Source organism: Galendromus occidentalis, unplaced genomic scaffold (assembly GCF_000255335.2).
Source record: "Galendromus occidentalis unplaced genomic scaffold, Mocc_1.1 scf7180000077128, whole genome shotgun sequence".
In the NCBI taxonomy this organism is placed as follows: domain Eukaryota; kingdom Metazoa; phylum Arthropoda; class Arachnida; order Mesostigmata; family Phytoseiidae; genus Galendromus; species Galendromus occidentalis.
Genome location: NW_003805116.1, coordinates 258955 through 493327, shown reverse-complemented (window position 1 = coordinate 493327; position 234373 = coordinate 258955). Strand labels below are relative to the sequence as shown.

The 234373-nt window shown below is 51.3% G+C and overlaps 22 protein-coding genes across 22 annotated transcripts in view; 12 read left to right on the top strand and 10 right to left on the bottom strand.

The window, feature by feature from the left end:
- The window catches only part of LUBEL (Linear Ubiquitin E3 ligase), a 31572-nt gene extending 28087 nt beyond the window's left edge, over positions 1-3485 (bottom strand). The window contains exons 1-4 of the mRNA XM_029110878.1: positions 3355-3485; positions 2290-2486; positions 2041-2175; positions 1163-1238 (exon numbers count right to left, since the gene is read on the bottom strand). Of these exons, the coding sequence (XP_028966711.1) occupies positions 1163-1238; positions 2041-2175; positions 2290-2486; positions 3355-3485 (539 nt within the window). The remainder of the gene's footprint in view (positions 1-1162; positions 1239-2040; positions 2176-2289; positions 2487-3354) is intronic.
- A 9089-nt stretch (positions 3486-12574) lies between these two features.
- LOC100902117 (ABC transporter C family member 3) lies at positions 12575-19983 on the top strand. The gene is made up of 20 exons (XM_029110877.1): positions 12575-12621; positions 12747-12858; positions 12955-13113; positions 13222-13311; positions 13408-13694; positions 13789-13876; positions 14013-14147; positions 14240-14406; positions 14729-14847; positions 14964-15195; positions 15634-16087; positions 16195-16429; positions 16566-16691; positions 16997-17408; positions 17503-17751; positions 17918-18201; positions 18294-18583; positions 18677-18965; positions 19106-19302; positions 19490-19983. Exons 2-20 carry the CDS (start codon positions 12817-12819, stop codon positions 19661-19663), a joined length of 4029 nt encoding a protein of 1342 aa, XP_028966710.1. The 5' UTR covers positions 12575-12621; positions 12747-12816; the 3' UTR covers positions 19664-19983.
- Positions 19984-27889: 7906 nt separating this feature from the next.
- Positions 27890-32751, top strand: Reps (RALBP1 associated Eps domain containing). The gene is made up of 9 exons (XM_003741239.2): positions 27890-27993; positions 29520-29623; positions 29791-29942; positions 30018-30777; positions 30926-31056; positions 31164-31399; positions 31511-31825; positions 31946-32194; positions 32353-32751. The coding sequence occupies exons 2-9, from the start codon at positions 29593-29595 to the stop codon at positions 32516-32518; spliced, it is 2040 nt and encodes a 679-aa protein (XP_003741287.2). The 5' UTR covers positions 27890-27993; positions 29520-29592; the 3' UTR covers positions 32519-32751.
- Positions 32752-33291: 540 nt separating this feature from the next.
- On the bottom strand, positions 33292-36962 carry MTA1-like (metastasis associated 1-like). Its single transcript, XM_029110884.1, has 5 exons — positions 36756-36962; positions 36358-36452; positions 35832-36182; positions 33912-35561; positions 33292-33768 (listed from the first exon to the last, which is right to left on the bottom strand). The coding sequence occupies exons 1-5, from the start codon at positions 36781-36783 to the stop codon at positions 33607-33609; spliced, it is 2286 nt and encodes a 761-aa protein (XP_028966717.1). The 5' UTR covers positions 36784-36962; the 3' UTR covers positions 33292-33606.
- Positions 36963-39164: 2202 nt separating this feature from the next.
- Positions 39165-41728, top strand: LOC100908497 (glycerophosphodiester phosphodiesterase 1). Its single transcript, XM_003741200.2, has 6 exons — positions 39165-39318; positions 39455-39668; positions 39982-40227; positions 40349-40573; positions 40734-40952; positions 41192-41728. Exons 2-6 carry the CDS (start codon positions 39483-39485, stop codon positions 41327-41329), a joined length of 1014 nt encoding a protein of 337 aa, XP_003741248.1. The 5' UTR covers positions 39165-39318; positions 39455-39482; the 3' UTR covers positions 41330-41728.
- Positions 41729-44184: 2456 nt separating this feature from the next.
- On the bottom strand, positions 44185-46057 carry eEFSec (eukaryotic translation elongation factor, selenocysteine-specific). Its single transcript, XM_003741199.1, has 4 exons — positions 45820-46057; positions 45494-45706; positions 45207-45383; positions 44185-45095 (listed from the first exon to the last, which is right to left on the bottom strand). The coding sequence occupies exons 1-4, from the start codon at positions 46055-46057 to the stop codon at positions 44185-44187; spliced, it is 1539 nt and encodes a 512-aa protein (XP_003741247.1).
- Positions 46058-48826: 2769 nt separating this feature from the next.
- Positions 48827-56363, top strand: LOC100901678 (protein stoned-B-like). The gene is given in 21 exon segments (XM_029110876.1): positions 48827-48898; positions 49047-49136; positions 49282-49359; positions 49452-49701; positions 49979-50084; positions 50716-50875; positions 50982-51337; positions 51425-51924; positions 52025-52183; positions 52282-52653; positions 52742-52876; positions 52951-53372; positions 53496-53763; positions 53950-54044; positions 54165-54317; positions 54510-54649; positions 54763-55183; positions 55299-55418; positions 55521-55734; positions 55914-56128; positions 56211-56363. Coding segments are annotated over 21 exon segments (4479 nt in total).
- A 2557-nt stretch (positions 56364-58920) lies between these two features.
- On the bottom strand, positions 58921-61639 carry Cdc5 (cell division cycle protein 21). Its single transcript, XM_003741236.1, has 3 exons — positions 61505-61639; positions 59874-61313; positions 58921-59667 (listed from the first exon to the last, which is right to left on the bottom strand). Exons 1-3 carry the CDS (start codon positions 61637-61639, stop codon positions 58921-58923), a joined length of 2322 nt encoding a protein of 773 aa, XP_003741284.1.
- Positions 61640-64841: 3202 nt separating this feature from the next.
- Positions 64842-71394, bottom strand: LOC100901392 (nuclear receptor subfamily 2 group E member 1-like). Its single transcript, XM_018638677.1, has 7 exons — positions 71238-71394; positions 70740-70821; positions 67954-68130; positions 67631-67832; positions 65785-65955; positions 65341-65569; positions 64842-65113 (listed from the first exon to the last, which is right to left on the bottom strand). Exons 1-7 carry the CDS (start codon positions 71392-71394, stop codon positions 64842-64844), a joined length of 1290 nt encoding a protein of 429 aa, XP_018494193.1.
- Positions 71395-85111: 13717 nt separating this feature from the next.
- On the bottom strand, positions 85112-87609 carry LOC100901252 (digestive organ expansion factor homolog). The gene is made up of 4 exons (XM_029110868.1): positions 87494-87609; positions 87337-87389; positions 87055-87200; positions 85112-86920 (listed from the first exon to the last, which is right to left on the bottom strand). Exons 1-4 carry the CDS (start codon positions 87539-87541, stop codon positions 85140-85142), a joined length of 2028 nt encoding a protein of 675 aa, XP_028966701.1. The 5' UTR covers positions 87542-87609; the 3' UTR covers positions 85112-85139.
- A 7984-nt stretch (positions 87610-95593) lies between these two features.
- AMPdeam (AMP deaminase) lies at positions 95594-101928 on the top strand. The gene is made up of 11 exons (XM_003741198.1): positions 95594-95642; positions 97890-97995; positions 98213-98384; positions 98488-98603; positions 98749-99264; positions 99478-99708; positions 99823-99969; positions 100083-100286; positions 100383-100604; positions 101160-101542; positions 101653-101928. Exons 2-11 carry the CDS (start codon positions 97939-97941, stop codon positions 101711-101713), a joined length of 2109 nt encoding a protein of 702 aa, XP_003741246.1. The 5' UTR covers positions 95594-95642; positions 97890-97938; the 3' UTR covers positions 101714-101928.
- An 8973-nt stretch (positions 101929-110901) lies between these two features.
- On the top strand, positions 110902-148917 carry Lmpt (four and a half LIM domains protein limpet). Its single transcript, XM_003741197.2, has 8 exons — positions 110902-111048; positions 121239-121419; positions 121634-121867; positions 122697-122912; positions 137080-137280; positions 138935-139109; positions 147209-147359; positions 147499-148917. Exons 1-8 carry the CDS (start codon positions 110918-110920, stop codon positions 147860-147862), a joined length of 1653 nt encoding a protein of 550 aa, XP_003741245.1. The 5' UTR covers positions 110902-110917; the 3' UTR covers positions 147863-148917.
- Positions 148918-150746: 1829 nt separating this feature from the next.
- Positions 150747-153750, bottom strand: Hsc70-5 (Heat shock protein 70 cognate 5). The gene is made up of 4 exons (XM_003741194.2): positions 153592-153750; positions 152866-153020; positions 152354-152743; positions 150747-152183 (listed from the first exon to the last, which is right to left on the bottom strand). The coding sequence occupies exons 1-4, from the start codon at positions 153656-153658 to the stop codon at positions 150747-150749; spliced, it is 2049 nt and encodes a 682-aa protein (XP_003741242.1). The 5' UTR covers positions 153659-153750.
- A 1559-nt stretch (positions 153751-155309) lies between these two features.
- Positions 155310-160078, top strand: LOC108863940 (serine/arginine repetitive matrix protein 2). Its single transcript, XM_029110875.1, has 9 exons — positions 155310-155477; positions 155754-155955; positions 156094-156665; positions 156793-157347; positions 157455-157500; positions 157702-158275; positions 158403-159342; positions 159500-159778; positions 159944-160078. The coding sequence occupies exons 1-9, from the start codon at positions 155310-155312 to the stop codon at positions 160076-160078; spliced, it is 3471 nt and encodes a 1156-aa protein (XP_028966708.1).
- A 1634-nt stretch (positions 160079-161712) lies between these two features.
- Positions 161713-169324, bottom strand: LOC100900821 (uncharacterized). The gene is made up of 12 exons (XM_018638675.2): positions 169110-169324; positions 168451-168648; positions 168142-168327; positions 167780-168038; positions 167388-167655; positions 166894-167258; positions 166679-166811; positions 166367-166511; positions 163329-163617; positions 162974-163232; positions 162658-162873; positions 161713-162561 (listed from the first exon to the last, which is right to left on the bottom strand). Exons 1-12 carry the CDS (start codon positions 169223-169225, stop codon positions 162395-162397), a joined length of 2601 nt encoding a protein of 866 aa, XP_018494191.2. The 5' UTR covers positions 169226-169324; the 3' UTR covers positions 161713-162394.
- LOC100900969 (deoxyhypusine hydroxylase) lies at positions 163805-166228 on the top strand. The gene is made up of 4 exons (XM_029110885.1): positions 163805-164255; positions 164390-164592; positions 164701-164933; positions 165028-166228. The coding sequence occupies exons 1-4, from the start codon at positions 164123-164125 to the stop codon at positions 166226-166228; spliced, it is 1770 nt and encodes a 589-aa protein (XP_028966718.1). The 5' UTR covers positions 163805-164122.
- A 787-nt stretch (positions 169325-170111) lies between the features above and the next one.
- Positions 170112-171497, bottom strand: LOC100900677 (uncharacterized). The gene is made up of 2 exons (XM_018638673.2): positions 171335-171497; positions 170112-171201 (listed from the first exon to the last, which is right to left on the bottom strand). Exons 1-2 carry the CDS (start codon positions 171495-171497, stop codon positions 170150-170152), a joined length of 1215 nt encoding a protein of 404 aa, XP_018494189.1. The 3' UTR covers positions 170112-170149.
- Positions 171498-193808: 22311 nt separating this feature from the next.
- LOC100900537 (glucose dehydrogenase [FAD, quinone]) lies at positions 193809-205488 on the top strand. Its single transcript, XM_029110882.1, has 10 exons — positions 193809-193825; positions 198571-198784; positions 199439-199628; positions 199924-200055; positions 203077-203198; positions 203784-203954; positions 204132-204449; positions 204585-204762; positions 204879-205101; positions 205320-205488. Exons 1-10 carry the CDS (start codon positions 193809-193811, stop codon positions 205486-205488), a joined length of 1734 nt encoding a protein of 577 aa, XP_028966715.1.
- Positions 205489-209722: 4234 nt separating this feature from the next.
- LOC100907559 (uncharacterized) lies at positions 209723-211733 on the top strand. Its single transcript, XM_003741193.3, has 7 exons — positions 209723-209955; positions 210141-210264; positions 210392-210574; positions 210669-210904; positions 211008-211101; positions 211197-211280; positions 211416-211733. Exons 1-7 carry the CDS (start codon positions 209901-209903, stop codon positions 211465-211467), a joined length of 828 nt encoding a protein of 275 aa, XP_003741241.1. The 5' UTR covers positions 209723-209900; the 3' UTR covers positions 211468-211733.
- A 5783-nt stretch (positions 211734-217516) lies between these two features.
- Positions 217517-219231, bottom strand: LOC100907415 (tubulin alpha-8 chain). The gene is made up of 3 exons (XM_003741192.1): positions 219123-219231; positions 218779-219041; positions 217517-218624 (listed from the first exon to the last, which is right to left on the bottom strand). The coding sequence occupies exons 2-3, from the start codon at positions 219021-219023 to the stop codon at positions 217517-217519; spliced, it is 1353 nt and encodes a 450-aa protein (XP_003741240.1). The 5' UTR covers positions 219024-219041; positions 219123-219231.
- A 637-nt stretch (positions 219232-219868) lies between these two features.
- Positions 219869-221630, top strand: LOC100907271 (tubulin alpha-8 chain). Its single transcript, XM_003741191.1, has 3 exons — positions 219869-219927; positions 220026-220284; positions 220449-221630. Exons 2-3 carry the CDS (start codon positions 220040-220042, stop codon positions 221554-221556), a joined length of 1353 nt encoding a protein of 450 aa, XP_003741239.1. The 5' UTR covers positions 219869-219927; positions 220026-220039; the 3' UTR covers positions 221557-221630.
- Positions 221631-227317: 5687 nt separating this feature from the next.
- On the top strand, positions 227318-228845 carry LOC100900252 (transcription factor 15-like). The gene is made up of 4 exons (XM_029110873.1): positions 227318-227612; positions 227798-227889; positions 227996-228178; positions 228271-228845. The coding sequence occupies exons 1-4, from the start codon at positions 227318-227320 to the stop codon at positions 228517-228519; spliced, it is 819 nt and encodes a 272-aa protein (XP_028966706.1). The 3' UTR covers positions 228520-228845.
- Positions 228846-234373: the final 5528 nt, after the last annotated feature.

Genomic DNA, 234373 nt, shown 5'->3' with positions numbered 1-234373 from the left:
GGAGCCCCTCTCTACTAGGAGACCCCGCACTGCCGGAGTCGGCTGAGGAGAAGCTGACGTGATAGAATCTGGACTGCGACGTCCAAGGATTTCCACCCAGACCGGGAACACGCTCTCCCCCAGAAATCCATCATAAATTCCCCGGAGCAAGATCTCTCATGGAATATTAGAAGCCCCCCTCCAATAGTAGCCCCTCTCCAATAGAAGCCCCTCGCCGGAGGTATTTGAAAAAACGGGGAGGTAGTAGCGAGCTATTACCGTATGTTCGCGTGAAAACGTCTCTCGCGTATTGCTTGAAGCTGGCGGTAGGTGATCTAACTTTCTGTGTTTTTTAGACTATGAAGATGATTAGACTTATGAGCGGAAGAAATACGGATCCTGAATATAGGCGGAATATTTGATGTTTCCACACTATTCCACGAAAATTGATCGGGACAATGTCCCGTAAAGCAATCTTTCGACCCAATCCACGTGATAATCCGATGCCTACCAGCGGAGATTCAGCCCCGCAAAAGCGGGGTAGATTTCGCTGTATGGAGGACGAAGTTTCTTTGACCGGCTACTAGAGACATTTTAGAAACGTTTTCACGTCAAAACTAGAGGCCCGAGTCAACATTAGAGGATTCACGGTAATGTGCTTTCCCCGTGCTGTGATTCCAGTCCCACTGTCGCCACCGGCAACTTCGCGACCTAATGTTTTTTTTCGAATTTCGGCGCGTTTTGGAAGTCGAAGCCTAGGAAGAAATCGCACGCGTTTCCAAATGGAAAAGCGTTTCTCTTGCTCCCCAATTTTTACGAGAGGGGATTGCAGTGAGGTGAGCTCCATTACGATAGTTTTCCGAGAGAGGAAATGCATTTCGACGCAACAATAGTTTTTCCTCCTCTCCGTGACGCTTTTTTTCCGAACCGAGCCATACGGCGTAGTTCTACGCCAAAATGGTAAAAAAAATGTAACTCGCGAAAACAAGAGCCTTTTCGAATTTTCTGACGCCGGATTCGTGATCAGCGACCCCGATTTACCCTAAAATGAGTATCCACTTTTCTGTTAGATTTTGGCTGTCGGGCTGTGTAATAATCGAGCGATTCGGCGTTTCATTCAATTTGACCCGCAGTGATAATCCGCATGAGTGGATGGCAGAAGGTAGTTACCCTAGGATAAGACTTCGCAAGCGATGTGGCGCTTCCCGATTTGTTGTGAAGAGATGCGAATGCGTTCCTCTTCGGTTCATCGACGTTCGCTGGAAGACATCAGGTCGTTAGACTTCGACTCGCTCCGAGGGTTTCGGACGCAACCGCCCCGTCGATACCTCGATCTTCGATGATCGGAGAGTTCGACGGAAATATTCAGGCCGAGGAGCTACTCGCGAAAACGGGGATGAAGCAGATGCGAAATGATTTTTTTCCCCGAAACTTGTTCGAAGCTTCGTCAAACTCCCGTTGCCGATAAAGCTCCGTTTCCGGGATTTGAGGAATATCTGATTTGTGTCAAATCCTCTCCCGAAAGAAAGAAAGGCTTTTTTGCCCCCGGCTCGATTCCCTCCTCTTTCTTCGTCAGAAACCTGTGTGGAATCTTGAGATGGCGACAGAAAAGATTCCAACAAAGACACGGGAGTCGATCTCGACGTGGCTAACACTTTAATGAGACACAGGACCGGGCAAACGATCGAATCCTCTCGAAAAATGGAATTTGCTCCATCCACATGTGAGAGCAGCCCAGTCTCCCTGTTTCGGAGATGGGCCCCAGTTTGCCGGGCCTGAACGAACACATCACCGGTTCCAGGTTCACGCTCGGTAGAACAGCTATAGACCTCTCACAACCCAGAAATAGACACGCTTGACACGTCATCGAGTCAACGTCAGCAAACGATTTTTACCTCGATCATCCTCAGCCAGTCATCGAAATCAATGGGGCAGCACAATAATCGAAAAAGCCACGAATCTTGCGAGCAATCCATCGCACGCTTTGTGTAGGCTGGAGCTAACAATAAGTGACACTCCAAGCATCATTTTTCAAATCCCCTCGTGCGGAGGCAGGGGGACAGCGCTGGAACAGAGGATGAGTAATGCACTCACCACTAGGAAGAGGTGGGAGGGGACGGTTCTGGATGAAACGCTTGAGGCTTCCGATCTTCGAGCTCAGCGTACTTCGTTTCTCTAGCTCCTCGGGTATACAAACTGATGGCAGAAGGGGGACGAAGAACTTGTGAACAGAGAATATTCACGCCGAGCAGAAAAAACTCTTGCTGCTCCCTAAAAAAACTTTAATATTAAAAGTAGGATATTTCTCACCTTCAGACTTTCCCCGCATAAGATTGGTGAAGATTGAAAATGGCTTTTTTTTCCGGGGTGGAACATCGGGCTGAGGTTTCCAGAAGGGTTTGGCAGCTACGACCTTGTGTCCAGCGAGTGTTCCTTGATGGGATGGGGGCCGACCCATATCACAGTGCTCGACGGACTTGCGAAGGTGCGCTTTCCGCTTGGGGTGGCTGTTCAAGGGAAAAGTTTCGTCTCAGACTCGGAAAGCGGACGAGACTCTCTGAGCACGCTTGTAGGCTGCGGTATAGGTCATTGACTTCGATGGGTTAGGAACCTACGAGCGAGTCTCGTATCAGGAATCAAACGGCTTGGTGGCTGCGGAATTTCGATCATTTTCGATCACGGCGACGACGGGAGGGGCGGACGCTAGAACATGATCGTGACAGGGCCATTCGGAAATGAATTGAGGAAGGGGAGGGCTCCCGCCCCTCAATTATACCCCGAACCGCGGCAGAAGGAATATTCATTGCTGCCCAGAGATCCGAGCATCAATGCGAAGAGCTGGAGCACCCCAGAGCCAAGGGTAGGCCCACCCACCCCTTCGGAAGGTAGGCCTAAGGCCAATGCCTGTCATGGGTTGACGAGAAACTGTGATGCTGGTCCGATTCTCCTGAATAAGGCATCTTGAATTGAGTTCCCGATCAGGATCCGCCTTCAATTCCGACTCCTATCGCCGGGTGGCCGCGGCTTGCATGGAGCATGATGGGAATTCGGGAAGGTGGCTCGGACAAGGATCCGTCGAAGGCTTCTCGCAGAATTTCAGGAGAGCTGCTAGCGAGTTTCACTCCGGAGCGATTGTATCGGGGAATCAACGACAACGGAGAAGGAGCTTGTACGTGACGATCAGATGGCAATCAGGCAGCTCGGCAGTGCTCCTCGGAGGAAACGCCCCCGGGGGGCACGAGCAGTCCCGAATCATGCAATCAAGCGAACGAGGAGAGCGGGGCGAAATTCTCGGAAGAGCTGTCCCACGGCCCCCGTTTAAATTTGGCATCCCGACCGCAGCCGAAAAGTGTCAAGATCGCTAGAGCTACTAACCGGTGGAAGATGTCGTCACACTGGAGGCAGAAGACCTGGTTGTCGCAGCGGTCGCATCTCACTGACGGCTTCGATGCTTTGCACAGATCACACATGGGCGTGATCGAAGCTGAAGGATTATTCGGATCCATGCCTGGCGGCGAGGGTGGCTGGGCGGCTGGCCTCTGAATTCCAGGTCGTTGCATCTTCTCAACAAAGGAATATCCTCAAGCAAGAACCGACCAGATGGCTTCTAATCGTCTCGGTACCCGGACCACGCCATTGCACTCGGTGGAAATCCTGCGATTTTAGAACCGGAGCTATAGAAAGTCGGGCAAAATCACGCTCCCACAGGGGAGATTCAGACGCTGACCGCGCTGCCAATCGGGTTCGGCAGTTCTGAGCGACACGACAGAATCTACGCTCGCTTAATTCGAGAGCGTCCCAGACGAGCCGGTGGCACGCATCGAGACACACCGCGCGAGTCTTAGCTCGAACCACTACTAGGCCAGTGTGCCACCCTTCTCCAGAGTGAGACTATGCGACATCTAAGCCGTGCGCTGGTGGTTGGTCATCATCCCTGCCCTGGGCAAACCGGAGGGACCTTGAGCCTCATTGGAGAAAGCGTCTTTTAAAAATTACTCTCTTTCCTCATAACGGAATATTCATGCATTCCATTTTGATCAGTTTGCTTCATTTATATATGTACGCTCGATGTCCTCGATGAATTTCATTGTCCCAAACCATCGATGAAATGTCACTCGATAGCGAATCGAAGGGACCCAACCGATCGGACCATCTGACCGCACGTTCATGGCTGATCGACTGCCATGTTGCTCCACGATCGGATGACCTCGGACGAAGAACATTTTCAGAAACTGAACCGCTGAATAATTCAACTTCGACTGCAACGGAAAGAACCGTCCGGAATCTCTCAAATCCTCAAAGGAGATTATTAACTTGATTGTGTTTGATGAACACGAGGAACTCATCATAGAACACAGAACTCACTATGCGTATACCGTAGAAGCGCACTATGGCTAACATCCGTCGTCCGCAGTTTGGACTTACAAATCACGGCAATTGACCGAAGTATCCGGAGTCCATTAGAGTCGTAGCAGGGGAATCTTCCGTAGTCCGAAGTACGCTTCGAGGGTCCACAGACCGCGATCCTTGTCTGTCTCAGGATCGCGGATCGCAGTCTTTGGCCATAGGAGCAGTCTGGGATCCGTGACCCCATTCTGATGATCTCGGATCGCGGTGCTTTGCCATGAGAGTACCAGACGCTAGGAGACCTCGAATCCTCTCTCTGAGATTCTAGACTTCGGTCTATTCCCATGAAACATAGTTCTCAAAAAAACGCGATACGAGGTCCTGCGGAGTCGAATGTGGGATTATAGGTCAGGTCAGGTTCAAACAGTAACGGAAGATTCATAAATGAACCGTAGTGGCGGAAGCCTCCCTATCGACGTTTCGAAATGGGAATTTTTCAAATCTTCGAACTCCGCCGGAGCTTCATCAATTCTGAACCCTCAGCAGGATGTATCCCTGTACGAGTTTGCATAATAATCGTTCGACTCGATGATGTTTATGAGTTTTCGGGTCGAACCCGGTGAGCGTCCCGCTCTTGGTACCCATGGGAATGCGCGCGTCGACTTCCCCACAGGGAACGCAGGAAGTATGGGCTCACACTCGAAAAGGGAAACATTGGCATTTAGCGCGGGGACCCGAATTCACCGCGCACTCGCTATCATCCTGAGCTCTGCGAGAGAAAGAGCACAGAAGAGAACTATTCGCATTCAGGTCTAATCCCAAATGAATAATCCTTGGGATCATATCCTTCATCCTTCATTTTTCAAGTAACGCACTCGTCATCTCCTTCGTCGAAATGCCGCATGCGAAGGATTATTGCCGATGTGTCTAACCGACTCTCCTCACTCCGAAATGTCAAGACTTCCGCGCAAACTCAAGAAGTACTTGAGAGGCCTCATGCTAACCACAAACCATCCCTTAAGAATATACAGCGATGCTTCTCAAAGTTCCCAGCGGGTAATACCGAGCTAACTGGTCAATCGCGGTCTGGTAGGCCTTCTTCAATTCTTGAGCAGCGGCTTCGAGATCTTATTGCAGTCTAGCCAAACATCAGAACATCAGAAATCGCTGAGATTTTCGATATGCATGCGTTGTCGGTCCAAAGGAAGATGACATGTCAGGGATTCGTGCTGGAACTCGGCATCTGGATGGTCCGGACCAGTGGCGGATCCAGGGGGGGGCCAGGGGGCCATGGCCCCCCCCAAGAATCTTCGATCCCTATACAAAAGCATGGGCCGCGAGGTGGCGCGTCATCATTTTCGGCTCTTTCCCCCCTGAAAATATGACTTGGCCCCCCCCAAGAAAAAAAGCTGGATCCGCTCCTGGTCCGGACCCAGGTGCCTTGACCGTCATTACCGAGGGAACTCGCATGAATGTTGCGAGAAAGCGCATGGCCAGCGTCGAGAGAGAGAACTTCCTTGGACGGACCGTGACGGGCGACGACGAGTGAATCATGTATCATATCATGTACAACAATGTCGTGCGATCTCGGAGATGAAGAGTCCGTCGATGACTTCGTAAGGAAAGAACATTCCGCTGCGCCCGAATAGTCACGCCTGAGTGAGAGAACGGTCAGGCTCCCCGCTCTCAGTGTGGCGGGAATGAAGTTCGCTGTTGACTTACCGACGACGAAGTTCCACGATCCCTCGAGGGACGAATGATCCTCCGGGGCTATCGAGTGTTTCGAGCTGAATGTCCTCCACTATGGAATCGACAGGACAAGATTCTTCATTGACACCAAGCGCAAGTTCTTACGGCAGTACAACCACCACTTCGGAAACTCTGACGAGGAGCGAAGAACCGAGACGGAAGAAGCGCATTAAAGGTCTTCCTCTATCGCTCACCGCCACGACGGATTCGTCAGACGCTCCTCTGTCGCAAGAAGTGTCCGTGCACTCGATCCTCAGGAGCTCCCTATTGACCTCGCCCCAGATCAGCAAAAAGTCGCGTCGGGCTCGTGGCTGGTCTTTATTGTGTAACGCGGTGATCTCGTTCTGGGTCAGTTTGGCCCTCATATATGCGTACTACGTGGCTGAATGCTAATGGCGAGATTCCGATTCCCGCGTGATGCGCGAACCTGAAGGCGTGGAATTCGAAAGTAGTTCCTTCCAAGGTCATATCCATCCCTCATTCTTTCCGGCCCTCGACTTTCTCGAATAAAATAAGCCGTCGGAATTCTCGCCGACATCATGTGCTGGACTGGATCCTCCCAATCCATGCTTCGAGTCAGCAGCGGATACCGCGCGAATGGAGATCGGAGCAGATCCGAAGAATACATTGGGGATAGCCCTCAAAAGAAGAAACTCGATGGGACTTGTCCCGACGAGGACCGTGGAAGTCGAAATTCCAGATATCAGCATTGACCTCGCGAACCTCGAGTATGACTCGCATGTCGAGTGCGTAGTTTCCGTGGGAGCAAGACGAGTGCCCCGGAGTTCTCGGATGGAACATTGAGGACAACAAGGAGCTCCCGGTCATTCAACTCCTATCGACGGGACCGAAGGCCCGTCTTCCGAGGCTGGAGCGAAGGTCCAACATTCCTCAACCATGCGTGCTTTCAGATAAGCCTCCCCCCCCCCAAAAAATCCTCGGAGCTCGTGAGAACTCAAACCATGGAGGAAAAAAACGTCGTGACTTCACGGCTGGAAAATACAATTTGTCCACTCCGCACCGCTCCGACCCGCATTCCCCCCGGCTCGGCTCCGAACCTGAATGACGAACACAATAGAATCCAACCGTGTCGGTGTGTGATCAACAATGTCGGCGAATCGACATTGGGATCGGGAGATTCTCCGATACATTCGCGCGTCACGAACGAGTTCGCTATTTAATCAGCCAGCGTCAGACTGTCGATCGAGCTTTTTCACCCCTCGAACGAGTCGGCAAGCTGCCCCTGGCGCCCGGTGAGCTCACTGGCTGGACAGCCGGACGTTTTCGTTGCATTAGGTACGGCGTTGCCGTCGCCCCGCGAGGGAAAACCGGCCGTGGGCACAGCTCCGCTACCAAGATGGCATCGATTGGCTCACGCGAAGGAAAATCCCGGTGGTGCGCTCTCTGGAGCCGGCTTAGTTGTTCAGAAAAAAATTCAGTCTAGGTTATGTCAGGGACATCACCGTTCCATGCGTGAAAACGTCTTGAGGGTATTGGTGGACGAAATTTCTCATGCGTCATGTGCCTGAAAGGTATTCATTCCGGCCAATCGAGACTGCCGGCGGATGATTGGTCCTCCTTATTCGACCGCAAGGGCTAGATTGATTTCGGTCGAGTGCTGTTTTTGATGCGGATTCCTCCTTGCAGCTGATGAGAGGCCGCGGTTACTGTCGTTGTCGTTCATCGGAGAATTTGGTTAGACTCAGCATCGACGGACATGGAATCCATAGTGAGTTGGAATGTGGATGGTTATGGTTATGGGTGGCGAAGTTGTTTCCGGTGGGTGAATTCGCGAGGATTCTACCTCGTGAGAACCGGACGAGCGATAGCTTTCCGTGCAATCACTTTCGTGATGTGGCTTGGTGTGAGCTTGCTTTCAAATCGGACGGTCGTAGAGCGAGGGAGTTGACGCGCAAGGCGCAGACCCGTACGAGAATGAGGTCGACATTCTTCGGATGAAAGGATTGATACAGCTTTGTTTTACTGATGAAGCAACATCTCATTATAGACCAGCGTTCCCACATTAGGAACCTTTCGATTACGATGCGACAGACTCGAGGTCCAAAGACATCGTTTTCAGGCAAACTTCATTGTTTAGTCGACCGAATCATTCCACATTGGGGGAGCTTCGGAAATGAAGAGTTTCGAGGGAATGTCTAGAGAACCTCGCCTCAATAATCAAGTAGAACTATTGCATCTTGCCAGTTTTCTCTCTATCGAGCTCCATATATAAAATTCTCCTCTCACAACCTCACGAGAAGCCTAGAATTCACTATTATTTATCAGATTCCGAGCTTGATCGAGGGGTATCGAGCGCTTCGCGACAGGATCTCGTTCAGAGTGGGATCCCGGAAATTCTCTTTCGATACAGGAATCAGTCTGCGGCCAGCGTGAATGAGGATCGAGATATAAGACCGCAAAGTGCGACAAGTTATGGCTATTTGGATGACGAAGTACATCGAACAGGTCACCCGAGCCTGGGTAAAGACGTTTTCACGTCAATACCTCGCGAACTCATCCCGGAACGGCGCCTCATCGGCGATTCACTCAAGTCAATCCGCACGCCGCAGCGTAACCTTCGAGCCTCGAGACCACGTCGTTCCTTTCCTATGGAAGCCCGAGTCACGAAATCATCTGGAATTCTAGCGGACTATGCCGATTCAACGAGCCATCGGAGTAATTTTAATTTTTTTTCGGTATTGTGCACAACCCGGTGCTCTGGATAGGAATTCGATGTCACCATACAGCCATTCGCGCTCAGGTCATCATGCAGACAGCGCAAGCGTCCCTCCTCTTTCTAGAGTGGGACGGAAACCCTAGTGTCGCGGTCGGCTTTCCAGCCTAACGCGTAGACTGGAAAACTGCTAACCAGATTACAACGATTCTGAGTCAGCATAGCGGATATCGAGATGTCGAGGTTAAAAGTGGCCCTTGCTCTAGAGAACTATAAAAGGAGCCACCGATTCCAGAATAAACAAGTACGAGCAAAGTACGAGCCAAGTACGAGCTGAGTATTAACCAGGTGAACTCGACGGTGTCTTCCTTTATGTTCCAATACCTACCGCCTTACACCACAACACCTAGCCTTTCGTATTCCAATTTACGACAACTGAACGAGATGGACTCACCACGAGAGAGCTGTTTTCAATGGGTGCACACAAGCAGCGTGGTAAGGTTTAAATTTTACCTGCCTGACCTAGTGGATTGGAATTTGAGCACAGATGAAACGCTCATCGCAGGTATCTCCCGTCATCCATGGCATTATCCTTTACATGTGCGTCCCTGATGCGATGGACAGTTCGCGGGAACACGAACTGAGTGACAGCAGAGGCAGGTCAGATTCGATCGAGTTTCCCTCGGAATTAGACTCCTCACGATCCGAATCCATCTCGTCCGTGCACTCATGCGGCTCCTTTGGAGAGGTGAGTTTACCCGATCGTCGATATTCGAGAGCAGAAAGCCTCCGGCTCGTGAGAAAGGAAAGTTTTCGAATCTCCATGCACGGATCGCATGCTGACGAGAACTCGAGAGCGTCTCGAATAATTTGCTCGAGTGAATAATAATATCGGAGCCTGGTTGATTGAGTCTTTAGAGATATCCTGAGCCGCGGAATCGAAGTCTACAGCTGCTTGAAAATTGCTCGGGAGAAATAACGATTTCTGGTAAAAGAGATGGAGTATCCCTGCTCCATTCATTTCCTCAATCATCGCCACCATCTCACTCTATCAGTCCATCAGTCGGACTGCTGCTCTGACAACCTGATTCAACTTGTGATCATTTGCTTCTATCACCTGCCTCATCGATAATACGTCGGCCCTAAGCCGTCCAGGATCCGGAATTTTTCGGAAGTCGATGCCCTCGAATTCGTCTTGATTGTCTCCCTAAGTTCTTGAGTCAGGATCAATCAATTGAAAAATTCCAGACAGGTTAGGACTCAGATGGGGATTCCGACGCTGGAGGGCTCCGATACTCTCTCTCTGTGGACCTTCCGCATATTACTCATCACTTGTCCACCGAATGAATCAGTAACAAACTCCGAGCTTCCAAAGCCTTTTGTGGTAGCTCGCTGGGCTGACAGGTGCCAAGCGCGATTAATATTGCAGCAGGTGTGCGACGACCGTCGGTCGTCCCATAGTCGAGAGATTGACTTTTTTTTCTTTTTCCATGGAGCTCCCACTGACCCGCTCCCTGAAGCGGAAAGCTCATGTGCGGACTGTTCAGGGGCGGAAAAACTCATCGACCCTGACCTTCCGTTGGGAATGAGGCTCTGCCAGGAGCTCCGTTTTCGGTTCGTACCTCGAAGATCTTGAATGCAGACGCATGGGATCTTACTGAACACTCCTGGCGGCAGCCGTTCTCATTCCTTCGTGAACTGAGTGGGTCGACTGCGGAGAGCAGAATTTTGAGTGTTCTCGGTGGTTCAGAAACCGCATGGGCGGGCTCCTAAAGTTCCGGATGATCTTCGTTCCCGATTCCCTCCGTGTATACCGTAGCTCGGATATTCTTGATCGCCATATCCCTTTCCCGGGGAATCGTGCTTCCGAGTGGGGGCACGGAAACGAGGGAACGGATGCGGCGGATGCATCGGCGAAATCATACAGTGAGTAAAAAAATGGAACAGCCGTTCCAAATTCCCCCATCGCGAAAGGTCCTTGGGCTGCGAATCTTAGCAATACCTTAGAACATGCCCGTCACTGAGCGGTCCCTCTGTCCCGGCCACCCTATCCGGGCCACTATCTCCGTCGGGGTAAGTCCTGTCCAGCATTATGGTTTCGAGAGGGAATATCCTGGCACTGCTCCTGACTCCTCAGGGGACGGCTTGACTCCTGCGCTTTCGCGGAAAATGAAATCTCCGGACGTCCAAAGAGGGACTGGATTTATGGAGCACCATGACCGGCTTAATAGGCATGAAAAATGATCTATACGACTATTCGGATGAAGTTCCGCCAGCCGTGCCTTGAGTCCACACTATTTCTTCGGGGGAAGGAACATTCTGATTTCTTCCGAAGACGCGCGGTCGTCCGTGTTGTCGAGCGTCGCTAAGGGAATTGCGAGCATGGGACCCCCGGAGGTACCGGATCTTCATTATTGGGAGAGGTCGAGGCATTCGAGGCGAACCTCAATGTGAGGAATGCCTCTTGCGACAAACACTTCATGACGGCGCCGACAGACGTTCTCGAAAAATCGTCGAAGTCCAACGGGAGATTCATACTACTCAGTGTTCAAGCCGGTCGTCCCGCTGAGTCAGACTCTTCGTATCCGGCTCCGGGGTATTGTTCGCAGTACCTTCCCACGAAAATACCTGCCCGGAAGTCGGTCGCCTATTACCTCCCCATGACCATATGTTGACCGGAGGTCGTGGTGAATACATGAGGCTTGTTTGCCTTCTCCTCCTTTCCGCTGACGAATTTTGAGATGCACGCTGGCGTGCGGTGCGTGCAAACGGCACGCGCTCAGTTCATCGCTCGCCGCTGAGGATATCCAGCGGTCAGAAAGTGATTCTGTGGTGCGATGGGATACCATGAAGTTGGCGACAGCGCGTTACGGAACGCCAAAAGTTCTCCGAGTTATATTTTTTCCTCTGATGTGCTGTCGGAACTGTGCCCCGTGGGTCATTCCAAAGAATGCGCGGCGAACATCGTGCTCGCTGGAATCCACACCACTGTTACGCTGCTTACGTTGGTGTTCTGGTTGGTGTGCTCATGTCGGTTCCGGAGGCCATCGTGCAGCACGCTGCTCCCCTTACATCGAACGCGTTGGATGCTGACGCTGCTGCTGATCGTCGTTCACTTCATGGGACTGGAAGACTGTATCGTTCAAGTTGCTTACAACGAGCGATTGTTCCGCAACTCCCTGCACACGCTCCTGAGTTTATTGACGTCGATCGTGGCTTTGTTCGCGACTATCGCTTTCTACACCTACTGTGAGCGGAAACGTCGTTGGAAAGCCTTTTCGATACTGCTTGCTTATTGGTCACTGAGCTTCGCCACGTATGGATTCAAGCTGTACTCTCTGGTCGAAGAAGGGGCCATGTACGAACACCTTCCCGTGCTGTATACGTTCTCATCGATGGTTGTCACGGCAATGCTACTATTTCTGGAGATCTACGTCCTCATCTCGCAGGTGGGGAAACCGAGACTATCGCGCTGAGACGATACCTTGATTGATTTTCGCTTCTCCTTAATTTGATTCTTGGCCGATCTATTGGAGGGAGAGATGACGAATTTTAGAATCGCTCGATCCAGAGTCGGAGAGTTTCCCCGAAAGGTCCTCAGCGGTCTCCGGACTATCTCGAGCTACTCGCTGAAATCCGCCATAGGGGTCTTGGAGACAGTGGTTGTTGAAAAACGACAACGGAGAGGCAGAAGCTCTGATTCTGAGTAGACTGCCACTCTCGGGATTCCTGTGCGCAAGTCAGATTTTCCCTGCGCATCTTAGTCCAGTCATGCTGCCTCTATTCCAGGTTAAATATGCCAAGAGATGCAGAAATCATCAGAGACTCTCCGGTGGGGACACCCAGTGCACCGATATCCCGGTCGTGTACAAGTGAGCTGCTCTTTCCTTTTGTACCTGATCGAGTTCTCTACCTAAACGAATAGATTCTTCCGCTTTCGTGATGTTGTAGTTCCTTGAACTGGAAAAAAATCTAAGAACTTGTTTTGAATGGACAGATATTCGCTGGCACCTCTCTGGAGTCAAGTCACATTCGCCTGGGTCCTGCCGCTACTCCGAAAAGGCTACATGAGAACGCTTTTACAAGAGGATCTAGGACAGATAACTCGAGTGGGTCAATGGGTTTCGAGTTATGAGCGACTTTCAGCGGTACATTTCCTTGTCTCGTCTGATATCGAAGAAACGCTCAATCCGATATCGTTCCAGGAACACACTAACGAACTGCAACACGAATATTTCAATCGATACCTCCAGAAAGAGTATGAGAAAATGCGCTCCAGTCCGAATTCCAAGAGTCGGATCAACCTGTGGAGAGTGTACATTAAGACGTATTGGAAGCAGTACCTATTGGCAAATCTCCTCAAGGTATGACCGGCTCGTGAATCGTACTCGTTGGCGACGGATCGTGTCTCGGACTGACGGTCCGCTTAGCGAAAAGACGTGAAACTGATCGGTGGACCGCTCGCTCTTCAGATCGGTGGCGACTTATTGGCGCTAATAGGTCCCATCTCTATCAAGTACATAATCAAGTTCATAGAGACGGAGGATCTTGGACCCGTGGACGTGAGTGGACGAGATAGGAATCGCTCAAGAACATACGAGTATTTCTCCCAGCGACGGGACGTGGGATGATCATTGACGCGTGAGCCATTATTTCAGCACGAAATGCGCACAGTCTCTGATCTCTTCAGAAACGGATACGTGCTCGCAGTGGGAGTTCTCCTATGCACGCTCTTGCAATCGACGTTTTCAAACAACTTTATGCACATGGTCACCATGCAGAGCGTTTACGTTCAGTCAGCATTGCGGACGGCAATTTATTCAAAGACATTGCGTTTGCGTCTACAGCAGGATTCTGAAGATGCCGACGAAGACGAAGTGTCTCCCACTACTCAAGACCAAGACACTCAAAGCTATAAAAGAGCACAAACCACAACGTCAATGGGGTGCGTATCGCTGCGGGGAACAATGCTCCTATGATGCATCACTCTTCGCTCTACGGGGGAGCCGAGATTCATTTTTCTCATTTCATCCATTCAGAGCGATCGTCAATCATATGTCCACGGATTGTCAGAATGTGATGATGATTTTTACGAATTTACATTACATCTGGATGTTGCCGCTCAAGGTCAGACCGCTATTCGTCGAGCATCGAGCCATCGCAGCTTTGCCCATTGGATACTACTCGACGCATTCGTTCGCCTTATGTCAATAGATGATATCGTGCGAGCACCTTTTGAGAACCTCTGGCCATCTTTTCGCAGATCGGTCTGATCCTTTACCTCATCTACGGGGTTCTTGGAATTTCGGTTCTCCTATCGTCATGCGTACTTGTACTCATTACTCCGGTGCAATACCTCATCTCCCGCGCGATGAGTCACATTCAAGCCAGTATCATGGTGGGTAGTTCGACAGAGATCGATGCCCCCTTATCATGGCGCATAGGCGGAATCAGATGCACCGATTCAAAGTTCGTTTTCTGTTTTTTCAGTCGATTTCGGACGAGCGAATGAAAAAGACTCGAGAACTCATACAAGGTGTTAAACTGTTGAAGATCTTGGGCTGGGAGAAGATTTTCGTTGAGAGAATTCAGCGAATTCGCTCAAGCGAACGCAGTCTGTTGAAAAAGGACGCCGTTTTCGTCGCGATGAACAGTGGGTGCTGAATGCAGTCTCTGGAATTTTCTTTCACCTTCTGCAATGAATCCTGCGCTCCGGAAGCGAGGAGTATTCTATTGACATTCTAGCGCGGCGTCGCGAAGTCCCCCGGGATTCACTACCCGATTAATGCTCTCCTCAATTTCCTCAGCTTTCCTGACGATGTTCTCGTCGGTATGCGTGCCGCTGCTCTGTTTCGCCATCCATACTTGGTTGGGAGGGGAACCTCTGCAGGCCGGTGTCATTTTCACGTCGGTGTCTCTCTTCAATCAACTCACCCTACCGCTGTTCATCGTTCCGTTCGCGATTCCAATCATAGTCAGTTCGATGGTTTCTACCCGCCGCCTCGAAGAGTTCCTCAGCCGTCCAGAAATGGAGAGAATCACTCCGTGGAACACTGACGTTTCGAAGGTGAGATCGCTGAGCAAGCTAGACGAGGAGGGTCAGGCCTTGTTACACCAGTCGCGCTCTCTGATTGCAAAATTATGTCACTTCTGTCCTGCGACCCCATCGACGACCTGAAATGTTTGCTTGGATCGCAGCGCTCAACCTGCGAAGACGAGGATTTCTTCGATGCCGCATCGACGTCCATGGCAGAGAGTTTCCTGAGCATTTCGAATGGAACCCTTGAATGGAGCAAGGGCGTAGAGATTTTACGTGACTTGAATTTGAATCTGCCGTCGAGGAAGTTGACATTCATCGCGGGTCCTTGTGGAGCCGGGAAGACAACTCTGCTCAGTGCAATGCTCGGCGAACTCGAACTGGCCAAGGGATCCATTGAATGGTTGGAGTACGTGAGCTCATCTCATTGAAATTCTTCTAAGGAGATTGTATTATTTCAAGTATCGGGACCTCTGTTTACGAATACTTCGATGTACATATATGCATAGATGAGCCACTCGGCTGTCAGTGACGATCAATCATACGCAGCCAACTTCGAACTTCCCAAAGTTTTCGCGTTCGACCGCTCCTCTGAGACTTCCCTGATCGCTTCGTCGCAGAAATGAGTTTCGCCACGGCAACAGCTGCCGAATGCGTTCACACGTTTTTCTCGATCTTCCTTCCTCCCGTGGGGGGATTATTCAGAGGATATATCTGTACCCTTGGGGCTCGAGATCCGACTTCGGAGTCTCCTTGCTCCGGGTCGCTTTTCATTGCTTCAGTTCAGAGTTCAGAGCCGTGTGACGTCCGCGCTAGAATTAAATGAAAAACTCTCCTACCTTTTTAGCAAAAATACGCACTTCGTAGCCTACGTGCCTCAGAGGCCATGGTTGGAGAATGCCACCGTAAGGGACAATATCATCTTCGGCCAACTTTATGAAGTGAGGAGATATCGGCGTGTCATTGAAGCCTGTGCTCTGGTCACCGATTTGGACACGCTGCCCGCTGGTGACCTCACAGAAATCGGCGAAAGGGGCGCCAATCTCAGCGGAGGTCAACGCCAACGCATTGCGATCGCTAGGGCTATTTACTCCGACGCCAGGCTCTTCATCCTGGACGACCCATTGAGCGCACTGGATGCGCACGTTGCGCGAGCTGTCTTCGAGAACGCCATACAGAAAATGCTGGTCGACAAAAATAAGACCGTGGTCATGGTGACTCAGAAGAAGGATTTACTCGCTTTCGCGCACCATCTCGTCATCCTCAATGACCATACGGTGGTCGCGAAGGGGACATACGATGTGAGTTCCTTGGGAGCGTCCGTCCTTCTAGATTTCTTGTTCATTCCATCCGCCCCCCCTTCCTTATAACTGTCGAGCTCATACTCGCATTCCCTCTCATACGTCAGGAAGTGCGAGCGGATCATCCGGAGAGTCTCGAGTGCCTCGAGCGCGGAAGCCACCTCGAATTCGCAGAAAAAAAGCGCCGGGATTCCTTGAAACCGAAACGAACGAAGTCGCAGCGGAAGATGTCCTTCACGGAATCAATCGAGCGCAATATGGATCGAGCCTTCTCGCTAACCCGACAGATACCCGACTTCGAAAGCTCGTTCCATGGCTCGTGCGCCGAGCGATGCAATAAAGGTCAGTCGGGAGAATCAGAATGTGTCGGAGGATCCTTTCGGGATCTCGAGGGAAAATTCCCCAGGATCTAGATCTCGTCTCCTGAGCTCTAGGTATGAGCCCTCTGAGAACCTAAATTCCATTTCCATGAATGCAGAGCGCCGCGGATCGATACTCAGTGAGCGGCTGTTTCTGAGAGGAGGGATTCTTGATGGCTCCACATCACCGTCGAGGAATCGAGCTCACACAGCTGGGACCGTGATGACCACTTACGACCACGAAGGTCAGTTCCTCCTTGTTTCAAGGAATCGGACCTTCGATTCTCGTACCGATCGGTCGCCATGGAAGGAAATATAGCCGCGGGGCTCGGGTGGGACTCGATCCCGAAAGAATTCGATTTGTTGATGCCCCGCGAGCCGAGAGAGAACATCCATTACATCGCTTCTGAGCGATCTCCTGACGGAATTTTCAGCGAATTCCGACGAATCGCGAACGATTAGTTCGTGTCCCAGAGGACTCGACCGGGCGATAGCGAGACGAGAGACGAGAGTAGGGCGACATCGATTTGAACTCCAAATTTTCCTCCAGGTGGTCGTCTCGAAGTCAGTCTCGGACCGAACGAGAACGACTCCGGGGAGTTGACACCATGGCGTTTCGTGGAAAACGAAGACCGCTGCGAAGGCTCGATTTCATCCAGAGTTTACACCCGATACGCGAAGGCCTGTGGGTTCTTCGTGGTTTTCCTCAGCGTACTCTTCTTTGGAATAATGCAGCTGTGCAAGATAACCAGCGATTTCTGGCTAATGAGATGGTCGGACATCAACCGCAACAACGGCTCTTTGACTCCCGCCGAGAGTGTTGAAGCCACCAACTGGTATTACCTGTATGTGTACGCCGGGATGTCGCTCGCCAACGTGCTTTTTGCCCTGGTGGCTAATCTCTCCGCTCAGCTGACCACTATCCGCGCAACGAAGCCCCTGCACGACAATATGCTCGAGAGGTAAGCGCTGTCCTGAGGCTCGACCTCGCGCGGTCTTGCGGAGCACGCTTTTAAAAATCGACACTCGACGCTCATATTTGAATTTCTCCATCAGAGTCGTGGGCTGCTCTCAAACGTTTTTCGATCAAAACCCAGTGGGTCGCATCATAAATCGCTTCTCAGCCGATCTCAACATCGTGGATAGGAAATTACCGATATCCTTCCCCGTACTCACCCGCTTCATCCTGATTTGCATCTCCGTCGCGCTGGTGAACGTCATCGTCAGTCCAGTGAGCGTGGTGTTCGTCGGAATAAGTTTCGCCGTCTATTGGTACCTTCAACAATTCTTCAGAGCTAGCTCGCGGTGAGTTTGCGTTCGTGTAGATTGACGTGGAGATGCCAGCCGACCGAACCCACTGCATTGATCATTATTATCATCGAGCTCAACGGTGGTGGGCCGCATCGGGATTCCCGTCAGAGCAAAGCGGGGGCCTCGAGGGGTTTTCATTTGGTCTTCCGATTTTTCTCAGAGAGCTGCAACGACTCGAGTGTATAACGAAATCACCCATCATATCACACTTCAGTGAGTCCTTGAATGGACTCCATACGATTCGGGCATATGGACGACAATCCGACTTCATTGTGCGGCTGCACGCGCTGCTGAACTCCAACAACGTCGCTGCGATCATGACGAACTCGGCGAATTGCTGGCTCGGGGTATCCTTGGACTATCTCGGTGCTGGCATATTGTTCCTGATCATCGTCACAAATATCGTGGCGGCTCTCGAGGGCTTCATCACCGCATCGTCCGTCGGTGCGTCGGTTCGCCTTATTCCTTTCAATGCGACTTCGCCACCAGGAATTCACATAATTTCATTACGATTATGACTCCGTCCTTTGCTTCAGGTCTCACAATGACGTATACGCTGCTGGTACCTCAGTATCTGAATTGGGTCGTCAAGAACCTGACATCCGTCGAAATGTACATGAGCTCAGTAGAACGTATAGAATCCTATCGAGAACTGCCAGCGGAATCCGAAGGAAGAAATTTGAAAGCAATAAAAGAAATTCCCGCAGCCCCACGACGTTGGCCCACTCGAGGCCTTGTCGAATTCGAGAATTTGACTCTCCAATACGATACGTCGGATCAGCCTGTACTTGACAATGTCAACATTGTGATAAAACCGGGCGAGAAGGTACACTCCGATCCCTAGTCAGGGAAAATCCAAAGCAAACAGAGAGCCTCGCCCTTCCGAGACTGAAATGTTCTCCCTCCTCGATGTTTTAAGGTCGGAATTTGCGGTCGGTCGGGCTCGGGTAAATCGTCTCTAGTTTTGGGACTCTTCCAAATGGTGCCTCTGACCAAAGGCCAGATCCGAATCGACGGAATCGATTTAGCGGGCGAGGACGTTCACGAAGTGCGTTCACGCTTATCGATGATTCCCCAAGACCCGATTCTATTCGAAGGTTCGGTCAGGGAAAACCTCGATCCAGAAGGAAAGTGTTCCGATGAAGAGATCTGGAAAGCTTTGGAAAAAGCTCGCATCAAGGACATGGTTACTGAGGCCGGCGGACTGGGTGAGCGCAAGCGGAGCCACGTATACCCATGCAATCCATTGAGCGTCCGGGCGGAATCACAGTCTCGTGGTTGAGGGGTTCAACCTGATGAGCCGAACTGCCAACTCGGTCGTCTAAAACGGCTTCATTATTCCCGACAGACGCCGAAATTTCCGAAGAGGGCTCAAACTTGAGTACTGGAGAAAAACAGCTGTTCTGCTTGGCAAGGAGTGTCCTCAGCCCGTCTCAAGTGCTCGTCCTTGATGAAGCCACCTCTTCACTCGATGTGTCCCTCGAAGATAAGATGCTGGAAATCGTTCGTGACGTATGGAAAGAGGCCACCGTAATAGCGATTGCGGTAAGTTTTTCCGCGTCCCCCGGGGACACAATGATATTTCGCTCGGTTGAGTCTCGGTCTGAAGTCTAGACAGAAAAATACATACTCCATCTGGAGTCGTCTCGGAGTATACGGCAGATAGGACGCTGGAGGCGTTGATATGAGTTCCTCAGCAGAGAGACGAGAATTCGGAATTGTGTATTTTCAGCATCGGATCACCTCTATCCTCGACTTCGATCGGGTAATCGTCTTCAAGTCTGGCTCTATATCGGAAATGGGCGACCCGAGAAAATTGGCAGAGGATCCCAAGACGGAATTCGCTGCTCTGCTGCGATCTTATAAGTCGAGCGCTACGCAACAGAAACAAGATATTTCAAAATGACGCCAGGAACCTAACTATAAGGATTCGAGGAGATTTTAGTCACAATCTGCGACATCCAGACAGGATATCAGCGTTTCAGAAGCTATTCACCTTGGTCATAGCCTTGTCCGAAGGCGAAGCTTGCCAGCTGGTTCGGCTTCCGATCGTGACTGACTTTCTTTTCGGGGAAAAGGAGCCGAAAACCAGGATTAAGTTAAATTTTAGACTGGGAACATCGACACCAGGCTCAATGTAGTGCCTCGAGATCCTCCTATTCATAATTTATTTTTACTGAACGGAATAAAGGACCCGCTACGAAGGTAGCGCAGTCATATGACTTATGAAATTCCTTCGAATCCTATCTTCCGTTCGGGAGGGATCTGCGTGGAAGTCTGATCGAGAGCCAGAGTCTCCACTTGAGCTTCAAGATGTCTTCATCACGAGCGAGCTCGATAGGAGCGTGCATATTATTTCGTGTTGATTCCCGGACATCGCATCCCCCCATCAGATCGAGAATAAACAGAGCGATACGTCAGAATCCTGACAGAATCGAGAGTCATCTCGTCTGTTCCGCAAACAATCTCGCGGGGCTGAATCTACCCCGGCATCGAACTCGGTAACCAAGAGCTCTCGGACAGCTAAGCGTTGATGTCTTCTGAGGGATTCGGGTCTCGTCGATGCTTCGAAGGACTCGTGGGGCGCTAAATATCCGGCGAGCCGTCTCTCAGCCAAGGAACTGAGTCGGGAGTGGGTGTGACGGGGGCGAAATATCAGGAAAAAAACCATGACAAACATACAGGGAAGAAATGATCCCCACGTCCCCATACCCTGAACCAGCATCGGCCGACCGGTGCGAGCATGAGCGTGGTGATCGGAGGTCCTCTGAACTATTATACACGAAAGTTGACGGTAATAGAGCGACCGAGCGAAGAATAGCTTCTGCGAGCGAAGTGTCGATTCCTCCCAGTCCTCTAAGCTCTGAGCAGTGACACGACGCCGATCGAGCTCTAGAGCCACGTTTATCGCTACGGAACCTCATCGCGGCTATATCGAGACCGAATGTAAAAATTAGTACTAAGTAACAGCCTAATATCCCACAGTCAGTCTCCACGTCGATCTCGACAGGCAATTCTATCACTGAAAACCCGGACGTCTCAGCAGAATAATCCCCAAGAGGAATCAGCTCGAGTTTCATCTTGAACTCTGCAATTGCGTGACCCGCCAGCATCCTGAGAACCACGCTAAGAATCACTGCTCCAGCTATTCCCGGGAACGATGCCGTGACCCCAATGGAGGAAAACATTTCCGTTAAACAGCTGTGAGCGATGAACACGGGACGATTATCGGTTCCCGAGAGTGGGCGTTTCGAGACAGCAGGCATATCCGACAGGTGACCCGGCATGCCGCTCGCCATGATGACTCCCTCATCCTCTGCGTTGTGCTCGAGGACCTGCTCATATTTCATCCTGGATTTTAGGGATTGACCATGAGGAAACATCCACATGGGATTGCGGAGCTTCCCCTCTCAAGGAGTACCGAGAGACAGCAGGAGCTCACCAACAACTGGGGGATACCGACTTTGGCGGAGCTGTCGGGAGGCGGCCGCTCAGTGTTTGCCTCGGCCGAGGGCTTCCGGAGTGAAAACATCCTGTGTATTCTTTGGCGGGAACTCTAAGAGCTGCGGAACTAACCCGACGGCGGGATCGTCATAAACATAAAGGATTTCTCCGCAGTATGAAGCATAAGGCCTACATTCAAGCTCATTTCGTGTATCTGACCTTTCGCTATCGCCATTGGACGCAGCCTTTCACGTCGAGCCTCTCGACGAGACAATCGCTTGCAGGAGGCCCACGGCGGATTCTGCATTGCGCGATATCCAAACATCCCCGGGGAAGATTGCAGAGTCGGGATTCCGTCGGGACCTCGGTGGTTCGGTATCTGATTACACCAAGGACCAGCATGCCGCGCGCGGGGGTTTGTTCCGGCGACATGGCCGATGCTGACGAGCGACTTTTATCCCCAGTGTTGATAATAATCTGCCCATTCTTCCATTTCCATATCTCGCGAGCCATATGTCGACGAGAATCGTTGTTGATGGCGGCATTCGAAAACTGGGGAACTAAAGGTTATCGTACCACAGGCGTCATCTGATTGTTAAAGGGTAGAATTCTGCGGAAGCTTCCCGCGAACAACACAGATTGATGTACGCTCATATGAGCTTACACGAGGGACCTTATTCTCTGAGGGGTTCGCATCAACTTAGGAATCTGTAGATTTTCTCCAAGGAGAATTCGTCGAGAGGCGAGAGCACTTGGGAATGTGCAGACACCATCACGTCGGTTGATTTTGACTGCTCGGGAAGCTCTCGGAAGAGCAGTTTCCTCTCTACTCGAGGTTAGTGGTCAAGCTCCCTCAAGCTGAGGAAGGAGAGCCGCCTTCCACGTCGACACCTCCTCGGGGGACGGCAGCCGTGATCTGATTCGGCGGTTTCGTATCGTCGGACAAATCGGGAATCGGTGCAAAATCGCAACGCTCCTTAGGATAGAATCTAGAAGGCGCTGCGTGTGCTCGCGTCGGAAAGTTGGAAATTCCGCTGAACCCTCGATTTCTTTGTTATAGGTCGTCAGGGATAAACGCCCCGCCAATTGTCTATCCCGAAACAGAGTAAGCGATTGGCCGGTCCTAGGAGCTCGCAAGCTGCATCGAGGAATCACTGGGGCCGGCGCCAATAAATTTCTCTCTCTGGATCCGTCCGAATTTTTGTAGCTTTTTGCTTGAATGATCCGACGTGGAATGCAATCACACGGCGATCAGCGCGCCAGAAAGAAGTTCGTGGTCGATGGACCACGCTTATGCTCGATACTCGAGTCAAGAGAGGCATCAAGGTATCTACTTCTGAAGAGGGAATCGAGGACTCGCAATCGGCTTAGCCGACGACCAACACATGTTCGTCGGCTTTCGATTCTCTCCTACTTCAAATGATTCTCGGGTCTCGGGACTGTGGCTTCTCCGGTACCGACCAAGACGTCCGATCTCCTACGATCGCTACATTCTCCACTCCGCATGATGCTTCGTTCTGCTTCGAAATTAGGGATCTTGAATAATATCTCCCCTGCTGAGGGGACTCCCATCAGTCGAGTTCGAGGCGTGCACTCCCATGATGAGATTGTTTTTTTGCCCGCTCCGCAGACGGAATATTTTGAGATCATCTGGCACGGTGTGCATATCATTGCCAACTAAAGAAATCGTGGGAGAGGGATAAATATGGAAGGAGGACGATAAGCATGTCGTGGCGCAGTCTCTAACCAAGGACACGTTGTTAGGACGGCTGCTCTTGAAAACTCTGACACGTTCGTCCCAATCCGTCATAAACTCCGCATCCTTTTGTGCGGCGATTTCGACGGGAGGTCAGGGTTGGGCATAAGCCCGTCGAAGCTGCTCATTTCTCTCGACGCATTGGTGTCCGGAATTACCGCGAGCCAATTCATCGCGGCTATGCTTAGATTGTATTCGCTAGTTAGAGTCATGCGGTTTTGCCTCGAATCAGCATCGAGTCCATGAGACTGCAGTGAAAAAGTTCTGCGTTCACAATTATCCATTGATCCTCTCTCTGAAGGGAGCTGCAATTTTTGCATCAAACAGATCCGCATTCCCGTATACGATCGCGACGTAGAGTGAGCTTGAGCTCCGGGCGCCCGCCAGGGAAAGGGGAAGGAACTATCATAGTTCCCTGAGCGGATGCTCTTGAAAGCCGTCGGCTGAACTTCGTCGACGGTTGATTCGCTTCAAAATTCCGAATTGAGCCTCCAGGCAATGAGCTTGAGCGTTTATGAGTGAACCTCGAACGCGTGGAATCCTTTCCTTTTGAAGCCGCAGACGAACTCTGAATGGTCTTACTCCAGTCGCTAAGGTCGGAATCCATTGTCTAGATTTAAGCTCAGTCACCTTAATTGAGAGCCGGGAGGTGAGGCAGGTTCAGCTGCGTCGGTCGGAAGTCATTGGGATGAGGGATCATGGATCCTGGCGCATATTTGAGACCTTATGGCTAAACGAGAACTCCGACAAAATCGTAAACCGTAAAAATCTCAACTAATCTCGACTAACAGTTCCTGCAAGAGTGATTGCGAGGAGTATTTGGTATTCGAAATTATTCGTCGTGCCGACAATGATGTTGACAAATGTAGCCGATAGCTTCTCTATATAAGAGGAAATAAAGAGGCTCCAATTACTGGCGCAGTCGACATGGCACGAACAACTCGCTATTCCGCGGGTCGGAGGAAGCTCCGACGAGATACCTTATCATCTCTGTGCACAGGTCTCATAACCAAAGCGGAAAAAGACGGATTCTACAACAATCTGGCTGAAGGATGAATCCTCAGCTGCATACGTAAAGTTGACCCAATACCGAACCAAGCTCCTCGAGCTTCGAGGTACAGAATTACCAACTTCAGCAGAAGAGGCAGAAGAGTTCGTCAAGCTGGAAAAGATCGACCGTCACACTTTGATCACTCTCGAGAGAATGTTTCAATCCTTACCAACAGATCACTCTCTGAGAAAAACAACGATTGCTCCACACCTCGAGAGGATCGAAATGATTGAAGTCGGTGCAGGAGATACTCAACAAGAACGTCCAAGAAAGTCGAAAGAAGGACCGAAAGACAGAATTCGACGGAAAGAGTTCTTCGTGGGTCTGGTCGAAAGTACTCTATCCGAAAAGGAAGTGATTGACAACGAAAACCTCCAAGAAATACAGAAATACTCATATCTTTTTTCTTCATTAAAGAGGAACACCAAGGCTTTCAAGTTGGTACACAACTACGCGGGAGTAGAAGACTGTTTCAAGTTAGCTTGGCAGGACCTCGGAGATCACTATCTCTCCACAACCGATTTGAAATCTTCCCACCTCCAGGCTATTCGAGACCTAACCAAGAGATTCAAAGTGAACCGAGAAGACTAGTTCAGAGGACTCGAAAATCTTTATGATGCTGCCTGGGGACATGTGAACGCGTTAAGAGCTTTGGACACAGATGCATCAACGTATCGAGCCCTCACCATAATCGGTCTCCGAGAATGTTTACCGGAAAATATACGCGTAAAATACTTGCTCTCCAAGGACGCTGATGATCTCTCAGACATCGCATTCGTAAGTCTTTTCCAATTCCTCAAAGAAGAAATAAACGCTCGCCGTCGTTCCTGGCGGATGAATTCAGATAGAGACATGCTCAACAAAGGAAGAGAACAGAAAGAGAAAAAGGAGCATGGAAAGAATGAAGAATTCGTACCGGCTCGAAAAATCTCCCAACCGGAAAAGAAAGTCTTCCTACCTGTCTAAACATGTCAATGGAGTGCTTGGTGTTTACGATGGGGAAATAAATAGATTCGTTCGTCGGACTTCAGTCGTATACTGCTTGACATTGAGTCAGAGTTTCCATTCTCGCTACGACCACGATTATAATCGTCAATCATCTTTCCTTCTAATTTGACTTCTGTACGATGAACGACAGTGACAGAACCCCCGAATCGAATGTCGACTATGACCAGCCCTCCACTAGTCGTGGGAGGAGAGCAACAAAAGGAGGTTAGCATCCTTGCTTCATTGCGAGATATGACCGGGACCGTGACTTAGTTTCGGTGTCGTGTTTTAGGGGGGAGTGCACCTACGACCGAAGTGACTCCGGCGAAACGGATGAAAGTCGATCTGAAGAAAATATCAGATCTCCGACTCGGACCGTCTCGGTCTTTATCTATCAGGGGGGTTGTTATAGAAAAAAAACCTACTGTATATGTATGTCTGTTTGTACACTTGTGTCGTTGTAACTTGTAACTCTCAAAAACTTCAAAGCTTCTCCACGAAATTTCGGTTGCAAGTCCGGACAGGAAAGTTTTTGTGGGTTTTGTTTCGTAAACCATTACCGGGTGTACGTCACAATTCACAATGCCGATTTTCAGGTTTTTTCCTCAACTTCGTTTTTCCTGGGGACAGGCAACACTGGGAACAACGAATTTCAAACAATTGTAGAGACGAGGCGGGAGAGGGGACAGAGCGAACAACGCGAGAGATATGTATGAGGAATGGATAAATTGAGGAACTTAAACTTTCGGGAGAACGGGGAAACGGGAGGAGGGGGAAATTGGAGGAGGGGTAAACGGGAGAAGGGGGAAACGAAGACCGGAAAAACGGGAGACCAGGGAAACGGGTGAACGGGGAAACGGACCGAAAACCTGATTCTCTCACTCTGATTCTCGAAATACCGGGAGGAAATCTCAGTCTCTGTCGTTTGTTGTACCCTCGGGATTCGATTGTCGCAGCGAAGCGCGACGGGTATTGCTAGTTACACAATAAATCAACATCCCTGGCTAAATGATCGAGGGAGTTCTCCGCACTCCGGATCGCGTCTGTCGAGCTCATGCCAGTTATATGATGTCAAGAGAACACTCCGCGGACTCAAATCGCCTCCACCACGGAGCTTCCGACGGGGAGCGTCTTATGGGGTTCCAAAGTGTTTTGTTTGACGAATCGAGGGCTCACTAGAAGAGATTCCCACGCGCGGTTTCCAATCAGGGCATGATGCGAGAATTTCTCTCTCATAATGATCAAGCGCGTGACGAATAGCAGTCCCGCTCCCTGTGCGATGTGCGAATCTACTGACTGAGTCATTCGTAGAATTCAGTCGTAAGGTCGATCGAGCCGTCTACGGTCTATAGGGTGCGGCGGCTAAATTGGGATTATTTTCATCGCACCGCCCGGAATAGGAAGAAAGCATCTATCTGGGAGACGCGTCTGCGGTGTGAGGCGGCATCTTAGGACTGTTGAATCATATCATAACCAGAGCTCTAACCCAGCGATTGCTCTCCGAACTGGTCCGACAACGATGCGGTCGAAGCGGCGATTCTCGCGCTGAAGTGAATCTCCATTCTCAATGCTCGAGCCCCATAGGCTATGGGCCATAGCCGGCGCAAGGGTAAATGACAATGGAGTGTATTCAAGCCAGTCTTACCAGCTTAGGCACATGTACCGGTCAAGTGACATCATAATTCGATAGACTCTTGATTAGGCCTAACATGGCGGACACCTCTCTCGGATGGATGCATTCCTTCTATGCCGGGCGTTGCGATGAAAAAAGTCTCAATTTAGCTGCCGCACCCTGTACACTACAAGTCGAGATCCTTTCAAGATCGTCGGACCCGGACAGGGGGCCGGTGCATGACGCCTGAGCGACGTGCCCACACCCGATATTCTGGGGGCATCACGACATGACTCCACCAGACTTCGAAATGAGATCAAGGCATACCGGATCAGCAGTGAATCCTCTCCGACGTCGACGTTTCCTCGCTCAACCAAAGCAATAACCGGAGCTTTGCACGTTCGATTTCTAATCAGCCGGAGATCCGCATTGACTCGAAGGAGCGATCGAGTACTCAAGTCAGTCATTGATGTCATTGAGGTGTCAGTTCTGGGGAAAGATCAAGTTGGCAAATGTGTCCGATAGGATGAAGAAAGGGACCACCAATTTCCTTCAAAAACGGAAATACGGGTCCCAAAGCGGAACTTCAGCTCTCGAAGGCAGGATGCCTCGTCCTGCCAGCGTCTCCACTACCATAGTCGACAGTCTGAGCGGAACGGAGTATTCCCGTGACAAAAACTACGCCACTCGTGATATGTACTCACTTACTCTCCTTTCCGTGGAGAGCCGATGGATTGACGAGGTCAGGGAGATGCACCCCGAGCCACTAGGATCGGGATAGCATTTGAAAATTGTCCCATCGAATACGCTCCGAACCGATTCGTCGAAGGAGCATCACGGAATCCGACGACTTACAGACCTTGCATTGGCCCCAGTTCGTCCAGAGATGTAGACCCCGAGCTGCTATTCTATTTCGAGCTCGATGAAAAGCCATTCATCCTCTAGAGAGAGGAGCGTCTCGCTTTCTCCCAGGAAAAAGCAGCGCATGGCGGCTCCCTCTGCGAGTTTCCAGCAAAGATCATCATCACCACCGATGTCTGTTTAGTCGTCTGCCATCGTAGACTTCCCGACTTCGCTCGGAGAAACCGCATAACGACCCTGTCCTGTATGTTCCTCGGGAACGCATGCCCGGATTAGGTTTTCCTGCGTTCCAGAGGAACGCCCTTTCTGCATTCTTCCCCATATCGAAGTACTGAGGAGGGGACCTAGTGTCTGGGTGGAAGTCTGTCCGTGAGTCCGGATCTATCTGTGTCTGTTTGTGTATTATGGTGGTGATAGTGATGGTAGAGCTTTACCATCAACCCACACGGTGACGGCTGCGATACATGAAAGTCTGAAATAGCGACGGAAGTTTCCCCAAGACAGATCGACACCCGCTGCCCATTGGTGAGTGAATTCTCTGTCTTCCGAGCAGGCCAATCGTTCCGTGATCGCACAGTCCTTCGGCGGTTTCTAAGAGAATCTTTGCTCGCTGGAATCTCCACGGCGTTGAAATGTCATGGTGGAACACCGTCAGCGGAAATTCCACCAAATGGATGGGGGGCTCGCGACTCTCTCCTATGCGGGGGTTTGACGCTCCAGGGGCTGTCGGAGAGCCTCCGGCGCTCGCGACCTGGCATGCCATGACATACTGAGCGCCAGCAGTTAGAGCGGTGTTGTTGATCCTACATCCAGAGTCGTGGTTGGGTTTCCGCGAGTCTGCGGTCGAGCTGGACAGTTGTATTCCCCGTGAGCGACGTCGGCAGCATGAGTAATCGCGTCAAGTGTCGTAGGTTTCAGTGCGATAACGGTGGAGTTTCGTCGCGACGTTCCGACTGACTCGAGGTCCCCTCCGGGGTTTGGGGCGGCCAGTGTAATCCTGCCTCCAACCGTTGCTGTTCTAGTCATGGTGGCAGTTACGGTGACGTCAGGTGTTCAGCGAGATTTCTATCGGGCGATATATGTCATCAATCGACTGTCACAAAGCTTTGGCTTATTCGAGTATACGCTGACGCTCGCTGCGTTCATTTGAACGCTATCGTAACAGCGCAAGCTCCATCTGAGCATTCGTCTTTCCTGGTTCGATCGAATGGAACGCCATCAATAAGGGAAAACTCATAAATCGTGAGCGCAGTCCTCAATTTGTTCAGGAGACCTCATTCGAAATATTCTGATGGATGTGGTCTTATCCGGTGTTCCTCGGGTCTATTTTGGACGACACGGATGCCGGGCTAAAAATGCCGAGTCGAAATCGGACCATCGATCGATTCGTCTCCGAGCTTCGCTCGACGATGAACGACGGCCGGATAATCGGATAATCAAGGAAAAGGCCTAAGCAGCGTGGAAGTGGGACGGGTCTCACAGTAAAAACAGTATGGACCGCGCTCGTCCCGAACCGCTGATGGAGCTTTCCGTGAATTCGCTCCGAAGAATTCCGTAGGATTGAGCGGAAACATACAGTCCCCGACGGTCTGTCAACTTTCTGTGGACGTCCGCTGCTGAATCCGCTCTCTTCTAGGATGCGCGGTACGATCGTATTCGAAACGGGGAGAGCTCTTGGCTTACCTACGATTCGGGTATACAATGCCGAATCGCGGCTGTGCTTCAAAATGTACCGCTGTTCTCAATAACCATCGAAGTCAGATTTGTAAATAGCATTCGGCCAGATAATTTTCCCGGAACGAAGGATTGGTGCGTCCAGCCATAAAAACGCCTACGCCTGGTCTGAAGTGACAATCGCTGACTCACTGCATCTGCTCACGAATTTCGACCGACATTGACCGCAGACGCACGGGAGAATCGCTTCGATCCATCCAAAACTGAAAATGTTTCACTTGACCGGCAGCTGTCAGAAGAGCTCCAGCGGCTCTTACATTAGCCTCTCTATTCGGATGAATCTTGTCAGACATTCAAAGAGCTGATCAATTTTCCAGGGTCTGCCGCTTAAAGAAAATTATGCGAAACAGGACAAACTAAAATCAATCGCTCGCAGCGGGTCCTGCTCCCATGGACGCAGGCTCAGGCCTGAATACAGCAGGTGAGCTCTCGAATCCTCATGAGCAGTCTCCGATCAGGATCCGACACGCATAACTCTCGGCAAAGACCGAGTGCTTCGGTGCTCCGATTCCCGCTATGGTTCTCCCGTTCGCACCTATCCGAAATCGTGAATTGACTTTTCCATCTTCCTCCTCTGCGTCCAAACAGATTGTTGCAAGCTGCAGCTTTCCGCTGATGAACGCTGTTTCTACGAGGAGCTTTTCCTAAACTTCGATAACGGTGGTGACGGAAGGATTCAGGGCTCCCAGGCTAGCGCCCTGCTCAGAGCCGCGAATTTACCGACCGACACCCTCCAGCAGGTATGAGTCAGCTTCTGTCTCCGGCGGAAACCAAACCGTCTAGGTACTCTAGATCTGACGTTCGATATTTCGCAGATCACAGAACTCTCCGGAGCGAAACGAGTCGGACATTTCGGACGCACTCAATTCTACCGCGCCCTCAAACTCATCGCCGGAGCCCAGAACGGGATGAAGCCTTCCAACGAAGTTCTGGCAGCTCCACTTCCTCTGCCGAAACTGAGCAACCTCTCCCATCACACATCGATCATAATCAACAATAACAACATCGTTAGTTGTTACAACTCAGCCGCTCAGGCCCAAGACAGCAGCCCCGACGAGTCGCAGCAGACCACGAGCCCGAAGGACAGGACGTGGACCACTTTTCAGCGGACCGAAAACGATTGGTCCTCATCAAGAATGTTGCAGCTGCAAGCAGAGGAACAATGTCATCTTCTCGGAGGCGCGGCCGACGAGGACGATGACGAGGATACCGCGGGCATATGGAGCATAACGAAAGAGCAGCGGGCCTACTACGCAGAACAGTTTCAAAAAATGCAGACTGATCTAACGCGTGGAAAAATTCAAGGACAACAGGCCAAAGAGTTTTTCGAGAAGAGTCGATTGCCCGTAGAGGAACTATCTCGCATTTGGCAGCTTAGTGATATCGACCGAGATGGTCAACTGGCACTCGATGAATTCTGTACGGCAATGCATCTCGTCGTTCTGAGGAAAAACGGCATCGAGCTCCCAAGTCAGTTGCCGGCGACGCTACTTCCCGATATACCGCCGCTGATTCAGACTAGTCCACTCCCAACGAATTCGCATATCAACCAATCGACCGGCACGAAAGGTCAAGGTGAGCATTGTTTCAAACCGAAAGGGACGAGTCAATAAACTGTTTCCCCGGCGGCGATCCATCGCTCTGGAACTCCTGAAGGAGAGCTCGATGGGAGGGCGAATATCGGCGACAGAATCTAATGAAAATACGATCTCTCCGTGTGCAGCAGTCAAAGTCTCGACGCCGATGTCGAAGCAATGGATGAAATTCAGCCCCTCACCCATCACGGGCTCGCAGAGCCATTCCGAATCATCGCGAAAACCTAATCCACATATCCAACGGACGCCGAGTTCCGAGGCGAGTTAATTCAGCTCGACAAGTCCTTGCCGCCGATCATGATCGTACTGGAAGAATTCCCCTCCTTCGGTGTGATTGGAGGCCGCGCTGACTTGCTTCTTTTCCAGGTCGGAACGGGACCGGTCAGTTTCGACTTTTCAACGACTCTCGTAAATCAAGATCCTCGGATTCTCCACCCTGTAGCCCGTAGGATTTCTCCGGACCCTCCTTCAACCTTCAACAACAACTGTGATCCACCTACCCGGTCAGTGGCCGATCCTTCAGGGGGATCGGGCTACGTTATCATGAACAATAGTGGCGACAACGACACATTGGACGGTACTCAGATGATCAACTCGAATGGGTAGGTCCTCGTCCCGAAGAGGTGGTCTTTCTGCTCGATGATCCTCGCATTGTTCCTCTTGGGAGCTCTTCTACGAGCGCATGTGTAAATTCTCGGGGAAATTCGTTTCAGACCCTTCTCTACTCCGAGTCTCGATGCGATATCGAACGGCACTCGAACGCCGCTCGCCGCAAAGAAGGACGCTCCCCCGCCTCCTCCGCCGCGGCCAGCACACCGAGGGCATCATGCGAGATCGTCGTCACTCGACCTGAACCTTCGTACCAATCCCCAAAAGAGCCTATTCCCTCCTGTTGTGCCTCCGAGATCTTCTCCAGCTAACGGCTCAAACGTTCCGAGGAGTCTGTCTCGGGAGGAAGGTCTGAAGGCCCTTGGGAACAACCCTCCACGAATCGGTGCAACTGGCGGGGGGGCATTTCAAGTGTACAGGTACGTTCGCGGGGTGCTCAATGAGAGGAAGCCACACCGGTTAGGTGTATGGATCCGCAAATGGATGCTCACCTGATGCCTTTCGGAATATCCCAACCCAATCCCATTTGTGAATTTCAGCGGGGCTGTGAAGAAACCCGACGACAAGCGAGTTTCGGCTGACGAAGAATCCTCTTGCTCGTCATCTCATTCTTCATCATCGTCCTCGTGTAACTCGTCGTATGAAGACCTCAGCTTGGATCCCACTACTGACGACGCCGCCATGCTTCTCGTGGACGATGATCACACGGAGTTCGGGTTCATGGAGAGTTCCCACAGAGCCGCTCGGAAACTCGAACTCCCAGATGCGATGATGGCTCAGTTCATGACGTGAGTTCTACGTTCCGCTCGTATACACTATATGGAATCGTCACGTTCGGCTACGGCTCATCGTAGTCTTTTGGGGACTTCATCGTATAGAATAGAATGATATTGCAAGGCCCGGATGATGTTCTTTGCTGACATGCCTCTCTCTCTGCCCGCAACAGAGAAATCCCCACGGACCGCGAGCAGCTCATCCGCGAAATAGGAGCGCATCGGGAGCGGAATTCAATGCTTCGGGAATGGAATAAGAATCTTCACGACGAGCTTCAGCTACTAGTTCAAGAGAGACTATCATTACAGAATCAGAAACAACCTACTTCAACGATATGATCGAGCGCATGACTTCGTGTTGCAGATAAGCATGATATGACGACCGGTGATCATAGGACCTGGAGTCTCCTCCAAAGCGGTTCCCGTATTCTTACCTCTCCTTTTACCGATTCGTATTTTCCGATGGAATCGAGCTACGGTGACGCAGCCTCCCCGCGTATTTTTTGAAAATGCTGCGCTTTTCCTTTGTAGCGTCTCCTACGGATGCCAAGATTGCTTTATTTCCTCGTCGGACGGACCTTTCTCATTTGGTTCTTCTCCTTCTCCAAACTCGGGACTCGATTGAGCAAAAACTACGACGACCGAGAGTATTCAAGTTTGTGTTCTCGCTGTGGAGAGTCGGATGGGTGCGCTTGTTTTTCTGTCTTTGGTAGCATGCTTCGGAGTGGTGTCACGATTCGATTGAGTATTCTTTACGGGAACGATTTCGCTTTAAAGAGTCATTGAGGGCCAGCCGTCGTGCTCGCCGTGGCTCGTTGATTCCGACCAGGCTAGCAGGCGAGCTGGCTGGCCAGACCAGTCGGCCCTGCGTCAGTGTTTCCCGTCATTCGCCGTCGAGACCGCACTGTCGCGAAGATGAATAGTTGCGTTCCGATCAGAACGAGGAGCCGACCGTGGAGACTGGAGGAGACAATTCTATAGATCGAAGTCGGCTCGGACTTTAGGGCACGTATTGAAAAGAATAGAACTTAGGTAGCGAAAAGAGAATCTACCCGGATAAGGCGTGACTTCCGCGGAGTTGGACGAGAGAATAAATAAATCAAGTGTATTTATGTATCAACACCATAGCAGTTGAGTCTATTTTATTCAGAATCGGTCGATTCGAGGGGGGTGCAGTCTTCCATTTATTCGTCCGTTCATTTATATCTATATATATTCATATATTTATTTATATATATATATACTCGTGCCGACGTCTCGCGCACTCAGCAAAGACCTACCCCAAGTCATGGATCGTCGTGTTTTGTTTTTATAAATAAGTACAAGAGTGAGTTCTTCTGTCGTCCACTAAATAAACCAGTACCAAATCCCAGCTATTCCCACTCGCTTCACAAGAAGACTTTCGCGTCGGGAGACTTTCCCACTACCTATGGAGCGAGATTCGGCTTATTCATGTTGAAAGCGTATTTCGTCGCGCGACGCGCGAACCGACGTATCTGTAGGAGGCTGAGTTTCGTTTTTCGGACTTTTTTGATCGATGATGTCGCTTTGAAAAATTGATCGTCCGGTTGATTTCCCTGAGTAGGATTCTGGAAGAGAAATTTACGATGAGTCTTGATTTTCTTCAAGCGAGAAAGTCAGTGATACATTTTCTGATCGATATCCATCATCTGATGCCAAGCTTTAGGGAAAGGAACAAAAAAGGAGACGGGAAGCGCGTCGAGAAGCTTACCCAATTGCCGATGTGCTTTCTAGTCGACTTGATAGCGGCCGCGGGTACACTAGCAACGGACAGGTTCGCTGGCACCGGGGTATTCGAGAAGTCGCTCTGTAACGCTAATCGCTTGGCAGCGATCGCGGCGTCCTGGGCTGCCGCTCGTTTCAAGGAAGCTTTGTGAGGGAAGGCTTCGGGAAATGCTTTATACATTTTTTCCGGTGGTGTGGGGAGCAGGAACTCCGGTTTCGGTATCTGGGGCATTCCGAGACGATGCGAGACGTCGACCACATGTCCTCTGTTCTTCATTTTTTTCGGAACGATGCCGACCAAGGGCTTCGTTTGCATCTCGAGTCGGATCGTCGCTAAATCCACGCTCGAGAACGGGTTCCGGGCAGCGTGTCGGGGCTTGATAATGGCTTTGCACTGTCGTCGAAGCTGCTTCGTTTGAGGCGTCGTATGCAGGTAGAAGGCGGCCCTCGTCTTCACAATGGGCCTCGGCGACGAGCTCCGCATCAACGACAACGGCATGCAGGGGTTCGGGGTCGCAGCCGTCGGGAGATTCATGTTCAGACCGTGATTGGTTATGCAGTGCCTGACGAGGTGAGCTTTCTGTTTGAACTCCTTGCCACACATCGGACATCTGCATGGTCCGTCCTTCATGGTCGCCAGCTGCTGAACCAGAGCGAGATTCGCGGCTGCTCCCAGAGGAGGAACTCCAGGGTTCGGTGAAGGTAGACCAACCAACGCAGCCGCGGGCAATCCTCGAGCGGAACTACTCGCCGAAGGAATGAGAGTGGCTCCATTGCCGGTCGTCGACAGGTCAACAGATCCTACAGCTTCCATTTTCGTCGGGAACTTGAGGCCACCGTACTTCTTCCAGTATGGCCAGCACAGACTGCAGAGCCGACATTGCATGTGAGCCGGTCCCCATGAGTACCACTGACCGCTGGTGCTCGTGTAGCAACTTTCGCACAAACGACTACTTGACAAGTTGCTCAAGGACGACTCGTTTTTGTTGTAGTTAGGAATGTACACTTGCTTGAGCTTGAACTCGGCCTCGACGGCTTTGACACGCTTCTGCTGAACGTAACGGTCGGTCGTCTTCCACATGTAATAGTAGTCGACGATGCTCTTGAGACTTTTCCAGGGGAGGAAGTCGGCGCGGATATCGTTGAAATCCTTGCCGTATCTCTCGAGAGCCTCCTCGAACAAGTTGGCTTCAGATGCCGACCATTCCTCCATTTCGTCCCTGCACAAGACGGGACCGCTCGTCGGCACCAGAGAACACAATGCTTTGCTAATATCGTAATTCTGTCGATGGAGAACGTCCATCGCGTGGAATAGCGTCGCGTCTCTCGATGCAGCTGCTGCGCTCATGTGAAGACTCGGTTGCTTGACACTGCTCGAGCAATCCAAAGCGCGAGCGAATGTTCCAACGGATCGGCAGATGACCAAAAACTGGTCGATGGTTTTATCGTCCAGCCCGTGGTCTGGGGAATATGTGAGCGTGTCGCGTTCGATCTCGGGCGACGGAGATCGGTCGGAGGGGGCAACCCACGGTGGCACCTCGGCTTGATATTTGGAACCGACGCGAATTTCTCCTTTGTCGGCTAGAAGAGTTTTTTGCGCTGGATCGTAAACGAGAGAATAGAAGAAGGCATCGTCCTGGAGAGAGAGAGAGCAAGATCGAAAATGAGTCACTGTGGCCATATAATCGACGAATATATGTCTCACTGTCTCTTATTTGTTCCTAACGATGGAAACAATTTCTTCCCCTGGGATCGAGCCCGAATACGCGAGAATCAAACTACCGCCCCAAACAGAGAGAATGAGAGTTCCACCAGCATGTACGGAGCCGTTGACTTCGTATCGATGTATCCCTCCTTCTACAGCGGGGATTTGTGGCTTACGTCTATTTTTCCCCCGCGAACTCACCTTGTGGAGGTAGGATCCCAATGTTTCCGTCTCGTTCAGGAGAGTAACTTGGCACTTCCCTCGAATGGCCGTCGCGGGCAGGGTTTCCATCTGACGAGAGAGGAACAACTCTCGGTGTTTTAACTGATGTCGCTCCTTTTCCGATAGCGATGCGAGGACCTTTGGCGCTTCCTGGATCGGGTCTCTCGCAGGGTCTTTCACCGGGTCCTTGGTCTCTTTGTTGGCGGACTCCTTGGCTTGATCGATCTCCTTGTCTTTCGACTTTTCTAACTCTTCCACAACGGACTGATGTTTGTCCGCGAGCGAGATCAAGTTCGAGGATATGTCTCGTCGCCGGTAGTAGCACATCACCTGCCAACGATGCATCAACTTCAATTAAAAGGTCCCAAGGGTAAAGTCTCAGCGTGTGTGAGCGGAATATCGAGGCAAACTTCCGAAGACAACTGCACACAAGAGAATATTCGGTCCAGACAAATTCCGAACGACCTAGGTTTAAGACGGGCGAAATCTTTCGGATCGCTCTTACCTTAGCCTCAACATTGCCATTAGGAGTTTTGATGAGTTCCTCGATTCGTCTTATCTGATACGGTGTCGAGGAAGAGGTTTCGAAGTAGACATAGTCTAGAAAAAGAATGAGAAACTTTTGAGTCTACGGCATGAGAACTCGCGGCAGAGTCACGAGCAAGCCCGCTCGCCATTAGCGGCGAGCACCGGAGTGACACTTGGGGATAATTAATGAGGGACGCCGACGCGCCGACGCGCTGACATCTTCACCTAAGCGTATCTAGCCGCAGGGTTTCGTCCTACTTCGGGAAATCGACTCCAATATCGGAGTCAGCGCATCGAAGCTCCGATTCCCCATACAATGCGGACTCGTATCATCCTTCGTGAGCGGGATCATTGGAAAAGGAGTTGGACTCTCACCTCCGACCCGGTACATGTTGGCGGCCATGGTCACCGGCCGTAATTTTGATCGTTTCGCTCACTCGAACGACTCACTACGACGGACCCGTCGGCTGGCGAACGTACAACCAACAGGACCTCCGAGTTAGAACTTCACAATTGTATAGTGAGCCGAACCCTCAGTCGAGCTGCCGCATCCTAGCATCAGCAAAGCGGCGCTGTCGTTGTCGGAAGTTTACATCGGAAGTGACCTAGGAGAGCCAACTTTGATTCCTCTGGCGCGAAATTTCAAATCTGAGGAGCGCATGTAGCTCCCCATTGGAGGCAGCAGCCGAACACGTCCGAATGAGAAAGAGCCTGAGAGTAACTTCCTCCGAGAGAGAGTTTCAGAATCTCTCGAGAATTCCACGATATATCGATGAATTTTTGGTTTTCGGGAGATCGCCGGGGTTGATTTCATTGAAGGCTTCCGCAACGAGAAGAGAGGGAAGGTGATGGTGCGCGCCCATCATGGGCAGTCAGTAGGTAGGTAATGGTCTTCTCTCCGCGAGAAAAAACAAAGGGGCCATCTTGAGAGGATGAAAAGAGGGGGGATCAGGTGCGCGGAATTCGAATTCCGCCAGCGATTCGATCCAGATCAGGCGATCCTTTCCGGTCGCACTTGGACTTTCCGGCCAGTTTGCCTCGTAGGAGCCGAGGAACGAACCTGGGACCCCAGCCAGCGGTCCACCGGGGAATCCAGCCGCTCGCGGACCACGGCAAATTGGTACGGCGCTCGGGAGAAGCAGAAAATCGAGCCAGCTTATATGATTTTTGACACCGGAGCATCGTAGGAAAGGGGTTTCCGTACGGATTAGGCGCTGTGCGTTCCATAATGCCGTCGCTGCAACCTAGCGCCGTAATCCGTAATACGGTGCCGGAGTCGTCAGAGAAGCCATCGAGCCTGCTGGACCAACAGATAGATATACGCCCGGAGAACTTATCCTTTATCGGAAAGGCCGGATGTCCCATGCAACTCTCAATCTCAACTTGGGTGTGAATGCTCATGAACAGTTTATTCAACAACAGTCCCCTGCCACATTATAATCATCCTTGGCGTGGACGCACCTCAGCAACTTGTCTTTTGTGTGCGCTCATAAACTACCGCCACGCCCCAATATACTTCCCGGCGGGAAATTGGAAACTTTCCATGGAAATCGGTATCCATTGCCGCTATCTGGCCACAGAAAACTATGTGTCAGCAGTCAGCTCCTTTCCAGACATCGAATCGTCGCGGAGTAGTTAGAGGGAGATTGTGAATCGTTCATGATTCATGAAGTGACATCTCGAATGTCGTCTATGATGTGATGGGGAATGTCGCCTCCGAAAGGAGGGGCGTAGAGCGAGCTCTATTTCGGTCGTGAGAGATGTTCGCTCAGAAACAACCCCTTCATGCGGATCTATCATCCTCCTGAACATGCTGCGAGTGATCATCTCCGAGTTGAGCAACTCGCGTAACGACTCGTGAGTCGAGAAAGTGATGCGATGTATGAACACAAGCTCGCTCGAGTGTCTACTATTCGATTGGCTAGACATTAGACGAGCGGGTTTCATTCAGCCGTCCCCCTCCCTGTCGGCTTCATGTTCTGAAGAGACGGGTTGACCGACCCTCCGAGAGTCCAGACTTCATTGCAGTAGATTCCGGATGGGTCCGCGGTCACTTAAGATTATTTGGGCGGATCGCTAGCCTCTGGAATCAAGGGCAGCCTGAGCTAGTTCCGAGCAGGGATCCCCGAGACCGGTTTTAGATTCGAGAATGCTGGTTGCTGCTGGGGGGCGCTGGGAGGACGTATCGGTGAAAAATGGTCCGGTCCACCGATTCTTCAGTGCGAAGTTTCTCGAATTCATCGTAATCGGTCAATGCACCCGTTCGATATTACGTACGCTGCCTGGCCAGTAGTGAAACCGGAACGGAAAATCACTCCTTCTTATCTAGCAAAGCCCGTGCGCCGCGGGATGGAAGTTCCTGGAGTCTATAACGCTGAAAACCTCGAGAGCTATCATGAGCTTCATTGCCCGCGACACCAAGGCATTCACTCGGAAACGAAAAAATGCGGGGAAATTCCGAATTCCGATACATGCATGGTATGCCTACCCTCAGCAGAGATCATCGTCATCGTTTGTGTCGCGAAAGCGCTTGTCTGCAATGCAAGTTTACTCCATGATCTGAAATGACTATATGCCGTCCCCAGTCACTCCTTCCCGCCTCCCCTGAGGGACGTCAGTCGAAGAAACCAAGCGCACCGTATCGCTAGAAGAGCCTTGGCTTTGTACCTCCTCACCAGGAAAGCGCATGCCTGGCTCCATCATTGGACGAGTGTTCTTTTGGTGAGCGTGCGCCGATGATGGTGCGCTGTACTGGGTGAACGACGACGCCTTCGCCGCCGCTGCAGAAATGAGAGGATTCAGTTGGAGAGCGTTCAACCGGGAAGAGCCACAGTGATCGGCATCCGTGGTGCGGTTGAACTGCAGGGACGAACTCCGAGTCATTTAATTGAAATCGACGTTAGAGAAGCCACACGCAAGAAAAATTGTGTCGTATCAAGTGAGTTCTCGTCGAATGACCACAGCCTTGAACTGCGTTGACTCCTCCGTCTACTCTGTGGAACAGCTGTTTCTGCGTGGAGCACAACGACCACCGGTTGTAGACGATTTCTCACAGATTTCTCTTCCCGCGCTAGGTGAACGATCCACAGTGAAGCCGGTGCTATGCTTTCGCATCTTCTCGCAACGTTGTTCGACGTTCCCGCCGAAGTTCTCGTGTCAAGTACTCGGCTCAGTATACTCTCCGTTTTCATCATCGGTGCGCTCTGGAGCCTGATGAATACCTTGACTTTCATCGGAATCCTCACGGCTTTGATATTGGCCCTCATCTATCGGTTCATGCTACCCAAGGTGAGCCCGCGCGATACTTTACGATACAGCCGTTGCTCCGATTTGCACGGGGCTCCGCTGAGCCCGTGGATCGGAAGCAAGCGCATGAGTCAGCTGAATCGTTCTGGACGAATAGCGGAAAAAAACAAGTTCACCGACGACTCCGGACGGATCGCTATTGTTTATTTCCACTGGTAGCTTGGAGCACTGCGAATGTTCGAGATACCGCGCGTGGTATTCCGTGGCAATTATTGTATTCCAACGCGGTGAACTTATCGGCTACGCTCAGGCTCGGGAGACTTCGGCTGAGATTCATCATGCTTTTTGTCCGCAGCGCGATCCGAGTCAGATCGATGGCATACTCGGCTCCAAGGCCGTCATGTTCGGTCATAGAGGAGGCGCCCTTGACGCACCGGAAAATACGCTGTCAGCGATCCGTGTCGCAAAGAAACACCAAGCGTACGGGGTCGAAATCGATCTGAGCTTCACGAAAGATAACATCGCGATCACGTTCCATGACGATGATCTTGACAGGACGACGAATGGAAAAGGACCACTACTCGATAGTACTTGGGAAGTGGTAAGGGACGAATTTCCAGGCTTCGCTAGGTACCAGAACTCAAACATCAAGATCTGCGGGGAGCGATACATTGAGGCGGGAAACACTCACGGCGTAATTCTCACGGAGGAATGAATTCCAGGTGAAAAACCTTGACGCCTCAGTCAACCATATGTATTCCGATTTGTTCAAGAACGAGAAGGTCCCGACGATCGATGAGTCTGTCCGAGAAGCCTTAGATCTCGGTCTGAAGATCATCATCGACGTCAAGGATTATGATGATAGGGCGGTGGACTACATTCTGAGCCTTTATGACAAATATCCTAGCCTCAAGAACGAGGCCATCGTCTGTTCCTTCTATCCGCAGGTGGGTTCAGCGGAGGTTCTGATGCATGTTCCATGCAATCCAGGCTTCGATATTGCCCGTGAAATGGGGTAACTTAGGCCGAATGAGGTAACTGATTCCTCGAGGTCCGTGGCGAATTTGGTTCGAGATCGGATCAATTGACTTCTTCCATCGGTTTCAGCTTGTATACAAGGTGCGGAGCAAGCGTTCAGAGATCGTCACCGCTTTGATATGGCGGAGGAATTTCGTCGCCTACTACGATGTCGAAGGGAAGAAGCCAAGGTTCCAGAATTCCCCGTTCAGACAGTTCATTGCCGAAATTCTGGATCCGATTCTCGAGTGGAGCCTTCACAACTTCCTCTGGCATTTGGCCGGAGTCAGTGCGGTCTCGATCCACAAAGTAGGTTCCGAATGGGATTTTTCCGCAACCTCTCAGCTGGGGATTAAGTGTTCTTTTGAGTTCGATTACTGGGAATTATCTATTGCCGAGCTGAGCGGGCTAAGAGCGAGATTGTACTTTGGACTTAGACCTGGAAACGAAGGTGGACATTGCCCGCGATCCACGCTCAAGGACCTCATAGCTTATAATCATTCTTTATCATCAATGAACTCATAATCTGAGCGGAAATCGACTTACAGGATCACATAAGCAAGGACTACGTGGACTTCTGGAAAGCGCGTAACATGAGAGTTCTATCTTGGACTCCGAACAATCCAGTCGAGAAAGAATTCCTCATGCACCTGAACGTGAGCGTTATCACTGACACGCTCGTCTGAGAGCTACCTGTCGGACGTCTACGCATACACTAACAGACAAGACACTGTACTTAGTGAAGACAGTGCCAATCGAGGCTTTGTACATTCTTCAGGAGTCGAAGCCACGAATTCGATGGGTCCGACTCCTTATTCAGTGTGACAAAAATCACGCCTGTGGTATTTACTTAGAGAGTATTCAGGGTGGAGGGAATATGTTTTAAGCACTCTCAAAACATTCCGAACCCATGTGACCGAATTGTGCTAGAATCTTCAAATGGTGCAAGCGAACCCGTTCACCTGTGATTCATCGGGACGGGTTCCTGGAGAATCCTCAGTGGCACCGACTTAATTATATCAGAGAGCTCGTCGTGTGGATGTAGATGACCCTCAATAAAATCATCATATTCTCATAAGAAAGGATTCGAGTGTATTGATTCGTCCTCTGTGCGTGGCGAAAACCGCCAATACACCGCTGAGAGAGTCGCTCAGTTTCCGAAGCTGACCCTCGTTCTGAATTCCTCCGATGAGGAATAAAACGACTTCATGCGAGTGACTCCGGCATTTCATTACACCGGTGGACCCAAGCGACGTTGAAATATTTTTTTGGACTCATCCCGACCCGAGTCGTGTCCTTGAGACATATTGAATCGTATGCTAAAACCTTTCGTTGACGGAGCACTATCAATTACCTCCATGTCAAGTGTCGCTAACCCAATCGTTTGAATCGAGTTCGTCGCCAACCACCCACCTGAGAACTCTCGCCTCCCACCAGACCATTCAGGAAAACGGTAGGAATCAGCAATCGGTCGATTGCGTAAGGGACTCAATTCCTCTTTCTGTTGATTAGCGTTTAACCTGAGCAAAGAGCCTCACTCCGTTGGGCGTGTCCGGTTGTTCTGAAGACATTTGACGCAAATGCCGGTTTCTCCCACTCGTTCAAATGGTCGTTTAAAGGAAAAACCGACAACTGTCAACTTATTGATCACCTAACGGAAGCCGAGGGAGGTGACGCGAAAGTGGTGGGAGAAGACACCGCTCAGTATAAGACCACCCTAGCCATGTGTGGCGGGATTCACTTTCACTTGACTTGCTACCTGCCTGCGTGCCTGCCCGCTTGTCTGACAGACTGACTGGTGCGCCGAATTACCCACTGCGCTCTGACTTCGCGAGCGAACATATCTGTTGAAGTTCAACATGCTCAACCTCCTGGTGAGTTTACTCGATTCACCTCAGAATACGCCGGTGAGGGCGAAAGCATTCTGTGGGCATTATTGATTCATTCATCAGTTCTCGGATCGACGGCACAGGAATATCATACGGAGTCGGAGACCATCGATAAATCGCTGGAGAGAATCTCCGGTCCATACCTTCAGTCCGATTGTCATTTAAGAATCCTTCGAGCTTCAGCGACAGACATGCAGGAATCTGCCGTGGAAGTTTCACTCTAAGTTTCTCGGGGCATCAGCTCAGTCGGAGTGTTTTCTCTGCTTCTCTGGGGACTCGGCTCAGGCCCTACACGCTTCTGAGACCATCTGTGAGGGAACTCGTCTCATACGGGATATGATTCCGTTTCCAGGGGATATCTCTTGCCTCCTTATGTTTCATCGGCTCATCTCAAGCTTTCCTGAAGAAGCATCTCAAGCAAGACAACAACGGGTGGGCGCAATATGGCTTCGGGAGCCCGACGCTGACGCCGACCCGGCGATATCCCCCCTCTTACAGCCAACCTCCTCCGAACTTTCAAAATCTACCCTTGTATCATCCCCAAGCGTATTACCCGACGAAGTTCTCTGGTCCTGTCGTACCCAAGCTGAATGTTCTCCCGAAGCCTGCAGCAAAACTCGAGACCCATCACCAGCAGCAGCAGCAAGGAAGGTATGCCTACCCGGTAGCCTACCTTCCCGCCTACTACATGAGACTGGACAACTTCGGATATCCGCCGATGCCGCCTAAAGAGCCGCTCCTGTCGAAGCTGGGCCTGCGAAAGTTTCGCAAGGGCGACTATGGCGCCTACGGAGCCGGTCAAGGTCAGCTTTACGGATACCCGACCGGTTACAGGAATCCCGCCGCCTACGGAAACATCCAGCCGGATCCGAAAGGGGCTTTCCCGTCGTCTGTCGACTGTGAGTGATGCATGTGTTAACTGGGCGCTTCGTCAAATTCAAGACGGAGGGCTATTTCTCAACTTTGTCACGCGCTTATTCTCGGGTGACGTCAATGTTCGCGAGGCGTAGTCTCATATCGCGGAAAATTAACTCGAAGCTCTGTTCGCTCGCAGGTCCCCAACACGCGGACAAATATCTTAATGTAGGCGGGAGGTGGCATGAGGACCCACCCTATCAATACACGGGACATCGTTTTGGGGTGCCGGTGAAGAATGCTTCCCAAGAAAGAAATCAGCCGTGAGAGGAAACGTTCTCTTGAAAAATCAAATCCGCATCACTTCGCGAGACCGGCTGAGATCACGAGATTTCTGAGGACGGAGTTCGCGACTTGTCTACCCCTGAGTGTTCCTGATGGTAAAAAGTGTTGCGCAGAGTGTCTCAGTCGAAAGTGTTTTCTTCTATGAGGACCGTATCCTCGTCTCCGACCAAAGGCCAGTGTGAAGTTGTTCTCGTGGATAATATTCTATTCGTTTTCCCAATGCTCTAGTTGGCGGACTTTCGGAGCCTCTCGTCCTATCGAAGCTGATGGTGACTTGAGACATCTGAGTGAGTTTGCGTAGTTTTCCTCTATTCTTAGGGACATTGAATGTTTGGATGTATCTTGTCGATGTAAATAATATCCCTCGTTCCTCGAAACCCATGCTCATCGTTCTGTGCTCGAACAGAGAGAGATAATAAAACATATAGACATATTCATATCGAAAACAATCGTCACTGTATTGCTTTTTTGCTCGGGTCGAAAACGAGTCTCTTGAAGGTCAATGTCACCGTTATGGGATCGCCCTCGGGCTTTTCGCCTTTCTTGGCTTTCAGGAGTCGCTTCAAGTCAGCCGAGATCTTAGAATCGACGTCTAATTGAATTTTCACCTTGCCGCTCTGCCCAAATGAGCTTTGGATCGCCCCGGTTTCTCCCGAGCTGAACGCGACTTTCATGCCGGAAAATATTTCCAAGTTGGTTTCTTTCTTGAACAGGTTCTTAACGATTACTTCGCTTTCGTTGGGCACTCGATCGACTACACCCGTCTTGTGTTTGGTTTTGGAAACTCGCAAAGCAGCAAGGCTTTTCTTGTAGTCCGGGCTTACGAAGGTTTTCGCAACTTTTCCATGGTAGGCCAGCCTGCAAGTTTTCGTGTTGATGTCCGTGTCAAGCTTCGACCCTAGAACCAAACTTCGAACTCCACAGATCATGGGCTGATCGAACTCTATCAGAGCGAAGAAAAATTTCCCGTCAGCATTATGTGCAAGCTCTTCCTCAAACACGAATTCCTGCTCGATCGAGGATCTTTCCGAGCCGCTAAAAAAAGTCTGTTTCCCGAGAACGGTGTCGTGGATCGACGTGAGGTGAAACTTGGTTCCGGAGCGAATGCTGTTCCGAAAATAGGCTATTCTCAACACGGGCACGAGGACCGCGTATGTGAGCTGGAAATGATTTGGACTGCAGACGACGCCCCGCTCGAATAGATTGGCTTCGAATTGAGTGACGCAGATGCCCACCCTGTCACCCTGGATCGCTTCCGTCACAGGCTGTCCGAACACTTGCATGGATTTGACTTTCCGTTGCAATTTGAGCAGCGGGATCTCAATGAGTGAGTTCACAGACACCATTCCTTGAGTGACGGTTCCTGTAATTCAAGGGAATCAAGCCATCAGACGAACATTCGTGGATGGTTATTCTGAATCTGTCTGCTTCTCAAAGGTCAAAACTCGCGCCCTGGAACATCCCAGATATCTACCTGTCAGTACAGTCCCTTGACCCTTGATCTGGAAACAGTGGTCCACGCAAAGTACGAAAGGACCATCGCGACTGCGCTGCGGAATCGGAACGCTCTTGGCTATGAGGTCCTTCAGCTCATCGATGCCGACCGGGCCCGCCTCTTGGGGGTTCGCGGAGATCGCGATCATTTCAGAGTCTGCAAGGGCAGATTGAAATCTCCGACCGTCCTGAGCAACTTCTCCTCTGGGCTCAGCTCAATGGCCCGATTCCGGATCTTGTCCGGCGAGTTTATATCCTCGATTTCACCTTTGAACTTCGTGAGTTCCAGTGTTTTTCTCATCCTGGTCTTGATTTTCTCCAACGCTGCCGGCCCACCGTCCAGAAGATCGAGTTTGTTCAGTACAATGAGCATCCGATCACAGCATATTTCCCCGATGATGAGGCACTCGGCAGTTTGGGTCTGAACTCCTTTCGTGACATCGATCACCAGGAGCATCACGTCGATAATTTGAGCACCGCCTGTGAATCGGGGGATCGAAATTTGAAAAAGATCTTCAGCCGTTACTTATGTCATAATTCATAATGTTATGAGCCGGAGATTGGTCAAGCGATGCCAATCGCGCGTGACTTGCCTATAACGGTCTTCACGAGGCTCGCATGTCCTGGGCAATCCACGAGAGTGTACTGGGTCTCTCCGTGAGGTCCAGAATGAGAGAACGTCGAGAATCCCAAGTCCAGAGTTATGCCCCGTCGTTGCGATTGGGGATTCTTATCGAACGCCGCCGTACTCCCTTTGTGGCTGAGAGCTCGGCACAGAGATGTCTTCCCGGAGTCGACATGTCCGAGCACCCCAACATTGACATTGACCATCCTCTTGAGGAAGGAGGCAATAGCCTTCTTTGATTGAGGAAAAGAACAGCACAAACCTCGACTGCCGCCTCAAAATGGAGACAGCATCAGCTCGACATTGGCATCTGACAGGAATGGTCAGAAACTCAGACTCTTTCCATAACACGCATGTGGGTCTTCCAATGCTAATCTTCAACGCTCCGAACCTCCGAAGGCTCGTCCGGACCCGCAGATCTCGGGGCGCTTAGATTTGACAATCAATCATGTCCCTTAACGAGAGATTGTATGTTCTGAGGGAATTATCTGGGAAATGGTCCTTGTCGAATGTAGAAGTTGCTTCGAGCAGTCCCAAAACATGCCGGTCCCTCAGCTGTTTTCCTTGGCGCTAAATTTGAATCCATTGGACACCTCCACCACAGCGCGGCGCTGCGCTGCTGTTTCGCTGATGCGAGCTGTACCAACTCCTTACAGGATTAGCATTCAGTCCGTCATCCTCCACATGGGATGAGGGAGCCTATGATGATCCGGTTCATCTCCATGCGACGTAGAGAATAGGGATCTCACTGCTTGCAGTGCTCCCCAACCAATAACAACATCGATGCATTCTACAGTTTCTCACTCATCACCTCCGAAAGATCCCCAGGAGCAGCAGTGAATAACTTGGAGACCTGGCCGCTCTTGTCGGGAATGAGTGACGCTTAGATCTGGGATTGGGGAGCGGCTCGAGCTCAAGTACCGCTCGCGGCGCGGCGACGGAGCCGGCTGCACACTCGTATTGATTGGGCTGCAAGCATGTTGGTCATCCATAACTTCGGGTCGGAGTTTGGAGCTGGGAGTTCCGGGAGTATCTAGATATGCTCTCACCTGATTCGCTTTTATCTCACGGGATCCGGGGCGACCAAAATCGGGATGTGTCGAGTCTTTTTTCCCAGAGTGACTATCGTGCTGCGTCGCTGCGCTTCCTTCCGGTGGGGCCACACTCTTGAACCAATAGTCTCGTGAGAGACGATCAGTATAGAGTATGGGAGCCGACGATTTCTCCCAAGGAGCAGACAGACTCTTTTTGGATTAAATCTAGCGGCAGGGGATCCCGATGGGCAAACAGATCCTAGCTTCGATCCTTTTTGGTACATTTGGTTATCGAATTCTTGCTGACAACCAATACCTCATCGGTAATACTCGGGACGAATGAAAATGGGTCAGAACTGGGAAACAGTCTAGTTCTGGTGGATCATGGAGCAATCTCTGAGACATCCGCGAGGCATCTGGAGGAACTGAGGAATCGTGTAGCACTTAGGGACCTGCCCGCTCCGCGAGACCATTACACACAGCTGGCGCTTCAGCGATCTCAAATAATCGGAGCTGAAGATGAGTTCGGTCTGTGGGACCGCGATGCCGATCAGCAGCCCACGAAGCTTCAGGGCATCAAGATCTCGATTTTACCTCCACCATTCCCTTGCGACATCGTTTGGAGAAGTACATAATTTGGAACAGTGAGCAACCGCCCTGAAATAGCGAAGTCCGGGATAATTAATGCTTAGCGAAGTCGCAAGTCGAATTTAGGGAGCTTGACGAGCAGAATTGGCATTATTCAGCGAGTTTTCGGTAATTCTGCAAGGGTCAGAGCTTTGTCAAGGTGTTCCTCATAGTTTGCTTCAGCAGACTGAACCATCCTCGATTCGTGCAGGATCGAGGCTGGAGGAGCATGATGCTCGAGAATTGTTTGTGTTCACAACTGTACGGTGTTTACGGACCGTGTCGCGAAGAATTCTGCGAAAGGTGAACTCATCGGGAGCTGCTCAACGGCCACTTTCCTGTTAATCGAAGAGAGCTGCCTTCAATCGATTTGCTCTTCGAAATGGCGGAATCCCATGAGCTCGCTGATAAGAGGAAAATTGGTCAGCGGAAGTCAATGCGGGCTCGGAGGGCAACGAAACAGGCTCCAGTAGGTCGAAATCACGCCCATGTAAGTGAATTTGCTTGTAGAAGTGGCAAACATTCGAATTTGCATCGTTTCGTTGTGAGCAGGTGGCGCGAGGAATAACCAAAAGTGAGTCCCTCTCCGCGCAGTTGCCTTGGCCACCCGAGGGCGCGGGCGAGGTTGCTTGGGAGCCCCTTACTCTCAGGAGTCTGACAGGAGCAGGGCGCCATCTTGCTTTGGGGGGCGCTCGCAGTGATCAGAGAGTACGTGAAAGTGCAGATCAATGTGAAATTTCGACAAGTGACGATAACTCTCAGTTTCGTCAATGTGGCTATCGGAAACATCGTTGTGCATCGAACAAGTATAGGCATCACGGCTTCGTTACCACAATAAAGGTATTCCTGCTGAACATTCAGCGAAAAATAATTCTCCCCCACGGCGTTCCATTTCAAAGGACATGGGTTGGGGCTGTACCTCGCGTCGATTCCGATTCCTCGCGAGAGAGAAGAGATTCCTCTCGCAGCGAGGAACTTCTCATCGATCACAATTCTGAACGCGTGTCCCCTTTCGGAAGTCGAAAAATATCTCCGATCTCGCTGAGCTGTCCCACTCCTTGCGACGTTCGAATTCATGTCACGCTGGATTCGATGAAGTTGGAGCACGAGGAGGGTGGGCAATGCGGTGGGAGTGTCGTCCGAGGGGAGCACATGACTGATAGATACCTACTGCCCCCCTCGAGTCTGACCACTTGGAACTCGCCTCTCCTGATTTTCGGATTTCTCGAGTCGCGTATTCAAGCGGGTTTCCGGTTCTTCACAGGAACGGATGACATTCGATCAAGTTCCGGTCTAGTCGATCCCAGCCGAGGAATGTCTAAGGTTGCGAAAAGTGGATTGAAGTTCGTCAAGAAGAGGGTCGCCGGACATAAGCGCTCAGCGGAGGTAGGTCCATTCCGATGCCGCGGGATTCGATTTTCTCGACATAAAACTGGCTGATGGTATGCCGGGTGTACTGGACCAGCATCAGCACTGAGGTCTGGAAAGCATGAATGCAGAATAATTCCGGGGATATGTTTTTTTTTCAATCAAGGACATCGAGGATGAGGCGTATGAAAGGGAACTCGCAATCCAAGCAGCTCGGGAGGCCGGGCTAGCGAGCAATGTGCATCCTTCCCATCAGGTATGCCGTCCCCTCACACTGATAGCATCTTGAATTCGCCCTATTTTAGCGAACTTCGCGGAAACCGACTCCGAGAGACCACGACCGATGACGGCGCGGGGACCGCGCGTTCGAACATCACTGAGGTCGGAATTCTGTTTTCCAGATGCAAACAGTCTTACCCCCGAAATCTGAAGAAGATGAACTCGCCACAGCTCAAGCAGCTCTACCACAAGATCCAGCGGTAATGATTCTGGAAAAAAATTGATGACAGGTATAGCAAAGTCGCGAACTAGCGGGCCTCGAATGCTGAATTTCAAGAGGGCGCGATTCCAGGTGAAGAAATCGAGTGAAGATTGGGAGCTTTTCAACAAACTTCTCGGGAAGGTCGAAACGACCGTTCAGTCAACCGCTCACACCATAGAAAAAGTCAAGGAGAGCTCGGTCGTTCAAGAAATCATCGAGAAGGAGAAAGAATCCCAGGTTGTAATCCCTGAATATAAAGGAGTGAAACCCCTTGAAGAAGCCAAACGTGAGAAGGAGCAGAGAGAACGTGAAGCCTTGAGGCAGCGCCGTGACGCCGAGGGTATGCGTGTTTTTCCTTTCTCCATCTGATGGCGATGACGCGCACATTCCTTTCAAATAAATATACTCCGCGGGTATCGGTACAGAGCGGCATCATTAATAATCGGCACTTTTATTCCTCACACCGAACTCATATGTACATTTCCCAAACCCAACGCGGAGCTGCTCATGATTTCGTTCGGCTAACAACTCCGTCCCCCGCGCGGCTCCCGAGCTTCGTGCCCCAACAATCTGTAGGCAGCCGGGCAGAGGCTTCTCAAACGACTGCTTTCTTACAGAGTGGGGGCGTGCTTTCGACAGTGGGAGCGGTAAAAACCAGGTCCCCGACGTTTTATTATTGGGCGACCCCGAGGATCAGCCAAAACTCTCCTTCGCCCACTACAGGTAGGTCGTAACTTGATTATCTCAGATTATTATTCTCCCGGATCTCCACCGCTCTCCTCCCTGGCAGATGCATAACCGCAGGCAGCGCGGGTTCATCTCTGTAAAAGTAGTATCTCTGTAGAACCTCTGTTCCTTGGACGGAGTAATGCGGGCAAGACTCGTGCCGAGTTACGATCCGCGAAGCCTTCAAAGGAATCCCCCCGTCCTTCTCAAATCAGCTGCGAGTCGACCTCGGACACGTAGTCCATCCACGTGACGGACTCAACTGCAAGAATTTCCTGGAGAGAGGCCTCCACTCTAAAATTCAGCTTCTAAGATAATCTCGAGCGCTATGTGCCCATGATTCTGAGCTTGTCTTGATACGGGTGGTCCCGATCTTGATTCGAGGGAGGCGTGAAATGAAGGCCGAATGTGTGAAACTACATAGATGGTCTTGGGTCTAGCGTTACGTTCAGATAGACTTTTTGATGTTTGGATCTCGACGGGAAGCTAAGAGCCGAACGGCACAGCTCATCTCGATGAGCGGAGGAATCAATTACGGCAGACGGGGGAGTTTGTGACAGATTGCCGCTACTCCCTCTACCTATAGGAGTGGAATACAGGAGGTATTGATGGGAATATCTTCCGACAGCCCCTCATCTGGACCTTCTGCAATCCCGAAGACCCCGATAGAAGTCGATCCATTCGACACGACTTTCATATCCCCCGTCGATCACAAGAATACTTTGTCAGGGAAATCCGATGAGGAGGATCCTTTCGACACGAAGGAAATCATTGAGAAGATCGAGGCGGTAAGTTGAGACTCGACGAAATCATTCCTCGAGAACATCGTTCGGAGGTTGGAACATACATATATTTCGCCTCTCGATTATCCATCCGACGCATTCATTGATTCAGGTCGACAAGCAGACTCAGCGGAGACTGTCTCTGTCTGGATCTGTGAACCCTTCAGGCGGTCTACCAGGGATCCAAGATGATCCGAACCCTCGTGTTCGTCCCCCGTCCCGTCCGACGGCAGGATCCTCATTATTCAGTTCGACAGACTGTTCCCCCGTAGACATCCCGGACGAGGTCCAAAAATTCTTCAAAAACCACTCACGTCGCTCGTCCACCAACCCTTTCGACCCGTCGGAATTAGCAGTCGTTCAGCCGCTCAGTACTGAGGACACCATTCGCACTGGTGCAGCTCTCCTTCAGGCGATTGCCAGCGAGTTCGTAAACAAGGACGACGATGACGATGACCTATTCAATAAGTGAGTTTTCCATCTTCGCGGAGTCTAATTTCTACTTTTGGCTCGGTCAACATTTTTCTGCGAGACTTAAGTGAGACCTGCTCGCAGGACTCTGGCTGGTAAAGGACAACTGCCTCCACCTTCGCCCATCAGCCCCTTCTCTGAACCAGAACATCGGGACCACGTTGTACCGGAGCTCTTGGATCTGGGAGGTTCTTCCGGAGGCAGTTCTTCGCGAGGTATCCCCCTCAATTCAGATTCCACATGAAATCTCTTCGGGAACGAATGTGCGATACCTTATTTCTCTAATAAATTCCCCGCTGTAGCCACGGCATCGTCGGTCGGTCCGTTCACGGCGGTCGGAGTGAGCGTTGGTGCGCTTCCGCTCGCTCCGCAAACGGTTCCTGCCGCCGCACCACCAGCAGCTCCCGTGGACGCGTTCCAGTTGGCTTTCGGCAAGAAGAGCATCGACTTGGACGATGTACCCCCTCAAGCCCAAACGGAGCTCCCACTCGACCAAGTTCCTCAAGCTCTGAAAAGCGTGAAAGACTCATTCGATCCTTTCAAAGGCGTCCAGCGAGCCTTAGAGCTCCCCACGAGCGTTCCCGGTGAGTATGAAATGCTTCGCGCTCCGATGAGTTATGAGGGGGGACTCCTATCGGTTCAGCAGAGACTCATGACGAGGCTTTCAATCCTTCTTCGGAGCAGATTCCGTTTCCGGAGCTCCTACGCCGGGATCAGATGTGTTCGAGAACGACTGGCGACAACAGGAAGAAGAGCTCTTCGGGCCGAAGACATCTGATGTGAGGTCTCCACCCGAAAGACCCGCCCAAGGGCTGGAGGAGACGCAGCCGGCCACTACTGAGGGTTAGCTTCGCTCGATACTCACGTGTTGCAGAGGAACGAGATAGTTCGAGAGGCCTCATGCTTGAATCAGTCGCAAAATGCTTGACTTCCGTTTCCAGCGCATACTGTTCGCTCGAGAGAATCACTCAAAGATGAGATCACCCACGAAGGAAGCCTGCCGGGTCTTCGGCGTGTCTTCCCCTCGGCAGACGACAAGAACCCATTTTCTCCGAAGAATTCTCCTCCGGCCGAAAGCGCCCCCGTGGAAATTCCGCCTGTCGCCAACAACCCCTTCAGCGCTTCAGCGAGCGGCGCAGCCAGGAAAAGCGTGACGTCGCCGGAAAACCCCTTTCTACCCAAGCCTCCGTCTCCTCCGACGAGAACGATCGCAGAGGATCGTAGATCTTCGGTGGACTCCAACCCGTTCAGCCCCACGGCGACCCTCCCTCCGGTGACGGTGGGGATCAACAATCCTTTCGGGGAAGACTCGGGTTAGTATCGCCGATCCCCTGCTCAATGGTTTTCATGCTGTAACCCATGCCGACTCTTGGCTGACAGTCGGAAATGTTTGATTTGCAGAATCAGTGCTACCAGTCGATTCTTTCTCTTCGGCGTTCGCGGCGTCCTCCGCCCAGAGAGCAACAACGGGACCTGTCTCCTTCGTCAACACGTCGGTCGATCCTTTCGACACCACGAGCATCGAGCCCGCGACAGGTGAGCGTCGAGTCAGGGAAACAAGAATATGATAACGAGAGACCTCCAGGTACTCATTCGCCCCGAATCTTCAGATCGGACAAGCCTGGACGCTTTCGCGTCTAAATTCGCTCAGGCTGACGGAGTAATCTCGGCGACCGATGCCTTCGGCGCATCAGGCGACCAAGATGGAAACGAAGACATCAGCGGTGGCTTCGGCGGGGATCAGTTCCAAGTAGACGGCGATTTTCTCGGGAATGGAGCGATTCCTATCCCGCAGGTCCCCGACAACACACCCGTCAAAAGAGCGAATTATGGCGATTCCAAGGACTCGTTCGACGACGACGACGAGGAAGAGCATATGAAAATCACTATTCGACCCAAACTTCGTCCTGTCGGAGCACCGGTCGGAGTGCCCTCTCTGGCAGCGCCACCTAAGCTGATCCCACCACCGAAAAGCCCATCTCGACAAGCAGGATACCAAGTGCAGCCCGACCGCTTCAACCCCTTCGACAAGGTGAGTATCCCAGCCTGGAACTAGCTCTCCAACTGATGAAATTCAGGGACCGGATCCCTGGTTCCCCGAATGAATCGGGAACGATCTAGCGCTCACCGACGGTAACGACGAATTGTGTTGCAGGGCGGTCTAAAAACAGCTTCAACGGGTGATGAGCAGATCTTCAATGCGTTCGAAGACGCCTTGAACGACTCGAAATCGGAAGCGAAGGACGAAGGTCTCCCTCCAGCCCTCGGAGAATCTGGATCCAAACAAGCTGAACCTCTTTCACCGTCTACTCCTCTCTTCGACGAGGACACGACAGTACCCTTGACCGAGTGGAAACCGAAACGCGACCTCAGTGAAGGCTGGGAGTTCTACCTTCGGTGGCCGAGCAAGAAGAAATTCACGGGTGAGTTTATTGAGAGTCTACCGTCAAAGCTCTCTTCCTGTTCGGAGCCTCCGGGGAGTTTCTTTAGTGCATGAGTCCTGTGCAATGTATGTTAGGTGTCCGGGTGCTTGTTCAATAGCTCTTGCTTATCGAACGCCTGAGATAACTATGACAACCGTTGTTGAGGGATTCCACAAAAATTTGCAGGCACACGATACTGGAGGCCAGTGTTCGTCAGATTCAACGATGCAACGATTCTCTGGATAATGGGCAAGAAAGACGACTCGGATCCAATTCAAGAGGTGAGTTCAGGTCTTCCCTGCTGAATTTATCCGGACTTGGCCGGGCGAGAAAGGTTAGGAACAGAAATTAATATTCTTGAATAATGAATATTGACGAATACGATGAATGCCGCTTCTAAGGTCCCCCTCCAAGGCTGCTACTCGTTGTCCGAAATGGCGCATCAACCCTTGGATCAATTCAAGAAAATTTTCACCATAAAACTCCAGTACACCTACTACAAGGAAACGGTCGGCGTTCGCAAGGGACAAATCGCCAAGGTTATCTCGGGACAGGTGAGGACGGAGGACGGATTGTACGCGGGTGGCGGCTCGCAATTCGCATCAGCATTCGGACAGCCCCCTGTGTCACAGGCGTGCTAAATGCTCGGCGGGATGAGAGATCTAACAGTAAATTATTATAATTAGGCAAATAAATTCATCATAGATAATTATCTATAATAGTTCCGACGTTCTCACCCCGTGCAGGTTGACTCAATGGGATCGGTAGCAAAACTGGGATTACCCCTCCAGCACGCCCCGCAACTGAACGAATTGCTGAAGCTAGGAACACCGAACATAGAGACGATGAGAACATTTGTCCAGGTCATCGAGGACGTTCTCTTCGGGTGAGTAGTTTCGGATATGAGAGATCGACCATCCGATTCAAAATCACTTACGGAGGTCGCATGCTCCGAGGAGTGTTGAAACACACGTTCACGCCAGTATATCTTCCATATAGTCTGCAAATACACCGGGATCGTGCTCTGATCTACAAGGCCGAAGAGATTCAAGCAATGGTTGTAGACGAGTACGTCGTCGACGTAGACAAGACGGGACACGTTTGTTCCCAAAAGGCAAGAGTGCGACTATTTTTCTTGGCCTTCGTCAACGGTATGCCTGACGTGGAGGTCGGAATCAATGAGCTTACGCGGCAAGGGAAAGAAGTTGTGGGTCGGTGTGACATTATGCCCATCGTCACCGAGGAATGGATTCGCGTCGAAGACTACGAATTCCATTCTTGCGTCGATAACCAAGAGTTCGAAAACTCAAAAGTTATAAAACTCCGACCTCCTGACGCAACATTCTTCGAACTCATGCGTTTCCGAGTTCGACCACCTCGCCAAAGAGAACTCCCCATTCAGCTGACAGCAGTCTTAAAGGTGAGCGTCTCCGCTCCACGGACATTCCCGACTGTATCCGATACTCCATCGTCAGACTTGATCATCTTTTTGTCGTATGACAGACATTCGTCTGAAACCCCGACATCGACTTTAGGTGAACGCTCCGAAAGTGCACTTGAAAGCCGAAGTATTGGTGCCCGGCTACTCCTCACGGAAGCACGGCCAGATACCATGTGAAGACATCGCAATGTTCTTCCCAATCCCCGAATGCTGGGTATGTGGGACCGCGTGATATTATCGAGGTCGGCGGGCTCTCTTCCGGCGATCACTCTCCGGTATGGATAGCGTTTTCGATGTATTTCACCTCTTCTTCCAGGTATATTTATTCCGTGTGGAGAGACACTTCCGCTACGGCGCTCTGAAAAGCACAAACAGGCGCCACGGTAAAATCAAGGGCTTGGAGAGAATTATGGGAGCCGCCGCCGGTGGGAACATCGACAAACAACTCATTGAAGTCACGGCAGGCCAAGCGAAATATGAGCCGGCTCACAAAGCCATCGTGTGGAGAGTCTCACGTTTGCCCAAAGAAGGTGATTCCCCACGGCCCTATGTTTCCGCGGGCGCTGTGGATCCGAGTCCACGTCCCAATCCCGTGACCCGGAGCTAGACTTCGTTAGGGAATTCGGTTCGAGAACTCAGAGTGACCAGCAGAGGGGGAGGGGGAGCAGCGAACCCATCGATATGGAATTACCCTCTATCTGCATTTCAGGTCAAGGCGCTTATACGCAGCAGATGATGACGGTAGACTTGGAGCTGACGTCTTTCGATCAGATACCAACTGAGTTTGACAGTAATCTCAGGGTGGAATTCACGATGCCAGCGTCAACAGTTTCGCACACCACGATCAGATCCATCTCCTGCCCGACCGACGCGGATCTCCCAGTCGAGAAGTACTGCCGATACGTGGCAAAGCACCGGTATAGTGTAAGTGATCGGATTGAGCTTCACTGACGCACAAGACTCCCCTGGCGGTGCCTCGGATAACAGAGGATTCTGTTCATTTCAGGTCGAGATGGATGTTCAAGTGGGTTCCGGTCCCATGGAAGCTCCTCCACCACTAGTCACTCGTGTCGAGGCAAAGGAACCGGTTCCAGGGACACCGCCCCCCATGGTCCGGCAAACGGAGAACGCGGGTTCGGACTCCGAGTACTCTGATTAGAGAACGATATATACTGTGAACGTCACACGCATCCCGTGTGACGAGGCCTTGCCAATATGAACAACACTACGCGATTGCTAGGCGCTAGCTATAAGCTGCAAACTTTGGCATATCAAGCATGTGTTCGACAGCTTCCAAGCGACTGTTGATTTTTGCAAGTTCAACGTTATGTCAGCAGCATATCTATAGGACCGTATCGGAGGATTCTAGAGAGTTGCAAAGAGCTTTGCCGCATACCGGAGTATAGGAGGAAAGATGACTGTAGCGTTCCAAACAGGTGGAACATTATCGAACTCCATGAGACAAAAATAGATCCACATGTTGGTTCCCGGTCTTAAATGAGGACCCTAATGATGTGGTAGGTCGAAATAGCTCAGAGTATTGAATCTATCGAGTCAGTGAGATGCGGAAAAGGGGGAGGGGGGCTAATTGAGGGTACAACTTTTCCGGGATCATCGATCTCATCTCGTTCCGTTGGAGATTTTATTGAAATGCGAAAGGGCGATTTGTTGTGATGTTTTTAGAATCTTTCAAATTCCCTTGAGTGCAAGAATGCGTGATTTCGTGGGTATGATGGGTTTTTCTAGGAGCTCGGTTGGACTTCGGTTCATGATGATCAAACATCTAGAAATAGATAGTACAAAGATATTTTGAATTGTTCTGGTATGATGATGCTAGCAAAGATCCTAGCTCGAACCACTCGGACCTTGTACAGGGATATCCACGGAAACGGATATTGGCCGGGTCGGATCACGTGCTGCGCTCCGTTCGCAGAACCTGAGGTGCTCCGATGAGAAAGCGTCGGAAACGGGGCAGTCGATGACCAATATTTATCCTCACCGGCCATAGAGCAGAAGGATTCGAGGGTAACCATCGCTCTCGAACGTCGCACGACGTACAACAAGCTCCTTCGCATCGAGTGCTGTCAAATTCGACTACGGTAATAATTCTTCACTTCTCTCTCTCCGAAAGATCGTCTCACTCAGTGTTTGTTGTTCACCAATTTGAAACTCTCAACCGGTCAGAGGTCATAAGCGCGTTGGATGATGTTGAACTCGTGGATGAGTGAATAAATGCATAATTTATGCAAATGGATGCAGGAATTTTCCTTTCCATCGGAAAGAGGGACTTCAAGCAGAACGGCGACGAAACCGAATTCCTCCCAGATCGTCGCAAAACTCCGCCACTCGTCGCTCCATTGCATTTCAAAACTTTCAAATAGAATCCCCAATCCAACAATCGAAATACCGCGAGCCAGGAAAATCCTTCTGCTAAGAACGAGGGAGACCGCTCCTCTAGGCTGGACCTTCTGGTTCTCTAGAGCAGGGGTGTCACACTCAAACCCCCGGCGGGCCGATCTCGGACGCTCACGGGGTTGGCGAAATGATAGGCGTATTCGAGGGATGATTGTTTGGAGACGCCTAGGAACCACGATTTATTTGAATCGTCGAGTTCGGCGTTGCGATGCGGAAACTCAGATGGCTCTCTCCTTCTTTTCGTGCAATGAAGGAAAAGAAGCTGCTCGATCGCCTCGACGAGCTCGGAATCCCGCCGGATCATGATCCAGACACATTTAAGGTCTACTCGGCGCTGGTGCGGCGTTCGGCCTTTTCCGGGATTACCTCACCCGTCTCGAGTTTCGATATCTTTTGGCCTGCAGACAAACAGAGGAAGCTTTCGACATTGAGTGAGTACCATGCTTGATCCGGAAAAAGATGGGGCGTTGGAGACCCCCCGAAACTCATGCAAGGTCATCATGAGCTGTTAGATTACTCACCGTGAGTGTTTTAGACTCCGTCAGAAGTTATACCTATCCCTCTCTTCCTCCAGATGTATGATGAAATCATCACTGCCGAAGAATTCAAGCATATCGACAACCCGGTGGTAATATCGGCAACTTGATGCGGATACCGCCTCGGCTTTCGGCATGCTTCGGGACGACCGGAAAATGTCAAACTTGGGGCTGAAGTACGGCATTGTGAAGCGATTCATGCTTCACGCCTCATCCGAGATGAGTAGGACATCGAAATCGGAGGGGTACTCGCTGGGAGAATCGGTCACCGCGCGGAGAAAACGTCCACAAAATGGAGCGGCCTGATCTTCTTTGACATTTCCGTGATACAAACGAAACTAAAAATCCGGTGAGGCACCTCCAAGGAATTTCGGTCATCTCGATTCCGCTCTTGGACTTCCGTTCCGCGATGGCTTCCGAACACTGTGTCAACTGTGTGGCTTAATGGCGGGTTTCGAACGTAATGCTCGATGCGTCGATTCCGAGCTCCAGGAGACCTTCTGTGATCTAGCTTAGGTTCACCGCAGCCCGAGGCGTTCCTGAACGACTCTGCTTACTGCAGGGACTAGGTGAGCTGCGCCCTGGCGAGGTAAGGAGAGAGATAATGATTCTCTCACACACGAATAGAGTGTTCAATCACCTGCTGGTCGACAGTTAGCAGAATCCGAAAGTTACGCGCCGATCTTCTGATAATTAGAGAATTTCACTCTTTGCTTGCGAAAGGGCACGGATAAATTTATTTACATTTCCAAACTCAATTCTTTTTCAGGACTTCTGTGAGTTCTGCTTCTCGACGAGGGCTCGATATTTTTCTTGAAGTTCGGCTTCCCGCTCCTTCTGCCGTTGGACGTCTTCGCGAAGATTTTCCAGACGTCGGGAACTCGCGCCCGCTTCCTGTGCGGCCAGAGCTTCGAATGTATCTTTCTCAATGCTGGCTTGCTCCTGTTGGTCTTGGAGCTCTTGAATACGTTTTTCCAAAGCCTGAGATCTCGAATGATATCCTCCCAAGAGCACTCGAAGCTTCTTTTCAAGTTTCCCAGCTTTCTTGGCTTCACGCGCCATGTGGTTCCGATTTGTTTCGAGTCGTTTCTCGCAACTCTCGATTCTGTCCTTCTTGGTACACAGGTTCGCGCGTGTGTAACGATTTTGAGACGGTAGGTACAGAACTTGCGAAAGACACTCGCTCCATACCTGAGCGAAAACCTCGTCGGATATTGGGCCGTGACCCATCCCCTTGGCTACGACCTCCATTTCTTGGGCAAGTTGCCGCTTGGCATCCTTCATTTCTGTCTCCGTGACATGGACGTACGGATGTTTCTCGAGATAAACCGAACACCTCGTCTGCTCGACCGCCGGGTCTTTCTTCTTCGTTGAGGCGGTAACGCTGCGGGCCGGCGGGTGTCTTAGGAAGTCTCGGTGCATCATCACAAGCATCTCCTGCTTGATTAGCTCTTCTGCTCGTTGGAGATCTGTCAGCTGATCATCTGTCGACTGCGGAGGCGGTCGCATAATCTGCCGAGAAATAGAAAATCTTAAAAACTTTACTCGTTTCGAGAGCGCTTGGGGGTGAGTTCTAATGTTGTGGCTCCTGTACGGACATCGTCAGCAAGCATTGCTGTTAATCATCGTACAGTCTACTTCTATCATGCTGTCGAAGACGAGGGGTCTAGGTGGAAGGGTGGTAGGCATCAGTTTCGGAAAATTCCCACCGAGCTCACCTGAACGTTGACCTCGTAGGGTCTCGGGAGGAACCGCTGTATAGGCATCGATTCGGATTTCCATTCCTTCTCGATCTTGGCCTGACGTTCCTTCTCTTTCATGAGATCCAATTCTTCCTGATCCACAACTCCGAGGGCACCATCAGATACTCGAGGTGCTTCCACAACTTCATCCTCCTCGGGAACAACGATCTCATAATTATTTTTAGGAGCGGGGAGTTTCGACAGCGCTGACTGTGGATCTGCCACGACCAGTTCCGACCCCATAGCGTCGCGGTTGATATTTAGCTTGTCGTGTAGCGGAGTTTCTCCTAGGTTCCTCGCAGATTCTACGGTGCGAGGAGTCGCGCCCCCATTGTACGGGGTCAGGATCTGATTCGGGGTTGCTTTCACCTGAGCGCCAGTAATCGCCAATTGGTTCTCATGAAGGGGAGTGTTGACGCCCCCTTTCAGCGGCGTCTCCGTATTCTGGAGAGCCATTAGATTCTGGGCCTCCATAAGAATACTTTCCCGGGACGTCGTCGCTTGTCGAGGAGTTCTCATCGCCGGAGTTGCACCCGGGGTTCCTGTTATGTCGTAATCGGCCAAAAGGGCATCGGAGACACTATTCTCGCCTTGCACCGCCTCCTTAGCACTCTGATTCGCCCTACCGATCTTGACCAATTGTTCGAGATCTCCTTCCGAAACCTGAGGCTCCGGCAAAACCAACTTCGTCCGTTTCCGAGCGGTTTCGGCTGCCATCGAAGGAATGTCGTTCTCTTTGCGATGTTTCAGTTTCTGCATATCCTTCTTGCGCTCCTTGTCTTCTTTCTCGACACGGAGTTGGCCATCTAGGTCTTGCTGTCTCAGACGACCGAAATCCGCATCCATCGGGTCGTAGCTCTCCTGGCTCGTGTCGTAGAATCCAAGCGCCGGCCTCTTCTCGAAAGGAACCTCGGCATTGTAGTCGATCATGTACTTGCGCTTCTTGTTCTTCTTCTGGACCTCTATTCCCGCCATACGGAGCTCCCGACGTTTCTGGAGATTGGCCAAGCGTTTCGCCTCCTCCAGTTGTTTTTCTCGAGCCTTGCGCTTGGCCTTTTTACCCTGAGTGTTGGCCAGCCTAGCTCGAGCCTCGGACAGCATCTCGAGCTCATCCTCGTCCATGTCCTTCGGATCTGGACGCGCGGGTTTCGTCTCCGGATTCGGGTCGATCTCGCCCGGCTTGAGCTTACGCGGATCGTCGAAATCATCGCCGAGTTCGTCTTTCCGCTGCGCTTGATCGAGGAGAGTTTCGTAGTGTTCGATACATTGGGCAGCGGTACGGCCGATGATCGGTGCGATGGTCCTCCATTGCATGGGCAACAGCTTGGCGAGATGAAGAAGTTTCTCCTCTTCTTCCCGCGTCCATTCTGTTTTCTTGATTGACGGATCCAGCCATTCGTACCATCGAGCTTTGCACTGAAAAGGATACCCGCCTCTCAGTCAGTGATTGCAGAGTTGGATTATTCGCGTCGCTTCGAAACGAAGAAACTTCCTGCGGAAGCGCCAAGAGCGACTAGGACGACCAACTCGGAAACCGGTCAGGTCTGCACAGAGGAAGGATACGAATAGTCCTAAGGATTCGGCGTCATGACACATGCGGGCCTTACCTGCTTGGCGGATTTTCGGTGTAACAAACTCGCAATCCGGGACCACTGGTTTTTGCCGTATTTCATGACGGCAGCTTTGAGGATCTCATCTTCGGTGTTCCTCCATACACCTCCCTTTATCATTACACGAGGCATGATGAATAAAATTATCAAAAACTGTGGTACAGGATGCCTCGGCAAGGCAGGCAAAGTTGCCTTTGTTTACATGCTGCTCAGCGATGCCGAGGGAGAGAAGGAGAGCCTAGGAGCGCTGCAATTCAAAAAATCGAACTTCGGATATTGAGCTCCGAATCCCTTTGAGACAGAATTCTCTGAATTGGAATCAGGGTTCTTCCCCCAGAATCAGCGAGCCCGTGCTGGCTCCAAAGGGTGGTGTTTCAGTTCTCGCCATCGCAAGATCGGACCGGATCTTGATTCCAGAGTTCTTGGCCGACACAGCAATTTAGTCCCAGACACGAGCAGGCTCAACGCGGGCTAGCCGCGATATCCGTCACGCGGGCAATGCGGAATCGAGTTTTCGGAGACCCTCTTTCTAGAATCCTCGCTTATCGTAGACTCGTTCAAGGTCCCATAGAAAGCATACGCGATCAAGAAGATCGGACTCGGGGACTGAGCTCTTCCTTCTAGGGCACGTCGTTTCACGCCAGAGAGGGCCATTCGCTAAGAGAGTAGCAGAAGTGTCCTATCATAGTCATGTGTGATGCTTCCATAATCGAACCTATGAGCATCTGATCAAAGGATCATACATATGAAGATGATTGAAATCACAGCTGTGGCGTATCACGCCTCCGGAGCGGACGTTGTCGATCTCAAGGCCTTAACCTCAGTTCGATATACCCTCCGGATTTACTTTCAACACTTTTCTCATACCTTTCGTTTCTCAATCTTTATCCGGAAATTTTCTCAATGCAGCGTACTCAATAAGTCAGAGCTTTTCTTCGCGAGGGGCTTCCTGGCATTCATACAAGGCGTTTCGATGCCATAGAACCTTGATGCCCGCGACGGAGCGAGCCTCCCCACTGCATGCCATTAGATCACCGCATGAGATCTCGCACCTGAATCGTGGATCCTATAATCTTGCGATGATCCCACCCGTCTTGGATCTAATCGAGAGACATACGATCCGAAAAGGTTTGTGAGCGAGTTGAGGAATGGGCATTAGGTTATAATGGGAAGCAGAATAATTCCACTTCCGCATGCACGAGTATCAATAGCTGCAGCCCTGCCATAGCCAGCGATTCACACGGCATCACATCCACATAAAACGCGTGGAGTCAGGGAGGAGATCATAATAGAGTAAAAACCAGCTGGGACTCATTTCCAATGAGAGACAGTTCTGTCGGGAGCACCGGTGTATTGGTGTTTCCGCCGAGGCTTGTCCGAGACTTATTTATTAAAAAGAGCTTTATTTATTTATTTATTCAAACTTCAAGTTATCTTTGCAGAGCAATACGGGACTTTTTTCCGGAATGAGAATATTTATGCCTACTGGGTTTTGGGGGAGGTTTTGAGGGAAGCATCGAACCCAACTCGGGAATGACGTCGAAATACGCGAATGAGAGAATAGCGCCAGTGATCGAGCTCACCAAACTTCTATTATGCAAAATGTTCTGTCCCCCCATCGCTCCTTGTAATGGACGGAGGGAGGGCTGACTGGATCACGATGCCCCGCGCGGGCGCATTCCACTGGCAGCGGAGACGCCCCTCGAGCGACGTCAATCCACCCGAATAATTTGCCCCACGAGTTCGACCGATAGACGGGCAGCGACACTCCAGCGTTGCCCGACATATCGAAGTACGTCATCTCATTTGAGCGTCATCTCAGCGTCATGGAGGTGATCCAGGCCAGGAGAATGATTATCGCGGGAGGGGGGGGCGAGGTACTTCTTCTTCTTCTTCGCTCTGATAGTTTAAAGGGAACAATGAAATAAAGATATCTGATCCTTGTCCGTCTCTATTGGCCTTGAACAGGCTGGTTTCAAACAGGGCCTCGAAGCCTGCCTCGATGCGAAAAACCTGACAAGTCCACAGTACACCATGCATCCTCGCGTTTCTTCAACGAATGATCTTCATATATCTCGAGTGCACACTGTCGAGGCAATCAAGCAACGAGATTCCTTAGGACGCGAGCTGGAGTCGATTCCCCCTAATTCGAATGAGGGAGTTCCTCCTTGGTTCGCCCCTACAACCGCGAAATCCGCGGAGACGAGATTTCCTGCAAACAGCTCACCGGGAACTCCATCCTGATAAGAATCTGCCGCGACCCCAGCCTCCATAGGGCTTGGTGAGACCCTGGTGATGCTTGAGCTTTGCCACGAGCTCAAGAATACAGCCGGATCGGTATCCGCCACGAGGCACGATCTTGCGGAGCACATTTGCTTCCGAAGATCACACATGCCGCAACTTGAAACCGCTGGGATTTAGAGTTTTTTCGGCGATTTCGAGGATATTTCGTTGTTTCCCGCGAAACCCGGGCTTCCTTACCGCAACGCCCCGCGATATCGGCGATCTTCCGCCGCGAACCATTCACGCCTCCAGTCTTGCGTCAACCGAAAGGGCGAGCGACTCGAAGATATTCGCCAATGCTGAAATGCTGACCCTGTCCAATCCTGTATTCGCAGTGAGTGAGCATGCGGTTCGCGGCACGCATATCCTTCGGAGAGTCCCCTTCGCGGGAGACATTTTCTTCTATTACTGCAAACATGCTTGGAACGAACAGCCTCTGGTCCAATCACAACTACCCATCATCAGAGTCTTTTATTAACGTTGACAAGGCGTAGAGTTTTTGAAATTCCAGTTCGTTCCACCTTCGACTTCGAGCTTCTATGTACATAGAAGTTTACATAATTATCACTATAGAATGTTCGTTTTCTTAATATACCCATGGCGATTCGCAGCTAACTATTATTGGCACTGAGATTATAGTTTCTAAATACAGCTCTGAAAACGCTGAGCGTGGTCTAAGACTTTTTTATGAGATTTTCCAGAGCTTCCACTGTTTCAAAGTATACTTCTATACACGATCAAAACTCTTCTCTTTGGCACCGCAGGGATGTCTGTTGCCCTGTGACTGAGATGAAATTCCGAACCGTCAGCCAACTGCCCGAACCTCCCCTCTTCTGAAAAGAAGGATACACAATGAGCTTCCCGGCTACATGCCCTCCATGGGAATAGATTTTGTGAACCTCTCGCAGAATCTCACCTCTATTGCTTCGCGGTCGGAATGGCTCAAGAGCTTTTGTCGTGAAGCTCATTACGCATCGTCCTGCTTGAACGATCCAACGGAATCGTCGGCGACTTAGCCGATGTAAACCCCTCGACGGGCTGCCGGATCATTTCAGAAACTTCCCTTGTACATGTCACAGAGGAGTCTCTCGATGGCGGCGTCTCCGATCGTTTTCCGGAAGAAAAGGTCCTGAATGAACTCTCGAGAGACGGTTCTAAGCAGCGGGACCATATCGAGAGCAGAGTCCGCCCTCCGAATTTGATTTGGATAAGTACGAATATCGTGGGATTGCAAGGTTCGTTTGACATCCTCTAGATGGCGCTGCACGGCTTGCACCTCGTGAAGTCTCCGCGTCGAAACGCTGAGCGGGGAGGCGCGAAGAGCTGAAGGCGGAGACGAACTTGGTGTTGGTACACTTGCTGAAAGTTTCCCGGATGTATCAGCGGTCGGCTTTCATGACATTCGAAGGACGGTTCGTACCGATCGAGTTTCTTTCGCTTCGCGTTGGGAATCTCGTTTTAAGGAGGAAGTGTCCCTCGAGAGCGAATTCTCCCACCTATCTATCAATTCGTGGTTTCGAATAAATCGATATGAGGGAATTGATACTCACTGCTCGGCGGACTGAAGAGGGTCACGGTCTTCAGCAGGAGGCACTCCGTGTCATCGAGAGCCTGTTGCCGCAATTGCGTTTGTACAGAAATCATTTCGTTGATTTCTTGAGGCGTCCATTTGTCTTTTGTTGTGTCCGGGAGTAGCATCATCGCGCTCCGGAGGCATAGCCCCATCTGAGTGGCGGTGATTAAGAAGAGTTCGCTCCACGACGACTCCAGAAGGAACAGCTTGAAGAACGTAACCTCAATAATGAGCGCTGAGCTATGTCGAATCACAAGCGATATGACAATGATATATCATATCTTCGACGTTCGCGACAAGCTTCCCGTATGTTCCCTTGTTAATGTCACCAGTCAGGACAGACCGGCGGTTTCATAAATAGAAACTCGTTCACGAGACATTCACCAACGGTCAAGACATGAGTATATCTGAGGGTAATTACCTGATCAGAAAGTGGCAGTGAGCTCAGCTGAGTGAGCGTCTTGAGGTAGCTGACGTTCAGGAATAAAATGTGAGCGGCAAGTTCACAGAGGGCTTGACCCGTCAGGACCGGAGGTCTGGACAGAGTCACGGGTGGGGGCGTCATAACAGGCAGCGAGATCGGCGCAGGCAGCTGATTTCGAGACAAAAGAAAGAAGAGAAGAATTTACGAGGGGGAACAATTAGGCGGATGAAGAAGAATTCAGCATACCACCTTCAGGAATGCATTCATGTATACCTATGCAGCATGAGTGTATGTACGTATGCAATGTTTACTCAAAAGCTGTCTCAGTTCAGATCGCAGATTGGAGATAGCCCCCGCTCGAACGACTCGGCCAACTCAACACGGTTCAACCCCAGTCACTTCACGAAGAACGAATGCTTTTCTTCAGCCCGTTGAATGCCGCTTCAAGCCCTCGATAATCTTTTTCTGTCGCCACAACAACACATCTCTCTGTTCGCGGTTTTCATGCTGCTGCTGAGGGCATGCTCGTTTGCTCTCATTGTTGGGGGATGAACGGCGATCGGAACGATGGATGGATTGGTCGTCAGATGATGATCGCCGGCAGAGTGTGAAACTCTTCAAAGACTTTCGCAGCTGCGCTCCTGTTGCGACTTGCGACGGAACCCGCTCGTTTCCTGAACTCCCGGGATTCTCTCGAGTCTCGGTAGCATTTCAAAACGATTGGAAGATGCTCGGAAAGATTCATTGGATGATGATTGTTCCTCGAAATTTTTTCCCGCGTTTTTTCCGGTCGAGCAGTCTACGGCTGTTCGTCAGTCGCATCACGCCTTCAGATCGGCAGCTTCGAACTCGAGTCATCCACCCGTCGTTCATGAGGAGGGGAACTCTTCTATAGTGCTGGCCGAGGACGAGTCCGGTGCAAAGTTTTTCTAACGACCGACCCGACTGACCGGCCGGGCTGCTGAGCGACTGACAAGGTCCCTGGTCGACCGGAGCTTCACCCCTGAAGCGTCAAATAGCGAGCATGCAGCTCGTACAAAGCATCCGGAGTGCCGACTAGAGCGAGCATGAAAAAACAGGAGAATAATGCCCACCTTGAGCTCAAGAGCTTTCGAACTCGCTTCTGGGCCGACAAGCGGACAAATTATTTCCTCAAACTTCACGCTGCGGCGAAAATCTCAATGGTTGAACAAATATCGGCACGAATCCGAGAGATTCGCAGCTCTCCGTCGAGATAAATTTCTACGATCGGCATTCGGAAGAGAATCATAATTTTTCATTCGTGAGGTATCAGGTTAACAGAGCGGAAGCTCATAGTCGGGAACAGATACAAGTATTTCACGTCATTCCACCGGGAGGTAGGAGCGTGTAGCTTGTGCCCGACTGATAAGGACACCATCTGTTCCGCGGTGACTCTGAATGCCGAAGACCTCCGCGGAGCCGCCGAAGCAGTGAAGCTGAAGTTCACACAACGCATATCGAACAGATGCATCTCGGCCACGCTTGGCTGCTGATAGCGTTGCAATGGGAACCGATGGAGAGACTAAGTATCATCGGGAGGATCATCGGATATGTTTCGAAGCATTAAGTCACTCAAAAGTCTATCGGACACGAATCTCTATTCTGTTCGAGATCCGGCCTTGCGAATTCGTTCGGCCCTGCCGAGCGTAGAGACTCCGCAGTCAAAAATGCAGTCAGAAGACTACTTCCTCTGATCATAACAGAACCGACCCCAGCAGCTCTGGGGTTTCTCCCCGGTATTCGACGCGCGAACAATTCTCTAGGAATCTGCCAAACCGAAATAGCTGGAGAGGATTTCCTCAAAACGATCGGCGCTACTCACTCTCGCCAGTTGCATAATGAGAGGGAAGGGCGTCGTAGGATATGCTTGCTTGACATCGGGTGAAAGATGCTCCTGCATAGGCAGCGAAAGCGGCAATGACGATACTGCGCCGTCGTTCCTGTTCGGAGGCATATACTCTGCGGCCATGACCTCTTTCAGATACATGGCCGCCTGTCTCCTCAAAGTCGAATTCCTCGGACCCCTGCGAAACGAAAAAAAATTATGGTCGCTTCTTTCAGTCGGAGTCCCAACCTGAAAGCTCATCGACACATCCCGCGATTCCCGTCTTCCGGATACGGATTGAGATCTCGGTGCTCGCTCACCTCTCGTGTTGCACAGCTTCTCGGTTCATGCCCGCCTCGAGACACTTCCTCAGTCTGCAGGCTCTGCATTGGTTGCGGTGCGTTTTATCCACAGGACACTGATTGGCCTGAGTTCCGCGGCCTTTGCAGATATAGTGTCTATTCCGTCGGATGGACCTCTTGAAGAAGCCCGCGCATCTGTAATTAAGCGGCCTAGGTTAATCACGCACGTAAAATGTAGAAGCATAGGTAGCTCCTGACCTGGGGAGCGGTAGCTAGGAGCGTCTCGACTTTGTTATTCTAAGTTGTACCCTTCGTCGATGACGACACCTGGTGCTCAGAGTTTCGCATTTGACGAAATCCAGGAGACAGTGAGAACTTCCTCATGGAGCACTTCAGCCCAAGTTCTGCGCCTTCTGTCGACACCGGAGCCTACGGGGTGACTTTGTGCCGCAGACTGATTGAGTGACTCTCCGCCTGACTATGTGCCTGCCGGACTTCTCAACGATCACAAAGCTCTCCGATACCTCGAGCAGCGAGGCATAATGGACCGCGATCGCTTCGGACGAAATGCTTATGCGGAACTCGGTACGGAGAGATCTGAGACAAATTCCTGCGCAATACAGCTCCGACGGAGTCGACCGAAATACGCTCGACGGAAGAGTTGCGAGTCGCGACCGGTAGCTTATTTGGATTGCCCGATCATTAGAGCATAGTGTTTTGGAGCAGTTGTTGCCGCGGGCTGGAGACTTCAAGAGACTGGGCCTTTTTCTCCTAAATCGATTCGAATTCGTCGGATCGCACGAGTCGCCCAGATGTAGCGCTGAAGCACGCTCGCGGCTGGAGCTCGTCCAGCCAGGAGAGTGTCGCAACATCGGGGAGCTTGCACCCCAATCCAGCCGATGGCTCTCTGGCCACTGATGGAGCTCTCGTCTCTGAGCTCTCTCTCTGTCAGCGGCTGAACGGAATCAGTTTCGAGCGATTATCATGCATCCCGAGATCCCGGACGCCGCGGCGTCCGGAAAGAGCCTCATCTAAACGGCATTTAGACTCGGCCGCTTGGCCGGCTGGCGAGCTCGCTGACCGGCTTTGAGAATGCGTCCGACCCGAGAGGCGACCGACGCGACGATTGTTTCTCGAATAATTTATTCATCGATCCTATATAGGCGCGTTTTTTCCTCCAATGAATTGATGCCCTAACCCGAGGAGCTTCCGAGCTGGGGAGACGATCTCAGATCCGAACCAGGAGAAGTCGTCGAGTCGGCGTCAGGAGACGGATGAATCGATCCACCTCACGACGATCCCTTACGCTTATTGAAGCATGCACGAAGGTTTCCAGGTAAAAGCCGCTCCGAGAGAATCGACGGCGAAAACTCAGCTGCCCGTCCTCGGGTTTCACAAAAGAAAATCGATTTTTTCTTCCAGTCCGATGTCGAAGTTTCTTATCATTCTGAACAATGACCGAGCGAGCGAGCGAGCGAGGAAGCGACGCAGAACTGCCACTCAGGAAATCTTTCCGAGCTGTGCGCGTCTTTGACACCGAGAGACTCTGTCATGAATTAAACACAACTCCAGCATTCAATTGAAAGACCTCTTTCATTTCCTTCCCCCAACGTTCGTCGTCCCTGTCGTGTTCCCCTCCAGCTCCTCTCCTGACCCCGCGCATTGAGATGCGGGAGGGGGGGAGGAGGGGGTCTGTCTCTAAATGGGAAGCTTTGTATGCCCGCCACAGCACTTAGCAGCTATAGCGAGAAGTTGAATAGGCTCGATCGCCGTGGATAAAGAGCAAGCCGTCAGCTTGCTGGGCAGACAACCAGCCAGCTCGGCAGTCAGCCAGCCAGGCAGGCAAGCAACAAGGCGCTAATGGACTGTTCTTTCCAACCAGCTGACATCGATCTCGCCACGGTCACTGGAGACGCTGGCGCGGTTTGGTTTCCGCCAAGGCTTCGAAGGGAGAAGGTTCGTCCGCATGCCGCTCCGCAGTAACTGAGTGAGAACTTGATTTCCGACCGCGAGGTTTCGGACCCAGGTCGATGGGTCTCTCTGACTTTGCTTCCGCTAACCGAGAACTTTATTTCAGTTTCGCGCACGGGCGAGTTTCGTACAACCTGACGTCTCCGGGAGGAGACGCATCCGGAGAGAATTCGCCAACGAATTACGAATCGGAACCCGGAGTAACGGTTGATTGCTGAATTGGATTGAAGGCTTGAAACGATGATGGTAAGGTCACTTTGCTCGAGATCTGTCGAGTGCGCAAAGCCAGTTCGAAAGACTATGCTAGGGTACTCGAACGAGGGGTATTTCAGATTGATGTTCTTCGAAAACGACTGCTCCTAACCCGCGCCTCGCCAATCAGGATCGTGCGAGGTGAGGTGGTAGGTACCTATCGTGCGCGACGCGAGTACGCTCTTCTAGCCAGGGTGCCGACTCGGACGGCTGGCTGTCGGCATGGCCGGCTTAGGTGTCGCTCGGTCGATCTACTTTCAGCATGCATGCCCACTTACAGACACTTATTATCGAGAGAAAAACTTCAAGTGTTCTTGGCGAAATCCTGTTTTGTAGCGAGTCGAATGCTATCGCAACAGAAGTTCAACCTCTTCAAACTGCCTAGCGAGGATCGATCACGCAGCAGTCAGTCCCTCGTCGAACAAAGCGACTCTGAGGCGTCAACATCTCTGAGCGTCCAAGTATGAGCGGGTATTTAGGAGGAGCCCCAGTCTCTTCGCTTTCTCTCCTTGATCTTTCGCAGTTGCCAAGAGTCCGGCTCGACTCATTGAACAACTTCCGCGCATGCAGTTTCCACGTACCCGTCGCAAGCGTAGATGCCGTAGTGTTTTCCGGAGGAGTGATCGAAGCAGACCTTGCACGGGATATCCAAGAGTATCCGACCTGAAAGGCAGATTGAAGTCTTAGGATCGAGTCATGAACCTGATCGTGATTTTCTCAGGAGCTGATCCGTAAGCTTCTGATTCCGATGTAGAGGCGGATGATTCGTACGTTGATGATAATCACGGAGTTCGGTGAATCGAGAATCTCTACTTCTGCCGGCGGCTTCGCAATCGGCTATTGAGTGGTACGTATGCGAGAAATGCTGTCAGGCTCTGAGTGGCTGGTGGATTGTTCGTGGAAATGTTGAAGAATTTGATTTTCGATTTCTGTCACAAGCTCATGTGGCGAAATATATCGTTTTTGAACTTGTCAATATATCCAGCGCTCAATCTTTCATATTTATTTGTCACGCCGAACTTGCTTGTACGAGACTCACGGAATTTTTTACATGCATAACGCTGCTCCGACAAGCTCACGAATGTGGTCCTTCCGCGCAGAACTTTCGAAATACAGCGGAGGAAGCTCCCCATCTCCCATCGAGAGGGTAATTTCATCGTCACTTCTAGCACAATTCGGAGCTTTGGCCCAATGTAGGCCTTGCTTAGCATCTTCGCGGAAGTCGAGAGGATCCATCCCGAAAGATCATACGGTAAGTCCGGATGGATCTAATATGCAATTTGTGTGAAGCCCAGAATAAATACATTCCCCCGACACCGTTGTTGTGTTGCGGGGACGAATGCTTACAAGCGTCTATCGACTCCGCATAACCCCTTGGCGTTTGTTTGTTTGCTCGTTGGCTGTCTATTTGACGTTCGGAAAATTGTACATTTGAAACCGTGGCACCCAATCAGTGTGACGAGGGTTACGAATTGGCCTTCTGCAGAAAGCAAGCAACAATTGAGACTAGCGAGGCGTGATTCCGTTATATGACAAACGTCAACCGTAGGCAAACGTGACTCGATCAGAGCTGATGCCACATGTTGGCGACAAGCCGACTCTCGCTGAAAGAACAAAAACTCCGTGTCTCCGGTCCGACGGCGCTTCATCTGGCGCTCTGCGCACGGATAGCGAACGCTCTCAAGTCGACGTCTCGTTGTCAGGGTTGATCTTATGTCGAGCCCTCGGACGCTTTGCATGGCATTGCCGACCGAATCTTCTCCCGGTAGCAATCGTGCCAAGTACGGACGGCATGCGGGGGCTGGAACGACTCTCAAATCCTAACGTTCTCGGTGTCCTCCCTCCCTCTCTCGATCGTTTTCTTCCCCCCGACGCGTACGGTCATGAGTCATGACACCGTATTTCGAACGTCGACGATCTCGTGGTCGACGAAACGCGAATGGTTCCGATTGGATGCTGTCCCACGTATATGTATTTGTACTGCACGGTTTGCCGAGTGAGCGCGCTAGAAGTCGAGCTGAACGAGAGCTCGACGGAGACACGGCGAGAAACGAGAGAAAAACAGAGAATCTCGGCGACCCGATTGGAACGGATCCCCACCGCGGTCAGAGTCACGACTTCATAAATATGCGGCACATCAAAGGAGTTAATGTACTTGACGTCGTCAGATCCAACGGCTTTTCTACTCCATCCGCGTAAATAAATACATTCACGATGTCGCCGATCGATTCGATGACACTAAGAACGAGTAGACCGCAGTGTTGACTGAATTTTCCTCCAGTCGTGTTCATTCCGGCAAATCGGGAAGAATTGGGGAATCACTCCTCTCACGGCCGCTCGGTCTCGTGCCGAATGAATTAATCATTTCATTATCCATAAGAGCAGGAATTCGTAGAGAGGGGAAGTCCTCGACGGGCTTTCTTGTGTCTCAAGGTTGATGTTTTTTTGTCCCTTGACATGGTCGAGAAAAGCTCTGCCTGGACGAAAATCATTCGACGAATAGCTCCAATTTTATCTGACATTAGCGTAAATCACTTTGAATGCGACGCTTGAGGCCGAGCGACTGACGGGCGGAGTTGAGTGCTTCGAGCGTAACGAACGTGAGTGGCTCGTGGGAAATTTCGTTTCGGGAGCCAGAGCGCACGCAGCGCACTCTGCTCGCTGTCGATCGGGGTAATCCTGGGAGTGAGATGAGGGCAGAGGAAAGAGACCTGGTGGCATGGCAGTGATTCTGAACGTGACCGCAGCCTGATGTGACTAAGCCTTACTGACCATAAGAGTCGCAACTCGGTTTCCGCTCTTTCGATTGAGCTTGAATGCAGAATCAATGAGCTTGATTTCTGTCGGATCTGGGACGGAGCTTGTTCGACCAGCGATACTATCATGGAGAGCCGATATGACGTTGATTCGATTTTTAAATCTGTGATTCCAGCCAGACCGCGAGGTGGCTATCTTGTTCAGGACATGGATGAAGGAACAAAAGTCATGGTACGACGCGGAGTCTAGAGTCTGAAGAACATCGAGAGGCATCCTGTAGCCTACAGCCTCCAAGTTCAATATTCTTCACGATTTCAGGTCTCTCTTTTAGGAGATGGCCTGAAGGCGTTCAGGCGCCGCGCCTCGGATACATCCGGGCCCAGAACAACGTCCGACTTCGACTCCGGGGACGGGGAAGCTCGCCCCCGCCCGATGACTCTGGCTTTGCTTGCGACTTGCGACTCCTCGGCAGCTGTAACTTCCGAAGGACGAATGCCAGCTCCTGAAGAAGGAATCTTGCCGCGACGAGTCTGTCCCCAATTAGCCCGGGAGAGCAAAGCCAACGCGACTCATGAGTTTAGCACCACACTCGATTGAGATACTTCGAGTGACAAGGATCGCATATTGCTGCCTGGGCTCAGACAATGTGTGAATAAGTGTTTCTTGATTATGATCGGATCAAGAGAACATATGAGTTAATAACTCGAATGCCAGTGCTTTGACTCACCCGCCGAGCCACCCCCTCAGCCAGTGACAGTGTGAAGCAGTCATCCACCGCATCCATCCAAGCGAGCGGGTATGTATCGAAATCCGAGCTCGCAAGTTGAATCCGTCGACGAAGCGTTTGACAAGGCGCTTGAGCGAATGCTCCAGCTATTTGGTCAAATTGCTCCGCCGCCGCTCCCCACCGGGTCGCTCCGCATACCTACATTCGTTGCTTTGATTCCGTTCGGAATATTTAATTGTCACCATCATATATTAACACTATTCACAGCTCCCGCGCCTCCTCAAAGGAAACACAAGCCTGGGTCGCACGGAACACACGACTGGGTCTTTATGTGAGTATGGCTAAACTTTCGCAGAATCAACGCTCCCACGGAATCTCTGCACCTTCCCCATGCGGCTCGTAGTCCCGAAACTGCCCCACGTAAACTCGAATTTCACATGAGCGTGACAAACTGACGGGAGTCGATTTAGATCTTAATTTTGGGGAGAAACATCGATCGATTCGGGATTCGGGAATGAGCAGCAACGCGCTTAGCGGCGATCGTGGCAGTGCTTCCCCTGGAGGGGCGCGCGGAGCCGGGGGATCATCTTCGGAGAACGAGCTACACTGACATCATTACGAGAACTGTCATCGTGGAAATTCTGTCCGCAGACTCCGTCACAACGGATCAATGACTGTTTTGGAGGAAACTCACTTGACGTGGTTTGTTGCTGAGGTTGTGATGGTGGAGGCTTATTACGTTCCATTGCAGAGACGACAGTCGGTTGGAACAGGAGCCTCGATGAAGACATTTTTCTCCGATACTTCACAGAAGGGGCCAGATTTGCTTGCGACCAGAGCAGCACCGTATCTCTACGGGAGAACTTAGCACGAGATCATCGATATCCGAGAATATCGTCGATGTCGATCCAAGAAGTCGAACAGTTTCCGCGGTTGCGGCGCGAGACACTGTCCTGCTCCGTTACGTATTCTCGCAGCGAATCCTCTTCGCTAGAATTGCGCGCACTCAAGCGACAGAAGCGTAGGGTTATTCTACCTTCTGTCTGCCATCAAGTCAACTGGTCCGCAGAGTGTTCAGTCGCTATCTCTGCTGCCAGTGGCGATGAATGACTGACTGACTGACTGTCTGGCTAGCTGGCTCACAAGTAATCTGAAGTCACTGAGTGTGCCGTGATCGGACGAACGAACGAGCCACCGACCGACCGACCGATCGGGAGAACGAGCCAGTGCTAGGAAAGCTCAAGGAACTGAGAGCAAGGACCGCCTCGTCCTCCGCTAGCGCCGCCTCTCCCAGAGCACCAATGGGAGCCGTCCTTCGTGATGTCGGATGCTCATTTGACGATGGTGAGCGAAGCGGCGATGACTGCGACGACGACTGCAACAACGAACGCTAACCTCTGCGTTCCCAACACTTTGCTTGGCTCGTAGAGGTTTGCAGCAGATTTGGCGATTCCTAAAGTAGCGAGCTTGATGTGTAGCTACCAACTGCCGTCTATGTGATGATGGTGGTGATGACAATGATGATGGCGGCGGCGGCAGCGGCGGCGGCGAGGACTACGATTAGTCGTTTTGCTAGGAGGGGGATATGAGGGACTATAGGGGGTCGTTTCGGATCATTGCGGAGCAGATCAACGAAGAGCGCGACGACAACAACGACAGATTCAGGCTTTATCGCTCCTCCAGAGCGCTAGGAGTTCTTTGCGATAACTTCGTAGCGCCTTCGAATGACGAGCACTACTGTTGTGAGGGGGTTAAAACAAAATTCAGTTCTAATTCCCCGAAAGATGGCCTCCGCTTAATTCGCGTCAGAAAGCGACGCGGGACCTCAGAGCAGAATGCCTTCCGTGGAATATTTCCATTCGAGGATAGAATTTAAGAAGTGATTCGCACGTCGGCTCGGAAGGTGGGGGAGCTGAGGATTTGGAATCTTCCGCACCATCCGGCAAGGCCTGGAACGCGGGCTTCGATTATCGTATCTCACTATTCCTTGCGATTTCTGGCGCTTGCTGCTCCTTTGATCCGAGGTGCACCGACCACTCTTGTGCACTGCACTCCGGATCGAGGTTTGTCACCGCTTTGAAATGTCGCCAAAGAACATGCGATACCGCTCGCTGCCGGATCAAACTTCCCAACTTCTACAAAGAGTGTGAGAGAAAACAGGAGTGAGCAAGCGAGCGGGCGAGCGAGCGTTGAAGACAGACCGACACCCGATCTGCTGATCAAATGAGATACGCCTCTTGCAAGGCTACTTTCGGCAAGTTTTTGTAACGAGCAGTCATCCAGCCACCACCAGTCATTCCTACATCCACCCATTTATTCATCCATCCATCCATGCCGATCCATCCACCCATGCATCAATTTATTCATCAGCAAGCCATCCAGCAGCGAATTGGGTAAGCAGCAATGAGTTCGATGCAGAGCTCGAGTCGACATTATGTTCGACAACGCACGCGTCGCCACACTCTTCCCTCGTCTTGCTCGTTTGCTCGATCAAGCGCTGACACCACCAATGAATCCACAGTAAACCTCGCCATTCGGAAGCCTCGTGCTCGGCATAGACAGATCTAGGTACATTCACACCTATGAAATCGGTGATCGGATGCGATCGAATGAGGTTCGATATCGTGAATGATTTCAATGTCTCGTGCCTGGGAATCGAACGTAACTTTTCGAATTGCAAGCGGTCCATCTTCCAGCGTGTTTCGCGACGCCACGAAAGCTCTGACATTCCGGTATGCGGAATTCGGCACAATCCACAACGGTTGCAAATTACCGCCGTCTATAATCTAGGAAGTAATCCCGGAAGCCTTACTCGGCCTCTTCGTAGAGATCTGGCAATCGCACTCGTTGATTCAGAAACTCCAAGCAAGAATCTCCTCCCACATCACGAGTGACCAAGTCGTCTTCCATGCACATACCTGAATAGACTTGGCTCATGTCTGCAGGTTAATTACGGGTCATATACGAGCTCTACCCGGACTTGTCTCCGCTTCGGTGGATTCACCGCGGATAGTATGACTTGTGTCTTCGAGCTTTGTATTCCTGAATCTCACGCTCGAATATCTTGTGAGGCGGAGGACCGATCCCCGCCAGTAGAGGGATACGCTGCAATATTCCTCTCCATCGATGTCGGCTGAAACTCTAGCTTGAAATTAGGCTTCGAATTTCGCGAAAGCCGCAAACTTGACGAGTCTATCTTGTCCCAGGAGGGTCTTATCTTCGCAACTGTTGCGTTGGCCATGCGCTTTTTGAATTCGAGGTCTGTCCGGGAGGGTAGCGATATGGAAGATTGGTGGCGAACAGATTCGAGGGTGCCGTCGCATCGATAATAATCCGCTCCGAGGATGTTGATTGTTGCATGAATAAATTGATGAAAAAATTGGTAGATCCAGCGATAGATGGAACTCTTCACTGCCTTATCTCAAGCTCTCATCGGGGGTAATTCCACCGAGAAGCTAGTTGTTCACCCTCTGTGTCATTCTCCGGCTGCTGCGAAAAAAAGAGCAAGGTGTCGAATGGCATCGTCGGGGACTCTTCGATTGGACCATAAGCATTCCCGTGTCATGAAGGAATTTGCGGGCTATTCTGTGGTTTGAGATAATATTGACGATTCCGTCGATATTCTCAGGTTTGACTTCCGTCTCGAGAATGATGCAAAATGAGCGTCGAGATTCTTACCCAGGCAGTTATGTACATTTTCCGATCGAAGGAGCTCCGCTGTGCCGAAAAAGATAGCTCAGTGCATCAATTCAGGAAAACCCGAACCCATCGAGCCGAACCAGTTTTCCATGACGCGAAAGGGGCTCGGATCTCCGACTCGAGAGTGGTTCCGCTGCGCATTCGGATCCGATCTACCGTCAAAGGCGCTCATGGGAGACCCCTCGAGCAATGCCAAAAGGTCTCGTATGGGCGAGTGTATTTCATACGCAAAGAATCTTTTTTTACCCTACTGTCCGATCGCTGTAGCCCTCCTCCCCCGATAATATCGCTGCCGGTGCAGAAAAATATTATCGCTGATTCTCGTCCTACGCTATTGCGTTCGCTGAAAAGTAGGAGCAGGGGTCCAATCTGACGAAAGGGACTCATTTATACGTTTCGAGCGAGTGCAGCACTTCAAGCTTACCTCTTGAAGGGAGCGCCATTTGTTTCATGCTCGTGAGTACGTTCATGACCACTCGACTCTTAAGACGGCCATATTGACCCTATCACGGATTCGTACGCAAATTGCCGCTTTTCTTAGAACACTGCGTACTTCCCGTCCGATCCCGGTCCCGAGAGCCTGCCATACTTGGAATCACCTCTCACTTCGCTCGTCAGAAACTGTCGGAACCAGGAGAAATGGGTTCGATTTGGAAATATTTCCAGTCTCTCACGCGCGATGTTCCAGTGTTGGGCCCATCGGAGCGGGATCTACGGAGAGTCTTCTGGGGCGAGAGTCAGTCTCTCTAAGGCGAAGTTCTTACCGACGGAGTTTTCAGCAAAGAAGTGCCAGGGCGCTGAAAACGGGAAAACGAGGTCAGTCTCCTGAAGGCGGGAGTCTCTCATACACGAGTTTCATGGGTGGCGTCGATTATATCTTTCGTTTTTGGGGATTCTGGTACATTACCGAAGATGTAAGCGAATTCGACAGCGAAGGTCGTGGGTGTTTCCAGCGATTCAGAAGAATTTTAAGAGTCCAGGCCAATCCTATCTGTAGAGGAAGAGTGGCCAAACTCAATGTGAGGAGATCGCGCTCCTGGAGAGCGCACGCAACGGTTTTGCGGGAAAATCACTAAGCTTAGTAAGCTCAATCCTCACGCACGCTGTCACTCAATCGGAGGCAGCGTCGTAGATCCTCGGTGCGGAATCAAGTATATGGCATTGCGCGGGATTCCTTGCTTCCGCCCTGCTGATTATTTCACCGAGTTGCTGGACAGAGGAAGCGGTTGGAGAGAGCTTATTTCTCCACGGGATTCATGAGGTGGTAAGAGGCGGAAGCATGCAAGCTTCCGGGCCAGTGATACCCATTAGCCGCGTCAAGTTCATAAGTTGCGGTGCAAGTTCTCAGTAGCGACAAGCTCGCCGATTGTGCGCCTCTTCAGAGCCCCAGAGTCAGGAGTTGAAAGATCCGATTCTCGCTTCGTCAGAAATTCGTTCGACTCCAGCAAGCGCTCAGGCAATTCAAATTTTGTGACGGTCAGAGTTTTAGGTTAACATTTAAGAGAGTGATAGTCGGCCACATCGGATGGCGGGCTGGCGGACCGGCGGGCTTGCTTGCTTGCTTGCTCGCTATCAGGGTCCTCGAATTTCACGCCGATTCAGCGAGCGAGATTAACGACTAAAGACCGGTGAGAGTGTGGATTGTTGAAGGCTCCGAAGCAGCGATCTCAGCGATCTTGCCTCGAATGTATTGTGCGTCGAAGAAGGCGATTCTTTAGCCTGTGCACGGCTTTGAGCGAGCGGGTGAGTGCCGTAACGTGTGGCTTGTGATGCGATCGGTACACGTGCGAAGATCAAAGATGTAGCTCGGTGAGAGTAGATCCCCGCGCATCGGCTACGTATTTGTGCACATCTCAGAAAGAGGTATGCATAAGCCTTTCTGCCTTCTCCTCAGCCGCGATAGTCGCAGGCTGAGCAGGCGGCGAGAGGCATAAAGATTACATCGACCAGATATGAAACACAAAGATGAAAAAGGGGAGAAACTGCTCAAAATCCGTGTTATCGCTTGAAGCTCGAGGGGTCACAGGTATGTCTCATTATTGAAGCTACTCGGCTTGCTAATCGCCATAAAGTTCCAATCTCGAACGTGTTGTTGTGCGGGTAACGCGACGGGCTTTTGTTCCGTCTCGCAAACAGCTCGACTCAATAAAAAAAAATCGCGTGCTCGTCCCCGATTCCGCGGGTAATCTCTGAATCTTCATTCCCCAGTCTTTCTTGGGTGGGCACTTTTTTACAGTCTTCATATTGCATGCCTGTTTCGAGGAGGCTGTAGTGTTAGGCTTCCCGAGCGAAGATCACCGTCGTGCGCTCCGGTTGGCGAAGTCAGCTGAAATGCTGAGGCTCCAAGCTCGCGTTCGACTATCGGACGAAGACTTCTGTCATAATGTTGGACACTCCGGCGAAAGATCTCGACCAATCGCGCCGCGCTCGCTTCTCAACGACGACCTCGACGACTTCATCGTGCCAGAAGAAAAGCAGCCTCGGTGTCGGCGGGCGGGCGCGGCGGCGGCGGAGATCGGTGGTGAAGAGCGATTTAGCGCTGCACCAAGAGCAGAGCTGACGGCGATGAAACGACCCTTTTTGCTTTTTTTGATTCTTCTCCGAGGAATGCCTTCGACTACTTTGTTGGCTGCTGAAAGCTCCTTATAGACACCAACGCGGCGAGCAGGTAGGCCGATCGGCCGCCCGGCAGGTCGATCAGCCAACCAAGCGGCCGACGGGCAAGGCTTCACAAGCAGCGCCGCTAACCGGGTGGGCCCATGCGTAATCACCTGAAGCTTCGCCATAAGTCGAGTCTCACACATGAATGCTTACGGCGAGATCTAATTCTGAACGACTTGTCAGTTTCCGGAAAAGCGCTCTCCTTCACGCATCATGGACTCTTCTCTGTCGGAGATCCCGCGAAATGAGACGGAGATAATCCGGCTAGTTGATTCGAAGCTTGCTTGTTCATTAACGAGCGTTGAAAGCGCAATCATCGATGCGTAACGAGAGACCCGAGTCAAAATGGATACGGGGCGATAGTGACTCGGGTATCCGCTAGGAATCCGCACCCGTGCCAGTACTAATCATCATCGATCATTGCATCACACATCGTCATCTAGGTAACGGCAAGCGTGCTGCGAAGATGAGCGTCCATGCGCTCATGACTCTCAGAGTAGAAACTTGTGATCTTGATTCAGGCCTCTGTTTCACGTGTTCAAGGACCTGAGCGTATTGCGTCGGACGACGACGCGATCTCCCCAATTGGGTGATCGTACTCGCGAGCGAATCGGCATCAGACAGTGCGTTCCACATCGTCGGATATTAGAAGCAAGGAGTTAGTCGTCTGATCTGGCGAATCAAAAAGAACAAAACCCAGAGAAACCCTCCGCAGTTGATACCCAAACACAGGATCTGACCGAGGTGGGGAGGTGGTCTCCGAGCTCGGGACGCCCATTTGAGGATTAGCTCTGGCTAGGCTCTGGTTCAGCTCTAGCTCAACTTAATCTGCCGAGAGCTTGAGCTGTCTGCGGAGTTGGGCTCCACGAAGAACCCTCGTCGGCAGTTGTTACCAATCGAGGCAGCCAGCCAGGCACGGAACGAGAGGAACAGGGGATAGGGGATTTGCATATATCGTTTGGCATCTTTATTTCGCGCAGTTGAAATCATCACCAGTCAGTACGATCCACAATGCATCCGACCGAATCGGGGTCTCTTTCGAGGTGGTGATCTTCGTCATGGACCAGTCATCGAGCTTTCCGTCGAGCTAACCATGAAGTAAACGGGTCGGCACATCCTTGATTCGGCTGTAAGGAGGTTCATGCCGATGCGGCCCGCGGGGAATTTCCGGAGACCCATAAATGAGAAGTTATGAATCTATTTCCCGCATCTAGTAGCGGAGGGAGCTCAACGAACGAACGACGAATAATAAAATGGTAAAAGCCGAAAACTCCCGTCGGAAAAAATTTCAGTCCGCTGAAACCTTTCTCTCCGCTCATCTTCTTCCGTACGGATAAATCCTTCATACCGTGAGCGCATGAAGGGACGTCGTTCTCTAAGACATCGTCTACATCTCAAAATTGGGAATCCACCGGTAAAGCGTGACCCTGCCTGATTCCCACTCCGCACTGTGGTGCCCGAGTTGGTGTCTGAGCTTCGCGTCGCGACACATTGAAGGAGGATGCTTCAAATTCAAGCGTCATGATCTCTTGCGTTCCAGACACGGTGTCGGGATCCGAGAAACAATTATGACCTCTTCCATTAGTTCTGCTCAGTATGGCATCCACCCCACGAAACATGTCTATCGGCTTTGTTATTCCCTCCGGCCAAGTAAATCTCCAACACGAGAGATTGGGTCCTCTGATTAGTGGTCGATGACGAACAAGGATTAGCATCGAACAATCTTCGCTTTTTTTGCAGCATTGCCATGATCGGTTTCGGAAAAGTATCTCCAGGTGAACGAAGATGTTCTGGGGTCGATGAGAAGTTCGACAAGAATTTCAGAGTCGGAATTTAGTTCAGTAAGAATCATGCCGCTCGATCGCTATCGAGATGCGCTCATCGGTCGCGTATCCACCGAGCGGATCGAAGCCAGCGCGTGTTCTCCGTTGGCGCTAAAGCGAAACCTGAACGAACGTGTCAAAACATTCCACGGTGATTGTTCGCACAGATTTCGGCTGTCGAGCAATTGGTGAACTTTTCGTTTTACGCTCTTGTGTTGTTTGTTGAAAGGTAGAAAGTCGTGACGCTATCCAGATGCCATCAGAGATCGGGAAATCTCCACTTCGCTTATGTCATAATCACGAACGGATCATCACAAGAGCTGCCGGGCACTAATTGATATTTGACAGCGGATGTCGTGCTTGAAATTCTATCCTTCATGGAAACGTCGCCGCCTTACCACTGCTTGTCTATCGAGAATCGATCGGTAGAAATTAAGTTCCGTTCGTTCGACGCACGACTCGCAACTTTCTGAACTCATTCCAGTTCGCGGAGCCGACTGGCCGCGCTCATTAGACGGAAAATAACAAGACGTCGTATCTCTCATGAGTCGGTGGGACGTGAAAACGTCGTTGGCGTCGTCTGTAAGCCCTGTGGGACCCTGCAATCTATGGAGCGATATTCATTTCCTAGAGGGTATATGGAGCTTCATCGAAGACGATCGGTTCATGTATCGGGACCAGGGATCCTTCCCGGTTCCGACAGTTTGCTGTGGACGAATCAATTCTCACTATGGTTTTGACTTGACCCCATTAGAATATCAGGCCCCATTCCATTCGAGTGTACTCAAAGCGTTGTTTTCGAGTGTTATTGGACCGATCGCACATTCAGCCGCATGGCTTCGTATATTCTGTGTTCGGTGCTCATATTGAGCTGCGACGGTCACAGTGTGAACATGAGACCGGACACATCTAGGTCAAGATCGAAAATACTCGTAGGCTGAACTTGAGGTCTGAAGTCTTCCGAACGCTGAAATTCTGAGTGGAAATCCTCCTTGCGCAGCGACGTCGCGTCGATTCCGCTCGGATCGGAGAGGGATCTGGGCGGGAATCTTCCGAGAGCAAACAAACCAGTCGCTCCTAGATCTCTTCGAATTTCGAGTTTTCGAACATTCCATATCACATTCTTATAGTCTTGGACAAAGGCCATGACATTTCGGGGAGCAACGGTAGGCCTACAGAGGGCGTAGAGGACCAGTTCATTAGTGAGGACGACAAACGCTCCAAGGGTAGGGACGGCTCTCGATGGCGAGGAAAAAGATGTGGGATGGAGCGTATCGCTATCGATCATGATTCATGATGCGAGAAGGTCGCAAGGAACGATTCCGAAGCGTCATTATTCACAAACCCACTGTGGGGCTCAGAAATCGAAGAGACACACGACTTGAGGATCCGTTCCGGAGCTTTTGAATCCCGCTGGTTTCTTCCCGCATGCTGTTGCTTCAGAATCTTGAATAATCTTCGGACATCGAGGAACGGAACCCTGTACTCGATTACACCCACTGGAGAATTCATCCTGGTAGAATCCTGGAGATTCGAAATTCGAACTCGGAGTTTCTAAACGCAGCATGTCGTCTCATCGCGAGCTCATGCCCCCTTCGGCATCGCCCGACACGGGTGATTCTCTCAATTTCTCCTCGGACACAATCTTCTCCGTCAGTCCTATTAGGTCTCTCGAAATTCTGACAGACGGACGGAATGATTGAATGACCGATCGATTGCTTGTTTGCTGTACGGGCTTAAACAAGTCTGAGGCTGAAGCATTCGATTCGAGTCAATGCGAACGTTCCTGATAGGAGCTGATTCGGCGCAGGCACGAGACATCATTCACAGAAGCAAGACAAGTTAGAGCCCGCTGCCGAGTTCAACGCTCGAGTTTTTGAGAGCTGCGGCGGTAGGGAATGCCTGTGGATTTCTTCACACGATAGTGATTACGAAAACTGTTTTTTGAAAGAGACTTTCTTTCCTCTTTAACTCGAGAGGTCATTGATGTCGGAAGCAGGACAAGACACTTCAATACGTCTTACTCTCGCTCCAGGTTTCTTTCAGGTGAGCCTACATTCACTCTCAACGGCGCGGCACTCGGTGCCGAAGGATGAGAGAAAGTTCGAGCTCTTGATGAAAGACGTTCACCGAGGAAAATCCATCCCGAGACCGAAACTCGAACGATTAGTGCTGAGATTGATCGCGGGCTCGCGCAGGCACTCGAGAGCGAAATGTCGAGCTCTAGTTCGCGAAATGCGGAGAATCGAGAGCCGATCCTCCCCGTGGGGCACGGAATAGGATTTTGGAACATTCTTGTGGAATCGCCTGAGAGGTAGCGGATTCAGATTCAGACGACTTCTCAACTCTCAGAAAGGCTCATCTAGATCAAGCGGAAATTTCACTCGCACGACAGCGTTTGAATTCCAAATGAATTCACGAGCGCTCAACTCCTGGGCTTAGTTTAATTGCCTCGATTCCGCTCGATCGTGACGTTGTCGAAAACTGACAATCTGTCGACGACGACACCGAGGGAGAATGATACTGAACTCATGATTTCCTGTGGCTCCTCGGTCATTTTTGAAGATGTATAGAATCAAGAAATTCCACCTCTGACAGCTGGAACCAAGTCTCTAGCGCCGGCTGCGAAGTTTTTCTTCGCGTACAGAATTCTCAGAGATAGTTATTTTTTCTTCGACTCTGTTCCTTATTCACATCGCAGGTTTGGATCGAAGCAATATCCGATGGCGACTTCCTCGGCGCTGCTGATCACATACGCCGACGAAATCTATCAGATGTAAATCGAGGGAAATCTCTGGGGTTTGTGGGCACGGAATCGCATCGAAGGCAGAAATTTGCTCCCGACGTAGCTGATATCTCCATGCTGCGTCGCAAAGACCATGCGTGATTCGAATCTCCAATCGCGATCAGGGATTCAATCGTTTGAGGATCGCATCTTAATTCATCATGCCGAGCAATGAATCTTGGACGTCATGTTCGCAGAGTTCTCAAGGTAGAAAAGCTGGTGTTTAAACCCGCGTGCCGCGCGGGGAGTCGGAAGACTCGATCCGAGAAAATCGGGGGCATATTTTCCACGACCGTGGTGGCGTCACCGAATGTTCCTACTCGGTAGTCTGGAGGTCAGAGAGTCAGCTCTGAAGGTCTTTGGCCGTCTCGCTCATCTTGCGGAGTCTTCACCGCCGCGCCCTTGATCCGAATCGTCGCTGGAACTCCTTCTCTAGAAGACCCGCCCCGGATCCACAAATTTCTCTCGCAAAATTGATCACAGGGATCGATCAGGCGTGAAAAGAACTTTAATGTACAATGAAGGTCAACTAATCTCTGGTAAAAAGGTGGTTCTTCTTATCCACCTTTTGTACCACCGTGGCAGTCCTCCGTTCACCCAAGATCGGCTTGAGCGTTAAAACGTCATATTTACAATATAGACTAGTAGCCGTGAAAGTACTCTCCATCCCGCTGGCGAGCTTGTATTGATTTGTGGTCGAGAGCATATTCAGTATCTCCGAATAGAAATGAGGGTACGTAGGCAACTCGTAAAAAACCACGTGTCGAACTCCTTTGATTGTATATCGGTGAAAAAAATGGAATCGCTCTGAGTATAGAAGGAACTTCCGCTTACCATGGAAGAACATTGACCGAGCCTGAGCTACCCTGCCGTCCTCCGTATACTCGCTGATCTGACAAAACTTGAAGCCAGCATCTTGCTCTGCGAGATCCCTCATGAAGTTTCTCAGTCGAACGAAATCGAAGTATTGTCGAACGTAAATCATACAGTGAGAGACCAGGTTGTCCTTCATCAACTGCGGCAGGATTTCTTCAGTGAAAAACTCGAATCTTCTATTGCTGACGTCGGCGGCACTTCTCGGTTCGAAGGCTCTGAATATCTGCGGTACGTGAACTACAACCTGAGCTATCGACGGATCTTCAACCGGGTTACAAGCTGATACCAGGCCTCGATAATTGAAATTGTAGCGTTTGAGCAAGGCGTTGATTTGAGGGTTCTGGAATCGCGATAGGACGATGTTCTGTCGAAAATATTTCCCCCAATCGCTGACGCACCATGTACGAACGCGAGAAAAATCCACACCATGCGACTCCTTCGGTTTTGCGTGCAAATGCTTGAAGATATGAATCACATGCTCCCAGTTTTGCATGAAGAAAACATCGGTCTGATCCAATACGACGATCTCGATCGATGACAAGAAATCGAAATCACGTTTCTCGTCACCTTCCGCACCGATGATCGCTCGGAGGCCCACTGGCGACGCGATAACCAAGTCGGCCGAATAGAAACTAGCGTAAAGTTGCACCCGTCGTTTGGTGAAACGCAGTCCAATCCGGAACATGTCGTCTGTGTCTCCCTCGAAGAACTTGTAATAATCGTCGGGTTTTTTGCCTTGAATATCCTCATCGGGGGGTCTGAACTCTTGGTCGAAGCGATCTTCATTGATGACCTTGGATTTTGTCTCCTTCACCATTTCTAGGATGAGCTTTATGACTCGATACGCCGAGTTCTTGAAAGGTAGGATGATGAGCGCTTTGACCCGGGTCAGACCTTGATCCTGGAACTCCAAAGAGCTATTTGATTTCTTGATCTTCGTGCTGTGCTTCACGCTACGCGCTCTGCTTCGCAAAATGTGATTCATACAATGCAAGGTATAGCACAGACGGAGTGATTCAGCTCTCTCCCACGTGTGCTCGGGATAGTAGAAGTCTCTGTACGAATTGAGGATGTTGAGAATTGATTCTTCGAAGGGATCGAGCTTCGATTTAGACCGAGTGTCATCTTTTTCAAAGCTTTGCTGCGTCTTGAGAACTCGTTCAAGATTGTCGGCGATGAGCTTCTTTAAGACGACCTTTCCGGTAGATTTCAAATGAATGCTGGGAGTTTTCGCAGCGATTTTCGGAGGCTCTTGAATCTTGATTAGACCCAGATGCGGCCACTGCTGAGGTGGACTCGATTGCAAGACATAAGGCTCCGGGGGAAAGTCCCGATCGTCTGGCTCCCATTCTAAATGGGAAATGTAATTCGTGTCACCCTCCTCCTGGTCGTCTGCACTGTCATCCTCCTCATCCGAAGTGTTGTCTCGCACTCCTGAAAATCAATCGTGACGTCATTGGAGGATATTGAGAGGCATTCGAGAAATTCGGCGTTACCGTGGCTAACTATTTCGAAGTGCTTCGGGGGTACTTCCATCGCCGAGCCCTGACGAAGGCTACAACACGTACCGGTCTCTTGAACATGTTCGCTTCCATTCTTGGCCCGAACTGATTCTTTTTTCCTCTCATCCTTGCGTGGCGACGGAACTACGCCAAGCTGCTCATCCTCGGAGTCATCGTCTGTTCCCACCGAGGGCTCATCCTCCTGTTCGGCTCTGAGGGAAGAATAAAGCTGTGACCATCTGAAAGCTCTCCGCGGGGGGGGGGGAAGAATTGGCGAAAAATGAATGGTCGGTCGAGGATTTTCCTTCGACGATTACGTTGCACGCAATGATGGAGATCGTCACGTACTCTTCATCCTCGCGCGGACTCCCTCCTGCGGCCGAATCTTGGTCATCGACTTCCTGTAAGTTTTGCGGAAGGAATCGAATTGTTATCGGAATTCTGCCGGAGGAATCGTATTGAGCAAAAAGCAGAACCTCGCGAGGGTCCGTCGGATCTCACTCACATCCATGGAATCTCCATCTCCCTCTGAGTCTTCCTCGTCGCTCGCCATGTACGACTTCTTGTTGTTTGTGCCGTCCTTGCCGAATTCCTTCAGTAAGTCCCTCAGATCATCCTCTTCCTCGGATTCTTCGTCAGCGCCAGACGACTCTCCACCAACAGACTCCTGGATTGCGATTCACATTTTCAGTTTGGATTTAGAATCCGAGAATCCGTGAATGAACGGGGCGATGATCCGTATAGGAAAAAAATGAACACACCTCAATTTTCTCTGGGACCTCGTCCTCCTTGAATTTTTTCGCGCGACCATCGATGACATCGTAAGTGTCAATCAAATGCTTCTCCTCCAGATCATCCATTCTGCGACGTTTCTGCGCACCACCGCCCCTACCTCGTCTCCTCCGCATTCCGCCTGAGCCCGCTGAACCTCCTCTAGTAGGTCCCCGCGCACGACTAGCTCCCCCGCGTCTCCCCATATTGCCGCCGCCCCTTTTGCCCATGGCTAGCCCGAATCGTTTGGAGCAGCCGATTCGCCTCTGGAATGAAACAGTTCTCGCAGAAGAGGAAAGGCTCTCACAACTGTCCTTCACGTTCGGATCCCCTCGCAAGACGCTTCATCCTCGAAATTCAACAGTGATGGCAGCGAAGTCACCTTACCTCTCGAAGGTTCCAGCGAAAAATCGGAGGGGTGGATCAGCGCTCAACACCTCAAACGCTCATTTTTAAGCAAGGCACACCAGTCAATCGCGCCGTTTCTCGACTAGCTCTCATGCACGTGAGAATGTTTACAAACAACCACTGAGGGCGAGGCGGCTAGTTTGAATCTCATCGCACCGAGACGTCCGACCTCCCGCCGCCGCCCGGCGGACCCGGCTCTTGAGGCAACGTACCCGCATTTGTAAGCAGGAGACCCTCCAGGAGGGTCCCTCTCGAGGACGGTATCGGGATGTGAATGAATGTCGACATCGAAGTTTGGGGGGAAAGTCCCACCCTGGGGAAAGAGTGGCTTCATTCGATTCATATTCCCGTGGGAATCGGCAATCGAGAGGTTAGGAATCCGCCTGAGCGGCTCATTCCCCGTCCGGAACCCAAGCATCGATAGATGAAATCAGTGAGATGAGGTGCGGAAAAATGATGATTGATTCGAGGAGAGCGATCGGCGAAAATCGAAGCATGGAACCCTTCCGGTCGGATAACTTGTTTATTCCAAAACAATCGTAGTCTCCCTCCGAGCAATACGAATTACCCGCATAGGGAGCACCTTTACCCAAATCAATTCCTGCCTCACGCCGAACACCTTGAATCGAGATAAGGGCGTAGAGACCTGCAGCTCTCCGCGGCTCGGATCGAACTTCCGCAGCCAAGAGCCGCCCGCACCCCTGACGCGTAATATGATAGAGCCAAACAAATAACGCTCCAGTCGACATCTGGCGGAGATTCGACGCCACACCCACTGATGCAAACGGCGCGCAACTCCTCCAGCAAACCCATGAACGAGCTTTGCGTTGCCAACCTGAACGGAAGGTTACCTGACTGAGCTAAATTCCTGGAGCAACCCGTAAGGATACTTCAACTCCTGAGCGCTTCAGAGGCGTCCGCCCCGCGAACAGGGCGTCTTACCTGCACAAGCCGAGCACGAAGTACCCGTGAAAATTCGACCCCAAATCGGAGGCGGTGACTCCTGAATCATCGAGCGCATTGCCGACACACAAATCTATGAGATCTCGGAAGGCACCGTGAACTCGGCCTGGCAGTCGGACGGAGTCCCAGGGACATTCCAGGGGTTGCCACGACAGCGGCCCGAGAGACTTGAACCCACACTTATTTCTCTCGAATTCCTCGTGCCGAGATAGGAATGTCTGATACGAAGCGATGGTGTTTGCCACCAACAAGTACCAGTTCTGACAGTTATACTCGAAGAAATTGGCACAAGCCAAATGCCTGAGCGTTGGACTTTCCGTGAGGAAGTCTCGGAAATCATTCAGACTTTCGATGCCTTTCCTGGAAGAGACGCTCCATTTAGGTATCATCAGCCCCTACTCGGTCTCGGATTGGTCGCGAACTGACCTCTTCGACGCACTAGAGCGCAGATAGGCTCTCAGCGCTGAATTGCGGGTTTCGTTCCTGGAGATGGGGAAGGCATTTTTCGTACTCAGCCATGCAGCGAAGTATACCAATCCGACGACGATCGCAGTCGAGAACATCAGGAGATATTTGCAACATATCTGCATGTCGCTGTCGACGTCCATATCGGCGTCATCCCTCCTGGTCGTGCTCCTGACTGGCTCATCATGGGAACTCTCAGTGGTTTCCCTCTCCATGACGTGATCTTAGTGCATCGTTTTCATCGACGGATTCAGTTTCAGATGTGGCATACAGCCCATCCGCGACCACACATTGCGGCACTCACTTGTTTCTCTCTCTTCTCGTGCGCTACTGACGGGCGATGCTCATCTGCATTGCGTTTCGCGTTCTCGCTCGCAGGTGAAGAAGAGTCCTAGCTCATGCCCCTGGGCGCGGGATCCTATGCAGGTATTTGTGAACTATCTTCATTCTCAGGAGGAGAGGTTTGCAGAGTTGACAATTAGCTAAGGTACACAGTGAATTTCGAAATCTTCAGAGGAGATCCGGCTTGGTGGTCCGAAACGAGCCTGCTCGCTTTCGGTCAATCCATCGTGGTTTATAGCCCTGCAAACGCGCTACCTGGGTAGCGAGCACGGAATCGACCGAATTCGGATTCATGCATACATGTAGCGATTACATGAAGAGTGAATATTTCGCTCGAGACCGTCTCCCACTTCACCGAGAATCAGAATCTGATTGAAACGTTCTCGACACATGAGAAACGCGTCTTGCATGTTATCCATATGATGATTCATCTATCCAGCCGAATTTCCGCTGAGCTCCTGAGTAAGCGTATTGCTCTCATCATCATCACGATGAGACTTCATTCTAGACCTCGACGACAGCTGCTGCAGAAGCAAGGCACCGACCACGACGGCGGAACCCTCTTTGCTCAGCAGGAATTTCCTCCCTCCCGGATCTTGCCCCCGACTACGGTTCATTCTCCCTGAGAGCAGCCACTATTCATGACTCCGATATCTACCGTGGTAAAGGTCTGAGAAAAACATGGCTCGGGCCATCAGAATTCGGCGCGAATTTCACCGTTTCGGCGACCCGCGCAGTCATGGAAGCTCAGGGCGAGTGAGAGGAGACTACTCGCGCGGTTGTCCTTCAGGTGTGGCGCCCTCTAGGTTGGGTTCCGGGAAAGTTTTTTGTTTCCGTCAGTCGAAAAGCACCATTCTCTTTCCTTCAGTGTGAGTGCATACAGCTCTGAAGTAGCTAGCGGCTCGAGGTCTGTGCGCGTTCCAAAACTCCGATCAGGGGCTCGACACCTCGTCACGAGGAAATCTCGATCGCGCGCATCGATCCCCAAGAGCCTCATCTTCGTTGTCAGACATTCGGGAATCCGGTTCTGTCTCCGAGCTTTCTCGCCGGGTTGATATCATTCACACCGTCGACATGCCTCCCTTGGGCAGATCCTCTGGCGGACGGAACATTCGGTAAGTTGATGAAATTCCGATTCAAAGTGAACTTCCGCATCAGATTGCATTTCCGAACTAGGAAAACACGTCCCTGTTGCTGGTGCCGAACCGCGGGCATTCTTGGTGAGGCGCCGTTCATTGCTCAATGAGGCTTCGTAGAAATGTAAATGTCAGAGGTTAATTACGATTTCTCGAAAAGTCTCCGAAACGCGATGTCTTCTCGATAATCGCTCTGAGAGACTGTCCCGAAGAGGCTGTCTCGTCAATCGCATCCTGGTTACCCACAGGGTTTCCGAAAGTGTCTAGAGTCAGCCCCGAGGATTTCGCGTGTTTTCTCTGCGCTCCGTCTAGAACCGTAATGAGTAATGGGTGATGAAGTATCTAGTTGCAAAGCGCGAAATGCTGAGTCGTCGATTAGTCCCCGTGCCCGCGTCAGTATTAGGAATCGCCTAGCCTTCAGCGCCGACAAGCTTCACAAACAAGCGGATTTCAAGCGAACATCGCTTAAAAATGGCCATACTGCATCCGAGTGGGAGGCCGGCCCGAATAGTCTGTCACTGCGACTGTCATCCGGAGAGCCTGTCCCTAAAAATTTAAGCCCACTCGTAGCGACGGGAAAAAGTGGTCGCTTGTGCGTTCGTTCTCTCCCGGCGCTGCGATTTCGTGTACGTCAACGCAGACCTCTACTGCAAAGGAAGCACCGCATCGCCCTTTTGCGTCTTATTCTGAGCATCAATGATGAGGCACTCCCGCTTCACGAATGACCGCTCGATCACCGAATCGCGGACAAGATATCACGCTCACCTAGGCCGCAATTAGATAAACTTGGCTAGAAAAAGTCTGGCCCCTGCTCGTATCAGGAGCAGAGCTGCGCTCATATGGCTTCAAGGCGGACCGACTTTTTCCCAGTGTGCTTCTCCGGCGCCTCATACGACGCAGTTTCCATAAATGAGCTTGATCGATGAGGGAAGCCAAGGCTGAGGACTTTTGGTGGCTCTCAGCTTGACATTATTCCTCGGAGGGAGAACGTCCTCCGCTCGTAACACGAAAGAAACTCGTATCGATTGAGTTGCCTCCCGTGTGTTTTCGGCTTCGCGACTATCAAACCAAACTCCCAAGGGATTTCTCTCGCAGGGTGTTTGAATCTCACTACTTCCGGAAGGGGACGAGAAGAAAGCGGGGAGAGGAGTTCTTCTTCAATTTGAGGATTCCGGAGTCTGGAGGGGAAGAGCCTTCGCTGAGAAGATTGAAAACAGTTTCTCGGGGTCCCAGGAGGCGAGTTTCCTCTATCGCTCGACCTTGACAAGTGTTGCTTGCCGCTCGTCACGTAGTGATCTCATGTATTGTTGTTTACACGAGGACGAGCGAGTTCAGTCGGGTATACGTGGCAGCCCCGCTGATTGTGAGTGAGCGGGATTTCTGCTCGGAGCGTTCACCAGCCAATAAGTCTCTACTGGAAGAGCTGTCATCATCTGAACGAAAAAATCGTTTCGCTTCTATCACGATGAGACCGCCAAGACACTCCGGATGAGTTGCTTATGTTTCCCGATGGGGGGAATCTGTAATTACACGGAGCGACATACGGAGCCGGATTTCGTGTTTGATCAATCGCTCTAACGTCGTTCATTGTGTTGTGAGCAACTAGCCAAAACAAGCGGTCTCGGAGTGACTCAAATGAGCTTCACTCACCAATGGGACGATTATCTTGGGTCACACGTCAAAAGTAATGTAAATCGAAGAACCCTTGACCTCGCATCATAATTCTGGACTCCTCACGCCATGCCACTTCATGAAGATTCGATCAGTGTCCGAACAGTCGATCTCTAGTAGCATGTCTCTCTGACTCGTGGTCTTCGAAGTCTCTTCTTCTCTCGTTTAGTCAGGCTCATTCTGTCCTGCCTCGTAGAATTACTTCCCCACCCAGACTCTCTTTTTAGCCCGTCTCGATTCGGCGGTGCTCCCACCGTCGACCTAGAGCTTCGGAAAGCTTCGCACCTGACAAACACAAGTTTCGCTGGCAGCAACTTCAAGCATTGGATGTGACATCGAGTGAGGTGTGATCTGGATTGATTTTGAAGCGGTTCGGAAAAGTTCCATGGGACCCTTGGTTCCACGGATCAAATATTTTTTTTGAGTTCTCCATCCGGTATTCGGCTCCCGTCTGCTGCGGAGAGGGCCAGAGCTCGCCTCTGGATGGTCAAGGTCCAATCTGAGACGGCCGTCCCAAATCCCGTGAGTTCTGGAGTTGGCTCTCGCGATGCAAGAAATGGACCATGCTCGGAGAATCCCAATCGAAGCTTTCCCAGCGGTTCTATATTCATTCGGGTGTAGCCCAAGATACAATCCATGAGTTGGAGCGCGACCGTCGACAGCCGTGCGTTGTTGTGATCATCGTGACAGCTTGCACGGCGGCCCGCGCGCGCGCATCAGAGCTTGACAGCGATGTGCCAGCGCTGACTTCTGCTATGTTTTGAAGTACGGTGCTCCGACGTGTAGACGCTTGGGCGTTTTATTCGAAAGAATCACGCCAAGCCGTTCGTTTAGCATTGAGCGACTGATCGATCCTGATACGTGAAAGTCGTTACAGCTTCTTCCTGTGTGAAAGTCTCGCACCCCTTGTTGAAAGGGCGGTTCCCCGAATACTGTAAGTAAGGGAAAGCGGCACGTCTCTCCTATCGGCCTTTGGCGGGAGTCGAAATTACATCGAGAAACCTTAGATACAGTGCTCCCTCCAGCACTTATGTCGAAGGGTCCATGTCAGAGATCGCAACCCTGATCAAAGGATGCGCGAGCGCCTCCAGAGAATTCATTGTGACAGAGCTCCTGGTCAGATTCGTAGGAGAGCGATTTGACGTCGAGTCACGAATTCACACCGACTCCGTAATCGATGGCTTACAGCCTAGCGATTCTGAATGAGCGAATATCAAAAGTCTCTTATGATGTTCGAGGTGCAGGCAGAGGGATTAGAGGGTCGTCGCGTGACAGACAGGGGGATTAAGGGAGCTGTGGGCGACTCGTCAATGGAAAAAGTGATACCACGATCACACGCGACAACCTGCCAGGAATTTCGCGGCACTTGGAACACTCGTTGCCTCGAGATGAGACTAATTCACTTCGATTCTCCAGGTCAGGGTGAAGTGCATCGATTCTACAGTTTTGATCATCGAGTAAACGGCCTGATTCGCTGATTTCCGCGGGCGAGAATGTCCTCCAGCGATGATGCGATCGGACTGCTGGCGAACCCAAATACGACGAGTGGTGATGCCACTCCAGCGACATCGGAGAGTGAACCGCATACGACTGCGTCTCCACTGAAGTCGACGAGCAATGCCGTGCAGCTTCAGCTGTGCGCCAATTGCAACCCCGAAAGTAGTCTCTCTACGATCATCAGTCCGTCCTACAAGAGCCAGTTGGACAGTCTCCACACGAAAGAGCGAGTTGCTCTCCAAAAACACTCGAATGCTGTTCAGGTAGGTTTCCGATCTCGGTTCGGGATATTGGTTCGTTCATTCGACAACCTTCTGGGGAAACGGGGATCGGCAAATAACATCTCGGAATTCGAGCGTGTACCAGGAAGGAGAGCTATGTCTTAGAATGAATCCGCCAAGGTAATTTCATCGAAGCTTCCTCGACCCTCTGACGATTGGGTTATTCAAACTCGTAGAATACGGGCAGAAGATTACTCCCGGGGCTCACTTCCCGGGGGTAATCTGGACTCCTATCTTGTGCCATCTCATTTCCATGGGGAACGATTCGCGAGGCGTGCACGAAGCTCTTCGAAACATGCTCGAGGCGCGTATCCGAACAGAACCTAGTAATATTCACAGAGCTGTGACGCATAGGGCATCAATTTCCCCGGTCTGACGAAGCTCTCATGAGCGGAATGCTCGGAGACCCTCAAGGACGAGAGAGAGTCGACATGATAACAATCCCATCGCGTAAAAGAAGCCGAAATCGAGAGAATCAACTGTGTACTCTGAACTCCATTCAACGATTTTTGGATGACGAATGCCGGGATCGGACGTTCGGAGGCGAGGGAGCTGCATCCGACCGTCACGCTTGTTTACAGTTGATCAGAGTGTGTTTGGGTCAACACGGTCCTCGGTTTCCGGCTTCCATCATATCCCGCTCCGGATTGAAATCCCCCTATAGAATACTTCATACGCGAAAATCGCCGACTTTCTAGCCGCTATCAACATTACGAGTGAAATCATACGGGATTGATGCTCCCAATGCGATTTCCGAATGGATCCAGAGGAGCATGAATCCCGATGCGAGGCGGGCTGTGCCTCGTCGGTGCTTTCTTGAATTCAGCGGAGCGGCGGCGACTTTTATTCTTCTTGAGGGTCGACACTCGACTGAGAAGATCGGCTTGTCTCCGTACGAGTGACTTACAGCGATATCGGGAGGCTCCTTGATCTATACGTGCCCATTCCCAAAATATCTCCTACATGAGAGCTTTCTCGCCAGCCTGTTCGAGTTCCAGTTCCTCTCCCCACGCAGCCCTCTCCACTACGTGACTCCAAAACGTGCTGGTTGTGGAATCTTACTCCAGATGTTCAGTGTGTGCTATCCAAGACGTTTTGTTGTGCCCAGAGAAGATCACAAGTTCGTTGATCCCTGTTTTCCTCAGCTGATTCAGAATCATTCCGATCAGCCGAGAACGCGTCATGATGTTATCTGAGCTGTTCGGGAATTTCGGCGAGTCAGGTCTGACCCATTCTATCGAAAGGTTTCCATCTGAAGGAGTGAAACCTCGTGAGGTCGTACATTTTTGTCAAATTTGACAGGCCGTGGCCGTTCATTGCGGGGTTCTCTACCATCCCTCAATTTCCCGGCTCAAGATGCAGCTTCGGGGTCTTCGCGATCGAGTTCCTCTGGCGATTCTTCAGAGCCGGTAGGGAGAAAGAGAGACTCAGATCTCGAGTGAGGCTGCAGGCAAGTGGAATCGAACTTGAGCGCTTCCCTACAAAACGGGGAAACACGCCTGTCTCCCCGCAGTCGAATCGCGGAGTGAAGGCGGTATATCTCAAAGCTCAATCAATGTTCCGCAAGCGACGCGCCAGACGAGCTGACCATTGGGCCTTTCCGTCGTATCAGACTTCCGCGATCCGTTACGATGCAGAGCGATTCTCGGAGCGGTTCTGAGAACTGCATAATACAAAAATATTATTTATTTCGGCTCGATGCGTGATTGACCCACCGAATGCTGATATACTCCATTGCGGAGTCATCCTCGCTGAATGGCCTCAACTTGCCCCCAGAGATTCGGAGCCCCTCAATCAATGATTGACGCCCAATGTCTGGGACTCATCCGCTCCAATCCCATATTGTCAGCTACTGTTCCATACTGTCCTCCTTTCTTCGATATTTCGATTGCGAGAGCTTCGTCAGATTATTACTGAAGTTCTAGATGTCTCCGAAGGATGTAGTCGGTAATCATGGCTTTCCCCTTGTGGCTACGTCACATATCATGGATGAAGTCTCTGACTCGTGTATGTCGAATGCATAGAAGGCAGCGGCTTGTCTTGAGCTAAAATTACCGCGTCATCTCCGAGCTCATAGGCCAACAGCCGTTCCGATTCGGGTTGCCTTCGCTGTCTTTGAAGACAGCGGTCTGTAAAAGTTTCTCCGAGTTTATTGTGAGAAGCACTTGACCGGAATAGGTGTGACACGTGCCGGCGGTTGCCCCTTTTCCAATGCTCGTGACTGATTTTTCGAGTTTCGACCGAACCCTTACTGTGTCGAAACCCTCCAGAATGATCGCACTCATGATCGACTTTTGTCTTGTGATGGCAAACACGGTTGTCTCGCAGGATTCGCTTCGAGATCATGCGTCGTGAATCTAATCTGACATCTTTTCGTCGCATACAAATTCGTTCATTCGTCCCCGCTGCCTGATCAGCACTTGAGTATCGACGCACAATTTGCGTGAACTCCGAGAAGTGAGTCTTTGTCGAAGTGGAACTCGGTCTGGAACTTTTTCGATCGGAATTCATCAATATTTGACTCAAACATCTAAGCCGCAGCGAACATCGGAGTCGAACGCGGTTCACCGCGAATCTTCGGGCTAGTCCTGCATCACATTATCTTGATGTATTCGCCGCGAGTCTCGATCGGATCTCCACGACGTTGACCCTGTTCGAGAGTTTAATCTGCTTCTTCAACAGATGGGTTGAGATTCCGCGATGGAATCTTATCGTCGGAGACAGTATTGGATTTCACGCATATTCCCCGCTTTTCCGCATTGTTCGACTAATGACCGAAAAAACGAACGGTACATTCTCAATCAAAACAGTAGCTTATCCAGATGCGCTGGAGGGCATGACGAACACTGTTCAAAACGATAATGCGGCTCATGAGACGCCCGTCGGTTTACGACGACAAACGCTGTGACGACGGAGACAGCGCGTATGGCTATCGGCAACGAGAGACTCTTGATTCCGCTTGAGCCTGTGTTTGTCCAACCCTACCTCGAGATAAACTTTCAATGTCTCCCTCGAGTGGCTCAAGAGCATCTTACGAACGCATGATAGGTCTCGCTGCCCTCGGATCGCCTTCAGGATTCCTCCTCAGGCGAATTTGACGTCGAGAAAAATTCTGTTGTGTGCCACAGGATGGCCACTCTGAACTCGCTTCCCGATAAGCCACCCAGACTTACCATCCGGAATAGCCAGACGCCATTACGTCTAGGACTCTCGCATCGTAGGCGGAAGATCATTCCCAGAGGGCTCCAGAATTCCCACGCACGCGCTCTGATAACTCATTGACTGCCGACACGGCTTTCCCTCATCACTCGCTCCAGCGTGTAACGCTGTGGGGTAGATTCACGAAAATACGAACGTAAACTTACAGAGGAGTGAATCCGGTCACGCGGCGGAGGTTTTCAAAAAATTGTTCCAACATGCCGATGGCGAGTCCAGCGGTCTCGTCCCTGGATTTTGAGGTTCAGCCTTTGGAGGTACGACACAATTCCACGATCTGCTGTACAGTGAAGCAACGAATGATTCCGATTTCAGGAATGGGGCAAAAGAGCGTCCCACCAGACTTGCTTTAATCTAATGGCGGCAAATATTGTATGTAAGCGGGAGAATAGAGTTTCGAACAATTCCAGAGGTCCTCCCCGTACGGCTCACTAATCGAAAAGAGTGATTAGAGAAATCTCTCTTTCTGAACAGGAATATCTGGACGATTCGGACGAGCCGGACCGTGGCGTAGACGTGACTAACTTCCGGGGAAATTTCACGGGGCCGCGGAATTTCACCCCTGTCCAATCTCCCACTCGACCGGAGAAAGCACCTTTACCGCCGTCATGCATATCGCTGGACTTTCAGAGGGTATCCATAACCGGTGAGTTGCGACCCAGAAGGACTCGGATTCTTCACTAAAAATCCCCGTCTGGTGGAAATCGACAAAGCCTCAACTTCCTCAACGAGATTTAATTCGTCTGCAGGAGAGGACACATCCGGAGTGCCTTACGACGATCTTCTGACAGCTTCAACGATGCTGATCAGCGCTTTGAAACTTCGGCAAAAGTATTGCAAAGCTTCGCTGCAGCCGTTCCCCGAGGTGAGCTGAGCCGAAAAATGAAGGGAGACCTATGTGGTATGCAGAATCAACTTTGTGTCGGAAACTTTTTCTTGTCAGCTGTCCCTACCGAGAGAGGCTCTGCTCCCTGACATAGATGAACAAGTGGTCTCGGACTGTATTCCAGGTCACGGCACACTTCGTGGCTGGGGGCGTCACCGAGCCGCGCCACAACACCCCGCCTTACAAGGCCGAACCAGAATACATCCACACGGAACCGCAGAAAGTTGACAATCCATGGAATTCTCCCGTTGAGTCTCGGGACTCTAAGAGCAAGTTCCGTATGCAGGACGGTGTGGTCGAAGTGCTCTCAGAGTCGGGCGTCAAGGAGCCTTGCAACGTGGTGGTCCCCCTGCAAGAATTCATAACCGACATGAATCTGATGTGCGCCATGATTTCGGACGGGCCTCTGAAATCGTTCTGCTTCCGTCGGCTGACGTATCTGACCAACAAGTACTCGATGCACGTATCCCTCAACGAGATGAAGGAACTCGCAGCGCAAAAAAGCGTTCCGCATCGAGATTTCTACAACATACACAAAGTGGATACTCACGTCCATGCGGCTTCGTGCATGAACCAGAAGCATCTACTGCGTTTCATCAAGAAGCGAATTAGAGTTGCTGCCGACGATATTGTTTGCAAAGTAAGAGTTCCTGATTCTTATGGAGTGGCCGATGAATACAAAGCACGAGGCTCTCCTGCCGTCTGTGAATAGTCGAGACGGTCTTCTCCTCTGAGAACAATGGGCAGAGCGAGCGGGCATTGAGCTGGCGGGAAATTCATTCATGAATGCGCGAACCACCGCTGCATCATTCAGGAGGGGAAGAAGACTAATTTTCACCGTTCGGCATTTCAGGATCGCCAGCAGGGCGAATTGACCTTGAGACAGGTTTTTGAAAAGATGAACCTGACCGCATATGATTTGAGCGTGGACACCTTAGACATGCACGCGGACCGGAACACTTTCCACCGTTTCGATAAGTTCAACGACAAGTATAATCCGGTCGGCGAGTCTCGACTCCGAGAAATATTTTTGAAGACCGACAATTTCACGGGAGGGAGATACTTTGCCGATATCATCAAAGAGGTACTCGATACTCCCGACGAACTCGTGGTTATTCTGAATCATCGAAGAGTCGGAGCTCCAGGCCCCCTGCATCAACGGGGAGCTTTGTTTACTCAGACACTGATTAATTTGAAGGTCATGTCAGATCTCGAGGATAGCAAGTATCAGAACGCAGAACTCCGTCTTTCGATTTACGGCAAATCCCGTTCGGAGTGGGATACGCTTGCCAAATGGGCTCTGAACAATAATGTTTACTCTGACCACGTTCGCTGGATCATCCAGGTTCGTTTTAGCCTCCATTGCCCCCGAAATCCAGAAGAAAAAATCTCCGGCTCAAGCCGGGGACTCAACCCCATCGAACTCATCAATGGCTCAACCTTCCGTTCCCTCCACAGGTCCCGCGACTGTATGATATCTTCAAGGCGAACAAACTAGTTGATAACTTCGAGCAGATCCTAGCAAATATCTTTATGCCCTTGTTCGAGGTGACGGCGAATCCGGAGAGCCATCCAGAACTCCACAGGTTTTTGCAATACGTGATCGGCTTCGATTCGGTGGATGACGAATCGAAACCCGAGTATCCGATGATCGATAAAGACGTGAGTCGTTTGCTTCGAGAAAGATATCCAATTCTACCGATTGACATCCGAATACTTACCTATTACATACTCTCACATTCGACGCATTCCCAATAGGTGCCCCTGCCCCCAAAATGGTGCCACGAAGAGAATCCCGCGTATATCTACTACCTGTACTATATGCACGCCAATCTGTGCGTATTGAATCGCTTCCGTCAGCAGCAGAATCTGTCCCTGATGGTTCTGCGCCCCCATTGTGGTGAGGCCGGACCAATTCAACATCTCGTGGGCGGTTTTCTGCTGTCCGAAAGCATCAATCACGGCCTTCTCCTGAGAAAGGTGACGCTCCACGCCCTCCACTCTAATTTTTTGGAACTGCACAAATATGTACACACAGGGTGGTCCCAAAACCGGTTTTTAGATTTTTCTTTTAAACGGTGAGGTTCAGAGGAAAAAGTGCGATGGGTGAGCCCCTGGCTTTTCGATTTCCCATCGGAAAAACATTTTGCCCACCGAATCAGGGATGATGCCTACGAGAAAAAGTCTCAAACTCGATTTTCCCCCTATGAAGGAAGAAGAGGCGTCTTTTTCTTACCTGATTCTCTCCCTCGAAAACGGCTGGAAAACGTGAAGGTGGACCTATCCTTATTTTCGATTTGACACCCGAAAATGATGTCCCCACCTCTTTTCTTCGGAGCTCAGCGTTTCCGAGAATACCGATACGAGTAGTGGAGGCTCGAGTGAGGGACCACCCGGTATCTTGTATTTATGCATATATTGTATATTGTATGTATTTTATTTAATGTATGTTTACCGCCTCTGAGCTTGGGTCCGATCACGAGGAGCTCGCCTGATCGTTCAACGGTAAACTTAAAAGCCTTCATTCTTCCCCAGGTTCCGGTGCTTCAGTATCTGTACTATCTGAGTCAGATCGGGATCGCGATGTCTCCTTTGTCGAATAACTCTCTTTTCCTCAATTACCACCGGAACCCCTTAATCGAGTATCTGAATCGAGGCCTCTGTGTCTCTCTGTCGACCGATGACCCCCTCCAGTTCCACTTCACACGCGAGCCTCTCATGGAAGAGTACAGTATTGCTGCGCAGGTCTGGAAGTTGAGCAACGCGGATATGTGCGAGCTGGCCCGGAATAGCGTGCTCATGAGTGGTTTCCCGGTCGCCTTCAAAAGGCACTGGCTGGGAGCCGGCTTTGAGCGCGAGGGGGTCGAGGGTAACGATGTCAGGAAGTCAAACGTGCCCGACATTCGCGTTGCCTACAGGTAAGAGCATGTTCCTCTCCACGCTGTCGATTATTTCGCTGATTTTCACAATCGGTATACTCCATCACATTCCCCATGGAGGTGCCTAATAAACCTAATCAATCTCCCAGGTTCGAAACCCTGATTGGAGAGTTGGACATGATCTCGGCCGTGATGAGGAGATTGAAATGAACGATCCTGGAAGCTACTCGAAAAAGATTATGTCATGGCTCATCTCGAGTATAGTAGGAGGCTGACATTGTTGGGATTCTTGACCTTGGGTGTGCTTTGTGACAGTGGGCAAACCGATGCTAGATGGGTCTACGGTACTCGCAGCCCTCTCTACACTAATCGACTGCACCGTCATCGGAGGACTAAAAATAAACGCTCTGGAATCGAACCCAGATAGATGATTGTATTTCTTGCTTGTGCCGAAAAGATATCCTCAGAGGACAACTGAAAGGATGCACTGCGACAAAATCCAAGATATTCTCGATGAAGGAGCTCAATTTCGCCTCCTCAAGACTGCCGCGGCAAGAATGCACGAAAAAGTGTCCCTGGTGTATCAGAGCAACAACGAGAGTCCGGGATACGACTCGTCTACCACGCAGAGGTTATTCGGGTGGGCCTCATTGCACCGGTTCCCTCCGTCTCGAGTTACCCCGAAAGAACGCGAGAACTAAAATCGCTCCCAATTGACTAGCGGGGTGAGAATTCGGAATGCAATTCAGAGACCGCCCGGTGTCGGCTTTGGCAAGCCGTCAGAATGTCTGATCCATGAGACCTAATGGCAGCGATACATTGGCTCAGCAATGCAGTCAGTCAATTAGTCAGTTAGTAACCTATTTAATTATCCACCCATGGGGAGAGCGACGTTTCAGCAGGTTTAGCCCTACCACGCACAGCGACCGTCACCCTTCAGCCTAGAGGACGGCGCGATACCGAAGTGAACATTCATCCGTTGACAGGCTTGTCCGCAGTGAGTATAATCACCAGAATATCGAACGCGACAATGAATTGTAAATCTCATCAGGTTTCGTGAGATGCTGTGATCGGTTCGGCGGCAGTAAGTAAGTCAACTGGTTGCATATGAAGTCAGTCTATCGAAGATACCCGTCCATCCGAGCAGCCGCCAACCTGATCGACTCCAACATTCTCCTCCGGGAGAGGAAACCTTGAGCGACTCTTCCTCCGGTCCAGCTACCGAGTACAGTTCGCCTGGAGCCGAGCAGCCTTGCGAAGATTGAGCGAACGTATCCCGCGAGCTCGTATAGTCACTTGGGAAGACATTCCGATGCGTGAGTCACTCAGATTTTCGAGACTTTGCCCGCTGAAACCTTCTTAGGAAGAAATCTGAGACTCCTCTGGACTGTGCTTGGTGCTTGACTCGAGGCGAGGAGAGCAGCTACCGGGGAACGATAATCCTCAAGAGAGGCGGAATCGAGATCCTCCGCTGAGTAGCTATTTCAACTTCGAGGCCGAATCAATATTGATGCTTGACAGCGGGACATAGCGATGATGAACTAGCTCCCCGTTTTGGATCGATCGACGACTGCTTTTCATTGACCTTTCGATACTTGTCGGACGTCCTCGACGCTCCATCTTAATCGGAGCGTTCGGGTCAATTCTGATCTACCATGCCTTGCAACGTCGCCAATAACCCTTGAACAAACATTCCGAGAGTAATTATATCGGAAATTCATTTCTGGAAATCAATCCCCCAGTCGGCTCTTCTAGTTTCCTTTCGCTCCCAGTCACCAGTGACTTATGCAGCTGCAATTCTGGAGCCGCCAGGACGACATCTCAGCTCGTTTCCGCTCGCGCGAGTATTTCCATATTCAATTTGTGTCGACCTCGGAGAATTCACTTTCAATCCTCCAACTTTCGACCAGTGTTCGGAGACTTGGCAGCGACCGGCTCTCAGTCAGCCGGGGATTGAAAAGATACATGGCGACGGCGGCGGTCGATTCGCCGCGGAAATTAGTCGAGTCGCGGGGAACGGCTCCCTTGACTGAGCGAATGGTGGCTGGGAGGAATACAATCGAGCAGAGAACAGCAAATTGCAGACGAGTTTCGATGCTGCCAATTATGGACAAAGTATATCCCACAGAAATCAGAGCTATTGGCGCAGAGTCGCGATTCGCGGAAGGGGACGCGGATGCCCTTCCTGATGGAGCGTGTCGGCGCCAGCACCGACGAGTTCCCAGCGCGGGCTCACGCCTGGTCCGAGGGGACAGCGTGTCGGGCGCCGTTTATTACACTCGGCGAACCGGCGTCAATATGGAGAGCAGCGGTTATGGGAGGGGCTGTGATTTTGTTTCATAGTTGTGTCAAAAAATCAGGTCGACCAGATGCCACGAAAGCTTCATGTGGGCTGATTGGGAGACTTCTCAGGAGCTGGAACTCTCCGAGCACGGATGATGCGGACTCGGCATCGATATGGTTTCCGCTCCGGAAGAAACGAAAAATCAGCCTTTCGACCGGACCAGGCTCTCACTTGTCTCCACGGCGAGCGAGTGGAGACCAAAGTGGATAGGTAATCGTGACCACGCCCAACGTGGAGCCAGCAATCTAGTTCTTGATCCAGCCCTGAGGCATGTCCCGCAGTCTATAAGTCACATGGAGATGCTCACTCGCATTCTCCGTAAAACAGGAGATTTATCCCTGACGAGAGCTAAATGGAAAATCATTCATCTCGCAGTAGTTCGCCGTAAACCTTTCGGAAGAAAATCACTGTCAGCACATGTAACTTTCAAAACCCGCGCAGCAAGAGACGTACGGAGTAGCGAGATCTCCACAGAAAATCTCATTCGTAGAAGACTACGTTTCAGTTGATCGGAGAAATGTCGAGAGTCGTGCGATCTTCACGACGAGATGCGGCACCCTTTCTGACAGAAAACGGCGCTGCGCTTTTCTCTTTCTCTTCTGGACCTTCATGAAGGTGCTCAGGAACAGGCGAAAGCAAGATTTTCACCCTCTTCTCCAGTTATTTTTCTGGTTTTAAGATCATCCTCCTGTCAGTTTGCCGTAGCGTAGTTCTCCGCGACGTCGTCATCGTCGTCTCTGGGAGAGAATATACGGCGCGCGCGGTCCGCAATTGTTGCAAATCGTTGGTGCTCGTCATTTCTACGAACGTTCAACAAAAGGAACAAACACTCACGGAATGAGCTTTGCGGAATAGGATTTTCTGTGCTCGCGCCTCCGCTGCCGCAGTTATCGCAACACGTTCTGTCCGTCACCGTACAGCGCATTTGAGGAGTGGTGTTTCGGAGTCTCGTGTCCGGTGCTTCTACGAATCGGTGGAGGAGATCTCGGATTCTCGGGGGTATTCTAATCCCGGTCAGGATGGAAGTTGATTACGAACCCAAACCCAGTGGTGGTGGGGGCGTCATACTCATGCTGGCCACAGTGATCATCGGGACGCTGTTCTACTACCTCTTCCGTGGACGGTATGATTTTTCGGCAAAATGATTCCCTTAGAGTCACCTTAGAATATGCCCAGAAGACTTCAATGATTCGGCACACAGGAAGTCAGAACGTCATATCGTTGATACGCTCCGAGGAGTGTACCGACTCGGTCTCATTAGCTCCTGTGTTAGTCGAACTGAGAATCAAAACAAACGAATTAAAACTCAAAATGATGGTGGAATCGGTCAGACGGAGCCAAACTTTCGCTCCCGGAAATCTCTCCGTCGGCGCGGTATGGCTGCGCGGTCTGATCTCGAAATGGAACCTTCCGGCACCGCTTGAGTGTCGGTGCCGACGGCTATCCTCCCTATTGGAGCATCGATTGAATAGCACGGTAGTTGGTCGCCTCTGACCCACGTTGTGATCACAGCAAACTGTAATCTCAACAGGCGAGCGAGCCAGTAAAATATCTGGTCAGCGCTTGCGGGTGCTGCGTAATAGCCTAAGACGTGGCCGAATTCTCACAGTTTTCTCCCCGTAAAACCCGATTCGGTGATTCGGGAATCGCTCGGCTCTAGCTACCTACCTACCCACCCGCCTCTATTTTCAATGGCGACCGCGAACTTCGTTGAGAACCATTGAGGACATTGAGCGTGATTCATTTATCTAGCCGCCCCTTCCCGACTAGAATAAATAATTCTTCCCCAACGTGGGGCCTGACGGTCTACGCCGCAAGTTCTTTTCTGCAAGCGGGGAGCCGTCCGTGTTTGCGTTTGATAGGGCACGATTTTAATCCGATATTTCATCTGGCAAACGTCATGAAGCTCGCATCGTCCAGCGGTGTGTCTGCGTGAGAGTCGCTGAATGAATGAGTGAATCAGAGACGCGTGATCGAATACCTAGCGGAGTGTTCGCGAATCATTATAGACGCCAGCCACGATTTCAAGCTCACGAGCATGTAATAGATTTAGACAGGGATTCAAACACATCGAGGACCTTTTGGCCTTTCCGGCGCGCCAGACGCAGGAGTAAACGGTTGTGCGAAATTATCGCACTGCGACTCCCCGCTTCGCATCCGTCTCCCCGATGTGATGATTGAACGAGAAATCTGCGCTCGCCATCCTCCACTTTCGGGAATTATTCCATCACGGATGATGTAAAGTGAATCGACTCGACTCGAACCCTCGTCGTTGTATGCGATGAGAGTCCATGCCGGACTCGGGGAGGCGCAGCTCCGAAGACCGAATCCGTTGTAGGCTGGAATTTCCTCTGGCGTCGGGAGTGAAATCGACTGTTCGACACGAATCTCCTCACCCAGCCACGACTTCACTGCACTTATCGGATGCCTTGATCTCACCTGCTGTCATTCGCTTCTAAAGAAAATCTCTCATTCTGTACCAGTAAATTTCGGCTTGTACTTCTACCGATTCTAATTTCACGCACCGCGGAACTCCTCCGTCACGTTGTGAGGCGCTTTCCAGCGGAAATCGGCAGTCGGAGCGATCCGCTAAGCTGGTATTGGGCAGTACCGATCTACCCGACCGGATCCGTACTAGATGGAATCACGGCTTTGTCGAGCTCATTTCTCTACTCCTGTGGCGGGAAATCGCGACTTCTCGGAGTCTGAGAGTAACAACCTGAATCTTCCTCAGGGACAAGGAAGACGACGTCGAAGAAGAAGAAAAACACCTGAGACCACCGCCGAATACACCTCAGCGTCGCTCGACAGCGACGGCTAATGAGTCTTCGAGCGTGCCCGTGAAAGCGTTTCCCAATCAAGCGGCGAAGCCTCAGAAATCTCCCATGGGTGATCTGGACAGGAGATCCTCGTCGACAGCCTCAAGTTCATCATCGATTCCGAGCTCGTCATCAATAAGTACAGACTCGCTTCCGAAGAATGCGGAATCATCTGCTGATCCGAAGCTTTCACCGTCCACATCCTCAACAGCCACAACCGCTGCGGCCGACGCTCCGAGCTCAGGCTCTTCAAAACGTCCAGAAAACCTCGAGCCAGTCGTACCCGTGAGGCGAGCGCTCGTAGACGAAGGCACGAGTCTCGACGATGAACCGTCAAACGCTGCTGATGAACGGTCGACGGTGCAGAGGAAAATTCCCGTCCTAGAGAATAAAGGACCGAAAACGAAAGTTCTGCTGCCGATAAAGATCGCTTGGGAGAAAATGACCGAGTTATTGGTGAGTGCTTACTAAATCTCGATATTATGCGATCGGAGCAAATTTCTTCGGAGTCATGCCTTCGCCCGTGGTGTCATCGGGAGCTTTGAACTTTAGCATAAAAAAAAGAATATCGATCCCCTATCGAATCCGGTAGGGATGCGTTATGTGTCCGAATGGCGGAGCTCCGCAAATTTCTGAGAGAGCGTACTCGTCAGATTTCATGTCTGTCTATATATTTATCTATCTATGGAAGATTTTCACCGCATGTGTCTTATGGGAAATGATCAGGAATGGTAAGTTTTGCTCACATTAGACACGCATCGTTCATCCGCTCTGCTCGTCTTGCCGGGCGTAGGCGTCGAATTCATGGACGAATAGCAAGACGGGCGTATGAAACGCTACTAGCATCCGTCTCAATTACGGGTTTTCGTCAAGCGAGTCGAATCAATAATACCGCACTCGACGGTACCAGATCGGCGAAGATCGTTTCGCAGACACTTTTCACTGCCACATGTCCCTTCGCTGCGCAGTCGCGAATCCAGTCCCTCAAGCAGAAAGAAGCGCTTGGAGGAGTGCCTCTCGAGTCCTCTCAAAGAACCTGTATGCACATCGCTTTCCATTGCTAAAATGCTGATGTGGGAGCTCAGGCCTGGCTTTGAGATATTCTCTTCAAAAAGGAGGAGATCGAATTAGATCGGAAGCTCATCAGGAATCTGTCACAGGGACCCACGATACGGTATCCGGAGGCTCCGTAATCCTGAGGTACGAGCAGGTTCCGAACGATACGAACGAAAGACTTCCCTAAATGGTGCGGCTCTGACGTCGAGTGGATGCGCGATCGTGGTAGTCTGATTGCAGTCCCAGCTCGCACTGGTTAGACGTCGGCCGCGCGCCACACAGGCTTCGCTCGCGAAGGTCCTGTCTGACGTCATTTTCGTCGCTGTCGTGCCTTCCTCCGCTCGGACTAGACGTCGTTTCAGTCGTCGTCATCCAATGTTGTGCTCGTTTGCACAGGTTTGTTTCGGCGTCTGTTTGTGAGTTGTTATTCGCATCTTGAAGCAAGCTCATCCACGCCACGCTGTCATGCGAACGACGACGACGACAACGACTTCACTGCTTATCCACTGGAACGCGGGTTGTAAAGCGAATTGGCCGCGATCCGGTGGCTCTGAGCGGCTTCCAGAAAAATCCATTCTGTTTTGAACTGGAGCTGAAGCTGCGCCTCACTATGTGGGACCGACAGACCGATTGACCGACCGACTGTCAGTCAGACAAACTACGGAAGGCCTGACTGAATGACTCCCACACGCTCGGCACCAGCATTGGCGGACAGCGAATGGAATCAGTGGAACACTAACGACGCGTCTGTGTGGAGTAGTAAACTTCAGTGAGTGCGAAAACAGTGAAAACCTCTCGGTGGGCGTTGAGTGCGCGAAGTTGAGCAGTCAAGTCTGCCCCCATTGGCATGTCCAACTCTCCCTGGTTCACTTCACCGCTGTGAATATCGTCGTTTCCACCAGAACCCAGAAAAATTCAACTCCGACACCGGATTCGAAACTCGCGAAAAGTGCCGAAGATATCGTCGATCGCCGAAATTGCCGGCGGAGACATCTGCTGCTTCGAACTCGAAAAGAGAGACCCTTCAACGGAGCCTTTCCTCAGGTGATCTCCGCCGAAGAGCGGGAAATGCGCGAAAGCCCGCCGAGGAGCTTCAGATAATCTGTCGCCGAGACCTTGCTTTGCGGAACCTATCCGTCTACCCGCGTAGCACGAGCTCGTTGACTGCAAACAAGGAGCTTGCTCTTTCGCATGTGTCGTCCCTCCGGCGGTCTTGGGGCAAGTGAGAGTGCTTCACCTGTTTTCTCTGGGTCAACTCGCCTCACATTTCGAAGCCCGTCGGTTCCGAGCGGAAATTTACCGACCACGAGTTCCACTGGGAGCCTCTGTGGAATTATTCGACGATATGGCTCGAAATTCTCGGATGCAGATCTCGAACACGCGATCGCAGAGGATGGCCGCAAGTCCCACTGCCGCTGTCTATGACTTTGATTCCGATACCGATTTCCCGCGTGACAAACGTTTCCTTTCGCGATAATTCGGTTTCCGAACAAGGACCGAAATAACATGGAGGAGTGTAGTTCAGCACTGGTATGAGTCCGCTTGTCGATATTCTCAGCGCCCGGGATGGGACAGCCGTCGATATTACAGCGAAGGATTTTTAAAATCAGATGATTCCGCATTGCAGGCCAATTTCCACATCAAGGAAGTCGATTCTGGACGACCCTGCTTGGACTGCGGGGTCAAATGTATCGGATTCAAATCGCATCAATGGAGGTGAGTTTCGATCATTGTAGCTGAGTGTAGATCGACTGAGGATCACCCGAGAACGGAGGCATACTCGAGTGCGTCCTAATCCCTCGCCACGAAAGCGGCGAAGTCCCCGAAAGGGGTGCGATTGCTCGGCTTCGGAGTTTTCATTTTTCAAACCAGCCGAGGAGGTAGCCGTCAAACATCTGAGCAAGCTCCGAGACTGCGCGAATCACACAGATCATCTAGGTGTTGATGACGTGGTCTTGTCCGGAAAGTCGGATTTTGTTCGTTGCATCGAAAAAGGAGATCTTCGTCGGTTGTCGGGGTGCATCCATAAAGTTAACGAGAGATGATAACAGGGGCCCTCGAACCATCGAATTATGTTGAGCATCAGGGGGACCTCGAGCAGGAAACGACAGCTCGGATTGGATAGATCCACGCGTCGCGCGTGCCGCCACTAACTGCTCGAGAGCAAGATAATCACCGCGATTGAGCTCGACAGATTCAATTGAACTCGGATCGCTGATGGATTTCCCGATGTAGATACATCGGGGACATATTACGCGGGAGGCCTCGGAGAAGAAATGTTTCCCTTCTTATGGGAGCGGCGGCGCAATCTTTGGGAACTTCCGACACGAGTGAAGAGTGTAGGCTTCGAAATCATAGAGGTGATCGCTTATCTGCTAAATTCGAGTCTCTCAGCAGTAGCGAAAGCTTCGCGAATTCGCGATTCCATTCGCGAGAGTTATTGGTGGCGGAGAAGCGCATCCGGAGCCCTGGGAGAGACTCTCGCCTGAGCGCAGTCACTTAAGGAAAGCATGCGCGCTCGATCAAGGCGTTTTCGACGGCGAGGTTTTCCAACACCTCGGGGAATGGATCAGCCACCGGTCGCGGTCTCCGACCTGCCTTCCCTCCCTTTCTGCGTGCGTGTTTTGTGTTGCCGGGTCGAGTGCTCACTCGCTCTCGGCCCCCTTCTTTTGTCTCGCACCTTTTTTGATCTTCTCGATGCTTGTTGTCAAAAATACGATGCTCAAGGGAGTCCGACTCTGAGGCGGAATCTTGCCGGCAACACACTCTCCACTCGTTGCACCAACTCTCAAAGCGGACCGCATGATTGGTGAAACGCCGCTCTCGATGTCACTTGTAGAACGACGTCGCTCCCGGAGCGAGCCATCTCCTGACATAGTTTGTGATTCATGCCATTGTCAGACGCTCTCGAAAAAAACGGTGATACTTTTCCGTTATCGGGAATCTCGCAAGTATCTGAAGATCCGGGACTTGAGTGTATGAAATGAGCAGGTGCAATCTGTGATGATCCTCCCACTCTACCCCGTGATCCCCCATGGTGTCGGAATCGCTCGGGACGGTGATTTTCGTAAAATGCAGGAGTCTGACCAGACCGGCGGCCTTTTCACCGGGGCCATCACGGATCGGGGTCTCCGAGGCGCGAAATCCGAAACGCCTCTGGATGGAAGAAGCAAAACGACCGTCCATCCCTGAATCATGAGCAGCGAGCTCATCGCCGTGCCTGTCGAGAGGAAGCGCGTGTCGTTCAGTGAATGTTTGAATTCGGAAAGGACTTATGAAATTGATTCAGCGAACGATCAGGAGGAAACGTCATCGCCGAGCATCCCGTGAGTTTCGTGGCAGGCGTATCGATTCGCTTTCCAGGCTCCCGGCTCCTACATAGTGTCCCAGTGTCCGCTCGAAGTGTTTGGCTTCGGATCCTCTTTCGAACGCAGATACGATTATGGATTATACCGACCAAAGTATAGCTGTCCATGTCTGTGGAGCGCAGCGAGATGAGACTCGTTTTCCTCGATCAGTACCAGTCACACAGCACACAACCGGCTCAGTGGGTGGGAGGGTGTTCGGAAAGGTTTTCGATAGAGCTGCGACTGCCACAACTGCGAGCCTCTGTTCTGCATGAAAGAGTCGTTTCCCCACTTTCCTTGGTCCGTAGCATCAGCTAAGTTGGTAAGGAAAACATCTCAGCTTTTTATTATGATCGTATTTACCCTCTTCCAAGAGCACCGAGAGCATATGTAGACCTACATCCTTGGGCCATTATTGAGCGATTTTTTCCCGTTGACGAGCTGGACGAGCACACCGCGATGAGCTGAGCCCAAGTAGTTGATTGACACATTGCCGCTTCCTGAAGCTGTGTTATGATTGCGATCGATATCTTTCATTCTGTCCGATGTCGCGATGAGCTTCAATCTGGCAATTCTTCAAATCGCGGAACATCCAGCGGAGGTATTCTGCGTTGTACGCATATCTCAGAGCTCGGTGACATCGTTCGTAAACATTGAATCTCCCTGACGGAACGACCGCCTGTCGAGAGAGCGAGACTAGAGAAAGACATCCTACTTACTCGGTCATCTTTCACTCGCTCGCAGACTGTTAGGCTTGAAGCTCCGTGCGAGGCCTAACAACACCTTCAAATTAACTCTCGAAGCGACATTCGTTAATTTGATCGGTTACCTTAACGATCCGCGACTGACCAATTTCTGAATATACTCGAGGATACAAACCCACACTCAAAGTCTGTACTCAAAGTCTACATTGAGTCCCTTACACGAATCGCTCCAACATTATTCTCCCTCCGCATCCTTGTTGCGGAAGCAAAGCTCTGAGCATCAACAGACTGGCAAGCAGCATAAATATAAGCCCTAAACTCAGGCAGTTATTATCCGGGCTCGCCTTAAAACAATTCCAGACGACCACCACTCAAATATCGGCACTGCCCCGCGAAAAAAAAGACGAGAGATCGGGTGCTGATTCTAAGAATCGGCTCTGTGATCTACATCGCTTCTTCTCGGAACGTGATATCCATGACATCGTCCTTCAAAGCTAGGATTCGACGACAACCACGTAGTTTGCTCATGTTAGAGGGGACAGCGCTCGCCGATATGACATCGATTACGTAGAACAACAACTTGAACAAATTAGTCCCGTGTAATGAAGTTCACCGAGAGCTTCTCTCGAGCGAGCGGTTCCTCGTTCTCAGCGGCTTTCTCTCCACTTTTTCCAGACTCTGGGTCCTCTCTCCCGAGGCCAAGAGTCGCACGAGATTTTGAGACCGGGACTTCTCCCTTGGTGTGGTAAATAAACTTCGTGTTGGCAGTGAAATCCGTTCTAAGCTCACGCTCCTGGTAGCGAAGTTGACGGCTCAGAGTACACGCATCGACTCCGAGTGTTGAAGACGCAAGTTTTTCTGAGACGGAGGCGCAAAACGAACTCTATCGGAGGGAAGAAACGAAGAAAATCATCGATTACATTCTGCGATCGACTCCGACAGCGACGTCTTTGTTGTGGGGAGGCGACTGGAAAGCTCCAATGGGGACGGCAGCGCTGGGAATCCCTCAATTCATGATCGAATGGTCGATACAGTGACAGAATTGGGACCAGATCAAGTGGTGCTCTTCCTCTGGTTATCATCAGCCGCATTTCGCAAGAGTTGGCAGCTCGCACGCGGAATCGCTTTCCTACGATTGCGGATAAAAAGTAGAGACCGAGCTTCTGGACCTCGTCGTCGTGAGTGGAGCCGACAGAGTGAAAACTTCGATTCCGCAAAGTATGGGCGGCCGCACGAGCCAGCCTGGCGAGAAGCCTCGGCGGCTTTTGACAGGTTGACAACGACAATGTTAGTGTGAATATCCTTCGAACCCTATGATGCCAGCGTCTCGACATAATTCCTTGATCATGTCAATGTCTTATTCGCTGGCCGGATGTGCGAGACCGCGCAAAAAGAAGAATACGAAATCGGATCAGCTCGCGGACCCTGAAACCTGCGTTCAGCATGGACAGTAAGGCCCTTTAGATAAGACAGTGCCCACTGGTTATGGCTTGTGGGATTATCATCGGATTGCCCGTCCCGGAGCTCGGGGAAAGCGAAGGGAGAAATTGATTCACAGAATCTCGTTGATTTCCGAGTTCGGGAGTGAAATGAGTCGATTTATCCAGAAGCGTCGACTTGAACTTGCAAGCTCGCAAATGGATTGGAAGCAAAAGATTCCCGCGGGAGTCACGATTACTTCACGCGGGACAAAACTACGAAAGCGGTCGGAGTTCAGAGGCTGAGTTTGAAACTCGCGCTCGGTTCGGTGCTTGACAGTGAAGATATGGCGAAACACTCCCTCGAAATGAGTGAGTCTGAGGTCTTTGACATACAAGGTTTTCCGATGAACCTTGAGTAGGTATACGACACGGACGAGGTGAACGATACCAGACTTACTGCGCGAGCGTTCCGCCAAACCAGCTCGAAATCGTCCCAGCTCGCCATTGCTGCAACTTAGTCGCTCATCACGCTTGCCGGATCAAGGGGGAGACATTGATCCTCCGCCGAAGAAATGACAATCTCGGCTTGTTCAAAACGATCTCTACCGTCCTCGATGCCGATCATGCCTCGTGCTCGGTCCGTCCTGTATTTCTGGTGATCACTCTCAATGAGACGATAACTCGGGGCAACAGCTGTCCGGAGGAGGAAAATGGCGAGACTGCGGAGCTTGACGGTCCTATCGCACGACCAGAGATGCCGAGTCGTAAATAGATGACCCAACTAACGAACCGACACGACGCGAATTGACGAGTCGAACCAATAGGTATCCTCGTCCGTCACTTTTACAACGTTTTGACTTCTGAGCCTGGAAAATTTCCATTCCTGAGTGTACTCGAATGGAACCCTGACGATGAGGCTCGCTATGTCGAGCTCGGCCTGCTACGTGGAGAATTTTCCTCAAGAAACGTGAGTCGACCCATGTCCCTGTAAGTGTCTGTCCGACCGACAGGCCGGCCGGCCGACCGCTCGAGCGGCTTCAGGTTGATTGAGTAAGTGACTCACTGACAAGACGGGACATATTGGGGAGAGTTGATAGCAGAGCGATGTTCCAGGTGACGAGCTTCGCTTACGCAAAGTTTATACCTCCATAGGTCGCCCGGCTGCTCGCGAGCTCCGGGCCACGCCGAATGGCTATCTATCGATCGCCGGTTGCTTCCTGCCGCATACCACGCGGGTCAGCCCCCTCGTTCAATGACTGACGAATACCTCGTCAGACACGATGTTTGTGCGGAAATTATTTCGATCGGAGATGGTCCCATCTGGCGATGGGGAATATTCAATCGGAGTGTACTCCTGTGGCCCTAAGTCGATTCGGATTCGCCCACGGCCTCTCCGCAGTGGCTTCTCGCGGAAAATTATTCTCTCCCTCGAATATCGTCACTTAAAATTTACGGTCGTTGCCACGATCCTTAAAAACTATTGTCGTCGATTTACGACAGGTCAAACTCTGCACCCGACTCGGAGGCAAGCGTACGTCTCGGGGAAGCCTGGCCTGGCTTCTCAATGACTTCGCGTCATCGGCTTCAATTGATGTTCCCTGACCGTGCGACCGTCGAAGCCGCTAGAAGCGAGGGAGAATTTCACGTAATTTAGAATGGTCGTTTTAGTCTCTCGATTCAAGTATCGTAGCGTCTCTCCTCGTCAAAATGATGTCGGGCTCCAATATGTCCCCTCGATCGGTCAGGAAAAACCAATGTTTATGATTGAGTCGGGAGAATTAATTATAGCAGCCCCTGCGGTTGATAGAGGCGGTGATGCGGGCACTCGCTCGTTCTCAAAGGTGAACCGAAAGTAGCTCTCCGAGGAAGTGAGAATAGGCCCGGAGGAGAAGCCAGTGTCTCTCCGGGCACTTCGCACGACGAGTGGCGAAAGTTTACTCGATTCCGCATTTCGGAGCATCTCCGAGAAATATTCCGACGAGTAAATAGCTTTCCCATGCGTTTATTGGTCCGTCGGCGTTTCACCTTTTTTTCTGTGTTTTATGGGCAGATTCAGCAAAATATTAGCAACGTGGGCCGTAAATCTTCCGAAAACATGAATCGAAAGCAAGCGCCACCCTGCTTCCGGCCGTCAAAGGGAAAAAGTGCCGCTGATTGACATCCAACAGCGGTCGTCGCTCATGGAAACATCATCATGCAATGACGGTCTTGGAATCTAGTTTCTATTGTTTTAGCGCAATTTATGGGCTCTGGTGGGAGGACGTACCCACCGGTATTCCTTTACATTATTTCCCAAAGGCGAAGAATATTCCGGGTCTGGAAGAAACGGCCGCATGTGTTGGAGATAATTTGTTGAGGGTGACCATGGGTCCCGAAACTCGGTGTTCACTACTCCGACGGAACTTCATGCGGTTTTTGTGCTCTCGCTTCCGTTGTCGACCGTACCTATTTATAATCGGAATGGTGATTCCGCGCGAATTGAAGCTCTCGTGTCTGCTTCAATTGAAGGGAATTAAGGTCACGAGAAACGTAGGGCAAATGGAGGAGGAGGACCTCCTTGCCGATGGGGTCGGAAACAAGGGTACAAGCTCAACCTCAATATGGATACGGAGTAAGGTTAACCTGTTGCCTGAACCCCGCCTTCGATGTGAGCGCCCTCTGGTTCTCCTGGTTCTCTCCCTTCCAGCACGTGAAGTTCTACGTGTTGATCAACAGTGACATTTGAAGCATGTGAAGCATCGACAGCGTTGTTGGCATAGTGTTGTGACGCATCGAGTCCGCGACTCGAAGGGCACCACTGCTCGCATGTTCCCACTGGTTCATCACGCCATGCCGTTCAGTAATCCAGACGCGCGCCATTGTGTCCGACCCCGAATTACCAGCGCGCTGATTGACTGAACTTTTTCGATGGTCTCACAGGTCGGAGTTCATCCGCTGCTGTTTTGCCCCGAAACCGCATACTGGTGATTCCCGATACCCCATAAGTGGTCAGAGCCATCGCGCTGGACCCCGCCTAAGACTCTCGCCCCCCTACTCCGAAGCCAACGGGGTCGAGGGGACTCGCAACTGGCGCGTGTACCTACCATGCACATTCACTGAATCTGGCTTTTGCCCGCCCATGCGTCCACGGACGAGTGCTGCTTCTCCGAGCGTAATCTCCGAATTCAACCGGTGGCCCGGCTGACGGGCAGGTGTTTCCAAAATCTAACGACCGAGAATCTCTCATCGCGTTCCCCCTGTCCTCGTCGCTGCTCTCCACTGCCCTTTTCGTCTCTGAGATTAGACTTTCTCCTCAAAGTCTGTCTCAGCGGAGTGATTGAAACCCGAAGCTCCCACGCCAGCCGAGCCCTTTGAGATAAGTCCCAAAAAAAAAGTGGCTCCGACGGCTGCAATACCTAAGGAGAAGATATTGCACTGCGGTCCCGTAGAGACCTGCAGGCCGCGGAACGCCGAAGGAAGCCGCTCTTCCCATTTCACTACCTTATAGCCTCTAGACATCGGATCCCTATTCCGTCATCAATCCGATGATGCTTGAATTTGCGGAAAAATAAGAGGATCCGACATCAGAGTGCCCCACTCACTCACTCAGCCTTTCGGAGATAGCCGTGAAGTGGTCGTATCTCTGGCACGATTTTTTCCCAAGAGAAGCTCAGAGAGCGCACAGAGGACCGGATATTTCGCACTTCACTTATCAACTCGTAGGATCGAGTCTAGCTCGGAGAGTATAAGCTCGAGTTCAGCCGAAGACTATCGGATAGCCGAAGTCGACCCGGTGGATTGCGAGAAAGTTCGTTTAGTGGACGAAACATTAAAATCGGCGATTAGGGCGAGTCATCGTGAGATCTCAACATGCAGCATCTGAAACAGCTGAGCAAGCCCTTCATGGGCGGAGGGAAACAGAAAGAAAAGTAAGTTCTCACGCTATTCCTCCGAAATGACCGAAAAATCACGGCATCTAATCTAGAGAAAATCCGATCAAACTCGTACCGCCCTTGCCTAATCGCGAAACTACCTCAGTTGGTATAACCGCGAGGATAAACTAGATATAGGCGTCACCATGGGCGAGGAAGGCGGCGGTATTGCGAGCAGCGGACAAGCTTGCTGTCGGAACGTGCCGAAGATAATCAAGGTCATTCTTCAATTTATTAGAGACTGCGGACGACCGAGAGACAGTAAGCCGTCAGACGGCAGTTAGTGAGCGGGCGGGTGCGATGGATTGCTCGGGAAACTGCACCGAGCAAGAATCCTCTCCCTCCGAGCGAATAAGTACACCCGGGAAGGTTCTACATCCCGCACCTGTCACACCACCGGCTTTCGAAACAATGTCGTTACTTGGCTTCGGATCGCAATTTCGAGCCTCCCCGGCATGCTCGCTCGATGCTTGGAGGTTTTCCGCCTGGTCAATCGAATCAGTGACGTACCTGGAGGAATGGAGGTTCCCAAGACTGACCATGCCCATTCGTCGCCGAAGTCGGGATCGTTCCACGCTTTTTTGATCGTTCGAGCTACGGATAAGCGCGGCTGACAGATCGTCTGCCAGTGCCGTGGAACAGACGTCACTCATTTCATGAGAGAAACCTGGTCGGACTGATTCATCGATCACCGATTCCGGCAGACGGATAATTCTCGAACACAGTCTCCGAGCTATCGATTTAATTCCACGTCTTCCACGAGGAGTGCGTGACAGGGGAAAGAGTCTTGGGCACCCGACAATTCGCACCCGAAAGGTCGAGCGCATCCCGACCTGACCACCGCGGTTATGACACACGTATAGAAGGTCGCCTAACTACCGGATCGGTGGTCAACTGCGGGCAGCAGAAGACAATGCGCACGTCTGTCCATGCTTCCTCAGCCATACCAGGCGGAGAATAACGTTTTGTGGGCCATTTTTAGAAGCTGGTTCGTCTTGCGTGTGCCGCCTAGGCGTGGTCGTCCGGTTTGCGCTCCATGCACCCCCCTGGCTGACTGAGTCAGTTCTCCTCCTTCTGCAACCCTATGTCGTCACCGTCGACTCGTCTGGGCTCCGTCCGTCTGACGCGGTTTGCGTCTTGAGGAGAGACCGACGGACGAACAGGGGCCGGTACGGGACAGGGAGCGCGGATCCTGTCGCGAGCGAGTTCCGCCCAGAGCATGCGGCGGCGGCGGCCGCGACGGCCTTATCGTGTTAACACGAGAACGACAGGAGCTTCGACCTCATCAGATTAGGAGCTCCTGGTCAAGGTCTCAGGGTAGTCCTCCCTAGTTGGTACTGGTGTATGTCGTCCTCGCTGTATCATCAACTATATATATGTATACAACGATGACATCAGATATTGTGGCGGAAAGACTTGGATACTCCGCTTCATTGGAACCTCGCGAGACCGGTTGGACGCGCGCCCCGACGGACCAACCCGGACGGCTCCCCGGCTCACGGGGCTCCGCTCGGAATTCAATATCGGGCTCTGGCTCAAGTCGTTCTTCTGAACCACGCTCCGAAATTGTCTTTGGGTGCTTCCGATCGGTCAGCCTTCAAGGATTTCTCTGACGAATTCTCCACGGAGCCGCAAACCGTCAGAGTGTAGGTTGCATGTGCGAAAACGATCTTCTTCTGAGCAGCCTGGCGACCCGTCGCTTGCTCGGTTCGTTGGCATGTCGGTCGGTCGGTGGCTTTGTCAGTGGTTTGGCTCAGGTGTTGCTTTGACAGGCCGGTAGATCACACCGGAGCTCCACCTCAAAATGTCGACCTGCTTTCCTCATGCGGCTTAGCACCTCGAATACTCGTTCCAGTATTTCTGGTGTGAAGGATGTTTGCCCCGGTCCTAACACCGCGGTGGAGCTTCTTAATCGAGACAATTTTCCAGTTTTCTCCGCAGAGCTCGTTCATCAGAATGATCAGCATATTACACAATCGGACTTCATCAGAGCCGTGGCGCGCCATTTCTATTCCGCGTAGCGAATTGAGATTCATACATGGGTCGCACGAGCCTCGTGCGCTCTTGTCTCAGAGCCCGGTTTCACTTTCGGATGGAAAATAGTTCGCGAGAAAGAGCGATCGATGGAGGGAGGATCATGCCCAGGGGATACTAAAGCTCTTCCCACCGAAAATTCCCTCAAATTTCACTCATCGAGGCCTTGCCATCGCATGGCGGACCGATCGAAAGAGAGGCCCGCACGGTTTTCTAATTCCAATAAGTAGGAAGCGTATCTCAACCGCATCGTCAGCAAGTTATTACTTCTTTATGTTCTGTACGTGATCGGACGCAGCACTTCGGTGGAGGCCTAAGGGTGTCGGACTATTTCGCAAAGCTCTCCGCGACCTTCAGCATCGCATATGCATACATGTATGTCTCGTTTCTGATCACCTGTGGACCATGAGGCGTCAGGGCAGCATCGACGTCTCGACGGCCTCCTGAGAGGCCAAGCGAACCTCATCTAGAAGTAAATATGATCTGTCTCCATCAAGATGAGCAGCTTTTTGCGCCCGCCGTCACCATCGTCGATGACAACAACCCGTCCGAACCGAGAAAAACAAACACACGACGGTATCCCGTCTGGAGACTTCCGCTCGACCGGGCGATGTCTGACGACTCGCAACCGACTGCCGGAATAGAACACCACAGACGTCGAATTGCATCATCACTCCGATAGCTTCACGCGATGAACAAGGGTCACGAGCATTAAAGCGGCCTTGAAATGACCTCAGGCTTCTGAGGAGTTACGCCTTGCCGTTTCGGTAATGATGAGCCCGATACGATGGTCACGCGAGCTTCTTACCTCCGCCGCGGCGAAAGCCTCGCTCGAGACGAATTTCATACGAAATTAGTTAATTGTGAGAACCGAGAATAGGGAGTTTTAATTTCTCTGCCGCTGCCCACCTTCGACGGTCTGATCGGTGCCAGGATTCCCACTGTGTTCTCCGAGTCTTGTTTGGCGAGTCTCTCAGGCTAATCTAAACCCAGACTTTCGGGTAAAGGTTGTCCTAATTTATCCTCTGCCCTGGTTTGTTTTACTGCGTTGACCTCACGAGGACCCAATCCAGTCAAAGAGCCGTCCGCGTAGCGAGTATGCCGTGGCATCAGCGACGCTGGCGACGTCGCCGACGACAGGGCGGGTCGGGCTAAATTCAGTCGAGCTCTCCGTCATATAAACGCTTTCGGGGACAAAAGTCAGGAGCACGCCTTCTCAATGAGCTCTTTTTTAAGACAGCTGTTCTTCTGTCGGACGGGCCATCCCCGCTCGGCTCTACCGTAGCCTTGGCTTCGTCTCGTGACTTAATTCATTCTGGAATCGGGAGGAGGCCGAGAGAAAACTTCACGGAAACACACTATGGTCACAGTTTCGCACTCGGCTCTGAGCGAACGCGTCTGTCGGCCTCTGATTCGATCCTGTCCGGGCTCACGAGCCCTGATCCGCCAATTTACGGGAGTCAACTCCGGGATGTCTGAGCCGTTTCGAGGGGGAAATCCATCTCCCGGCGATGAGGGCTCAGGAGCGGCGTGAAAAAGGAGATATTTTCCCGCGTCCAGAACCCGACCTATTATTTTGAACGAGCGGGGCAGGGAAAAAAGCATTCCGAGGAAGACTTCCGCCTTCCAAAAAGCTCGGCATGACGGCGCGGCGTTTCACAACCCACGGAGCGAGACGAACTTTTGCGGAGCGTTCTCTTACTCGGAGAGAGTGATGGTGTTTCTCATTTCAACAGAAGTGAGCTCGAGCACTTGCTGCGACTGCATGTGACATGTCGTGCGACTTAGCCGGGACGAATCACCTCCAGGGCTCAACTGCTTGAATTCAGTAAGCCATCTTTTTCCAGCTGGGGCTTGCCGGGCATCTGGCATGATGGCCCCCTGCACTCGACCATCATGAACGAATAATTTCAGACCCCGTCCTTCTGCGGATGCGCTCCGGCGGCGAGAGAGGACAAGCGGGACGATGCTATGAAATCTCCGGGGGAAGATCATGCAATTTTCCCAACCTGAGTCGTTGCTCCTCCGAGACATCGCGAATTTTCAGGAGTTTGGAGTTCAATTGGAGAAACAGTGAACAAGTATTTTTTCCTCCACAGAAAATCTTGTTCGAACTGCAAGTGCCCACGGGAGTCTCACGACATCTACAACGAAGAGAATGTGAGTTCGAAAGAGCGCCTCGGAATCAAACAGACCGACAAGAAGTGCGACCCGCAGGATTCGAGGCCTGGCAAACCCGACGGGTATTCATGGGTTCCTCCGGGACTACCAATCGAGAAGGTAAACACGTCAGCCCTCTCTCCGGTCCAAAACTCATTCGGAGACCGATAACAAAGATTTCCCTGCTGCTACCTACAATATTCGTTTTCATTCTGAGCATATTCCTCCTATCTTCCGCTCTTAGTTAGCTCCGCATAAAATTTATGACTCACGGTTCATTATCTGAGGCGGCTGACAATAATACGGGCTCTAAATTTATTCCGTCGGATGCCAGATCGACAAATACTTCCGCGAGCTGCCGAACCATAAAGTGCCGAAGATCGGAACGCCCGGAGAAAAATATCGGGACAAGCAGTTGATTCTCCAACTGCCGAAACAGGATCTCGCGTTGCCATACTGCAAATTCTTGGAGAAAGAGCATCACAAAAGCTTCGACGAATTCGTCAATACCCGCAATGAGGCCGCACTGGATATCGGGTTTGTTAACCAGGCGCTCGACAGATCATTGGTAAGTTAATCGATCAAGGATCCGTCTCGGAAGGATCATCCTTTCTTCGATAGTATTTTTTTTGCGGAGCGATAGGGATCGGCTCCTCGAATGTAGCCAAGAATAGGGTCGAGGAAGCGACGTCTTACGACCGGTGGGCACTTGATGCAGTCATCGACGTCGTCGTCGTCCCTCTCTCGATCAGACCCGTCAGGAAGGGGACGGACAGCGAACTTTATATGCTACGACTGAATCAATATCTCTGCACACACTGTCGTTGACCATATGTACATCTAGCTAGAGCACAATACCTTCCTGGAATTATATCCAAGCGAGAGAGGGCGTGGAGCTCGACCCGTACTCTAAGTAATCGGATGTATTTCGCAAGAAAGAACTCCTCCGCTGATCAAATACCGACTCTCGCTCCTGCATCTATCCGGGAGTCTCTCCAACGGTTGATCCTGCTGTCGGGTGTGTCGGCTCAAATTTATGACGAGGCCGTAAAATTACACGGTCTCAAGAGATGAATTACTAGGTGCCGGCGATTTCTCCGCAATCTCATCTTGAACATTTTGCGCTCCTAGTCCGATTCGGGCTCGACTCATTGAATACACAATGCCGAGTGCCTCAAAGGTAGACTGTTGAACCACATTCTCCCGCGCGCTCATTCCGGTCATTAGCGCACATCTTCCATATCTATGACAGCTCCTCAGAGAACCATCCGGAGCCTCCCTCTTCAGCCGTTCCATTCCCCGTGCTCGACATGAATTCCCACCCAGATACATAGGTATGAATATCGCTCCCGTGGACGAGCTCGGGAAGGATTCAATCACGCTGCTCAACTTTTCAGGACTGTCGAAGATGTGGAGGAGTTCTTCCGGAGGGACAGCTTGGAGTTATCGCACCCAAGTTCGGCGAGCAGGTGGCTTGGCATTGCGCTTGCTTCACATGTGACACTTGCCACGAACTTCTTGTGGATCTCACCTACTGTGTGAAAGACGGTCGCATCTTTTGCGAACGTCACTACGCAGAACAGATCAAGCCCCGCTGCGCCGCTTGCGATGAGGTTAGTTACGAAATGGACAGAGCCTAATCTATGGACTACGTAGACGACGAAAAGAGCTTTCTTCACTTTGAACGGTAGCCCGCGAAGCGTGCCGGAACGCCCTGCGCTCCGTGACATGTATGACGTGCGCCGAACATCTCGACTGGGAGGAAAGAACATTAATAGACCACAGCCGTGACCTGTACCCTTTCTAGTCGCTGCTCGTAACGTTCACGTAATCTTCCTTGCGAGGACGAGGCCTGAGATCGTTTCCGTCTAGCGTAGCGGCATATTCGTCAGCGAACTAGTCGTCCGAATATATCTTACGTCGTCTCGAGCCCCTCTCGCCGCTCTGATCCTGAGAGCTAGTACATGGCGTGTACTTACCGAGTAGGGTCGAGTAGTCCTCGACGTTGTATCAATATTCAACGGCGAGTAGGTCCCATTATGCACCGAGGTTCCGAGTTAATTTTTCATGGTGAAAGCCAAGCTGCTATCCGCTGCAGCTGCGTGGGGATTTCGAGTCACTGAATCTGAGATGGAGGCATGGGAGCTCCCTCCGCGGGGAATCCCACTCACCGTGTTTTACTTGCGGATTGTCCGCGATATGATGGGCATTCGATAATGGTGCTCCGGTCAATGGCATTAATCGTTTTTTGCGATGCCCCATGATATTTCGGTCCCTCGGAGAGTCGGTCTCATTCCCTCGACGGATCCGGACCATGGACGTCGTGTTTCGCGAACCGCTCCTACGTACATACAATCATCTGCGAACTGCAGGGGACGAAGGCTGTCCCAGTGTTTTCTGGCTTAAAGCAGTGAAGGAGTGAGAGAGTCGCAATTAAGTCTGGGTGGAGTTCGAACGACGTATGTGGGCAACAAAGACTCCGTAACCCGACTTTGACTAGCTCGGATCTGGACCTCCGCAGCTGCTTATCTCGACTATTACGCAAGGAGGACTCCTGTCAACGACGCTACTTTCGGCAAGGATCGATCGATTCTTTTCCCGGCATGGGAACTGCAGAGAAACATGTCTCGTGACGTCGCCCGGAGTGATTAATGCGACATCTCTCAACGATTCCCTCCGACTTGATGCACTCACAATGTATTGCGTATGTGCCTCGTTGAGCATGTTCACTTCAGAACCGTTCATTTGAGCCCCGAAGCCCCACGAGCTGCTTTGGAAGCTCTTGAAAAGACGCTGAGGTTACGAGTCGCTATGAAGCCGACGAGGGAGCGTCTTCGAAGCTGAGAGTCAGAGAGGGCAAATTGGAGGATTGGAATCAAAGGAGTCCCTGAGCAGATGGAATTGCCCCTGTAGCTGCTTCGGTCCAAGGTCGAGGAGAGTCGAAGGAACGTATCGGAGAGGATTCCAAGAAGGAGACCAGCGCACGAAGAAAGCCGAGCACGTACGCATGTATTCGGATGGCCGAGTAAAAACAAGTCGATGACTCCCCGAACGAAACGACACACGCACGGCCTCGTGTTCGTAATTGTATCAAGCCTAGTCTCATTTGATTATGAAACGAACATTTCGTCCATAATCGGCCGCTTTGCCGATGCATCTATTCTTGGCTTAGTCAATTATTCTCAGCCGAGTTCAGGAGTCGAGTACGGGGTAACATTCGGCTACCGGTTGAAATATTCATTCCTTCACAATATCCGCATACCCGTGCACTCACTCGCTCATCGAGGTTAAGTTCCTCCGAAGACCCCTCTGGAGACTATCCCGCTCACGGAGGTTCTGATGACATGTCGTCTCGGCCGAGGAAGAGCTTGCAACTCTCATACAATAGAACAGAGGGGTTCGCGAACAGAATTCGGGAGGCTGCGGAGAATCTCCGAAAAACATTCACTACAATGACGGAGCTACATTCTCGAATCTCACGAATAGGCGTCACAACTGGATGGGGTCTCTGTGCTCCAGGATATTCAACTCAATTGAATCGCAAGGGCTGGCCATTGAACCCATAGGAATCCGGAATGAGGGAAACGGAATCACCGGACTCGACCATTCAGAGAGGGTATTCTCCAATCGTGGTGCATTAGTGGGAAATTTTTCTTTCAAAAGTCGTCTGTAAACGTAGGTACTTTGCGAATAGGGTCTGCAAGCCGTTCAGCCGGCCTTCGATTGATCTAGGTAACTCTTGACACTCAGATTCGCGTCGTCACTCATTACCATGACAGACGGAGGACCCGCATCCCTTCTGTTAATCGCTGACCGAAAGTTACTGGGTCGATCACCGATTCTCCCCCCTTCCCCCGGATCTCGGGAATAGAGCTGCCAATGACACTTTAGAGAATCCCTCAGAAGCGGTCGGTTGAAATTGGGCAGCTGGTAAGCTTCGGCAGAAACCTCAGGGAGTATCCAGAGTCGATTTCTGAGGCAACTCGACGAATTTCCGGCGAACGATTCCCGCGCTTGGGCCCCTTGTCGTTGGACCGGGGAAAGACTCGCGGGGCTTCCATCTTCCGCTCCAAATCTACACAGATTGGTGGATGTTGAATTTATTTCGGCTACACCCGGCTTTATCCCGCCGCCCTTTTGTCCCTGGTTCTCCGTCGCCTTCATGTTTTGCTGGACCCGATCGATGCGTCGAACGGAGGTTCCCCGAGCCTGGCGATTGTCTCATTAATGTCCCTTCCCAAGGCAAATCGCAGAAACTCCATGCAGAGGAGAAAACCTCTGACTTCCTTCAGGTCAGGCTAAGGCTTCAGCTTCATGGGGAGCGAATGAAGAGCAGTTATTCAAATCAAGGTAGTTGTCGTCAGGTGCCACCGGTGTACTCCCCTCGAACTCTTAATATTTTATTATCCAGACGCAATGTCTTGCTTGCGAGTATCTAGGGAAGAACGGGTGTCCCCTCGTGACCCTGTCGTTTCCCCGAATCGATCGGAGCTCGTTTGTGCGGAGGCCAGCGGCTCCCCAGGTTCGATCGCGACTGCGTCATGAGACGAGCGCTCTGCGCAAGGCACGAACCGATCAGCGGCCGATAGTCGAACGCTTGAGGCTGTTTACCCATCACGAGCTACTGAGCTCTGCTGCTACGGGAGCGAGAAGTGGTCATTTTTTCGGAGGTTATTATAGCTTCGCATGGAACCTCCGTCTCCTCGAAGTTCAAATGAAGTTCCGGTCTCGAGACATTGGAGTCTCAACGGCTGGCCGGCTCCTCGAGCTGAATTATTGTTTCTGGAAGACGGAAGAACCAGGACTCGATCACTGGTCAAACAATGTATGTCCTGATCCGAAATCCCGGCGACCTCCGAGATGGAGGCTTGCGAATACTCCTACACGTCGAAAGATTCTGAATTGCCTTCTCGACTCGAGAATACCGCCCTTGGTGATTTGCCTTGGCCTATAGATTGGCGTAGAGCCCAGAGAAGAAGTGTTTTGCTGGTTTTAGAGAACGCCTCCGTGCGGAAGCCAACAAGGGGCCACTGTCTACTAATCTGAGCTCGGTGATGATCTCATGCTTTGCTTTCCTGAAACGATGCCATCAGACAATCGAGCTCAAGCTTCGAAATCGCTTGACGCATGAGGCTGTCATCTTTGCGCTCAGGCGGCACCGATATTGGTTGACGAGCGACCGAAAGAATCGCGGCAATATCGAGCGCTGACTGGTACAAAAATCTCGGAGACATCTCTTCACGCGTTCCGAGGACCCTCAGCTCAGTCACGCAAGCACAAATATTCTGATTGTGGGCTGTTCTACCGGCTGGACTCCCGGGGACCGTCGTTTTCCGCGAGAGCCGGTCCCGGTCATGAGTTTTCCCTGACAGAATCGAAACGTAATTCAGAAACCATCGTCACCGAGCACTGATCAAGAATAATTGCTCGCTTGCTCTTTCATCAGGGCCTTTTAACACGTGGTGGTTCCGAATCTCCTCTCCGAGTGATGCCTACAACCCAGGAAGGCCTCGTGGTCCCGAACAGATGATGCTAATTATCTGCTCGAGGTTTCCAGATGTTTGAGAGCTCGTAGGCGTTGATGGGTGTTTGTTGTATGGCGGTCTGCGAGCATGCTCAAGTTCCCTCTTAATCCGAGTTCGGAATCTCCTCCGTTCGTGGAGGCTAGAACACAAGGTCATCCCTGCGAGTCCAAGTGACGGACTGCATTCCGCGTGACACCTCGACGCCAGACGTACGCTGAACTTCAATCGAAGCAGCCACCGGCCATACTGATAGCCTGGGCTGATCCGCCGGCTTACACTGCGCTCGAAGGGACAGAACACAGTCGGGTCCGCCCATGACTTGAGCTCCAGATTCCGACGGTAGTCGTTCTTCTGTAATCCACCTCCAAAGTGACCAAAGGAGAATGGGGGAAGCGTTTCCTCGCCGAGAGGCGGCCTCCTGCACCTGCCGACCGGCCTCATCAGGCTGGGTAACAAGATTCCTCCTACGTCACTGCGACGTAGTCAGTGAAGGTCGTTAGAATCCAGCAAAGACCAATCACTTCGGAACAAGAAATATAGGTTTGCGAGTCGGAATTCCTATTCGGAAACGGGCTCGGACATAACGCCCGCCCACCCACTCAGTCAGTCACCCACGACAAGCCCGACTGATAGAAATATATGTAGCTTCGGACACGCTACGAAGAAAAAGCGGGATTCTTTTTCTCTGAAACCGCGGTCCTCGGCCAGTTGGAGATCGAAGGACGTCGAAATCGTAATGACAACATTCGAACACTCGGAAGCCCATGATAGTACTCAGTCGCCGTGGTTCAGTCCGACACGTTATGAGTAAGTGTCCGGCACAGGTCTTTTGAAGACCTCGAGAGCCTCGTTCTTCTTGCCGATCGGCGAGGGCCATGCCCGGACGCCGCATGCAGGTCGCTGGAATCACCTCAACCTGAGTTGTCTCGAGCATTCGACTTTTTTCTGTGTGACGAGAAAGCTGTCGTGGTGCCGTGTCGACTCTACATTCCGTGGTGGACTATCTTGATTTTTGGTGAGTTTAGCATCGGCTCTTGTTTGAGAAGTCAAGCAGGGAGAATGCACTGCTCAGTGGGTCACTCAGCGAACTCGCCAGTCACAGCGAGCCGCCACCGCCTGCAAAAACCGTAGGCCGAAACCGACGTTTCTGTCGGCGCTCAGCTGCCAGTCAACGGAGAGATGCTGGGCAGGCGACAAGACAGGGCCAACCTTTCGAAATAGGTCTTTAGCAATCATCCCCGCCCGAGCTGCATGGAATCAGATGAAATCTGAACGAAATTTCTCTGGCCTGCATGACTCATGCCTACGGTCTTCGTCCTGGCATCTCACGAAGGGGAGAACCAAGACGAGCCTGCCGTCTGTATCGAGAAGGGTTTCGGAGAGAGTTTCTAACCGATAACAAGAGATCTAGACCGCAGACCTCGAAGTCAGAAGCCAAGTCCACGATGCTGAATCGAAAAACGAAAGAAAATACCACGCCCGAACCATGGATCTCCTAGCATGGCCACGAGTCCGTTGACGATCGTATCTCGGGAGGTCCCGGAGCGCAACCGTGAAGACTAGCGTCGTCATTCCTCGTATGAAGGGTTTCAAAATAGCTTCCTCAGCTCTGTACTCAGCGTGGTCCACGAGCTCGCGGAGAGGCGACCTTGAAATCTGCTGCAGCCGAGGCGAGGCGCGGAAATCTACGTTTACGAGTCTAGCGGCGGGAAGGTCGTTTCTAGCGGGGATCACTTCCGGCGTCACACCCTGCCGTGAGCCCAAGTTCCCGGGCACTCGGGAACCGCATAGAGAGCTTCTGATCGCTGGAAGCGACTCGGTGCCGGGGCCGTAGTATTCGGTGTCTGAGCAGAAGATGATTAACAGAAGCCCGGACAATATCACGATATCCGACTAGAGGATTCGATTCGACACCAGAATGTTCGTCCTCATCTACAAGTTGGCGTCCCCTGAGGGAGACATCGTGGGGCGGAGCCTTAAAGGTCTGCGAGTCGTAGAGCGGGCGCGGTTGAATGGTGCTTCAATGCGGTGCGTGAATTGGTGGGCCTGAATAGGCTCACGTTTCCATCCTCGGAGTTTTCCAAGGACAGCTGCGACCAGGACCTCACCCGCCTTCTGGCTGAAATCGGGTGTGCACCGAACGGGCTTGATGGCTGACGAGAGCACTCACGTTATGTCAAGTTGCATCCCGAATCGACGCCTCCGAAACATGGAAAACCGGGGATGCCTTCGCCCATGATTCGCTTACCCCACGATTTTCTTACCTTCATTATCGCATAAGGCATAAGGTCTCATGGTTCATTTAGAGGCATCTCCATGCATCCAGCTTTTCAGCTAGTTCTTGAAACGGGAGCTCGACCAACTACGAGAGCTAAGAGAGTTGTGTGAGCTTTAATGGTTTCTTTGTTGCGCTCAAGCGATGACCCGCTCGGGTCAAGACATCCGAGTCTTTGATTGGCTCGTTAAATGTTGGCACGCACCATTATACGATCACAGTTGATCTTGGGCCGGATATCGATGTCCTGACGAATGCAGAATGTTTCGGCGACGAACGTTCAAGAGGAAAGGGTAGGCTTGGTCCTTCGGCAGCCTCGTCTTCGCCCAGATTGTCTCTGCCTGGGACGGGATAGGACCTCGATTCGGTCTCTTTGGCTCGGTCCGGCGGAATTCTGAGAGATCTTGTTCGTCTGGGCATAGGTACATCCTTCGGCTTCGGTACGTCGATGCTTGCGAGCGATGTCAATATTCGGACTTTCGCACCGTCATCTCCACAGTCGCATCGCACAGACGATGCTCCGAATTCCCGGAGAAAATTTGTCGTTCCAATTTTCGTATACTCGCTCGCTTATTCGATCGCGGAGCGACTCCACGTCACCCACGGAAATGATCGCCTTCTCGCTATACCGGGAAACGGATTCCAGGTTGAAGTCGACGACTAGAAATATCGGTCCGACTTTCTATCCGAATATCCTAATTGAGGGAAGACGACACGTGAGTTTAACGATTCGTTCGTGCTGACCGCGGGCGAACTTGTGGGCAGGCTTGCATTCTATGGTTGAGGGTGAGGCATGCCGCGACTGGCCAGAAGCCGGCCGGCTTGTTTTGCTGGTGGAGAGCCCAAAGCAACACGGAACTGGGGACACTCACGCCACCCTAGTTTAGAGTCTGTCAGAGAGAAAGAAGCCGGAGGACTTCTTTCCGGTGCTTCTAGTATCCTTACCTGTCTATTCCAAAACTCACGAGCCTCTCAGTCTTCGGGAAGTCTCCGACCGCATTGACAGAGGTGAGACTTTCGTTCAGGAAGATCTGCTCACCGGAGGTAATCTCGCTTGTCGAGATCTTAAGCGTTGCGGATACGTGAGAATCGTCGATGTTTGTTCGGTGGAAAAATACGCGAGAGATGAACCGGAAGAAGCTCTGGCTCAACCTGCGATCCGATCGGCTCGGGTGTTCGTTCGTCGACGTCTGTGGAGGATTCGGATGGCGAAAGTAGTTGGAATGATCGAGGCGAGGCACGAAAATCCAGGAAAACAGTGGCAATGATGGTTTTCCCTTATCGATCGCAGAAGACGTCACGTTGTGTCAGAGCTTCTGAAGGTGTACTCCTGCAACCCGAACAGACATTCCACCACGGAATGATGGTATACGATTTGAGTAAGATTTGTGTCTTTCTGCAGCGGCAATATGAGTGCTCTCAGTCGCCGTTTCGTCAAGACGACCACGACCACGACGGTCACGAAAACTGAAAACGACAATGCCGTCGATAGCGGAGAGACGAAGACGGTGACCGTCACTAAAAAAAAGAAGAGTATTGACGGCACCGAGCGCAAGGATAGTAAACAAGAGGAGGTCAGTTTGCTGCTAGCAACATCTTTATTTAGGCCCGGACCGTGATGTCCGATTCTTGACCACCTTCTGTACAGCATCGTTCAGCTATTCACATCCCACCCCCTCCCTCCGAATATTTCCCGGAGCCGCAAGCTCTTATCGATCGGAACCGGCTCTCTGTTTAATTCGGGCTTCGTTCCGGGAAGAAAATGCGAGGTAGCTCACAGCCGCCCCGACAGTGAACTCTCCGGGACGATTACGGCTATGCTTGAAGCATTCCCAGTCTCTGAGTCGACGTCCGAGAAGCTTTAGAGAGCACGGGCCGCCGAACTACATTCTATTCGACCTGAGACGGAATCATTTAGACTTTGTTTGTTTGATATACTGGCAAACCTGCCAAACGAGCTGTACCCATAGCCCCTGTGGAAATTTGAACGTTCTGTCAATCTCCTTCTGGTCCGTGACGCAGAGTATGATTTCGACGGATGATATGTATCCTCCGATGGCTTCGATTCTGCGTCCAGCATCCATATAGATGGACCGCGAGCATACACTGCCATCAAGTTCTATTCGCCTGGAGGCATCAGATCGTCACCTCTTTCGGGACGCAAGAGCTCAGGCTCGCGATGGTCAGAAGAATCTAAATTCCGAAGGGAAGAAAAACACCACTTAATCTGTCGCTAATAAAGGATCCGCCCTGAGCTCTGCGAGCGTCATCAGCCGGTCCGTTTCGATCTCGGTCATGAGGCCTTAGTCATCATCGGGCGCATACCAGAGAGGCGAACCATGAAGCGCGCACCCTACGAGTTCAAACTTGTCACAAGAACAAACAGTGATCAAAACAGACGAATTATGCTCGTCGATGACTGTGAGAGACACTCGCGCGCCCGGGAGCCGGAGCTCATCCGTATCTCTGCACTCGCAAGAGAAGCCTTGTTGAAATTGGCTCGCAAATGAAGTTTCACGGAAATGACTCTGTCTCGCGGGTCGACCCAAGTAGCGCACATGGAAAACCAAGCAATTTATTATGTGCGGCCATATTTCGTCGCGAAACAAGCTGCAGGTTGCGGGAGCTGACGAGAGGGTCTCGATTTTCCCTGAAATGGTTCCCATCTCATCGCTGTCGTATGTGTTGACCGTTCTTCCGGGTGGCATTCCTTCCCGTCGAGCAGGCGGCGGCGGGCAAGCAAAAAGCCAGAAGAGCTGGTATAGAGGCGGTCAGGCAGTCGCACGGGTTCAGACAAGCACCGTAGAGAAGCTTAGAGTCGACTCTGACCGAGTCTTGCGGGGCGACCAGAAGCGACTCGGGCCGGGTGCGACCTAAAAGCGTGGTGGCAAGAGTGTCTTCTCTACCACTAGGAGACCACGCCGAACTAACGCCACCGGTGTGCGCGGCTTTAGCTAACATTCTGCAAATTTGTATGTGAGCTTCGCAAGCACTGCGAGTCATCGAGCGCCGACCGTTTATCAGTGAGTTTGAGATTCGATCAGTAATACTGTCCTCTTCTAATCACACGTCTAATCCGTACCGCATTCATCCATCAATTCACTCATACATTCATCGACCCTCTCGTGTCCGACCAATTCAGCAGCTTCCAAGTGATCTATCATCTATCCGCCGACGGACGTGCTTCATTGTTTTGGCAAGCCGAAGCCGACCGTGTAGGAGGAATATTTGTGGGCGACATCAGCATACATAGAGACATATGTATGTAGACACAGCTGGCCGAGTCGTGAATCGACTTCGAGCCCAATGGAAAAGTATCCGTAATTGATGGAGATGCTTGTCTCTGGGGATTATTTCTCCACTAGCGAAGTTGGCATCTTTCGGCATCACTTAGAGCCGCGTTTGCACTGGGTCACACAAGAACCATTCGCGGAGTCTTAAGAAGTTTCTCCCTATGGAGATGCTCTTAGTCGGAATCTTCGCCATTCAACTCGCTTTGTCAGATTTTGGCTCGCGACCCGGGTCTTCTCCGACCATGTACATATAAGTCATCGATTACCGGCTGTGGGCTTCGCTTCTCGAGTGAATGGATCGCCCGCTTCCAAAATCGGATAGGAGCACTCTTTCGAATAGAAACGACATTCCATTGTTGTGGAAAATGTTGACTGACTGACGTACAAGCTGACCGATCGGCAGACAGAGCAGCCAGCCGAGTGTATGAGCGGCTCGTTGACTGTCTGACTGACGAATCGACAGGTGAAGCGTCAGGGCAGACGGTCAAACGAAGTGGCTGCACGACTGGAGCGAATGTCGGCAACAATACGTGATCCGGTCTCCGCCATGAACTCGAAACGGAACTTCTGACCTTGGAAGCTCCCTCTCTCGTTCCGGCTCGTTCGATCCGGAACATCGCTAGGGTCGCAGCCTCTCACCGTCAAAAGGCGGCTTTCATTATTTTTGATGATGCTAAGGAGCATGGTCAAGCAGGTCGCCGGTCTGAGGACTTGTGGGACGACTGACTGAGCAGGGGGAAAAGCCGAAGAAAAATCGGTCAAATCGACTTTCGGCGTTTTGATCGCAACGCCAGAATCGACGACGCGTTAGTGTTTGACGCGGGCGCAAACTTCTGCTGGTGGAGAGGGCGACGGCGTAAAAGACGTGGGCTCGTGTGTGTCTGTGTTTGAGCGAGCGGCTGAAGCCGACAGCTCTGGATAGTCGTCAGTGAAGTCCGGGCCAGCAGCGCCGGTGGAGGAAATGTAGTCGTTTGGAGCTCTGAACTCCTTGATCTTTTATGGGAACCAAGTGCCATTGCGATTAAGTGCCATCTCAACGGAAGTGCCATATCTATGATGCTGTAGTTCTAAGGCAAATTCGTGAATTCTCCGACTTTGTGTTTCACCGTGCAGAGATCATGGCACGCGAGACGGATGCGGAGATCGAACTGGATAAACTCGTGGAAGATATGCGAGAGGATATCAAGAAAAAGGTGAACTGCGGACTACCTGGGACCGCACGGAGAAAGTATAAAGCCTGAGCTCGATCGAGGCGGAATCTGGCGCTTCTTCTGGCTCCGAAGTCTTCATTGTCTCTGGACAGAAACAGAAACAGTTTGCCATAGAACTGTTAAGGAGTGATTTGGATACTGAAAAATCCCCCCATGGGACAGAAAAATTCGCGGAGGGAGCTATATTGGTTGCGTTCACTGAAACAGCCTCGACGGCTCAATCGCGCATCGTCCCGGGGGGGGGGGGGCTCAATCATTCCGGCTCAATCATTCCGGCTCATTTCTTACCACAGGGGACGGAATGGACATTTCTCCTTCAGAATGTGCTAATTTTTCTCCCATAAGTCGAAAAATGATTTCGCGCCGGAACTCTCCCTCCCTGCAATGTGTATGAGTTTTCGCTCGGATCAGGTTCGACTTGATTATTGTCTAGTCTAGAGGATTCAGCTCTGGTATATTCGATCGTACCGACGGGTGGTCGAGTGGTTAGCGCGTTTGTCACTTTTCGTGCAAACGTGCGTTTCACTTCGTGAAATGCCGCAACGACGCCGCTCGCGCGGGAGGCGGTGTGGGTTCGATCCCTGCTGCCGGGAAAATATTCCTTCCGGGAGCGCAGGTACCCGGCCTTGATCTTCCTGGGTACATTTTCTCTATGGATCCGTCCTCGGAAGCAATGTGGATAACAGTACCCGGGACGTTCAACCTTGGCTGTGTGGTTCAGCCCGAAAAAGTTGTATATTCGATCGCTTGCGATGGAGATCACCACACTGACGATTGAGCGGGATTTGTCAATTGGATTGACGTTCGGAATCAGATCTGGCCCAGATGCGTCGTTCGGATCATGCGCGATGTCTTCTCAGCTTTATAGTCCGTCAGCAGATGAGAGGACTGCTCACTTTTGCTGAACACTGTGTTGTTCGCTCCGCTGAACTCCCCCGCTTTAGCGAATCCTCAAGGACGTCCGACCTGTCCAGTGCCGGAAGATTTGTCTATTGGGAGACTCTAGCCGCGGGAATCACTGTTCTATCGACAAAACATGCTTGGGGAGAGAAACTTCGGCCTTAGGGCGCACGAGGACCTTCAATGAGAAGAGCGGACCTTATAGAGGTCGTCGCCATCGCCTCCGGGCTGGACGGCGGGGATGTCTGCAAGGTTTCTAGCGCGACAACTTACTTCACGAGGTCTCATCGACAGAGTGAAGCGTTACGCCCACCCTGAGGTGTAAAATTCGGGATATGTCGATATCTGCGGACGTCGGCGAGTCGGGGTCGGGTTAGTTTCTGAGCCGCATTGAACGATTTCATTCTCCCCGCCACCGGGCTCGTCCGGATGTTTCTGAACGACCTCTTGCCTGCCTTTCTGCCTTCCTAATCGAGTGAGCCACCGACAGGCCGACCGACTGACTGACCGACCGACTGGTTCGCTCTGGCTGACCAACGAGAAAAAGAAGCGTCATCTCCACCCTCGGTTCTCCGCTCTCCCGAACAAGCGCTTCTCCAGTGGGTTGGGCGCCGAATCTTTCGGTTGGCCGTACCGGTCAGTGGTTCGCGTGAGATCTGTTCCTCCATCGAAGAAGTATGGCAGATGAAGTAGTGCGAGTGAAAAAAGTTAAAAAGTCAAGAAGATCACCACCACCGTCGAGACCAACGATGAAGCAGCGTCGGAAACCGGATCCAACTACGATGCTGCTTCTAGGAACGCATCGCAGGGAGATGTAGGTCCATCCAATAATCCTGGCCGACACAGTCTTAGCGGGTGGCGATTGACTTGAATGAACTGCTCGACTTCGAATGAACTGTAGGACTTCAGCCCATCTGAAAAACCCTGAGTTCTTCGGTAGCCGGGAATAGTCGCCAGGATTATTTATGCCTTGCCCTCTCTATCGTTTGCTCTTCGCTCATGTGCGCTGGTTCTACCAAAACCGCTCGAATGGGATCGTGGAATGTCGATGTTCGTGTCCGAGGACGCGATGGCCGCTCGCTTTCCCCCATTTTGGATCCTGCTCTTCGGAGCGATCCCTCGATCTGAAAGACATGGACATCTCACATGCGGCGGAGGCCCCGGACCCTTTCGTCGACGAAGTTCGCTCTGAAATCATTATCTGTGGCAGATCATCCTTGTTGTCAAGGTGCGAGTCGTCGACTCGTGGAGAATACGCCCCGAGGGCAGCGCATAATTATTCGGTGGCAGATTTCAATAATTTGTATCGATGTGTCTATCTAGCCGAGGGCGCGCCGGACATCAGATGTAAATATTTATCGCTGGCGTGCTTCCGACCTCCGGTCCGTTAGCGGAAAAGTGTGCCGTAAAGACCCGATTGCTACCTTTGTGACTCACTACGCTCCGCACCGGCAGATCGCCCACTTGCGGGCGCGCGTTCACGATACGCTGTTGTGTGGTTCGCGCATGCTTTCGCAGGCGCCCATATGCCTCGTGGCTTGCCCGCTCTCGCTCGCCGGATAGGTCTGGCTTACCTAGTTTGTATGCATCCATGAATACCACATTCCCGGCCTACGCGGATCTCGGGATAAACCATGAAGCTCGTCGGATTGTAACTCTGTCTGAGACTCACTGTTTTCATCAACGCTTGGAAGCTCATTGTAAACATTGGGTTTACGCCGAACTTCATCGTGAAATCCGTCAGCTTTTACGACAATTCATTTGTTGTCAAAACTCTGTCTCGCTGCTCGAAACGTCTCCCGCCAGCTTGTCCCGCAGTTCGCTCGCTCGCTCTGGTCTTCCGGCACGAATGGCATCCTCGAATAATAGCGAATTAGCTCTCGGATTAGCTCATTGGCTCGCCCACGTCGGATGCTCGGTCTGTCGGTAAGCGAGGGCCTTCTGCCCATCAGGGTAGAGTATGGAGTCGTCCGGAAAGCCCGGAGACGTCAGAAGAGACAAACCGAGCCGCAGACAAACGAGCACCATCGCTATTGGTCATGTTTAGTAGGTTAGTAAGGCGAGGCCCTGCTCTGGAACGCGCGCGGGAGACTCTCGTCCGCTCGATGAGAAACTCGCGAGCTTCAGGACCGCGGCTTCTTCCAATAATCGGCTCTACAGTCTAGAGCTTGGAGTTGCTCGAACGGACATAGGCTGCGAGGATCTAATCCCACTCGGCATTCATCCGCGACGATGGATCGAGTTGTGAATTCCAAATTTAAATTCCAAATCATATTGTGCGATGAGCAGGACTTTCTATAGCTTCGAAAAAAAGGACCAGAATTCATACGGAATAGGTTCTCGATGAGACCCGGAATCTTATTCTTATTCGAATTATGAAGTGTTTCCCCCGTCCGACGAGTTCGTCAACTTGCTCCCGACTGTTTCCGGAGCAATCCTTCCGTAGGAATGCATTTTCATCGTCTTACTCATGATATATTTCATAAATTTATAGGAATTAGCGTAGATAAGCCCAGTCACCTCCAGTGCTTCTTACTCGGCAGTCAAATACCATAACGGAATTAATTTAATTGCAGTTGATCTTCAGCGGCGAATACACCAAGGCCATGAATAAGGACTGGCACTCGGGACATTTTTGCTGTTGGCAGTGCGACGATTCCCTGACCGGCCAACGCTACGTTCTCCGAGACGAACACCCTTATTGCGTGCGCTGTTACGAGCAAGTTTTCGCGAACACCTGCGACGAGTGCTCGAAACCTATCGGTATCGACTCCAAGGTAAGCGAGCGCGCTGAATAATTGATATCACGATCTCTCTCTCTATCGTCGATTCCGCTCTCCAGAAGGATCCGAGGTCGTCGACCTCAGTCTGCGCATTCGAATTGGATCGGATCGTCTGAGTAAACGAGGGTTTTACGGCGCTGTCATTCCCAATGCAATCGATGTATGTCTTTGTCCTCTCGCGGAAGGTCGTTGCCTCTCCACGAGCAGTCGCTCCGCTACTCTCCGTGAATCTCTTGGTCTCCGGATCTCATTGCTCGTTCTTGGCTCCGGTCAGGCGCATGCGGAGGCACCGAAAACAAATTGGAGAAGACGCTATCCTCGCGAGGGTATTCCACCCTGGGGTGGACATCGCAAAAGCGGATTCGTCGCCTGTTGAGTCGATATCTCCGTGGTAACGGCTCAACAAATACACACCCCAACCAGGAAGTATTCATTCTGAGTATCGGACGTCAACTGCGAGCGGCGTACATCCGCGGAATATCCGTCGGTCAAGCCATTCATCTTGATTTTGACCTAATTCTGTCCAGAATTCCCGATTAATCTAAACGATTGTTCACTTTTTCCTGGGAGAACGGGCGATGAGATAAAATGGCACGGGCTGATAATTTCGGGACCGCAAGCAGTGTCGGCGACTTCCCTGCCTTCAATGCTCGGAGGTGCCGAAGTTTAAGTTAATTCGAGGAGACCTGCTCCTGAATCCAAGCTCCTATAGAACCGACCCTCACCCAGTTACGAGAGAGGCAGCGAAGGAGATGATTATATTTTCCCGAATCAAACCAACGATAGAGGAGTTTCCTCAAAGTTTCTCAGCGGAGGGAGAATTCAGAGTCGGATATCTGCCCGGACGATCTCTGAGGGAAATCTTGGAGGGGGAAAGAGCTCACTAAACAATCATGATGGATGGGTCGACTACCGGCCGACCTCCTTCTGAATGAGGGGTCCGTGACGGCGAACATCTATTCCTCGGAAGCGTTCATGAGCTCCGTTGATCACCTTGACTTCTCCTCCATCGGAGACTTCCCTCCACCTCCACCGGAGAAGTCTCTCCGCCTCTGTCGGGGGTGTTCCTTCGGTGGGAAGACGCGCCGTCGTGTACAGAAGACGCTGACGCCTTCCCCCGATAGGTCTCGGGCAGAGTCTCATTCTCGGGAAAAAAATCCGAGTCCACCAATGCTCAGGAGCCTACAAATCGCTCGACGCAGGCTCGGAGCGCCGAGTCAATGACCCTAAAACGCGTCCTGGCGAACTCGATCTCGTCGCCTGCGAGGGACAGCGGATAGAACTTCTGTGGTCGGCCCGGAAAGCGCCCTGTCAACCTCGCCCTAACCCCTATTGACTATGAGCACACTCCCGAAAAGTATTCGTTGGTCAAAAATTCTATAAACTCCGCCACAGCTTGCGAAAGGGCCCGTCCGCTGCAGGCTCTCAACTCGACCCACTCGATACAGTCATATCCACCTCTGAGTGAATCTATTTCCGTCTCTCGAGGACACGCTCAATGACCTACCCGATTGTATAAACTTGTTTTCTCTTGATACTCTGACAGTGCGAGAATTTATTCCTCATTAGCCACGTCTGCCTCGCGGATACCTTACAAGGTAACCGCAGCGGGGAACGTATACTGATGTCCCCGAATTCTTCTTTGCAGGATCTTTCGTACAAGGAGAAGCATTGGCACGAACAATGTTTCCTCTGCGCGAAATGCCGCGTGTCCCTGGTTGATAAGCCCTTCGGATCCAAAGCTGAGAAGGTCTATTGCGCTGGATGCTACGATGCTGCCTTTGCATCTCGTTGCGACGGATGCAGCGAGGTTTTCCGCGCCGGTGAGTACGAAGCGTGGAAAAGTCGACCTATAGTTTCGAGGCCAGCGTTTCATAGCTGAACTGCCGTCTTGCCGACTGCTCGAGACACCTGTCATTCTAATTGTAAGGGGCTCGACGCTAGACCCTCACCAGGTCGATGGGCATCGAGGGGTTCCTGAGGGTCTTGAGACCTGCTATCGGTCTCCAACAACGATCCCGACGATAAACGAGACGATCGATTCGATTCCTGACTGAGCCTTTTCATGGGAATACTCCCGAGGCTGAGCATACCAGCCCCTGTCGACCGAATTCTCAGAGCATCATCGTCCTTCCCTTCATCGAAGAACCTTTTGGAAGCTTGCCGCATGTTACTGTTCCTTCAACAATCCTGTATGCTGGATGCCGTCCACCGATAATAATCATCTTGGGGAATTCTTACGGATGTGTCAAACTGCTGAGGATCGTCGATTCTGCTTTGTCCTTCAATGATCGATTCGGTCTTCCCAGCCTCTGCCTCTGATCACGAGGCGAGAGAAGATATTTATTTTCGACCGTCACCATCGGGCGTACCAACGTCGGCGTCGTTGCCTCTCTAGCCGGAAATTCGGGGAGATTTCCTTCCGATCGGGAGCTGTCTCCGAATGTGACAATGTTGCGTGGGTCGAAATGCTCCGGGATTGCTGGCAACTGTCCAAGAGTCGCGCAATCGAGAGAACAGCGATGACCTCTTTCTTCGGAGGAAGCGAGGAAGGGCTTTTCCTGGGATGGTTCGTTCCCGCTCAGGTCGATACGTGAATCAGCGCGTTAAATACTTGGCGTGAGCGCTCCGTATACTGCAGCCCTCCGTACGGCGCCTTTTGAAATCAATTCAGGTCCGCATACGCCCTCCTGAGCTCACGCACTTTCTCGCTCCATCGAAACTCCATGGAAGAAATGCCCGCCAAGGGCTGCTCGGAGTTGGAGCCGCTTCGGCTGCTCAGGACTCCACTCTTTGGGGAGCTGCAGAGCTCCGGCCGCTTTCATACTAGAAGGCTGAAAGTATAAAAACGAGCATCCCTCCGCATCACGCTATCCCTCTCTCCAATTTAGCTCCATATCGGGGTATTGTCTGCGGCTCTCCGAAGCCGAGGGAATGAATGACGTTACGCCATAGGGCTTCCTCTCGTTCATGAGGCGAAAAAAAAACGGAGAGCTCATCCGAACCGTCGCCCATGCCCGGAGAACCATAGAACCCAGCAATTCTATAGCCGGTGCATCCAAAGGATCCCATGCGGAGAGTACGTACATTCCAATGCGTGAAGCTCGCCCTCGCTCCGTGAGTTCATCACGTGGAAGGGCGCCCCCCGAATGGAGAGGACTCGTATTCAACTCCGGCCGCCCGCAAACTGTGCGGGCAGTAGCCTCGATTCACGAACAGGCTGTCGCTGCGAGTCCGCTCACGAAGGAAATATCTCCTCTTTAATACGTGGGGAGTCTGAGGCAGGCTCTCGATGAAGTTGAAGTAGCCCCGCCGCGCGAAATGAATATGAGCTCATTCCGAGGCTCTCAAAGGCTTTCATGCACACTGATATTGCACGCGTCAAGTGGTGCGTTAGTGTTCACGGGCAGAGTCGCCGCCCTCCGTGGTCTGCCGACGGATGCTTGAGCATGGGTCTCGCAACTGACTCGACGTTTATATGAAACGACAAGATATCCTCGCAATTATGCGATGTATGCACTTGATAGCTCCATCGGCTGATTGAGGCTCGGACGGATGAAAGAATTACTATTTCTTCTCCGTTTTTATGTGTCGTAAGAAGGTTCCTCGCTCCTCCGGCTCGAGCCCTCACGTGGGACCCTTTCCATAGCGGGCCCACTCTCTCCTCGGCTCTGCAAACTGTTGGGCCCTCGAGCAAGCGCCACTTGCGGCCGTTCCACGGGACTGGAGCTAGTGAATCGCGGTGTCCAAACCAAGCTCCAAAATGTGTCCACGTTGAAAGTATTGCTTCATTCCGCGTGTAAATAATTCTCATGCTGCTGTCCAGCAGAGACTGTGATATTTTCTAGAGCTAGGAATTTCCAAAACAGAGAAAAACTGCCACAAGATGCGATTTTGGAGCGACTATTTGCCTGCTCTTTGGCAAGAGGAAGGTAAGATCCATTCTCTTCATTCTCCTCATCTGTCCTGCACCGAAGAATTCTATACAGGAGGCATGGGATCCTTCGAAGTGCGTGGGTCTCGTCCCCGAAAACTGCCTTCCGCCGAAACAGTGTCGCCGGGGAAGAGAACTCTATTTCGCTTCTCTCCACCGAGTCGGCAGGTCTCCGTGAGCGGTTCATAAAAGCTCGTACGAGCACGTCGGGGGTTTCCGCGATCACCCAACGAGCTCTCGGAATGATAATGATGAAGGTGGCCTGCTGTGCTCTACTCCATGAGAATCAGTGCGTGAAGCCCCAAAAATAAATACGAAATTACCTAGTTCATTCAGCAGAGAACGCCCGCGTCATATCTGAAGACGTCTGAGAAGATTTTTTTCGAGACATGCTCGTACGACCGACCGTGGGGATCAGTGGCATTCGATGAGCGAAGCTTGACGTATGAACGATATATTTACGTTCGATGCTATAAAATGACGCGCAGTGGTTCGTGTCACCCGTGGCGGTTCACCGTTCTCACAAAACCTCACTATTACCTGATGACCCAGAAGTCTCGGCACCCGGAAGCCGCTCTCGTGTCACGCAGCGTAGCTCAGTCTGGTCGTCCGCCTGATAGCGTCAAGCTCCTGAAGCGATTGTTCACCTCAAGATTGTAATCGTGGCTATTCCCGTCTTATTTCCCAATCGCAATATTTTACGGTCGCTCGAATGATCTCGATAGATTTGCGGTACGCACCGCCATCGCTCGCCTCTGCATTTTCGAACAACTCGGTTCAGTCCGAGAAAAATTCGGAGGGTCTGTTAATCATGCTAATTCTCCGAGCTTCATCTCAGCATCTGAAACTGATTAAGGGAGCGACTCTGATTTATCCAAAGGGTACAGCCGAATAACGTGGCGATCCCGGCTACGATCTGTTTTGGAAAACTGACTAGATAGGGTGATAGCTCTCGGTTAGTAGAAGACTTTTTCACGAGTCTCCCAGAAATCGACGCGGCCAGTTTCGAGAAAAAGGTCAAAGTTCAAAAATCTTAAAATGCGATTTTCTCGAAAACGGTAAGAGCTAGAGGGTCGTGCTTGGTCTCGTTGGAAAGCTGGCGAAAAATGCCACAATTCTAGCCCGGTCCCATTTTCCTCAGTACTTTTCATCATCATTTTTTTCCGAATTTTAATTTTCTTCAAGCTCCCAGACACCGAAGACCTTCGTGAACATGGATGACACTATGTCACAAATAAACCCCGTAAACCCATGTACACGCACACCAAGTTTCATCGAAATCGGAATAGTCCAAATAGGTTCATTCGCGAACACTTCATTCCCTACCACTGATTTCTATGGTTTTTCGGTAAACGCCCATTGCCGCTCCCAATCGCTATTCCCTGGTCTGACGCTAACCCAGGATCTCGCGGGACACATTTGAATCTTACCGCGCATCGAGCAGACGCTGCGCGCCTCCTTGGTACTGCACTTCAATCGAATTGACCGGTCGGGGATTTTTATTTTTCTATTACGATGATACTTAGGAGCATGACATAGATCCCAAATCAGTCTTCGTCACTATCTTCGTTGATAACAGGAACGGTAGCTCCATCCCGGAACAGCGACTCAAGAATCTCCGCAGGTCTGACGATTCGGGAGAGATATCGCGCATAAGATAGATAGTACACGACGGACGCTACATGGGAGCAGCAGCCGACTGTCCGAGCGCCATTAGCGCACTCGCAGTAATGTCGTTTGATTCCCGCATAACCTAGCGTTTCGGGCTCGTAATCGATGTAACACCTGTAGCTCTTGCTCCCAACATGTCTCGACCGGACCTCTACTTTGAGGATGTTGGTTTGGTCCCGGTGAAACTTCAGGTTGATCGTCTTGTCCTCGTTCAGCAGTTCAGCCAGATAAGACACAGATTGGGAGAGCTGGTAGGTTCCAGTGAATAGGATCTTGAGATCCTTCTCTGTCAGTATCGGGAAGTCAGAAATCGAGTCAGAGGTAATGGTTGACCATGGCCGCCTCACTCTGTTCCATCCATTTACTTCAGCTTCTTGACCCAATGAATTCGGGACTTGTAGCATCTGCTGCATGCGTCCCAGAACCTCATCGAACATACCCTGATCGGATTGGAGGCGCTTCCCGAAACGGTTGTTCAAATAACAAGCGATCCTTGTTAGAACTCCAATCTTCGGAAGCAGATCATTGTCAACTCGATGATCCAGGAGTCTGTATCTTTGTTTGATTATACCGTGTACAGCTTCTACCGCCCATCGAATTTTCGTCACGAATCGAGAAGCGTTGGCCTCATCCGTGGGCAATTGTCTGCGATGACCTTTTAAGGCCGGCATGTAGACAGTGAGACCCTGTTCCTCTAGCTGAGTCTTCACATCCCGGGAGCCTCGATCCACGAAACACATGTCACCCGCTCTCAAGAAACCGCCTAGACCAGTCGGGTCTCGCATCGCGTCCACCATGATTTTGGCATCGTTGACATTCGCGTTGTAGGGTCCCAGCATGTCGATGACGTATCCAGTGGTTGTACAGGTGGTAAACGGTTTACAAAGTGGCGCTTTCTTCTGCACTGGGTACGATTTTCTCTGGTACGAGTTGTTTGCGCTTTTACCGCGACGAATATACGTTCCATCAAATATCAGAGCCAAAGAATCTCTTGCTCCAAAGAGCTGTCTGACGAACTCTGATGTCTCAGTCTGGATCAAGTCCTCTCGCGCGCGAGCTGAGAATCCGAATCCGACAGGGAGAACGTCTTTCTCCCGAATCGTCAGACCTGCGGAGATTCTTGAGTCGCTGTTCCGGGAAGGAGCTACCGTTCCCGTTCTTAACGAAGATAGTGACGAAGACTGATTCGGGATCTATGTCATGCTCCTAAGTATAATCGTGATCAAAAATAAAAATCCCCGCCGGTCAATTCGATCGAAGTGTAGTACCAAGGAGGGCGCGCAGCGTCTGCTCGATGCGCGGGAAGATTCAAATGTGTCCCGCGAGATCCTGGGTCAGAGTCAGACCAGGGAATAGCGATTGGGAGCGGCAATGGGCCTTTACCGAAAAAGCATGGAAATCAGTGGTAGGGAATAAAGTGTTCGCGAATGAACCTATTTGGACTATTCCGATTTTGATGAAACTCGGTGTGCGTGTACATGGGTTTACGGGGTTTATTTGTGACATAGTGTCATCCATGTTCACGAAGGTCTTCGGTGTCTGGGAGCTTGAAGAAAATTAAAATTCGGAAAAAAATGATGATGAAAAGTACTGAGGAAAATGGGACCGGGCTAGAATTGTGGCATTTTTTGCCAGCTTTCCAACGAGACCAAGCACGACCCTCTAGCTCTTACCGTTTCCGAGAAAATCGCATTTTAAGATTTTTGAACTTTGACCTTTTTCTCGAAACTGGCCGCGTCGATTTCTGGGAGACTCGTGAAAAAGTCTTCTACTAACCGAGAGCTATCACCCTATCTAGTCAGTTTTCCAAAACAGATCGTAGCCGGGATCGCCACGTTATTCGGCTGTACCCTTTCTATAAAGGGCCGACTAGAGAGACTCGAACGGGCCCGTGTGGCGTCGAACGGCGTCACGCAAACATCATGTTAGAACAAAGGCTTCCGGCTCGACCGATGAGGAAGGAAGAAAGTGAGAAAGGTGTACGCGAACTCTCATGTCCCTTGGGGCGACCCGGTACCCTTTCGACTGCGATCGTTCGGCTGCGTTAGAGGAAAACCTGTCGCGAACAGGGTCAGAAGCGAATACGATGCGAGGAGACCAACCCGTGTAATGAATAAGAGATTCAATCAGGATGCGGGCAGTGATTACCGAGCTCGACATATACTTCTTACCCGGGTCCAACATTCTGCTCCCGAGTCGTGTATGCTTTTCTCGGTAGTCTCTGGAAGTTCTCCTTTTCGCGATAAGCCTCAGGGAATTCCAGCGATGCTTGGAAGGCAGCTCGTCAGCCCGATCTCAGGGGTCGCAGCTCCATGTTCCAAATCTTTCTGATATCGACTTTCGTTGGTTCGGTCGATATTGGGAAAGATTTTCCATAAAAAGCGACGTTTCCTCTCTGGTGCCGCGGCAGCCAGAGATTCCCTCTGTCAAAAGGGCTTACTTGCGGTCTGATTGCTCGGCCACGCTTGGACATGCTCCGAAGGGCTCCTGAACCGTTAGAACAAGTCGGACGAGTTGTCAGACACTTGACGTTTCCATCGGGTTTTGCATGCCGTCCCCGGAGACGCGTCTCTTCGATATCCTTTCGGTCTGCCGTCGTTCCGTTTGGGATCGGAGTTCCCTGAGAAAATGAACCGATTCCCCGGAATAAGGAAGTTGTGTCAAGGAACTGCGGTCCAATTATCCCACCGACCACCGGATTATGGATCCGAGGCTGATTCATTAGAGCTCCTGACCATTCGTCGTTCGCTCAAACCACGAGTTATTAAGGAAGGTCGGATCCACACAAGTTCAAGGTCCTCCTCGGAGGTCGATTACGGCGCCATCGCTTCGCCACGACACGAGAGCGGCAGGGATATGGCGCCCTCAATATCTCCAGCTCTCGCTATGGGCCTCTCCTGCGACAAAAAAAAATCACTCTGCCCATCTCCATTATCACCTCCCTTGGTCGACTCGGGTCAATGGCCACCCTCGTAGTAGACGTCCTGACGTCTCCCCGAAGTTCTCACACCCTCGTCCTCGACGGGCGTGTTACATCACGAACTCGTTTTAATATGAATTCTTAGCAAGCTGTTCGTCGAAAAAGCCGCCCGTGAGGAGGAGGTATTGCCCTACATACTCAAGATGACAACGGGGTTAATGTGCGTCGACTACCCAAGAGCAGAGCAGCTAGAGTCGGTCGCCGTGTCGTTTGAATGCCGAACGGCTCGCGGCGCTCTTCCGCGGTGGCTCGGAACAATCAAAAACTCGCAGTCGAAGAACCGAAGTTTTTCCTTCTGCTTTCGCTCCCCGATGACGAATAGGAGAAGACGGCAACTGGCCGTCGTCATTACGGTCACATTGAGTTTCCGAAGAAATGTTCAAAAGCGCCCGGAGTCCTGATCGTCCTAATGGATTCCGGTTTCCGTTTGAGTCGAGAGGAGAAAACGATTGGGGAGTGTCAGAAGGCGAGCCTCAGAGAAAATACAGCAACACGTCTCATGACCGCCTCTGAGCAAGGAGGGAATCGGGAGGGAATCATCGTCAGGAGATTGGGAGAGTAATCATATTTTATGAGGAGCGTGTAGGAAGCGGAGCTGGTAGTCACGTTTGATGCGAAATTTTCGGGAAAAGATCGAAAATCTTCGATTCCGTCCAGCGGTTTCAACTTTAATCGTCCATCGAAATTTCGTTCAGCGGCTAGAGGAAATACTCAACTTGACTGCCGGGAGGAATCTTACGAGATTCGTCCCAGAATTCTATGAATTTTGAATATCTAGGATTGGGGAGAATCACATAGAAGAAGGGAGTTCTCGGTATATCGAACGCAGCACATTTGTCGGATTCTCTGGTATCTAGGCTCGTTTGGAGATCAACTCCTCCGTCCTGAGGATAGCGGAGGTATTAAAAGCGAGTCGACTACTTTATGGAGTTTCTGGTCCCACTGGGCCGTAGACCTAATTTACGGACTCACGCTCTACGCCCCGAGGCCCGTGCGCGGCGATCACCCCCGTCCTTCCCACGAGCGAGAGCGAAACACGGGTCGCCCACCAGAGAGCCTGCAAGCTCGTTTATCGGCCGCCTGGCTTGCCAGTCAGCCCACCCACCTCTAGATACAACGACACTAATGAAAGCGTGACACCCGGTCGTCACTGAGTAACGCTGATGCCGACGGAACCCCTATTCGTTTGGTCCTCGAGTATTTTCACTAATTCTGGCGAAACGGGTCGTTTGTCCGACGAATCCGCTCTCCTATCTGCCGGTCACAGAGAGAGGATTAGAGAAAACTCGACGATCTCTAGAAACATTGTGGCTGAAGTCAATATATTTTCTTTTCAGGCACCAAGAAAATGGAATACAAGGGTCACCAGTGGCATGAAAAATGCTTCTGCTGTTGCGTTTGCAAGAACCCCATCGGCACTAGATCGTTCATTCCGCGAGACAATGACATCTACTGTACACAATGCTACGAGGAGAAGTTCGCTACCAGGTACGTTCGCGGAGCCGACGCCACGGAGCCCAACACTGAATTGGGAAAAACTCCAGTACCGGGTTTCTGACTCCCAATCGACGATTGTCTCCCGAGATGAGCTTGGCGTTCAAAGTTCTGACGATTCGTTGATTTTCAGATGCGTCAAGTGCAACCAGATCATCCAATCGGGTGGTGTGACATATCGCAACGAGCCGTGGCATCGTGAGTGCTTCTGTTGTACGAACTGCAACACTTGTCTCGCGGGCCAGAGGTTCACATCGCGTGATGAGAAGCCCTACTGCGCCGACTGCTTCGGCGAGCTGTTCGCCAAGAGATGCACCTCGTGCACCAAGCCCATAACTGGAATCGGAGGAACTCGTTTCATTTCGTTCGAGGATCGCAATTGGCACAACGAGTGCTTCATTTGCGCAATGTGCCGTTGCTCTCTCGTAGGCAAAGGCTTCATCACCGACGAGAACGATATCCTCTGCCCGGACTGTGCTAAGCAGAAGCTCATGTAATTTGTCATGAAGCCCCACCGCAAACCACCGGAGCGGCGGAAGCCGCTCATCGCAAGACCAAAAGAAGAGTAGTCAAAGTGAAGCGATAATTTTTTCTCTGAGAACCAGCAGCGTCGCAATGAAAAACACCAACAACGACATTAACGGATTATCAGCTACAACGAAATAATCTCGTCCGGCCAGCGGAGACTGCGACGCGTGTTCTCGTCGTCATAATCACCGTCATAAAACGCTAGATTACACGGACCTCGTCGACTGAGAACGGATCCGACACGACTTGTATCCATAGCTTATGTCCACAATCTCGTACAAGCACCCGATAGTCAATCTCAGTCAGTCAGTCAGTCGATCGGTTGGCTGACCAGTCTCAGAGAGGTGGATTCTCTCACTCAGAAAAAAACCGAGAGTCTTTACTAGGGGACGCAACCACAACCGTGCAATGTCGTTATTGATGCAATGCCGTATAGATGCTTTTGCAAACCAGTTTTGTTTTCGCTGTTTTTCTCGATAATCGAGTTGAGAGAATGGTACCTCAGAGATGTTTATGAATCGTTACCCGAAAATGAGCAAAAAAAATCGGTGGTTGCCCCCTACGGAAAACGCTGCCATCGTTTCACCCTACCTCAAGTCTGCTGACTTCGGCAGGGGGAGAGTTGAGATTGTCGAGTTGTTTGCTTCCGGAACGACGGTGAAGTTGACGACGAGAATGGCTCGGAATCAGGAGACCAGTAGGAGGAGATGATCCTGACTTATCGGTGGGAACTTCGCTGGTTCACAGGGTCGGGTCACAAGGATGCGTCGTGCGTTTGGTTTCTCTCTGCATTTTTGCAAAGTTGCAAAATTTCGACGGTCGAAGGAGGTGTGCGTTCCGCCTTGATAGGGACAGCCGCCCTATTGTTCTATTTTTGAGTTGATTTTCCCCGATCGATTGTTGTTACCACGAAGGATGGCGGCGAGAAAACGAAAAAAAAAGGTTAATTTATGACTATTAGTTTAATGTGATTCTACGGGAGCTGCGTCATAATCATGAGCGTTACTATAAATAAATAAAATGTCTGAAGCCTCTGAAACGAATATTATTCGGGTTCTTGATGCTTGATAGCATGAATCCTTTTCGAAAAATCCGGGTTCTATCATCATTAATCAAGGCGAAGGGAGCATCTCTTCATCTCTTCATGATGGGAGCCGTTTTCTGCATGATCCTTTCGGCATCTCTCCCAGTACAGCCTTGGTGCTTCCCTACTGCTTTGTTTCCGAGGGAAATTGCGGAGGGAAGCATTGCCGAAGGTTTCGGACCTCCGGGAAGAGCCTGAAAGAGTCGAATAAAGGGCGTTGAGGGAGCACCTCCGACCTCGCAATGACGACAGGGATGGCCTGGGGCTCCGGCGAAAGCTCGAGGGAACTTTTGACAGCATCGCCGAACATGTTCTTGGGTGTGGTCCCGACGACGATTGTCGCGGCAGCTGTGCCTCTTTTGGGTCGCATCGATTGAATGACGTGGAGGATCCGTTAGAAAACCGAGAGAAGGTTTGCTCACAACATGAGACCTCTAATCAGCAGCGACGAATAGCGTCGGTACTCGACGCCATTCGATGCTCCATATCTCCTGGGGTATTCGGAGGCCATGCGCTTAATCGTCAAAGGTAATTTCCTCCTAGACTACAGACCGAGGATGAATTCGAGGACAGGTCCTGTGTAAAATATTGGAAGACTCACAAAAAGATATCAGTTGCCCTCCGGATGCTGAATGCCTTATCATTGCACGATCCTGATTCCGAAAGCTCTATCAGCGTTCTCCGAATTCCCGATCCATCCCCCCCCCGCCCGAGCGAAATGCGAGGGCCGAGGTCTCGAGCTCCACTCAACTTCTGACAACCATCATTGAGCCTCCATGTCCTCGAGGGGGCCTCTTGCAATTAGGAGAGCGTTTTGCAAACGAAGAGCCGGAAGCATCCACCTTTCCGCCATCAGGTTGGTTCCGCCCCGGAAGCGGGCTCCCGAAACGGGCGTCGGACCGAAGCTCCAAATAAGCGTAATCATTATAGGTTCATCCCGTGACCCTTCATCGGCAAATATCATGAGACACCGGAGCATATTACCGTTCATTTCCCATTGCAATGACTGCTTCATTACGACGGACGACCTTGCAATCATAGTAGGACTAACCGCAGAGCCGAATCCCTCTGCTGTAGGCCCAACAAAGCGACTCCTAGAAAAATAGGGGCGCGAAAAGAGTGGATCCGCAGAGCTCACTCGCGCCTGAATCGATTTGTACATGAATACCGCCAGGTCGAAACGATGATTCATTTGATTAAAGCCATGAAGTTCAGCTCCACCTTTCCACGGACCGAGCAGTGTTCGAGGCAACCTTATGGGCTTGACAGCTCGATTGGAGGAGTAGGACGCGGGATAGGACTCGGTTGGCTTGATGTTCTCGCTCCGAGTGAAGTCGAGCGCTGTTGGCAAAAAGCGCCAGATTCCCACCCGGAATAGCGAACGTACAATCTCGTGAACTAAATGACTGTCCAGCGAATCATCCGTCGACCACTTAAATCAAGTGAAATATTTACGCTCACAGAGAAAATGTAGTTCCGAGCCCCTCGCCCGATCCTCCCTCCCTACGATCCAAAGTCGGCGTTCGCTCTCTGACCCCTGGGGCGCGGAGCGAACGAGTGATTTGCCAGTGAAATCCCAATTCAGTGGAAGAACAGTTTATTAATCTGTGTTTCTCCTCCCCCGCGCAATGTCACTAGATCGAAAAAGTACATATACACATCTGAAACGGCTTGACTGAGCAACCACGTGTTTAGCCGCATTTCTCAAATCGATCCATAGTTTGGTTCACTCACGACGCATAGCTGTAATGAAATCTAAAGAATGACAACTAGTTCTTCTCCTCCCCTTTCTTGCTATCACTCTCCTGACTGCTCGATTCGTTGGTCGACGATGATCCGGACGTCGATCGTTCAGCGGCCATTTTCTTATAGGCGGCCTCGAATAACTTCAGAGACTGCTGCTGAAGATCATGGGTAGCTTCGGTGATGGCTTCGCCGGTAATTTCGTCCTTTTTGGCGAGCATTTCGCGCACCTTAGCGATTTTCTCCTTTAGTTGTTCGCATTCGTCGGCCGGCAGCTGATCTTTGAACTCTTCCATTTTCGTCTCGGTTTCGTGGACGATGCCCTCAGCCTTGTTGACAGCTTCGACAACTTCTTTCTTCCTCTTGTCCTCTTCGGCGAAGCGTTCGGCGTTCTTGATCATGTTCTCGATCTCGTCCTTCGACAGACCTCCGCTCGACTGGATGACGATCTGCTGTTCCTTGCCCGTTCCCTTGTCGCGGGCAGACACGTGAACGATTCCGTTGGCGTCGATGTCGAAAGTGACCTCGATCTGAGGAACTCCGCGGGGTGCCGGCGGGATTCCAATCAACGAGAACTCGCCGAGAACTTTGTTGTGCTCAGCCATTTCACGCTCTCCTTGGCAGACCTTGATCTGAACTTGAGTCTGACCGTCAGCGGCGGTCGAGAATACCTGGCTCTTCTTGGTGGGGATCGTGGTGTTTCGTTGGATGAGTTTCGTCATCACGCCACCCAACGTCTCGATACCGAGCGACAGGGGGGTGACGTCGAGCAGGAGGACGTCGGTGACGTCACCAGCCAGGACACCACCTTGGATTGCCGCACCAACGGCCACGGCTTCATCGGGATTGACAGCCTTTGAGGGCTGTTTGCCGAAAATCTCCTGGACCGTGTCCTGAACTTTGGGCATTCTGCTCATGCCTCCAACGAGGATGACATCTCCGATGTCGGATTTCTTCACTTCGGCATCCTGCATCGCTTTGGTACAGGGTCCGACCGTTCGCTTGATGAGATCCGCAACGAGGGTTTCGAATTTCGATCGGCTCAGTTTCAGGTTCATGTGTTTGGGTCCTGATGCGTCCATGGTGAGGTACGGTAGGTTGATATCGGTTTGCACGGCGGACGAGAGCTCGATCTTGGCTTTTTCGGCAGCCTCCTTCAATCGTTGCATGGCCATTGGGTCCTTGGTCACGTCGACTCCCTGATCGCGTTTGAATTCCCCTGCCAGGAAATTCACGAGAGTGTTGTCGAAATCTTCTCCACCGAGGAATGTGTCGCCATTGGTCGATTTCACTTCGAAGACCCCCTTCTGGATTTCGAGAATGGAAATATCGAACGTTCCGCCTCCCAAGTCATAGACGGCGATGACCTTGTCGTCTGTCTTATCCATGCCGTAAGCCAGGGCCGCAGCAGTGGGTTCGTTGATGACACGCAGCACGTTCAAACCGGAAATCTGACCGGCGTCCTGCGGGCGAATGGGAGTAGACCTATTAGATCTTTCTCTTCTCAGATCGAATAGATAAGACACATCGGATTTTCTTGAGGGATAACTAAAGAGCCCTCCGGGAGGAAAACATATTCAGTGCAGTTATCGGAATTCCGAGAATTCAGAGAGCTTTCGACTAATCGACTTGCCTTGGTGGCCTGACGCTGAGAATCGTTGAAGTAAGCCGGAACGGTCACGACAGCATTCTTGACGGAAGTGCCCAGGTAGCTCTCGGCGGTCTCCTTCATCTTCATCAGAACGAAAGCTCCGATCTGAGATGGCGAGTACATCTTGTTTTGGGCTTCGACCCAGGCGTCGCCGTTGCTGGCCTGAACGATCTTGTACGATGACGTCTTCATGTCTTTCTTGACTTCGGCGTCGGAGAACTTGCGCCCAATGAGACGCTTCGTCGCTGACAGAGTGTTCTGTGCATTCGTGACGGCTTGACGTTTAGCGGGCATACCCACCAAACGCTCACCGTCGCCTGTGAATGCAACGACCGACGGGGTTGTTCGGGATCCCTCTGCGTTTTCGATGACCTTCAGAGGACGAATTGGGGAAGAACGTTAGAGCGATGCCGGAATCGCCGCTAGCTCCAGGATTCGACGGGAGAACGTCGGGGAGAATCTCTAATCTCTCGGTGCAATAACCATTGAATTACCTTGGGCTGTTTCCCCTCCATGATCGCAACGCAGGAGTTGGTGGTTCCCAGATCGATTCCGATAACCGCTCCTTTGACTTTTGAATCTGATTTGAACCTCAGTCCGCTCGCACCGCCCATGCGGTAGATAGCCGGCGAACCTTGGATGATCATACCTGCGATTTCCAATCATTATTAGAACTCCGAGAGAGGCGAACAAACACCGGCCCCGGAGGAGACCCGGGTGGAGTTTTCCCAAAACATTCTCAGGGGGTAATCTCCCGGACAGAGGCTCCCGGCTAGGCACGTGCGTTAGAGTGACGCTCGAGGGGGCCCACCGAGGCTCTGAGAATTTTCGAGAAAGTGTCCGTCTTTCATCGAATACCCGATTCGAACGACAGCACGGGAGACATTGGAGTCTCGCATGAGCTCTGCGATGACTCACCGCATTTGCCAAGAGGAAATCGAACGCCAAAAAAAGTTTCGTAGCGACCGGCGTCTCCGCGCGACCCGTGGCGCGTGTGATAAGAGCCCGAAGAAGTGCGAACTTATGCGAAAATGGATTTATTCTATGGAATTCGTTTGACCGAAGTCGCTTCGAGAGTTTCACGAGCGCTCGGGAATATGGGAGGGGGAAGAAATTCTGGCTGTTCGGCTTTTCTCGGGTTAGAGGTTGTATGACGCAACTTCGCGCACCGGTCGTTCGAGAAGCTACTATCGTCAAAGAGGGCGCAGAAGAACTCTCACTTTTTGGAGCGCTCGAGTGGCTGACCGACGAGCCGAGGCGGCTGAGGATGCTTCCAGCGCGCAGCATCTCGGACGTTTAAAGTAAAACTGCGGAGAACGAATTCGACGAGCTCTTAACGAATAGCGCACACCACACGTGCCGTATATATGTGCTCTGCCGATCCTGACGACTCTTCAATTCAATGGCGGAGCATTCGTCTCGACATAGAAGCTTCCCTTGAAGTTTATTGTCGGCTCCGCCGAGCCTCATGATGTCGTTATGGATCCCCTAGAATCTGGTCGGTACTCCGGAAACTCTCAGATCGGAACTTCATGCGACTCGACCGGAGCTCGTTGGCCGAAATACCGAGAAACGACGGCATCGAGGCAAGCTTCTATGTTCACGTGACCTCAGCATTGACCGTGAAGACCGCTGAGCGCCCATCGCTTTCGGGAGGAAAAAATCTGAATTTCGGAGTCGTACAGATCTCATCCGATCATAATCCTTCAAATCCCGGACCAACACAGCTCCTCGGCCCGCAAACTAATTGGAAAATGATCTGCGAAGCGCGAGCGGACTAATGCTCGGCAAGGAGCAACAAATTCGAAATTGGCGCCGTTACGAAACAAACAGAAACCACCACCGCCGAGAGCTTCGATCAACCGGACCCTAACTTGTATATTGGGAGTCCGAGTGAAACAAAGTCGTCGATTATGAAAACAAACGTGTGAACCGATCGCCCGGCAAACTTACTTCTGTTCACCCTATAGAGCCCAAGCTCGCGCTACCGCCGTTCATGGTACGGGCGTGAGAAGACTCATGGGTTCTGGTTCAGGCCGACCTCAGTCAAGATGCTCCTCCAGCAGCATCACTAAGAGCCTAAGCGATCAGTGAGGAGTGTTTGAGTTACGTTCATCCGAGGTCCGCTCTCGGGACTCCCGTAAGTTCCTTTCGCTTAGCCACTGAATTCCCTTGGACTCTGCTATCCAGAGCCTCGGCCCCGAACTGTGGGGTTAGTGACCCTACTGTCAAACGTGTGTGACTGCTGCGGGGAAATCTCTGAAACCCGCCGTTCCGATGCTGGATTCGATAGAGAAGGGGCTCTGACGACAAACCACCCCGAACTCAAGTCTGTCGAACATAGAATGCTCCCAATCTCCCACGTCGCATACCCAGTGAACTCCGTTCATATTCGAGCCCGAAAGCGAATGCCGGGCGAACGAACGTTACGCCATGGGAATTCGCCTTCGTCGACCGACTCCGAAATCAGGGGAAGCCGATCCGAAGCGCAAATTTTCAATTCGTCCTGGCCGGTAGTCGCCGCTGGGAGGTTCGGAATTCACCCCTCTTCTCCCCTGGGTTTGTCGCATTCGGCTCAGAGCTTGGCTCGAAGCGCCTTTCGGTCTTGGTCAGCATGCTGTCTGGGGTTCCGGTACGGAAGACGGCTGGATCAATGCAGAACTTCGTTGAGAGGTGCTGCGATATTTGTCACTTTCTAAGAACTGCATTGATCCACGAATGTTGTTTTGGATGAGTTCTTGGTCAGGGAGGGGGGAAGCTGCCGTGTCTCGGCCGTGTCGGGAGGATGCTGAAGTTGGACGGCATCGATACGTTCGCTCTCAGCCAGTCAGTCGCTCGCCAGTCGTGTAGGGATGCTTTGTTTCCAGTGAGCGTGATGTAAAGCGTGTTTTCATTTCTGCTCAGGTTGCCCGTGCACTCCGAGCGAGCGAGTATCGACATGGATGAATCTCCGCGAGCTGAATCCGTAGACGATATATATTTCGGTTTGGAGAAGAACAGTGTCCCGAGCCAAGACACCTCGTCGCTTGAGAACAATTCTTCGTCTCACCAGAACAGCCAGGATTCTGAGAACGAGGACGACGACGCTCTGGTCATCGATGCCCAGGTGAGTTACGAGCGAACACCGGCGCCGCCGAGAGCTTCCGCAATTATTCCAGACATTGGTTTGACCGAATCGTTTTCGTTCTGTTCTATTGCGTCGTTTGTCCTCCGGATTCTCTCGAACTCATGGCCAGAATTTTTCTTATCAACAACTCGTCGTCAATTGTTTACTCAATACGCCAGCCTAGCAGCATATCGCAGCTGAGTGGACTCGGAGTGGAAAGTTTTCATCCGGCTTGATACGACGCGATTTTATTCCTATACAATTTATCTCTGACAGGACGACGCCACCGAGGTTCCCTTCGTTGAGCCGAGAACCGAGGGAAATCCGGTGAAAAGCTCCCAGGACGATGCTTTCGATGCGTTCGAGACCGGCGAGTGGCGCCTTCCGGCCTCGGCATCCACGGGAGCTCTCAGCGAATCTTTGGATCGCATCAGGGATCTCGCCACTGCCGTAGTGAAAGAAAACCAAGAAGCTAAAGGTAGTTTGTGATTACCTCGCCGTATATACATATGGGTTTCTGCCGATGGATTATAACGATCTCTTGGTTCTCATTGGTTCTCACGACCCCTGTTGCTCGTCCTTACTTTTTTTAAAGCTGGGTCCCCGGCGATTTCAGGAGCTCGGTCCGAGCTCGAGGTCAGAGATGCCGAGGATAAGAGTCAGAACTCATTAGACGAACAGACCGATAACGAGAAGTCGGACGACAAAACGCTCGACCAGGAGGATCAGTCGGAGGACTCGTCGCTCGCGGTGGTCGTCGAAGGGGACAGCGAAGGCGACGACGATCTGAACCAGCAGCTTCTCGAAGAGCAGCTCGTAAAGGAGAAGTCACCTCCGAAAGAACCGGAAAAACCTTTCAGACGAGAAGAGGAAGCCCTCAACGCTCTGAACAACGTCCTCGATACGTTGTGCAAGAGCAAATTGAAGCCCAAGGATGAAGAGCGTTGCGACACCGAGCTCAATCCTCATCAAGCCGGAAAAACCGAGGACGATACTAATCGGAAATCTGGCAGAGATCTCTACGACAACCTCGAAGACTTCTCCAGCGGGGAAAGCTCATTGCCGGACGAGGGTGAATCCGATAGCGATGCTGTCGAGGGATACCTCGAAGCCGCCTCGGAGGTTAGTTCCAGCGAAGGTGAGATGCTCAAACGGTTGGAAGCAGCCGAAGCCGCCGAAAACGATGAGGTGAGGATCAGCAGAGGATTTCTGTTCACTATCGTTCAATTTTTCCGGAGCGTCTCCAGGAGGTGTTGCCGGTCCCGGGGGAAAATCGGACGTGATTTCTGATAGTAATCTTTATCTTCTCGCTCAGGGTACCCCGAAAGGGACGCAGGAAGCGGACGAGCAGCGAACCGAAGAGCCCAGCAAAAGCAAGGATGCCGCCCCCCCACTCAAGCTCGCTTCTGGAGTCGTCAAAACCAATGGCGCGACTTCTTTCAAACTCAAACGAAAAACCGGTCTGGAAGAAGGGGAACTCTCCGAGAGCAACTCGAACGGCTCCCATGTTTCCCTAAGGATTCGCGATCTGAAACGCCGGAAACGACGAACGAGGAGTCAGCGGAATCCGTTGGCGCCTCTTCGGTCGAGGTCTCCGAGTCCTCTGTCGGTGAGGTTCAGTGGAGATTCGTCGAGTGACGACAGTCCGGTCAAGGCACCACTGGTGCTGGATCGGACAGCCGTTCGCAAGGTCGTTCTCAGCCCATCGCCGTTGAGGGACGAAGCTAACAACGCGGCCGGGAACGCATCGACTTGGAAGAAACTCAATTCGAGCACCAAAAACAGGAACTACAGACAGAGCGGCAACGAAATCACGGCCACGAACCACCTGCAGACAACGCTGACCGTCGTGGCGACGGCCAATAAAAAGGTAAATTACTCCCTGAGCGTTACTCCGGAACTTCGTTTATGTATGTGTGAGATTTGAATTTCTCAACCTATTCGTCGCCTTCTAACGCTGTAGCTTTCTCACCACAGACGCGGCGACCTGACAGGGAAGTTTACCAAGTGCGGAAGCGGAGGAGTCGGTCTCCGAGGGGTAGAAGCCGATCGCCAGGAATAAGATCACCAGTTCGGAGGAGTCGAACACCCCGACGGAGTTTGTCGTCGCGGAGCAGATCTCCGAAACGGAGCCGATCGCCCAACGCCAGGAGTCGATCGATTGGACAGGTTCGGGCTAAAGGCCGCAGCCGTTCCCCGAAGAGAGGAACTCGACAGTCACCAGGCCGGAGCCGTTCGCCGGTGTTGAAGACGAAGCGCCGATCCGGCTCGAAGACGAAGCGGCGGAAGCGATCCCTTAGCCCCACGTCACGGAGTCCGAAGCGACGGGCGCGATCGAGGTCTCCCCGTTCCCCGCTGGAGAAACGGAAGAAGTCCAAGCAACGAAAGCAGAAAACCACGGAAAAGAGATCGAAAAAGAAGAAGAAGTCGAAGAGCCACAAAAAGACGAAAGCCATCGACAGAAGTCGGAGCAGGTCGGCGTCGCCGGGTCCGCGGGATTCGAAGAAGCTGCCCGAAAAGAAACGGAAATCCAATAGCCGGAGCTGGTCGAGGTCGAGATCGAGAAGTATCCACATCTCCGATGGAGAGTCGGCTGTTGACTCTCCGAAAGACGCTCTCAGACAAGCCCCGCCTCTGGCACCTCCGAAACGCCGAAAGAAGAAGAACCAGCACAAGAAGACGTCGAAAGATCAAGGAGAACGTGTCGTCATCGATCTCAGTCAGGATACGAGTCCTGAACGTGAGATCTCACTCGAAGTCAAGTCGGATCCAAAGCAGAACAACAACAAAGAAGGTAGGTTGAAAATTCGGCTCACTCTTGTCGATCACCCTCGGAAACCTTTCCGTGTCCGATCGAGATGGAATTTAATTTTTCGCCTCTTCCTCGACAGATTCTTCGGGCGTGGGGAAAATGATCAAGACAAGCAAGTCGATCTCCGAGAAGGGCGACAACCTGGTGATCAGCGTGAACTACAAGAAGAAAGCTCTGCAAAACATTTTCGGCGACGAGTCGTCCGAGGAGGAGATCGATCCTCTGCTGCCGCTGCAGAAGAAGGACATTCGTAACGATAAACCTCCGCTGGATAAAGCCGAGAAATCGAGCCCGGTCAAGAAGAGTCCCGCCCCCAAGGGTCCTCAGACACCGCCTGACAACAGAAATCAGGACGAATACGACCCATGCGAGCCTCTAGGAGATTCTCCATCAAGCACGCCTACGAATGACGAGCCTGATCAGGTCAGAATATCGAACTCACCTGAGAAAGATTCTCCAGTCGCCGTGACCTCGTCCCAGGGTAAACCAACGGTTGCTGTGCTCCCTATCGTTGACAACAAATCGCCAAAAAATCGAGACAAACGGAAAGTGTCTCCGAAAGCTCCCCCGGTTCCTCCCCTGCCGCCGCCACCGAGCAAGGAGAAGCCGCCGTCCCCTCCCCCAAAATTAGAACCACCCCCCGTGCCATCGTTCTTGTTCAATCAAGCTCAAACTGTACAGCCACAGTACATTGTGATGAATCCGTTTTTGGTGAACCCGTACATGATGCCGATGCAGGCTGCGACTGCCCAAATGGTGACCTCGTCGGCTCCGATGTCACAAGTGTCTCTATCGTCGTCGGTAACCACCTCCGCGTCGACGACGATGACAACGGCGGTCTCTTCTCGGGAATATCATCAGGCGACCGGCCATGTCGAGGGCAGCCCGTATTCTCCTGGCGATAGTCCGCTATTCAACGAACCAATCACGCCACCTACGCCGCTTAGCGCTGAGGATAACGGAGAAGGATCCTCAAAGCCAGGGGGCGTATTTGACCAGATCGCGGCTGGAGTCGTCAGATCGACGAAGAGGAGACAGAAGAAGAAACAGAAGGTACAGTCCTCAGTTCTCTCATGAGCTCTGAAGTCGGGTTGTCGGTCAGATAGTCCGACACGATTTATATTCAGCTCGATCAATCGCATGCTTTTTTCAATATCGTCATCATTATTATAAGTTGGAATTATCGTCTAATTATCCTCTCCTCCCGTAGGTCGTTGTGAAAACCGCCGGGCAGCTCGTCGCGGAGGCGAAGGACGGCGATGAGAGCAATAAGGAGCGCTACGTAAAGATGGACGAAGCTCAAATGAAGATTCTCGATGAGTTGCCATCGTCGGCCGTAGAAATGCAGGTCAAGGAAAAGTATCTCCAGAAGCTCCACAGACAGGAACGAGTGGTCGAAGAGGTGAAACTGGCGTTGAAACCGTTCTACAATAAGAAGCAAGTCAGCAAGGAAGACTACAAGCTGATAATGAAGAAATGTGTACCCAAGGTGAGCTAAATTCATTTCGTTCGAATCGAGAATGACAGGTTGATTCGGCGGAGCCCACCGTCGTCCACGGCCTACGATAGGCTCAATAGTACCTCATGCTCAAGGCTAGGGGATTCGCTTCGCTTCTCTATTCGCTCTGGAGCTGAACCATTGTTTTCCCTACAGATTTGTCATAACAAAAATGGTGAAATCAACCCAGCCAAAATCAAAGCTCTCGTCGAAGGATACGTCAAACGATATCGACATTTGGGAAAGAAACACAAGGCCCAGACGACGATGAGCGCGGCATCTGCCAGTTGAAGGAGAACCAATGATGAAAACAGAGAAGAAACAGGTAGACTTTCTTAAGGGTTCCGTGGATGGATCTTTACATAGAATTTGTCTCGGGAACTAGCGATCGATCGGCACGAGTGTCGGAATGTCGTTTCCAGTGGTGAGCGCAGAATAGAATCTCGACAACCTCACTGATCACCCTCCATGCATCTGTTGTACAGTCGTGACCTTCCGTCTCGGAGGGTCCACTCGCCGAGCGATACCCCGGCCCGCCTCATCCAGAGTGATTTCAGTACTCGATGGCGGCCGAATGCAGCGACGAACGTGAATTGTATTGTGTTCTGCGCCAGCTCAGAGAGTTTTCAAGCTTGCTGATAGGTAAATCGCCTCCTTCTTCTAGAGAGTGTTAGAGAGGAGAACAACGACAAAAGCGGAAACGGTCAAGTGGGACGGTCAGGGACGCGAAGAGTCCCCCTGCGCGTCGGAAGTTTCGGTAATCACCGATTGATCAAGATTCATCCAACCATATAGTCTGCAGCGGGATCGAGAAGCCCGTGGGAAATCGAGGAGAGTAGCTGCCGTTGGACTCTGTCTTCGTGGTGTTCGAATTATCTTTGGTTCCAAGTGGTGTTTCCCACCTGTATTCGAGTAGTGTTCTCTGAGAGCTGTAAATAGCGTGTACAAATTTCGGGGTAATCGAGAACGATAATTGGAAGTAGGAACTTCATCCTCTCAACTTTGGAAGCGGGGGGACAAAGGGATGACGGGTGGTAGAGAATCAAGTAATATAATATAGTTCTTAATTTTTCGCGCATACGAGGCGATACAGAGCCAGACGACAGCCGTGGTCTGCAACTGTGCACCAAGGAAGCTTGCAGAGGATTTCGAACTATTCGTGTGCATTGTGTCGCGAGGCAGAAAGTTCCTCGATGGAATTCGCTCTCGACACATGTTTGGTGCGACGCTTCCGGTGCAGGCGTTCCGATAACTGTCGGATGCCACCGTGAGAGAAAGCTCCGAAGAGGAGCGCGGAATGTTGAATGTTTCCCGGTATTCCATTCAAAGGGAAACCAATATATAAATGAGCGAAACACCCGCCGTAATCTGTAAACTGAGAATACTTGATCCAATAAATCCAATAAAAAAACTGGTCATGAGACTTGAATTCCCATATCTTCAGCATGAGGCACTATTCGGCGCCTGTATCCTCTGCAGGATGAAGTTGGAGGGGTGCTCGCAGATTTGGAGAAGTGCTTTTTTCTCACCCCGGAACCGCCATCAGAGCATCAGCTTCGTTTCTGAGCTCCCTTACCTTTTGGCTTTCACGGGAAACTTACTTTCGCGGGTTCCGGAACTAGTTCACGGCGCCCGTGGAGTGCAGCACGACGAGGTATCCAGGGAGTAGCACGTAGCACAATGGTTCCCAGATTGCGCTTGTCAGATCCAAGATTCCGGATTTCCTGCCCCTAGGACTTGAATTCAGCTCGCTCGCTGGGAGTGAATTGAAAATCTGGCAGAAGGCAACAGCTTCGTCCTTTATAGCTTTCCCCCATGGCCCCAGCCATTCCCAGGGTGAATCGAGCTGTCGCTTCGGGTACGTTCCCGAACGGAACAATAATATTCCAAAAAAAGGAACACGGAGGCGCTTCCAGTTATCGCACACAATTTATTTCCGTCCCGAAAGCTAATCCGAAAGATCCAATCCATGTTCTAACTCTCTTCTAATCCGAGTTTTTTCGTCGCACTACCGGTAGAGATTTTCGCATCTAAAAAAACATGTCATAAACAACTGCTGTGAGTTTGCTCTAGCGTCGGAGGGATCCGCATTCGTCGGTCCGAGTTCAGTGATCAATTGTTCAATCTCTTTTTACAAGTTGAATGTCCCTTTCGAGTAAATATAAGTGATATTGTACAGCTTCTAAAGAATATCTTCTCTCATGCCATGAACGCTATGACGCATTCGAGGGAAATGCGTTCGATTTCTCGAAACATCGTACAACGCTTTGTCGTCACTTGAAGAAAAAACTCTCGACCGTTTCGGGCCACCCCGGGTTTCCTTGTTGAGAGAGATCCTTGTTCCAGTCTGTCACGCGAACCTCCGCGAAGCATCATCTCGCGAAAACGGTTCGTGTCCGCGGTCCTGTCGTTCGGCCGACAAGACGGAAATCGGCCACGAAATCAGCGCGTCACAGACTCTTTCAACGTTACTCATCCACACGCACGCCTGGTGTACAGGAGCCCTCACGGTCAAGTTCATGGCTATCCAGCGACAAGAGTCCGCCAAAGTCGCGACAGGCTCTAATAGCGATAAGCTTACATATAGGAGACTGTCCCTTCTCGCGTCTACTTGTCGGGCTCGTCCATGTTTATATCGCCTCCGATTATGGAGTCCAGAAGCTTGTAGCTCTCAACGTTGTCCCACTTCAGCCCTTTAGTTCCGTCACAATCGTCCTTCGAGTCTTCTTCATCCTTTATCGACAATAAAACAGGACTGTTCTCGCGTCCGCCAGCTGAAAAAATCAGAGGAAATTTCCGATTGAGCGATCCTCTACGAGCCTCATCGAAACCAAGAGCGGAAGCCGCGAAGCGAGGGAAGAAACTCTTACCTGGGAGGTCTTCGAAAAGGTTCATGTTGCCCGTACTCTCCACGGGACCACCCGAAGGAGCCGTAAAACAGTTGAGGTCGCCGTACTCCTCGAGATGCTCTTCGGCTCCCAAATGGCCTCCCGCGAATCCAAACACAGTATCTTCCGGTGGAAGCTTCATCGTCACTGAACCCGTAGAACTCGTTGACACCTTGACGCCTACGGATGATGTGGAGTCTGAAACGAACGTCGAGTTCCCTCCTCAGAATAGCTTCGCTCCCATATACGGATCCGATGATACGCCGATCGAATAAATAAGTACAAAATTTCTCCGTACTCAGGCTCGGGTCGTCGTTGAGGTGTTTTGTCGCGCCGTTCGTGATATCCATGTCTTCCTCGTCTTCCAGAGTACTGACGGGAACCCCGGTTTTCGTTATCGTAGGAGGTGTGATGTTCACTTGTACTCTATGGCCAGCATTCCTCGTCCACGCCGTGTAAAGTTGATTGATCACGGTGAACATGTTGTTGAAGTCCGCCTGATTGCTGACCGCCGCAAGGGTCGCAAGTCCGTTGGTGATCTCTCGCATTTTCGCAAGCTGGAAACGGGGAATCTCCCGAGTGAATGTTTTCGACACCACTTTCTCGTCTTGGGAATTCTCGGGAGCAGCGTATAACCCTCGTGAGTTTGGTACCTTGTCGCTGTATTTCATTTCCGAGCCCGGCCCCTCGCTGAGATCGCTCATGATATCGACAGGGAAAGGTTCAGTTCGACGCCATTTGTCCGGGATGAGGCAATCTTGCATTGGGATTGAGTGAGCCATCGCGACTACGAACGCGTGACTGCAGGGGAGCTGGTAACTCTGGTGGAACGCGCAGTTACACGAGAAGTTCTTCCCGGGTTGAACTGTCCCTTTGCCCGCGACCGAGGATACGAGGTAAGTGGATTCGTTCAGGGTTTGGGTAACAGAGAATTTGTAAGTCCTGGAAAAGATGTGTACATTGGTGTCCATGAAACAGTCCACATTTTCCCATGCACGCGTAATTCGGTGTCCTTGTTGCGCGATGGTCCCGAGAACGAGACGCGCGCAGCGAGAAGCAAAGGTTAAAGACCTCCCCGTGGCACCGCCTCCGAACAATTCGCACGCGTGCGACTGTGTGTAGCGACTTCCACCGCGAAAACACTTGGCTTCAGTGACTTCAGTGTTCGACTTGGAGTATCAGCGATTCACTTGAGATCGCCGATGGCTTCCCCCTGGATGCATTGAATGCTCGTCTGTGGTCATTACAAAGCGACTTCTGCCATTCAAGCCTTGCGTTAGTCGAGCTGATGAGAAGTTACTGACTTCTCCGATCGACAGTGGCATCCATCACACCGGCTGTCCGAGGACTGTTCCACTTTGCGGTGAAGCACCACACTTGGGGTTCCGTATCCGTAGGCCGCTCGATATCAATCGTTTACAGAATCGGATCCGAGATATCCAGCACAATGGTAACCACGAACGGATCCTCGAAAGCGCAAGTCGGTGAAAACCAACTACGACAGATCGGTCGCGTTCTCAACGATCCGAAGAGACCTCTGAAGGAACGATTCCGAGCCTTGTTCACGTTGAAGAACCTCGGTGAGATTCTAGAGTCTTCTCAGAGATCTTACACTTCATGATCCCGGGGATCATTCCCAGGAAGTTTTACGGAAAGACATCGCCATCATGCCGGAGGTGAGCCGAGGGAACTTATGTTCGAATCTTTTCCTCAGAGGGTGGCGTTCCTTACATCAGTGAAGCGTTCGGCGACAAGTCAGCTCTCCTCTTACACGAGTTAGCCTATTGTCTCGGACAAACTCGAGACCCAAAGGCGATTCCGACGCTCGTCAAAGTCCTCGCCGACGCAAACATGGAAGCCATAGCCCGACACGAGGCCGGAGAAGCACTCGGAGCTATCGGAGTTCTTCACCAAGAGGTCAGAAGAGGATTTTGCTTTTTGAATTCCCATCCTTTGGAAACGAACAGACGAGGGGAGGGGTCTAACCTCGGCATCTAACCCGGCGCTCCTACTGCATGCCAACAGGCTAGATCTGTATTGGAGAAACACAAGAACGACGCCAACCCGGTCATCGCGGAAACTTGTCAACTGGCTCTGCGGCGGATAGAATTCATCCACAGCGCGGCCTACAAGGAATCCGACCTCGGAAATTGCAACTACTCTTCTATCGATCCTACACCACCCTTCGAGAAGGACAGCAAAACAATCGAAGAGCTCCGAGAGATACTTATCGACCCTAAGAACTCTCTCTGGGAACGGTACACTGATTTCTTTCCTGCTTCACGATGATTTCCGTGCGGATGACGTCATCGATGAATCTCGGAATCCAAACTATTTCCCTCTCATTTCCAGATATCGCGCCATGTTTTCCCTGAGGAATCTTGGTTCTCCTGGAGCAATAAAAATCCTCGGCGAAGCCCTCTTCTGCCCATCGTCCGCGCTCTTCAGACACGAAGTGGCTTTCGTTTTCGGTCAGCTCCAGTCTATCGAATCGATTCCATATTTGACGAAATGTCTCGAAAACACCGCGGAACTGGCCATGGTGCGGCACGAATGCGCTGAAGCTCTCGGGAGTATAGCGACCGACGATTGTATGGAGTTATTGAAAAAATATCTCACGGATCCCGAGGACGTTGTTCGAGAGAGCTGCGAAGTGGCCTTAGACATGTGCGAATACGAGAACTCAGCCGAGTTCCAGTACGCCGACACATTACAGAAAATGCGTCAAGTACACAACAACTGTCGCAACGGCTTCTACGCCGGAACTGAGATCAGGCGAGCCGAAGTCCCCGTAGAGAAAGTCTCGTGGGAAGTGGACTTTCCCGAATACCAGCCCACCGAATACGAGTCAGAGGTCTTGAGAAATAGGCCCTGGTCGGATCCGAAAATAACGGGCGTCGACTCTCCCATGAAGTTCAACGAGGTCGACGGCGAAGTCAACCGGAAGTCCCATGAAGGGGAATATGAGGTGGTCAACGGTCTCCCACGGAATCCTCACGGACGAACTGGGATCGCTGGAAGAGGTCGCCTCGGCCGCTATGGACCAAATCACGCCGCGGACCCTATCGTCACTCGTTGGCAGAGAGATGAGCAAGGAAAACAGGTCTTCGACAAGACCACGCTGATGCCAATCTTGGAGTTCGTCGCCATTCAAAGGAAGGATAATGGAGAATGGGCCATCCCGGGAGGTATGGTCGACCCCGGTGAAACGGTGAACCTAACCCTCAAGAGAGAATTCCTCGAAGAAGCCATGAATTCCGACACTGGACTGTCGGAAAATCAAAGAGAGCTGGTCGAGAAGTTTTTTGAAAAAGGCGAGACGATATATGAGGGTTACGTTGACGATCCCAGAAACACGGATAATGCCTGGATGGAGACCACGGCTGTGAATTACCACGACGAGAGGGGGCACACGGTGGGCAACATGAAGCTTTCGGCGGGCTCAGACGCGGGTAAAGTGCGCTGGATGCCTTTGAGCCAAGAACTAGCCCTCTATGCGAGCCACGCCTCATTTCTCGAGAAAGTCGCTTCGAAGTTGCAAGCTCACTGGTGATCGACGAAAAATAAATTTTCTGTTCCCGAGAAAGGGATTTTCTGTTTCCGAAAAATTAATTCTCTGTCCGCTCCTGCTAATGCATGGATGTATGTATTAGCATCCTCCACTTCGTAATGCATGCTGTCCGATACTAACCGGGATATCCGAACTTGCGTCAAGACATGCAGGGCGGCATAATCGCAACATAAGGAGATGAGTCTAGCTTCGTGCTCGACCATTTTCATGTGATATTCTCGAATGTCACACAACAGCCGATCCGTGTTCGTTTGTTCTATGATGCCTGTCGAGAAATAGGAGTCGATTGTATATTTCAGTCCCGAATCAATGGTCGTCGCCATCGTCGGGATTCCCCCAACATCGATTCCACTGCTTAATTGTTGTTGTTTCCCCTTCCCTCGACCCCACCTTCTGGACAGGCTCGGATCGCACATTTCCCCCGAAACTCACCTGTTACAGCGTAAACGAGATTACACAGGGCGTCAGAAAGGGTCTGCGATCTTTCGCAGACAAGCGACATGAATTGCGAGAGAACCTCAACGCGGTCGTTCATTCCATTCGCGAACGGCACCACACCCTCACGCTGCAAGAGAGTCGTCCGGATGAGCAAGACTCGGTTCCTCGGTGCAGACGTGAACCGTATGAATTTTTCCAATCGCACTTACTCTGAATCCGGCCCACATTTCTCGCGCCGGATGCCATTGGGTGGTGAAGTATTTCGCGAACCGCATTTCGATACCGTCGAGTTTTTTCAGGTGCTCATTGTAGTTCTTCTCTTGGAGGCCTGAGAACATGCCTCGAAGAGTTTTGCAGATTCGCTCCTGAATTGGTAGCGAGAGATCGATTCTTGTCATTTCCTTGAGCATAGATCTCACCACATGGAAGTGGCAATAAAGTACACAACGGGCTCCTTCGAACAGAGTAGGAAGCTGATTCTTGAGACGACGATGCTGTTCCCTGTCAAGCAATATGCAGCGCACGTGCCGTGCGGCCGGTTGATTGTGTTGGATGAAGACATTGAGGAGCAGACCTGAATACGGATGAATTGAGCACCGATTAGGAGATCATCTCTCGCCTGATCGATATACATACAACAATGAATATCCGCCGGGACGCCGAAATCACAATGAGTGGCATCTTATCAGGAGTGAAAACTCACCAGCCATTAGGCGGATCGGCTTCATCAGGATGGCGAACGCAAAAGGCCCTCCGAGGCCTTGAGCGTCGTGCCCCGAGAAGGAAACGAGGGAATACTCAGGATTCATGGCGAAGTGGTACCCCGCGTCGAACAACAGGATTTCGGGATATAGTGCAAATTTTCTCTTCATGTGTCCTGTTTGAAAAAACACTGCCACCAGCTCAGACTGGTTATTCACGATGATCGAGGAACGACTCTCCGTGTCGCATTCCTCCAGTTTTTGAAGCTCCTGAAAATATTTCAGAGGAGACTCGGCTTAGACGCGAATGTCGCGGAGGAGTTTCAATACGACGTCATCTCAATGCAGATCTCGGGGATGACGAGGGTCCGGCCGCCGCCCCGAGCTTCCTTACCTGTAGGAGGACTTCGACAGGAGCAGCATCTCCGAGAAGAGTGAGTTTCTCCGGGAGATCCACAATCCCTTTCAGGGTCAGCGCTCTGTATTCTTCTTGAGGTCCGAGATCCTCGTCAGCATCGGGCTCCTCATCTCCGATCCCCATTCCCAGGCCCATGCCCGGTACGGGGGAGGGATGGGCGCCGGATTCATCGAGATCTTCAGCGTCAAGGAGATTTACTCCTATTGTCTCGGTTTCCACGACGTCTGGGACTCCGCTGTAAATTATCTTAGAACTTGACCGAATCGATTGAATCAAGCTCAGGATGGGGACGCGCGAAAGAGGTGCCTTGGTCTCATCCGAAATGAGCGGGAACTCACTCTAAAGAATCCTCGACAACTTCGTCCTGTATGACGCTCGCCGGAGCAATAGGAGTGCTCGGTTGTTGTATATCGGGTGTCCTTTCAGTATGATCGTGAGCAGGATCGAGTTTCAGCACAATTATGCAGTCAACCTTCCTTTCGTATTTCACAACCACGGTAGCTTTGCAGTTGCGAATATTTTTCCTGAAAACGTCCAAGTAGCCATGGTTGCTTAAGGGCTCTCCCTAACATCAAGTATGATATGAGAAAACGAATTCCGATTCGACTCCGATCTCCGATTCATACTAGCGGGAGGGATGAACTTACGGTGGTGTTTTCGGATTCGGTATGTGACCGCTTTTCGCTCGGTTGTTATGAACACAAAGATATCGAACATAAACAAATTGCCATTTTTCGTCAACTTTCGGTGCCAGTTCGGGTTGCGATTTTCCCAGAGCGGTGCTTTTGCTCTGATCACGTTTCTGAGTGGCCACGTCCCGGCCTTTGTTGTACGCGGCAACGGTTCTGGAAGAAAGTTAGAGCTTTCCTTAGACGAGAACATCTCATCTCAAGTCTTCATGATTTCAGGGCGGGTTGAAATCATGGTCAATATTGTCGTCATGCTTGACAGCGGCTCTGGCGGAGCGCCTCCACATAGCCTCATGAGCCACTCCGAGACGCAGAAGCGGGCGAAAACTGGAGCCGCACTGACTCCGCGCCCGTAACTTCTGGCGGCTATTTCAGCTTGCTCGATATCAGGGTTCTCCCTGCCCTTCGCAAGAAATGGGCTCCGACGAGCTCCGAGTATCGATGCTCGGAAACTCTGGTTGACGGCTCCCGGCGACCAGAAGTCGCTTGGAAAGAAACCGGCGGGAGGAGCGGATTCCTCTGCGGTCGATTGCGAGAAGCACCGGGAAGAAATCAGGGCGAGAGGGGAGGGACCCTTTCGAACTTTGGAGCTCGATCAGCTCACTCAGAAAACTCACCTCGACGTGTTAACTTTGTATTGTTGTCCAGTAGCTTGACACCACTCTTCGAAGCGGCTTTTCCACTCTTCCCATGAGTGGAACTCGTCGTTTTCTTTCAGTAGGGCCGAATCCATAGCTGTCCACCTCGGCTAACTTGCCTCCTCAGACGAGTCTGGAAAGCCGCCGATGGGTTCCCCCAACTACGAGATTTCAAGCCCGAGTTTCTTTATGAGCTTTGATTATGATCACAGCCGCAGCAATCGTTTTGTTTGTAAACAAGAGGAGCCGCTGTCGTCTGCCTCCGATGTCGCTGCTGTCACCGCGGCACAGGATCAGTCACGCTGACTGTCTGGTGCCACTGAATTCGCATTTAGCACCAGGTTTATCCGGATAACATTGAGCTCATCTCGTTGGAAGGGCGTTCCGCTAGAACCCTGCTGCTCGAATGGGACATTGCAATGTTATGATTGAGTTCTTTCCCGGGTCCTTGCAAGATTCAGCTATTAGAGACCATGGCGAACCTCCAACCTTCCCTCCCCAAGCACCTATTCACGACCCTGCTCGAATGCCTTTCTGAGATCCTCCGAATTTTGGAAACTACCGAGCCGAGATCTGAGAGGATTCATCGGCCAGAAGACTTAGAAATGGCTTCGATGTGTTTTCTTCGGTCGCGAGAGCTCTCCGAAGTTCAAGTTGCATGAGAACCCAACCGAATTCATGGCTGGCTCATTCGATGAAGCACTGCTCTTGGACTGACCGAGATAAGCGGATTCATGCAAGAAGTCTGGCTGCTTCAATTCCAGGGAGGTGCCTACTTCCGGAGCGGACTGGAACATGCAGTTAATCATCAGGGGATGGTCAGAAGCCGCTACTGTCCTAAGCTCTCGAGTTTATTGTTTCACAAGCGATGACCGGAGAGACATCTTAAATTAGATTTTGATAGAGAATAATAAACTTCTCTAAATTGTCGACATCGGTCTCAAGACACCACCGAGAACCGGGTGATTCTACATCAGGGAGTTGAAGGCTTCCATAATATTTACAGAGAGGTCGACCGATTAAGAATGCAATGGCACCAAGACTGCTCGGAAACCATCAGGAATTCGCACGTAACGCATTCGTAGGTCTGGGAAAAGGCTCCCGCCTGGAAACCTGTAGCGGCTCTCCAAATCTCCGGCTGTTGGATACCGCAGGGGATTCAGGGGACGGGAAACGTCCGAAGGACTCAGCGGAAGTCCCGTCGGTGTGATCGCGAGCGGCGTTGGTAATCCGTGGGCCAGGCCGCCCGTGGGAGTGTGAACTGGAATCGACGACGGCGGAAGGCCCGATGCTGGCACTCCGGGTCCAGACAAGCGCTCAGGGTAGGGTAAGGCCGCAGAGGAGCGGAAGATTGCTCCAGCGGTGTTCTGATTGTCTGTTCCGGGCTCGTTGGTAAGAACTTCTGCGCGGAACCCGTTGTGATCGGCGATATAGTTAACGCGTCGAACGTGACCGTTCGGTTGACGGATCGTGTAGTAACCGACACGACGTCCCGCGGCGTCGGCAACTTCCGAACGAGAATGCGCGCCCCCCGCCTCGGTTGGTGAGATGTACGCGAAATTGAAAGGTCTTGGGGCACGGTTCTCGTCGTTCCGTGCCACAGGCGGCAGAAGAGCGTGCAGTCGACTGGCGAAGGAGAGGTCTACGGGAAGTAGTCCCGAACGGTCCCGAAAGCCTGAGTATCCATGTCGGTAGAGCAGCGCCGCGTTTCGGTCGTCGACGTAGCCGGGAGGTTTCACTTCATCGGTACGCCGGCTGATCTCATCCGGTGGGAGTCGGTCCCGATGATCTTGTACCGGAGATTCGTTCCCGAGTCCGAGGCTCGATGGCGGGGGCAGAGTGGTGGCTGGAGCTGAGAACGGCGATATCGTGGTCGGTTGGTCGAGGTCTCCGGCGAAAGACGTGGATTGAGCGGATGGTGGCGTGGCTTCGGCGTAAGCTGTTGAAGACTGTAACGAGGGCAGCGCAGGATCGAACTCGGGGACTGAAGACCCTCCGTACGGGGAGGACGATGAGGGCGACCCTCCGGGCTGTTTTCCCAGGGATGAGGGGCCTCCCTCGGTCCGCCGACCTGGGAATCAAATAATATTATGATTTTTAATAATATGATATGAGAAGTCGATGTTTTGAGCAAAAATCGCCAATTTTCCGGAATGGGAGATTTATCAGTTTTATCCGACGAGGAGCTCTCTGATTCTGCTTACGCGGCGGCTTCTCCCCGAATTCCTGTTGGATCAAGCTCAGTGGACTGTCGTCTTGGTCGTCGTCTTCAAGGTCATTTTGGGCGTAGGCATAAGCCACCACCAGGAGCAGCGGCAGGATCCTGCAACGCACAATCTTGAGTGTATTTGAGAAGCACTTCACCATGGATCCGCGATGAAAATCAGGAATCGATCCTGCAAGACCTCAGCGATACGCATAGACAGTGGAACGCATCGACCGAGATCCTGAGAGAGACCAGATTGACATCGAGCGAGATGAACGCGAAACGGGAACGTTTCAAGTCTCAGTCGGCTCCTAGGAGACGTACTCTCGGGGGGAAAGCATCAGAAGTGATGTGGAGCGAACGTTCGTCGCGGTGGCTGAGGCTGGAATGAGCGCTTAATTCCACGAGGTTGCTCTTTCTGAGCTCCAGAGAATGGACTCCCTCGGCCGGAACGCGTACCTATTACAGCAGCGGCGGCGGTGGCGATCGCGACGTTCGCCAGAGCAGCGGTGACGTCGCGAGAAAATCTCCGTCTGGACTTCCCCAGCACATCTTCGCAGACGAATGTCAATTCACGGAAAAAAACTCACCACCGCGCGCCGCTATAGTCGAGTGAGTGTTTGACTAATTGCTCTGTACATGCGAGTCCGATTGATGTGTCAGCAAGTGATGCTTTCAAGCTCTACCAATCATGTCGAATCGACGTCTCGGAGCACTCCGCATTCGATTGGGCACTGGACTAAAGACCGTAATCTGGCCGAGGGGGGCGGCAATCGCTAGGAGCTCTATATGTGTATATCCAGAGGACCACCGCACGGAGGAAACTTCGAATTGACACTCGGAGACCACTTACAAGAACTTCATGAGCACTCCACTTCACAGACAGTCTTGGGGTATGCCACTCGGCGAATCCAACTGTGTGTGATAAGCGGATGCTTGCCGAGAGCCAATTTATACTCACACACGGCTCTCGCACTAAACATTGTCAAGGCAATACATACTTTTGTTCCTAGGGACCCTTTCAGAAAGAAGACCCACACCCACAACTTCTGATATAACTTCTGGAATAAACACACACACACATAATCGTAACAACCACGACCCTGTTATAGTGCGTTGGCCACCAACGGTATCTCCATTTTGTTGCTTGAGCACCTTTCATCTCGTTACAGAAGCTCAGACATAAAATCATTAGTTATTTACGGTTATTCTCCGACTATTTACATGATTTACGATATTCCGTCACCTCCACATCCCCGAGCTCTCTCCTTGATGAAGAGAGCTCCCCGGCTCCAGGACGGCGTCTCTGAACCGATTCATCGACTGTCGATCATGGTTACACTCACTCAGTCAGTACCGCGAGAAGTGCATTGAAGCGAAGATAATAATTATTCATGGACTTCGGACTCCAGATATTCGGCCTATCTTCCCTTCACCCGAAAACACTCCGATTCTATGCGGAGAGATAGACCCGCTTTTTCTCATGGAAGACAGCTCGGGCCCGATGAAGACCTCGCCTTCAGAAGAGAAGTCCAGTCTGACTGAGAAGCTCAATCGTCGCTCGTTAAACATCGTGCTTTAACACCCTGACGGCCGGACCCTGCAAATGAACACGTCAACAACGCCGACCCACTGCCACCCGTCAATCAGTCCGATCCGGAAAGCAAACGGGCCCAAGTCAGTGTATCGGAGTCGTATAACTAGTTTCCTCCAGCTATAAACAATGTTCTCCTTCTTCTGAGGGCGTCAGTCCGTTGTTCTGGGAGCAGTCAATTGAAGACTGACTCTGCTGCCCGATGGAGACAATGTCGCCGGAAGAAGATTTCCATTGACGAGACAATGCGCGCTTCATCTTCCGTTGCCGCTTGAGACAACTTGTCACCCACTGCCATCGTGCGACTGAGGGCTTGTCGAAACGGAGGACCCTCCAGATCCTTTTCGGAGCCAGATTGCCAGGATTCCCGTCAAAATCGGGATCGAGACATGGGTAACGCCACGCTACCGGATGGCAGGACGGCTCCCGATTGGAACGCGCCGGAGGCATCTCATTTTTCCGCGGAGGGCATTTCTCAGCTATTTCTTCCAGGAATATTTCCACATCGAGGAGATGGATGAGAATACTTGGAATGCGTCTCGGTTCTCCCCTCGAAGGCTGTCAAACGATCTCGTGCGGAATTCCCCCTTACTGTGTTCGGAGCTGCACTTTCAGCTTATTCGAGTGCCGCACTTATCCTAGAAATCGGAGCAGACAAAATGAATGTTCCGTTTACGTGGTCGGGAGCGGACTTCATATGAAACAAAGAGAATTCTTTCTCGACGCAACAAAAAAATGCTACAATATTCGTCGTTTCTGCGCTTCTGCTCGCCATCAACAGTCTTCAGTCGTTTCGCTGCCGCCGAAGACACCAATCCGGCTGGCGCGACTTGAAATGACGCGGCGCCGCAACTGCCGCCTTCGGAGAGAACATCTGCGAACAGTTCAACTTGATCTGAAATCGATTTACACAAACGAAGCGCAGCGATTTCGTACAAAACAAGCAAGCTCGCAGAATAGGAACCACGCAGTCGTCCCAGGTGGAGATAATTTCCGCTCCGGATCTCATATCTGTGGTCTGCCCGCCTTGACCAGAGAGCAGGAGCCGGAGGCACTTGATCGCATTTCATGCTGACGCTACGCTGCGATAACAATGGTCTTCGCCGATCATATCAACAGTATCTTGATCGGACTTGTGATCACTGGGGAGTCCGCAGACCGACGACGGTCCGTATTGTTGTTTTCTGCAGTTTTTTTTTATGACGAACCGTGATTTCGGGGTTACGGTTCTTCCGGTAATGCGACTCGTGCGCATACAGGCCGGGGCCCGCAAGGGTTCTTCCAAGTGTGTTTCAGCCGCAGAATGAGAAGATTATACGAGTATCGTCGAATTAGCCGCACCACCCACGTCAGTGCCCGGCAAACCTCGCTCATCCATAGCCGGTCTACGTGAATGCTGCACCCTTCATTGATTGAGCGGTGGTGAGCGATTGAGAGAGAGAATGGGCGATCCATCCATTGAAGATTCTGCTCTATATACCAGTTTCCGATCGGGCTCGCGATTCCGGGTTTTGAAGATTTTTTTTCTGCCTAATCCCAGAACGCAAGCCACCTCAGATACCGACATGCAAGAGATTGAGTCGAGAAGACTCGATCGGTGATTACATGAGGGCCGGCTCGAGAAAATCAATGCAAAAGTCACAAGTACGATTGGCATCGTGCAGGCAACTCGAGAAGAGACAATTTATTAAACTTCAATGAGTGTCATCACCCGTACCTGCATACATGTGTATATGGTTCCGGAATCCCGGGACGAATAACATCGTATTCGGGAGGTCCGGCGAGCACGAGCGGTCGCTTCGTACGGAGAGGCTCCCCAATCGCTGTGCTTGCTTGCTGGTGAGCCTCCGATCATTGGTATGGGATATTCCATCGTCTCACCAAGGGGAAGCGGCGACACGTACGCAATAACATTCGTGCCATCGAACCCGTCGTCGAGCAACATCCAACATCAGGGTATTCATTGCACCTCTCGCCCTGATCCCGGAGAACTCTACTGATTCAGTGAAGTTGAGAAGCTCGCGAAAGTCGGGACGAAATCGCGTGGAGCGTTTTCCTGAAACAATTTTCGGGAGACTCGGCCGCTGCTCAAGCTCCAGCTCAGGCTTCGGGTCCCGGGGACCACTCCGAAGTTTCATGTGTACATATTTTCAGTATCGGTATCGAGTGCGAACGTTCTGCGATTTCAGGCGGAGACGAACTGTGCAGCTATGAGCGTTCGGAATGTGCTTAGTGATGAGGAAGCACAACCGGAACCCGAAGCCTCAACCACAAAAACCGTATCCTGAAGCGATCCCGTTCGGATGCGATAATCGATCGAACCAAATCCTCTAGGAATTCTCAAAGCTGTCACGATTCCCCGAATTCCATTTCAGTAGAATCCCGGTGGACACTTATCCCGATCCATGGAGCGAGTACGCTTGAAGTCCCAAAAATGGAATTGCGTGCGGGAGGCGGTAGGAGGATCATGCTGAGTCTCGCTTGTTCCTCGTTCGGTCTCGGGAGCTCCTTCAAGAATGAGGAAAATGTAGGTTCTACGTACGGAAGCGACTCACGGACGTATCCAGCAGAATACGCAGGAAAATCCAGCGAGCCAGAGCCGATGTAAGCGGCGATCTTGTTCCAATGTACCGAGTCAGGGACTCGCCACGGTCGTAGCCATCGTCCATATTCTGGCTCGAGATAGATGCTAGCTTTCGAAAGGCCCGTTTATCGGCGCTTCTTATTAAGGACCAAGAGCATGCCTTGCTACGTTCCTATACCGAATGTGCGCCAAGGAACAAATTGCAGATGCCTCGAAGGCGCTTCATAGCGGGCCCGGGTCCCCAACGGCTTCTCACACGTCAGGCACGTGCGCTGCATCCGTGTGGAGAAGATCAGAATTCTGATGAGAGGGGGGGAATTGGAAGATGCGCATTTCATCAATGCATTTCGCCGAGCGCTCGTAACAAGCCGTGTGAACAGTCAGAAGAATTAGATCCTACCGCTCGGCGGCTGAGCTCGGCCGTAATCAGCGCCAAGTTCTACGATTGGTCGTCATGAGGGGAATCGGAGGAACAAACACACCAATCCTCGCGCGATATACTGCCGTGAGCGTACACGCAATCACGCTCAGTTTCCATCGGTTCAATAAATGGACCGCCCGTCTGGCGTTCAAGTTTTCAACAGTGGAGGCCGATGTTCGATCATCACTAGGTGAATCGAAAATCGAACTTCAATGATTCCGCTCGCATCCGGGTAGTCAAGTCAGACACAGATACGCCGGAGCCATCGGTAATGGTCCACAGACTGATCCCGAACCGGAGAGGATGCGAACGATAGGTGCCATTCTTCTATTTCCCTCTAATTGCAGGGGGAAATGGGGCTGAGAGCTCCGACTCCGAGAGTGAAAACAGAGACTTGAATTCTCAATATCTCATATACTTTTGGTCCTGATCATTAATGTTGTTTGTGCCCATTTGACAATCGGGCTCCAGGAAGAAGTTTAAACTGACAAATATTCATTCAAATAACCATTCGTAACGGGTAACAAGAACGCCGGACCCTTAAGCACTTCATTATTCCCGAGCGTAGTGCTTCCGATGGGCGCCGACAGCCGCTTCGGACTCCCTAGTCGCGGAGAATGAATACGTCGCTAAATTCGGGTGATTCCTCAAAACGTGAAAAAGGCACTTCCCGAAACTCGAAACTGCTTTCGAATGAGCAGCTAACCGATTACAGCAGGAATACCGAATAGGAATCATGCGGCTCCATTACGTAATCTCTATTAGGGATGGATTCGCTTCCCGATGAAATTATCTCTGTTCCACTAGATGTATATCTCAAAACCAGTGCTCCCGAATCCCCGAATCGCGGATCCGTTATGGGAAATCGGTTGATGGAAGTGTCTGAAGATAATCTAATTCAAACCAAAGACTCCAGGAGAGATATGGGGGCAATTTTTTTTTCAAATTATCAGCTCTCATTTTTGTTCTCTGCACACTATATATGTAAGTTTTCGCCCAGCGATCAAAGTAGAGGCGATCGATGGCTCGAGGATAAAATAATGGTGTTTATTTTTTTTTGTCTGAGATTCTCATCACAGCTTCCGATTCCCGATAATTTTCGGAAGTGAATCTTCGCGTTTTCTGTGCCTCGCAAGCTCAAGTAGCTCCAACGCCATAACATTTCTCAAGCATTGGTTTCGAAAGTGCGAACTAGGAGATTGAACTCCCGAGTATTGGATGGACTTGCTATGTTTGTCTTTCGCTCTTCTTGACAAGCCGACAACGAAACGGTGATCTGACTGCATCCATCCAAAGCCTCGAAAACCCCGCGTCAACGCGATACTTTGAGCAGATGACCTTACCTTTCAATATATGTTTATGTATATATGTATTTATCGAAATATTCAGGGACGACGATTCGATTCTATTGAAGAATCACTCCAGTCGATACGGATGACTGACTTCGGGAGCTGGGGCCTCCAATCAGCGTCTCTGAGAACATCATCGATCCCGGGATCGAGCGACCAGCGGAAAAACTTGCTCAATATGATTGGTCGATGTTCTTCGGACAAGCAAGTCCCGGGAACTTTTGATCGCGGTGCTTCTGCAGATGAATTCGCTCCTGGAGTCGGGACTGCTTCTCTCTGACGAGCTCAGATTCAATTCATGAGAACATTCATGAATAACCGATTGGCTCTGGGATTTCTCCTAGGAAACAGCGAGATGACGAATTTGACACACGCCAAAGATGCGGTGAAGCAGGATGTCGTAGCTGTCGAGAAATTCGAGCCTTGAGTTTTGCGTTTCCTTCTGCGTTGTTAAAACTGTCGACTGAATTCTCACTGAGGCTCGGATATGGCACACTCAGTCAGCGATTTTTCAACGCAATGACAAATGCAAACAGCTTCCAAGTGCTGAGGTCGTTCGCGCCTCAAGAGGAAAGTTCGCGTTCACGGAAAACCACCAGCCTACATGCTAGCCTCGGGAGAGGTCAGAAGGGGGAATCACTCCAATCGAAAGATTACAACTTGGGTAGGAAGGGATGGGTCATGACTGATTCACAATAGGACTAGGAGCATTACACTTATCAGAGCTACAATCGAGGTGCCTCATCCATCCCTTTCCGGCCTCCGCAATCCCTTGACGAGAATCTTAGAGAGACAGACGATGAAGCGGATGCTTTCAGAAGTTTGCCCAGTCCCCCACAGAAGCCCTCAGAGCCCACCGATCATGGCAAGCATCAGCTTTCAGGGTTCACTCCTGTGCTGCGACATGCTTCCTGCTGATCACTTCTGAGCGGTGGCATCTTCGACCCCAGACTGCCAGCCGATACAGACATAAATTCGATAGAAGAGGATTTTGAGCGGTCACGTGCGATGATGGTGTCCGGAATGAGTCGCGAAATCGTCGACCTAGATCAATGAGCGGATTTCTCCCCCGTACGTGTCTTCTGTCATTTAATTTTTTCGTTCACTAGCCTCAGTTAGTTACACATGAGACCTCAGTTCAGCTTCCATTCGATCGTGCCATCGGCTAAGTCGACGCGAGCGAGATTATCGAGATTTATAGCCCGAGTGAAGAAAACGGAGGATGATGGCACCCTAGCGATTGGGAGAAACCGGAAATCGGAAAGACCTTCTTGTGGGAGACGTTCCTGCTGAGGCTGAATCGTCTCCGATTTTCCCCACTGATTGAGACTTGGTGTGTTTAGATATGAGCTTCTCTCCGATCAGGCTTATGACGAGGCGTGTTCGGTTCACGTTGATAAGGAGCTTCATCTCTGTCTGTCCGGGAAGGAAGGCTTGAACTCCACCTTCCCCCGTTCTCGTCCAAATTCGTTTCAAAGTTTTTTCTAGAGACCATTACTTTTTTGCAAACCCCATCAACGTCCGACGGAACGTTTATTCGCCGCAAAACTTTGAATATATACTGCCAAACAGTCTCAAAAGCGGTTCCCGTTTCAAATGCTGTTTGGTACTACCTACTACTACTACTACTGCTTTGCGGTTTGTTTTTTTACAGAGTCCCGTTGTTACTATTCTGAATGCAGTTCCGTGTTATATCACACGGTTTGTGTTCGACTGACGCCTTCGGTGAGTCCAGGTGTCGTCTCAGACAGCTCTTCGACGATAACACAAATCGACTCTGCGGCCACCTTCCCACATCATCAGATGACATCAATTGGAAACCTAATGAAAGAGGCTTTCTGCGAGTTAACGAGCTCTAAGCGAGAACCACGAGATCCGGCAGCAGCGAACAATGATGCCTCGAATCGAGCAGTCATTGAATGACAAGCGCTTGTCGTCGGAGGCATTCGTCGAAATGATGATCTCAATCACGGAAGGAATTCTGGTCGCGAAGCGTCCCTCAGACTCGAGCCCCTGCTGATAGACCGGCCGAAAGACTGACTCTTCGACCGCTTGACTGACTGACTGACTGACTGACTGACTGACTGACTGACTGACTGACTGACTGACTGACTGATTGATTTCTTACTGTCGGACCGACGGATTGACTCGCTGTCCGTGTCTCTGTTAGAGAGGTCAGGGCGGCGGCATCCGGCCAACATTCAGGACCCGCGCGTAATCACGGAACGGTCAAGTAAGACGTCTAAAACCGAATAACGACTCTCCTCGGCGGAAGAAACACCCAACTCCTGTTGGGACTCCCGAACCTCATAGGAAACTGCCGACAGTCGAGTTCCGACTTCCGACTTACGACCGATTCGTCCCGTGAGATGGAGCCCGCCACTTCAGTTCGACAGTAAAACTCCGAATGACGGTACTTTTCCGCGACACAGGCGGCGGCTGCCATCAACAGCTGACATAAAAATTCTGAATCATTTTTTCCAGAACATTGCGATTTGTACGGGCAGTGGTTTATGAGGTGAATCTGAAACGCGGCGTTGGCGCCCTTGCCGGCGAGCGAGCCCGGCGCTAGACTGGCGGGCCGGGAGGAATACCGAAGCATCCCGCTAGCCGGCTCGCCACCGTGCCAAGAAGGCAGGTAGGCAGTCAGTCAGTCAGTTAAGACAGGCATCCAGTCATTTTGCCAGCTACGAATCCGAGCGAAGGTGTGTGTGCGTGTGTGTGTGTGTTTCGGTGGAAGAAGACGCTGGCTCGTTCGCTCCCTTTGATGAAAGGGAAAGCGAGTTGAGGTCCGGCCCGGAGCTTGGAACGTCGAAAGCGTCAGATGGTCTGACAGCGCGCTGCGTCTTCGCTGTTCGGTGCCGGATAGAACGGCTAGCGGCGGCTGCAGAATCAAACACTCGGATAACAACACGCGGAACATTCCAACCAAAGTGCTCGGAACCCCCACTTCTCGTGCCAACTGTTCGCGCGCCGCTCCTGTTGCTCTGATTTTTCTTCGAAATTTCCTTCCGAGGGAGACCTCGAGCTCCGGATCTCCGGCGGGCCGGTTCCTCTGCTTTGAGTTAATCTCGGCGCAGAGCTCCGATTCGTCTGTTTGCTACTCAAAGAGACAGACCACCTTCGTCGCTCGGTTTCTCTGGCTGGTCGATCATCATCCGACCGGTCGTCAACAATTCCACTGCGGGAATCCGGACGGTTCCAGCGGTCGTCGAGAGGATCGTCGATCGATATCGAGAGCTCGACAGAGGGGTCCGAGCGTCAGAGAGCGTCTAAGAGCTCACTCAACGCTGGATGTCAAGAGCAGCTATTCATCCGGTCGTGCGTTGCCATGAATTAATGAATAAGTGAATAGTGATTGTGCCATAGTGAACACAAGGGATGAGAATGCGCCTACTCCGACGCTCGACGACGACGTCGACCGTTGCTTCTCTGTTAGGCTGTTGTACTTCGTTGCTCGTGGTATTGAATCAATTCCACGGGTGTGATGCGTTCTACGGGTCCGAAGGCGGACGGCCGGTGTTCGATGTTCCGATTCTACCGGCTTTGATTCCCTTCTCGGCGTTCATTTTCGTTCGGTTCGGCGAACAAGTGGTACCGTTCCAAGCAAAGAAGCTGAATGTCGAGTACGACTACATTATCGGTAAGTACCCTCGCTCGACGGAGCTACAGCTCGCGTATGCAGAACTGTAACGTTCACGTTATTGCATAAGGAACTTCCAGAGAAAGATACTCAGGCCGGCCACACGCCGCGCCGTCGCTTCCACGCTTGACCCGACAACAGTCGGCAAAGGTCCGACGGAAGGAGTGTCAACAAAAGTCCTCGATTGAGAACGTGGAAGACACTGTCCAGTGCCTGATAACAGTAATTCGTTCATTGGTCATTCTTGTGCTAATGCCGGAGGAAGAGACAAGAACCCCTCGCTTGACACCGTGACGGGGTGAGGAATCGTGAGGCGGAATGACGGCGAGAAACACTGACATGTTTAGTAGGAGGGAGAGAGGCTTTGACATCGTGTAGGACCGGCTTATCATCGTTGATAATTCTGACTCGGACGGCTCTTCCGACGAATGTGAAGCGCGTTCGCCGGAAGGAAAATTCAGTCGACGGCAGGCGGTCGAGCCGTCAGTTAGGAAGGAAAAATCAAAATAAGATGCACATGAAAACTAACACAGGCGCGTGCCAATTAAATAATCGGAGATATCATTTCCTCGAGATTGTTGTCTCGGCAAAGCTCACGAGAGCCGCAGCGATAGTGCTCGTAGACCCATCATCGACGCGGTATTCGGGTAACGGTAAACGCTGGAGACGCACCTGGAACTTCCATGTTGATTGCAGTCGCTTCTTCTGCCGAACGGACGATCATCGGTCTTTCTCGGTGGCCGGAACGCAATCAGCACAGATTACATGGGGCGGCAGAGAGAACGTGTGAATGGATTCGGAGACGTTCTGGGGAATCACGAGGAATACCTCGATCGAAACGTATATTCACTCAGACACTCGAACAACCGCAACCGAATAATCGCATTCGCGCCAATCAAGCCGCTCGGGACACTCCTCGATCCGATGTGTATAGAATGAAAGAGAGGGAACGGGCTCTATATGGACTGCATCCGACGGGATTCCATCTCTTGATTAGGATGACTGCCCGAGCTTCGGATCGATGCGAGTGCAGTTTATCCCGGAGACTGAAGCCGCGGAAAGCGCCACCAGCAACGTTCAACTTTCCCGTATAATTCACTGTAATTGCGGAGTCGACGATCAACGCAATTCACACACAGGAGGCCCGACGCCGGACTCAAATAGGGTCGTCGCTTTCCGAGCAAGGCCGATCCCAGTGCTTTTTCGAACTTTGCGAAGATCCCTGAGCTCGCGACCGAGTTTGGACCCGAGGATCCTGAAATCCTCACCGGGCGTTCAGAATCATTCATCATACGTAATGCCTGAATTATGTCGTTCTGGGCCTTCGTGAGACGCTTTTCTTTTTTTTCCAACTTCCTGAGCCAAAAAAAAAGAGAAACAACAAAACGACTCCGATGTTGCTTGTCGGACCGTCAACAAGAACGAGCGGCTCCCGTAGAGACGTCACTTGGGTAGTGTTGGTTAAGCAAAAAAGCATGCGAACGTATCCCGTCGTCGAGCATGATTTTTTGTGTGTATGCATTCGCAACGACGAGAAGTGCGGAATTTCGAGAGTTCCCTATCCGTTCTCAATTGCTATACGGACTTCGCCCTATGTCGAGCCGCGCGACCGAGCGGCGAACCCGCTAGATCGTAACCACGCTTTGTCTAACGAGATCATAGTCGTCATCCTTATCCGAGAGCATCCGTTACGCAGACAACACGGATCTGGGCGTTTCTGAATTGTTGTTTTCATTATCATTATTATTATCATTCCTTCCCTTGTCAGTGCTCTCTTGGTGTCGAACTCGTTTCTCGTCTCGAACGGAACAAAATTATTCAAATTCTCCCCCGGAAAGCTTTGTATAATCAATCGGCTCCGCCACCGACCATCCCGGAGACAAAAGGAGGAAATCCGTTACGTAACATCATCATCACTATTATGAAAATGAAAGCAGTCTGATCGCTGCCAAATTTGACAAATTCTACACTTGTTGACAAAGGACGAATGTTCGCTCGTTCCTTCGTTCCCCGAACTAATTCTCCCCGATGGGAAGTCCGTAGCTCGAGTGAAACGTCCACGGCGGCATACGCCATGGATCTGATGTCCCGAGACCCGAGTGACAAATTCATAGAAAACTTGACTCGCGGTCTGTTAACGGGATGCGATTCGTGTGAACAAGGGCTATCATTTTCACGACAGCTAGGACACGTCGGTATCCCATCGGGTGCTTTTTTTTGTCAAGGTGGTGAGTGGCTCAGCGTTTTTCTTTTGGCGAGATGCTCCAGCGACACAGAAGATGGAGCGTGCTTGAATGATTGTCCTGTTGCCGTCGTCGCCTCACTCATTTTAGGTGTTCTGGGAGTGAGTTAAGGGGGAGTTGAGTCATGAGCTGTCACACTTTCACACTACTGACAAACTGTCCTCGTAACACGATTCCCACATTTTCCCAGGGAGTATAAAAGCGACCGTATGTTAAAGAAAGAAAGTGACTGATAACACACGCCTCCCTTCCAATCATGGAAGCGTCTTTGTCGCAGCACGCGATTCTCATATCGAGTCACATTTCATTAACGGCACCCAATACGATCCGAAAGTCTCCGGGTCGGTTGGAAATGCTGGGATCGGCGAGGCTCCGGGAACCTTCCCTATCGTTCCATACCGGGGGATTAAGAGTTTTCCGATTCTTCATTCCTTGGACCGACCGCGATGTGAGACTATTCCGGTTGCTCGCGTGCTCATTCAACTGATCTTTCCTTGAGCTTCGTGGTTTTCGGTGGGGACGTATGTACGTCTAGCCACGTTAAATTTCGGAAGCTCTTCTGTAGGAAACGCAGCGCTTCCGATTTTGCGTTGCTCGAACAATAATCAAAGCAAGACGATTTCCGAAAATGAATGGCTGGACGTCTCCCCTCATTGTTCGAATCTGGTGATTGTTTCAGGTCCTCCGCCTGTCTGCCGAGCTGACAGTGTTTGTAGGAAAATTAACTGCAAGGCAACCCATCCATTCTCCTCGAGGCAGAACGTTTCAGACTACTCGGGAGACCGCTTTTAATTCTTAGGCATGCTCCGCTCAAAGCATTCCGACGAGCATCCGCTGACCTCGTTTGAGATCACATTTTGATTTAAAGCCGAGGATAAAAAGGAAGCACCTCCCAGTCACATTTCCTCACACCTTGTATTGATGGATGTCGCACCGCGTGTCGAAGGACTCGCTTGAGAGGTCGCATTCTCCGTGGCGGTACGTCACCGCTCGGGTTCAGCACAAAATTCGCGAAGTTGTTATTCTCGCTCATTCTGCTTGTCGAGGTGTGCTCTTCTTCTTTTCTTTCGCTTTGGAGCCCGCGATGAACGCTTCGACACTGAATTGAATTCGATACAACTCCAAGAGAGGGATAGCTCTCGAACCGGCTCCTGCCTCGACTTCGTCCCCCGGAATACGAACTCTTCAAGACTCGAGATTTTCCGAATCGCCCGCCCGCTCTTCGTCGCCCATCTGATTCCGTCTTGATTCTGTGCTGACTGTGACGGAGAGAACGCCGATCGCCGTCGGCCGATCGAAGATCGCGAGCATCGTTCGCGACATGCGATTCCATCTCGTATTGTTCCCCAGCATCTTTGTTGGGGATTCTTAAAGATGTGCGAGACCCGTTGCCGTCGACGCCAACTTCGGATCGACGAGCTGCTAAATTGTCTCTGAACGATACTTCACTATTCCGTGGCATGAACGAGCGGAGAAGGAAGGAACGACAGGAGTAGCAGAAAAGAAAAATGGAAGACCTGAAAAATAGACTAACGACAAAACAAGAGAAGAATTCGAATGTTTCCGTTTCCAGCTAGTTCAGACAAAGCTTCAACGATCCCAACCTTCCGGTCGTTTGGAGCCCCCTCTCGACAGCTGCTGCTCGACTTCTGGTAGATGCATCTGCTTCCACTTCTTCGTCTCATAGATGAGCACTCTTTTTCATCAATTTGCACTCGGAATCGACTCGATCGAAGTATGATTCGCTTTCGTGAGTTGAGATTATCTTCCGATCCCGCCGTATACCCTCGCTACGCGCGTCCCTGTCGTTCGTTCGGAGCTCTGTGGGAACCTAAGAACATTGCAAAACAAACCTCTTCGCCCGATGATTACGTGTTTATTCGAATCAGAGAAGAGTTGGTCAGAAAGGAGCGAGTTTTGCCCCCGGAATACGACGCGTGGTCTGACTCGGATGCAACGTTGGGCCGGAGCAAACACAACCGAAGTTTTTTATGGAACACTGTGAGCCGAGGTTTCTCCCTATTTTTCCGCTGCCCTGTTCCCCTCCGGCTTTGAAAAGAATGATGCGCCAAGCCATCTCCCAGCGACACAAACGCCACAGCGTTCCCTCGTTCGTCCATTCATTCTTCCGTCTGTGGACGCTTAGCGTCTTAGGAAGTGGATCAGGCGTTGCCTAGACGTCACCGCCTAATTAAGCACTCGCGGCCAGACTAAAACATAACGGTAATATCGGTGTTGGCATTTTCATTCGGATCGATATACCCAGTCTATTTGCCAGAAAAAACGTAAATCAAATCTCTGGACACCGCAATGATCTCCCACAGGGGGGAAAGACGGAGAGGGGCTGTGTGCGCCTCGTTCATCCTCAGAAATAAGCTCGAGTTCGAGCCCTATACTCTCCGCAGGGTTTCAGAGTACAACTCTTATGATTCGATAAGAGGAATATAAAGTCTGTGATTCTGAACTTGGCCTTACTCCCATGGGAAGACTTCTCGCTTGTATCACCCTTCCGATTGTCAAACAGCTACTCGCTTGATTCTTTGGTCACTCTGGATGCGGTGTGCACTTTGACATAACACCCGCGGTCTCAATCGCTGTTATAGTCGTGTGTTTGCGTGTGAACGCCGGGTCTGTTTGCCTCTGTGGAAAACGGCGATCGTTTACGTTTGCTCTACGGAAGTTCGGAGACGCTATGACGACGCCGGCTACCTTGCCCGCCGAAGTAGTCATGTTTGAACAAGGGACTGTGCCTACCTTCTCGTGGCGTGTCGTGTGGGTGACAAAGTCAACGGCTGATTGTCCTCCCGCTGGGCGGTTTAACGGAGCTTGGGCAGGTCTGCGCGCGATTGCGAAGAGTTCAGCGACTCGAGATGCGTCTATTGGTCGATTAGACGGAAGGGAACTGACGTGTGAGCTCGCAACGGAAATCGTGCTTGGCAAACTTCGATGATCGAATCCCAGGCTTCGAGCTCAGCTGATCGCAAGACCAACCGCAGGAAAATATAATGCAATTCCTAATAATCTGCGACTGCCTCGAGCCGTCTCCCAGAGGAAACTTTCTCCATGGTCGATGCGGCGATTTTCCGCATCAGCTTGAGCGACAATTCTTATTTTCCCTGCAGCCCCCTAACACAATGCGCTTGTTGACAGATTCAGAAGAGTAAAGCACCACTGTGTGTGACCTGTGAAAACCACAGAAGCATCAGTCTAACGAGAATAAGCCGGATGGCGTCATTTTTCTTGACGTCTTCAGATGCAAGTCTTCGGTTCAGCCCGCGAACGAAGATGCTCCGCAGACAGCTGGCGAGCCAGCTCGTCTGCTTGATCGTCTAACTGACTGACTGAGGAGCTCCCACATGCTCGCGAGGGAGAAATGAAGATGAATCCAGAGCCGCGCACCCAAAAAGATCATCATGGACGCCCTCTTGCGATAATATCAATTTTGAAGTTACTTATAATCCAAATCGGAGGAAAAAAACGAGTTATAGGGGTAGCAGAACGATGGGAAGTTTTGGGAACGGGACGTAAGAATTTCCGGAGTGAATCGAGCATAAATGGGTGTTGTGGGCCGCCGGAATGGGTGATACTTGGCAAGAAAAATGATCAGCCACTCAGCCAATACGGTCGGAAAATGGTCGAGAGGAGTTTTTGATACGTCTTGAGCTGAATGTTCAACCTTTGCCCGGAATACCGTCGATTCTCAGGGTGTGTCCCGTATTGAAAGAAGCAGTGGGGTAAGAAATGTGGGTGGTCGCCGAAATGGGACTCTTTTTTTTCCAAAGAGAGGAAACGAGAATACATATAAGTTTCCGATCCGCACTGTGCCTGGCAGTGGAAATCACGAGCTGACGCGTTGCCCATTCTTACGGGGTTGCTCTCCATGAGGATCAGGTGGTCAAGAGTCCGTTCTTCCATCTTCGACGTATTCCGCGCTCGCCGCGTCGGAGGCCGATTAGACCAGCGCGGCTCTCGCCGATAAAATCAATTTTTCGGCATCGACGCCAGGAAGTTTGGATCGATCGCTCCATCACCATTTCTGTTCGATTGCATTGGCGGGCACTGAGAAAGCTCTGGTCGCGTTGAAAACTTCCAGGGACGACCGTCCGGGTGACATCACGGTGGCCGTTCTGAATGGGGCAGTGAAGTTTTTTCCTCCGCGATGACAATGGCCAAGTGCTCGGATGTGAGTTGAATGACGCAAGACCGACACGTCCAGAGAGCTCAGAAAGATAAACAGACACTCAGTTTCTTTTCCAACTCGTGATGGTCGCCCCAATCATCCCACGGCAGCTTCGTGGGGCAGGCCCCATTCCAGAATAGGCTGCTCGAGTAGGGCTTGCGATACGACTTCGTGATGCGAAAACGCAGGTTTTGAGCTTGTACTCGAGACCTTCCTACTCATCGCTTGTCCTAGATTTATGTCAGCTTACACGACACGTCGCGGCGGAACGGAGTTGTGAGCTCGGTCCAACAGATTTCCCACCGGAGTATGAGGTCCTTCTGCCATCGATCGCAGGGGTGTACGTGAGCGTGATAACGTGGAACAGCAGTAGACCCCGGTCGGAGCGTCGGGCTGTTCGTCGCCATCGCCGCTGCAGTCGCGGAGCTCCTCCGCCGCGGCCGCTTCTTCGCCATAGCTGCTTCTGTCTGAAATGGGTCCGTCGGCGTTTCTCACCCACGATGGTTCCGGGACCGTTCGAATGTTCTGTTCGTACTTACGACAACGTTCACGCTAGGTCGTGACACCGCAGATGTTTCTCGAGTTTCCTATCGAATCGTGGCGATAATATCCAATGTTCTCCACGTCTCATTCCTTCCATTGACGACTGACTGACACATTCTGCATGGTTGACCTGGTCGCCGGAATGATCGCGACGGACGACCGCGTACTGATCGATCTTCCCGTGAAACTTGCTACCATCACCGCCACCGTGGTCAGAATCGTCATTCTGGACATCGTCAAAACGACCGTTTGACATACGGAAACGTCAATCTTGGCGGACAGTCTCAAATCGGAATTGTTTCTCCCAATCCACCGGAGCCGTTTCTCAAGATTTATGCGGATCTAGTCAGTTCGTGAGTCCGCTCACGCGCCGGCTTCTTGCTCTTTATCGGGGTCTCTTCAGGTGTCTATTCAGTCAATCGATAAACGGTCGATCAGAACGTGCTCCACCCCGTACGGCCGTTTGATCTGGTTGCTCCCGGCTTTGAGAAGATCAGGGGCGAGCTGGAGCGTCCGAATCGTCGTCGTGCAGGAGAGAAAACCATCTCTTACCGGAACCGAAGAATTATTTCTCCCTCCTCGAGTCGAGAGCGTGGTGGACCGCTCCCTCCTTGGCGGCTGGCGGTCGAGTTTCCGATCGGAACATCGGAAAACTTTCGGTAGGAAACACCAGTCGGTAGTTAAAAATGCTATTACTTTACGGTGGAACGAAAGCCGAACAGAGAGAACGGTATTAGATCTTCCGCACCGTGGGAGTATCTTAGCCACCTCGCGTAGAGCTGTGGACTTCAACCACGCCGGACGTTAACGAGGAACTTGAGAAAAATGTAATGATTACTACGGAGTTGCGGTGTTTCATTGGCTTCTGCGAAGGAAAAAGAAAGAAATTTGCGTCTTTGTATCTTGGCCGCTTTCGCTAATGCGTTCGATGCGATTTTGAAGTAATTCATCCCCCTCGTTCGTAACACCATATTTCCAGATGAACCGCACTTCCTGCGAGAAGCGGGAGTCAGAGACGGGCAGGAATCAAAGGGGGGAAGATTGAACGGCGGAAGGTTTACGTGACGCTTACGAAATTTGGGTGTGAGGCTTCTCCACACGCGATCATGCTCGCTGCGAAGTAGTGATTCACTAACTCCTTCAACACACGACACGTTCCGATTCGATTAGAGCAGCTCAAAACTGAAAACCTTCCTGCATCCCCAACGGTTCTCGTTAGATGAGCGTTTAAGGAAACCCAATGATCACCGTTTTGGATTGAGCTCCTACGGCTGAATTCGCGGATTTAACTCATCCACGAAAACCTGAGTGGAGCACCCTGACGAGTTGAGCGGGCGGAAATTCGAAGTCGAAGCACGCTGGGGAGTCGAAGCGAATACTGCGTGGATCGAGGCAAACACCCCGGAGCTATTGGGATCTTCGGGTGAGCTTTCGCGGCAGTAGAAAATAAGACCCGATATCTCTATTTGTATTTTGCTCCTTTTAATGGAAAGACTGCCATAGAGACACGCGAGTCGGGTTGCTGCCAGAAAAAAAATGTCAGCTCTGATCGCTCGTCAACTTCATTTCTGTTAGGGAAAAAATGATGTGGCATATCTTCGGTAGTTCCCATCTGCAACAGATGGGAAGCACCGCGAGTGCTTTTTCTGTTGATGCTTCGCGTCCCTTGTTCGGCTCTTCCATCTATCGAGTCTTTTCTTGCAACGCGTTCCGCCGAGAATCGAATGGACGTCGTCGTTGAATCGTCGTTGCGGGATACTAAAGCATTTTCCCTCTGTCGAAAAAGTTCTATTTATTTATAGTTCTATTTTTGCTTCAGAACTCCGACTCGATCGACGCTTGCTGGGGCTTCCGGTGCCCGCAGCCAACTCATAAGCCAACGATCGAGCAGGCGTTGACACGATTTTCTGCCAGAACTAATCGCATGCCCGCAAAGTTCAAATCAAACGCCGCAGAAAAAACATGCACATCCGGCGTCGCGGTCTGATCGAATCTTCGTCTTCAACTCGAGTCGTTTTACCCACAGACGCCACCGGTTCCCTAGCCGCGGGCATAGGGACGACCCCCGGCATTGATGTCCGTGGAACTCCAGTCGAGTCCTTTCCCCTAGTCTTCCCTCAGCTTCTCATAGGGTTCCGAGTCCTTTGATCGAAGCACGCTTCCTGGTTTATTTTGTTTCTAAACCTTAAGGAACGATTCGCTCGTTCGCCGAACCCCCGGGGAGAATCCTCAATCCCTTTTGACCTTGCATGCGTGACCAAGTTCTTCAGAGGTGAAGAAGAGGTGTACCAACTAAGCCCGTTCGAGAGTGTCGCCGTAGCGATCCCGGGTCCTGAAGACGGTGCGATGGACTTCAGTAAGAAGCTTACAAGTTTATGGATGGCTTTGAACGACCCCATTCTGTCGGTGGCATTTGGGATTTTTTCTCCTGAAACAACTTCTGTTGCTTGTTTTGAGGTGATTTTCATTCAGCTTGACCGCTCTTCCGAAGTTTGAGCGCTCGGTATCAGCTCGCTCTTTCTTCTGCCGAGCCACGGGCGGTTTAAACAAGTATGTTGATCTGCGCGGAGATATTTGATGGCCGAACAGAGTCACCCAGATGTTCCTGAAAGCGGGAAGTCTCGTTGGAGAGGGTCTCTATGAAAATATGGAAGCGCCCAGTGATTCTCCACAATGAATCTCGCTGCGTCTGGGTCGAACAATCGTTCGCCAAGCGATCTGTTTGATATATCGATCGATCGATCGATGGTCGGAGCAGGCGAGCGAGCGAGCGAGCCAGCCAGCCAGCGAGCGATAATTGACTTGGGTAAAACTTCAGCTCACCGGCTCGCGTGGACCGGATGAGTCGCGCTTTCTGCGGGAATTTCGGCTGTATACGTGACGAGGGGATCCTCACTGGGTCAGGCGCGTATGAGTGCTCGTGACCCGACCGGCTTTCAATTTACGATCGTCGTCGTCTCGGCGAAGTCGTCAGAATAAATAACACGTATGCCTCCGGAATGAGACGGAATTTCTGCCTCAGCCAGTCAGAGAACTGTCGTAGATTTCCGACGAGCCCGCCTAAAGGGACGTATCAAGCAGGGCGATCTGAAGACTCTCAGTTTCGTTCTGAGTCTTAAAATCAAAAGTCGTGTCCGCCGCTCGTTTGGCGAGGGAGTTCTCTACGCTGTTATCAGACGGCCGAGCATCCAGATCTGGAACAAGGGGTCCGAGCCAGGACTCCTGATCCAATCCTTGACCGGAGCCGCCGACCCTCACAACGTCTTCTCTCGATAAGCTAAGTCTCATGTCAGAAGTGTGTCAGATCGCGATTCGCTCGACGTCAGATCCCGGAGTTTATGTCGCGGACTCATAAACAATATCCCGGAACACGGGGCGTCATGGTTCGCCGAATGGTCTGTAGCTAATGCAGCGCGCTGTCGTTCCCGAACATTTTCTTCATTCAGCGCGGTCTCTGAGAAAAAAATCGCGACGGGAGCTCTCGGTCAGAAAACTCAGTTTCAAAAGCACCTCGTCGCAAAAGCAATGAAGTGATTCTTATCTTCGCGAGACAACAACAACTGGTCGTTGTTGTTATCGTTGTCGTTTTTGAATGTTTTCTGTATATAGACGGCATGGCGTAACGTCAATTCTGAGCGGCTATTAATACGAAAGCATTAAGTTCGTGAAGAATTTCTGCGAGTGAGGGCAAGTAGATGCGAGGGCCTGAAACGGTCAAACCCCAGCCGGACGTAAATAGAATGCGTCAACCGGCCGTCATTGCGTAATTGATGCTGGCCGAGATGAAGACTTTTGTTTAGAGATCCTTGACGATGAAGAAGCTCTTTATTCCGGACTCGTCCGTCTGCTTTTGAGTCTTTCGTCAGTGGAAATTGTTTTAGGGGCCTTCCCCGCAGCTCCTTTGTTCCTAGGCGAATTTTCAACGCGCACACAATGAGCTCAGGCGAACTGAAAGACATCATTTCGATAAGTTTCTAATCCAGCAGTCGGAAATCTAGTGCTGAGGGATTCGATGCAGCGACCGGGGATTACTCACCCATAGCCGCGGCCGTCTGTTCCGGGATCCTGTTCACGAAGTTCATTAAGGACGAAGATCTCTAAGCTCCTCTCTGAAGCGGTGGAACGTGTCGAGCTTCCGTCCTACTCTCTCGGGCCTTCTGCACGTGCTGACATCCAAAGAATCTTCTGACCCATGTTTCCTTACAGCTTCTTTTTTGTTTTTCCCCCACGTCCGAACATTTGCCCGTGGGATCGGTTCGGAATAAATAGTTCTTGTCGCGCTGGGAAGCATAAGGATCTAACTTTGAGCGAAAGAATGCGGAATTAGCCTTCCCGGGTACATCGACGTGCTTCACTCCAAAAATGAAAACGCTTCATGCAAATCGTGATTTCTTTACGTTATCAATTGTTTACGCAGCTCCATCCGACTGTAACACGTCTGACTGGCTAGTCGCTCAATTTGACGGAATGCATCGAAGCCGAATATGAAGACGAACGCGGGAGGCAGCAGGTATTGATTCTCGTCTCGATTCGGCTTAACCCGCATGAAACCATGATGCTTTTCGACCTTTCCGTGATTGTAGCATACCGGAATGCGTAGTATAGTTCCATGAAGTTTTTCCCGCTTATTTCCCGACCCCCATTGTTTGTTTGTTCGATGGGCGACTTATTGTCACGGACGTCTGTGTGCATTCGACGGTGTTCCTTCTGCATTTATGGAGATCCCGAAGTCCTCCATGAAGATGACACTGTTGATTCCTGCGGTCGGGCGGCATCGACTCTATTCACGGTCAACGTTCCAGATTGACCCGAGGGTCGGATGGCTCAAAAATCTCCAAGAGACCAAGATGCCGACAGGCTCAATGCGTCCGGAGTTACTGTTCCATGGGACTGATGTCTCTTTCTTGAGCCGATTGATTCAACTTGCGACTTGCCGAGAAGGGTTTCAAGCCCTCGATCATTCCATGTGAAACTGGTGCGGCCAATTTTCTCCGAGATAGGCGAAGCGTTCCTCTCTGAAGGGTGTGGATCGTGTTTTGTGGCGTCGTTCTTAACACAGATGATGTGTTCATCTTGTCGACTGAAAGAGTGACAGAAGCCCGCGACGTCCGGCTGATCACGTGACTGAGTGGGTGACTGTGTTTGCGGTTCCCGACCACGGCAGCTCCCTACGGTCGAGGAATTTCCTTTTGGTTTTCATAAGAGATTTCTTTGAGCACTTCTCTGTGCATCCAAAAAAACCGCAGGAATATTTCCGCCAACTAGCAGACTTGTCAGAATCAGAGCAACCGGAGGCACTGGCAGAGTTTAGAAGAAACTCAAAATGGCTTCCGGAATGATCAATAAAAAAAACAACTTAAGAAAAATGAAGTTGAAACATGATGACAAAATGTGAAAATGAAAACATTTTGACGTGAAACGTCTTTAAAAAGGTTGGCCTAGTATTTCACCAAAAAGTGTGACGAAACTTGTCCATTTTCTACGCCCTGCAGCTCCGTGCCTTCTACACCGATCGACACCCGGTCGGTGTCTTTAGATAGCAAATTTACGGCACATCAATTTCATATACTTCCTACGGAATTCCCACAGGCACAGATCAACTCCAGGAGCCAAGAATGACACCCTATGCGCCCTATTCGCTTGTGATCATGGCTGCTCCTGGGAGAGGGCGATTTCAAATTTCCAGAGCGCGCGTGACGGCCCAATGGCTAGCAACGCAATTCCGCATTCACCTCTTACAAAACTCAGAAGAAGATATTTTCCACTCAGAAGAAGATGTTTTCCACTCAGAAGAAGATATTTTCCACTCAGAAGAAGATATTTTCCACTCAGAAGAAGATATTCTCCCAACTTCGGTGAAGAGTTCGACTTAATGAGACCTAAAAGTACGAGCTGAGTTTAAAGGGATAATGACGATGCTCGAGTGTTACGAATGGCCATTCCGAAGACGTTTCACGTCCTCTACACGGTAGTGGCTCTGCTGCTACCCCTGAAATTTTCTCCCGGAATGATGGACCGAAACGACTTCCACAGAGTATACCGCGAGTCCGGGTCAGCTAAATGCGTATTTTACAAGCATAGCTAGCGGTGAAGAGAAGTCGGCGGACGCGATCCCCACTCAGGGCTCCGGACTTTCCGATCAGAACTCGATGGCGGCATTTTCCTGCAGATCGAGTGTTGTCCCCTTGTTTGCGATGAGGATATCTCGCCGCGGATATGACGGCAAGCTTCCATCACTAGGTGAATACACAGGAGCTCCCAAGGGAGCTGTGTTCTCCACTTTCGATCGTTAGAGCGAGGGAGCCCAAGAGTGATACACCATTGAAGTCTCTTCCAGTGCGGCGAAGTTTTCTGTTTTGTTGATCCCTCGCACTCGCAGCTGATCGAGTACGCTCCACGGCTCGTTTGGTCCGTAAACTTACTTGACAACGACTCCTCGCTTGACCTTCGCGACGCAGAGCTTAAAACCGTCATTAATGAGCTGCTGTAAGCCGCGAGGTTTTCCCACCGGCAACGAGAGATTCATCCTGCGCCGTCGGCCGCAATTAAAAACAGCTGACAAGAGCGGCGAGAATGCCAGATGAGACAATGAACAGCCGCATAATAGCGATAAGACACCAACACACTGTGTAACTACGGTGCGTGCGAGTTCAGCAACCCGGAAAACAAGCCTCCGTGTTGTTAGAACGGAACCTGAATTCCCCAATGAACTTTGGAATAACGATAATAGTCTTCCCTGCCTAACTTTCCGCTACGACAGCAAGAAACTCTTCATTATCATCTCCGTCGATTTAATCGACTTTTATTGTTGCATGTAATATGCGGCCATCGACAATTCAACGCGCCGCGCTCGTATCGACCGCCACTTCGAACGCGTGTGAGTGACCGACGCAAGGCACTGAGGTAATTGGTGCACTTCTTTGGCCGTCGGAGCTTTGCCGCTTGATCTCCTGACTGTCGTTGATCTGGCGTTTCGCTTTGTTCGTATGGAAGCGGGAGGAAGTCACGCACGACGAATCATACCTCTTGACATATCGAAAAAGGAGGTTCGTCGAAGGATCACGACTGCGGAGATTTGACAGCTTCTCGTGGCTTAACCCCTGCCCACGGGTAGCTGATAACGCGAGTCAAAAGCCAACTCCGATACCGCTACAGACACTCTGGAAAAGATGCATGTAGATAAGATGGCTATCGACGAATGTTCATTAGAAGAATTTGGGGGCAGATGGTCATAAATAAAGGTTCATCGTGATTCCGTCATTTCGCGCGACGTCTGCGATGTTTGGAAGCTCTTCCAGTCCTACGCTCTCGTCCTTCGAGGCGCCCGTGCACCGTCCAAGTATGCTCGACGAGGTCGTGTCACGGATCAGGCTCCGGCATGGCTCCGAAATTCAATGAGTCTGCCCCGAAGGAAAATCGCGTGAGGAGAGAGAAACCGTGAGTTGACTCCCGTCTGGAATGGAGGAGCTCATCGGGAATGAGCGACGATATTGTGGAAGGATATCTCACGCAGAGTCATCTTCGGAGTCAAAGACCGTCACTCTAAATACGCTCTCCTCTTCATTCCTCTCTTCAAGAGGAATGAAGAGGAAGTCGTGTTCGCACTGGCGCCTCGAGTCCGATGTCAATAGTACTCAGTGCCGCGTCATCGTCGACCGGGCCCGGTGCACTCGATATGCTCCAAAATTTCGAGTGTGAGCGTGATGAGCTTCCACGCGCATCAGGGTGAGGGGATATGAAGCCGCAGCCGACGCGGCGAATGGCTTGAAGTTTTCGTTTTCCGTCACGGGATGGCATTCAGCATATTTTCGGATCCAGAAACGTTGGAAAGCCAGGCTAGTTCGAAATGGGTCCATACTACGAGGGCTCTGAAAACTCTTCGTAGCTACGCCTTCGATAAGAACCCTTCACATCAGCTTTGAATTACACAGTAGCTGAATTCTCGGCTTCCGATCACAAAGCGTCCTGTCTTGTAGCTACTGCGCGCAGCGAATAAAGCGCATCTCAACAAGCGTTTCGAACATTTGATCGTCATTCATTAGGCCGCTTGGATCAAGCGAACTTTTTGAGAATGTCGGGCACTACGTATAACGACGACACGGGAAGTCTTCGCATCGAGACGATGGCGAATCGAATAAAGGTGCTTGAGATGAGAAGGGCATCAATGAAGATCGAAAAACGATAAAAACTTCCACGACTCGGCATCGCCATAACAATACCTACTACGATGACGCGTCGCCGGGGGAAAACGCCCTCGGATCTGTTAGACTTGTCTAACACCTCGAGCACATGGGTGTGGTGGAAGCGGCGAAAGTTCCGAGATGATCCATCGGCTATTCATTCGCTAGTGCGATTGATCGATTGTTAGGCCTCGATTTAATAATTGTTGTCAAGATCCGAGTTGTTTACCGACGACGTTTCGCGGTTGGCTCGACAGTGCCACACAATAGATGACGATTTTCTTAAAAGCTGTCTCTGGAGGGAGATGAAGCAAAAAAGCTTCGCCTCGCTGTTTCAGTGTCTGGCTAGACGAGTGGCGGGCTGGCTGACTGACTGGCTAGCTGGCCGACCGAACGGCCGAGCGTCCGTCTGACCGACCAACGAGCCGTTTGCTTGTGCGGTAGTCGCTGTAGCATATCCGGAAAAAGCAGACGTGACGTCGGGAAGCGCGTCATCAATGGCGGCGACCACAGCTTTCACAGCACGGGAAGAAAATTTAGATTAAGCTCCGCGGTAGATTTTTAACGGAACTCCGCCGCTGGATGATTAGCTTAAGTCTTTTCATGGAAACTTTAGGGATACTCAAGCGTTTGAAGTAAGCGGAGCCACGAGTGAATGAAACACGAAAAATTCCTAATCAAGGAACGATTGGCAACCGGTGGAGTCAACGGCAGAACGAACGCTACCATTCGATATTCGGAATATAGAGCGAATATAGAGTTTTTACCATCTCAGATCGCCGCGAAACTTTTCTCTGATTTTTTCCTGCGCGATTTCCCCGAGCTGTGCTATTCCGTTAAGATTATCGATGTTCCCCCTTAAATATTGGAGCGGTGCTTGATGGCTGGGCAGATGCAAATAATGATGGCATAGAAGATTAAATAAGCCGAGCAAACGGTAAAAAATGCAAATAAGCGGGAGAAGCGAAGGCGCTTGCCTGCCCGGCGAATACCGCAGACCATCACAATCGCCACTCCCGTGATTCAAGCGCGCGTTTTGTCTCATCGTGTATTTCTGTTTCCGGTCACATTTTGACCGCTTCTCGGCCGGCATTATCATACTGTCAATTTATCTCTTCCCGTCTTCCGCCCGCGCAAGCTTGAACCCTTGTATGGCCCCGCTCGACCGTTGTTCTCGTCGCCCGCTGCCGCTTATCGTTCGTGCCCGATCTGTACCGGCACAGTGCACTATTATATGTGTCGGGAAAAAAGGCAGAAATTAATCGTTCCCCCCGGGGTTCACAATCCGGAGACGGCGGGCCGAGCTGGAAGTGCGGCTGAATAGTCGTCGGAATCGACTCGATCCCGCTCGAGAATTACGGAGGTGTTCTTCCGCTTCTCGATGCTCTGGGAAGGTTTCTCCATAAATGCCGAGGAAAATTGCTTGCGAAGAATCCACAGAGACGTTCGCTCGTGTTATCCGCTTACTGACAAAGGGAGTTCGCGAAGGAAGCTGGAATAGTTTAGCATCATCGGAAGTCACTGCACAAACAACACACCGGATACGTTTCGGCTCTGCTGCTTGTTGTAGCTGCCCCGACGCGAAATCCCCCGCTCCCTGGCGAACTCCGCCAATCGTTCTCCGACTGTCTGGATGGCCGCTCGACTCATTGGCAGACGATTGGATTGAAGTCACTGGGAGAAAAACCATTCTCCTTTTTCGTATCAATCCGTTTTCTATTCAGCGACTTCTTCGGTGACTCGACGATTAACAAAGGGCTACTGCAGAAAAGATCGGCTACGTCGAGAAGCGGAAAGCATGGGTGGTCCCAGCGACAGAAAGGTCAAGCGTCGGGTCCGGATGATCTTTTTACTCTCACGGAATCATTCGCTGTTTCTTTCCGGCGAGCACACCGACTTCAGTGCTCTATCCGCGGCTGAAGCCCGGTACACATCCAGTTCGGGCGTTCCAATTTTCACATCCAATAATTTTTTCGAAAGTACTCTCGGGGCTCGATTCGCGCATATCCATATACTGTCGGCTGAAGCGGCGCTGAAAAGCACACGAGCTCCAGAGACATAGCCTCGAAATGAGCGGGGGCCGTAGAGTCCCCACCGATCAAGGGACATACCGTGGTGCGTACGTCATCCGTGCGTCCATGAAGATTCACGGCTCGTGGAATTTCCTCGGCCTTCTCCAGATGGAAGTTGATCCATTTTCGCCTTATCTATTCATCGCGCCTCCTCTCCGATTTTCTAACCGTGTTTCTGGAACGGCGAACCAGTCGAAGTTCAACGTGTGCGATGCCTACTTTGCATCGAAAGTTTTCGAGAAATTCTCTGCCCCGTTGTCAGATCGACGAGGACGAATTCGTTCAAAAAATGCCTCAAGGTAGCAATCGAGTGTTACGGCGTTCTTCCGATCCTCGAAGAACAACGGTAGAACATCCGGTGCTAAACGGGCTCGTTTGCATTTTCACCCTGCGCTACAACAACTTCGTCTGACTCAACGTTTCCGTTTCGTTTCAGTTGGAGGAGGCTCTTCCGGAGCCGTGATTGCGAACCGTCTTTCGGAAGATCAGTCGGCGAGTGTTCTTCTCATCGAAGCCGGCGGAATCGAGAACGAAGTTTCCGATATCCCGCTGATTGCGGCAACGATGCAATTGTCACCTCTGGATTGGCAATACGTAACGGAGCCTCAGGATGCGGCTTGTTTTGGCATGAGCGACCGGGTAAGCTGACCAGTGATCAAAAATTCTTCCTCCTAAGCCGGCGTGGATAAGCAGCTTCAATCGAACAACTGTCAAAGCCATAAGTGTCGTCTTCCTGTTGTCGGCGGCGGCAGTCTGCTGACTCGCCCTGTCTGTTCTTTAACAAGATCAGAAGACGAGAACGCTCCGGTGGGCCGGAACATCGAAATTTCGACGGTTTAGGTGTATTGAGCGACGGAATTTCTCTCGGACTGACAAACGCAATGACCCGACAGCGGCGGCGTCGCTGTCGCAGGTCTCGTCGCAGATCAGTATCTTCCGCGATCGACAGTCGGAGGAAGGAAGTTCTTCCGATATTCTTCTGGCCATGCAATCTTTCCCAAGCAGAAGTCCATGTTTACCCCCTATGTTGCTCGTGAGATGAACTCTACGACGTCGCCGAAACGATCGTCAGAGTCAGCGACTTGGCTTACCTGCGGGAGTCCAGACCAACGAGAAGCCGATTTTACGATCAGATTCGCAAATAGTCACCGGCCGCGACTAACGGACAGTCAGATGTTCACTGCTAGAGAATCCATCCACAATCGATCACACTGCCGCGGTGATATGAGCGTCCTCAATTTATTTTCTTCTGGAAGCATCGACCCCCTAAAACGAGAAACCATTGCTTTCCAGCGGAGCCTATGGCCTCGGGGGAAGGTCCTCGGCGGCTCCAGCGTTCTCAATTACATGCTCTACGTAAGGGCGAGTCCTCACGATTATGACGAATGGGAACGTCTTGGGAACTATGGATGGAGCTGGAAAGATGTTTTCCCTTACTTCTTGAAATCCGAAGACAACCGAGACCCCGTTTTCCTCAAAAACGGTAAGAATCATGAGCAGGGAAAAAAACAGAAACGTATGCGTGGCTCGGAGTCTATAATCATCGTAGCTTTCAGACGGTTTTGGAAGTTGGACTTTTTCTGGGTCATTGTTAATTCATCAGAAACGCAATCTGTGGGGATGAGTTGTTTTCTCAGCTAATGACTCGGGTGGCGTGACCGGGAGAGAGAAAAATATTCCAGTTTCTAGATCCAAGGAATATCGGGCTTAAGTCATCACGCAAGACGCACGACCAGTGCTGTCACTACGATTCTGATGCTACCCTTCTGTTTTCCCAGGTTACCACGCCACCGGCGGATACATGACCATCTCAACGCCACCCTACTCTACACCGCTGGGTCGAGCATTCATAAAAGCCGGTATTCAGATGGGTTATCCGAACGTCGACGTCAATGGACCGACGATGTCAGGTGAGGCGCTCTTGGCATTGAAATTCCCTCCGCTCAGACTATGATTTCCATTTTTTTCTCGCTCCCCGAAGCGGATCCGGGGAGGGGTGCAGATCATCCCTCCCATGGCTAGAGCATCCCTTGCGTTATAATGATCTGCGTTTGACGAGAACCAATGGAAGACCCACCTGGGGCTTTTAAGCATTCGTCTCCCGAGAGACCAAATTCCGGGATCTTCCTCAATCGTCCAGCTCCGTTCCGATGGCGCTTGCGTAAGAGCAATCTTATCGATTCGATGCTCAGACACCGCTTCCGATTAACTCAATCGATTCCGCTCAAGGGATAAGCCACCCGGGAGAATGTGGATTTTTCAACGATCTAAGTCGAAGTCTGGCGCTGCGCTTTGAAGCATCTACTTGATCATCAAGGACGAGAGATTTTTGAAACATGCTCCGGAAGTGGAATCCCAGGTTCCCCGGAATGGATTTCTCTCCGATGCGGGGCAATCTAGGAAAATCATTGGACACCTGCTGCAGGCTTGTATCTTGAAGCTCTTGCGGGGAACTCATGGATGAATTCGAGAAGCTCTAATTTTGAGCTCGCCTGATGCTTCAGTCGCAATGAATAAAGAAGTGGTAAAACCCCTGGTTGAGGGGGAGGGTAGATAAGGACTTGCGGAAATAATTCGAGACTAGGAAAAGAGTCAAATCTCAGATTTCTGCGAACTAGTGCCGTGTACCTTGTCGTTCGACGTGATGTGATTGACGACAAGTGCTGAGCACGGACATTTATCTCCGTAACCGCGTTATTATATTCGGATCTTTTCCGCTATTATAGTCTTCGCATAATATGTTCATCTCTATCATTACTACGCTCAATTTTATTATCATGACTCACGAAGTCTCTTAAGACGGCGGCAAACAGAGCGCTATCTGAAAAACCCGAAATTCATCCTGCTTGGCGACGCACTTTTCACTACTCTCGTTAAGGTAATATCACGAAAGCTGTCATTTGTAGCAGAATTCAGTGCGAAAGTGAGCGAACAAAATGTTCTCTCAAATGTTCTCCTTAACAATCTTAACTTCCGACTCAAACAACTTCTCACTAAACGTTCTGCTCGTGTTTGAGATTCAAGTTCTCAATCGGGCAGAAGTGCCGAGCGAATTCGCGTCCACAAAATACGTCCACGATCGGGGAACGGCCGGAATGGAGGAAGTCGCCGAAAGCAAGAAGACGATAGACGAAATATAAAAGCACAATCGCGAACACTGTCTTCGCTAATTAAATTCCGACGTCCAGCCGAGAAGGTGATAAGCTTTCCTCAAACGGGCGTCCAGCTTCAGCCACTTGATTCCGTCACGTAGACGCAGTCGTACGCTGAGGAAGTAACGGGTATGCGCTATGCGGACGAAGCCTTCGGGACAGTACCCCGAGTTCCACGAGCATTTCGATTTGGAGTTCAATGCGACGGCCCTGTCCCATGGCACATCGGAAAAACTTCTGTCCCGCTGGACAATACTCAGTTGCCGACTTCTGATTTCCTCGATCGTCGAGAATGTCGCTCAGGCTCATAGGGGGAATTATACTCCGATCTATATAGGGATGCGTCACGCATCTGGATAAAGAAGAAGAGACCACTTCTGACGAGTGACAAACAATCGAATAGTGGCTTCGACAAACGTCGGATGATTGAGCATATTGATGAAATGGGAATTTCTCGTGGGTGGCTACAAATAAATACGTTCGGCCTATGTTTGACGGATGAGCGCCGGAATCAGTATCTAGCGCATTCTCACCCCAACAATCTTCCTGCCGGAATGCGGACGACGGTCGCGGCAAAGAACCACGAACAACCAAAGGGAACGGGCCGCTTGTTGACTGAATGGCTCTGTCGGGAGAAAACTGACGACGATTGGTGAACACGAGAAATTTTCTGTTCTCAGGCTCTGTTGTCAGATGCGGGTGGGATTCGGGCTGGCCGGCTCTTATAATTTTCCGTGAGATATCCGGCCACCTTTTAATTTAGCTTGAAGAAAGCACGTAGCCCACGCAACAATGTTCCGCTCGCCTTCCGCGGAATTCGGAGGATGCCCAACATCGACTTCGATGGAGAAGCCCGAGCGTGGTTGGCTGGATGAGGAAGAAGTCTGGTCCTTGGAACATTTCAAACGACCGGACGTGGGGCTCGGAGAAGCGGAGATTCGGAATCAGCGATCAGAAAGCGTCCACCTTTGTTCGTTGTCTCGGTTCCTGATAGACCGCTGCAACTTGTCTTTTTCATATCGCAACTTTGCGACGGAAACATGCCGCATAGTCCTCTTGAACGATTGAACGGACGCAGATGCATCGTAGATGGCTGGTCGTAGAAGTGGCGATGAAATTGTGTTATTCTGGGATTCGGCATGGATCCCGTCTCTGGGGCGACATCTGGGTTAGTAGCGCCGATCCGTAGCTCGAAACAGCGTCATGAGATGATTCTTCAGCTGCAAGGGAAACCGAAAAAACTACGGAGCCGTCTGCTTTCGGTGCTAACGGAACACTGTCATGAACCGGGGATCAAGATCGAGCTAAATGTTCATAATTCCATTGCGCCTCTCTATAGGACTGCCCGCCGAGTAGCGCCAGATCCAGGAAATGTCGATCGACAGATGCTACTGATTTTTGGCGTATGCTGTTGACCACCGCAAGTTCTGTTCACTCAGTGATAAATGTTCGCTCGGATTCGAATAGTCGAGTTACGGTCCGGCATTTCTTCGCAAATGACTCTACGACAACTCTCGTGCGAAGAGGCGCCTTGTATGGTCTGATCATCGGGGAATACGATTGAAGACAGGCATGGCAAGAGAGAGGATAGATCATCTCGGGAATGATCCCGAGATACTTCGGAATATCCACGAAAGTGGAATCTTCCAATGAATAGAACTGCCAGATATACGAATTTCGAACTCTCCAGTCAAGCTGTTGATCAGTAGTTCAACTCTCATTCTCACAATGGCAAATAAAGAAGGATAACACATTCTTTGTTCTTGTGGCGCTTTCCAGGTTTCATGATACCGCAAGGGACGACGAGACGAGGAGCCAGATGCAGCACGAGCAAAGCTTTCGTGAAGCCGGTCCGACATCGGAAAAATCTACACATAACCCTTTACTCACTTGCCACGAAGGTTCGTGGTTCAACAGTTTCTGCAGTTTCGTTTCCCTCAAGAACCGTTCGCCAAAAACGCCTCCCTGTTAATTCCGTTCGCTCCCGCCATGCCACCAGGAAATATCTTGGATGCCATCAGTGTGGAGGTTCCCATTGTTGATTAGATTGAGGGTTCAGCCTGAGCTTTTCAGAATGCCGTCACACTGACCATGAGCAGAAAGCGCATTCGTGATTTAGCTATCAGCTGCTTCAGATGTCAAACTTTTTGCCATTTATCGCGAACCTTGGTAGCTGTCATTCTAGAGGGATGGGATGACTACCGGAAGCTTATTCCGAAGAGAAGATATATCTCCTCGGTTCTCTTCTCCCACCTCGGACACCCGAAACAGTCTGCCTTCTTTCATCGATGATTGGCATCTGGTTTCTAGCGCCTTCCGACTTGGGTGTACGACAGAATCGTGGGTGCGAGAGGAAACTGAAGCGTTTCAAAATGAGGCCTTGCGATATTTCTCGCGTGCCGGAACATACAGCGAGCATTTGTTCGAAATCTGAGGCAGGCCTGAGATCTCGGTTGCCCTGCGATAAACGTGTCGTTTTTTTTCAGATTCATTTCGATCATCACAAACGAGCCCGAGCCGTGCAATTCGAACGATTCAAGGTGCCACACATCGCGTACGCTCGCAGAGAAATCATTCTCTCGGCAGGTGCCATCAACACTCCTCAGTTGTTGATGCTGTCGGGCGTGGGACCTGCACATCATCTATCGCATCTAGGGGTAAATACATAGATTTTCGCCAATGGCGTGGATTATCATTTATTGTCGTCTCCTCAGCCGGGATTGTGTCGCCTCAGAAGGCTAGCCCATCATCCGTTCACAGTCTTCGGAGAGCGTCCGAAGCAGGGTCCTCATATTCAGGCATCCCATAACCGGAATTTCTTTCGCTCTTCACAGATCAAGGTCATTTCGGATCTCCCGGTGGGCCAGAATCTACAAGATCATATTTACACCGGAGCATTGAATTTCCAAGTTTCTCCGGAGTCTTCGGTAACGCACGAACGAGCTTTCACGCTCAAAAACGTGATGTCGTTCTTGACAGCCGGCAAAGGACCCCTGTCCCTGCTCGGCGGCGTCGAGGGTATCGCGTTCATCAACACGAAATTCGCGAACAGAACAATTGACCATCCCGACATCGAAATTCACTACCTGACCGGAGCTCCCACCGCTGACGGTGGCCAAGTATTCCGGAGGACACAAGGTTTCGCAGACGAGGTGGGTTCTCGATCTTCCACTTGGTATCTTAACGAGACAGTGTCGACGCGCCGGGTTTTCCGTTGGGTGGAAGAAATCGACTGATTTCCCGGAGATATCGAGCCAAGATCTTATCACAACTCTCAATTGTTTCAGTTATGGGAACGTTTCTACATTCCTCACCTCTACAAAGATGGAATGTCGATTTTCCCTGTGCTGCTGCGACCGAAATCTCGGGGTTTCGTGAAGCTGCGCACAGTTTCACCCTACGATCCACCGGTAATCGACCCGAAATATCTCACTCATCCTCATGACGTGAGAACGCTTGTTGAAGGTACGCGTGAATATATTTTTTTCGAATCACCAATGCTTCTCCCACTTCGTGGAGCCGTCGCATTTTTAGAGCATAATTTTTTTCACAAATATCTGAGTTCGAGTTCTTACCCGCAGGAATGAAGTTCTGCATCTCAGTCTCTCAAACGCCGGCCTTCAAAGCGTTCCACTCAAAGTTATGGCCCGAGCCGATCCCAGGCTGCGAACACTACAAGGCGTGGTCGGACGAGTACCTGGCCTGTTCGGCACGAACGATCACCAACACCATCTACCATCCAGTCGGTACTTGCAAAATGGGCTCGAAGTGGGACCCCACCGCCGTAGTAGATCCTGAATTGAGGTGAGTCACCGAACCAAACACGAGACTCGTCGAGCTTTCGATGATGCATCCGACGGGACATGCCATGCAGGGTGTGGCTGGTTCCCAAGGCGGGGATTCGCAGAATATCACAGAATCGCTCCCTTCCGGAAGCAGCTCGGAATCTGGGGGGATGCCTACCCGCTCTCTAATTGCTCGGGCTCATGCTCTCAGTCTGAAATTCGCTCTTCCTCCCTCAGGGTCAAAGGTGTGGCGGGGCTTCGCGTGGCAGACGCGTCAATTATGCCCAACATCGTTTCCGGCAACACCAACGCGCCATGCATGATGATCGGCGAGAAAATCTCGGACATGATCAAGAAAACGTGGGGAACGGGACCCCTACACAATGGACGCCAATGGGGTCGGTGAAGGCCCGATGATCTTGAGTAGCCATGTAATTTATTAGGTAGATTCGGGGCTGTATTTATGAATGAGAGATAAGCGAAGACATCAAGTACACCCGGGCATACTGAAGCGTTGTCAAGTGCCATGCCGACCTACCCTCAAGTTCCGCATCCTCATCTTTGGAATTTTCGAATAAGTAACATTTTTAACATTTTTCCCAATCAAAAGAACACGATTCCCTCCCCTGCCCCATTTTAAATACTCATCCGGAATCAAACCGCAAACCCAAATGTGCATCATCCTCGAATGCTCGGCACTGGTCACTTGAGGCTCAATATAGTTTCGAATCCGATCGGGACTTCAGTGAAAACACCTAGCGTCGACCAGAACGTAGCGAAAAAGTCTACTGAACTCTACAAGCTCAATGTGTGTGGAAAAATCACCTGAAGTCTTCTTTGTGAATGTGTAGTGAACTCGAGTCAAATGGAAACTTCAGAATACTTTGATGTGTAAATACGTACGTAGAATTTAGATCAACGTTTTTTCGTAGCAGCTGGTCTGCTACGGCACTGACGAAAAGTTGACCTCCAAAGTTGACTGCAGCGGAGCGAGTTGCGGCGAAATGTCGTATCAGAGAAGTAAGTTATTGTTCAATAAAGTTGAGGATCTGAGAAATGACTCCGCATCGCAAATCTTTACCATCTCTATTCGCGTTTTGAAGACAACAAGTGCGCAGAAATTTTGAAGAAAGGGTTCCCACGAACCTCCCTTGATCCGAAAGCTGAAAGGCTTCATCGCTGAACGGCTTCCGAGCGCTCGAGCTAGGAGGCCGTCCACGTGACGGACAGCGCGACGCGCTTCCGCGGATCTCCAATTTTCTCGACATCCTGAGAATGACACGGAACATATCGTGACCTCAGATCTAGAAACTGAGTCCGAAGTTATGCCTCGCGAGGACCTCGACGACACGACGTCTCTCGCAGCGCATGAGCATTCGGCATCCGTCTAAGTGGCCAACCCATAGAGTAATCGAGGTATAAGGAAATTGTTGTGTATCGAGGATCAGAGAGGGTCGCAGTGCATGCGAAATTATTGCCCAGCCGGGAGCGGATTTCGAATCATACCATTCCGTATCCTAGATAGCTCAGGGATCTCCCGTACTCTGGGCTGATTGGTTCCATCTCTATCATCAGTTTGCAAAAGTGAGCTGTGGGTCATCCGTAGGGAGCTGAATCAATTTGAGCCTTTTAGCTCCTCCGAACCCTTCGCGAGGTATTCGATGGAGCGGACGACCGTACTCTCGACTACTTCTCGGAGTTCCGTTGGATGAATAATCGTCATTTCCCTTCGGCGCATCATCATTGGCATTCAATGGCATTCATCATGAACGGAGCTACGATTCGCGAGTTGCGGAATCTACAGAGAAAGACCTCCGATTCCTCCGGGGCGTCCCGACCCTCGACCCGGATGTTCAGGACTCCGAATTCGATCGCCAGTGTTGGGGATATCAGCATTCTCCCCTTATCGGATAATCACCTAATCCGATTCTTCGATAAGGGGAGAATCTAGACCCGTCCTGCTCAGATTCCGCAACACGGAATCGGGTGGAGTCGATCGAGCTGATGCACGAATGAATCACGTCGAGCGTCAAGAGGCGTCAAGAGTCGGTCCAAAGAAAAATCGAATCCAGAGCTGAGATTTTTAGTTTCAAAGAATCGAAGCTACTGTGACGTGTATAGATGTATACGAGCGTCGACGAGTGAGCGATAAGAAGATTTGATATTTCTGCGAATCGCGGACTCACTCAGACTTGTCGATCAGCGTTATTACTCAGTTCACGACTGCGGATCAGAATCAGTAAGGGCTCGTTCTGCAGCTCGTTCGGCGGAGCATACCATGCTTGCGGTACACGCCGGGCTCTTTTTCCAATCCGCACCCTGCTCTCGAAAAAATACGACGCCTCTCCAGGCATCTCGCGTGTTAATCTGGAAGTCTCACCAGATGTCCAAGCTCTATGCGCTCGTCCTCGCAGTGCGGCTCATCGGAGTTCAGCATGCAGGTGAGTGATTGCTGAGCTCCGTCTTGATCTAAGGGCGGGAATCGAATCTATGCTAGGACTTTCAATTTGAGCGAACGTTTCTCGAGCGCCCCTGTCGACGTCACTACACTCGAAAATAGATATATATGGCTTTTCACTTATGTCTGTCTTTTCTATCTACAGTCACTGCAATCTATACCGGCGGTCGCTTCGAGAATCGAGTCATTCCGCGTGGCGGCCCCTACCCTATGCTCCGAATCGCTTGGGAAGACTATTTCTCCTGTGTAGTTGACAAGGTTCTTGTGGAGGACAGCCTGGATCGCCAGATGACATTGAGGAAACCATCACAGCCTTGCTTCCTCGAAAGGACGGGAGGAATCCCGATCGTATATTGGATGAATTATACCATATCCTATCATTATGCGTGCACTTTCTCGCAGTTCTGGAAAATCAAAAAACTCGGTACTGGACAAGGCGGTAAGTAGCGGTCGGTCCCCCTCCCCCAGGAAGGGAATTCTATACGCTGTTCTGATGATCACGGAATGGGCAGGGCAAGCTGCGAACATACAATTCATTTTCCCGTGGCTGCAAGGTTACTCCGGAATGTGTTCATTCTGTGGACTGTCTCACAGCACGATCGATCGTATGTCTCATTTCAGAGCCTCTACCGGTCAGACGCCTCACAATCTCAACGAATTCAACTTCAGCTAGTTTGCAGTGGAGAGTGCCCCCCGAACTCCGCCTGCTCGATCGAAGTGCGACGGTCGTCATCTATTTGCAGAGTGAAGGGAATCTCACAGACCTGACACAACGATCGAACATTACAGTGAGGGTTTTTCGTTCGAAGGCATTCGCATTTTCTATCATACACATCCGAAACTCCCCGCATGGGGAAACCTTTCAGCCACAGCGATTTATTCACTTATAGTGCAAAGCGATTAGATTGCCCTGAATGCTGACGAAGCTCGGATCAATGATGATCCTACTCCGCGCACATCTAATCCTCTGTATATTTTGCCATCGCTCGATTCCTCCAGGGACCTGTCACTCTGAAGCCGCTCTCCCCAGACGTGCTGTATACGGTATCACTCACAGTCGAGGTTGGCGGAAACTCGAGCCTTCCACTGGAGAGGCGATTCCTCGTAGGAATCTCAGACGGTACGTCTTCCCCAACGGCATGTGCGGGGCGTCCATAGACGTCCGTATCCGAAGAGTCGACATGCCGAATAATTTGGATTAAAATTATCGACATTCATACAGGGCTCAGCCTGGTGGACGATATCTACGTACTGTCCCGGAACAAGACCAATGCTACGCTCCAGTGGTGTCATGACAAGCATGGCGAATTCAATTCCTTCATAAGATCATTCGAAATCAGATGGAGACCAATCTTCTCTGATGTCGCTTGGCAAACGGCCTATACTTCCGGATGGAATTTCACCTTGAGCAATCTGAACTCCAATGTCACATATAACATCTCTATCGCCGCGAATTTCCGCTGTGGAGACAGTTCGGTACGCGGTGCCCGAAAATACGTGCTCGTCGGCGACGAGCCATCCAGAGCTGAGAAAGGTCTGACTTCTATCGATCGGAATTCGTACCGGGTTCCCATCATCTGAACGAGCGATGTAAACCTTATGTTACCGCTTTCAGGTTTGCCGATATATCCCCTGATCGGAGTTCTTCTCATGTGTATCCTCATCTTGGGCGTCATGATCGCCTACTTCGGGTGTGCGTTGCGCCGTAGAAGGTGAAGAATCTGCTCGCGCACAGAGCTGTACCCGTCCTCCAAGAATTGTCCGATCTACAAATTGTAAGAATTAATCCTGAGAAGACTTCACAAAAGTTCCTTCGCAGGGAGCAATCGCGGAGAGTCAGTTTGCTTCTAGAACGCTATCGGAAGACGGGAGGATCCGAAGACTCACGGAACGAGACAATCTCCCCGGTGGTCGTCGACTCTCGCAGTGAGAGCATCAAGAAATTCTGAAGATTTTCAGATAAACTGAGACGTATTGCGAAGCCAATCGAATCAAGTGTCGTTCATTTCGAAGTTAGATTCTATTCTCTTTTTCCGCGATTCAATGAATCTTCCATTTGATTTCTCAATGATATCAGCGACCTGGGACGAGCTCGAGTGATCGTTCCGTGATCTTCACGGATTCGCGAGAACTTGCGCGCAGCCTGATGTAGATCCTTGAGAAACGACGACACTACTTCGTCAGACGTGCATTTGCTTGGAGCGACAGCGGCAACCGTTCGAGGATTGTAGAGGCCGAATATACGGTGAAATTGTACTGATTTACCTTAAACGTGAGCTGTTCCGAGATCTTCTATTGAGCAACTGTTCGGTGTTGTGAGTTGGCTCTTGAGTCCCCTAAGCGATACACAGGCGAGGAATATGACGCAGAAATCGGGGATCGACAACCGACCGAGACTTTTACAAGAGTGGGAAGGTGAGACCGTCGCATCGAGAGGAGTACTACTGAACTATCCCGGGAGCTCAGACCTCCCGGGGCCAGTTGAGATTCGGACCCCCATGAGTTCTAAGTTGCTCTCCCTGATCACCTCTGGACTCTCAAATCACGATCCGATCTCTCCTGACGAGGAGGTATATTTTCAAATCGATGTTGATCTTCAGCGATGTGTCGGGGTGCATCGGTCGTGACCCCATCGGACCAAAATCGTAATCCTGGTGACACCAATACACTGATAATCAAACTCGCCAACCCTGGGACCCGAGAGTACGCCATGAAGAGCTTATGGTGAGTTATTCAGACTAGAAGATCCCCGAGACTCCGTTCGAGGGGTGTATTGAAGCATATATACCTCGACTTCCCCGCGTTGCCACATCAACTCCCTAGATCAGAGGCACTCGTGATCTTTTTCCAGCATGTTCCACCGCAACGTGCCTGACCTGGGCGTTCTGATCTGGCATTCTTTCGGAGCCGTCAGTAGTTTGATTCAGGAGATCATATCGGCTTATCTCAGGAGGGAAGTCCTCGAGTCGGATGCGGCGAGAATTCTGACAGCCCTCTCTCTGCTGGAAGCCGTAGCTGAACATCCGAGGACAAAGTATGGGCTGCAATCTCGCCGACTCTCATTGAAATTGTCTGCACGTTCCCGTTCCGCCAGGGTTCTCCAACAATGTTATATTTCTTCGCTCCAGGGTCGACTTCGTCTGCAGCAAAATACATGAGATCGTCGCGCCTCTTGCCAACTTAGGACCAAGCTCGCCTCACTTCGAGGCTCTTCGTCGAGGCGCTCTGCGAGTAATGCGCGCCCTCGTCGGCGGATCGAATTTGGATCGCGGCATGATAGGCCAGAAAGAATATGCGTGTGTCATAATGCAAATGTTGGCGGATGATTTCCTCATGAAGATCATCTGGAACAGCGTGAATCACGGTTTGATCATCTCACATTGCGGAATAATTCTTCGGATTGGAGCTCATTCTGTTTGGTGGATCGTCGAGCTCTCCTGGTTCCTGAGCCTTGTCTCGCTCCGCAGGTGGAACGCTAGCACAGCTCCTGACTCTTCAAATCATATACAGAGTTTCTTATTATGACGACGTCCTAATCATATTCACGCGAGCTCCGAATACGTAAGTTTTCCGGATTCCGTGCGTTTCTCTCATGTTACGATAATTGATTACTAAATTTCGATGGTACAGATACGAATTCTACCCATCTTGTTCAGCATGAAGTTACTCCCGAAAGCTCTCGAAAAGCTGCATGAGGTCTGCCGGAAAGAAATGCCCCCCATGTGTCCGCAAGTGGTCAGGTGAGCGCGATGATTCGATTCTATAATATGTAAACATTATATACTTCACAATATATATAATAATGAGCAATTTCATGTCATTCTGCGAGCGTTAGAGCTTCTTGGAATAACATTCGCTTTTTTTTCTTCTCATAGTCTCTACCAGAAATTGTACTCTCGTTATCACCAGAGCGCGATGGCTCCTTAGGCGGCAACGCCGATCGGTGAGATCATTTGTCCGAGTTCGCTTCGCGTCCATATTAGTGCATGCTCTCGGCTCTGCAAGCGGCCCGTCGGAGTCTCCGTTCATTCCGGATTCCGTATGCTATGCTGGAGCCGGAGTGAACAGCTGCAAGATAGAGTTCCGAGCGCCATTCTTAGGGAAGAAATTTCATACCGCCCGAAGTTCAAGTGGTCGAGTCTTGTAGATTTTTTTCGAAAACCGGGACATAGCACCATGTATCGTAAACCAAGATGTTTTATAGAATTGATTCATTTTAATAAATTCAGCCACAAGGACGAAAATCAGACAGCTATCCATTGCTTAAACCGTTTCCCTTCATTATTCGATGGTGACGCGGGCCCATTGCAGCACAGGTCCGGTATCTGCTCAGGAATCATAAAGATTCGAATTTATGATTCACGGTCTTGCGAAACGGAATCTCTTTGGTGGATAGCCCTGATCCTCGAGCTTCAGTACGAGAGCAAATCACAAAAATCTGAGGAGACGCCTCCGTCTGCCTCTCAAGCCCTCTTCGAAGCGTATTACGTAAATGACTAGCATCAAGAGCGTACACAAGGAGAGCTTCCCGAAGTCCCCCCAAAACTCGGAGCGGTTACCTCCCGACCTGCCCGTAGATCTTTTCGCGGGGTTTGGGCTCGCGTTCAGGATCATGACTTTTGTCACGAACACCGGATTGAATGATTTGAAGATCGATCTAGTTTCATCCGTAGGATTCAAGATCACCATGGCGGAGAGCGTGAATAGAAGGATCATTGCATGGATCAGAGAACTGAGCTTCTGTCTGGTCTCTGAGAGCCCACTAATGCTCCCAACAAAAGCATAAAAGAGCGAGCACATAGTGGCCATCGGGACCATGCTCGGCAGGTCTTCCATCCTAGGGAAACCGACCCATGACGCGAAAAGGAACCACAGGAGTAAATTCAGGGAACACTCCGACACGACCAGAATGAGGAGTCGAATGCCAATGATGGAAGTCCTCGTGCAGACACCCTTGAGGGGTCCTCGCCCATCCTGACAGAGCACTCTGTCGACCTTCCTACTCTCCAAGGTTGAGAACAGCAAGTTGATGCCGGCTGCATAGATCAGGAGGAGGTCGACGATCATGCGGGAGTTCTCTCTTGACTGATCGGGGACTCGCACGAGTTTGCACATGGCTGCGAAACTCACGAGGAGCAGAAGTTTCGTCCTTAGCAGCAGCTCGTGACGGGTGAGTATTCTCAATGTTCGACTGAGGAGCGGCCAGAAGGCTCTTGGTGGTTGAAATTCATGAACGGAGAGATCTTCTGAGTACATCGAAGATGCTGCAGGCGGATCCTGGAGGCGGGGCATGATCTGCTTGAAGTCTTTGTCTTCAAGCGAGAAGGTGCCGTAGATGAGATCTTCATAGCTGTATCGATGAACTATTCCTACCACTCCCTGGACCTGGAGATAATTCTCGAGGCCCTTCAAGGAGCCGGCGTAGAACGACTGCCCGCTCGAGTGTATGAGGTGTAAGTGATCGCTGATGTTCAGGAATGCCGCCGAGACAAACGAGCTCATCAGCAGGATAGAATGACCAGTTCGGGCCAGAAGTCGTAGACGTTGCGCAATCAGAACACAATGAAGGCCGCTAAGGTGCCGGTTCGGGTTCTGGAGAACGACAATCGATCTCGGTTTCAGGAGCATCGAAATAACGTAGAGCAACTGCCTCTCACTGCGGTCCAGGGTGCTGCAATAGCTGTACTGCAGCTGTTCGAGACCGAACTCGCGCATCAGGTTCCCTACCTCGATGTTGATCTCCGATGCCGGGATCGGGGACTCGTAGAGAATCGTTCTAAAGTAAAATTCGATCGTCTCTCTGATGGTCTCGTTCTCTGGGAAGCTGAAGTTGGCTTGTGTGATATCTTCGACATAAGTCAGGTCGGCGGGGGAGGTTTCCACGCAGCCGGCATAATCTTCGATCTTCCCTGCGGACGGAACGGATGAATTCGTGATTGCTTCTCCCTCGCGGCACGAGACAGAAACGAGCGGTCATCTTCAGACCTGCAGATCTTCTTCGGAGCGAAGCATTATGAGGAGGGTACACACCGGCGAGTATCTGGGCGAGCGTGTCCGTCGCAGAGTCGACCGGACCCCAAACGCTGACGATTTGGCCAGGCGATACCCTGCCCGATGTTGGGAGCAATTTGACGCCGGTCCGTTGATCATCATGAGCGAGTCGTTTCCATTCCAACCTTCTGTAGGAAGGGATGCTGTAGATTCGCAGCCATAGGTCTTTCCTGAGGGTTATCGCCGTTTTTGGGGTTTCAATTATTCGTTTGGGACTCGATCTGCGCACCCTCATTCCAACAGCGTTGTTCTTTACAGGAGGCCGCATCGAATATCGAAGCTCTCCATAAGCATGAAAACGCTGGATTCCACTCATGTTTCCGGGGTACGAAAAAGAGAACCTCCATTCCGAGAGAAATAATTGAATTTTTTCGTTGCGGATGAAGCTCACTGAATGAATGGGCACCGGTTCAAACAACCAGAGATTTACTAATAGGCTGCAATGCATCATTGCATGGGTTTCACTAATTTCGGTGAATTGCCGGGCTGGAGTGGATCGCTGTGTTTTTGACTAGCCAGTTGTAATGACGCTCTGAAGGAAGGACTCGTCCACGTCAAGAGCGGCTCCTGCGGCTGTATCATCTAAAAAGCCATGAAAGAATAGCTTCAGTGTCCCCTTAACGCATCAATTGACGGCTGAAAATGAGAAGACTCACTGTTTGATCCTCGAGCCTGACTATCCGTTCCTTAGCCCGTTCCTCTATTCCCTTGAAGAGCTTCTCCTTCTCTTCTAGAAGTTTCGCGAGTATTTCACACTTCATAGATGCTTTGCCCGAACGCCATCCTTCCCAGTCGAAGCAATCGAAAAACTCGACGCTCTGAATACTTTTGAGGCCTTGAGACCCCAATCGTTCTGGAAAGTTCGTTGAAGAAGCTAAAAGGAGTCCTCGAAGGCTGGTGAGCTCTGTACCACTAAGGAGTCGGACGTTCGAGGGATGTCGTGACTCACTCGATGGCTTGACTGTCAAGAAACCCGAGATTATGGACTTCAAATCAGCAGGAGGGTTTTCCTCCGGCAGCCAATCCAGAGATTTGAATTTACAAATCGCGCGACGGATTTTCGATTTCGTTTTCCCTTTGAAAGGGAAGCGGTTCGTGAACATCTGCATCATTGAAATGCCGACGGACCACCTGAGGACAAAAACTCTGGATGTCTTGTCGCTCGGCGATCGTTCAGGATTCCAATTCGAAAGAATGAGCGACCATCGATGAAGGAGATTCTCCTCAGACCTACGGAAAGTTCACTCTCGGATGGGGAATCGAAACGTGAGCCAGAAAATTACCAGTCGAGCGCGCGACCGTAAGCCCGGCCGCTCAGGACCTCTGGCGCTGTGAATACTGTTGTTCCTGGCATGCGATTGTCTCTGAATTCTCGGGAAGATATTCTATTGTAGAGAGAGAAATCTTCCGAGAGGTCGAAATTTCCCAGACAGAACTTGCACGTGTCGAAATCGAACACCTTCAGACGAGACCCAGGCGTCAAAATCATATTCGACGGCTGCAAGGAATGAAATCTTCGTGAAATCCTAGTGAGGAAGATTCTCTTGGGGAACTCGACCAACTCAAGATATGGCTGGGGAAAAAATCCGAGAGGCACCTTTATATCTCGGTGAATAACGCCCCGCACGTGGAGAAAATTCACTGCCAAACATAATTGCGCTGAAACGACTTTCAACAGAGCCACGTCCAATCCCTTGCTCTGCTTGATGACCTGGAGTCGAGTCAAATCATGTTCTCGAGAGATGAATCGACTAGGAATGCGATTGGTATGGGCAACGGGTCAGCTACCTTTGCTAGATCGACACCCTCGAGGAATTCGGTCACATAAGCATGACATTGATCCGTTGTGAAGAAGGCATACGTCGAGAGGATACACGGGTATGAAACCACAGAACCCACGATTTTCCCGCTGAGCACATGGTCTAGTTTACTGATTCGGTTTCTGGCAACGAGCTTCAGAGCAATCACCGATCCATCGGCGAATCTGCATCGATACACCGATCCAAAACCTCCAACGCCTGCACAAGACGCGTATAATTTTCTAGGACTCAAGTAAGAAATGGATTGGAACCGCAGGATACCTCTTGTTCGAAATTCTGAGAGCTCACCTAGACAACCTTCGGGTTTGAACCAACTAATGCTCGGAATGTAGTTCATGTGCGGAACTTCTTCGTAGGTCACGGTCGAAAAGCAAGTTTTCAATTCCGTCCAATCCGTAGGCCCTTTCCCGATAGCTTTCTCCATCAGCTCCGCGAGGGCGAATATCCCATCGAGAGCGACTACAGTCCTAGTATTCAACCTCTGTGGACATCGAGCGAATGAAAACATCCGAACTCTGAGAGAAATTAATTGAGAAAAACGGCGATGGGGAGCACCGTATACATTAGACGAGAGTTTCGAACATACCGTCACGGCACTCCTGCACTGACACTGCCGCAAGAAAAGCTGCAGTGCCATGAGATTAGAGAAAAGATCCCTGATCTCCGAAATTTGCAGTTTCTTGTTCTTGAGACGGCCGACAAGCTGTCGGTTCGTGAGGAAGCTCTGTTGCTCGGCGTAATGCTCTTGTGGCGTCCAAGTCAGATCATAACCTCTATATGCCTGATGTCGAGCGAGGGTCTGGAAGAATTTGTGCGTCGCAGCAACCATGGCGATCTCCTTGGGAGTCTTTGCTTCAAAAGGTTTTCCATCTTCCTTCGACACGAGAGACGTCACTGCAGGGGTAATGGAGCTCGTTTCTCAGGACAGACTTCTAGCTTCCAAACTCGCTCGAGCCCTAAGAGGCTCCAATCCCTTCAATTCTGACTTCAAATCTGATAGGATCTGGTGATCTGGGTTTAATCCCCGGATATCCTGACCTGGATCCCTCGTGGATTCGAGAACCGGATCCTTATGAGCCTTGGGGCCGAAGGTGTGGTCGAAGGGAATCTCAGAACGAATTGTGCTCCCGCTCATCTCACATTTGGATCAAACTAGAATCGGAGACGCAATTCTATCAATGTCGGCCATCGGGCGCTATACTTCAATTTAGACGAGAATTCTGTCAAAGTCGACAAGGCAGTCTGCCTGTCTGACCAATGACGTCTGACCAATGATGAAGCTTAATTGTGGAGTGTGGTGTGGGCCCCGCAGGGAATGATTGAAGGTTTAAGCTTCACCCCCACCCCCCACAGCGGATGACTTACGCCTGCTCTTTCGCTCGATGGCCTCGATTGATTACTGGAACCGACGACCATGGAATTGAATAGCTAAAAGCTCAATGCATACATATCGTGGGGTGTAAAGGAGCCTGAAGGAAATTCTACGATCCCCGCTAGAGGAATCTTGGCACTGAGGGCTTCGTTATCAGCGAGCGCGGACTGCCTCCACACCCGGCTCCAACACTAACGTTCACTCCCTTATCCGATGGGAGCGATAGGAGACCCGAAACCGGAGGTTGCGAGAGGAAGCCTGAGGGTGTAGTCACAGCCTCAAGGGCAAGATCCTCCGCGGGGAGGGCTGCCGAGGGAAGATGCTATCAGCGCGAGGCGTACCATGCGAAATTGTCCAAAGCAAGGGATCCTCTAGGTACGAACTCCTCCATACGAAATATCCATTGCGCTTCCCAGGAGCATCTGGCGAGGCTACGATTCCAGCGTAAACCTCAAGAAGCACTCAGCGAGAAGAGCATCTCCCTCCGGAATCTGCTCACCCATGGAGCGCGGCAGCGAAACTCATTCTCCGACTCCTTTAGTGCCTCTCTCAAGGAAAAATATCATACACTCGGGCCCCGAACGGAGATCTTCGCTCGTGCCTCCGGGGCAGCGGAGGGTCATTCCCATCTTACGAGTCTTATTCCCGATCACTTGATTCGCATGCGAAGGAAAACGCCATTTCAGGTAAAAACGGAGTTTTTCTAACTCCAACATCACATTATCCCTCGAGCTCAGAACTCAGCCTGATCGTCGGCTCCTTCGCCGTCGCTCCTGGATTCCGTGCCAACTTCTTCGTAGTCCCTCTCTAGAGCTGCTAGATTTTCTCGGGCTTCAGAGAATTCTCCTTCCTCCATCCCTTCACCCACATACCAATGGACGAAGGCTCTCTTGGAGTACATGAGGTCATATTTGTGGTTCAAACGCGCCCAGGCTTCACCAATCGCCGTGGTATTGGAGAGCATTGTCACTGCCCGGGGAACCTTCGCGAGGTCGCCACCTGGTATTACGGATGGGGGTTGATAATTGATGCCGACCTTGAACCCTGTGGGGGACCAATCAACGAATTGTATCGTCCGCTTCTGTTTGATGCCGGCGATCGTAGCATTGACGTCTTTCGGTACGACATCCCCTCGGTACAGCAAACAACAAGCCATGTATTTTCCATTGCGAGGATCGCATGCCACCAGTTGGTTCTGAGGCTCGAAACACGCGTTCGTGATTTCAGGAACGCTGTGCTGCTCGTGGTGGGCTCTTTCCGCGGAAACGAATGGAGCGTACGTAACCAAGGGGAAGTGGATCCTCGGATACGGGACAAGGTTTGTCTGGAATTCGTTCAGGTCTACATTCAACGCTCCTGAGAATCGTAATGAAGCCGTTATGGCGGAAACCGCTTGACCGACGAGTCTATTGAGGTTCGTGTAATCCGGACGCTCGACCCCCAAGTTGCGTCTACAGATATTATAGAGAGCCTCGTTGTCCATCATGAAAACGCAATCGGCGTGTTCGAGCGTCGCATGCGTGGTCAAGACCGAGTTGTAGGGCTCAACCAAGGCCGTTGAAACTTGGGGCGCGGGATAGATGGCGAAGCCAAGTCGACACTTCTTGCCGAAATCCTGAGCGATGCTTTGCATGAGAAGAGAGGTGAAACCCGAGCCAGTGCCACCACCGAACGAGTGGAAGATGAGGAAACCTTGGAGTCCGTCGCATTGATCGGCCATCTTCTGGAGTCTATCGAGCGTAGCTTGAATCAGTTCCTTGCCGACGGTGTAGTGTCCCCGGGCGTAGTTGTTGGCCGCATCTTCCTTCCCGGTGATGAGCATCTCGGGGTGAAACAATTGTCTGAAAAGGGGTTCAGCTTTCAGTTCGAGCAGCTCCTGGATCACAATTGGGAAGGGAGTCAGTGACTCTTAGACGCTACGGATCGGGTTCTTGCTCCAGCAGACTTCAAGGTATCGAAAAAAAATCCTGAATCTCCTCGCACTCCCAATATTACCGGTAAGGTCCATTACGCACTCCATCGATGACGGAAGGTTCCAAGTCCGCGAAGATAGCTCGGGGGACATAGCGGTCTCTGCCAGTAGTCGAGAAGAAGGTACCGAAGTCTTGGTCTTTGACTTCTCCCGCGGCGCCAAGGGTCCCGTCTGGGTTTATGTGGTGCTCCAAACAGTAGAGCTCCCAACAGGCTGCACCTATTTGAACTCCGGCTTGCCCGATGTGAACGTTGATGATCTCACGCATTTCTGAGATATTCTCTTCCTGGTTCGAGATCCCGTCAGTCAGCCCTCATTCTGTCTCATGCGTATTCTGACTCCATAACGAAAAGCTCAAGATCAGTACCTGTGAGGAGTCTCGTGCACTGAGCAGGGATCGTTCTGTCCGAAGTCACAACACTGGGCTGATGGATCGAGACGATTGACTCTGTGATTCGAAAACAACATCATCTCACGCAAGCCTGCCCGGAAAGTGCACGTGGACATAGTTACATTCGTTCGTGGGAAGGGGACTGCTCTCCAACGAGACAGCGCGGCCCCGGTCGGGATCTAGGGTGGTCGCCGTGGATGGCGGGGCTCTGCATTCACGGCCGCCAAGCATCCGATTTGGAAAAAACTTGGTAGATAATCGGAGGATATCCACGTTCCCTTCGGATGGGAGAACAGATTCAGTTTATCCGAATTCTGCGGAGTTTTCTCGAATTGCAACATCGTCCGATAACTTTATCCGACCGCTATTCTCGATGAACAATTTTCACCTCAGGCGCGTCAGGGTGGAAGGGACCCGGGAAGAGGGGATCGACTGGGATACGACTACTGGAACTACTAGTCTGGAGGCGAGTACGCACTTGAATCTCATCCTGTTTACATCTCCCTCCTTCCGCGTTTCAACCCATCCGAGCGCGCGGATTAGAATCGACCATGGATTTGCAAAATTCGACCATTACATGCTGTCAGCTACCGTTTTCGGTTCGAATCTATCATGCTCCCCGGGAGACCGATTCCCATCTACGCGCCAGCGGTCGCATGCGCGAGACATGCACGTCGCGAAAAGTCTCGCACTCAATATCCACGTACCTCCACAAAATTCTCCATCAGTCGTTCCGAGGCAGCGTCCCAGAGAAGTCACCTCCGGCCAGACAAGTCATTTCGTGAGTGACCGTTTCAAATCTTCCTTGAGTCAGCCCATGTCTCTCTTCGTAAGCCACTACGTGAAGACAACGCCCAGAACTTTTCATTTAAATTATAGATTTGCGACCGAAAATGCGCGAGATTATCAACATTCACATCGGACAAGCCGGTGTCCAGATGGGCGCGGCTTGTTGGGAATTGTACTGCTTAGAACACAACATCAACCCGGACGGAACGCTGAATGCTAGCGGAGATGTCAAGGACCAAGGATTCAACACGTTCTTCTCCGCAACCGGAGAAGGACGCCACGTTCCTCGAGCGTTATTCGTCGACTTGGAGCCTACGGTGGTCGATGAGCTCAAGACTGGTCACTACAGGTGCGTTAGTGAATAGTCGGCGAATCAAGTTCTTGCGGGATAGCGTCCCTATCAAGATTGATTTCGATAGGATTCAATCGATCCTCGAGTTCGGGACTGGGGAGGGGGAATCCCTAGCCTCTGCCATTTCGTACATCGACACTCAATAAATCGACGTCTTCCAGACAACTCTTCCATCCAGAGATGCTGATCTCGGGCAAGGAGGACGCTGCCAATAACTACGCTCGAGGGCACTACACTATCGGCAAGGAAGTTATTCAGAGCACTCTCGATAGGGTCCAGAAGATGGCCGATCAATGTGAAGGGCTCCAGGGATTCCTCATTTTCCACTCGTTCGGAGGTGGTACCGGATCAGGATTCACTTCGCTGCTCATGGAGAACATCGCACAAGATTTCGGCAAGAAATGTCGTCTGGGATTCGCTATCTATCCCGCACCCCAAGTCTCGACGGCCGTGGTCGAGCCCTACAACTCGGTCTTGACCACGCACGCAACGCTCGAACACGCCGATTGCGTTTTCATGATGGATAACGAGGCTATCTACAATATCTGCAGACGCAACCTAGGCGTCGAACGACCGACCTACAAGAACCTCAACCGACTCATCAGCCAAGCCGTGTCGGCTATAACGGCTTCGCTCCGTTTCTCCGGTGCACTGAACGTCGATTTGAACGAATTCCAAACGAATCTCGTGCCGTACCCGAGGATCCACTTCCCATTAGTGACGTATGCTCCGATTATCTCGGCCGACAAGGCCCATCACGAGCAACACAACGTGCTCGAGATAACGAACGCTTGTTTCGAACCCCACAACCAGCTCGTGGTTTGCGATCCGCGCAACGGAAAATACATGGCTTGCTGCTTGCTGTACCGCGGCGATGTCGTACCGAAAGACGTCAACGCCACCATAGCCGGTATCAAGCAAAAGCGTTCGGTTCAATTCGTGGACTGGTGTCCGACGGGCTTCAAGGTTGGGATCAACTACCAACCTCCCGCCGTGATCCCAGGAGGGGATCTGGCAAAGGTTCCGAGAGCTGTGACGATGCTCTCGAACACGACAGCGATCAGAGAAGCATGGGAACGACTGAATCGCAAGTACGATCTCATGTACTCGAAACGTGCCTTCGTTCATTGGTACGTCGGTGAAGGCATGGAAGAAGGAGAGTTCTCCGAAGCGCGGGAAGATCTCGCTGCTCTAGAGAAAGACTACGAAGAAGTCGGAGCCGAATCTAGGAGCGACGGTGAAGAAGTAGATGAACAAGGGGAATACTGAATTCTTCGATCTCTAACATAAGGATAAAACTCCATAATTTTATATAAACCTAACGGATGAAATTCCGAAAACAAGCTCTTGCTCTATCCCCGCTCGCTCCCGCAACCCGCTGAATTTGAACATTCGGTATGTCCAGCCGATTTCAAGACGGAGGAGAAGGCAAGTCGAAAAGCTCCCCGTCGAATCGACTCTACCGCTCCGATAGGCGTGAATCAGAGATGCTAAACGCCCACTTGACTCGGGTCGAGATATTCCCCAGGTGGCTTGTCTCATTTCAGTGCGCTAATCCCATCATCAAGCTTGAAATCGTAGCAGCGCCCCCATTCACCCTGCTACCATTGACGCTATTTCACTTGGCTAAGCTCTCTCCCGTGAGCCGATTTTGAGATTAAGACGAGAACACTAGACGCGATTCAGCAGGTGATTATCATTTCTATTTGAGTGCGCCTTTTTTCGCTACCGGGGGACCCACAGCTCTCCCGAGCTGGAAATCTCGAGAGCAGGCTCGCTAAAGTAGAGCGCCTCCGATTCGTGCAGGCCCAGGCAGGCAATCGATATCAAAAAGCGGCACATCAAGCATTTCCCCTTGGCATTCAGCATGATGGGATTCCGGGGGCCTAATGAAACGAGGACGAATGCGCGATTGGCTCTACATATTTTGACGGGGCCGGGATCGGTGACCGGCGGGAGTCCTTACCGACCTTCATTGGAACCCGCTCTGGAGGTCCGTGAACGTGAACCATCCTGAAGTTATCTGGATAGGAACACTGGCGTCCATGGAGGGGGGCTAGATCGGGTATTCGCATGGGGCCGATATCCAACTGAGTGTTACGAACGCTCAGCCTGGGAGGGGGCTATAGCCCCCTAAGTCCCCCCGCCCAAAGATGTGCCCGGATGCGGATGATGGAATCATTTTTACCGCCACCGGAGAGGGTCAAGAGCCGGGAAGCAGATTGCGGTTTCGGCAGCAGGGAGACCGAGGACGGCGCAGCGCACGCGGAGGGGAGCCGTCTGTCAGCGCCGAATCGGAGCATTTCACGAAGACACCCTGACATCCGACCAGGAGACCCCTTCTCTCCTGAAAGTCCTGATGTATCCGGAAATCCACGCAGAAATCCATCCCGGATCCATATTTCTTGTGTGACCAGTCGAGCAGAGAAGCCGATGGGGGCTGACAGTGGTTATCCGGTCCTTCGAGCGAGCTCTTGCTAGAGACTATCTTGGTAGACTGTCCAGCGATCTTTCGAGCAAAGTCCGCAGCTAAACGCTAATCGGAGACCCATGTGGTGGGGAGAGCACATGGGACCACTTGAGATTATTCTCCGAACGACTACTGCCAGGTAATCGCAGAACAAAGCAGCGAATCAACCACAATGGCACCTCAAGATATCTCGCGACTCACAATCAGCACGGTGTATCCGTAGAATCCGATCGAATGCATTGTGAGACTGGCAGACATGGGACTTGGGCTCCTTTGTTTGGCAACCGCTAGGCACGTGTTGATACGCACGCGTGATCGGCACTGCCCGCGATCAGCCTCGACGATTATAGGATGCTTACCTCCAACACGGGCACTACTTTGAAATGTCGGCTCAAACAGCTAAGTATATAGACAGAGGAGCCGAGGAGCAAGGAAAAGGAGAATGATTTCCTGTCGGTTAACGCGTCCGTACGAAGCCGCTGAGATAAGTTTTCCAGCCACGGGACGGCCTTTCCGTTGCGCCGACCGGGGGCAGAAAACGCTTCGCTTCCTCTTAAGTCTCCTATGTACCTTTATGTATCCCTCTCACAAGGGACACAGGCATCGCAGGTTGCAGGATTATAGACGAAGCGGTGCCACAGCTGCTACGATCCCCTATCGAGGAAGAGAGCGCGAAAGCGAGAGAGACTGGACTCAGCGTTCAATAAGCCAATAAGGGAGCCGCAGCCGCTATCAGATGTTCCGGATTATCGCCCGCGTCCTTAAAAAGTCACCAAATGCTCGAACACATTCGAAAAGATCACTTTATTTGGCTCTGACACTAATTGCAGTCAAACGCTCGACCGCCAGCTGCAATCGCCATAAATGTGCAATTTCGATGCCCCCTGGCGGTTATCGCTGAACACAGTGTCAGGCGAATGTACGCTTCACGGAAACGAATACAGAACCTCGTCGCAATTAAGATTCCTCCCCTTCCGCATTCCCTAGAGCTTTGAGCTTCCTCCCGGGGCCCTATCGACTTCTCCCGGAGGATCCGAAATGCTGTCGAGATTGGGGCATGGATTCGATGAGCTCGGAAACTTCGGCAAAGTCATGTCGAGAACTCTTGAGTCAGGTCTCACTCAGAGAGTTTCCGACTGCGGTACAAAGTCAGAAATCGCAAGCCGCTTCTTCCCCCACCCATGCCGGCGCCCGGATGGTAACAGCTGCTCTTATCATTCTGCTGTGTGTCAAGAAGCGGAGTTTAGTGGCGCTCGGGTCGTCCGGCATCTCCTCCGTTGTCCTACCCGAAATCAAGAATGATCAGAGAACGCTACCTTGCTGGAGGGAAAAAAAGTTTGTAGAATTATCTTTGAGAAACTTTCGATCGATATTCGGGAGCGATCCAGAATCCACGAGAACTTTCGATACCCGAGACCGGAAGAAGCAATGACAGCCTTTGGTCATCTAGATACTGGCTCCGTCCGACTAGACTGGCTGAAAATGACACCTTGATCGTGGAGTAGTAACAGGGACTTCGACTCATTTCTTCCGCTAGCGAGGGTGCCGTGAAGTTTGAATTACCAACGTTCACCGTAGGAATAAAGAGCGGGGCTGAGAGAACTTCCACAGGCCGTCGGAATAGTTGGGGTAGGGAATCTAGCAAGATGCCGTGATCGCATTGCGACGAGCTCTCAGACATCGGTGATCGAGAGAGCTGATCTCGAAGGCGTCGATCGACTCATGTATTAGTCGGGAAGACCTATTCACTACCTTTGCCCTCCTTGCTTCCTTTATGAATGTCCGCTGTCGCAGTGAGCTCAGTCTCCGAGGAAGCTTTTTTGTGACGCCCCTCTACGGAAATTGCCTATTGAACACCTGAAACTCACATGTAAGGAAATGTCATCCGCGGTCACAGAAGAGCGAAATCGTCTTCGGATTGGAGTCACTCTCTAACCGGTATTCCAACCGCGGAATATAATCCTTGCCCATCCGCTACCGTTTTTTTGAATTTTTGAATTTTCTTGAATAAATCCAGCTACGAGGTGGCTTCTTCTCATCTATTGTAAGCGCTTGTGACGCAGGTAGGCCTTCCAAAGATCCGTGAAATTTGAGATCCGCAGATCCCGGATCCGCACCAAACCGGATCCAGAAAAAAATACGTATACATGTGTACAACTTATGTAGAGTTCTCTGCGGATTCGCTGCTGATCTCCATATGTCTATGATATTTATGCGGAGCCTACCCTGAAGCATTTCATGCATTTTCCGCTTTTGGAACTCTTCAAGAAATGTTTCCAAACCCAGCTCTTCTGATCGGTCGCTACCTTGAAGTCCTCCATGATGAGGAACTCTCCGTCTAAATAAAAGGAGAACGACAAAAGTGGATGTACGGGCTCGTCCCGGCAGGAGGGTTGCAGTCCATTCTTGATAATTTTAGGCTCTACAAACTTGCTCGCGGGGAGCAGTCCAGATCACGAACTGCGGAATAAGAACGCTTGCGTTTGAGGTATGAACAGTTGTCTCTCAGCTGCTATCGACCGGATCCCGGTCATAAGTCGCAGCGAAGTCCGACTTGCAGAGCCGTCATGTCGGCGGGAAATGAGTGAGGGAACAAGCCCTCAGTTTTGAGACGAGGGGTTCCGAATCGAAATGGGAAATTCATGACCCGCGTTACCTGCTTCCTCCATCAGAGAAACGCTTTCCTCCCGCCAACTATGTATGTACGATGGTTTTCCCTACATTCGTGGAGCAAACTCGCGCGGATCCGGCGGATCCGGATACGTAAATATCCTGCAGATCTTGCGGATCCAGATACGCGAAAATCATGCGGATCTTGCGGATCCGGGTCCGCGGATCCGATCCGCTGGAAGGTCTAGACGCAGGACATTCTACCGGTCTTTTCCGGATCCGTTCACCTCCTTATACATTCGCGCCCGGGCCTCTAGTCTTCGGTGTCGTGCATCGTGGGATGGAGCTTGGTACCGTAATCCATCTTCATCATTTCATCCGATGCTCCAATGCTCGCGAGCTCTGTCCCATTCCCGAACAGAGGAATTTCCTCGAATTATGTCCGTCACGATTAGGTATCGAATTACGGATGAGAAAACAAAAGGGTCACAGAGTGTCGGTTTCTACTTATCGTCTGTCCTGCATTTTTCGATACGACCGTCTCTCGTCTCGCAGCATCTACAATGGAACGTCCATCCGGATGCGAGCCTTTAACTCGTGAACTATACCGCCCTTGTCGCATCGAGCTACGTCGCGTCAATTTATTCGAGTTGCCAGTAGCGCACTCGGGCAGACTCATCCAGCTGAGCTGCGGGCACTTCCGACCGGGGTCCTCCGCGATCAGCATTTACCCTCGGAACATCTGTCATATGAGGCTAGCGTACGTAGTACGTGTTCATCATGAGAATGTGATCTTACGTCTTGATTTCCAAACCTCAAGTATTATACTCTCAGGAATCAGTCAAGGATTCCTCCGCCCATTCAGAAAAGTTGTGAATCGAAGAACTCTGACCATCAGGAGTTACACCATATCAGCTGAGAATGCCGACATGTTCCGACGCCGGAATTCATTATTCTGCGCATTCCTAAACATCAAAAATGTGGTAGCTGGTGGGATGGAGAGCTTTCATATGAGAGCCACCCGAGATTTTCCAGGTTCCGTGGCTTGAGCGAAGGTCAGCTATGCCCGGTACAAGCCCATGGACTCGAGCTGTAGTCATGAGCGCCGCTCGCTCCTTCGAGCGATTTCCCAGCGAGGTCCTCCCCAATTGATCATGTATCCATCCCCGGTTCCTCTGTGTTCATTCAATCATTTGATCTCGCTCGGTTTCGCGGCTCGTGAGCTCCGATCTGGAGTCTCCGACGACATCGAACATCATGATTCGACTCGGGTTGACGGGTGAACCTGCGCCGGGAATATCGGTCTCTCCAAGAAACCACCTAGATAAATCTCGACGGAGATCAGTCGTTTGCAAACGGAGCTGGCGCGTGCTCCAGCTCAAGGCGGGATGCTCCCGCAGATCTCCGCCGAGCGCCGCCAGGAGTCGCTAGATGGAGCCGCGAGGCGGAGTCGCAACACCACCTGCTCGGCGGTCGATTGGTGGGCGTTCGCAAGGGAGGCGAGGCTTATGGGACTCTGCGAAGTGCCGATTGCTCGCGACTAAATTTTTGACAGATTCCAATAAGCTGCCCAGCGGTGCGTGAAGGGTGTTGCTCCTCGTCCTCCTCTCGTTGTCCTCGTCGTCACCGTCGTAACACAGATCCGTTTCAGACGGTTCGTCTTACAGCCTCGAGTCAGTGGGCGTAAGAAGTCGAGCTTACCTCACTGCTTGCCCACACGAGCGTATAGCGTCGAAACGAACGAACGAACGGAGGTAGGAAGAGGGGGAGCTTCGAGCTACCCGACTCGGTCAGGTGCCAGGAAAACGAGAAGCAGGGGCATTGCGGCTGGCTGATCACGGTAGGGGCTAGAGATCCGGTCTGCCTCCTTCGCTCACCTCCCTCGGTCTGGAAATCAGCCAGCCAGCAAGCAAATCCGTCCGGTGCGAAATTGTGCGTGAACCAAGGGGAATGTCCTCGGCGGTGGCGGCGGCGGCGTCGACGGTCGCGGCGGAAGGTGCGGCGGGGATTTCCGCCCCGTTGACTGCCACGGGGGGCCACTCAGCTTACGGTGCTTTCGGAGGGCCTAGAACGCCGCCCATATCCGCCGCTTCAACAGGATACCTACCGTCAGAACTCCAATTGAAACACTGGTCACAACAGCTCAGCTCACCGCCAGGAGGTCCTCCGTCGGGCGAGCTCGGATACGGTCACGCACAGCACGCCTATTCCCACGCACCATTCTCCAGCACCGACCCATTTTCCGGTGAGTGTTCTCCGCGGTCCACTGCGAAAGGTTTGTGTCAACTTCTCGTGAAAGCGCGGTCGAGCAGTCGTCGACGTCGGACCCGGTTCGGATCGTGCTGAAAGTTCCGAAGCGGTGGTACGTGTCGCGTGACGATTGTCTCCGGAAGGTGAGATGATTCTGACCCTTGAAAATCTCGATTCCAGGGTTCGCGAGCTGTGGGATGACGGTGGGACCACTCCCAGGATCTCTGGGTCAGCGCTCCCTGAGCCCGTTGTATCCGTCACATGCAGAAAAGGTGAATGTCGGAGAGTCGCCGCCATATTTCTTTGCGGTCGCTTGAGAAGTGCGCCCTCTGAGAACTGCAATGGCTAACGGCACCCTCGATTCTGACCCGATTCCAGACGCTCCTGGGCTTAGCCGTGGGGACGAACAGCTTGAACGGAGGACCAATAGGTGCTTCAAAGAAGAAGGTGTCGAAGCCAAGACGCCGCGTGGCCACGGTGGCGCAGAGAAGAGCTGCGAATATTCGCGAGAGACGTCGGATGTTTAACCTGAACAACGCTTTTGATCGGCTTCGAAAGAAGGTAGTAATCATCGTCCCAGACTCCTTGATGCCCGAAATGGTCGATACTCATCCGCGTACGCCCCGCATAAACTTCTATTTCCTTGCTCCAAGGTGCCCACGTTCGCATACGAGAAACGTCTCTCGCGGATCGAGACGCTCCGCCTCGCCATCATGTACATTGCCTTCATGTCGGAGGTAGTCCACCAAGGCTCTGGGCCTCACAATGGTAACGGCCATTTCGGATCTCCTCCTTCCTCGATTCACTTGAGCTCGTCGGCGGAAGACGACGAGGTTCTGTCGCTGTCCTCGTTCAATTCAGGCCATCAAGGACAGTACTCACCAGGAATGCACTCGTTCTAGAGCTAGAAAGTCTCGGAACTAGTCGGCAACGAACACGGGATCATCGAACAGAGAAACTTTCCAATCTGTTAAGGTTGCTCAAGACTGATCACGCCGTGGAAGTCAGCGCCTGAATATTTTCGCCGAGTTCGGGGGACGAAAATGATTTCTGTGAATTTCGCCAAGTGCGAGAAGCGCCATCCCCGCTCCCCCACTCGCTCCTCCAACAAACGTGCACCAAAGCAATAATTCAATGGAATGTATATAATTGTGATGAGAACATATCAACCATCATGAGAGAGGTGTTTGCTTCAGTAAGGAATAACTTGTATGTGATAGGATTCTAGTCAGCTCAAGAAAGCGTCAGGAAACGCGTGACGTCGACTCATTTATTGCAAGATTGTGAGAAGTCGTAAGTGAACTCTATCTTGACAGCTGATTGTCAGCTAATCAAGCGGTGGTATTTGAAGCGGGTCAGGCGACATCGGAGGATGCGCTTCCGCGCTGGCTGTAACGAGGATCTGGACACGCGCGGTAAATGTGAGCAAGCGTTGAAATGAGCACTTATGCGCTTGCCAAATTGTTGGCTCTGAACGCTCGATGTCTGGAGTACTTCATTGGAATAAACGGAGTGAATCTCCACCTGATCCTCCTGTCCTAGTAACGAAAGCTCTTCGAGTCCAGACTTTTTCAAGCGTACCCACAATGATTCCTCTCTCTGCTCGTATACCCCAATTGATCGAAAAACTAAAGGACTGCGAAACAAGCATCCCTGGAGACTAGCCCTCAGTGCGGAGAAATCAGGCATTTGAGGATGTAAGGCGTCTAAACTGTCCTGAAGACTTGGGCAGCTCTCGCAACCTCGCCTACGCACGGCGAAGCCCCTAAGCGTTCCGAGCGCCTCCTCGCTCCGCCCCTTGGCAGGCAAAAGGATGGAGAATAAATTTTGCCCACAGCTGTTACCATCCGCCATCTATACGAAGAGCCGTGAGGGGAGAACTTTTACCGCGTTCAGGCTCCATGAGCTTTTGTTCGCGGAGATTCATTCCCCGGATTATTCAGTTTTCTCCGACTAATATCTGTGAATTCGCCGCAGCTAATTCTCCCTGATCCTCAAGCGAATGGCGGCGGCGCGACGCAGGTCTTTCCGAACCTCCCCCGAAACCCTAGCCTGACTTCGATTTTCCGTCGGAAGACGAAGTTCGGATCTCGTTGAGCCTTGATCCCCCACTTCAAGAGTCTAGAGCGCTCTTGATTCGAAGAAGGTCCGTGACCTGCCGATTTCCCGTGATGAGTCTTGCAAATTGCGCACGAATGTCAGAAGATCCAGCATCCAACATCAGGATGTTGACGTTCAACGAGCGGCTTCCCTGCATGATCAACGAGACCGAGAACTGCGAATATGACTCGGCATCTACAACGAAAGGCCGGGAGCCACAAAGTCGAATTTTCGCTGCCGGATTTTTCTCTCTCTCCCTGCCTTCAGCACCCTCAGAAAGCAAATAATGTCATCAGAGTGGGGTGTCGTTCGTGAAATCGAGGGCCCTTCGGAGAGTGTGCATCGAAATCTATCAGACGAATCATGAACACTGGGACAGCGATCTTCTTTCCTGATGATCAGGCACGAATTTCAACGGGAAGGAGCGGGAAGGAGAATGAGCTTCCAGCCACTGGATGAATATAGGAAGAAAATCATTAGTTTTCGGGAAATATTCGCGCGGAGTTTGCTTCGGAGCGACGAGAAGTCACCGGCGTCCGATGAACTGCGAGCAAAGTCTCGATTCGATGCGGTCTGCGAGTCCACAGGCCAATGCATTTTGTCGCTAATTCCACGCTTGAATTTGATCGTGTTAGTTTTTTCTTCTCTCTCCGATGAATCACTTCGTTCCATCTGAATGGAAAGGTCGTTGCCGATGTACGAGAGGGTTAACAAGCCCTAAAGAGCACGATGATTTGCGCACCCCTACGGTGTGCCGAGCCCGGGCGCACAATTTAGGTTCGCATGTACATCGACGACGGAGCGATTAGGCATTGTAGCCGCGACCGAACACCCGAGATGCCAGCAGAGCTCCATGTGCGATCCCGAATGGGAACATTCAATATTAACTCGCCTGGATATCAGTGGAGCTCATCGCGTCTCGATTTGAGGATGGAGTTTTGTACTTTATACTCCTAGATTCTCGAAAAAATATATTCATCAAGGATTTGTGGGTCGGTGCATCGCTGTGGGCCGATGTAGCTTAATTCCGCTGAGCGAGACGGACGATTGAATCACAGTGTTTATCCAATACAAAGCGAGCGGCATCGAATGTTGACTTTTGGCGGTTGGAAGGTGCGGTCGTGTTTGCTTTGTAGTGGTTGATTTTGGCAGCTTTATGTAATACGCTCGTACATCAAGACAATCAACCGCGATCTCGCGCCAGTGGCAGAAGCGCCTAATCTGTTTGCCGAAGAGCTTCGTTCGTGCACATGAGCCTCTGTGCACTGACTCTAGAGAGACTTCTGACACAATAAACTTCACCTCGGCAATCATGTGTGCCGGCAAACAAGCATCGACTTACGCACACACATCAATCCAAATTGTCCGTTGTTTTTTTCGTGGCGACTTTTTCCTCTCGTTTTTGTCTTCATTGAAGCGAGCGGTGGCTAGCCGTCATATGGATTATTGAGCACCACAGAAAAGGAGAAACTGACCCGGTCAAGCACAGGCGAGGCGGCCGGCCTTGTAGTAGTCGAACAATTACACAAAAGGCGCACCTCTCATAGCGAGTTTGTTGCATGATCAATGGCTTCTCGTTGAAAGCCAACGCATCCACTGAACAAATGAAGGGATGAATGAATGAACAAGCCAAAACGAAACATTCGCTGTGTATCCATCTTCATCTTTCGTCGAGCTCAAGTGGGTGGGCAGTCGGAGCACGGAATAGCTCGTTGGCCACTCCGTCCATGAGCACATACGACAGATGAGGATCGTCAATTCCATGTGAAACAAGAATCGAGATTCTGATCGATACGACGGACATTCTTCCGGATTCAGCGGATATCGAAAGGGAGACAGCCGATGATTCCTCGCGACAACGCCGATTCGAGCGATTCGGCCAAAAATTGTTATTCCCCGTCGTAATGTTGTACGTATTTCAAGAGTCTGCGAAATTCGAAAGATTTCGGCATGCGCGCGCGGCGCAGTCGCTCGTCCGCATATCCGGCATCCAAATGGCTCGGATGAGAGGCGTGCGAGTAGTGTTATTGCTGTTGAATCCTAATAGAGTGATCAGGTCTGATGTGTTCACCGAGCTCGAGCGTTCAGTGAGCAAAAGGGGGGCGATAATCCGAAACATCTGATAGCACCACCTTTGCTGGCGATATTCCTCCCCTGTCAGGGTGCCTTGTGGACCGATGGACGAACCTGACTGACTGGGTAGCTGGCTTATTGAATCCTGAGCTCAGTCTTACCTGCGCTCTTCGACTCGAGGGTCGGTGGCACAGCTGCACGGACGAATCGCGGTGGATTCGCTGTCCCATCATCGGCGTTAGCGAGCTGTTGTTCACCGACGGCTGCTTGCACTTGTATCATTCATTCATGCACTTGGCTATGACGCATTTGGCCCGGACGGCCACCTCGCAAATGATCTTCAACTTTTCTACGGAACTCTTCCCGGCTTGCTTACGTGAACTGACACGAAGCAAAAGCTGCGTATCGGCGATCTCTACGCGACCACAAGGTGTCGAATTTAATATCTCGCAGCTCCGAATCTTTCAGTAATTTCACTCAGAGCGAGACCCAGATGGTACAGCCCTCGGTCGCGTGTCCAGGTTGATCCACTTGTCTATACAGTTGCGAGGAAGGCCACGCGCTCTACACACTTCGAGGATGAAGGATGGAGCAGACTGGCAAGGTGAGGGATGCGTAAACCCGAAAAAACATGAGACAATCGTCCGATCATCGCTGTCGGTTTCGGATTCAGGAATTACGCAGATCGGTCTCACGCTTCTCATATTTCGGATGGCTTGGGTGCCCCATCCGAATCCTCGTTCGAGCTTTCCACAGGGATTCTGCTGAGGGAGCGGAGTTCAATGATTCATTTGTATCGGATTGAGGGATGCGCACTGAATCAAGCACTCACTTCGGCGCGAGTCAGCTCAGCGGATCCTGCGCTCACCTGTCAGCGTACTTTTTGTGATCTGGAAGGGCTTCTGACTGCCGCTGATCAATTTCAACAATGCGACTTTCGTAGCTGAGCTGCAGAGCTAATAACCCGAACCGACCCTGAATTCCCCGGCATAGAATGTCGGTGTTGCTCGAGTACATTCAAGGCTCATATCCAATGCTTGGATAATTCTGAGCGATCGGAAGAGCGATTCAGAGACGCCTTCGAGTGATGACAGCTACTTGACATATTTCACGAGATCAGAGAAGCGTGAGTGAGTCCGCGGGCTCGACGACAGGGTGGACAATTTTCCGCAAGGTTCAGTGCAGTCCCCTAAGCGGAAGAAAATAGACGCCAGGCACATGCAGAGCTTGCTCGGTGGAGGCCTCCGGCGAACAGGAGCGAGATCGTCGCAGAACCCATCGATGTAAGATTTAGGCGACCTCTCGCGCCGCAGTCCTTTGATTAGGATTATGAATTCCGTTTGATAGCGCTACGATTCCCAATTATTATTATTGACTGAGATCTCCTGAGGTCGGAAACAAAATACTGTATGTCAACGTTCTCAGGCTTTGATATAAACAGGTTTCGTTTCTTTGCAAGACTCCAGTACGTGACCGGTGTAGCACATATTCGAATCCTCGGCGAAAACGTAACACGATATATAGACGTCCGGCTGAGATTCCATTTGGCGTTTCAGTCTTGAAAGAGATTCAACCGATAGGTATCTTTGAGGGATATCGCGTTTCTTCCTTCGTCGGGGGGGAGGCGCATTATAATAAACTCCGGTGATGTTATGCTTAGGATTGGTGTACACAAAGAAGTCATCCACATTTGTCTGAAGAAAGGACTCTAATTCAGATATCTGCGAGTATCGCAACGCGGGGAATCCGATGAAAATATGCTTAACTGGCCGGGGGAAGAGGGAACTCACGAGATTCGTTTTTCGCGTGATCGCTTCTTGAGCTTTGCCCAGAATAAGAGCACAAGAGGAGCCATGCTGATGGAGGAAGAACTCGAAGCTGATCGTGTTCCCTGGAGTTTAGCGAGTTTTACCACTGCAGTCCAGAACGGCCCTCTTGAAATACGACACACCTCATCGCGGGTCGGGAGCCGATCAGGCAGTCAAGATGATCTCACCTAGCACTCGATCCTTATCCAGATTTGCGATAAGAGTGTCACCCGTGAGGAAGAAACTTAATCCGCCGTCCTGTATTCGCCTGTCGTAATTAAATCGACAGTATCAATTGGAACCATCTCGACTAGAGGCAGATCCCAAGAAAAGATGCACAAGGTGGAGTGAAGATGGAAATATTCACTTCATGTCCTGTTCGTTCCCACCGCTGAGAACCAAACGGTGGAAAGTGAATCCCTCAGAATCTTTGAAATTGTCCGTGAGGAAATATCCAATCCCATCACGCAGGAAGAAAACTCCTGCGGTTCTGTATCGTTCGCTTTCCCACTTCAGCTTCAGTGCGACCTGTGTTCAAGAGGAAGTTCGCTCGCTCGGTGAGAGATATCCGCTTCCAATCACTTCCTCCCCGATCGGGAACGATGCCGAAACGATCCGAACCAGGTTCCGGAACGAGTTCGGTCGTGAACATACCCGTTGGACGTTCACCGTCGCAGCCTGCTCGAAATATCGAATTATTCGGATTCCGGTTCTGAATGGAGCTTTGCTCGCAATAGCGCCCTTGCACCACGGTTGGTAGGGGTCGAGAGTGCGT

Coding starts and splice junctions, on each gene's coding strand:
- LOC100902117 (XM_029110877.1), top strand. CDS start 12,817: ATGAGAACGCTTTTACAAGAGGATCTAGGACAGATAACTCGA. Junction 15,196..15,633: donor GGATCCATTGAATGGTTGGA/GTACGTGAGCTC, acceptor CTACCTTTTTAG/CAAAAATACGCACTTCGTAG. Junction 16,088..16,194: donor TCGCGAAGGGGACATACGAT/GTGAGTTCCTTG, acceptor CTCATACGTCAG/GAAGTGCGAGCGGATCATCC.
- Reps (XM_003741239.2), top strand. CDS start 29,593: ATGGACGCAGGCTCAGGCCTGAATACAGCAG. Junction 29,943..30,017: donor CGACCGACACCCTCCAGCAG/GTATGAGTCAGC, acceptor GATATTTCGCAG/ATCACAGAACTCTCCGGAGC. Junction 31,826..31,945: donor GGGGCATTTCAAGTGTACAG/GTACGTTCGCGG, acceptor TGTGAATTTCAG/CGGGGCTGTGAAGAAACCCG.
- MTA1-like (XM_029110884.1), bottom strand. CDS start 36,783: ATGGCCGCCAACATGTACCGGGTCGGAG. Junction 35,562..35,831: donor TGGGATCCTACCTCCACAAG/GTGAGTTCGCGG, acceptor CTCTCTCTCCAG/GACGATGCCTTCTTCTATTC. Junction 33,769..33,911: donor GAAAGCACATCGGCAATTGG/GTAAGCTTCTCG, acceptor TTTCTCTTCCAG/AATCCTACTCAGGGAAATCA.
- LOC100908497 (XM_003741200.2), top strand. CDS start 39,483: ATGCTTTCGCATCTTCTCGCAACGTTGTTCGACGTTCCCGCCGAAGTT. Junction 40,228..40,348: donor TCGATAGTACTTGGGAAGTG/GTAAGGGACGAA, acceptor AATGAATTCCAG/GTGAAAAACCTTGACGCCTC. Junction 40,953..41,191: donor GTGCGGTCTCGATCCACAAA/GTAGGTTCCGAA, acceptor ATCGACTTACAG/GATCACATAAGCAAGGACTA.
- eEFSec (XM_003741199.1), bottom strand. CDS start 46,057: ATGGTCAATGTCAATGTTGGGGTGCTCGGACATGTCGACTCCGGGAAG. Junction 45,384..45,493: donor GGAACTCACGAAGTTCAAAG/GTGAAATCGAGG, acceptor CTGCCCTTGCAG/ACTCTGAAATGATCGCGATC. Junction 45,096..45,206: donor TCAAGGGACTGTACTGACAG/GTAGATATCTGG, acceptor CTTGAATTACAG/GAACCGTCACTCAAGGAATG.
- Cdc5 (XM_003741236.1), bottom strand. CDS start 61,639: ATGCCTCGTGTAATGATAAAGGGAGGTGTATGGAGGAACACCGAAGAT. Junction 61,314..61,504: donor ACCGAAAATCCGCCAAGCAG/GTAAGGCCCGCA, acceptor TATCCTTTTCAG/TGCAAAGCTCGATGGTACGA. Junction 59,668..59,873: donor CCTACGAGGTCAACGTTCAG/GTGAGCTCGGTG, acceptor ATTTCTCGGCAG/ATTATGCGACCGCCTCCGCA.
- LOC100901392 (XM_018638677.1), bottom strand. CDS start 71,394: ATGGATCCTCTCGACTTCCGCGAAGATGCTAAGCAAGGCCTACATTGG. Junction 70,822..71,237: donor TGCGCGGAAGGACCACATTC/GTGAGCTTGTCG, acceptor TCTGCCTTTCAG/GTCGGATACTCTTGGATATC. Junction 67,833..67,953: donor GAAGCTGTGCAACACGAGAG/GTGAGCGAGCAC, acceptor TTCGTTTCGCAG/GGGTCCGAGGAATTCGACTT.
- LOC100901252 (XM_029110868.1), bottom strand. CDS start 87,541: ATGGCGAGCGACGAGGAAGACTCAGAGGGAGATGGAGATTCCATGGAT. Junction 87,390..87,493: donor GAGATGGAGATTCCATGGAT/GTGAGTGAGATC, acceptor CAAAACTTACAG/GAAGTCGATGACCAAGATTC. Junction 86,921..87,054: donor CGAACATGTTCAAGAGACCG/GTACGTGTTGTA, acceptor ATTGATTTTCAG/GAGTGCGAGACAACACTTCG.
- AMPdeam (XM_003741198.1), top strand. CDS start 97,939: ATGCCGATGGCGAGTCCAGCGGTCTCGTCCCTGGATTTTGAGGTTCAG. Junction 100,287..100,382: donor ATCCGATGATCGATAAAGAC/GTGAGTCGTTTG, acceptor CATTCCCAATAG/GTGCCCCTGCCCCCAAAATG. Junction 100,605..101,159: donor ACGGCCTTCTCCTGAGAAAG/GTGACGCTCCAC, acceptor ATTCTTCCCCAG/GTTCCGGTGCTTCAGTATCT.
- Lmpt (XM_003741197.2), top strand. CDS start 110,918: ATGAGCAGCGAGCTCATCGCCGTGCCTGTCGAGAGGAAGCGCGTGTCG. Junction 111,049..121,238: donor ACGTCATCGCCGAGCATCCC/GTGAGTTTCGTG, acceptor TTTCCTCCACAG/AAAATCTTGTTCGAACTGCA. Junction 139,110..147,208: donor CAGCGAGGTTTTCCGCGCCG/GTGAGTACGAAG, acceptor TTTTCTTTTCAG/GCACCAAGAAAATGGAATAC.
- Hsc70-5 (XM_003741194.2), bottom strand. CDS start 153,658: ATGCTGCGCGCTGGAAGCATCCTCAGCCGCCTCGGCTCGTCGGTCAGC. Junction 153,021..153,591: donor CCACTCGAGCGCTCCAAAAA/GTGAGAGTTCTT, acceptor TGGAAATCGCAG/GTATGATCATCCAAGGTTCG. Junction 152,184..152,353: donor CTCAGCGTCAGGCCACCAAG/GCAAGTCGATTA, acceptor ATTCGCCCGCAG/GACGCCGGTCAGATTTCCGG.
- LOC108863940 (XM_029110875.1), top strand. CDS start 155,310: ATGGATGAATCTCCGCGAGCTGAATCCGTAGACGATATATATTTCGGT. Junction 155,956..156,093: donor AGAAAACCAAGAAGCTAAAG/GTAGTTTGTGAT, acceptor CGGCGATTTCAG/GAGCTCGGTCCGAGCTCGAG. Junction 156,666..156,792: donor AAGCCGCCGAAAACGATGAG/GTGAGGATCAGC, acceptor CTTCTCGCTCAG/GGTACCCCGAAAGGGACGCA.
- LOC100900969 (XM_029110885.1), top strand. CDS start 164,123: ATGGTAACCACGAACGGATCCTCGAAAGCGCAAGTCGGTGAAAACCAA. Junction 164,256..164,389: donor GTTCACGTTGAAGAACCTCG/GTGAGATTCTAG, acceptor TCTTTTCCTCAG/AGGGTGGCGTTCCTTACATC. Junction 164,593..164,700: donor TCGGAGTTCTTCACCAAGAG/GTCAGAAGAGGA, acceptor GCATGCCAACAG/GCTAGATCTGTATTGGAGAA.
- LOC100900821 (XM_018638675.2), bottom strand. CDS start 169,225: ATGGATTCGGCCCTACTGAAAGAAAACGACGAGTTCCACTCATGGGAA. Junction 167,656..167,779: donor CTGTCGAAGTCCTCCTACAG/GTAAGGAAGCTC, acceptor AAATATTTTCAG/GAGCTTCAAAAACTGGAGGA. Junction 163,233..163,328: donor AAATGAAATACAGCGACAAG/GTACCAAACTCA, acceptor CCCCGTTTCCAG/CTTGCGAAAATGCGAGAGAT.
- LOC100900677 (XM_018638673.2), bottom strand. CDS start 171,497: ATGGTGAAGTGCTTCTCAAATACACTCAAGATTGTGCGTTGCAGGATC. Junction 171,202..171,334: donor ATTCGGGGAGAAGCCGCCGC/GTAAGCAGAATC, acceptor TTTGATTCCCAG/GTCGGCGGACCGAGGGAGGC.
- LOC100900537 (XM_029110882.1), top strand. Junction 198,785..199,438: donor GTTTTGGCATGAGCGACCGG/GTAAGCTGACCA, acceptor ATTGCTTTCCAG/CGGAGCCTATGGCCTCGGGG. Junction 205,102..205,319: donor GTAGTAGATCCTGAATTGAG/GTGAGTCACCGA, acceptor TTCCTCCCTCAG/GGTCAAAGGTGTGGCGGGGC.
- LOC100907559 (XM_003741193.3), top strand. CDS start 209,901: ATGACGCAGAAATCGGGGATCGACAACCGACCGAGACTTTTACAAGAG. Junction 210,575..210,668: donor GCTGAACATCCGAGGACAAA/GTATGGGCTGCA, acceptor TCTTCGCTCCAG/GGTCGACTTCGTCTGCAGCA. Junction 210,905..211,007: donor CTGGAACAGCGTGAATCACG/GTTTGATCATCT, acceptor CTCGCTCCGCAG/GTGGAACGCTAGCACAGCTC.
- LOC100907415 (XM_003741192.1), bottom strand. CDS start 219,023: ATGCGTGAGATCATCAACGTTCACATCGGGCAAGCCGGAGTTCAAATA. Junction 218,625..218,778: donor GTGCGTAATGGACCTTACCG/GTAATATTGGGA, acceptor ACCCCTTTTCAG/ACAATTGTTTCACCCCGAGA.
- LOC100907271 (XM_003741191.1), top strand. CDS start 220,040: ATGCGCGAGATTATCAACATTCACATCGGACAAGCCGGTGTCCAGATG. Junction 220,285..220,448: donor CTCAAGACTGGTCACTACAG/GTGCGTTAGTGA, acceptor GACGTCTTCCAG/ACAACTCTTCCATCCAGAGA.
- LOC100900252 (XM_029110873.1), top strand. CDS start 227,318: ATGTCCTCGGCGGTGGCGGCGGCGGCGTCGACGGTCGCGGCGGAAGGT. Junction 227,613..227,797: donor CAGCACCGACCCATTTTCCG/GTGAGTGTTCTC, acceptor TCTCGATTCCAG/GGTTCGCGAGCTGTGGGATG. Junction 228,179..228,270: donor TTGATCGGCTTCGAAAGAAG/GTAGTAATCATC, acceptor CCTTGCTCCAAG/GTGCCCACGTTCGCATACGA.